Source organism: Heterodontus francisci, chromosome 5, assembly GCF_036365525.1.
Source record: "Heterodontus francisci isolate sHetFra1 chromosome 5, sHetFra1.hap1, whole genome shotgun sequence".
Classification (NCBI taxonomy): Eukaryota; Metazoa; Chordata; class Chondrichthyes; order Heterodontiformes; family Heterodontidae; genus Heterodontus; species Heterodontus francisci.
Genome location: NC_090375.1, coordinates 14,589,675 through 14,878,032, shown reverse-complemented (window position 1 = coordinate 14,878,032; position 288,358 = coordinate 14,589,675).

Here is a 288,358-nt window from a genome sequence, read left to right as displayed (position 1 = left end):
ATGGATTTGGGAAGCCATTTTGATAATATTGGGTTGAGAAGGGCACAAGGCTTTGTCATAGATGGAAGAGACACAGATGATACGTGCTGGGATGTAAGACTGAAGGAACTTGCAGAGTGGAGTGGATGAGGTCCTGAAGGGATTGTGTAGACAGGATGAAGATTTTAAATTCAGTGCACTGGAGGACAGGGAACCAGTGGAGGGGCCAGTAAGTTGACGATGGGTGAGCAGGATATGGGGACAGGATACAGCAGCGGCATTTTATCCTATGTTTGGTGCTTGTAGAGGCTGAGAGGCTCTTTGCCTAGACTGGAGTCTCTAGGCCGAGGAGCCAGAGTCTCAGCATAAGGGGATGGCCATTTAGGACTGAGATGAGGAGAAATTTCTTCACTCAGAGGGTTGTGAATCTTTGGAATTCTCTATCCCAGAGAGCTCTGGATGCTCAGTCATTGAGTATATCCAAGATTGATATCGATAGATTTTTGGACACTAAAGGAATTAAGGGATATAGGAACAGGGCTGGAAAGTGGATTGAGGTAGAAGATCAGCCATGATCTTATTGAATGGCAGAGCAGGACTGAGGGGCCAAATGGCCTCCTCTGCTCCTATTTCTTATGTTTGTATATTCTTAAGCTGGTGAGGAAGACAATGAAGAAATCAGTCTTGAGATAAAGTGCGGTACAAGAGTACAGAGACAGTCTGAGAAACTATCACTTAATTACGTAGAACGTGCAGCAAAATGACAGGCCCGTTCGGCTCAATTGGTCCGTGCCGGTGCTTATGCTCCACACAAACTACGTTCTAAAAAAAAGTTGTCATCAACAGTGTCTAAATTTCTAGCTCACTAACTTTTCAGCATTACAACAATGCCGACATGTTTTATCAGTATTAGTGTGCAATCATGGCAAAGGACCTCTTTATCCAGCACTACCTGTTTCAGAAGGTTGTGCGTTCTTCGACCCATTCCAGAGACTTGAGCACAAAATCAAGGCTGACTCTCCATTGCAGTATTGAGGGACTGCTACACTGTCAGAGGTACTGGCTTTTGGACGAGATGTTAAACCCAAGGCTGTGTCTGCCCTCTCAGGTTGACATAAAAACAATCATATATGGTTTGTACTCTATAGACATTTCCAACACCCTCCATATACGTATTACACTACGGAATCAGGTCTGGTCCAAAACTTTTATACAGATTTGCAATTTAAATGAAAGTGTGTCACTGCAATAGAAATTAAGGCAAGCGCTGAGATAAATTATTGAAATATTCTTGTTTGGGAGGATTAACTGAAGCAGTATTGTAACCTCATACAAAGTCCTAACTGCCATCATAGAATAAATAATGCAAATGATAGACTGTCAAGTGATAAAAATATATTTAATAGTTCGTAGCCCTATGAGTGTTACATATCTCATAGATGTCTTATATGCATTTTAATGTATGATGTCCTCCTGTAGCTGAGTAGCAGCATAGGCAGTAAGCCAGGTTGGAGAAGATTCCTCTGTTATTTTGCTCACTATCTTGTTTCGAATCAATTACAGTCCCCAGTAGTGTGACAGCTTTGAAAGATTTCAGTGCTATTGTGGTATACCAGCTAATTGGTTTGTCGGAAGCCTGTGAGCTTTACACCTATTTCAAATTCCTTTGAGAAGTTACTGGACTTGAAATCACAAATTTCTCTCATCATATGACAAAAGAAACAAGGAAAAACTTGCATTTATATAGTACTTTTCTCAACCTCAGGATGTCTTAATGTGCTTTACTGCTGAAGAAGTACTCCTGAAGTCAATCATGTAATGTAGGAAATGGGGCAGATAATTTGTGCACAGCAAGCTCCCACAAACAGCAATGTGATAATAACCAGATAACCTGTATTTTAATGATGTTGGTTGAGGGATACTTATTGGCCAGGACACTGGGGAGAGCTCCCCTGCTCTTCAAGATAGTGCCGTGGGATCTTTTACATCCACCTGAGAGGGCTGACGAGGCCTCAGTTTAACATCTTATCCAAAAGACTGCACCTCTGACAGGGCAGCACTCCCTCAGTACTGCACTGGGAGTGTCAGCCTAGTTGAGATGGTTAAATCTCTGGAGTGGGATTTGATACCAGGGCCACTCTAACCTAGAAGGTGAGATACTGCCAACTGACGATGGCTGACATGTCACAAAAATGCTACAAAGTTAGGAAAGATAGCCACAGTTATTAAAGGAGATGATCCTCTTTCATTTATTAGCTTTAAACTGAAACTCAATCACACCTCTCTCTTGTTATTTCTTCACAGATGACGATTTTGGGAAGGTTGTAGTCATTGGTTGCAGGCCCGCTGGTGGCTAGTCAGGCCTATCCATCACCGGCAGATTCTCCCACAGCGTGTGAAGGTGTAGTTGCTGCTGGGGGCAGTTGGATCTATCCTTCTCCTCCTTTTCTCTTTCATGCTGGTTCTTCGCTCAGTCTCAAAGGTGTCTGTAGCCCTCCTGATGTAGCATCTCCAGGTATCACGATCTATGGCCTGCGCTTCCCACTGGCGATGGTCGATGTGGCACACAGAGAGGGGTCTTCTTCAGGGAGTCCTTGAACCATTTGCATGGGACCCCTCTGTTCCTTTTACCCATGGTCACTTCTCCATACAACGCGATCTTGGGCAGGCGACTGTCATCCGTCCGGGCAATGTGACCCACCCAACACAGTTGGCTTTGCAGGAGGATGGCCTCGATGCTGGTGATGTTGGCTGTTTCCAGGACTTCAATGTTTGTGATGTGGTCCTGCCAGTGGATCTTGAGGATACTGCGGAGGCAGCGCTGATGGAAGCACTCTAGAAGGGGTACATGACAGCAGTATAGGACCCACGACTCAGCCCCATACAGAAGGGTGGTGAGGTTATGGCTTTGTACACTTTGAGTTTGGTCTGTGCTCTGAGGCTGTGGTTGTAGAGTCTGCCAAATGTACTGTTTGCTTTTGAGAGCCTATTGTCCACTTCCTTGTCTATGGTGATATCAAATGAGATGATGCTCCCCAAATAAGTAAATTGTTTGACGGCATTCAACTCAGTTTGCTCAATGACAATGCTTGGTAGCCTACATTCTTCTTGGGTTGCAGGCTGATGCAGGACTTCATTTTTCTTTAAACTGATTTTAGTCCAAAGAGTTGTGCCACCTCGGAAAAATATGTTGTTATACGTTGCAGGTCTGACTGACTGTGGGCCAGGAGAGCACAATCATCGGCGAAAAGAAGTTCATTGATGAGTCTTTCTTGAGTCTTTGTCTGAGCCTGAAAACACCTGAAGTTGAAAAGGCCTCCCTCAGTCTGGAAGTGTATGTAAACTCCCTCCTTAAGGTCTTCCGTTGCCTGCTGCAGCATCATGCTGAAAAAGATGGTGAATAATGCCATGTCGGCTCCCACCTGCCAAGAATGAGGCACATATATTTTGCCACATGGACATTAATTTAAAAATTGTTGCTGGGAAGAAAAGAAGGCCTATTAAAAGGGGTTGCCAAGCCCCTGGCTGGAAAGACATTTTTTGCATACTAGCAGACAGTGTTGGAACAAAGGAACCAGTCCCTGCCCCAATACACAGAAGAGACCTGGTCAAATCAGTCGGTCACGTGACCACCTGCTGGCCGACTAGGGGAGTTTTAAATTGGAAAAACAGTGTTTGAAGGGAGAAAGCTGGATTGAAAAGAGCTCTTGTGGCTGGCTTGCCACAGCCTCTCCTGTCTGCTCCCATCTCTTTCTCACGGAACTCCAAGACCCACTGAAGACACAGGAATCCCAAGAGAGAAAAGTCTCCTACAGTGAATAAGGTTTAAGAAGAATACTGGGCCCTGATGAAAAGCAAGAACTACCTACAAAAGGACTCTACAGTGAGCTCAAAGAACAATAACAAACCGAATTAGAGTTTAAGTTTTAATAAATTTCACTTTTCTTCTTTAAACCTAAGAAAGCCTGTTTATGCTAATTTCTTTGTCTTATATTTGGAAAGCTGTGAGCAAGGATTCACCAAGGGAGAGCTCAAAACACAGTGTGTTTAAAAATAAAACCCTGTTACCAGGTGAAGGCTGAAAGGGAACCCTAGACCCCTTTCTCACCTGATCGTAACAATAGGGTCGGGGCCAGCACACATCCCTGCTTCACGCCATTGGAGATACGGAAGGGATTTGAGAGGTTGCTGTTTTGCTTGACTTGTCCGTACTGATTTTCATGAAACTGCTTCACCATGGCCTGGAAGCTGGATGGGCATCCAAGTTTTACAAGGATTTTCCACAGTCCATCTCTGCTCACAGTGTCGAATGCCTTGGTAAGGTCTACGAAAGTGACGTACAGGCCTTTGTTTTTCTCACGACACTTTTCTTGTAATTGTCTGAATGTGAATACCATGTCTGTGGTGCCTCTGTTTGCTCTGAAACCACACTGTCTCTCTGGGAGCTTTTCTTCTGCAATGGTAAGCACAAGCCTGTTCAGAAGTATTCCAGTCAGGATCTTCCCAGCAATGGAAAGGTGGGTGATCCCACAAATGCTTGTTTAAATACTATTAAATATCGCAAAACATCATTAAAGTACAATCAATACGTACATCATTTTTAAAGGCCAATGCTGCTCATTTGCAATCATATTCTGTTTAGTTTTAATGAAAATGACATTCCTGGCAATTCCCTCCTCAACTGCCCAAATCAAAATAGTGATCATGTGTCTCAGAAACAGTCTGCTTTCAGCATAAGTGTTTGAAGTGACTTATGAGCTCATAGAGTGTAAAGAGGGCAGATAAAATATTCACCAAAAATTTCATAAATCTTGCAACATTTATCGGGAAACTACAATTAGTTAAAATTAAGCAAATACGTTGGTAAAAGCTCTGAAATCACAAAAAAAAAACTGGACAGAATTTGCAAAGTAGGAATGCACATTCATGTTGCCTCAAAGGGGTCTGGAACACAAAGGGGTGAAAGTTATGTTCCAATTGAATAAATATCTAGTTAGACCCACCTGGAGTAACTATGCTAAGTTTTGGTCTCCACACCTCAGGAAGGACATGTTAACCATGGAGTGGAAGCAGCCCAGATTCACCAGAATGATACCAGAGCTAAAATGATTAAATTATGAAGACTGTCTGCATAGCCTAGGATTGTAGTCTTATGAATGTAGAAGTTTAAGGAGTGAATTAACTGAGGTGTTTAAGATGATCAAAGGGTTTGATAGGGTGATGAGAGAGAGAGAAACTATTTCCTTTGCTGGGAGAGTCTAGAACAATGGGGCATACCTGTGAAATTAGAGCTAGACCATTCAGGAGTGATGTCAGGAAGCACTTCTTCACACAAAGAGTAATAGAAATCTGGAACTGTTTCACTGGAAAAAAGACTGTGAGGTTGGTGGATCAATGGAAAAGTTCAAAACTGAGATTGATAGAGTTTTGTTAAGGATTATGAAACAATGTGAGTAGATGGAGTCAAGACACAGATCAACCATTATCTAATTGAATGGTGGAACATGCTTGAGGAACTGAATGGCCTTCTCCTGTTCCCATGATCCTATACAAGTTTTATTAGGAAACACAAATGGTCAATGCTGAATTTGTGTAGGTACATAAATACTGTAGCTACAAGAACAAGGTCAGAGGTGGGGAAATGTGCCAAAGCCTGTCCACCATCTACAAGGCACAAGTCAGGAGTATGATGGAATACTCTCCACTTGCCTGGATGGGTGCAGCTCCAACAACACTCAAGAGGCACAACACCATCCAGGACAAAGCAGCCCGCTTGATTGGCACCCCATCCACAAACATTCACTCCCTCCACCACCGATGCACAGTGGCAGCAGTGCGTACCATGTACAAAATGCACTGCAGCAACTCACCAAGGCTCACTTTCCAAACCCACGACCTCTACCACCTAGAAGGACAAGAGCAGTAGGTGCATGGGGACATCACCAAAGTTCTCCTCCAAGTCACACATCATCCTGACTTGGAACTATATCATCATTCCTTCACTGTTGCTGGGTCAAAATCCTGGAACTTCCTTTCCTAACAGCATTGTGGGGCTACCAATGCCCCAAGGACTGCAGCAGTTCAAGAAGGCAGCTCACCACCACCTTCCAAGGGCAATTATGGATGGGCAACAAATGCTGGCCTAGCCAGCGATGCTCATAACCAATGAATGAATAAAAAACTTTACTTTCTTGTAAAAATCTCACTTCTATCAGAAATAACTTGCTGCCTCTCCATTGTCCATCTCAATTCGAAATTGTCAAGTTGAATTCAGGGTGTAGTAGGTTAGCTGTGCATGATGATCCCTCCTTCAAAACTTTGCTACTTCAAACAACTTCTACGACAACAACTTGCATTTATAGAGCGCCTTTCACATCGTAACAAGACCCAAGGTGCTCCATAGCAGTGTTATCAGACGGAGTTTGACATCGAGACATGCAAGGAGATGACGGGACAGGTGACCAAAAGCTTGGTCAAAAGGATAGCTTTTTGAGAAGAAATTTAAAGGTGGAGAGAAAGGTAGAGAGTGGGAGAGGTTAGGGAGGGAGTACGAACATAAGAAGATAAGAAATAGAAGCAGGAATAGACCACATGGCTCATTGAGCCTGCCCCGCCATTCAACATGATCATGGCTGATCTGGGCTTCAACTCTACTATCTTGTCCACTCCCCATATGCCTCGATTCCCCAAGAGACCAAAAATCTGTCTATCCCAGCCTTAAATATAATCAATGATGGAGCACCCACTACCCTCTGAGGTAGAGAATTCCAAAGATTCACAACACTTTGAGTGAAGAAAGTTCTTCTCATCTCAGTCCTAAATGATCGCCTCATTATCCTGAGACTGTGCCCCCATGTTCTAGATTCCCCAGCCAGGGGAAACAATCTTTCAGTGTCGACCCTGTCAAGCCCCTTCAGAATCTTGTATGTTTCAATGAGATCACCTCTCATTCTTCTAAACTCCATAGAGTATAGGCCCAACTAACTCAACCTCTCATCATAGGACTACCCTCTCATTCCAAGAACCAATCTAGTGAACCTTCGCTGGACTGCCTCCAAGGTAAGTATATCCTTCCTTAAATATGAGGACCAAACTGCACATAGTATTCCAGAAGTGGTCTCACCAAAGCCCTGTACAATGGTAGGAAGACCTCCTTAGTCTTGCACTCTAATCCCCTTGCAATATAAGGTCAACATACCATTTGCCTTCCTAATTGCTTGTTGTACCTGCTTGCTAACTCTCTGTGTTCTTTGTACAAGTACACCTAAATCCCTCTGAACATCAACATTTACAAGTTTCATGCCTTTTAAAAAATATTTTGCTTTTCTATTTTTACGAGAAAGTGAACAATTTCAAACATTACATTATTCATTACATTATACTCCATTTGCCACCTTGTTGCCCACTCACCTAGCCTGTCTATATCTCTTTGCAGCCTCTCTGCGACCTCCTCACATCTTACATTCTCACCTCACTTTGTATCATCAGCAAACTTAGATACATTACTCTCTGTCTTTTCATCTAAGTCATTAAAATAGATTGTAAATAGCTGAGGGTCTAGCACTGATCCTTGCGTCACTCCACTAGTCACAGTCTGCCAACTTGAAAATGTCCCATTCATGCTGACTCTCTATTTTATATGTGTTAGCCAATCCTCTATCCATGCTCATATATTACCCCCAACGCCATGAGCTTTATCTTGCATATTAACCTTTTATGTGGCACCTTATTGAATGCCTTTTGGAAATCCAGCTATACTACATCTAGTAGTTCCCCTTTGTCTACCCTACTAGTTACATCCTCAAAAACTCTAATATGTTTAAATAGCCTTACATCAGTCATTAGGAAAATGCTAGAATCTATTCTAAAGGATGTGATAAATAACTTGCATAATAATGATCTGATTGGGCATTGTCAACATGGATTTATGAATGGGAAATCATGTTTGACGAATCTTGGAGTTTATGAGGATGTTACTAACAAAATTGATAAAGGGGAGTCGGTGGACGTGGTATACTTGGATTTTCAAAAGGCCTTTGATAAAGTCCCATACAGGAGGTTGGGTTAGCAAAATTAAAGCACATAGGATAGGAGGCAATATACTGGCATGGATTAAGGATTGGTTAACAGGCAGAAAACAGAGCGTACGAATAAATGGGTCATTCTCGCAATGGCAGGCTACGACTAGTGGGGTACCACAGGGATCAGTGCTTGGGCCTCTGCTGTTCACAATATATATCAATGATTTGGATTTGGGGACCAAATGTAGTATTTCCAAGTTCGCGGATGACACATAACTAGGTGGGAATGTGTGTTGTGAGGAAGAAGCAAAGCAGCTTCAAGGGGATTTGGAAAGATTTAGTGAGTGGGCAAAAATGTGGCAGATGGAATATAATGTGGAAAAATGTGAGGTTATCCACTTTGATAGGAGAATAGATGTGCAGAGTATTTCTTAAATGGTAAGAGATTAGAAAGTGTAGATGTACAAAGGGACCTGGGTGTCCTTGTCAATAAGTCACTGAAAGCTAACATGCAGGTGCAGCAGGCAATTAGGAAGGCTAATGGTATGTTAGCCTTTATTGCAAGAGGATTTGAGTACAGGAGTAGTGATGTCTTGCTTCAGTTGTATAGAACCTTGATTAGACCGCACTTGGAGTACTGTGTGCAGTTTTGGTCCCCTTACCTTAGGAAGGATGTTATTGCCAAAGAAGGAGTGCAACGAAGGTTCCCCAGATATGTTCCCGGGATGGTGGGACTGTCCTATGAGAAGAGACTGGGGAAACTGGGCCTGTATTCTCTGCAGTTTAGAAGAATGAGAGGTGATCTCATTGAAACCTACAAACTACTTAAAGGGGTCGACAGGGTAGATGCAGCTAAGATGTTTCCCCTGGTTGGGGAGTCTAGAACCAGGGGACACAATTTCAAAATAAGGAGGAAGCCGCTTATGACTGAGATGAGAAGAAATTTCTTTATTGAGTGGTTTGTTTATCTTTCCCCCAGAGGGCTGTCATTGAGTATGTTGAAAGCAGAGCTTGACAGATTTCTAAATACCAATGACATAAGGGGATATGGGAATAGTCTGGGGAAAAAGGCATTGAAGTGGATGATCAGCCATGATCGGATTGAATGGTGGAGCAGGCTCAATGGGCTGAATGGCCTACTCCTGCTCCTAAGTTCCTATGTTTCTAAGTTTGTTGGACATAATTTTCCTTTCGTAAAACCATGTTGACTTTGCCTGATCATACTGTTATGAATGCTGGACTTTGTAGTGTGGTTATGTTTAAAGAACACTGTGATCTTTAATGCAGTATAAATTGAACATTCGGAGGAGATACTGAAGTTCGGGGGCTGGGAGGGGGGTAAGTTCGGAATTTCAATAAGTGTATTTTTGGGGGTATTGTTCAATTTATGTGTTGAGGACTCAGTGGGGAGGTGGGAGAGGGGATTCAATGTTCAATTAAACATTTATCAATTTTTAAAATCACACTGGCACCTTTAAATAGGTTAATAAATCCTGAAGGGTTTGAAGTGCTTTAAAAATGGCGCTGGTGCCTGCTCGGTGACGCCGGACGTCATTGCCGGGGATGTGGCAGCCATCCCTCTACGTCATTGGGGGTGGCAGCTCTGCCCCTTCTATTTAAATGAGTCCCCACGCATAATATCGCGGGGGAATGTGCGGCGGCACTTCCATGTCGGAAGGCTGCCGACTTCACAGTGCGCCGCCCGGGGTGCATGGCATGCCGATAAAATTCAGCCCATGGTCTCTGAGAATTGTCAAAGGCAAACGGGTACTGACCTTTGACCTGGATAAATTCGACGGGCTTTCCTAGCTTTGAAGGCAGAAAGGAGAAAACAAGGACCAGCAGCTTCTGTACAGCCTGAAGACAGAGAGAGAGAGAGAGAAAGAGAGAAAGAGGGACCAGTGGCCATTTCTGAGGAAACAGCTGCTCTCAGGTCACTGATACAGCAAAAAGCTGCTCAGATTTGAACCCAGATCGAAGGCTCGAGGTTTCAGGGGGAGAAATAAACCAACAGGGTCACCAGAGATTGCCTTATTAACGGAAGTCTAGTCGAAGTGAACAAAGAGGACTTTGGCTTTGAGAAGATCACTGGGAGATCCTACCCATTGCAACTGGGAGGAGTTTGGGACTTTTAACTGCAAGGATATCACTTCAATGAGGACATTGGGCTGGATTTTACCAGTCCCCACCACGTCAGGAGTCATCATGGGGGGCCCAGAAAATACCTCTGGGAGAGGCCTGCCACAGGCCTCGATGTCGGGAAGGCCCTGCCCCATACTACCAGCGGCGACGAGGCCTCCCACCCCCCCTCCCCGCCCGCCGCCCGGTGACATAAAGTTAATTTAAATATTTAAATAATTGTTAATCGATGCATAACTACTTACCTCATCGCGACTGCCATTCCACGCCGATATTAAAGCCGGTTGCAGGAACTCCAGCGCCTTGGGATTTCCCTTTGGACATCCGAGGCAGAACACTGGTGGGGAGGGGGGAGGAATGATGTTTTCAAGGTGGTGGTGGGGAAAACTCTTGGTGTTGGTTGAGAGGATGGTGGGAAGGAGTTGAAAGCCAAAGTTAATAAAGTTCGGGGGGGAAAGGTCAGGATCGGAAGAAAAGTTTTTTTGGGGGGGGAAGGCAATTAAGAACCTTAGTTATGGGGGGGGAGTGGAGGGTGGGAGAGGGAATTGGAACTTAGAATAGAATTTTAATTTTAATTTTTAAAAAACTGTCACTGTAAAAATTGAAATGATTTGGAAGGGCCTGAAGCCCTTTAAAAATGCAGGGTGACGCTGGATGCTGTTGCCAGGGATGGAGCGCCTGCCCCCTCTGCGTCAACAGGGGTGGGCGGTCTGCCCCCTTCATGTAAATGAGTCACCGCACTAAATAATTCAGAAGCTCCACGGCACACATCTCGCACGTGCGCTGTGACGTTTTTGAAGCTTGCCTTTATGGGCGGCACAGTGGCGCAGTGGTTAGCACCGCAGCCTCACAGCTCCAGCGACCCGGGTTCAATTCTGGGTACTGCCTGTGTGGAATTTGCAAGTTCTCCCTGTGTCTGCGTGGGTTTCCTCCGGGTGCTCCGGTTTCCTCCCACATGCCAAATACTTGCAGGTTGATAGGTAAATTGGCCATTATAAATTGCCCCTAGTATAGGTAGGTGGTAGGGAAATATAGGGACAGGTGTGGATGTGGTAGGAATATGGGATTAGTGTAGGATTAGTATAAATGGGTGGTTGATGGTCGGCACAGACTCGGTGGGCCGAAGGGCCTGTTTCAGTGCTGCATCTCTAAACTAAAACTTACCGTCTAAATGTGGTGTGAGGTTTTCGAGTGTGTTAATAAGTTAATGGGAAATCACTTCTTCTGCAATTTAGTGTATTAACTACCTACTAAGTACTGTTTTATTAATGTTGATTTTTAGTTTTGTTGTTATAGTAAAAGTCTTAAAAAGACAAATTTTGTTGTGTAATTCTTTAATTGTTCTGGGGAGTTCATAGCTCTTGTTTTAAAGTTAACGGTCTCAACTGAGGTCATAACAATACTATGATTTTCTTTTGTCATACTAGGCCCCCATCTGCCAAGAATGAGGCACATTAATTTTGTCATGACATTGCTTTTAAGCTGTGACTGCAGTGAACAAAGGACTTTTTAAACAGATTAGCTGTGGCTGGAAAATACATTTGCATATTAACAGACGGTGTTTGGAAGGATAAAGCAGCCATTCCCTGACACATTCAACCCACAATGGACGTTTGATCACCAGACGTTGAAGGTGGGGGAGCCCGCATTCCAGATTGACCAAGATGGCCGAATACACAAATGGACGTGGTCAAACCAGCTAGTCACATGACCAACTTGCTGGGCAACCTGAGTTTTTTGAATTTGTACAGTTTGTGCAAAAAAAAGCAGAATGCTCCTGGACTGAGAAGATCTCTCCTGGCTGGCTCGCCGCAGCCTCTCCTGTCTGCCTGCTCCCATCTCTTTCTCACAAGCCTCTGGATCCACTGAAGCCACATGAACCCCAGCAGAGAAGAGTCTCCTACAGCGAGTAAGGTTTAAGAAGAATACTGGGCCGCAATGAAAAGCAGGATCTACCTACAATAAAGGACTCCACAGTGAGCTCGAAGAACCGTCACACAAAAAAACCTCCTCAGATATTGCCTCAAACTTTTCCACTTTATTTCTTCTATTTTCTTTCTGTCTTTGTCTGCACGTATATCGCATATGCATGCTAGCGTGGGCACGTCGTGTATCTGTAGGCTTTAACCGAATCAGAGTTTAGTTTTAAGTTTAATAAATTTCAACTTTTCTTCTTTAAACCTAAGAAAGCCTGTTTGTTCTGGTTTCTTTGCCTTATAATTGGAAAGCGGTGAACAAGGATTCACCAAGGGGGAGCTAAAAACACGGTGTGTTTCAAAATAAAACCCTGTTACAGTAAGACCAGGTGAAGGCAGAAAGGGAACCCTAGACCTCTTTCTCACCGGGTTGTAACACTTAATAATAGATTCCACCACTTTCCCAACAGCTGATATCAAGCTAACTGGCCTGTAGTTCCCTGTTTCCTCTCTCCTTCCTTTTTTTGAATAGTGGTGTTAGATTTGCTAACTTCCAACCTGCTGGCACCATTCCAGAATCCAGGGAATTTTGGAAAATCATAGCCAGCGCATTCACTATCTCCACAGCTATCTCTTTTAGAATCCTAGGATGTCGGTCGTCAGGTCCTGACGATTTGTCAGATTTTACGTTTCTCCAACACTTTTTTCTCTACTAATATAAATTACCTTGATTTCCGCACTCTTTTTAGCCCCTAAGTGACTCTCTATTTCTGGTAAGTAACTTCTGTCTTCCATTGTGAAGACAGACACAAAATTCTTGTGCAATGTTTGTGCCATTTCCTCTGACAATCTGTTTTAATATTCTTTGCTAGTTTACTCTTGTATTCAATTTTTTCCCTTTTTATCAAATTTTTGGTGGCCCTTTGCTGGTTTCTAAAACACTCCCAGTCCTTAGACTTGCTACTATTCTTTTCACCATTATAAGCCTCATCCAGGGCTTAGGGCCCAGGCAGCTAAAGGCACGGCCGCATATGGTGGGGTGATGAAAATCGCATGTGATCAGAGTTGGAGGATGGCTGCATCTTTCCCCTCAGGCCTGTGAGTAAAGAGTGCATTCAATTGAGCAGATTAAGATGGGAAAACCTTCAGGACCTGAAATCTCCAGGGTTTGTAAGTAGCCTGGGCAACGCTAACTGATCACCAGCCCAGGTACAGTTAAAATTGCTGAGCTGGGTAATAAACAATAAGAACATAAGAGGAAGGAGCTGGAGTAGGCTTGTGGCTCTTCAAGCCCACTCTGCCATTCAATTAGATCATGATCTCCTACCTCAACTCCACCTCGGTTCCTTGATGAGGAGTTCAGTTTTTTTTATTCGTTCATGGGATGTGGGCGTCACTGGCTAGTCCAGCATTTGTTGCCCATCCCTTATTGCCCTTGAGAAGGTGGTGGTGAGCTGTCTCCTTGAACCGCTGCAGTCCATGTGGGGTAGGGACACCCACAGTGCTGTTAGGAAGGGAGTTCCAGGATTTTGACTCAGCGACAGTGGAGGAACGGCAATATAGTTCCAAGTCAGGATGGTGTGTGACTTAGAGGGGAACTTGCAGGTGGTGGTGTTCCCATGCATCTGCTGCCCTTGTTCTTCTAGATGGTAGAGGTCGTGGCTTTGGAAGATGCTGTCGAAGGAGGTTTGGTGTGCTGCTGCAGTGCATCTTGTAGATGGTACATCAGTTGAATGGTCATCTCTCGCACAGCAAGATGAGAGTGATTGACTTTTACTGCATTCTTAACTTCGATGACTCAACTAACCCAATTGCAGTGTGTTACAAATTCCCAATGAATTACTGTCATATTAATATGGAACAAAATCAAAGAGCAAGAAACTAATTTTTCCTATTTTGATTAACAGACAGTACAGAGCAAAAGCACCCACATAATGAGTTAGACAGCATGTATTCAAGTTAACTTTGTGGATTAGATAACTATGCATTCAGGTAATTTAGGAAGGTAATTTTTCTTTTAAATCAAAGCATTGAGGCGCAATTAGCTCCAAGTGTTACCCAGAGAGCGGAGAGAATGTGGAACATGCCACCACAGGGAGCTGTTGAAGTGAACAGCATTAATATATTTAACACGAAGCCGGATAAACACAAGGGAGACGGGAACAGAAAGATTTGTTGATGGGATTAGATGAAGAAGGGGCTTAAGGAGGCTCACGTCGAGCATAAACACCAGCATGGCCATGTTGGGCCGAATGGCCTGTTTCTGTGCCATGTAAGATTCTTGTCAGGTTATCGATCCCAATGTTCTTGTAAATTCAGTGGCTGAAATCTGTATTCTGGCATCTTGCAGAGATAGCCAACAGGACCCAGTGTTAACCATGTGTACTGTGGCCAACAGTAAATAAGCCAATCGATAAACCAGCACAGACAAACATGCTTCATCTTTGTCACAGCCTGCACATCTCAAGCACGACAACCTAGTGCAGCTCATACACTGCTCTCCAGGGTCTGCCGTTCCTGTGTTTATAAATACTCTTCAGAGTCTACTTTGGATCAAACTGAACACTCATCCCTGCAACTGTATCTGTGCTATGGGAAGTTAATTCCAACTAGGAAAATAAAACCAACAGCAGTCAGAAAGCTGTGGACAATTATATTTGAAATTAAGGGTTCCCCTGTAACATCAGGATTAACAAATTCCTGGAATAAAATTGTCAGAAATTATCTTCGTTGTCAATATTGCACATCTTTAGTTTCCACAGTTTTTCTTTCCATAGAATTTACAGCACAGAAACAGGCCATTCAACCCAACTGGTCTATGCTCCACACAAGGCTGCTCCCACCCGACTTCCTCAAACATAGTGCTTGGTGTAATGATCATTCAATTGTGTATCATACTAAAATAACGGCAATGAATTTTGCGTATCCTTAATTCAGCATAAAATGTGCTGGAGCGATTATTACAAGGGTTACCAGATAAATTCTATCCATTTGTTAATGTTTGCTCTGTCAACCAATAAAATTGCAAGGATTCAATCTATCTACTCAGCACAGACACTTTTCAGTGAATTAGAGTGCAGTAATCCGGTTGAGAGGTTATAGTGACGTTGTAAAGCACTTGAGCTTTGCACTCCTGATTGATGCATGTGACAAAATGTCTGAAGTTTGATTGCTGCCTGAAATTCACTGAGCTGCAATCACTTTGTGTGTGATCTGCTTCGACTTGTAAAGTTTCTTTGATATGACTTTTCTTACTGTTATGGAGTCACATTTCAGCTTTGTTGAAATCAACGCAACATTGTGTTATTAAAGTGCTTCTTTGAGGACTCGTAATTTAGAATTAAGGACATTGGTTCATTTGGGAAAGCTGAAAATATTCCATGGATCTGTTTTTTTACAAGGGTCACTGAGAGGTCTTGTTTGAAAACAAACCTTTACTGGATGTCACGTGCCTTAAGCTCAATAAAGAACAGAAACCTTGGTGACTTGGGGAAGATGTTTACAGAGAAGTGACATGTCAAGATTTATGGTGGTCGGGGGGGGGGGTTTCACTTTTGCGATACTTTTTGGTTCAGTTGGGGTGTGGACTATGTTGAAAGCAGTTGGGTTTGTAGCCTGCTGAAAAACACCCAGCTCTTCTTTCTCTACCTCTTTGAAAAGCCCTGCGAATCGAGTGTGTGAAAGCTAAAACCCATATTGCCACATTGCTCCTGAAATGCTCCAGATTAAAGCCAGATTAATTTTCGATGCTGCCTGAAAAGAACTCCTCTGGAAAAGATACCAATGACCCATCTACGTGAACTTGGATGCTAGACTGTATGCCATTTTGAGGCACAACATATCTCATTCTTTAACTTCAAGACTTAACAAATATTTGGCCAAAGATTTTCTTTTGTCTTTATTTTGTAAAAGACGTCTGCAGAGATAATTTCTTTTTTTTCTCTTTAACCAGTGAGTAAGAGTGCGTGCATGTTGGCTATTTAAAAAGAGAACTTTCATATTTCAAACTGTTTGTTAATGCTTTGCTTCATTACTGGATAAGTCTTGTTTTATAACTGATAATTTTGATGTTTATTAAAGAAACCTGATGCATTTTATTCTGGGATAAAGAGTGGAGTATGTGATTTACTGTATCGATAACTGGGTAAACATTTAAATATATGTTGTGACCTATGGAGAGGTGGAACTAGGAAAGACAGTGCACTCCTCCTGCCTCAGTCATAATAATTGCTATTTGATTTTCTCGCCTGTTTCTTCTCTGCCTCAACCTATCTGCTCCTAAAACCCTCATCCATGCCTGTGTTGCCACTAGACTTGACTATTCCAATGTTCTCTTGGCTGGTCTCCCACCTTCCACCCTCTGCAAACTTGACCTCATGCAAAACTCTGCTGCCCCTATCCGAACTCGCGCCAAGCCCCATTCTGAGTCCGGCAATGCCTTGATTTAAAAATTCTCATCCTTGCTTTCAATCTCTCCATGGCCTTGCCCGTCCCTATCTCTGTAGTCTCCTCCAATCCACTCAACCTTCCAAGACCTCTGCGCTCCTCCAATTCTGGCCTCTTGCACAAGGTGATTTTCATTGCTCCTCCATTGGCCGTGCCTAGAGGTGCCTGGGCCCTAAACTCTGGAGTTCCCTCCCTGAACCTCACCGCCTCTCTACCTCTCTCTTCTGCTTTAAGATGATACTTAAAACCTACCTCTTTGGCAAAGCTTTTTGGCATCTGACTTAATATCTCCTTATGTGGCCCAGTGTCAAACCTTGTGTGATAATACTCCTGTGAAGCACCTTAGGATGTTTTACTATGTTAAAGGTGCTTTATATATGTGAGTTATTGCTATTGTAGGTCACTAAGGTAACATAGAGCCTTGAGTATTGCTAGGCCTTTCCTTTAATCTTATTACAGTGAATTATAGAAGAGTTCATAGCGTATATTGTAGAAATAATGATTGCACTGTCGGTAATATGAATTAAGTCAGTTTGTTTGAGTGACAGTGGTGCTCAGAAATACATTGCAATTCCTGTTAACTCTGAAAATGCTTGTGGTTGTCCCAACAGTGTGCTGTCTCCTCATTGTTGCCGTGGGATGAGCTTACAAGGGTATCATTTGTGAAAAAAGATGTTTAACAGCAGCCTCAATGTGGAGTGAGAAAAGCATATTCTGTTGTAAGAATAGATGTTGCAAATACAATAGGGATGGGAGCCGAAATAAGGCAAAGCATAGAGGCAATGCATATAACATGGAGACTAGGAACACTGGCCTGCACTTTCAACTCTGACTGGGCTGTAAAACGTGTGATATCTGATTGGCCATCTATTATAGACACCGCCCGATATACTGAGGTCAACAGAAATTTATTTAAATTCAGTGATCTCATTTGTAACAGTCTGAGGTCAAATTAGTATGTTTACTTTTACCAGAAAAAAAGGATTGACTTGAACTTAGAGGCATTGGACTGGATTTTCCTCCATTATAGACTTGATGGGCTGAATGGCCTTCTTTTGTGCCATAAATGACTCTATATCTCCCAAGATCAGTAGAAAGGGAAGGGAACGGAAAAAGGAAGCCTATTGTTTTATCGCTGTTCTGAAGAAAAGCTGTTCGGATAAGGACCAGGGGACATGGATTTAAGATGTGGGCAAGAGATGCGGGGTGTCGGGGCAGGGTTAAGGGTGGGGAAGGGGATGTGAGCAAGAACATTTTTGCACAGTAAGAGCTAAGACTTGGAACTTGCTGCCTATGTGGGTGATGGAAGCGGAGATGAGGAATGATTTCAAAAGAAAATTGGATGGGCACTTGATGAAAATAAACTTGCAGGACTACAGGGATAGAGTAGGGGAATGGGGCTGATTGCATTGCTCTACAGAGAGCTGGCATGGACTCAGTGGACCAAATGGCCTCCGTCTGTGCCGTAATGACTGTATGACTAGCTTGAACCTTTTGGGAATTTTACTAATGCCTGCGCCATCCCTTTCCCAACCCCAGAAACCTGGCCACCAATCTGTTTGCCCCATTGCAAAGTTTTTCTGACCTTTGAAAAAAAAAGGACTGGTCTGAAAAAGGGAGCTCAAGACAAGTGAAACATGAGGGCTGATGCCTGGAAGTATTAATTAGGCGAGCAGGCAGTTGAGTGTTTGTTGAGTTTTAAGTATTTCTTTTCTCTCTATAAACAGGGGCAGTAGTTTAAACTGGGGAGATATAAGTATGATATTAAATTTATAGCTTGGCTAGTTAAACCAATTGATATAACTACAGATAATTGTTGAGTGATATTTTAAAATCTAATTTGTTAAATGAAGCACAGTAACGATGGCAGCACAGGTGATGTTTGCAGCTAAAGCATGTGGAAGCTAGTGGACACCTGTGTGATCCACAGTAACCACTTTTGTAGTGTCTGCAGCTCAAGGAGCTTCGCCTCAGAATTGATAAGCTGGAATCTGAGCTTCGGACATGGCGATGCATCAGGGAGGGGGAAAGTTACCTGGACACTTTTTCCCCTTAAGCTGGGTACTTCTGGTTTGGTCTGCGGTCAGGGAGAGGAGGGTGTGACTGCAAGAGAGGCAGATATGGGGATCCAGGAGGTAGCACTGGAGGAGCCTCAGCCCTTGCAATTGCCCAACAGTATTGATGTTCTTGCAGCTTGTGCACACGAGAGCAGGGACTGCAAGGAAGATGAGAAAACTGACCACAGCACCATGGTGCTTTGGACCATTCAAGTGGAGGGAGTAAAAAAGGACCGTAGCAGTAATAGAGGACAGGATAGTCAGGGGAATAGATACTGTTCCTTGCAGCCGAGAACGCAAGTCCAGAAGAGGTGTTTCCTGCTTGGTGCCAGGGTTTGGGACATCTGCTCAGGGCTGCAGAGAAAATTGTAATGGGAGTTATGTTCCATGTGAGTACTGTTACGACCGAGATGGGAACAACGCACTGTCAATTCAGTCCCATCAGTCCACAGGTCACAGCATATGATTAAACTTTTCCCACTCAATCAGAAAAATAGCCAAATTAAACAGTCTAATAACCCCCAGAACAAAACAGACCAAACCAGGTATCTTTAGACAACAACAAATTAACTATTTATTAAAACTAAATCTTAAACGCTATTAAGATAAACCTATGTCAAAAGACCTTATAACTTCTTATTTTAATCTAACTCCCCCATTCACACACATACACTCAAAAATAACAGTAGTCCGGTTTTAAAAGTGGTGTTTTAAAAAATTAACTGTTTCTTAGGGATAAATAAATAAGTAAGATTTTGTGGGTTACGTTCCTGGTTGATGAGGTGTCCAGATTAGAATAATCAGATGCCACCCAAAGTCTTCACGTGGATTTAATGAAACAATCTGTTTTTGATAGGCATTCAAACTCTTCGGCTGCAGCAGGCATCAAGACCATCGGCGAATTTCAGAAAATACAATCAGTCAAGAGAGATTCAATCTTGAAGCAAATACTTGCTGGCTTGGAAGTAAAGAAAAGCAGTTTTGCTACCTTCAACAATGCAAAATGGTCTCTTCAAACAAAAAGGCTCTTTCCTCCACTGGCAATTAGTTTGGTCTGAAGCTCTTTGTAGAATTTCTGCTGATAGATAATAGACAGCTCATTCTTTTGTTTAATAGCATACCTTTCTAGAGAATCTCTCAAAAACTAACTGGTTCAGATGTTTGTTTTCCAGTTTTACACACTGTCAATTCAAAACATTATACCATGTGACCTCTCTCTCCTGCTGTGGTTTAGGGACAGGTGCAGCTGGCACCCTGGGCTCAGTCTTAAAGGCACACTGTTTTCAAACAGAGTCTTAAAGGCACACACAGTTTTTAATGCGAGGATAAAAATAAAGATAAGTCCGTGACAGTACAAATGTCATAGTTAGGACTAGGAAAGAGGTTCTGCATTGAGAGTATGAGCAGCTAGGGGCTAAATTATAAAGCAGAACATCAAAGGTAATAGTCTCTGGATTACCACCGGAGCCACGAGCAAATTTACGTAGAGTAAATAAGATTAGAGAGTTGAAAGTGTGGCTCAAAGACTGGTGTGGGAGAAATGGGTTTTGATTCACAGGGCTCTGGCAGCAGTACTGGGGAAAGTGGGAGCTGTACCATTGGGACGTCCTTTACCTGAATCACTCTGCGACCGGTATCCTGGCGAATCATATAACTAGGGCTGTAGAGAGGGTTTTAAAATAAATAAGTGCGGTGGGGGGGGGTGGTGGTGCGAGGGATCAAGTGAAGGGAGATTTGGAAAGTTAAGGAGAAAGGGCAAGGAAACAGTGCAGGGCCATGATACAGGTAATGAGAACCAGAGTATGACAGGAAGGAACAAAGCACACCAGCATAAGAATGCACCAGCAAGTAAGGTTAGAGTAGACAAAAATGATAAGAAGACAGTATTAGAGGCTCTTTATATGAATGTTTACAGCATTCATAACAAGATGGATGAATTGATAGCACAAATGGAAATAAATTTGATATGATAACCATAACAGAGATATGGTTACAAGGCGACCAAGGCTGAGACCTGAATATTCAAAGGTATTTGACCTTTCGGAAGGACAGAAGGAAAGGGAAAGTAAGTGAGTTTGCTCTGTTAATAATTGATGAGATCAGTACAGTTATGAGAAATGATCTTGGTTCAGAAGATCAAGATGTAGAATCAGTTTGGGTAGAGATAAGAAATAGCAAAGGAAATAGATCACTGGTGGGAGTAGTTTATAGGCCTCCTAATAGTAGTTATAAAGTAGGACTGAGTACACATCAAGAAATATTAGGGGCTTTCAAGAAGGGTACAGCAATAATCTTCACATCGATTGGCAAAACTAAATTTGCAAAGGTAGCCTGGAGGATACATTTATAGAGTGTATTAGAGCAATTTCTTAAAATAATACATTCAAGAACCTACCAAGGAACAGGCTATTTTTTACTTGGTAATGTGTAATGAGACAGGATTAATTACAGGCCTCATAGTAAAGGATCCTCGAGGGAAGAGTGATCATAACATGGTAGAATTTCACATTCAGTTTGAGGGAGAGAAATGTAGGTTCATAACTAGTGTCTGAAACTTAAATAAGGACAATTACAAAGATATGAAGACAGAGTTGGATAAAATAGACTGGGAAAAAAGGTTAAAAGGTAAGATAATAGAGAACAAGTGGCAGACATTTAAAGAGATATTTCATAACTCTCAACAAAGATATATTCCATTGAGGAAGAAAGACTCTACCAGAAGGATGCACCATCTGTGACTAACTAAGGAATTTAAGGATTGTATCAAATTGAACAAAAAGACCTTCAACGCTGCGAGGATTAGTCGTAGCCAGAAGATTGGGAAAATTTTGAAACTGGCAGAAAATGACTAAAAAGTAATAAAGAGGGAGAAATTGGATTATGAGAGAAAACCAGAAAGAAATACAAAATCAGACAGTAAAAGCTTCTACAAATATATAAAAAGGAAATGAGTAGCTAAAGTGAGCATTGGTCCCTTGCAGAGTGAGACTGGGAATTAATAATGGGAAGGAGGAAATGGTGGAGACTTTGAACAAGTATTTTGTATCTTTCATCACAGTAGAAGACACTAAAAGCATCAAGAATAGTAGAAAATCAGGAGGCAAAAAGGAGGAAGGAACTTAAAACTAACACTGTGACTACAGAAAAAATAATGGGAATGTTAATGGGACTAAAGGCTGACAAGTCCTCTGGACCTGATGACCTACATCCAAAGACCTTAAAGGAAGTGGCTGCAGAGATAGTGGATTCATTGATTGTAACCTTTCAAAATTCCCTTGATTCTGGAAAGGTCCCAGTGGATTGGAAAATTGCAAATGTAACACCTCTGTTCAAGAAAAGAGGCAGTCAGAAAGCAGGAAAATATAGGCCAGTTAGCCTAGCGTCTGTCATTGGGAAATGCTAGAATCTATTATTAAAATTACCTCTATAAAATTACAATACAATTACAATAGTCTGTGAGGACTATATTCGCTGGAGTTCAGAAGAGTGAGGGGGGATCTCATAGAAACCTATAAAATTCTAACAGGACCTGACAGGCAGATGCAGGAAGATGTTGCCGATGGTGGGGGAGTCCAGAACCAGAGGTCATAGTCTAAGGATACGGGGGGTAAACCTTTCAGGACTGAGATGAGGAGAAATGTCTTCACCTTGAGGGTGGTGAGCCTGTGGAATTCGCTACCACAGAAAACAGTTGAGGCCAAAACATTGTATGTTTTCAAGAAGGAGTTAGATATAACTATTGGGTCTAAAGGGATCAAAGGGTATGGGGTGAAAGCAGGAACAGGTTACTGAGTTGGATGATCAGCCATGATCATAATGAATGGTGGAGCAGGCTCGAAGGGCCGAATGAGCTACTCCTGCTCCTATTTTCTATGTTTCTATCAAGGAGCCCTAGCGAAACTGAAATCAATGGGAATCAGGGGGAAAACTCTCTGCTGGTTGGAGTCATACCTAGCGCAAAGGAAGATGATTGTGGTTGTTGGAGGTCAATCATCTGAGCTCCAGGACATCACTGCAGGAGTTCCTCAGGGTGGTGTCCTAGGCCCAACCATCTTCAGCTGTTTCATTAATGACCTTCCTTCAATCAAGGTGGACTGATTAGCAAGTTTGCAGACGACACTAAGATTGGTGGAGTAGCAGATAGTGAAGGGGACTGTCAGAGAATACAGCAGAATATAGATAGATTGGAGAGTTGGGCAGAGAAATGGCAGATGGAGTTCAATCAGGGCAAATGTGAGGTGATGCATTTTGGAAGATCCAATTCAAGAGTGAACTATACAGTAAATGGAAAAGTCCTGGGGAAAATTGATGTCCAGAGAGATTTGGGTGTTCAGGTCCACTGTTCCCTGAAGGTGGCAACGCAGGTCAATAGAGTGGTCAAGAAGGCATACGGCATGCTTTCCTTCATCGGACGGGGTATTGAGTACAAGAGTTGGCAGGTCATGTTACAGTTGTATAGGACTTTGGTTCGGCCACATTTGGAATACTGCGTGCAGTTCTGGTCGCCACATTACCAAAAGGATGTGGATGCTTTGGAGAGGGTGCAGAGGAGGTTCACCAGGATGTTGCCTGGTATGGAGGGCGCTAGCTATGAAGAGAGGTTGAGTAGATTAGGATTATTTTCATTAGAAAGACGGAGGTTGAGGGGGGACCTGATTGAGGTGTACAAAATCATGAGAGGTATAGACAGGGTGGATAGCAAGAGGCTTTTTCCCAGAGTGGGGGATTCAATTACTAGAGGACACGAGTTCAAAGTGAAAGGGGAAAAGTTTAGGGGGGATATGCGTGGAAAGTTCTTTACGCAGAGGGTGGTGGGTGCCTGGAACGCGTTGCCTCTGGAGGTGGTAGATGCGGGCACGATGGCGTCTTTTAAGATGTATCTAGACAGATACATGAATGGGCAGGAAGAAAAGAGATACAGACCCTTAGAAAATAGGCGACATGTTTAGATAGAGGATCTGGATCGGCGCAGGCTTGGAGGGCCGAAGGGCCTGTTCCTGTGCTGTAATTTTCTTTGTTCTTTTGTTCTTTAATCATAAGGTCAGAAGTGGGGATGTTCGCTGATGATTGCACAATGTTCAGCACCATTCGTGACTCCTCAGATACTGAACGAGTCAGTGTAGATATGCAGCAAGACCTGGAAAATATCCAGACTTCGGCTGATAAGTGGCAAGTACATTCACGCCACACAAGGGCCAGGCAATAACCATCTCCAATAAGAGAGAATCTAACCATCTCCCCTTGACATTCAGTGGCATTACCATTGCTGAATCCCCCACTATCAACATCCTAGGGGCTACCATTGACCAGAAACTGAACTGGAGTAGCCATATAAATACTGTGGCTACAAGAGCAGGTCAGAGGCTACAAGGCACAAGTGAGGAGTATGATGGAATACTCTGCACTTGCCTGGATGGGTGCAGCTCCAACAACACTCAAGAAGCTCAACACCATCTGTGACAAAGTTGCCCACTTGATTGGCACCACATCCACAACCATTCACTACAGTGGCAGCAGTGTGTACCATCTACAAGATGCATTGCAGCAATACACTAAGGCTCCTTAGACAGCACCTTCCAAACCCGCGACCTCTACCAACTAGAAGGACAAGGGCAACAAATGCATGGGAACACCACCACCTGCAAGTTCCTCTCCAAGTCACACACCATCCTGACTTGGAACTATATCGCCGTTCCTTCACTGTTGCTGGATCAAAATCCTGGAACTCCCTTCCTAACAGCACTGTGGGTGTACCTACCCCGAATGGACTGCAGTGGTTCAAGAAGGCAGCTCACAGCACCTTCTCAAGGGCAATTAGGGATGGACAATAACTGCTGGCCTAGCCAGCGATGCCCACATTCTATGAATGAAGATTTTAAAAATCGGCATTGGAGAGGGAGAGGATAAATCCAGCCTGAAGCTCGAGGCCCACACTTACTTGGAAGAGCGGAGCAGAGCGGACCTGGGAGGATAAACACAGACACAGTCTGGAGTGTTTGCAAAAACATCAACAGTGACATCACAGGAAAGCTGCAAGGTGATTAGTTGGTGATTAGCTGCTGTTATGGAATAGTTCTAAATAGCTGGCTTAGTAACCAAGGTAAGAAAGGCCTACAGGTTATTTTAATATATAGTAGGTAGTGGATTTTAGGGAGTTCTGGGAGGACCAGGGAAGAAGTGCCCTAGAGTAATTGATATTATTTGATATTAAGCATCTTCCAAAAGGTTTAACTTAAAGGGTTAAGTCATGGCAGGGGAGCTCAAAGCCGTGGTGTGCTCCTCGTGCTCTATGTGGGAAGCCGGGAACAATTCCACTGCCCAGGACCAGCATGTGTGCAGGAAGTGTCTCCAGCTGCAGCTCCTGGAAACCCGGGTTTCGGAGCTTGAGCGGCAGCTGGGGACACTGTGGAGTATCCGCGAGGTGGAGAGCATCGTGGATAGCACGTATAGAGAGGTGGTCACACCGCAGGCTCAGACCCCACAGTCAGGAAGGGAATGGTGACCACCAGGCAGAGCAAGAGGGCTAGTCAGGCATTGCAGGAAACTCGTGTGGCTATTCCCTGCAAAACAGATATACTGCTTTGGATACTGTTGGGGGGGAATGGCCTCTCAGGGGAAAGCAGCAGCAGCAGTAATAGCCCAATTCGTTGCACCATGGTTGGCTCTGCTGCACAGGAGAGGATGAAAAAGTGTGGGAATGCAATATTTATAGGGGATTGAATTGTAAGGGGAATAGATAGATGTTTCTGTGGCCACAAACAAGACTCCAGGATGGTATGTTGCCTCCCTGGTGTTAGGGTCAAGGATGTCTCAGAGCGGTTACAGGACATTCTGTAGGGAGAGGGTGAACAGCCAATGGTCGTGGTACACATTGGTACAAACGACGTAGGTTAAAAAAAGGATGAGGTCCTAAAAGCAGAACATAGGGAGTTAGGAAGTAAGTTGAAAAGTAGGACCTCAAAGGTAGTGATCTCAGGATTACTACCAGTGCCATGTGCTAGTCAGAGTAGAAATAGCAGGATATATCAGATGAATACGTGGCTGAAGAGATGGTGTGAGGGGGAGGGTTTTAGATTCCTGGGACATTGGGACCGGTTCTGGGGGAGGTGGGACCAGTACAAACTGGACGGGTTACACCTGGGCAGGACCGGGACTGATGTCCTAGGGGGAGTATTTGCTAGAGTAGTTGGGGAGGATTTAAACTAAAATGGCAGGGGGATGGGAACCTTTGCAAGGAGTCAGAGGAGGGGGGGATCAAAGACAAGAACAAAAGACAGTAAGGGGAATAAGAAATATGATAGGCAGAGAAATCAAGGGCCAGAATCAAACAGGGCCGCAGAAAAAAATAGTGGGAAGAGGACAATGTTAAAAAGACAAGCCTTAAGGCTTTAAAGTGGATGAATTAATCGCGCAAATAGAGGTAAACGGGTATGATATAGTCGGGATTCTGGAGACATGGCTGCAGGGTGACCAGGGATGGGAAATGAACATCCAGGGATATTCAGTATTTAGGAAGGACAGACAAAAAGTAAAAGGCGGTGGAGTTGCATTGCTGGTTAAAGAGGAAATTAACGCAATAGTGAGGAAGGATATTAGCTCTGATGATATGGAATCTGTATGGGTAGAGCTGAGAAACACTAAGGGGCAAAAAAATTAGTGGGGGTTGTATATAGACCCCCAAACTGTAGTGGTGATGTTGGGAATGGCATTAAGCAGGAAATTAGACATGCATACGATAAAGGAACATCTGTAATTATGAGTGACTTTAATCTGAATATAGATTGGGGCAATCAAATTAGTCACAATACCGCAGAGGAGGAATTCATGGAGTGTATACAGGGTGGTTTTCTGGACCAATATGTTGAGGAACAGGCCATCCTAGACTGGGTATTGTGTAATGAGAGAGGAATAATTGACAATGTAGTTGTGCGAGACCCCTTGGGGATGAGCGACCATAATATGATAGGATTCTTCATCAAGATGGAGTGTGATGTAGTTGATTCTGAGACTAGGGTCCTGAATCTTAGTAAAAGGAAACTACGAAGGTATGAGGCACGGGTTGGCTATGATGGTTTGGGAAATGTTACTTAAAAGGATGACGGTGGATAGGCAATGGCAAACATTCAAAGAGCGCATGGATGAACTGCAACAATTGTTTATTCCTGTCTGGCGCAAGAGTAAAACGGGAAAGGTAGCCAAACCATGGCTTACAAGGAAAATTAGAGATAGCATTAGATCCAAGGAAGAGGCATATAAATTTGCCAGGAAAAACAACAGACCTGAGGATTGGGAGTAGTTTAGAATTCAGTAAAGGAGGACCAAAAGATTGATTAAGAAGGGGAAAATAGAGTACGAGAGTAAGATTGTGAGGAACATAAAAACTGACTGTAAAAGTTTCTATAGGTATGTGAAGAGAAAAAGATTGCTGAAGACAAATGTAGGTCCCTTACAGTCAGAAACAGGGGAATTTATTATGGGGTACAAAGAAATGGCTGACCAACTAAATGCATACTTTGGTTCTGTCTTCACAAAGGAGGACACAAATATCATAACAGAAATAGTAGGGAACACAGGGTTTAGTGAGAGGGAGGAACTGAAGGAAATCAGTATTAGTAGAGAAATGGTGTTGGGGGAATTGATGGGATTGAAGGCCGATAAACCCCCAGGGCCTGATAATCTACATCCTAGAGTACTCCATGGAATCATACCTGACAGACAATGTCCCAGACACTGCCATCACCATCCCCGGGTATGTCCTGTCCCACCGGCAGGACAGACCCACCAGAGGTGGTGGTACAGTGGTCTTCTGTAGGGAGGGAGTTGCGGTGGGAGTCCTCAACATCGATTCCGGACCCCATGAAGTCTCATGGCATCAGGTCAAATGTGGGCAAGGTAACCTCCTACTGATTACCACCTACCGCCCTCCCTCAGCTGATGACTCAGTACTCCTCCATGTTGAACACCACTTGGAGGAAGCACCGAGGGTGGCAAGGGCAAAAAATGTACTCTGGGTGGGGGACTTCAATGTCCATCACCAAGAGTGGCTCAGTAGCACCACTACTGACCGAGGACAAAAATATCATACCAGAAATGTTGGGGAACACAGGGCTTAGTCAGAGAGAGGAACTGAAGGAAATCAGTATTAGTAGAGAAATGGTGTTGGGGAAATTGATGGGATTGAAGGCCAATAAATCCCCAGGGCCTGATAATCTACATCCCAGAGTACTTAAGGAAGTGGCCCTAGAAATAATGGATGCATTGGTGGTCATCTTCCAAGATTCTATAGACTCTGGAACAGTTCCTACAGATTGGAGGGTAGTTAATGTAACCCCACTATTTAAAAAGGGAGGTAGAGAGAAAGCAGGAAATTATAGACCAGTCAGCCTGACGTCGGTAGTGGGGAAAATTCTAGAGTTCATTGTAAAGGATTTTATAGCACAGCACTTGGAGAACAGTGGTAGAATCAGACAGAGTCAGCACGGATCTACGAAAGAGAAATCATGCTTGACAAAACTACTAGAATTCTTCGAGGATGTAACTAGTAGAGTTGATGAGGGGGAGCCAGTGGATGTGGTTTATTTGGACTTTCAGAAGACTTTCGACAAAGTTCCACATAAGAGGTTAGCATGTAAAATTAAAGCGCATGGGATTGAGGGTAGTGTATTGCGATGGATAGAAAATTGGTTGGCAGACAGGAGACAAAGAGTAGGAATAAACAGGTCTTTTTCCGAATGGCAGGCAGTGACTAGTGGGGAACCGCAGGGATCGGTGCTAGGACCCCAGCTATTCACAATATACATTAATGATTTAGATGAGGGAACTAAATGTAATATCTCCAAATTTGCAGATGACACAAAACTGAGTGGGAGAGTAAGTTGTGAGGAGGATGCAGAGAGGATTCAGGGTGATTTGGAAAAGTTGAGTGAGTGGGCTAATGCATGGCAGATGCAGTATAATGTGGATAAATGTGAGGTTATCCACTTTGGTAGCAAAAATAGGAAGGCAGATTATTATCTGAATGGCTATAAACTGAGAGAGGGGAATATGCAGTGAGACCTGGGTGTTCATGTACACCAGTCACTGAAGGTAAGCGTGCACGTGCAACAGGTGGTAAAAAAGTCAAATGGTATGTTGGCCTTCATGGCGAGAGGATTCGAGTACAGGAGCAGGGATGTCTTGCTGCAATTATACAGGGCCTTGGTGAGGCCACAGCTGGAATATTGTGTGCAGTTTTGGTCTCCTTATCTGCGGAAGGATGTTCTTGCTATAGAGGGAGTGCAATGAAGGTTTACCAGACTGATTCCTGGGATGGCGGGACTGACGCATGAGGAGAGATTGAGTCAGTTAGGATTATATTCGCTGGAGTTCAGAAGAGTGAGGGGGGATCTCATAGAAACCTATAAAATTCTAACAGGATTTGACAGGGTAGATGCAGGAAGGATGTTCCTGATGGTGGGGGAGTCCAGGACCAGGGGTCATCGTCTAAGGATACGGGGTAAACCTTTCAGGACTCAGGTGAGGAGAAATTACTTCACCCAGAGAGTGGTGAGACTGTGGAATTCGCTACGACAGAAAGCAGTTGAGGCCAAAACATTGTATGTTTTCAAGAAGGAGTTAGATATAGCTCTTGGGGCGAAAAGGATCAAAGGGTATGGGGTGAAAGCGGGAACAGGTTACTAAGTTGGATGATCAGCCATGATCATAATGAATGGTGTAGCAGGCTTGAAGGGCTGAATGGCCTACTCCTGCTCCTATTTTCTATGTTTCTATGAAGATAGGTAGGAAAGCAAGTTGTGAGGGGGATACAAAGAGTCTGCAAAGGGATATCGATAGGTTAAATGAGTGGGTAATAATTTGGCAGTTGGAGTATAATGTGGGAAAATGTAAGGTTGTCCACTTTGGCAGGAAGAATAGAAAATCAGAATGTTATTTAAATGGAAAGCGACTGCAGAATGCTGCAGTGCAGAGGCACCTGGGTGTCCTTGTACATGAATCACAAAAAGTCAGCATGCAGGTACATGTTGATCACTCGTGCCTAGAGGATCCTTTACTATGAGGTTATTATTTAATCTTGTCTCATTATACACCACCAGGTCTAAAATAGACTGCTCTCTGGTTGGTTCCAGAATGTATTGTGCTAAAAAACTGTCTGGAATACACTGTATGAACTCATCCTCTAGACTACCTTTGCCAATTTGATTTGTCCAATCACCCATGATTATTGAAGTACCTTTCTTACAAGCCTGTATTATTTCTTGATTTATACTCTGTCTTATAGTGTAGGTCCTGTTCGGAGGCCTATAAACTACTTCCATTTGCAAATTCTTTCCTTTACTTCTTATTATCTCCACCCAAAATGATTCTTGGATCTTCCTAGGATCCTCTAGGATCACCCTGGCGTGATCCTTCATTGTTCCAGAGGCAAAGTTTCTGGCGCTGGGATCTCCAACCCTTTAAAGATGGGGATCCTGCCTCCAAGAGCTTCAGGCGAATCACAGGGCCGACAGCTCAGCAATATTGGCATGATAGCCGGGAGCAGTGGCCACTGCCGGTACTGCAGTGGCCTCGGACTGAGGCCCAGCGCTGGAACCCTCAACCTCAGGTAAGTGATGCTGGGTCGCTGGGAACAGTCCAGAAGGCTCTGGTGAGGGTGTGGGGTGGGGTGTGGGCGTGAAGTACAGGGGGAGGGGTTGTCCATGGAGGTGGAGCTTTTGTCAGCGGGGGTCCTTCGTGGGCTACAGATTGCCCTCAGAGGAGAGATACCCCCCAATCCCGCAGGGTGTGTGCCTCATTTTACATGGCACTTTCCCTGCATGATGGAGGCACCCCTCCCCCGCCACTGGTTAGATCTCAGCATCGGCAGGAAGAGGCTCTTAAGTGGCCATTAATAAAACACTTAAGGGCCTCAAATGGCCCAGAAAAATAACTTGCGGACTGTGTGGCAACAGGCCCTCCACTCCCCTGCCACCCATTGCAATTCTATGGGCCTCCCCTGCCTCCAACCCCACCTCACAAAACCCAGCCCTGTATCTTGATCTTCCAAGCCAAGATCATTTCTCACTACTGTACTGATCTCATCCTTTATTAACAGAGCAACTTCACCTCCTCTTCCTTTCTTCCTATCCTTCCAAAATGTCAAATGTGTGCAACTCGCCAAGGCTCCTTAGACAGCACCTTCCAAACCTGTGTTCTCTACCACCTAGAAGGGCAAGGGCAGCAGATGCATGGGAACACCACCACCTGCAAGTTCCCCTCCAAGTCACACACCATCCTGACTTGGAACTATATCGCCGTTCCTTCACTGTCGCTGGGTCAAAATCCTGGATCTTCCCACTAACAGCACTGTGGGTGTACCTACCCCACATGGACTGCAGCGGTTCAAGAAGGCAGCTCACCACCACCTTCTCAAGGGCAATTAGGGATGGGCAACAAGTGCTGGCCTTACCAGCAATGTCACATTCCCAGAAATGAATAAAGAATCCTTGTAAGAATCGATTATAAAAATCCCAACAGCATCCGGCCAATGTGTCCGGAGGGTTGCAGAGTTTAATTTTAGAAAATACATGGCATCGAGAAGCATTGCTCGTCCTTGAAAGATTAAAACACAAAATGCGATTGTTTTTCTACACATGATGCAGGAGAGGTTTGTTTTTGGCAGGTGTTTTGCAATGAAACCGGTAAAATCCCAGTATTACTGTGGCACGTCAGCTCATTCAGCAGCCCCACTTGGAGCGAGTTCTGATATACTCTATTCCAATCATAAGTAAGTCAATTATTTATGTGAAAATAAGACTTTCTGTGCTGAATTTTATGGAGCCGATGAGGGTCCAGCCGCCAGGCCTAAAAGGTGAAGGGAACCCTGCCTTGGCCCTTTGGAGACTGCCTCCCCCCCAACCAACCAGCTGTACTTAACAGCGCTTGGGAATTACCTGCCCAGTGCTGTGGTCCCCTTCCCTTTAAGGATGGGGATCCTGCCTCCAAGAGATGACGGCCAATCAGAGGGCTGGCAGCTCAGTAGTATGGGTCGTGCCACTGGGAGTGGTGGCCACAGCTGGTACTAAAAGACGCCAGGGACCAGGCCCATTGCTGGAGCCCCGGATCCCAAGTAAGTGTGGTGGGTTCGCCGGGGTCAGTTCGGCAGGCCTTGGCGAGGTGATGGTGAGGGTAGGCGTTGCGGGCACCGAGGGGTGTTGTTCATGGAGCCTTTGCCACCAGGAGCCCTCCGTGGGCCACAGATTGCCCAAAGAGGAGGCCAGCCCCCTCCCCGAACCCCTCCCACCAACCCCCTAAGCACCACAAAGCCTGCAGTCAGGTCTATTAGGTCCATTTACATTCTGTCATTTAATCGCTCCCCCTCCATCCTATCACAGTCCTTCTTTCTTGTTCTTCTTCCCCCTCCCCCCTTTCACTTGCTCAAAGACTGTTACTTTTCTAACTTTTGCCAGTTCTGATGAAGGGTCGCAGACCTGAAACATGAACTCTCTTTCTCTCCTCAAAGATGCTGCCAGACCTGCTGAGTATTTCCAGCACTTTCTGTTCTCATTTCAGAGTTCCAGCAGTATTTTGCTCTTATTTTACTGCAGCCAGGTCACCTTGCTTTACTGGGTGGCCACCCCATGTGGCGATGGGAAGAGGCCCTTAAGTGTCTACTAATTGTAGTGTTGGAAAGGGAGGATGTTCTTGAGGGGGCAGAATCCATTTGGCTAGACTTGAGAAGCAAAAAGGATGTGATCACACTACTAGGGGTATTCAAGAGGTCTTCAAATAGTGAGAAGGAGTCAGAGGAGCAAATCTGCAGGAAAATCACAGAGATGTGCAAAAACTATAGAGTGGTGATATTGGGGAACTTTAATTACCCCAAAATCCATTGGGATAATGTTAGAGCAAATTGTAGGAGGGGGAGGAATTTCTGAAATGCGTTCAGGAGAATTTCCGCGATCAACCCGACTGAAAGAAGGCATTGCTGGATCTCGTGCTGGGAAATAAGGTGGGCCAAGTGGAACAAGTGTCGTTGGGGAGCTCTTGGGTAAGAGCGTTCATTGTATTATAAGGTTTAGATTAGTAATGCAGAAAAGCATAGAACGAGTGAAAGCCTGTGACCAGTGGTGTTTTTTTAAATTAATTCATGGGATGTGGGCATCGTTAGCCAGGACAGCATTTATTGCCCATCCCTAATTGCACTTGAGAAGGTGGTGGTGAGCTGCCTTCTTGAACTGCTGCAGTCCATTTGGGGTAGGTACACCCACAGTGCTGTTAGGAAGGGAGTTCCAGGATTTTGACCCAATGACAGTGAAGGAATGGCGATATAGTTCCAAGTCAGAATGGTGTGTGACTTGGAGGGGAACTTTCAGATGGTGGTGTTCCCATGCATCTGCTGCCCTTGTCCTTCGAGTTGGTAGAGGTCACGGACTTGGAAGGATCCTTGGTGCGTTCCTGCAGTGCATCTTGTAGAGGGTACACACTGCTGCCACTGTGCGTCGGTGGTGGAGGGAGTGAATGTTTGTAGATGGGGTGCCAATCAAGCATGCTGCTTTGTCCTGGATGGTGTCGAGCTTCTTGAGTGTTGTTGGAGCTGCACCCATCCAGGCAAGTGGTGAATATTCCATCACACTCCTGACTTGTGCCTTGTAGATGTTGGACAGGCTTTGGGGAGTCAGGAAGTGTCAGGAAGACTCGCCACAGGATTCCTAGTCTCTGACCTGCTCTTGTAGCCATGGTATTTATATGGCTACTCCAGTTCAGTTTCTGGTCAATGGTAACCCCTAGGATGTTGATAGTGGGGGATTCAGCGATCATAATGCCGTTGAATGTCAAGGGGAGATGGTTAGATTCTGTCTTGTTGGAGATGGTCATTGCCTGGCACTTGTGTGGCGTGAATGTTACTTGCCACTTATCAGCCCAAGCCTTGATATTGTCCAGGTCTTGCTGCATTTCTAAATGGACTGCTTCAGTATCTGAGGAGTCATGAATGATGCTGAACATTGTGCAATCATTAGCGAACATCCCCACTTCTGACCTTCTGATTGAAGGAAGTTCATTGATAAAGCAGCTGAAAATGGTTGGGCCTAGGAGGAACTCCTGCAGTGATGTCCTGCTCAGATGATTGACCTCCAACAACCACAACCATCTTCCTTTGCGCTAGGTATGACTCCAGCCAGAGGATGGTTTTCCCCATGATTCCCATTGACTCCAGTTTTGCTGAGGCCCCTTGATGCCATACTTGGTCAAATGCTGCCTTGATGTCAAGGGCAGTCACTCTCACCTCACCTCTTGAGTTCAGCTCTTTTGTCCATGTTTGAACCAAGGCTGTAATGAGGTCAGGAGCTGAGTGGTCCTGGCGGAACCCAAACTGAGCATTGCTGAGTAGGTTGTTGCTAAGCAAGTGCCGCTTGATGGCACTGTTGATGACACCTTCCATCACTTTACTGATGATTGAGAGTAGACTGATGGGGTGGTAATTAGCTGGGTTGGACTTGTCCTGCTTTTTTGTGTACAGGACACACCTGGGCAATTTTCCACATTGCCGGGAAGATGCCAGTGTTGTAGCTGTACTGGAACAGCTTGGCTAGGGGTGCAGCAAGTTCTGGAGCACAGGTCTTCAGTACTATTGCTGGAATATTGTCAGGGCCCATAGCCTTTGCAGTATCCAGTGCCTTCAGTCGTTTCTTGATATTACGCAGAGTGAATCGAATTGGCTGAAGTCTGGCATCTATGATGCTGGGGAATTCAGGAGAAGGCCGAGATGGATCATTAACTCGGCACTTCTGGCTGAAGATTTTTGCAAATGCTTCAGCCTTATCTTTCGCACTGATGTGCTGGGCTCCCCCATCATTGAGGATGGGGATATTTGTGGAGCCACCTCCTCCAGTTAGTTGTTTAATTGTCCACCACCATTCACGACTGGATGTGGCAGGGCTGCAGAGCTTAGATCTGATCCGTTGGTTATGGGATCGCTTAGTTCTGTCTATCGCATGCTGCTTACGCAGTTTGGCATGCGGATACTCCTGTGTTGTAGCTTCACCAGGTTGACACCTCATTTTGAGGTATGTCTGGTGCTGCTCCTGGCATGCCCTCCTGCACTCTTCATTGAACCAGGGTTGGTCTCCTGACTTGATGGTAATGGTGGAGTGGGGGATATGCCGGGCCATGAGGTTACAGATTGTGGTTGAGTACAATTCTGCTGCTGCTGATGGCCCACAGCGCCTCATGGAATGCCCAGTTTTGAGTTGCTAGATCTGTTCGAAATCTATCCCATTTAGCACGGTGATAGTGCCACACAACACGATGGAGGGTATCCTCAATGTGAAGGTGGGACTTCGCCTCCACAACAACTGTGCGGTGGTCACTCCTACCAATACTGTCATGGACAGATGCATCTGCGGCAGGCAGATTAGTGAGGACGAGGTCAAGTATGTTTTCCCCTCTTGTTGGTTCCCTCACAACCTGCCGCAGACCCAGTCTAGCAGATATGTCCTTTAGGACTCGGCCAGCTCGGTCAGTAGTGGTGCTACTGAGCCACTCTTGGTGATGGACATTGAAGTCCCCCACCCAGAGTACATTCTGTGCCTTTGCCACCCTCAGTGATTCCTCCAAGTGGTGTTCAACACGGAGGAGTACTGACTCATCAGCTAAGGGAGGGCGGTAGGTGTTAATCAGCAGGCGGTTTCCTTGCCCATGTTTGATCTGATGCCATGAGACTTCATGGGGTCCAGAGTCGATGATGAGGACTCCCAGGGCAACTCCCTCCCTACTGTATACCACTGTGCCGCAACCTGATGGGTCTGTCCTGCCGGTGGGACAGGACATCCCCGGGGATGATGACGGTAGTGTCTGGAACATTGTCTGTCAGGTATGATTCCGTGAGTATGACTATGTCAGGCTGTTGCTTGACTAGTCTGTGGGACAGCTCTCCCAACATTGGCACAAGCCCCCAGATGTTAGTAAAGAGGACTTTGCAGCATCGACAGGACTGGGTTTGCCGTTGTCGTTTACGGTGCCTCGTTCGATGCCCGGTGGTCCGTCCGGTTTCACTCCTGTACTGCAGGGATCGGTGCTGGGACCCTTGCTGTTTGAAGTGTACATTAATGATTTAGACGTGAATAAAGGAGGTATGATCAATAAGTTATTAGATGACACGAAAATTGGTGGTGTCGCAAATAGTGAGGAGGAAAGCCTTAGATTACAGGGTGATATAGATGGGCTGAGCTGTGGCAAATGGAATTTAATCCTGAGAAGTGTGAGGTGATGCATTTTGGGAGGACTCACAAGGCAAGGGAATATACAATGGATGGTAGGACCCTAGGAAGTACAGAGGGTCAGAGGGACCTTGGTGTACTTGTCCATAGATCACTGAAGGCAGCAGCACAGGTAGATAAGGTGGTTAGGAAAGCATATGGGATACTTGCCTTTATTAGCAAGGCATAGAATATAAGAGCAGGGTGCACTGGAGAGGGTGCAGAGGAGATTCACCAGGATGTTGCCTGGGCTGGAGCATTTCAGCTATGAAGAGAGACTGGATAGGTTAGTGTTGTTTTCCTTAGAGCAGAGAAGGCTGATGGCGGACATGATTGAGGTATACAAAATTATGAGGGACTTTGATAGGTTAGATAGAAATAAACTTTTTTCCTTAGTGGAGGGGTCAATCACCAGGTGGCATAGATTTAAGGTAAGGGGCAGGAGGTTTGGAGGGGATTTGAGGAAAAATCTTTTCACCCAGCGGCTGGTTGGAATCTGGAATGCACTGCCTGAAGAAGTGTTAGAGGCAGGAACCCTCACAACATTTAAGAATTATTTAGATGAGCACTTGAAACACCATCGCATACAAGGCTACGGGTCAAGTGCTGGAAAATGGGATGAGGTTAGATAGGTGTTTGATGGCCAGCACAGACACGATGGGCTGTATAACTCTATGATATAAGGTAGAATGTCTAGATTGGAAGAGGGCTGATTTCAATATGATGAGAAGGAATGTAGCCACAGTGTCACAATGTCGTCGAGTCATTTACGGGACAGAAGAAGCCCATTTGGCCCATCAAGGCTTAGATAAGTCAGATAAGGAAAACACTCTTCCCATTAAACTACGCAAGCGCAAATAAGAGCTTCCATTCATCTTAAAGGGACATCACTCTTTAAGGTAATCGTACAACACCGTCCCCCTTCTCAGGTTAACCTCAGAGTTTCTCTGGCACTATTTGAAGAGGAGAAACAACAACTTAAGCAGGTGATCTGGTCATTTATTTCATAGCTGTTTGTGGGAGGTTGCTGTGCACCAATTGGCAGCTGTAAAGCGCGTTGGGATGCAGTGAGGTTATGAAATGCGTTGTCGAAATGCAATTTCTTTCTTTCAACCTATAAATTCTGTTTTGAGAGTCTTGTTTCCGCATCTTGATTCCTTCTTTAGCAAAAACCGATGCACCATAATCGTTTCCGTCGGAATGGCACTTTTGCAGGCAGTCCTACTGTTTGCTAATATTGTTTAAACTGCCTTGCATTAGTCTCATACAAGCCATGATTACTCATGTGAAATTGCATGGGTGGGATATTTAATGACAGATCACTACCCTCATTAGGGTCACAAGTGGCTCTGAGTTGTGCTGGAGGTCACAATTTGATTCTTCTGCTTATCGTGGTGTGACAGTAATACAGAATTGGTATAATTACTGTAAATTATCAGAAAAAGTAACATTATTCTGCTCGAATGCTCCCAGGTTAACAATGTGACAGATTTATTGCATATTTATAGAGCTGTTCCCTTGCCCTGTTTGCTTTTATAATCTCTCCAGCTGTGAATTACTTCCTTATTTCCTTTATTTTCTAAGGGAATTTAAATGATTTTTATTTTTCTCGCAGCCACCCTTCCAGAGATTGACTGTGATGCATAATGCTGTTGGAATTGGCTTGATTTAAAGATACATTTTCAGTTGATCAAGGAGAGATGCTGTTCAATTAAACAATAATGAATGAGAGATTGTTCTTGATTGTGAATTTGTCTGTGACATGATTCATTTATTTTGCAAGGTAATGGTGCAAGTGTAGGGTAAAATTAATCTGTTGTGGTAACATTCATTCAAATAAATCTTTAGAAGAACACCTATATTACAACTATATTGATTATTTGGTTTTATAAAACAATCAGTTGGATGAGTAATGAAGTGAAATCACTTATCTCTGCATTATTTGAGTATTGAGTCATACAAACATAGCATTACAGAATCTTCCAGTGCATAAACATTTACTGCATTAAAAAACACTCCTTTCACCTCTGGCACCTCCGCCAATCACCTTAAAGTATTAAAGCTACAATACTGAAGGTTAAGCTGAAGGTTAAACTGAATCAAATGTTTCGACACAATAAATTAGGACTGTGATCTGTTGATAAACTGTGAAGGGGTCAAATGGGCATAGCGTTACAGCTCGCCAGTTGCAAAGTCTTACAATTTTTTTTTATATTCTTACATTGATTTGAGCCTCACTGGCCAGGCGAGCATTCATTGCCCATCCCTAATTGCCCTTGAGAAGGTGGTGGTGATCTGCCTTCTTGAATCGCTGCAGTCCATGTGGGGTAGGTACACCCACAGTGCTGTTAGGAAGGGAGTTCCAGGATTTTGACCCAGCGACAGTGAAGGAATGGCGATATAGTTCCACGTCAGGGTGGTGTGTGACTTGGAGGGGAACTTGCAGATGGTGGTGTTCGCATGCGTCTGCTGCCCTTGTCCTTCTAGATGGTAGAGGTCGTGGGTTTGGAAGATGCTGTCGAAGGAGCCTTGGTGAATTGCTGCAGTGCATCTTGCAGCTGGTACACACTGCTGCCACTGTGCGTCGGTGGTGGAGGGAGTGAATGTTTGTGGATGGGGTACCAATCAAGCGAGCTGTTTTGTTCTGGATGGTGTTGAGCTTCTTGAGTGCTGTTGGAGCTGCACCCATCCAGGCAAGTGCAGAGTATTCCATCTCACTCCTGACAGTAACAGGTCATTTGGCCCAACAGCTCCATACTAGCATTTATGTTTCACACAAGCCTCTGCCCGCCTTAATTCATCACATCCCATCAACATATCCTTCTATTCCTTGCTCCCTCATGTGCTTACTTAGCTTCCCCTTGAATGCATCTATACGATTTACCTCAGCTACTACTTCCTGTTTTCGATAGTTCCACATTCTAACCAGCCTCAGTTCTGAGGGGGAGGGAAATTGCAACCCAGCCAGAAGTTGAACATCACCCCTTCCTGTTTCATAGAATCATAGAAAATTTAAGGCACAGAAAGAGGCCACTTGGCCCATCGTATCTGTGCCACCGAAAAACGATCCACCTATTCTAATCCCACCTTCCAGCATTTGGTCCGTAGCCCTGCAGATTACGGCATTTGAGGTGCATATCCAGACTCCTTTTGAATGAGTTGAGGGTTTCTGCTTCAACTATCCTTTCAGGCAGTGAGTTCCAGAAGCCCACCATCCTCTGGGTGAAAAAGATTTTCCTCATCTCCCCTCTAATTTTTCTACCAATCACTTTAAACCTATGTCCTCTCGTCACTGACCTCTCTGCTAAGGGGAGGCACAGTGGCGCAGTGGTTAGCACCGCAGCCTCACAGCTCCAGCGACCCGAGTTCAATTCTGGGTACTGCCTGTGTGGAGTTTGCAAGTTCTCCCTGTGTCTGCGTGGGTTTCCTCCGGGTGCTCCAGTTTCCTCCCACAGCCAAAAGACTTGCAGGTTGATAGGTAAATTGGCCATTATAAATTGCCCCTAGTATAGGTAGGTGTTAGGGGAATATAGGGACAGGTGAGGATGTGGTAGGAATATGGGATTAGTGTAGGATTAGTATAAATGGGTGGTTAATGGTCGGCATAGACTCGGTGGGCCGAAGGGCCTGTTTCAGTGCTGTATCTCTAAAGGTGGATAGGCCCTTCACCTCCACTCTATCCAATCCCCTCAAAATGTTGTACATTTCAATCAGATCTCCCATCAGCCTTCTCCGTTCCAAGGAGAACAACCCCAGCCTATCCAATCTTTCCTCATTGCTGCATTTTTCCAGTCCTGGCAACATCCTCGTAAATCTCCTCTGTACTCTCTCTACTGCAATTACATCCTTTCTGTACTGAGGTGACCAGAACTGCACACAGTACTCAAGTTGTGACCTAACCAATGAGTTATACAGTTCCAGCATAACCCCCCTGCTCTTATATAAAAGCAAAATACTGCGGATGCTGGAAATCTGAAATAAAAACAAGAAACGCTGGAAATTCTCAGCAGGTCTGGCAGCATCTGTGGAGAGAGAAGCAGAGTTAACGTTTCAGGTCAGTGACCCTTATTCTTCTCCCTGCTCTTATATTCTACACTTCTCAGTATTTTCCCATTAATCGTGTATTTCTTTGCCTTGTTTGACCTCCCCAAATACATCACCTCACACTTCTTCAGGTTGAATTCCATTTGTCACTTTTCTGCCCATCTGACCAGACCATCAATATCTTCCTGCAGCCTACTTCCTCGCTATTTACCACATAGCCAATCTTTGTGTCATCTGCAAGCTTCTTGATCATGCCCCTGCATTTATGTCCAAATCATTAATATATACCACAAAAAGCAGGGGACCCAGTACTGAGCCCTGCGGAATGCCACTGGAAACAGCCCTCCAGTCGCAAAAACACCTGTCAACAATTGCCCTTTGTTTCCTGCCACTGAGCCAATTTTGTATCCACCTTGCTGCATTTCCCTGGATCCCACGGGATTTTAATTTTTTTAACCAGTCTGTCATGCGGGACCTTGTCAAAAGCCTTGCTAAAATCCATGTGGACCACATCAACTGCACTACCCTCATCTATCTCCCTTGTTACTTCTTCAAAAAATGTGATCACGTTGGTGAGACAAGATCTCCCTTTAATGAATCCATGCTGACAATCCTTGATTAACCTGTGACTTTCTCAGTGACAGTTTATCTTGTCTCTCAGAATAGATTCCTATAATTTGCCACTACTGAGGTTTAGACTGACTTGCCTGTAATTCATTGGTCTGTCCCTCGCTCCCTTTTTTAAGCAGAAGTACAGCGTTAGCACTTCTCCAATCCTCTGACACCACACCTGTATCCAGTGAGGATTGGAAAATGATGGTCAGACCGTCTGCTATTTTCTCCCTTGCTTCTTTTAACAGCCTAGGGTACATTTAATTTGGCCCTGGTGATTTATCAACTTTCAAGGATGCTAATCCCATTAATACTTCCTCTCTCCCTATGTTTATCACATCCAATACTTCACACTCCTCCTCCTTAACTACAATATCTGCATCGTCCCTCTGTTTTGTGAAGACTGATGTAAAGTATTCATTCAGAACCTTACCAACATCTTCCGCTCCTATACGTAGGTTACCTTTTTGGTCTTTTATGGGTCCTACTCTTTCCATAGTTATCCTCTTACTCTTAATGTATTGACAAAACATCTTTGGATTCACCTTGATTTTGCTTGCCAATATTCTCTCCTGCCCTCTCTTTGTTTTTCAAATTTCCTTTTTGATTTCATCCCTCCACTTTCTATACTCCTCTCGGCTTTCTGTAGTATTGAGTTCATAGTGTCGGACCTAAGTTCTCCTTTTCTGCCTTATCTTACCCTGTCAGCTCCTTGACATCCATGGGGCTCTAGATTTGGCCATCTCACTCTTCTTCTTTGTTGTAACATGTTTACTCTGAACTTTTGAATCTCCCCTTTGAATGCCTCCCACTGTTCTGACACTGATTTACCTTCAAGTAGCTGTTTCCAGTCCACTTTCGCTAAATCACTCCTCAGTTTAGTAAAATTGGCCTTGCCCCAATTGAGAACTCTAACTCCTGTTCTATCGCTGTACTTTTCCATAATTATCTTAAAACTGACTTGATTATGATCACTACCACCAAAATGCTTTCCCATTGCCACTGCTTCCACCTGCCCATCTTCATTCCTAAAACTAAGACTAAAATTACACCCTCTCTTGTTGGACTTGCGACATACTGGGCAAAAAAGTTCTCCTGAATGCACCTCAAGATTTCTGCTCCCTCGATTCCGTTCACACTAAAACTATTCCAGTTAATATTGGGGTAATTAAAATCCCCTACTATTACGGCCCTATTGTGCTTGCACTTCTCAGAGATTTGCCTACATATCTGCTCTTCTATCTCCCTCTGACAGTTTTGGGGTTTATTGTACACTCCCAGCAGTATGATTGCCCCTTTTTTGTTTCTTAGCTCAATCCATATGGCCTCATTTGATGAACCTTTCGACATATCATCCCTCTTCACAGCTGTAATAGTTTCCTTGATCAAAATTGCCACTCCCTCTCCTTTCTTATCCCCCTCCTTATCGCGTCTGAAAATCCTGTAACCAGTAATGTTGCGCTGCCATTCTTGTCCCTCCTTAAGCCATGTTTCTGTAATGTTTCTGTTATGATATCATACTGCTATGTGTCTATCTGTGCCCTCAACTCATCTGCTTTATTTTCTATACTTCTTGCATTGAAATAGATACCCTTGAGCACTGCCAAACTCTTTTTTTTATTTTCTAACCTTTGTTTCCTCTGTCTTCCAGATTCATCCATTAATTTTCTGCCTTCCATTTTCATTTCTGATTTTGTCCCAGCTGAGTCTACCCTCAGGTCCCCACCCCCCTGTCAAACTAGTTTAAACCCTCCCCAACAGCACTAGCAAAACATCCCGCAAGGAACTCAATCAGAACCCTTAGGAGTATTGACAGGCAGAGAGATCTGGGCGTACAGGTCCACAGGTCACTGAAAGTGGCAACGCAGGTGGATAAGGTAGTCAAGAAGGCATACGGCATGCTTGCTTTCATCGGTCGGGGCATAGAGTATAAAAATTGGCAAGTCATGCTGCAGCTGTACAGAACTTTAGTTAGGCCACACTTGGAATATTGCGTGCAATTCTGGTCGCCACACTACCAGAAGGATGTGGAGGCTTTGGAGAGGGTACAGAAGAGGTTTACCAGGATGTTGCTTGGTCTGGAGGGCATTAGCTATGAGGAGAGGTTGGAAAAACTCGGATTGTTTTCACTGGAACGACGGAGGTGGAGGGGCGACATGATAGAGGTTTACAAAGTTATGAGCGGCATGGACAGAGTGGATAGTCAGAAGCTTTTTCCCAGGGTGGAAGAGTCAGTTACTAGGGTACATAGGTTTAAAGTGAGAGGGGCAAAGTTTAGAGGGGATGTGCGAGGCAAGTTCTTTACACAGAGGGTAGTGAGTGACTGGAACTTGCTGCCAGGGGAGGTGGTGGAAGCGGGTACGATAGCAACGTTTAAGAGGCATCTTGACAAATACATGAATAGGATGGGAATAGAGGGATACGGTTCCCGGAAATGCAGAAGGTTTTAGTTTAGGCAGGCATCAAGATCGGCGCAGGCTAGGAGGGCCAAATGGCCTGTTCCTGTGCAGTACTGTTCTTTGTTCTTTGTTCTTTGTCCCGGCTCTGTTCAGGTGCAGCCCATCTGGCCTGTACAGGTCCCATCTCCCCCAGAGCTGGTCCCAACGTCCCAGGAAACTAAAGCCCTCCCTCCTGCACCATCTTTCCAGCCACGCATTCATCTGTCTTATCCTATTTCTATACTCAATTGTGCGTGGCACTGGGAGTAATTCGGAGATGACTACTTTTGAGGTCCTGCTTGCTAATTTCTTACCTAGCTCTCTAAATTCTGACTGTAGGACCACATCCTTCTTTCTACCTGTGTCGTTGGTTACGATGTGGACCACGACTGCTGGCTGTCCACCCTCCCCCTTCAGGATGCTCTGCAGCCACTCAGTGGCATCCTTGACCCTGGCACCAGGGAGGCAACACACCAACCTGGATTCATATCTGTGGCCACAGAAATTCCTGATTGTTCCCCTGATTATTGAATTACCTATCACTATAGCTCTTCCAGTCTTTCCTGTACCCCCTGTGCAGCTGAGCCACCCATGGTGCCATGGACTTGGCTCTGGCTGCACTCCCCAGGTGAAGTATCACTTTCCTCAGTATTCAGAATTGAATACCTGTTGAAGAATGAGATGCACTCAGGTTTCTCCTGCACTACCTGCCTGATTCTTTTTGACTGCCTGGTGGTCACCCATTCCCTGTCTCCCTGCTGTGGAGCATAGGGTGACCACATCTATAAACATGCTATCCATGTAGCTCTCATCCTCATGAATGCAGCGCAGTGTTGCCAGCTGATGCTCAAGTTCCAAAACCCGGAGCGCACGCTGCCGCCATTTACAACACTTCCTGCACAAATGGTTCTCCAGGATATGGGAAGCATCCTGGAGCTCCCACATAGCACAGGAGGTGCACTCTCGAGGTTGATGAACCCCTGCCATTCCTTTATTTATCAATTGATCCTTTGCTACTGCTAAAAAAACCTTACCAATTTTACAACACCTTAGAATTATTAATAAAATCTTACTAGTACTGATAAATCCCACTAAAAATCAATACAGTTCACTAGTTAAGATAAACGTTACTCAAAAAAAAACTCACCAGCTACTCATTTGTTCCTTATTATTAATACCTAATTTAACCTCTTTTTTAGTCTGCCTTTGTTGAGACCCTATAATCCAGCCATTTACACACACACCCTAACGGTAGTGTACTAACCCAGCTATTTCCTGATACTCCCTAACAGCAGTTACTCACCAACCAATCACCTTGCAGCTTTCCTGTGATGTCACTGTTTACTTTGTTTTCAAACCTCTGCGTGTCTGGACTCCTCTCCGCTCTGCTCAGCTCTCGCTGTTTCCCGCTCTCTGAGTGAACTCTCCCTCTCTCTCTCTCTCCTGGGTTCTTTACACTCTGCTCCACTCTCGCTGTTTCCCGCTCTCCGAGTGAACTCTCGTTCTCGCTCCCTCTCTCCTGGGTTCATTACGCTCTGCTCAGCTCTCGCTGTTTCCCGCTCTCTGAGTGAACTCTCCCTCTCTCTCTCTCTCCTGGGTTCTTTACACTCTGCTCCACTCTCGCTGTTTCCCGCTCTCCGAGTGAACTCTCGTTCTCGCTCCCTCTCTCCTGGGTTCATTACGCTCTGCTCCGCTCTCGCTGTTTCCCGCTCTCTGAGTGAACTCTCCCTCTCTCTCTCTCTCCTGGGTTCTTTACACTCTGCTCCACTCTCGCTGTTTCCCGCTCTCCGAGTGAACTCTCGTTCTCTCTCCCTCTCTCCTGGGTTCATTACGCTCTGCTCCGCTCTCGCTGTTTCCCACTCTCTGAGTGAGCTCTCGCTCTCTCTCTCTCTCCCGGCTCTTTATGCTCTGCTCAGCTCTCGCTGTTTCCCGCTCTCCGAGTTTCCAATACTGTTGCTGCCAACAGAATGCATATTTAAAATAAACAAGAAATGCTGGAACCACTCAGCAGGTCTGGCAGCATCTGTGGAAAGAGAAGCAGAGTTAACGTTTCGGGTCAGTGACCCTTCATCGGAACCCCCAGTTCTGACCCGAAACATTAACTCTGCTTCTCGTTCCACAGATGTTGCCAGACCTGCTGAGTGGTTCCAGCATTTCTTGTTTTTATTTCAGATTTCCAGCATCCGCAGTATTTTGCTTTTATTTAAAATAAACAAACTCAATTAGCTTTTTCCAGCATCCACAGTATTTTGCTTTTATTAAACTCTATGGTATTGTAGCCACCATCATTCTCATCTCGCTGTAATGAATCTGATTAGAATGCAACATCAAAAACACAGGTACAGTAAGAGTTACACAACACACGAGGCCATCGAGCCCTTTGTGCCTTTGTTGGTTCTTTGAAAGAGCTGTCCAATTAGTCCCACTCCCCTGCTCTTTCCACATAGCCCTGTAAATGTTTCCTTTTGAACTATTTATCCAATTCCCTTTTGAAAGTTATTATTGCAGCTGCTTCCACTGCCCTTTCAGATCAGCGCAACTCACCGTGTAAACTGAAATTCTCCTCATCTCGCCCTCTGCGTCTCTTGCTAATTACCTTATACCTGTGTCCTCTGGTTACTGATTCTCCTGCTAATAGCAACAGTTTATCTGTATTTACTCTATCAAAACCACACATAATTATGAACAACCTCTATTAAATCTCCTGTTAACCTTCTCGGCTCTAAGGAGAACAATCCATCTTCTCCAGTCTTTCCACATAACTGAAGTCCCTATTCTAGTAAATGAAAACAGAAAGTGCCGGAAATACTCGGCAGGTCTAGCAGCATCGGTGGAGAGAGAAACAGAGTTAACGTTTCAGGTCTATGACCTTTCATCAGCATCGTTGACCTGAAACATTGAGCAGAATTTTCCCGTAGGCTTTGGAACCCCAACATTGGGACCAAAAGGGGGTCCCGAGGCCGCACGTGCTGGGAGTGAGTTGCAATCTACCAGGAGGTGGCCGACTAAATTGGCCACCTCCGAGCTCGCTGCCCTATTAAGGGAGAGGTGGGCACTGCTGAGGCAGGTCGGCAAACATGAGGGCATCTCAGCAAGGAGGTGCCCTCACTGGCCTGCACATCAATCATTAAATAGCTGGGATATAGACTGGTAGGTGAGTCAAGAGGGGGAAACCCCTCCGCTGAATCGGTCTGTCCCGCAATTGCGGCCTTTTGTGAACGCAGCCCCCTCTCTGAGACGTGGACCCTCCAGCTCCGATGGCTCCCTGGCCTACCCCAGGGAGGCTGCCTCCACTGAGCTGGGTTGTGGGGGCGGGGGGGGGGGAGGTGGTGGTGTTTGCGGAGGCCACTCCATCACTGGCAAAATGCTGGCAAGGCTGCAAAATCACCCCTTCAACAATGTTAATTGGCAGGCCTGGCTCCTCCATGGTACAAGCAGTCAATCCCCTTCACAGTCTGCCCCGGGCAAATCCAAGTCTACCACCATGGGCCCAGGAAAATTCAGCTCCAGAGAAGCTGCCAGACCTGCTGAGTATTTCCAGAATTTTCTGTTTTGTTCTGGATTTCCAGCATCTGCAGTACACAAGAACACAAGAGGAGGAGTAGGAGCAGGCCATTCGGCCCCTCGAGCCTGCTCTGCCATTTGATAAAATCATGGTTGATCTGATTGTGGCCTCAATTCCACTTTCTTGCCTGCCTACCATAACCCTTGGCTCCCTTGTCGATCAAAAATCTTTCTAACTCAGCTTTGAATATGTTCAATGACCCTGCCTCCACTGCTCTCTGTGGAAGAGAATTCCAGATGCTAACAATCCTCTGAGAGAAAACATTTCTGCTCATCTGTCTTAAATAGGAGACCCCTTATTTTTAAACTGTGTCCCCCTAGTTCAAGACACCTGCACAAGAGGAAACATCTTCTCAGCATCCACCCTGTTAAGTCCCCTCAGGATCTTATATGTTTCAACAAGATCACTTCAGATTTTGCTTTTATATTATCATTCTAGTAAATCTCCTGCACACTGTCTCCAAGGTCGTGACATCTTTCCAAATATGTGGTGTTGAACACAATATTCCAGCTGGGATCTAACTTCTGAGTGTTAATCATGCAGCCTTGGGTTTAAGAAAAAGAAGGATCAGATTGACACCCTCCTAAATCTTGACTTAGAAGTATAGGGCACAATTTCAAAATTTGATTTAATTGGCCATTGTAAATTGCCCCTAATGTAGGTAGGTGGTAGTAGAATTGAGGAAAGTTGTGGACGTGGTAGGGAATATGGGATTAATGTAGGATTAGTATAAATGGGTGGTTGATGGTTGGCACAGACTCAGTGTGCCAAAGGGCCTGTTTCAGTGCTGTATCTCTCTATGACTCTATGACCCAAAACTTGGAAGTATTGTGAACTGTGAGGATAATGATAGACTTCAAGAGGACATAAACAGGCTGATGGAATAGGCGGAAAATGTCAGATGAAATTTAATGCAGAAAAGCTTGAAGTGATATATTTTGGTAGGAAAAATGAGAGGAGGACTGGAGAGGCTGGGGTTTGTTCTCCTGGAGATGCAGGATCAGAGAGACCTAGGAGTATTTTTTTCATTTGTTCTTGGGATGTGGGCATCGCTGGCTAGGCCAGTATTTATTGCCCATCCCTAATTGCCCTTGAGAAGGAGTTGGTGAGCTGCCTTCTAGAACTGCTGTGGTCCCTGTGGGGTAGGTATACAAACAGTGCTGTTAGGAAGGGAGTTCCAAGATTATGATGCAGTGACAGTGAAGGAATGGCGATATAGTTCTAAGTCAGGTCGGCGTGTGACTTGGAGTGGAACTTGCAGGTGGTGGTATTTCTATACGTTTGTTGTCCTTGTCCTTCGAGGTGGTAGAGGTTGCGGGTTTGGAAGGTGCTGTCTAGGGAGCCTTGGTGCATTGCTGCAGTGCATCTTGTAGATGGTACACACTGCTGCCACTGTGCGTCGGTGGTGGAGGGAGTGAATGTTTGTAGATGGGACGCCAATCAAGCGGGCTGCTTTGTCCTGGATGGTGTCGAGCTTCTTGAGTGTTGTTGGAGCTGCACCCATCCAGGCAAGTGGAGAGTATTCCATCACACTCCTGACTTGTGCCTTGTAGATGGTGGACAGGCTTTGGGGAGTCAGGAGGTGAGTTACTCGCTGCAGGATTCCTAGTCTCTGACCTGCTCTTGTAGCCATGGTATTTATATGGCTACTCCAGTTCAGTTTCTGGTCAATGGTAGCCCCTAGGATGTTGATAGAGGGGGTTGCAGCGATGGTAATGCTGTTGAATGTCAAGGGGAGATTGTTAGATTCTCTCTTGTTGGAGATGGTCTTTGCCTGGCACTTGTGTGGTGCAAATGTTACTTACCACTTATCAGCCCAAGCCTGGATATTGTCCAAGTCTTGCTGCAATTCTGCACAAAGTGCTTCAGTATCTGAGGAGTCACGAATGGTGCTGAACATGGTGCAATCATCAGCGAACATCCCCACTTCTGACCTTATGATTGAAGGAGCTGAAGATGGTTGGGCCTAGGACACCACTACCCTGAGGATGTCCTGCAGTGATGTCCTGGAGTTCAGATGATTGACATCCAACAGCCACAGCCATCTTCCTTTGCGCTAGGTATGACTCCAACCAGCGAAGATTTTTCCCCCTGATTCCCATTGTCTTCAGTTTTGCTAGGGCTCCTTGATGCCATACTCTGTCAAATGCTGCCTTGATGTCAAGGGCAGTCACTCTCACCTCACCTCTTGAGCTCAGCTCTTTTGTCCATGTTTGAACCAAGGCTGTAATGAGGTCAGGAGTTATAGGCAGGGTGCAGAAAAGATTTACGAGAATGATTCCAGGGATGAGGAACTTCAGTTACATGGATAGATTGGAGAAGCTGAGATTGTTCTTTTTAGAGAAGAGAAGGATGAGAGGTGATTTGATACATGTGTTCAAACTCATGAGGGGTCTGGACAGAGTAGATAGGGAAAAACTGTTCCCATTGGCAGAAGGGTCAAGAACCAGAGGACAATGATTTAAGGAGATTGGCAAAAGAACCAAAGGCGACATGAGGAAAAGCTTTTTTATGCAGCGAGTGATTAGGATCTGGAATGCAATTATGGCTTTCAAAAGGGAATAATTATCTGAACAGAAAACATTTGCGGGGCTAAGAGGAAAGGGCATGAGAGTGGGACTAGTCAAATTGTTTTTTCTATGAGCTAGCATACTCGCACAATGGGCTGAGTGGCTTCTTTCTGTGCTTCTACAGACTATGATTGCAATTGGCCTTGGTTAATTGGCGGGGTGAGACCTACTTTGATTTTCCCTTTTTAGATGTTGACCGACTTGCCGTGTAGCCCCCAAATTTTCAGGTTTTATTTTATATTTTGAGCTTTTTTTCAAGTTCCTTCCTTTTTATTGGCACTATTTCAGCTGGTATTTTATACAGAGCTAAATGTAATCATCATGACTAAATACCAATGCGAATATGCAATGGATTACTTTAGACACTTGGAATTGTCCATATTAAGTAGCTTTGAAATGTTTGCACATTTTTTCTGTTAATTGCTTTCTACTCATTGCTCCTTTCTGTGTTGTATTATCTCCATTATGATGTTGCTTCATATAGTCTGCTTTTTGTGATAACAAGCAGCCTGCTGTGGGCAAAGAATGAGTAATCAGCTATTACCACACGGCAGTTACCATTTTCTAGGAGACATAATGAAATCCTAAGAGACGGCTTTTATGCTTCGAGACTGAAACCCCATGTCACTGGGACATCAATGAGGAAATGACACTAGAAGGCTGATTGTAATATATTACCTTAATTTGTGAGGAACCAGCTAAATGGTTCTGCTCCATTGATTCATCTAATGCTAGTAGCAGATGAGATTTGCGAAGGTGCTTTGTGAACCTATGTCCGCAGGGAACTGCCTCGGACCTGCCTAGACTGATTTCACTTAAGAGCCATCAAAGAGAGAGGCTTTGATCGCATCTGTCTACATGCCGTATTTTCAAAACGATAATCTCCTCTGCAATATAGTGAATACGAGGCAAATATCATCATTTGAATAGCCAAGGACCCACTTGAGTAAAAACAAAAATTGTGCTAATGCTGCTGCTCAGTAGGTTGCACTCTTGTCTCTGAGGCAGAAGTTTGTGGGTTCGTAGTCCCACTCAAGAGATATGGTAGGCTGATGCTCCTGCTGCAGTACTGAGGGAGTGCTGCACTGTCGGAGCTGGTGTCTTGGATGAGATGTTAACCTTTTTTGCCCCTTGGGTGAAGGTAAAAGATCCCATGGTACTGTTCGAAGAAGAGCAGGGGATTTCTCCTTGGTGTCCCAGCCAATATTCGGTCCTCAGCAAACAGACTTAAGACAGATAATCTGGTTAATGTCACATTGCTGTTTGTGGGAGCTTGCTGTGTGCAAATTGGCTACTGCGTTTCCTACATTTCAGTGATTACATCTCCAAAGTACGCCATTGGCTGTAAAGTGCTTTAGCCCTGAGGTTGTGAAAAGGAGCTATATAAATGCAAGTCTTTCTTTCTTTCTTGGCCTTAGCATGTAAAGATTTGAAAGACTACACTTTCACTGAAAATTACTCTGTAATTCTGCTTACAATGTAGTCCAGTTTGGACCCAACATGAGGAACAATTCTATGGGCAGGTAGATCTATGGAAAGGTACCATGTACATTATCAGGAAGATTCCCATGTACCAGGATGACATTTTTTTTTTTTTAAAGCCCAAAGGCAAATGATGTAAATATTTGGAGCTTTTATTAAGCATCACCACTGGGAATCTCCTTGAGGGTTCTCCCAACCAACCCCTGTACATTCACATGTCTAGCTGGAGTTTCCACCAATCTGATGCCAAAGTTACGAAAGCAGATCGAGTGAACTGCCAAGGAAATTTCAGATGTACATCTTTTACAAAATCATGGAATGGCTACAGCACAGAAGGAGGCCATTAGGCCCATCGTGTCTGTGCTGGCTCTGTGCAACAGCAACTCACCTCGTCCCATTCCCCCGCCTTTTCCCATAGCCCTGAAAAATGTTTTGATTCAGATAATTATTCAATTCCCTTTTGAAAGCCACAATTGAATCAGCCTCCACCACACTCTCAGGCAGTGCATTCCAGATCCCAACCACTTGCTGCGAGAAAAAGTTTTCCCTCACGTTGCCTTTGCGTCTTTTGTCAATCACCTTAAATCTGTGTCCTCTGGTTGTTGACCTTTCTGCAAGTGGAACAGTTTCTCCCTATCCACTTTGTCCACACCCCTCATAATTTTGAATACCTCTATTAAACCTCCTCTTAATCTCCTCTTCTCTCAGGGGAACAGCCCCAGATTCTCCAATCCATCCCCATAACTGAAGTACCTCATTCCTAGAACTAGTTTTGTCAATCTTTTCTGCACTCTCTCTAATGCCTTCACATTCTTCCTAAACTGTGGTACCCAGAATTGGACACAATACTCCAGTTGAGACCGAACCAGTGTTTTATATAGGTTTCTTATAGCTTCCTTGTTTTTGTACTCTATGCCTCAGGATCCCATATGCTTTATTAACTGTTTTATTAACTGCTTTCTCAACCTGCCCTGCCACCTCCAATGATTCATGCACTTAGTGGTGACGTAGTGGTATTGCCACTGAACAAGAGACCCAGCATATTGCTCTGGGTTTGAATCCCACCACAGCAGAAAGTGAAATTTGAATTCAATTAATAAATCTGGAATTAAAAACTATTTAATGATGGCCATGAAACCATTGTCAATTGTTGCAAAAACCCATCTGGTTCACTAATGCCCTTTAGGGAAGGAAATCTGCTGTCCTTACCTGGTCTGGCCTACACGTGACTCCAGACCCACAGCAATGTGGCTGACTCTTAAATGGCCTAACAAGCTACTCAGTTGTATCTAACCACTACAAAGTCAATAAGGAATGATGCTGGATGCATCCCCCTGCAAAGTCCTCCTTGCTAATATCTGGAGGCTTGTGCTAAAGTTGGGAGAGCTGTCCCACCGACTAGTCAAACAACAGTCTAAAATAGTCATACTGACCAAATCACAACTTTCAGACACTGCCATCCCCAGGGATGTTCTGTCCCACTGGCAGGACAGACCCAGCAGAGGTGTTGGCATAGCGGTATACAGGCAGGAGGGAGCTGCCTGGGAGTCCTCAATATTGACTCCGGACCCCATGAAGTCTCATAGCATCAGGTCAAACATGGGCAAGGAAACCTCCTGCTGATTACCACCTACCACCCCCTTCAGCTGATGAATCAGTACTCCTCTATGTTGAAAAACACTGAGGGTGGCAAGGGCACAGAATGTACTCTGGGTGTGGACTTCGATGTCCATCACCAAGAGTGGCTTGGTAGCACCACTACTAGCTGAGTCCTACAGGACATAGCTGCTAGACTGGTCTGGGGCAGGTGGTGAGGGAAGCAACAAGACGGAAAAATATACTTGTCCTCACCAATCTGCCTACCGCAGCTGCATCTGTCAATGACAGTATTGGTAGGAGTGACCATTGCACAGTCCTTGGTGGAGACAAATCTTCACATTGAGGATACCCTCCTTCGTGTTGTGTGGCACTACCACCATGCTAAATGGGATAGATTTAGGACAGATCTAGCAGCTCAAAACTGGGCATCCATGAGGCACTGTGGGCCATCAGCAGCAGCAGAATTGTACTCAACTACAATCTGTAACCTCATGGCCCGGCATATAACCCACTCTACCATTACCATCAAACCGCGGATCAACCCTGGTTCAATGAAGAGTGCAGGAGGGCATGCCAGGAGCAGCATCAGGCATATCTCAAAAGGAGGTGTCAACCTGGTGATGCTACAACCCAGGATTACTTGTGTGCCAAACAGCGTAAGCATCATGCAATAGACAGAGCCAAGGGATCCCACAACCAACGGATCAGATCTAACTCTGCAGTCCTGCCACATCCTGTTGTGAATAGTGGTGGACAATTAAACAACTAACTGGAGGAGGTGGCTCCACAAACATCCCCATCCTCAAATCATGGGGGAGCCCAGCACATCAGTGCGAAAGATAAGGTTGAAGCATTTGCACCAATCTTCAGCCAGAAGTGCTGATTGGATGATCTATCTTGGCCTCCTCCTGAGGTCCCCAGCATCACAGATGCCAGACTTCAGCCAATTTGATTCACTGCACGTGCTATCAAGAAACAATTGAAGGCACTAGATACTGCAAAGGCTATGGGCCCTGACAACATTCTGGCAATAGTATTGACGACCTGTGCTCCAGAACTTGCTGCGTCCCTAGCCAAGTTGTTCCAGTACAGCTACAACACTGGCATCTACCCTGCAATGTGGAAAATTGCCTAGTTATGTCCTGTACACAAAAAGCAGGACAAGTCCAACCTGGCCAATTACCACCCCATCAGCCTACTCTCAATCACAGTAAAGTGATGGAAGGTGTCATCGACAGTGCTATCAAGCGGCACTTGCTTACCAATAACCTGCTCAGAGGCGCTCAGTTTGGGTTCCGCCAGGGCCAGCACTGTGGGTGTACCTACCTCCCATGGACTGCAGCGGTTCAAGAAGGCAGCTCACCACCGCCCTCTCAAAGGCAATTAGGGATGGGCAATAAATGCTGGTGTAGCCAACAACGCCCACATCCCATGAATGAATAGAAAAAAAGTCTTCACATCCTTCCTAAAGTGTGGTGCTCAGTATTGGACACAATACTCCGGTTGAAGCCAAACTGGTGTGTTATCTTTCTTTTCCTTTTATTTTTCTTTCCCTTAGAAAGATGAAATTTCCTTCCTTGTGATGAAGAATTCAATGCTCCAAACGTATTTGCAGCTGAGCCTTTGATGTCTATAAATAACCAAGTGATAGTATCAATAATGGAACTGATTGGAAAGTGATGCAGTGATATTTTGGACTTTTAATTCATTGAGGAATATTGGAACAGGAATGGCCCCTCTGAATGCTTCACTGGTGCAATATTATTCCATAAAAGAAGGGTACAAGGGGATTTAAAAAGGGTTTTGATAAGGTCAGTCAGAGAAACTGATATTCTGACATCTGTGCCATATTAGCAATGAACACAATAACCATCGGTTCATCCCTGGCACTCCATGTGTTGCTAAGTGCCCTTTGCCAGTGGAGGAGTGGCAATGTAGATCTGTGGCTGGAGTTGCCAAAATTCAATGGTTGGAGCATGTACCGTAATCTGTGCAATAAATGGAAGCGTGTCAGTCAGTTTCTCAGTTTGATTTTTTTGGCAAATATTTTCAAAACAAGCTAGGATACAAACATTTTAACCTTTCACAGAAATAAAAACTTTTCAAACTACTTCACTTTAAGGAGTCATAGGATCATACAACACAGAAGGAGGTCATCCGGCCCATCGTCTTTATGCTGGCTCTTTGAAAGAGCTATCCAGTTAGTCCGATTCCCTTGCTCTCTTTCCCCACAGCCTAGATTTTTCTGCTCAAGACTCTGGATTGGGATTCCATCCCTTAACCTTCTAACGCAAAGGTGAGCATGCTACCCACTGTGCCATGACTCCCCATGCCACAGCCTTGCATGCTACAAAATAGTCTATGGCAGAGGTTCTCAGAGGACGGATCCTGACATTTACACTGGGATCGATGACCCACATATATTCTGACCCCTCTTGTTTATCACTCAGGCTCCTGGTTTGAAGACAAGGGACTGCATTAACCACAGAGCTGCTTATTAAAGCTATTTTCACAAGCCTCAAGGAACAATTGAAAGGGACACTGATTTACAGTGGCTGAAGAAATTCAATTCCAATTTACTACATGAGGTTCTGGGATATTTTCGGATGCTTTGAACAATTATATTCCATAATCCTGTTCATTTTGCAATTGACTTTTTTTTCTACTGCTTGGATATCAATAACAAGGGGGATTCCGAAATTAGGGGCCATCAATATAAGATAGTCAGTAATAAATCCAATGAGAAATTCAGGAGAGAGTGTTTAGAATATGGACCTTGCTACCACAGGGAGTGGTTGATATGAATAGCATAGAAACATTTAAGAGGAAGCTAGATAAACACATGAAGTAGAAAGGAATAGAAGGATATGTTGATAGGGTGAGATGAAGTAAGGTGGGAGAAGGATCATATGGAGCGTACATACTGGAATGGAACAATTAGGCCTGTTTCTGTGCTGAAAATTCTATGTAATTCTACAAAAATCTGTTTTATTACGTGGATTTCTTTAAATTTTGTCAGTATTTTGGAATTAAATTCCACATCCCATGACGGATGTATATCATCAGCCATGGCCAAATACTTCCTTCTTGTGACATGTTCATGACAAGGGCTTCATCATGTCATGAGCATTGAAATGCATGAGATTGAAGTTTTTCTGCAGGAGTAGAATCGCTTTGTACAGGAAAGCCCGAGCATCTCAGCAGGAGCTAAATTGTTTTCAGTAATACTGAAGAATACTTGACCAATTGCAGATCAGCAGGTTTTGCATCAGCACTGTGACAGAAATGAACTTTTCTATCCCCTGGTTGGTACACAATGATTGGGCCAGATTTTGCTCTCAAAACAACAGTGAGGCTAATGACGCTCGACGTTATTTTTGCACGTCTGCTACAACAACTTCAGGCGAGAGGCAGATGTGTGGTTAAACTCAAACATCTCAAAGTTGCCGTCCGAGACTTCGCGAAAATGGTATCTCAGTCTGCCTCACCATTGGCATACTTTAAACAACATGAAATTGCAGTTTTTGTGTGCTAGATACAAGCTAAACTCATCACGCTAAGTTAATTCAAGTCATTTTAAGTTTAAGTACACTTTGAACGACATGATACATGTTAATTACTGCCAAACAACCTCTGGCATTGAACATTAACTACTACAGATGTGGTGTCTCATTGCTTCAGCTTATAATTGTTGTTGGAGATTTTAAAAATGTAAACGCTGTTTGAAGGTTTTCATGATGAGAGCAGTAAGGTTGAGTAAGATGATTTATGGTTTACACCATGTGAATTTCTCTGAAAAGAGCTGTTGTTTTCTTGAAAAGAGAGTTCTGACAAGAACTGTTAGGACTTGACATTTCGGGCAACATACTCTGCCCATCTTCTGGAGAAAAGACTGCATTTGTGGAAGAGGTGGGTTTATATGCGGTGGAGGATGGGAGTGTGGGTGGGATCTTGCTACTGATTGCTCAGGCTTAGTGTGCCTGTGATAGTTGGTACATGTTATTGTTCTTGCTGCTGATTGGTTGGCTATTGTCTTCCATTCTTTACTCTTGTACAAAGAACAAAGAACAAAGAAAATTACAGCACAGGAACAGGCCCTTCGGCCCTCCAAGCCTACGCCGATCCAGATCCTCTATCTAAACCTGTCGCCTATTTTCTAAGGGTCTGTATCTCTTTGCTTCCTGCCCATTCATGTATCTGTCTAGATACATCTTAAAAGATGCTATTGTGCCCGTGTCTACCACCTCCGCTGGCAACGCGTTCCAGGCACCCACCACCCTCTGCGTAAAGAACTTTCCACGCATATCCCCCCTAAACTTTTCCCCTTTCACTTTGAACTCGTGACCCCTAGTAATTGAATCCCCCACTCTGGGAAAAAGCATCTTGCTATCCAACCTGTCTATACCTCTCATGATTTTGTACACCTCAATCAGGTCCCCCCTCAACCTCCGTCTTTCTAATGAAAATAATCCTAATCTACTCAACCTCTCTTCATAGCTAGCGCCCTCCATACCAGGCAACATCCTGGTGAACCTCCTCTGCACCCTCTCCAAAGCATCCACATCCTTTTGGTAATGTGGCGACCAGAACTGCACGCAGTATTCCAAATGTAGCCGAACCAAAGTCCTATACAACTGTAACATGGCCTGCCAACTCTTGTACTCAATACCCCGTCCGATGAAGGAAAGCATGCTGTCTGCCTTCTTGACCATTCTATTGACCTGCGTTGCCACCTTCAGGGAACAATGGAGCTGAACACCCAAATCTCTCTGTACATCAATTTTCCCCAGGACTTTTCCATTTACTGTATAGTTCACTCTTGAATTGGATCTTCCAAAATGCATCACCTCACATTTGCCCTGATTGAACTCCATCTGCCATTTCTCTGCCCAACTCTCCAATCTATCTATATTCTGCTGTATTCTCTGACAGTCCCCTTCACTATCTGCTACTCCACCAATCTTAGTGTCATCTGCAAACTTGCTAATCAGACCACCTATACTTTCCTCCAAATCATTTATGTATATCACAAACAACAGTGGTGCCAGCACGGATCCCTGTGGAACACCACTGGTTACACGTCTCCATTTTGAAAAACTCCCTTCCACTGCTACTCTCTGTCTCCTGTTGCCCAGCCAGTTCTTTATCCATCTAGCTAGTACACCTTCGACCCCATGCGCCTTCACTTTCTCCATCAGCCTACCATGGGGAACCTTATCAAACGCCTTACTGAAGTCCATGTATATGACATCTACAGCCCTTCCCTCATCAATCAACTTTGTCACTTCCTCAAAGAATTCTATCAAGTTGGTAAGACATGACCTTCCCTGCACAAAACCATGTTGCCTATCACTGATAAGCCCATTTTCTTCCAAATGGGAATAGATCCTATCCCTCAGTATCTTCTCCAGCAGCTTCCCTACCACTGATGTCAGGCTCACCGGTCTATAATTACCTGGATTATCCCTGCTACCCTTCTTAAACAAGGGGACAACATTAGCAATTCTCCAGTCCTCCGGGACCTCACCCGTGTTTAAGGATGCTGCAAAGATATCTGTTAAGGCCCCAACTATTTCCTCTCTCACTTCCCACAGTAACCTGGGATAGATCCCATCCGGACCTGGGGACTTGTCCACCTTAATGCCTTTTAGAATACCCAACACTTCCTCCCTCCTTATGCCGACTTGACCTAGAGTAATCAAACATCTGTTCCTAACCTCAACATCCTTCATGTCCCTCTCCTCGGTGAATACCGATGCAAATTGTACTCAAATTGTACTCAAATCCCCTTTGCAATGAAGGCCAACATACCATTTGCCTTCCTAATTGCTTGCTGCACCTGCATGCTAGCTTTTAGTGACTCATGAACAAGGACACTCAGGTCCCTTTGGATATCAACACTTCTCCACCTCTCACCATTTAAGTAATACTCTGCACTTTCTGTTTTTTTTTTTAACCAAACTGGATCACTTCACATTATATTCCATCTGCCATGTTGTTGCCCATTCAATTAGCCTGTCCAAATCCCCTTGAAGCCTCCTTGCATCCTCCTCACAACTTACATTCCCACCTAGTTTTGTGTCATCAGCAAATTCAGAAATGTTACATCTGGTCCCCACATCCAAATCATTTATATAGATTGTGAATAGCTGTGGCCCCAGCACTGATCCTTGCGGTACCCCACTAGTCACAGCCTGCCATCCTGAGAATGACCCATTTATTCCTACTCTCTGATTTCTGTCTGTTAACCAATTATCAATCCATATATTTCCTCTAATCCATCTGAAAATCCAAAAACACTAAATCCACTGGTTCTCCTTTATCTATGCTACAAGTAACATCCTCAAAATCTCCAACAGCTTTGTCAAACATAATTTCCCTTTCACAACTGACTCTGCCCAATCATATCACTATTTTCCAAGTGTCCTGTGATCTCATCCTTTATAATAGATTCTAACATTTTCTCCACTACTGATGTCAAACTAACAGGTCTGTAGTTCTCCATTTTCTCTCTCGCTCCCTTTGTAAATAGTGGGGTTACATTTACTACTTTCCAGTCTGCAGGAACCCTTCCAGAATCTATAGAATTTTGAAAGATAACCACTAATGCATCCATTATTCTCTACAGCCACTCCTTCAATACTCTGGGATGTCGCTCATCTGGTCCTGGGGATTAATCAACATTCAATCCAATTAATTTTTCAAGTACTACCTCTTTATTGATACTTATTTCCTCATTATTACAAGTCCCTTGGTTTCCTAGTATTTCCGGGACATTTCCTGTGCCTTCCTCGTTGAAGACAGACAAAGAGTAATAGTTTAGTCTTGCCACCATTTCCTCATTCTCCACTACAAACTCTCCTGTCTCTGCCTGCAATGGATTCACATTTGTCCTTGTTAATTTTTTCTTTTTCACATACTTAAAGAAGTTTTTACAGTCTGCCTTTATGTTTCGAGCCAGCTTCTGTTCATAATCCCTTTTCCCTTTCGTTACCAGTTTCTTCGTCCTCCTTTGTTGGATTCTAAATTGCTCCCAATCCTTGGGCTTAGCACTTTTTCTGGCAATCCTATAAGCCACTTTCTTTGACCTAATGCAATCTTTAACTTCTTCTGTTAGCCATGGTTGATTCACCTTTCTTGTTGGGTTTTTGTGTCTTGGAGGAATGTATATTTGTTATCAACCATGTAATACCTCTTTAAATACTAGCCATTGCCTATCTACTGCCAAATCTCTTAATGTATTTTCCCAATCACCATAGCCAACTTTTCCCTCATACCTTCATATTTTCTTTGTTCAGATTTAAGCCCTCTTTCAGAATGAACTGTATCTCTTCCAAACTTCATGGAAAATCGTATCATATGGTGGTCACTAATTCCTTTACAGCAAGATTATTAATTAGCCTTTCTCATTACATTATATTAAATCTAAAATAGCCCAATCCCCAGTTGGTTCTTCCGCATACTGCTCCAGAAACCCATCTTGTATACATTCCAAGAATTCATCCTCCACAGCATTAGTGCTAATTAGTATTACCCAATCTACATGTGAATAGAAGTCACCCGTTATTACTGTATTGCCAATGCTACATGCAGCTCTAATTTCCTGATTTATACCATGCCCAACATTACCACTACAGTTTGGTGGCCTATAAACAACTCCCGCCAATGTTTTCTGGCCCTTGTTGTTTTTTAGGTCCACTCAAACTGATTCTACATCTTTCTCCTTCGATCTAAAATCCTTTCTCACTAATGTACTGATCTTGTCCCTTATTAACAGCACTACCTAACCTCCTTTTCCCCTCTGCCTATCCTTTGTTAATGACCAAAATCTCTGAATATTCAGTTCCCAGTCCTGGTCACCCTGTAACCTCTGTAATTGCAATTAAATCTTACCCATTTACCTCTATTTGTGCCTTCAAATAATTTACCTTGTTGCAAATGCTGTGTGGATTCAGAACTTTGTCTTAACATTGTTCCTCATTCCGATCCTATTTGATGTTTGTCTTCGTTTCATCTGCCTTCTAATTTCGCTTACTACTTTTCTACTTCCTGTTATCAGTATTGCTTCCCTCCAATCTGACCTCTGTCAATTTAGTTGAAACCCTCCACAACAGCACGAGCAAATCTTCCTGTGAGGATGTTAGTCCCAGTCCTGCTAAGGTGCAACCTGTCCATCTTGTACAGGTCCCACCTACCCTATTCCAGCTTGCAAGCTTCAAATCCTGCCTGTTGACTGCCCACCTTTGCATACTTCGGCTACAATCAGAAACCCTGTTGGAGGAAGTCATCTGCATCGCTGTCTCCAAGAGACCCACTGAACCTCTTCAAACTAAAGCCTCAGGGCCACAAAATTCAACTAGAAGCCAGCTGAATCACCAAACTCCACAGACAGTATACCTATTTTTCTATGGCGTCTAACTCAACGGGCTGGACTTTAAAGCCCCTCCACCATTGGGAGCATTGTCCACTCGCCCAGATAGCGGCAGGCCCCGTGCTGATCTCAGCAGCGGTGGTGAGGCTTCATCGCGGCCGCCCCACCGCTCGGCAATGGGACCCCCAATTGAAAATGTAAACCAATTTACATACCTGGGTAAATGAGGTTCCCATCACTTCCTTCATCGCTGCACCGATCTTCATTTGGGCGGCCGACAATGTCGTGCCTTCAAATCCAAGCTCAGGAAAACGTGGCGTGACGCCAGTGGGGAGGGGGGAGGAGGATTGTTTCTCTTTGTGGGAGGAGGAGAGTGGGGTTAAAACATAGTGCATTGGTCGGGGGGGCTGTTGGGAAGGGATAAAGGGCAAAGGTGCTGAACCTTGAGGGGTGAAGGTCAAATTCTTAATAAATAAATTCCGGGGGTGAAAAGAGCAGGAATGTTTTGAAATGCTATTATGGGAGGACAGGGGGATGGAGGTTTGAGAAAGAATTTAATGTTATTTTAATTCTTCTTTTTGGTCATTAAACTGACCATTTGGTCATTTAATTTTACAATCTCCATTAACGGCTGTAAGCCCTCTAAAAATGGCCCCGGCGCCTGCACACTGGTGACAGACGCCATTGTCTGCAATGCCTCGCCTGCCCCCTCCATGTGATCATGGGGTGCTGGCGCCACGGCCATGCAAATGAGCCACCGCATTTGAAATCGCGGTGCCCGTGCGGGCAGGGAGCATTTTCTTTGTGTCCGCCGCCTACTTGAACTCTTAAAATTCAGCCCAACCAATCTACCTTTGCCCACTTTGTAACCTATTTGTGTGTTTGTAAACCTTTAGTGTGTGTGTGTGTGTGTGTGAGTGCAAGTTGGTATGTAGTTTTTGTTTTCATTTGTTCGTTTAGGTACAATAAAGATAACCTCTTTCTTTGTGAAACACAAGGAAACCTGTCCAATTGTTTCTTGTTATGCTCATAGCAAGTAAGTAATCAAACACCTACTGAATTTGCCAGTACATCCACTTTAAGAAAGAATTAAACCTGTTGTGGTGAAAAAAGGACGGGGAAAAGAGGGAAGCCCTTTGACCCCCTCATCACTTGACCGTAACAATATCCATTCCCTAATGGGACTCCGATAATTAGTTCCTCATTTTATTTATGGCTCCAACTGAAACTGTTCCATTGTTTGATTCCTCTTATGTGTGGCACAAGAAATATTGTGACCCCTGGTCATGGGGCTTGGCACCATCCCACAATGTTGCTGGTGATCTGTCCTGAATATCATTAAAATAGCCATATTCCATCACAAGTACGTGACTGAAGCCAGGCACATATCTGGAATGAATGGCGTCAGCAAAATTGGAGCATTAGTAAACATCCGTACGGAGCTAATCTTGCACTGAATAATTTGGTTAATTTTTTTGTATGGCAACCTAAGAGGGTGTGCATTTTATAACCATGTTGTCATGCAGACCCCACCGCCACCTGCCAAGAATGAGGCATATTAATTTTGTCATATGAACATTGATTTTAAACTGTTGCTGGTGCGAGGAAATGACCTGTTGAACAGATCAGCCGTGGCTGGAAAAACATTTGCATACTAACAGACAGTGCTTGGAGGGACAAAGGGCTATTCCCTGCTCCAATTTAACCCACGATAGGCTTTGAGCACCAGGTATTGTGTGTAAGAAGAGACATTCCAGGTTTGGCTAAGACAAGAGAATCCACAAACAGACATGGTCGGACCAGCTAGTCACATGACTAACCTGCTTGGCAACCTGGGTTTTTTCTTAATTGTACAAAGTGTTTGAACTGAGAGACTGCAGAATACTCCTGGACTGAAGAGGACCTCTCCTATCTATCTGCTGTCATCTATTTCTCATGGAACTCCAGATCCACTGAACACACCTGAACCCCAAGAGAGAAAATTTAAGAAGAATACTGGGCCCCAGTGAAAAGTAAGATCTGCCTATAATCAAGGACTCGACAGTGAGCTCAAAGAACCGTGACAAACCGTAAAAATCCCTCTTCAGATATTGCCTCAAACTTTTCCACTTTAATCTTCTCTTTTCTGTCTCTATCTGCATGTGTGTTTATTGCATACACATGCTAGTTTGGGCACGTCATGTATCCATAGGCGTTAACTGAATTAGAGTTTAAGTTTAATAAAGTTCAATCTTTTCTCTTTAAACCTAAGAAAACCTGTTTGTGCTGGATTCTTTGCCTTGTAATATGATCACTCCATAGTCGCCTCACAGCGACCAAAACAACACGGAAGGCAGCAGTTACAGGTTATAAGTCCAGCTCAATTGGCATAGAGATTGGGCACCACCGGTTGCCTTTGTCGGTGGGAGAGGTCATCGCATCTCACTGGACAGCTACCGCCCGCCTCGAGCTGGGCAGACCCCGGTCAGAAAGGTTCTGTCCCGCCACAGTCCACCTGCTTCAATGGATGCTTGGATCTCAGGGTCATTGCCTGACAAGTGGACTGTAACACCGCACCAAACAGCACGACAAAAAAAGGAAAGAAGGTACCAACCCTTTGTTTTGCAAGCTGGAACGTCAGAACTATGTGTCCTGGCCTGTCGGAAGACCTTGCACAAATCAACGACACTCAGAAGACCGCCATCATTAACAACGAGCTCAGTAGACTCAATGTGGACATTGCAGAACTTCAGGAGACACGCCTCCCTGCGAGCGGATCGCTAAGAGAGCAAGACTTCACTTTGGCAGGGTCGGGATCCTGAAGAACCAAGACAGCATGGAGTGGGCTTCTCCATCAGAAACTCTTTGCTCAGCATGAGAATGCCACCTTCAAATGGCTCGGAATGCATACTGTCCATCTGACTGCTCACCGCCTCTGGCTCAGTACACCTACTCAGCATCTATACTCCAACACTCTGCTCCCCACCTGAAGCTAAAGACCAGTTCTACGAGGAGCTCCATAATATCATCAGTAGCATTCCTAATACTGAACATTTGTTCCTGCTGGGGGACTTTAATGCCAGGGTTGGGGCCGACCATTACTCATGGCCCTCCTGCCTTGGGTTCTATGGCATTGGAAGGATGAATGAGAATGGACAGAGACTGCTGGAGTTGTGTACCTATCACAACCTCTGCATCATCAACTCGTTCTTTCATACTAAACCCTGTCACCAGGTTTTATGGAGACACCCAAGCTCACGTCGTTGGCACCAGCGGACCTCATCGTCACAAGGCGAGCCTCGATAAACAGTGTCCAAATCACACACAACTTCCACAGTGCAGACTGTGACACCGACCACTCCCTGGTGTGCAGCAAGGTTAGACTCAAACCAAAGAAGCTGCATCACTCCAAGCAGAAGGGCCGCCCGCGCATCAACACGAACAGAATTTCTCATCCACAGCTGTTACATATGTTTCTAAATTCACTTGAAAAAGCCCTTCAAAACACTCCCGCAGGGGATGCAGAGTCGAAGTGGGCCCACATCAGAGACGCCATCTATGACTCGGCAATGACCATCTTTGGCAAACATGAGAAGCAGAATGCAGACTGGTTTCAATCTCACTTTGAAGAGCTGGAACCTGTCATAGCCACTAAGCGTTCTGCACTGTTGAACTACAAGAAAGCCCCTAGCGAGTTAATATCCGTAGCACAAAAAACAGCCAGGCGCTGTGCAAATGACTACTGGCAACACCTATGCAGTCATATTAAGCTGGCCTCTGACACCAGAAACATCAGAGGAATGTATGATGGCATTAAGAGAGCTTTTGGGCCAACCATCAAGAAGATCGTCCCCCTCAAATCTAAATCAGGGGACACAATCACTGACCAATGCAAGCAAATGGACCGCTGGGTGGAGCACTACCTAGAACTGTACTCCAGGGAAAATGTTGTCACTGAGACCGCCCTCAATGCAGCCCAGTCTCTGTCAGTCATGGATGAGCTGGACGAACAGCCAACAAAATTGGAACTCAGTGATGCCATTGATTCTCTAGCCAGTGGAAAAGCCCCTGGAAAGGATGGCATTATCCCTGAAATAATCAAGAGTGCCAAGCCTGCTATACTCTCAGCAGTCCATGAACTGCTTTGTCTGTGCTGGAATGAGGGAGCAGTACCATTGGACATGCGCGATGCCAATATCATCACCCTCTATAAGAACAAGGGTGACCACGGTGACTGCAACAACTACTGTGGAATCTTCCTGCTCAGCAGAATGAGGAAAGTCTTCGCTTGAGTCGTTTTAAACAGGCTCCAGAAGCTGGCTAAGCGTGTCTACCCTGAGGCACAGTGTGGCTTTAGAGCAGAGGGATCCACCATTGACAAGCTGTTCTTCGCGAGCTACAGGAGAAATGCCGCGAATAACAGATGCCCCTCTACATTTGCTTTCATAGATCTCACCAAAGCCTTTGACCTCGTTAGCAGACGTAGTCTCTTCAGACTACTAGCAAAGATCGGATGTCCACCAAATCTACTAAGTATCATCACCTCATTCCATGACAATATGAAAGGCACAATTCAGCATAGTGGTGCCTCATCAGACCCCTTTCCTATCCTGAGTGGCGTGAAACAGGGCTGTGTTCTCGCACCTACACTGTTTGGGATTTTCTTCTCCCTGCTGCTCTCACATGCATTCAAGTCTTCAGAAGAAGGAATTTTCCTCCAAACAAGATCAGAGGGCAGGTTGTTCAACCTTGCCCATCTTAGAGTGAAGACCAAGGTGCGGAAAGTCTTCATCAGGGAACTCCTCTTTCCTGACGATGCAGCATTAACATCCCACGTAGAAGAGTGTCTGCAGAGACTCATCGACAGGATTGCGGCTGCCTGCAATGAATTTGGCCTAACCATCAGCCTCCAGAAAACGAACATCATGGGACAGGACGTTAGAAATGCTCCATCCATCAATATCGGCGACCACGCTCTGGAAGTGGTTCAAGAGTTCACCTACCTAGGCTCAACTATCACCAGTAACCTGTCTCTCGATGCAGAAATCAACAAGCACTTGGGAAAGGCTTCGTCTGCTATGTCCAGACTGGCCAAGAGGGTGTGGGAAAATGGCGCATTGACACGGAACACAAAAGTCCGTGTGTATCAAGCCTGTGTCCTCAATACCTTGCTCTATGGCGACGAGGCCTGGACAACATATGTCAGCCAAGAGTGACGTCTCAACTCATTCCATCTTCGCTGCCTCCGGAGAATCCTTGGCATCAGCTGGCAGGACCGTATCTCCAATGCAGAAGTCTTCGAGGCGGCCAACCGCCCCAGCATATACACCCTAGTGAGCCAGTGGCACTTGAGGTGGCTTGGCCATATGAGCCACATGGAAGATGGCAGGATCTCCAAGGACGCATTTTACAGTGAGCTCGTCACTGGTATCAGATCCACCTGCCCTCCATGTCTCTGCTTTAAAGACGTCTGCAAATGCGACATGAAGTCCTGTGACATTGACCACAAGTCGTGGGAGTCAGTTGCTAGTGATTGGCAGAGCTGGCGGGCAGCCATAAAAGCGGGGCTAAAGATTGGAGAGTCAAAGAGACTTAGCCGTTATCAGGAAAAAAGACAGAAGTGCAAGGAGAGAGCCAACTGTGTAACAGCCCCGACAACCAATTTTATCTGCAGTGCCTGTGGAAGAGTCTGTCACTCATGCCTCACGAATCGTGTCTCACGAATTCTCACGAATTTGAGTGAGTATTTCAAGGAGGTGACCAAGAGTATTGACGAGGTCAGGGTGATGGACGTTGTCTACATGGACTTTAGCAAGGCCTTTGACAAGGTCACGCATGGTAGGCTGGTCCAGAAAGTTCGAACACATGGGATCCAGGGTGAGCTAGCAAATTGGATACAAAATTGGCTTGGCGATAGGAGGCAGAGGGTGGTAGTGGAGGGTTGTTTTTCAGATTGGAGGCCAGTGACCAGTGGTGTGCCGCAGGGATCGGTGCTGGGCCCTCTGTTGTTTGTCATATATATTAATGACTTGGATGTGAATGTAAGGGGCATGATTTGTAAGTTTGTAGATGACACCAAAATTGGTGGTATAGTGGACAGTGAAGAAGGTTATCTAAGGTTACAACAGGATATAGACCAGCTGGGAAAGTGGGCAAATGGAATTTAACGCAGACAAGTGTGAAGTGATGCATTTTGGGAGGTTAAACAAGGGCAGGACATATACAGTGAATGGTAGGGCCCTGGGGAGTGTTGTTGAGCAGAGAGACCTTGGGGTGCAAGTGCATAGTTCCCTGAAAGTGGCAACACAGGTAGACAGGGTGGTGAAGAAGGCGTATGGCATGCTTGCCTTCATTGGCCGAGACATTGAGTACAAGAGTTGGGACGTCATGTTACAGTTGTACATAACGTTGGTTCGGCTGCATTTGGAATACTGTGTGCAGTTCTGGTCGCCGCACTACAGGAAAGATGTGATTAAGCTAGAGAGGGTGCAGAAAAGATTCACAAGGATGTTGCCTGGTTTGGAGGGCTTGAGTTATAAAGAGAGGTTGGATAGGCTGGGTCTGTTTTCCCTGGAGCGAAGGAGGCTGAGAGTGGACATGATAGAGGTATATAAAATTATGAGAGGCATAGATAGGATAGATAGCCAGTGTCTGTTTCCCATGGTAGGGGTGACTAAAACTAGAGGGCATAGATTTAAGGTGAGAGGGATGAGGTTTAAAGGGGATCAAAGGGGTAAATTTTTCACACAAAGAATAGTGGGTATTGGGAATGAGCTGCCTGAGGAGGTGGTGGAGGCAGGAACAGTAGCAACATTTAAGAGGCATCTGGACAGGTACTTGAATGAGCAAGGCATAAAGGGATATGGTATTAATGCAGGCAGGTTGGATTTGTATAGATAGGCATTGTGGTCGGCATGGACGCGGTGGGCCGAAGAGCCTGTTTCTATGTTGTACGACTCTATGACTCTAGAATTGGCCTTTATAGCCACTCCAGTCGCAGCTCCACAAACCACTGACCACCTCTAGATGTTACCCATTGTCTCTCGAGAGAAGGAGGCCAAAGGAAAAAAAAAACTGGAAAGCAGTGAACAAGTATTCACCAAGGGGGAGCTAAAAATATGGTGTGTTTAAAGAATAAAACCCTGTTATGGTAAGAGCAGGTGAAGGCTGAGAGGGAACCCTCGACCCCTTTCTCACCTGGTCATAACAGAAATTTGGGGGCTACCGTCCTGGATTGACCAACAAACAAATGAAAGAATGAGGTACTGATGAGGAAAAGGAGTTCTCCTCACAGACCTGAGCAGTAGTAGTTCACCAGTTCACCAGTGGGGCTGCAGAGGTACCAGAGAGTACTATTAAGAAGGGCCCACGAGACTACAGTGGCTTTACATGCCAGTATACGAAAGACCAAAGCGCACATAAGACAGCAGTTTGACTGGCCAAAACTCCACATAGATGTGATGGAATACTGCAGGAGTTGCCACATGTGCCAGGTTGAGGGGAAACCCCAACCTCCAGTGAAACCTGCACTCTTAAGTCCTGTAATAAAAGCAACATACTGTGTCCTGTATTGGTTTTAGGAGGACCCTCCAGCAGAGGGCTGGTGAACTGTAAGGGACCCCCACCGAGAACAAAAGGGGACAGGCAGGCACAAGGCTGGCAAAAGGTTAGAAAGGGAAGGGGAGAAAGCAAAAAAGAGGGTAGATTAAAGGAAGTCTGGGAGGAACCCTGGATGAAAACCCCTACTGTCTGGTCAGCCAACCCTGAAAAATTGGAAAAGTTGTATCCCACACCCTCCTATGTTAATGCAGACACTAGAAGCATCCCACCAGAGTTGTTAACAAATTTACAGGAACCTGCAGAGACAAAGAAAGACCCCCAGGGGGGCAGGGAAACTGTGAAGGTGATGCCTCACCTAGTCAAAGTGCCACAGGGGACTGCAGTAGAGTCTGCACAAATACTTGCAGGCAGGAGTGTCCCAGAGGTCAAATGGGAAATTAGCAAAGAATCCTTTCCCACAGTCAGTAAAAAAGGGAACCACCCATCCCCTGAAGTCAAAATGAGGCAGTCTTGGAAATGGGCAAACTGAAGAAAAACGTCCCCAAAGAACTACATGCTTTTGGGATGCCAAAATGGGGGCAGTTAAAACATCACTGGCACCAAGAAAGGACAGGCTCTAATAAGTTTGAGGATTTATGAATCAATGTGAATGAATGAGAGAGACGCATGCTTTTTTTCCTGTATCTTATATTTTCTCTCTCGACCTTTTCTAATGAAATGTGCTTGTCTCCAATTGTATTTAATTCCACTGGGTGTGGAGGTGTCATGCAGACCTCACCCCACCTGCCAAGAATGAGGCATATTAATTTTGTCATATGAACATTGATTTTAAACTGTTGCTGGAGCGTGGAAATGACTTGTTAAATAGATCAGCCATGGCTGGAAAAAAATGTGCATACTAACAGACAGTGCTTGGAGGGACAAAGGGCTATTCCCTGCTCCAATGTAACCCACAATGGTATTTGAGCACCAGGTATTGTGTGTAAGAAGAGACATTCCAGGATTGGCTAAGACAAGAGAATCCACAAACAGACATGGCTGGACCAGCTAGTCACATGACTAACCTGCTTGGCAACCTGGGTTTTTTCTGAATTGTACAAAGTGTTTGAACTGGAATACTGCAGAATGCTCCTGGACTGAAGAAGACTTCTCCTGTCTGTCTGCTCCCATCTCTTTCTCACGGAACTCCAAATCCACTGAAGACACATGAACCCCAAGGGAGAAAAGTCTCTTACAGTGAACAAGGTTTAATAAGAATACAACGAAAAGCCAGATCTACCTACAACCAAGGACTCGACAGTGAGCTCGATGAACCATAACAAAAAACCTCTTCAGATATTGCCTCAAACTTTTCCACTTTATTTCTTCTGCTCTTTTCTGTCTCCATCTGCATGTGTGTTTATTGTTCATGCATACTGGCATGGGCATGAAGTGTATCCTTAGGCGTTAACCGAGTTAGAGTTTAAGATTCATAAAGTTCAATCTTTTTTCTTTAAACCTAAGAAAATCTGCTTGGCTGGTTTCTTTGCCTTATAATTGGAAGTTAGTGAACAAGGATTCAACAAGGGGGAACCAGAAAAAAAATGAGTGTTTAAAATAAAACCCTGTTATGGCAAGACCAGGTGAAGGCTGAGAGGGAACCCTAGACCCCTTTCTCACCTGGTCATCACAACGTATATAGAGATTTCTTGGAATCTGTAGATGTAACCTACAAATAGTGGCTTTGCGTTAATACATTGTTATATTATTATGGAATCATACAAAGATACAGCACAGAATGAGGCCATTCCGCCCATGTGCTGGTTCTTTGAAAGAGCTATTCAAATAGACCCACACCCCTGCTCATTCCCCATGACCCTGCAATTCATCTCTGTTCAAGTATTTATGCAATTCGATTTTGCAAATTACTTGAAAATTACTTTAAATCTGTATCCACTGGTTACCAACCCTCCTTATTTACTCTATCAAAACATAGAACATAGAACATAGAACATACAGCACAGAACAGGCCCTTCGGCCCACAATGTTGTGCCGATCCTTTGTCCTCTGTCAAGGACAATTTAATCTATACCCCATCATTCTCCTTTATCCATATACCTATCCAAAAGCCTTTTGAAAGTCCCTAAAGTTTCTGACTCAACAACTTCCCCGGGCAAGGCATTCCATGCCTCGACCACTCTCTGGGTAAAGAACCTTCCCCTGACATCCCCCTTATATCTCCCACCCTTCACCTTAAATTTATGACCCCTTGTAACGCTTTGCTCCACCCGGGGAAAAAGTTTCTGACTGTCTACCCTATCTATTCCCCTGATCATCTTATAAACCTCTATCATGTCACCCCTCATCCTTCTCCTTTCTAATGAGAAGAGGCCTAGAATGTTCAGCCTTTCCTCGTAAGACTTATTCTCCATTCCAGGCAACATCCTGGTAAATCTCCTCTGCACCCTCTCCAAGGCTTCCACATCCTTCCTAAAATGAGGCGACCAGAACTGCACACAGTACTCCAAATGAGGCCTTACCAAGGTCCTGTACAGCTGCATCATCACCTCACGGCTCTTAAATTCAATCCCTCTGCTAATGAACGCTAACACCCCATATGCCTTCTTCACAGCCCTATCCACTTGAGTTGCAACTTTCAATGATCTATGCACATAGACCCCAAGGTCTCTCTGCTCCTCCACATGCCCAAGAACCCTACCGTTAACCCAGTATTTTGCATTCATGTTTGTCCTTCCAAAATGGACGACCTCACACTTTTCAGGGTTAAACTCCATCTGCCACTTTTCAGCCCAGCACTGCAACCTATCCAAGTCCCTTTGCAGACGACAATAGCCCTCCTCGGTATCCACAACTCCACCAACCTTTGTATCATCTGCAAATTTACTGACCCACCCTTCGACTTCCTCATCCAAGTCGTTAATAAAAATCACAAACAGGAGAGGACCCAGAACTGATCCCTGCGGCACGCCACTGGTAACTGGGCTCCAGGCTGAGTATTTACCATCTAAGACCACTCTCTGCCTTCTATCAGTTAGCCAATTCTTAATCCAACTGGCCACATTCCCCACTATCCCATGCCTCCTGACTTTCTCCATAAGTCTACCATGGGGGACCTTATCAAATGCCTTACTAAAATCCATGTACACCACATCCACTGGTTTACCCTCATCCACTTGCTTGGTCACCTGCTCAAAGAATTCAATCAGGCTTGTGAGGCAAGACCTACCCCTCACAAAACCGTGCTGACTGTCCCGAATCAAGCAGTGTCTTTCCAGATGCTCAGAAATCCTATCCCTCAGCACCTTTTCCATCAACTTGCCTACCACCGAAGTAAGACTAACTGGCCTGTAATTCCCAGGGTTGTTCCTATTCCCTTTCTTGAACAGGGGCACAACATTTGCCACCCTCCAATCACCTGGTACCACCCCCGTCAGCAGAGAAGATGAAAAGATCATTGCCAGCGGCTCTGCAATTTCATCCCTTGCTTCCCATAACATCCTTGGATATACCCCGTCAGGCCCGGGAGACTTGTCTATCTTCAAGTTATTCAAAAACCCCAACACGTCTTCCCTCCTAACGAGCACTTCCTCGAGCTTACCAGTCTGTTTCACACCGTCCTCTTCAGTAATACACCCCTTCTCATTCGTAAATACCGAAGAGAAGTACTCATTCAAAACCTCACTTATCTCTTCCGGCTCAACACACAGTCTCCCGCTATTGTCCTTGACCGGACCTACGGTCCCCCTAGTCATCCTCATATTTCTGACATACGCGTAAAAGGCCTTGGGGTTTTCTTTTATCCTACCCGCCAAGCATTTTTCATGCCCTCTCTTAGCTCTCCTAATCCCTTTCTTCAGATCCTTCCTGGCCATCTTGTATCCCTCCAGAGCTATGCCTGTGCCCTTTTTCCTCAACTTTATATACGCATCCTTCTTCTTCCTAACAAGACTCTCAACCTCTCTTGTCAACCACGGTTCCCTCACATGACCATCCCTTCCCTGTCTGACAGGGACATGCTTATCAATGGCCCCTACTATCTGCTCCTTGAAAAAGTTCCACATTTCGACCGTGCCCTTCCCTGCCAGCATATGCTTCATGATTTTGAACACCTGCCAAACTAATTACCTCTTCCCATACTTCTTGTCTCCTGCAATTCCCTATTAAATCTCCCGTTAAACTTCTGTGCTCCAAGGAGAATAACCCCGGCTTCTCCCGTCTCTCCACATCACAGAAGTCCCTCATCCTTGGTACCAATCTAGTAAATCTCCTCTACAGCCGCTCCAAGGAATTGACATCCTTCCTAAAGTGTGGTGCCAGAATTGGACACAATTCTCATCTGTGATAGTCTATTAGCTGCTTTTTGGCTTAGGGCAAAACCCATGCCTAATACCCTTGATGAGTAAATATCAAAAGCAGTTGCGCTGAAAATGTTGAATCACAATTTGGCCATCCGTTCTAACATGCCACGGCTTCTGTCCCACCACCCAGCTCTTAGCTTTGCCATTTCTGCTCTATTCGTTAGTTCTGGTTGATATGATAGTTGCCGGGGATGTTTTATTATTGAGCTTAAAGCAGAATAAGTACATACAAAGAGTTCACAACACAGGAAGAGGTCATTTGCCCAAAGTGGTCTATTCTGGTGTTTACACTCTACAGAAATCTCCTCCCAAACTATTTACAACTTCCCATACTGCTCGGATCCTGCAATTCCCTTTTAGCTGCATTATGGAACACGTGAACATAAGAACAGGAGGAGGCCATTCAGCCCCATGATCCTGTTCCGTCATTCAATTAGATCATGGCTGACCTGTATCTTAACTCCATCTACCCACTTTAGTTCCAGAACCCTTAATACTCTTACTTAACAAAAATCTATCAATCTCTGTTTTGAACTTATCAATTGACCTCCCAGCCTCAACATCTTTCTGTGAAGAAGTGCTTCCTGAGATCACCCCTGAACAGCATAGCTCGAATTGTAAAGTTATGCGCTCCCCCCCCACCCTCCCCCACCCACTTGTTCTGGACTCCCCCCATCAGAGAAAATAGTTTCTCTCTACCTACCCCATCAAATCCTTGAATTATGTTACACATCTCAATTCCTCCCTCATTTAAAAAAAAAGTCTGGATGTGGGTTCCACTGGCAAAGCCATGGTTTATTGCTCATCCCTAGTTGCCCTGAAACTGAGTGGCTTATAGGCCATTTCAGAGGGCAGCTAAGAGTCAAACACAGTGGTGTGGGACTGGAGTCACATATAGGTCCAGACCGGGTAAGGACAGCAGGTTTCCTTCCTGTAGAGAACTTTAGTGAACCAGTTGAAATGTTCCCTTTTTACTGATGCAGACTTTTTGAAATTTATTTTCAGATTAAAAAAAAATTAAATTCACATTCGCAGACTTTCGTAGTATAATCTGAATCCATGTTTTCTGGTCTATTAGTCCAGGCCTATTGATTACTAGTCCAGCGATTATAACTGTGTGTTGTAAGCCTTCAACCAGTCCATATGGCAGTGAGTTCCACATTCTCACCACTCTCTGTGCAAAGAAATTCCTCCTAAATGTGATATTAATGGTTGTCTTATATTTATGCCTCCTTGTTCTGGACTCACCCACAAAGGGAAAAACCTTCTCTGTGTTCACCCAGAGAGTGGTGAAAATGTGGAACACACGACCGCAGGAGTGGTTGAGGTGAATAGCATAGATGCATTTAAGGGGAAGCGAGATTAACACATGAGCAAGAAAAGAAAAGAAGCTTGTGCTGATCGGGTTAGATGAAGAGGGGTGGGAGGAGGCTTGTGTGGAGCATAAACACTGGCATTGCCCAGCTGGGCTGAATGGCCTGTTTCTATGCTGAATCCTTCCTATGTAATTCGAACCACTTCATCATTTTAGCGACCCCTGTCAGGTTTTCTCTTTGCCCACTCTTGGCAGAGAGCGCATTTGTTTGCCTACTAGATTGCTTTTGAGTTTAATATACCTCACAATAGACAATGAGATGCTTGGAGGAAATTCAGAATGATTTTCCACTCAGGAATTGAGTTTCGCCCACTAATTGTCCCAGTTTCTATTATATATTATGCAGTAGAAAAAAACTTGCATTTTTATAGCTTCTTTCAGGACCTCAGGATATCACAAAACACTTTGCAGGCATGAAGTAGTTTTTTTTAAGTGTTGTAGGAATATCACAATGTAGGAAATATGACAGCCAATTTACGCACAGCAAGCACACATGGAAGCAATTTGCTAATCATCAAATAATCTGTTTTGGTAATACAAAGAACAAAGAACAAAGAAAATTACAGCACAGGAACAGGCCCTTCGGCCCTCCAAGCCTGCGCCGATCCAGATCCTCTATCTAAACCTGTCGCCTATTTTCTAAGGGTCTGTATCTCTTTGCTTCCTGCCCATTCATGTATCTGTCTAGATACATCTTAAAAGACGCTATCGTGCCCGCGTCTACCACCTCCGCTGGCAACGCGTTCCAGGCACCCACCACCCTCTGCGTCAAGAACTTTCCACGCATATCCCCCCCTAAACTTTTCCCCTCTCACTTTGAACTCGTGACCCCTAGTAATTGAATCCCCCACTCTGGGGAAAAAGCTTCTTGCTATCCACCCTGTCTATACCTCTCATGATTTTGTACACCTCAATCAGGTGTTGATTGAGGGATAAATATTGGCCAAGATGCCAAGTATAACTCCCCTGCTCTCCTTCAATGTAATGCCATGGATCTTTTACATCTGCTAATAGGGCAGGCAGAATTTTGCCTGTGAAGGAGGGCACCTCTGACAGTGCAGCACTCCCTCAGTACTGCACTGGAATGGCAGCCTGGACTTTTGTGCTCAAGTCCTGGAGTGGGACATGAACCTGCAACCTTCTGACTCAAAGTTGAGAGTGCTACCAACTGAGTCCTGGCGGATATTAGCCGAATGGCTCAAAAGTATAAAAATATCGTCAGCAAATTACAAAGCAGATTAAATCAGAAAAAAAAACCTGTAACTTTGATAAATAGAATCATTCTTAGATTGATTGGATATCGTCTGTTCAGCCTCCAGTGACCAACGTACACAGAAACCCTTCAATTAAGCATCAGGATATATGTTGTATCCTAAACCCCGGCATCTAATTTATATGCTTCTCAACAGCTGCTCCGAATCATTTTCAATGACACGTTGACAGGGTTTGATATTTATACATTTTCACAACACCTACATCATTAATTTTTATGGCAACACTATGATAAGTCTTTCCTGACTCATTCAACTCTTCTTCCTTCATCTAACCAGACACGAATAATAACCAGACTAAAAAAAACTCATCAGGAGTCAAACTTGCCAAAGTCATGCTCAATCATTGAACTCACAAAAGTGAAAAGAGGAAGCCAGGCAATGCTTAGCTCCCTTCTGAAACTAAGTAAGCCTGAGCTAAGTGTTAGCATGATCACGATTCTCATCTTTCAGTCAGTAGCTGTTGGGTTCAGGCCCTAGTTTAGAGATTCATCTGCTGCTGAAACCCGCAATATGCTAGACTTAACTATTCCAATGCTCTCCTGGCCATCCTCCGACCTTCCACCCTTGAGCTCATCTGAACCTCTGCTGCCTATTTCCTAAGTCACACCAAGTCCTGTTAACCCATCAACGCTGTGCTCGCTGACCCACATTAGTTCCTGGTCTGGCAACGCCTCAAATTTAAAATTCTCTTTGTTGTTTTCAAATCCCCCAGTGGCCTCACGCCTCCCAATCTCTATAATCTCCTCCAGTCCTACGACCCTCCGAAATCTCTGCTCTCCTACAATTCTGGCCTTTGCGCATCCCTGATTTTAATCACTCCACCATTGATGGCCGTGCCTTCAGCTCCCGAGGTCCTAAGCTCTGGAATTCCCTCCCTAAATCTCTCCACCTCACTTCCTTTATCTCCTCCTTTAAGATGCTCCTTAAAACCTACCTCTTGGAGTAAGTTTTTGGTCACCTAATATCCTCTTGTGGCTCTGTCAAATTTTGTTTGATAACACCCGTGTGAAGTGCCTTAGAACATTTCATTATATTAAAGGTGCTATATAAATGCAAGTTGCTGATACGGTTGTTGACCGCATAACCTAGGTTGATGTTTCAGTGCAGTACTGAGGGAGTGCTGTCCCTTTGAATGGCAGTAAATAGTTCCAACAAAAGCCCAGAAGTCAATCAGCAGTTTCAGAAGATAAAGCTGCGTGTACTACATGTGTCCTTTCAATCATACTCCTTCTTGACTGTTGGTGCTATGATTCCCTGACCGAGTTTATTACGTGACCAATTATGGGGTGGGGCAAAACCAATTTCACCAGAGGGTCCTGCAACTTATTTAAATATTTCTACAGTACCCGTCACGACCTCAGGACATTCCAAAGTGCTTCAGCTCCCACAAACAGCAATGTGATAAATTACCAGGTAGTCTATGTTAGTGGTGATAGTCTGGTATTCTAGTTATTAGTTTGAGAGGTCAGCAAACCACAGACAACACCCCCTACTCAGCCTAAAGATTGCAATTCCGACGTTGTAGCACTGCCTCAGTACTGGCACTGGAGTATCAGCCGTGATTATGTGCTCAGGTTGCTGGAGTGGGACTTGAATCCACAACCCACTGATATTGTGCAATAAAGTTGTGCGCTTTATGAAAGCTGTGAACCATTGCAACAGATGTAAATGGTGCTTTAATGTCCTTCAGCAAAGGGAAACTGCGTGACTACACTAAGTGGGTGAATATTTATGTGCTCTGAAATGATCTAGCAAGGCATGCAGTTGTTAAACAATTCCTACTCAAGACTAAGGGCGACTTGAAAAAGTGCCCACCTCCAGAAACAAATATAAAAACACTTGAGAGTTGTTTGTAAGTTTAGGGTAGAGCATAAGACGTGGGTTAGGATTAAGAGTGATTTACAACAGGGGTTGATTTTAGGGAGGGAATGAATTTATTTCAGGAATTATTTATTCCACTGGAAGCGAACGCTTATTTTGGCAGAGAAGCATCTTTATCAGACTAGATTCACTGGAGCAAGGATGATCTGTTATTCGGAGCGGTACATGTCCTAACATTGTCTTGATTATTCTATTGTTCTACTTCAATGCTATTCCAGCTGTCGCAACTCACTGGGGTCAAAAGTTGCAGGGGCATGAATTTTCCAGGAAAAAGGCGGTGGGTATGTAAACTGCAATATGGTTGTCGACCCTCCAAGGCTGTCCTGGATTCTCCAGGAATTAATGATGTTGTTCCTGTGAGCAACTCGGGAAAAAAATCATCGGGGCTTTAGAAAATAATGTGTTGTTTTGCATTAGCTTTGAACACTTTTGTTTATTAGTGATACAAATATTGGAGAAAAGGCTATTTGACTGGCTGGCGTGGTTGGAAGTGGGAGGTCATGTGACAATCTCCAGTATGACGTCCAACCTGAGTTGGCAACTTTAGTAGGGAGGAGGGGAGTTTTTAGACCCATTACACTTTTCTTGAGGGATTTGGCAGTGGTTTTAACAGCCACAGTTCTGAATAATCTTTGCAAGTTCTCCCTGTGTCTGTGTGGGTTTCCTCCCACACCCAAAAAGACTTGCAGGTTGATAGGTAAATTGGCCATTATAAATTGCCCCTAGTATAGGTAGGTGGTAGGGAAATATAGGGACAGGTGAGGATGTGGTAGGAATATGGGATTAGTGTAAGATTAGTATAAATGGGTGGTTAATGGTCGGCACAGACTCAGTGGGCCGAAGGGCCTGTTTCAATGCTGTATCTCTAAATCTAAAAATCTAAATCTAAAATCTAATCACCTCTGATAACTGACAAAGGGAGAATTTTGTCAGAGAATTAGACTCAGAATGTAATGAGGGTAAAGGTTAATGATTTGGCTTTCACTTGAGCACCAATCAATTCTACACCAATAAAACTCTAGCTTAGTTTATAATTAGCAAGACTAAGTGTTGTGAACTGTGAGGGGGATAGTGATAGACTTCAAGAGGAGACAGTTTGGTGGAATGGGTGGGCACATGGCAGATGAAATTTAATGCAGAGAAGTGTGAAGTGATACATTTTGATAGGAAGAACAAGCAGAGGCAATAAAAAATAAAGGATATAATTCTAAAGGTGTTGCAGGAGCAGAGGGACCTGGGGGTATATGTGCACAAATCAGAGAGGTGGCACGACAGTTTGAGAAAGCGGCTAATAAAGCAGATGGCATTCTGGGTTTTATGGAGTACAAAAGCAAGGAAACTGTGGTAAACTTTTATAAAACACACGTTCAGCCTAACCTGGAGTTTTGTGTTTAATTCTGGGCACCGCACTTTAGCAAGGATGTGAAGGCTTTCGAGAGGGTTTAGTTTAGTTTAGAGATACAGCACTGAAACAGGCCCTTCAGCCCACCGAGTCTGTGCCGACCATCAACCACCCATTTATACTAATCCTATACTAATTCCATATTCCCACCACATCCCCACCTGTCCCTATATTTCCCTACCACCTACCTATACTAGGGGCAATTTATGATGGCCAATTAACCTATCACCCTGCAAGTCTTTTGGCCTGTGGGAGGAAACTGGAGCACCCGGAGAAAACCCACGCAGACACAGGGAGAACTTGCAAACTCCACACAGAATTGAACCCGGGTCGCTGGAACTGTGAGGCTGCGGTGCTAACCACTGCGCCACTGTGTACAGAAAAGATTTACGAGAATGGTTCCAGGGATGAGGGACTTCAGTTATGTGGATAGATTGGAGAGGCTGGGGATGTTTTCCTTTGAGAAAGCAAGGTTGAGAGGAGATTTGTTAGAGGTGTCCAAAATCAAGTCTAAACAGAGTAGATAGGGAGAAACTGTTCACAGAATCACAGAATTGTTACAGCACAGAAGGAGGCCATTCAGCCCATTGTGTCTGCACAGCTCTCTGAAAGAGCAACTCCCTCAGTTCCATTCCCCTGCCTTCTCCCCGTTACCCTGCACATTCTTCCTTTTCATATAACTGTCTAATTCCCTTTTGAATGCTTCAATTGAACCTGCCTCCACCACGTTCTGAGGCAGCGCATTCCAGACCTTAACCACTCTGCGTGTAAAGGTTTTTCCTCATGTCACTTTTGCCTCTCTTACCAAATACTTTAAATCTGTTCCCATGAACAGAAGGGTTGAGAAACAGAGGGCACCAATTTAAGGTGAATGGCAAAAGAGCCAAAGGCAACTTGAGGAAAAATATTTTTACATAGCGAATAGTCAGAATCTAGAATGCACTGCCTGAGAGTGTGATAGAGGTAGATTCAATCGGGGCTTTCAAAAGGGAACTGGATAATTATCTGGAGCAAAAAATTTGCGGGGCCATGGAAAAAGGCTGGGGAGGGGGACTAGCAGAGTTGCTTTGACAGAGAGTCGGAATGGACAGAATAACCTCCTTCTGTGCTGTTTCCATTCTATGATACCGAATGCCTTATAGCTAATGCAAGGGACATTTCCACTCACATCTCAAAGTATTCTTGGCATTCCATCATTTTTTTTGCTTATTCACAGAATGAAGGCAAAGGCAGCTTTTATTGCTCATTGCTAATTGCCATTGAGGAGGTGGCGGTGAGCTGCCTTCTTGACAACTGAATGGCTTGCTAAGCCATTTCGGAGGGCAATTGAGGGTCAATCACATTGCCTTGGGTTTGGAGTCGCAGGCAGGCCAGACCAGGTAATGAGGGCACATTTGGGTCGCCCTTTTAGGACAGAGACGAGGAGGAATTTTCTCTCTTAGAGGGTTGTGCGACTTTGGAATTTTCTTCCTCAGAAGGTGGTGGAGGAGGGGCCATTGAATATTTTTAAGGCAGAGGTAGATAGATTCTTGTTAGGCAAGTGAATCAAAGATTATCAGAGGTAGATGGGAGTGTGGAATTCGAGATGCAAACAGATCAGCCACGATCTTATTGAATGGCGGAGCAGGCTCGAAAGGCCGAATGGCCTACTTCTGCTCCTAATTCGTATGGTCATATGGTCGTATTTCCTTCCCTAACGGACGTTAGTAAACCAGGTGGATTTTTACGACAATCCAGAAGTTTCGTGGCCACCATTACTAAAGCCAGCTTTTTATTCCAGATTTATTTAATGAACTAAATTTAAATTTCCCAGCTGCCATGATGGGATTTGAACTCAAGTCTCCAGCTCATTAGAATGTCCAGTAACATAACCACTCTGCTATCGTTCCCATGTTTAGTGCTCACTTTAACACAATAACAACAGCAATTTGTATTTAAACCATGCCTTTAATGTAGGGAAACATCTCAAGTTGCTTCACACGAGCGAATATCAGGGTAACATTTGACATCAAACCACATAAGGAGATACTGGGACAGGTAACCAAAAGCTTGGTGATCGTGGTAGGTTTTGAAGAGTCTCTTAAAGGAGGAGAGAGAGATTTCTTTTGTCTATGAATTTATTAATTTGTTTCGTGGGATGTGGGCATCACCAGGCCAGCAATTTTTTGCCTGCCCCTAATTTGCCCTTGAACTGAGTGGCTTGCTAGGCCATTTCAGAGGGCATTTTAAGAGTCAACCACATTGCTGTGGATCTGGAGTCACATGTAGGCCAGATCAAATAAGGACCGGATATTTCCTGCCCTAAAGGACATTAGCAAACCAAATGGGTATTTACAACAATGGTTTTATGGTCATCATGGGCAGAAAGGCCTGCTTCTGTGCTGTATAATTCTATGACTTTATTAGACTAGCTTTGTAATTCCATATTCATTAATTGAATTCAAATTTCACCATCTGCTATGGTGGAATTTGAGCCCTTGTCACCAAAGTATTAGCCTGGGCTCTGCATTATTAGTCTAGTTACATTACCACTATACCACCACTTCCTCCAATATTGAATATTGAATATTAAATGGGAATAGCCACCTCCCCCCCCCCACCAAAGCATTGAACATAACAATTTCGACTGACACTGCACATCTACTCGTTAATTAAAATTAGTGAGCATAGAAAAACGTGTGACGTGTGTTCACCCTGGGTATTTTGTGCTCACACTGAAGGTCCTTTTCATGGAGCCCATTGCTGATATATTGAAGGAATGCAAGATTGCGGGGATTAATGATATCATCTGGTTGAGTGTAAATGCCCATTTCTCCACTGTGTGCAGTCAACCACACACAAAACTCAGGAGCATTGGACTAAAATATTTCCAGCTGTTCCACCACAATCATGTGAATTTACATCAGTCGCTTCTGCAATGTCGATGAAAATGGTGCCTGGTCCAATGTCAGAATAATCATCCTTTAGTTCCTGTAATATTCTAGCAGCCAAAAGATTAATAACTCATGTCACTTTCACAGCCACATGTTGAAGTATTGGAGTCACTGCAGATTCCTCTAAATCGATTTGGAGCATTGAATATGTGTCAGGAATATTACCCTAGAAAACCGAAACTTTGATTTGCATTGTTTGATCAATAGACACATGTATTTAATCTGAGGTCTATAAAGGCTATCCAAGCAAAGCCTTCTCTTTCCTGTCTGTCTGCATGTTTTGTAACTCTTTCTTGACATGACCCTACAGTCAGGCAGGACCTGACACTGTTATGAATCCCTCTCGATTTGGGTTGACACAGACTCCACTATGGACTCCTCTCGATTTGGACTGAGCCTAACCCTGCTGTCAACCCTGACCCTGCCGTCAACCCTGACCCTGCCGTCAACCCTGACCCTGCTGTGATCTTGACTTACGCTGACTCTCAGCCTACTGCGAATCCTGTTCTGGCTTGACCTGACCCTGTCGTGAACTCCATCTTGACTTGGGCTGATCCTGCTTCACAGGCAGAACCTGACTTGACCCTATTCTCCCCCAGAGGCTGAACTGAACTGGAAACTCCAGCGGATCAGGTTCAGTGCCAACAGATACAGGATTGCAAACAACCTTTGACTTTCGAACCTGCAACCTGCTATCAAGATAGAAGACAGAACCATTCGGCCCATCGTGCCTATGCCAGCTCCTTGAAAGAGCTGTACAATTAGTCCCACTCCCCCTGCCCTTTCCCCATACCCCTGCAAATTGTTCCCTTTCAAGTATTTATCCAATTCCCTTTTGAAAGTTACTTCAGGCAGTGCATTCCAGATCACAACAACTCGCTAAGTGAAAAATGTCTCCTCATTTCCCCTCTGATTCTTTGGCCAATTATCTTAAATCTGTGTCCTGTGGTTACTGACCCTCCTGCCAGTGCAAATAGTTTCGCCATATTTACTCGATCAAAACATGAATTTAAACACCTCCATGTGGGGCCACAGTAGCTGATCATCCCTCAATCCTGCCCAACAATGATACTGAGTCTGTCTGCAGTCTGGTGGGGTTGAGTCTGCTGCAGCCAGAGTCCATAGTCCGGTGGGATTGTGTTCTGCCTGAGAGTGGGGTCAGTGACTCCGAACATTGAAAATCTCATTCTATTCAAAAAAAAAAACAAGGTCAATTGCCAATAAAAAGGGAATTGTGTGAAAACATAGCCAGTCAGTAATTTCTAAAATGCCATTCATCATCCTCAGTTGTTTTGGTAGGAATATAGGGGATTGTCTTATTTAGATATATCACAGTGTTATTACGACCGAGGCGGGAGGAGTGCACTGTTTATTCTAGTCCCACTTCTCCCAGGTCGCAACATGTATTTTAAATTTTCCCACTTACTAATACAGTCAATCATATATTCTATTTTTCCCAGAATAGAACATACTAACCAGGTTTATTTAATGAACAAAAAATTATCAGTTTATTAAAAAACAAGTCTTAACTGGTAATGAGGTAAAGCATAAACACACAGATTTAAATTTTAAAGTCCCCTTTTTAACTTAGCCCCTCACACTCACAAACACATGCATACATTGGCTAACTGGAAAAAAAAGGGATTTTTTTAAAATTCAGAGCTCTGTTACAGACAAAAAAAGCTTGGGTTGATAACTTGCTAATTTTTGAAGAAAACATCAGATACGAACGTACGAATTAGGAGCAGGAGTACGCCACTCGGCCCTTCGAGCCTGCTCCGCCATTCAATAAGTTCATAGCTGAACTGATGACTCCACATTTCCACCTACCCCCGATAACCTTCCACCCTCTTGCTTATCAAGAATCTATTTACCTCTGCCTTAAAAATATTCAAAGACTCTGCTTCCACTGCCTTTTGAGGAAGAGAATTCCAAAGACTCACGACCCTCTGAGAGAAAAAATTTCTCCTCATCTCTCTCTTAAATGGGCGACCCCTTATTTTTAAACAGTGACCCCTAGTTCCAGATTCTCCCACAAGGGGAAACATCCTTTTCACATCCACCCTGTCAAGACCCCTCAGGATCTTATATATTTCAATCAAGTCGCCTCTTACTCTTCTAAAGTCCAGCGGATACAAGCCTAGCCTGTTAAATCTTTCCTCATAAGACAGCCCACCCATTCCAGGTATTAGTCTAGTAAACCTTCTCTGAACTGCCTCCAATGCAGTTAAGTAAGGAGACCAGTACTGTACACAGTACTCCAGATGTGGTCTCACCAGTGCCCTGTATTGCTGAAGCATAACCTCTCTACTTTTGTATTCAATTTCCCTCACAATAAATGATAACAATCTATTAGCTTTCCTAATTACATGCTGTACCTGCGTCTCAATTCATTCCATCTTCGCTGCCTTCGGAGAATACTTGGCATCAGGTGGCAGGACTATATTTCCAACACAGAAGTCCTTGAAGCGGCCAACATCCCCAGCTTATACACACTACTGAGTCAGCGGCGCTTGAGATGGCTTGGCCATGTGAGCCGCATGGAAGATGGCAGGATCCCCAAAGACACATTGTACAGCGAGCTCGCCACTGGTATCAGACCCACCGGCCGTCCATGTCTCCGTTATAAAGACGTCTGCAAACGCGACATGAAATCGTGTGACATTGATCACAAGTCGTGGGAGTCAGTTGCCAGCATTCGCCAGAGCTGGCGGGCAGCCATAAAGACAGGGCTAAATTGTGGCGAGTCGAAGAGACTTAGTAGTTGGCAGGAAAAAAGACAGAGGCGCAAGGGGAGAGCCAACTGTGCAACAGCCCCAACAAACAAATTTCTCTGCAGCACCTGTGGAAGAGCCTGTCACTCCAGAATTGGCCTTTATAGCCACTCCAGGCGCTGCTTCACAAACCACTGACCACCTCCAGGCGCGTATCCATTGTCTCTCGAGATAAGGAGGCCCAAAAGAAAAGAAAAGAAACCTGCATACTAACCTTTTGCGATTCATGCACTAGGACACCCAGATCCCTCTGCATCTCAGAGCTCTGCAATCTCTCACCATTTAGATAATATGCTTCTTTTTTATTCTTCCTGCCAAAATGGACAATTTCACATTTTGCCATATTATACTCCATTTGCCAGGTCTTTTCCCACTCACTTAACCTATCTAAATCCCTTTGTAGCCTCCTTATGTCCTCTTCACAACTTACTTTCCTACCTATCTTAGTGTCATCAGCAAATTTAGCAACCATACCTTTGGTCCCTTCATCTAAGTCATTTATATAAATTGTAAAAAGTTGAGGTCCTAGCATATATCCCTGTGACACACTACTTGTTACATCTTGCCAACCAGAAAATGATCCATTTATTGCCTGCTCTATGTTTCCTGTTAGCTAGCCAATCTTCTATCCATGCCAATATGTTACTCCCTACACCATGAGTTTCTATTTTCTGCAATAACCTTTGATGTGGCAGCTTATCAAATGCCTCCTGGAAATCTAAGTACAATACATCCACTGATTTCCCTTCATCCACAGTACATGCAACTCCCTCAAAGAACTCCAATAAGTTGGTTAAATATGCTTTCGCTTTCACAAAACCAGGTTGACTCTGTCTGATTAACTTGAATTTTTCTAACTGCCCTGCGAAAGCGTCTTTAATAATAGCTTCTAACATTTTCCCTAAGACAGATATTAAACTAGCTGGCCTGTAGTTTCCTGTTTTTTGTCTCCCTCCCTTTTTGAATAAAGGAGTTACATTTACTATTTTCCAATCTAATGGAACCTTCCCTGAATCTAGGGAATTTCGGAAAATTAAAACTAATGCATCAACTATCTCACTAGCCACTTCTTTTAAGACCCTAGGATGAAGTCCGGCAGGACTCGAGGACTTGTCAGCCCGCAGCTCCAGCAATTTGTTCAGTACCATTTCCCTGGTGATTGTAATTTTCTTGAGTTCCTCCCTCCCTTCCATTTCCTGACTTACAGCTAATGTTGCTTGTATCCTCTACAGTAAAGACCGATACAAAATACCTATTCAATTCATCTGCCATCTCCTTATTATCCATTATTAATTCCCCAGACTCACTTTTTATAGGACCAATGCTCACTTTGTTAACTCTTTTCTTTTTATAATATCTATATAAACTCTTACTATGTCTTTATATTTCTAGCCAGCTTTCTCCCGTACTCTAATTTTACCTTCCTTATCAATCTTTTAGTCATTCTTTGCTATTTTTTATATTCTGTCCAATCTTCTGACCTGCCTCCCATCTTTGCACAATTATATGCTTTTTCTTTAAGTTTGATACTATCTTTAACTGTTTTAGTTAACCACAGATGACGGATCCCACCTTTGGAATTTTTCTTTCTCTTTGAAATGTATCTATGCTGTGTATTCTGAAATATTCCCTTAAATGTCTGCCATTGCATCTCTATTGACCTATCCCTTAACCTAATTTTCCAGTTCACTTCTGCTTTCATGCTCTCATAATTGCCCTTATGTAAGTTTAAAATACTAGTCTTGGACCCACTCTTCTCTCCCTCAAACTGAATGTAAAATTCAATCATATTATGATCGCTGCTACCTAGGGGTGCCTTAACTATGAGGTCGTTAATTAATCCTATCTCATTGCACAATACCAGGTCTAGTATAGCCTGCTCTTTGGTTGGCTCCAGCACGTATTGTTCCAAGAAATTATCCCAAAAACATTCTATGTACTCCTCATCTAGGCTACCTCTGCCCATCTGATTTTTCCAGTCTATATGTAGGTTAAAATCCCCTATAATTATCACCGTACCTTTCTGACAAGCTGCCATTATTTCTTCCTTTATACCCCTTCCCACAGTGTGGTTAATGTTAGGTAGCCTGTACACCACTTCCACAAGTGACTTCTTGCCTTTATGATTTCTCATCTCTACCCAAACTGCTTCAACATCCTGGTTTCCTGAACTTGGGTCATCCCTCTCTACTGCACTAATACCATCATTAATTAACAGAGCTACCCCTCCACACTTTCCTAGCTTCCTGTCCTTCCTAAATACCATATACCCTTCAATATTCAGGTCCCAATCTATGTCACTGTATTATTCTGTGATTCTGTGATTTGTGCTCACAGTTCATCTGCTTTGTTTCGAATGCTATTTGCATTCAGGTACAGAGCCTTTAGTTTTGACCTTTTATTATTTTTGTAACCTCGAGCCTTATCTGTTGATTTATTCTTAGATTTGTACGCTCTGTTCCTTCCTGTCACAGTCTGTTTGTCATTTCCCATATTAATACCTTGCTCTCTTGCCTTGTCTCTACTCCTTGATTTACCATATCTTCCCAAATTTGATCCCTTGTCCCCACTATCCAGTTTAAAACCTCTCTACTTCCCTAGTTATGCAGCTCACTAGAACGGTTCCCAGCACGGTTCAGGTGTAGACCGTCACAACAGCCACCACTTTCCCCAGTACTGGTGCCAGTGCCCCACGAACTGGAACCCATTTCTACCACACCAATCTTTGAGCCACGCATTAATTTCTCTAATCCTATTTGCCTATGCCAATTTGCATGTGGCTCAGCTAATAATCCAGAGATCCAGAACCTTTGAGGTTCTGCTTCTTAATTTGGCGCCTAGTTCCTCATACTGACTACGCAGAACGTCTTTCCCTTCCCACTGTCAGTTCCTCTCCAGCCCTGAGCAGATGTCCCAAACCCTCGCACGGGGCAGGTAACACAGCCGTCTGGACTCTTGCTCTTTGCTGCAGAGGACAGTGTCAATCCCCCTAACTATACTGTCCCCTACTACCATTACATTCCTTTTTTCTCCCTCCAGTTGAATGACTTCCTGACCCTGGTGCCATGGTCAGGTTGCTCATCCACTCTGCAGCCCCCACTCTCATCCAAACAAGCTGAAAGAACCTCAAACCTGTTGGACAATCGCAAAGGCTGAGATTCCTGTGCTTCCGCCCTCTGGGTCCCCTTACCTGCCTCAGCTGCAGCCACACTCTCCTGTCCCTGACCACTGACCAAATGAGAAGACCCTATCCTAAGGGGTGTGTCCGCCTCCTGGTACAAAGTGTCCAGGTAACCTTCCCCCTCCTTGATGTGTCACAATGTCTGCATCTCGGACTCCAGTTCAATGACTCTGAGTCGAAGCTCTTTGAGCTGCAAATACTTACTGCAGACGTGTTTGCCCTGGATCACACTGGCATCCAGGAGCTCCCACATGCTGCAGCCAGGACACATCACCTGTCCTGCCTGTGATGTCTCACTTGATTTTCTTGAACGATCTCATTCCACTGAACTGAATGGCGGATCGGATAGGATAGAAGATAGGATAGTCTCTCCCTGACCTCTGTGCTCTTTTTGAAGTGAAACCTCTCCCTGCTCTCTGTGCTGTCATGCAGGCCCCCACCTGCCAAGCATGAGGCATATTAATTTCACCACATGGACATTAAATGTCAAATTGTTGTTGAAGTGAAGAAAGGTCTTGTTTTTAAAAAAAATTGCCAGATCTTGGCTGGAAAGACATTTTCATATTAACAGACAGTGTTTGGAAAGAACAAAGCAGCCATTCCCTGACACATTCAACCCACAATGGACTTTTGATCGCCAGATGTTGAAGGTGGGGGAGTTCGCATTCCAGGTTGACTGCTAAGATGACCGAATACACAAACGGAATTGGTCAAACCAGCTAGTCACATGACTAACCTGCTGGGCAACCTGAGTTTTTTGAATCTGTACAAACAGTCTAGGCAAAAAAAAAAACAGAATGCTCCTGGACTGAGATGATCTCTCTAGGCTGGCTTGCCACAGCCTCTCCTGCCTGTCTGCTCCCATCTCTTTCTTACGGAACTCCAAATCCACTGAAGCCACATGAATCCCAAGAGAGAAAAGTCTCCTACAGTGAACAAGGTTTAAGAAGAATACTGGACCGCAACAAAAAGCAAGATCTACCTACAATCAAGGATATTACAGTGAGGTCGAAGAACTGTAATACAATAAACTTCCTCAGATATTGCCTCAAACTTTTCCACTTTATTTCTTCTGTTTTCTTTCTGTCTCTATCTGCATGTGTGTATCGTGTATGCATGCTAGTGTGGGCGCGTCGTGTATCTGTAGGCGTTAAGCGAATTAGAGTTTAAGTTTTAAAATTTAATAAAAATGTAATAAAATTTCACTTTTCCTCTTTAAGCTACATAGACAGCTAACTGAGATCTTTTAGAACAGTTCTTTTCGAGTGGCGTTAAGAATTCATTTAGCCAGCTTTCTTCAAAGACAGGAGATGAGATGAATTGACACAGTGGACTTCTCAGGGTCTTTTAGAGATGCTGGAAGGCAAGCTGGGCTGTGGTCTTCTCTCCTGCCTTCACATCTTCAGCAGCAGGCTAACTTTATCAGCCACTCGCTCCAGCAGGTAAAACACGCTGACACTACAACCAAAAGCCTGTGAGTTTTCTGCTTCCTCAGGTACGCGTTGCTGCTCTTGGGCTTGTCCAATTAAGGAGCGCGCGACTGACTTCTCTGCCCACATCTTCCCCTGGTCCAAGGGTTTCTGTTCTATTTTTAATTCGAGTCATGTGACAACCAATACATTGTTGCCAAACCAGTTCTTTCAGTGTCCCCTTGATGACTGTCTTGAAAAAAAACTGGTCCAACATTTATTCAGTTTCACTATGAATTCCTCAAAAAAATTTTAACCAAAAAAAACCAGAATCACTTTCATAACAGTGCAAACAGATATATACAGTACACCATACAATACAGAATCAGCTATTCTCACATGAATGCAAGTCAGAGAATCAGTAAAATCAGATTACAATGGGCAGTACATATGTATCAGTGCTGTAGACACAAAAACTTGCATTTCCATAGCACCTCACATGCCTTCAGGACTTCCCAAAGCTCGATACAGCTAATGAAGTCCTTTTGAAGTGTTGTAATGCAGGAAACATGGCAGCCAATTTGAGCACAGCAAGCTCCCACAGACAGTAATGCAATCATGACTAGAAAATCTGTTGTTTGAGTGATTTTGGCCAGGACACGAGGGATATCTCCCCTGCTCCTCTTCACAATAGTTCCATGGGATCTTTTACATCTCCCTGAGAGGGCAGACAGGGCATCAGTCTAATGGTGCATCAGAAATCAGAGCTGGAATTTTACGCCCCCCCCCCGCAAAAGAGTGGGATGGTGGTGGGCTGGCGGGGGGAGGGGGGTTTAAAATGGAGTGGGATATTGGGGTGCTCTTCCTGACCTGCTCTCACCTCTGCTGTCAATTTATGGAGGGCGATGGCGGCGGGAAATGGCCCGCCTGTCCCAGGCCAATCAAGGCCCTTACGTGGCCAATTAATTACCATTTAAGGGCCTCCGCCCGCTGCCACGGGAATTTTACATTTGGCTGGTGGGCGGCTGAGCCCTCAGAAAACTCACCTGATAAAACTAGGCGGCCTTCTGGTGGGCTGGAGGAGAGGGCCCTACTGATCGGGCACCCTGTGCTCCACATTGGAAGCCCCCGAAGCCCCAACCACGCCAAATGCGCTCCCCGCCTCCCCCTAACCAACCCCCACCCTTGCCTCACTGGAGCCCCACCGATTGCCCCTGGCAAGGCCCCACAAACTTACCTCTTTTCTGGGGCCATCCGTCATCTTCGTCCTGCAGCTGGGTGTAGTCCCAACGGTGGCCACCATTCCCAGTGGCGCTGCTGGGACTAAGAGCTGCTGGCCTGCTGATTGGCTGGCAGCTCCATTAGGCGGGACTTCCTGCTTCAATGAAATGGAAGTCCTGCCCAAGACCACTTAAGGGCCTGGGGATTGTAAAATCCGGTCTGGATCCCCAGGTCCAGCGGAGGTGGGATCGCCACTGACCTTTCGGCCGGTGGACGGGTCCCCTCACCCACCATAAAATCCAGCCCATGGTATCTCCAATAGTGCAGCACTCCTCCAGTACAGCAGTGGAGCATCAGCCTAGATTTGTGTGCTCAAATCTCTGGAGTAGGACTTGAGCCTACACCTTTCTGAGTCAGTGGCAAGAGTGCTACCCATGGAGACACAGCTACTACTGGTAAACAGATATGGACTCAAGTGACAATCATTTAATACAATAAGACTTCAAACTGAAAACACTGTGTGCTGGATTCTCCTGGATGGTTCTGCTCAAAATTGGGTTGGATAGTATGTAGAATGGGGGAAAATTCAGGCAGTGGGAGCTACTTAAGACGAGACCTCTGTTTTCTCTCCTCCATGCCCTGTTGAAACCACCCCTGATTCTTCCTTTCCATATGTAAATGTTGGAGGTCGGTAGGGTCGGGGAGAGGCGGGCAGTGAAAGACCTAGTAAATTTACCTCCCATGTTATCACCACTGGTAAAGGAGTTGGTAGGATTGGAGGAGCAGAGGTAATGGCAGTAGAGTCATAGAGGGACACAGCACTGAAACAGGCCCTTCAGCCCACCGAGTATGTGCCGACCAACAACCACCCATTTATACTAATCCTACATTAATCCCATATTCCCTACCATCTACCGACACTAGGGGCAATTTATAATGGCCAATTTATCTATCAAGCTGCAAGTCTTTGGTTGTGGGATGAAACCAGAGCACCTGGCAGAAACCCACATTCTCACAGGGAGAGCTTGTAAACTCCACACAGGCAATACCCAAAACCAAACTCAGGTCACTGGAGCTGTGAGGCTGCGGTGCTAACCACTGCGCCACTGTGCCATACTGAGGGAGTGCTGCATTGTTGGGGGTGCCGTCTTTCTGATGTAACTTTAAACTGAAGACCCGTCTTCCCCTTTGATGGGCGTTAAAGATCCCTTGACCGGGGAGTCCTTAACAAGATTTATCCATCAACCAACATCGCAAAAACAGATTGTCTGATCATTAGTGCATTGCTGTTTGTGGGAGCTTGCTGTGCACAAATTGGTGCCACAGGCTAAATTTTAAGAAGCCCTCAACGTCGGGATCTGTGGCAGGGGACCTGAAGATGGCCCCAGATGAGGCCAGGCACGGACCTCGATGCCAGCAGGGCCCGGCCCGATATTACCGGCGGCGGTGAGGCTTCGTGGCGGAACCCACCCCCCCCCCACCACTGCTCTCGTCAACGCAACTGCAATTTAAATATTTAAATATCTGAATTAATTAATTTCACGCCACCTGCCGATGTCCCGCTGCGATCTTCACCCCGGCGGCCGTCACTGCTGCGCCTTCGGATCCCCATCCGGGGAAATGAGGTGGGGAGAGGGGAGGAGGTAAGTTCATCAGTCCGGAAGCAGGGAGGGGAGGAACGGGGTCAAGTTAACCTCATGGGTGCAGGGGATGGTGGGAAGGGTTACAGTCTAAAGCTTGTGCAGTTTGGTGGGGGGGGGGAAAGGTCAGATGGTAAAGGTAAATGTTGTGGGGGTGGGGGGGGGAGCGGGCAAACAATTAATTTAATTATTATGGGGGGGGGTGGTGTGGGAGAGGGCCAAAAGAGATGTGTTTATTTTAAAAATTCCATTTAACTTTAAATATTTAACTTTTGCCGTAGAGCTGACAACCCATCACCCCTCCACGTGATCGGGGGTGGGGGGCTGGCCCCCTCGGGTTATTTAAATGAGCCGTCATGCGCGGAAATGCGGAGGCTCTTTGACGTGCAGCCCGTACAGGCGGGCCGCTATCTTTATCCAAAATCGGCGGCGGGCTTATAAAATTCAGCCCCACATTTCCCACATTACAACAGTGACTGCATTTCAAAAGCACTTCATTTGCTTTGGGACTTCCTGAGGTCGTGAAAGGTGCTATCAAAATGCAAGTTCATTCTTTATGAGGGAACAGATTTATTTATTTAAGTACGTTATTAATTTTTAGCTGTGAATGACGGCAAGGAACACTCACTCATCTTTTTAAAAATTATTTATGAAGGTTCACATCTTAATTAAGCAAAATTGAAACGTGTATCTTCTTTAATAAAACTGCCTTCAATTCGCTAGCATTATTCCAGCCATAAGATGGCAGTGTTGAGTAGCAATGTGTGGAACAGTGCAACGAGCCTCAGTCGCGATACAAGTTCTCCATTCACCCACACATTTACATGGCCAAAGCAGCAGAAACTGGCCAAAACAGTGCGAACGATGGCTGCAACTCACACGCACGTTAAGTCACGAGCAAATCGAGTTCCCATGATCTTTAACGCTGGTTTAAAAATCACATTGCCTGAAACTGGCCCATCCTTTTATTTTATTTGTGGGATATGGGCCTCACTAACTTAGCCAGCATTTGTTACTCATCCCCAATTACCCTTGAACTGAGTGGTTTCAGAGTGACACGTAGTCCAGAGCAAGTAAGAACAGCAGACTTCCTTCCCTAAAGGACATTAGTGAATCAAATAGGTTTTTACAACACTCAGCAATGATTTCATGTTCATCATTAGATTAGCTTTCAAATTCTAGTTTTATTAATTAAATTTAAATCTCACCACTTGCTATGGGGGGATTTGAACCCACATCCCCAGAGCATTAGCGGGGGGCTCAGAATTACTAGCATAGCAACATTCCCACCAAACCACTGCCTCCCTGAGTCACAAATACCCACAGATCAAAGTAATGAGATGGCAGGTTTCCGCTGGTTGCACGCAGTTTGAGGGCCTTGGAGGAGGCTTTTCAAACCAAATTCACTTTTTTTAGGTGCATGGGCACTCGCTGATATGTTTGAAAACTCTTTACATATTAAAAAATATTTAAGTTATGAACAAACTGCCTAGTGTGTGCCGTTGGAACCAGTAAATGGTTCAGTGGAGCTACCGTTGCGGTTTTCTGTGCGTGGCTCAGTTGGCAGTGCTTTTGCCGCTGAGTCAGAAAATTGTGCGTTCAAGTCCCACTTCAGGACTTAAGCACAAAAATCTGGGCCAGCACTCCAGTGCAGTTCTGAGGGAGTGCTGCACTGTTGGAAGTGCTATCTTTCGGATGATTGGGGGGCCAGTTTTATGCTCACCCTCGCAGTGCATTTGGATGCAGGTAGAGCATGTAATCAAGTGGGATGCTGACGGGAGGGGGGCCTCTGTCACCTACCCTCCTTTGCCACAACTAGGTCCCATGGCAGGAAGTCCTTTGGGCAAGCTTCCCGCCCCGCTGCTAATTGAGGCCCTTAAATGGGCAATTAATGCCCAATTATGGGCCTAATCCCACCACCACAATTAGCCCAGCGGTGGGCAGTCCTGTTGCCACACAGGGAGCATGGCAACAAAAGCCATGCAGCCTGTTTGGTGGCTTCGGGGGGTGGAAGGTTAAAAGGCACAGTGCCTGAACGAGGGACCTGGCATTAGGTAGGGGACCTGCTGAGAGCCACCCCCAGCCCCTGCTGCTGATGCCCCCTTGCACCTCCTTCCCCTACGACACCCACCCCATGAGACCCTCCTGCCCTGAACTATCTGTGGCCTGGGTCCAGCACCACTCCTAGGCCTTGGGTGGGTGCTACAGCAGTTAAATGCCGAGTTGCCACTTGGTTTGGTGGGCCTCCCACCGAAGGGGTAATGTGGAGTTCTCGCTGGTGCTTTTGCTGGAGGTTGGGACCCCTGTCGTCCAGCCAAGATGTTAAACCGAGACCACCCTGCTCCCATGTCCTCTGCTTCAGTGTTCCAGTGAAGCTCAATGCAAGTTCAAGGAAGAGCATCTCATCTTCTGATTAGGCATTTTACAGCCTTCTGGACTCAATATTGAGTTCAACAATTTTACACCATGACTGGCATTTTGATTGTTTTCTTACCATGTGCCATTCTTAAACTTTTTCATGCTTTTGCTTTCTGACAGAGCTGTTCATTATTCTGCCATTAACACTCTCATTCTGGCCAAAGCTTTATCTTTTACTATGGCTAATAGTACTCCCTTTGCCTTTTATTCCATGATATCTTTGTCATTTAATCCCTCCTGCCCTCCACCCTATCACAGACCTTTCCTTTTGTTCTTCCCCCCTCCCCACTTTCACTTGCTCAATGCCTATTACATTTCTAATATTTACCAGTTCTGATGAAGGGTCACTGATCTGAAACGTTAACTTTGCTTCTCTCTCCACAGATGCTGCCTGACCTGCTGTGTATTTCCAGCACCTTCTGTTTTTATTTCAGATTTCCAGCATCCGCAGTATTTTGCTTTTATTTAATGTTAAAGCGAGGCTATGTCTGCCCCCCTTGGGAGAACATTAACGGTCCCATGGCAATATTTTGAAGTACAGCAGGGGAGTTCTCTCTAGTGCCCTGACCAATATTTATCTCTCAATCAACATCACTAAAACAGATTATCCAGTCATAATCACATCGCTGTTTGTGGGAGCTTGCTGTGTGCAAATTGGCTGCCGCAATTCCCACAACAGTGACTCCGCATCAAAAGTACCTCATTGGCTGTAAAGCACTTTGGGATGTCCTGAGATTGTGAAAGGTGCTATACAAATGCAAACCTTTCCTCTTTCATTTGAAACCAAGTTACTCACTAGTGGTGGATTGGATACTCTCATTAAAACTGCTTATTTTTTGTGATAAACCCATTTACAGCTGTATTAATAAAACTGCTTGAAGTTACCACTCATAAACATCAAGGAATACGTTGCAACACAAAGAAAATAAACTATTCTGTTTAATTATGCTAACTTACTGTGCTGGTTCATACATGCATTAGGATTGTGATTATCCAAATAAGTTGGAGAGGAAGCCTGAACTGTAACCCAATCAGCACAATTTGTGCCCAATTTCCTGATTTTGCTCAACGTTGGATTTCTGTTCCATTATCTATAAAGCCCTCCTGTTTAATACCTAGGAAGGTTGAGATAACATGATTATATTGACAGCTCAGAGCTGCCTAAACTGTTTCCATAACAACGAAAAGACAGCATGCTGAAATAAAAAAAAGGACCTCTCCTGACGGCTTATTAAGCTTAGCCTGCGAATGGCTAATCCATATGGACAAGGAAGATCCCGGCTTTGATCCTGAGTATGCGGTGAGTTATCTGCTCTCAGTCTGTAATTGGCCTCCATGTTTTCTGTCTGAGGGAGGGGAAGAATCAGTCAGGGATTTTACTGGTGAATTTTATCACTGCTGGAAGCACAAGTGCATGGACAAAAGTGAAATCAGACTTAATGGGCTCCCTGATTGAATAATTTGCCAACACTCATTGTCATGAATTACGAGCATTTGGGCTAAGGTAGAAAAAGCAAACACCCGTGGAACCAGACATAGCAACAGTCCAGGGCTTCAGATAAGGAGGAGATAAAATAGATGGAATGCAAAAATGCACTGATTGGAACATATGGCAAAGCAGCCTTTGAAATAACAGGTCAAATCTTCCTGGGAAATTAATGGTGTGTTAACCTTGCATGCCATTATTAATGCATAAATTGACCAGCAAGTTCAGGGGATTAAGAGATATGCTGTGAATTGTGAATCTCCAGAATGTGCTGTTCTGTTTACACTGCTTCATCAGTAGCTTCACACAAATGATATCTTGCCCCCATCCTCCTATTATATTTAAGAACTTAAATAAAAGCAAAATACTGCGGATGCTGGAAATCTGAAAATGTCACTGACCTGAAACGTTAACTCTGTTTCTCTCTCCACAGATGCTGCCAAACCTGCCGAGTATTTCCAGCATTTCTTGTTTTTATTTTATATTTAAGAACTTGTTGGATTTGCACATTAATTACCTGTTAGACTAGTAACTGGAAGTTAGAGCTGGGATTTAACAGCGTAAGGACCCTTTTAATGATGTGATAATTGTTAATGCAATGCGAATGCACCTCTCTGGCCCAGAACGCAAACAATTTAAATTGGTCAGTCTCATGCCTGCAGGTAAAGAATTATTGTTAGAGACTTTAAAAGTGTCAAATTTTAATTTGTTTAAATTATTTTTCTGTTCTGTCTTTTTTTCTCTCTTAATCCAATCTTTCTTTCCCTCTCTTTATTTCTTTTTCTCTACCTGATTTGACTCCAGTTCACCCGATTTCCTTCTCCGTTGTTCCTCTGTTTCTTCCTCAATCCTTAAATCTCATTCTGCCGTTCACCAGGGCCCCAGATGTCCCATTGTCCTGTTGTCCTCACTGCACTGTTATCAGCACTTCAAGTTATGGGGCAAAAAAGGTTTGCGCTGAAGGATACAGAGAAAGGTCGAATGGTGACCGTTGAGAGATGCTTCACTCCAGCAAGAGTCCAGAGATGCTTCACTTCGGTCCACTGATTTTGAAAATCTAATATTTAAATGAGAAAATTTCATTATTAGCAAAAATGGTGACTGCAAAAGATCACAATAGGCTTGAATTTTGTCTGTCAGCTTCTACAATCTTCAATCAGCATGCTTGATTACAAAGAAAAGTTGGATACTTGCAAGTAAATATGTCCCCCAAAAATAAAAGACACCATTTAGTTTGGCTTGAATGGTAAAGCACAGAAGAAAAACATTCCTTCATGTTGAATGACCTACTGTGCTGTATTGTTCCACGATTCTACTGAGTTTTTTTGTGGCATTGATAGTTCCTGTAATCGAACTGATGGTTCCTCTAGGGTCAACTATTTTCTTATTTGTCCAAATGCTCATAATTCATATTTAAAATTATGAAAAGTTTTGACAGGAAAGATATAGAGGAGTTTCCACTTGTGGGGGAGAGTCTAAAACTAGTGGACCAAGAATATAAGATAGTCACTAATCAATCCAATAGCAAATTCAGGAGAGATTGATTTACTTTGAGAGTGTGAGAACGTGGAACTCACTACCAAAGGGAATGGTAGAGGCTGATAGTACAGATTCATTTAAGGGGAAGCAGGATGAGGGAGAAAGGGATAGAAGGATATGTTGATGGGGTGAGATGAAGTAGGGTGGGAAGAGGCATTTCATTTGGCCGGAGGTGGAGGTGTGACAGAAACCACACCTGCCAAATGGAAACATATTTATTTCATCATATGGAACATTATTTGAATGCTTACTGGACATTGAACATAACCTGTTTAAAAAGACCACAGGACTGAATGGCTGAAAACATGGCTGCACATTTGCAAATTCATTCATGGGATGTGGGTGTCGCTAGGCAAGCGTTCATTGTCCATCCCTAATTGCCCTTGAACTGAGTGGCTTGCTAGGCCATTTCAGAGGGCATTTAAGAGTCAACCACATCAATGTGGGTCTGGAGTCACATGTAGGCCAGCCCGGGTAAGGACGGCAGATTTCATTCCCTTAAGGACACTAGTGAACCAGATAGGTTTTTACAAAAATTGACAATAGCTTTATGGTCACCATTAGACTAGACTTTTAATTACAAATTTATTCATTTAATTCAAATTTCACCATCTGCCACAGTGGGATTCAAACCCATGCTCTCAGAGCACGAGCCTGGACCACAAAATTACTAACCCAGCAACATTACCACTACATCAGAAATACTTGGATGGGTACTTGAAGTGCTGTAACCCACAGGGATGATGTGTTTGATTGTTCAGTGATTGGTTGTTCTGCAGTGTTCTGCTCATGATGCGATTAGTCAACCTGGAAGGGGATTGGTTGCAAAAGTGAAACTAAGACAGTTCAGGCAGCCATCTCATCTTGAATTAAGGCCTACACACGCACACGCTTTCTCTCTCACACACACACACGCACACGCACACAGATTGTGAGTCTAATTTCTTCATGTTTGGGGCACAAAGCAGAACAGTGGCTATGGATCAAGAGCTGGAAAGTGGGATTAGACTGGATAGCTCTTTGGCTGACACAGACACAATAGGACAAATGGCTTCTTTCTGTGCTGTAAATCTTCTCTATTTCTATGGTATCACAATATGCAGCCTTGTTTAAATACCATGTTTAATTTCAAGGCCTCTATTCAGTGAGACCGTTCAGATACCTCTTCCTGCTGGAACCAGATTTTGAATTTGAAGGTCACACGTTTCACAGAATCTTCAACCCTCCCCACAAGTCTAAACACAGCCTGAAATCAACTGTCACACACATCACTGATGAGCGCTCCTTTCCACTCTAAAGTCATATATTATTTAATTGTTTTGAAACCGCGCTGAGTGACTAGACTGGGTCAATTAGTCAGCAATACTTACACTCTTGGTGGCGTAGGTCTGCTTTGAGCTATTCCAGTTTCAAAGGTGCAGACAGCAGGAGCCCTGCAATGTGACACCTCACCACGCTGGCAATTCACCTTACCTAGCAACAGGCTGCTTTCTGAAAGAAAGAAAACAAGACAGAAATAACTTTCACGGCCTCAGGACATCCCAAAGTGCTTTACAGACAATGAAGTACTTTTTGACGTGCAGTCACTGTTGTAATGTAGGACGTTTGTGCACAGCAAGCTCCCACAAGCAGCAATGTGATTAATGACCAGATAGTCAGCCTTTTGGAGATACAAAAGCGGAATACTGAGGGTGCTGGAAATCTGAAATAAAAGCAGAATTCACAGCACCAGAATTTCATAGAGTCATAGGCCTGGATTTTACCAGACAGGCCGGCTGGCAGAAGAAGTGGAAAAATTGTGGCTAAAGGCATCGGGAGTGAAGCCCAACAGTTTTACGTTGCTCGCGGATTTTACGAGAGGTGGCCAGGCGAGTGGAAGGAGTTTACACTTCAATGTGGTGGGAAGGTAATTCAGCTGTTAAACAGGCAATTAACTCTGATTTTACCAGTTGTTTCACATTTTACAGGGGGCGCATGGGAACAACGGGGCGTCAGAGTCTCACCAGCTCTAAGGAGGCGGAATCTCAGCGGCAGGTCATTCCTGGCTGCAGTCAGGTGGTGTGGTTGCATTGTGGGTGGTAGCATAGCTTGATACAGTGGATTGATACTGGGTGGATAGCAGTAGTAGCAGTTTGGTTCCAAGACGCACTTGACTGGCACAGCGGAGGAGCTCTGGTTGAGTGTCTTCTCTGACTTGGCAGCTGTACCAATGGAGCAGGGTGGGTGGTCCAGAGAACTGAGTGTAGCTAATTGTCATGGGCCTCATTCACTCAGGTTTGAGACCTCCAGGGAGGAGGAGCATCAGAGAGGGAGAGAGCTGCAGCCACCAGGAGCAGGGCATCAACACCCAGAGGGGCACCAGGCTCACGAGCATGGAAGGGGATAAGAAAGAGGAGGATGCAGAGAACACGCAACCAGATTCTTGTGCGCAGACGATGCTACCCAGCAGAGAGGGTCTACAGTCGGAGGTTCAGCTTCCTGCAAATGTCGGAGTAGCAGTGTCACCGAGAGATGGTCACTGAGCTGTCCGCCATGATGAAGCAGCAGTGTCACCGAGAGATGGTCACTGAGCTGTCCACCATGATGAAGCAGCAGTGTTACCGAGAGATGGTCACTGAGCTGTCCACCATGATGAAGCAGCAGTGTTACCGAGAGATGGTCACTGAGCTGTCCGCCATGATGAAGCAGCAGTGTCACCGAGAGATGGTCACTGAGCTGTCCACCATGATGAAGCAGCAGTGTTACCGAGAGATGGTCACTGAGCTGTCCACCATGATGAAGCAGCAGTGTTACCGAGAGATGGTCACTGAGCTGTCAGCCATGATGAAGCAGCAGTGTTACCGAGAGATGGTCACTGAGCTGTCCACCATGATGAAGCAGCAGTGTTACCGAGAGATGGTCACTGAGCTGTCAGCCATGATGAAGCAGCAGTGTTACCGAGAGATGGTCACTGAGCTGTCCACCATGATGAAGCAGCAGTGTCACCGAGAGATGGTCACTGAGCTGTCCACCATGATGAAGCAGCAGTGTTACCGAGAGATGGTCACTGAGCTGTCCACCATGATGAAGCAGCAGTGTTACCGAGAGATGGTCACTGAGCTGTCCGCCATGATGAAGCAGCAGTGTTACCGAGAGATGGTCACTGAGCTGTCCACCATGATGAAGCAGCAGTGTCACCGAGAGATGGTCACTGAGCTGTCCACCATGATGAAGCAGCAGTGTTACCGAGAGATGGTCACTGAGCTGTCCACCATGATGAAGCAGCAGTGTTACCGAGAGATGGTCACTGAGCTGTCCACCATGATGAAGCAGCAGTGTTACCGAGAGATGGTCACTGAGCTGTCAGCCATGATGAAGCAGCAGTGTTACCGAGAGATGGTCACTGAGCTGTCAGCCATGATGAAGCAGCAGTGTCACCGAGAGGCGGTCACTGAGCTGTCCACCATGATGAAGCAGCAGTGTTACCGAGAGATGGTCACTGAGCTGTCCGCCATGATGAAGCAGCAGTGTCACCGAGAGGTGGTCACTGAGCTGTCCGCCATGATGAAGCAGCAGTGTTACCGAGAGGTGGTCACTGAGCTGTCAGCCATGATGAAGCAGCAGTGTCACCGAGAGGTGGTCACTGAGCTGTCCGCCATGATGCAGGATGAGCTGAGCCCTATAGGGAGGGGAGGGGCCCCCAATGCCTGTCGCGTTGAAGGTCACTGTGGTGCTGAATTTTCCATTCCTCGGGATCATTCCAGGGATCTGCTGGATTTATCTGTGGGATTTTCCAGTCTGCGGCTCATCGCTGCATTAAGATGATCACCAATGCCATCTTCAAGAGGGTCAGCAAGTACATGCATTTCTGCACCGAGCTGGAGAGTCAAGCTGAGAGGGCTGTAGGGTTCAGGGCCATTGCTGGATTGCCCCAGGTGCAGGGTGTCATCATCTGCACAATTGCGGCCATCAAGGTTCCCACAGACCAGGCAGTGGCCTTCATCAACAGGAAAGGCTTCCACTTGCTCAATGTACAACTGGTAGATGACCACTGCACACGGATTCTTCAGGTCTGAGCAAGGTTCCCGGGAAGCTGCCACGAAGCCTACATACTCAGCTGTGCCAGGGGCCTGACCTTTTCACCCCCCTCTACCCACTCACCTTCGAGGATGGATACTGGGTGAAAAGAGCTACCCAATGAAGAGATGGCTACTGACGCCTGTACAGAACCAAAGCACAGATGCAGAGGATACAACAACTGCCATGGGACAACTAGACTGACCATCGAGCAGGCAATTGGCCTTCTGAAGATAGGGTTCCAATGCCTGGGTAGATCTTGTACCCCAGCAAGGGTATCGAGCATCATGGTGATGTGCTGTGCTCTGCACAACCTGACACTACAGAGGGAAAAAGCTTTGGACAATCCTGGTGTGTGATGCCTCCTCCGAGGATGAGGAGATGGAGGGGGATGGTGACCAGGTACTACTGGATGAAGACCCTGAGGGACTGCAGGAAAGGCCCAATGAGAGATGCACAAGGGAGGCTTGTACTGTGCTAACACAGGCACGTTTCAGATCAACCTTACTAACAGATCCATTGGGCTGGATTTTAAAGCCCCTCTGCCACTGGGAACTGTGGTGGGGGCAATGAAGATCGGTATGGAGGAGGCCAGCCCCCGACCCCGATGCCAGCAGGCCCTGTACCGATCTCGGCGGCGGCGAGGCCTCATGGCGGTTGCCCCGCCACTCGGTGACGGGACCCGCATTAAAATATGTTAATACCTACTTACTATGCAGTGATTCAGCCATCACATTGCCAACTTGATTCTGGAGGCCGCACCTTTGAATTCACATTCGGGGAAACGAGGCTAGACACCAGTGGGGAGGGGGGAGGAGGTATTTTCTCTGTTCCGGGTTTGGGGGTGGGGGGGTGGGGTGTGTGGGGAGTGGGGTTACAATGCTGTGGGTTGGCCGGGTGGGGAGGGGAGGGTGGTGATGGGAAGGGGTAAAGGACGAAGGGTCAGACCTTTGATGGGGGGAAAGGTTAAATTTTCAAGGCAAGTATTCTGGGGGAGGGGGGGGGGAAGGGCAGGAACGTTGTGATATGCCATCGTGGGGGGGGGGGGGGAGGGGGGAGGAGAGTGCATGGAAAGGTCATTTTATTCATTTTTGCAAAACTTTATATTAACTGGCCTTTTAAATTTTAAATGTACATTGAGGGCTGTAAGGCCTTTAAAAACGGCGCCTGCACTTTGGTGCTGCACGCCGTTGCCGGCGATCGCTTGCCTGCCCCTTCCACACCATCGTGGGGGTGGGCGCCATGGACATGCAAAGTAACAAGGAAGGTAGATGAGGGCAGTGCAATTGATGTGGTCTACATGGATTTTAATAAGTCTTTTGACAAGGTTCCATGTGGCAGACTGGTTAAAAAAATAAAATCCCATGGGATCCAGGGAAATGCAGCAAGGTGGATACAAAATTGGCTCATTGGCTGGAAACAAAGGGTAATTGTTGACGGGTGTTTTTGCGACTGGAGGGCTGTTTCCAATGGTGTTCCGCAGGACGCAGTACTGGGTTCCCTGCTTTTTGTGGTATATATTGATGATTTGGATGTAAATGCACGGGGCATGATCAAGAAGTTTGCAGATGACACAAAGATTGGCCGTGTGGTAGATAGCGAGGAGGATAGCTGTAGGCTGCAAGAAGATATTGATGGTCTGGTCAGATGGGCAGAAAAGTGGCAAATGGAATTCAACCCAGAGAAGTGTGAGGTGATGCATTTGTGGAGGTCAAACAAGGCAAAGGAATACGCGATAAATGGGAAAATACTGAGAGGTGAAGAGGAAGTGAGGGACCTTGGAGGGAATGTCCACAGATCCCTGAAGGTAGCAGGACAGGTCGATGAGGTGGTTATGAAGGCACATGGAATCCTTTCCTTTATTAGCTGAAGTATAGAATATAAGAGCAGGGAGGTTATGCTGGAACTGTATAACTCATTGGTTACACCACAACTTGAGTACTGTGTGCAGTTCTGGTCACCTCATTACAGAAAGGATGTAATTGCACTAGAGAGGGTACAGAGGAGATTTATGAGGATGTTGCCAGGACTGGAAAAATGCAGCTATGAGGAAAGATTGGATAGGCTGGGGTTGTTCTCCTTGGAACAGAGAAGGCTGAGGGGAGATCTGATTCAAATGTACAAAATTTTGAGGCGCTTGGATAGAGTGGAGGTGAAGGGGCTATTCACCTTAGCAGAGAGGTCATTGACTAGCAGGCATAGATTTAAAGTGATTGGTAGAAAAATTAGAGGGGAGATGAGGAAAAACTTTTTCACCCAGAGGATGGTGGGCTTCTGGAACTCACTGCCTGAAGGGGCAGTTGAGGCAGAAACTCTCAATTCATTTAAAAGGAGTCTGGACATGCACCTCAAGTGCCATAATCTGCAGGGCTACGGATCAAATGCTGGAAGGTGGGATTAGGATAGGTGGATTGTTTTTCAGCCAGCACAGACACAATGGGCCAAGTGGCCTCTTTCTGTGCCTTAAACTTTCTATGATTCTATGATTCATTCAGTCTAATAGTGCAGCTGGGTGACTTTATAAAACACTAACGGCTGCTACTACTTGTTGCTCCCCCTGTGTAGTCAGTTGATGGCTGCTGACCTTTGTTTTCTGCGGCTTTCGAGGCCCTTGGACGTCGTCCTATGTTTGCCTGAGGCCTGTAGGACTGGGGATATTGAGGGCCTGCTGCACAGGTGCAGGAGCTGTCTCTGTTATTGTTGCCTTGTGAGGCGCTGGTGTCCACATCATGAGAAACAGGCACATGGTTAAAAAATAAAATAAAATAATTTTAAAAATAAATAAATAAACAATAAAAAGTCCAGTCATACTCTGAAATTGTTGAACTCAATTGTTAAACCACAACCATCTTCCATTGTGCTAGGTATGAATCCAACCAGCGGAGATTGTTCCCGCTGTTTCTCATTGACTTGGATTCTCATTCTCTCAGAAATCCACATCCAGCACACCCCACAGTGGATGCTGGAGTTGCGCATGGACCTGCTGAATGGATGTTTCCCCTTGTGGGAGAGACTAGAATTCACTGTTTAAAAATAAGGGGTTGTTCATTTAAGATGGAGATGAGGAGGATTTTTTTTTCTCTCAGAGTGTTGTGAGTCTTTGGAAATCCCTTTCCCAGAGAGTGGTGGAGGCAGGGCCATTGAATATTTTTAAGGCAGATGTAGATAAATTCATGACTAACAAGGGAGTCAAAGGTATCGGGGGTATGCGGGAAAGGGGAGTTGAGCCCTGATCCTGTTATGTGGCAGAGCAGGGACAAAGGGGCTGAACGGCCTCGTCCTGCTCCTAATTTGTATGTTTGTATGTGCATTCCATTGCTACCTCAATGAGCTCTGTGGAGTGGTTTTTAAAAAATTTGTTCATGGGATGTGGGCATCGCTGGCTAGGCCAGCATTTATTGCCCATCCCTAATTGCCCTTGAGAAGGTGGTGGTGAGCTGCCTTCTTGAACCGCTGCAGTCCATGTGAGGTAGGTACACCCACAGTGCTGTTAGGAAGGGAGTTCCAGGATTTTGACCCAGCAACAGCTAAGGAACGGGGATATAGTTCCAAGTCAGGATGGTGTGTGACTCAGTCCTTCTAGGTGGTAGTGGTCGTGGGTTTGGAAGGTGCTGTTGAAGGAGCCTCGGTGAGTTGCTGCAGTGCATCTTGTAGATGGTACACACTGCTGCCACTGTGTTTTGATGGTGGAGGGAGTGAATGTTAAAGATGGTGGATGGGGTGCCAATCAAGCGGGCTGCTTTGTTCCTGGATGGTGTCGAGCTTCTTCAGTGTTGATACAGCCACACCCATCCAGGCAAGTGGTGAGTATTCTATCACACTCCTGACTTGTGCCTTGTAGATGGTGGACAGGATTTGGGGAGGTGGTGCATCCTCTGAGGTCCCCTCCTCCTGTTCCTCAGAGGTGGATGGCTGTCCCACAGGCTCAGCAGCTGGCTACTCTTGTCATTGACTTGAGAGAGAGAGAGAGAAAAGAGTGATTCGAAGGTTATGCACATTGCATCATATTCTTCTGAGTATTCCTTGTGTGGAACTTCATTTTACCAGTGTTGCACACATGAGCACTATGCTTTGTGCTCAACATCCATGAGGTCACTCACTGTCTTGGGGCTACACACCCAACTCACCATCAGCTATTGCCTGACCAGCCTCTCAACACCAGTGTCTCTTCTTGCATGGCAATCAGAATGGTGATTTGTGGGACGCTGCCACCAGCCTTGGTTCTCTCCCTTACATTCTGAGCTCTCTTCTCCTGCTGACCTCCTCTGCAATCTCATTCAGGCTTGCTTCATTTACCAGCCGCTCTCCTCCACCCGTCCCGGGGAAAGAGGACCTCCCTCCTAGCCCGAGTAGCTTGGAGGATCACCTGCAGAGAGGCATTCCTGAACCCTGTGCCAACCTTGATCTCCCCTGTGCCATATCGGATGTGTTTCAGTTGCCGGGGCTCCCTCTCTGCTCTCTCCAGCTCTGCTCGCTTTGCAATAAATACTGGCTGTGATTTAAATACACCAGTGTTGTCTAAACTGAGACTTTCCCTTAACCGTGTCACCTCAGTGAATGGCTCATCACATTCCCCCCTCTGGCCAGCTCTGAGAAGGTTTGGAACACAATTCCGCGCCAGCCTGTCTGTGTGGGTACGGTACCTGCTTCTGGTCCCAATGTCGGGACTTGGGGCTTTTGAGAAAATCACGGCCTTAGAGTCGTAGGATGAGATTCTGCTGGCAACAACAAAGTTGTAACGCTGGGACATAAAGCCGGTTGTGTGGCCACACTCCAGCGGAAGTGAGAAAGCAATACTGTCGGGGCCGTCCAATTAACAAACGGCAGGAGGGGGAAGCAGCCAATTAAGGAAGGTGGGCGGGCCTTCCATGCTGCCGGCCCAATCAGAGGGCAGCAGCTTCGCAGCCTCGGCAGCCCCACTGAGAGAGGTGGCCACTGCTGAGGCAGCAAGGGAAACATGAGGTGCCTCCACTTTGAGGCACCTTGCAGAGATGGCAGAGATTTGTAGCTTTGCCGGGGCCAAGTGGGCAGGCCCTGGCGATCGCAGGGCAAACCTTTGCCATTGGCGGCCTCCTCCTTGGGCCCAGGAGCTGCCAGAAGGCTGCCTGAATGCAGCCCCATATGGCAGGGGGCCGCTCTACCGGGAAAATGTCCCTTAATTGGGACTTTAATGATTCAAATTGGCCACATGCCTGTGGTCAGCGGGCAGCCAAGCCGCTGCCATTCCAGCCGCTGGGAAACTTCTCCAGCCTGCCTCCCAGCCCACCGCCCTGAGGCTGGTAAAATCCCGGCTATAGAGATTATGGTCACAGGAGGCCATTTGGTCCATTGAGTCCATGCTGGATCTCTGTAGAGCAATTCAGTCAGTCCCATTCCTCCGCATCAGACCCCAGCCCGGGTTCCCCCACTTTTTCCCGCGCCCGACCTGACCCGAGCCCGCCCCGACTTGGCCCGACCCGAGCCCGACCCGACCACCTGAATGGTTTACCTACCTTGATTCCATAGTGCACTCACTCGCTGTACCGCTTTTGGATTAAGGAGGCTGCAGCACGAGCATGATGACGTCATAGAGACGCTCACTCGCTCACTGCGCAGACTCAGAGTTTCCCTCCTTGACGTCCCGGACTCCAGCTCAGGTAAGTTTTTCAACTGTTACACTCTCCACTCCAGCAGAGCAAAATGCAAGACTTCCTGTGTGTGTCTGACCCGGACTCGACCCAACCTGGCCCGACCCGACCCGACCCGACCCGACCCGACCCGACCCGACCCGACCCGGACCCGGCCCGACCCGACCCGGCCCGACCCGACCCGACCCGGACCCGACCCGGCCCGACCCGACCCAACCCGGACCCGGCCCGACCCGGACCCGGCCCGACCCGACCCGAGCCCCAAAGCCAGACCTGGAGGAGCAACCCGACCCGATCCCGACACGTGTCGTCAGGTCCCGTCGGGTTCGGGTTGGGTAGTAGGCCTTTACTCCGCACCCTCACATGAACCCTCACATCCTTCCTAAAGTGTGGTGACCAGAACTGGACACAAAACTCTAGTTATAGCCTAACTAGAGCTTTATAAAGGTTCAGCATAACCTCCCTACTTTTGTACTCAATACCTCTATTTATGAAGGCCAACATCCCATATGCTTTGCTAACTACTCGCTCAATATGTCCTTCCTAGATCGATGCACATGAACCCCCAGGTCTCTCTGCCCTGCACACTTTTTAGAACTGTGCCATTAAGTAACATTTCTGACATTTGCTGTTTTTATGCCTGTCAATGATGTTGGCTAAATGTTGGAATAAATATTCTCCCCTACTGTTCTTTGAAATAGTCCCCTTGGCTTTTTTTTATAGAATTATAGAATGGTTATAGCACAGAAGGAGGCCATTCAGCCCATTATATATGTACTGGCTCTCCTAAAGAGCAACTCACTTAGTCCCACTCTCCTGCCCTTTCCCCACAGCCCTGCAAATTTTTTCTCTTCAGGTAATTATCCAATCCTCTTTTGAAAGCCACAATTGGATGTGCTTCCTACTGTGAGGACAGATGGGGCCTCAGTTTAATGTTTCATTGCAAAGATGACACCTCTGGCAGTACAGCACTCCTGCAGTACTGCACTGGAGTGTCAGCCTGGATTTTGTGCTCAGGTCTTAAGATGGGAACCCGCATTTCTATAACGCCTTTCCCGAGTGCCGGATGTCCCAAAGTGCCTTTGTGGGCTGCATTTCGGGCAGGTAATCTCAACACAGTCAACACAAACTGCTTGCTGTCGAGACTTGGTGGGGGCCATTTTGACTTTGTCTGTCAATGTGAAATGGACTATCTTGAATCAGTCACCCATGACATATCTCTCCAAATAATCATTTCAACTGATTTCACTGGCAATCTCAAAACTCATCGTGGGAGACTCAAACTCTTTCCCCCATCTGGTCCATGTTAAAAGGACAGAAGTAAGGTTGTCATATCGGGTCAAAGAGTACACAAGATAATTCCAAGACCATATTTCTAGTTGAACTGAATTGTTGTTAGGAAGGATACAAATACATGGATCTATGTTTATGAATTTATTTCATTCATCGATGGGTTTATAGTGAGGCCAAGACTGCATAACTTACAGGAGTCAATTCATCATTTCGTACCACCTGAATTCCTCTATAATCTCTCCAAATGATCCACAATTGCCTCATTAATATTCTTAAAACATCTGCATTGTCAAAATGTCATGTTACTCTCCACAAACAGTGATTATTTACTTTCAGCAGTAGTCCTCGAGTCTTACTGGTTACACGATCCAGTATGTCACGAAATAAAAATTGTTTTAAGTTGGTCTTTAAAATAGTGAACAAAGGGATTGCGTGTAAGTATTTAAATGCTAATGCTCTCACAGTATAATTTCAAGGCCAATGTGATTTCTAAACTTCACAGTTAAACCTTTCCTCACTAAAGAATAGAACTTATTGAACATTTAAAACCATTTCTATCATTCCCATTGTTCATTAATAAGAGCAACAATAATGAAAGATTTGCATTTATATACCTCAGGATGTCCCAAAGTGCTTTACAAAGAACAAAAAACAAAGAACAAAGAACAGTACAGCACAGGAACAGGCCATTCGGCCCTCCAAGCCTACGCCGATCTTGATGCCTGCCGAAACTAACACCTTCTGCACTTCCGGGGCCCATATCCCTCTATTCCCTTCCTATTCATATATTTGTCAAGATGTCTCTTAAACGTCGCTATCGTATCTGCTTCCACCACCTCCTCTGACAGCAAGTTCCAGGTACTCACCACCCTCTGTGTAAAAAACTTGCCTCGCACATCCCCTCTAAACTTTGCCCCTCGCACCTTAAACCTGTGTACCCTAGTAACTGACACTTCCACCCTGGAAAAAAGCTTCTGTCTATCCACTCTGTCCATGGTGCTCATAACTTTGTAAACCTCCATCATGTCGCCCCTCCATCTCTGTCGTTCCAGTGAAAACAATCTTTACTAAAGTCCATATAGACAACATCCACCACCCTTCCCTCATCAATCATCTTTGTCACTTCCTCAAAAAACTCAATCAAATTAGTAAGACACGACCTCCCCTTCACAAAACCATGCTGTCTCTCGCTAATAAGCTCGTTTGTTTCCAAATGGGAGTAAATCCTGTCCCAAAGAATCCTCTCTAATAGTTTCCCTACCTCTGACGTAAAGCTTACCAGCCTATAATTTCCTGTATTATCCTTACCATCCTTCTTAAACAAAGGAACAACATTGGCTATTCTCCAGTCCTCTGCGACCTTATCTGTAGCCAATGAGGATGCAAAGATTTCTTTCAAGGCCCCAGCAATTTCTTCCCTTGCCTCCCTCAGTATTCTAGGGTAGATCCCATCAGGCCCTGGGGACTTATCTACAGCCAATGAAATACTTTTGCATGTGTAGTCACGGTTGTAAATTGGGAAGTGCGGCAGCCATTTTGTGCACAGCAAACTCTCACAATAGCAATGCAATGATGACCGGACAATCTGTTTTAGTGATGTTAATAGAGGGATTAATATTGGTTATGCCACTGTGGCAAACTCCTCTGATCTTCTTCAAGTACTGCCAAGGTATTTTTAAAATTCCTTCTTGGGATGTGGGCGTCGCATTTATTGCCCATCCCTAATTGCCCTTGAGAATGTGGTGGTGAGCCGCCTTCTTGAACCACTGCAGTCCATGTGATGTAGGTATACCCACAGTGCTGTTATGGAGGGAGTTCCAGGATTTTAACCCAGCGACAGTGCAGGAACGGCGATATAGTTCCAAGTCAGGATGGTGTGCGACTTGGAAGGGAACTTGCAGGTGGTGATGTTCCCATGCATCTGCTGCCCTTGTTGTAGGTGGTAGAGGTTGCGGGTTTGGAAGGTGCTATTGAAGGAGCCTGGGTGAGTTGGTGCAGTGTACCTTGTAGATGCCAAGCACTACAGCCAAGGTGCGCAAGTGGTGGATGGGATGCCAATCAAGCGGGCTGCTTTGTCCTGGATGGTGTCGAGCTTCTTGAGTGTTGTTGGAGCTGCACCCATCCAGACAAGTGGAGAGTATTCCATCACACTCCTGACTTGTGCCATGTAGATGGTGGACAGGCTTTGGGGATTCAGGAGGTGAGTTACTCGCTGCAGAATTCCCAGCTTCTGACCTGCTCTTGCAGTCACCATATTTATATGGCTACTCCAGTTCAGTTTCTGGTCAATGGTAACCCCAGGATGTTGATGGTGGGGGGATAATTATCTGGTAAAGCTGTTGAATATCAAGGGGAAGAGGTTAGACTCTCTCTTGCTGGAAATGATCATTGCCTAGCACTTTGTGTGGCATGAATGTTACCTACCATTTATTAGCCCAAACCTGAATATTTTCCAGGTCTTGCTGCATGTGGTCGTGGACTGCTTCAGTATCTGAGGAGTACTGAACATTGTGCAATCATTAGCAAGCATCCCCACTTCTGACCTTATGATTGAAGGAAGGTCATTGATGAAGCAGCTGAAGATGGTTGGGCCTAGGACACTACTCTGAGGAACTCCTGCAGTGATGTCCTGGAGCTCAGCTGATTGACCTCTAACAACCACAATCATCTTCCTTTGTGCTAGGTATGACTCCAATCACTGGATAGTTTCCCCCTGATTCCCATTGAATGCAGTTTTGCTAGGGCTCCTTGATGCCATACTTGGTCAAATGCTGCCTTGATGTCAAGGGCTGTCACTCTCTCCTCACCTCTGGATTTCAGCTCTTTTGTCCATGTTTGGACCAAGGCTGTAATGAGGTCAGGAACCAAGTGCCAAATACCACCCTCTAAGCCCTGCTGACAGCTGAAGCAGGCATACATAATGTATGTTAAGGACACATGTGGCATGAGAAATGGCATTTAGCCAGGAGCCCTCCGAATACAATAGAATAATACCTGACAATGGCAGGGCGAATCTACTCATTGTCATGACGATATAAATGCAAGTCTTTCTTTACGTGTCACCCAAGGGTGATCGTATTGAAACAAATGCAAAACGTCCCCATAAATCAGATCTAGTATGCAACAAAAGTGTGTCCATTTATTGAATGAATAATGGCTTAGTTACCTAATAGGCAAATGCAAGTAAATATGATTGCAAGTTTACAGACTGCCTGTGAGAGCACAAAATTAACCTAGGCTACAGCACTGATGTGGAAAAATCTTTGCTTCCTACAGGCAACCTTGTTGTCAGGCGGAGATCTGATATATGAGGATATGACTAATTAAACACTGATGGTACATTTTGAAAAATCAGACCAAACAAGTGCAGAATGAATCAAAATATAATTAAAGTATTAAATTGTACTAACTCAAGAAAATGCCACTGCCACAATAAAGTCACATACCATCCGCAGAATGTACTTAACAGTTCTTCGGGAACGCTGATATTCAAAGGCAACAGCAGGGGCACCATCAGACTGCAGCCAAATAAAATTTACTCCGTGTCACATTTAAGAATGCTGAGAAACAGGAGTAAGGCCAAATAATTTGGCTCCTTCAGCCTTTTCCTTCTGAAAAGACCACATGGACTGACGTTTCCCTGAAGGAGAATGAGTGATAACCCGTCCTTCGAAATAATTAATGTACCGTTAATAAAATACAACTTTCAAAGGCTTCATGTTTCATTGCAGTGTGATCCTACAATTTTGTTGGTGTATCATTAATTCTGCAGAAAAACAGCCTCTACCAGTCATGGATGAGCTGGACATACAGCCAACCAAATCGGAACTCAGTGATGCCATTGATTCCCTAGCCAGCGGAAAAGCCCCTGGGAAGGACAGCATTACCCCTGAAATAATCAAGAGTGCCAAGCCTGCTATACTCTCAGCACTACATGAACTGCTATGCCTGTGCTGGGACGAGGGAGCAGTACCCCAAGACATGCGCGATGCCAACATCATCACCCTCTATAAAAACAAAGGTGACCGCGGTGACTGCAACAACTACCGTGGAATCTCCCTGCTCAGCATAGTGGGGAAAGTCTTTGCTCGAGTCGCTCTGAACAGGCTCCAGAAGCTGGCCGAGCGCGTCTACCCTGAGGCACAGTGTGGCTTTCGTGCAGAGAGATCGACCATTGACATGCTGTTCTCCCTTCGTCAGATACAGGAGAAATGCCGTGAACAACAGATGCCCCTCTACATTGCTTTCATTGATCTCACCAAAGCCTTTGACCTCGTCAGCAGACGTGGTCTCTTCAGACTACTAGAAAAGATCGGATGTCCACCAAAACTACTAAGTATCATCACCTCATTCCATGACAATATGAAAGGCACAATTCAACATGGTGGCTCCTCATCAGAGCCCTTTCCTATCCTGAGTGGTGTGAAACAGGGCTGTGTTCTCGCACCCACACTTTTTGGGATTTTCTTCTCCCTGCTGCTTTCACATGCGTTCAAATCCTCTGAAGAAGGAATTTTCCTCCACACAAGATCAGGGGGCAGGTTGTTCAACCTTGCCCATCTAAGAGCGAAGTCCAAAGTACGGAAAGTCCTCATCAGAGAACTCCTCTTTGCTGACGATGCTGCTTTAACATCTCACACTGAAGAGTGCCTGCAGAGTCTCATCGACAGGTTTGCGTCTGCCTGCAATGAATTTGGCCTAACCATCAGCCTCAAGAAAACGAACATCATGGGGCAGGACGTCAGAAATGCTCCATCCATCAATATTGGCGACCACGCTCTGGAAGTGGTTCAAGAGTTCACCTACCTAGGCTCAACTATCACCAGTAACCTGTCTTTAGATGCAGAAATCAACAAGCGCATGGGTAAGGCTTCCTCTGCTATGTCCAGACTGGCCAAGAGAGTGTGGGAAAATGGCGCACTGACACGGAACACAAAAGTCCGAGTGTATCAGGCCTGTGTCCTCAGTACCTTGCTCTACGGCAGCGAGGCCTGGACAACGTATGCCAGCCAAGAGCGACGTCTCAATTCATTCCATCTTCGCTGCCTTCGGAGAATACTTGGCATCAGGTGGCAGGACTATATCTCCAACACAGAAGTCCTTGAAGCGGCCAACACCCCCAGCTTATACACACTACTGAGTCAGCGGCGCTTGAGATGGCTTGGCCATGTGAGCCGCATGGAAGATTGCAGGATCCCCAAAGACACATTGTACAGCGAGCTCGCCACTGGTATCAGACCCACTGGCCGTCCATGTCTCCGCTATAAAGACGTCTGCAAACGCGACATGAAATCGTGTGACATTGATCACAAGTCGTGGGAGTCAGTTGCCAGCATTCGCCAGAGCTGGCGGGCAGCCATAAAGACAGGGCTAAATTGTGGCGAGTCGAAGAGACTTAGTAGTTGGCAGGAAAAAAGACAGAGGCGCAAGGGGAGAGCCAACTGTGCAACAGCCCCGACAAACAAATTTCTTTGCAGCGCCTGTGGAAGAGCCTGTCACTCCAGAATTGGCCTTTATAGCCACTCCAGGCGCTGCTTCACAAACCACTGACCACCTCCAGGCGCGTATCCATTGTCTCTCGAGATAAGGAGGCCCAAAAGATCATTAATTCTGCAGAAAAACAGGTATGCTGCCATTTTGCGTGCAAATAAAAACCTTGCCTTAGTTAGCACTTATCATTTATTTGTCCCAAAAGAGGGATGTAACAGAAGGGCAAATTTTTTGGTTATATAGGAACAGGGGGAGGCTATTCAGCCCCTTGAGTTTGTTCTTTCATTCAATTAAATCATGGCTGCTCTATATCTTAAGTCCATCCACTCACCTTAGTTCCGTAGACCTTAATACCCCTGTCTAACAATAACTTATCAATCTCTGTTCTGAAATTTCAAATTGACACCCCCCCTCCACCCCCCCCCCCCCCCCCCCACACACACACACACACCTCAACAGCTTTTTGACGGAGAGAGTTCCAGATTTCCACTACTCTTTGTGTGAATAAGTACATCCTGACATCACCCCTTGTTCTCGACTCCCTATCTATCCTATCAACTCCTTTATTCATTTTAATGACCTTGGTTAGTTCACCACTTAATCTTCTATACTCAAGGGAATATGCAAATGACACTCACCGTTATTCATGTGAAAATTGGCTAGCAGCTTGTACGAGGTAGCGAGACCTTGTGAATTAAAAATTGCCAAAAGTTACTGGGCGATCTTTGTCAGTCTGCCATTACCTTCACGGAAATGTCATCTCACCCTCAACCTCCCTGTGAGTTTCATGAACTTGCTGCATTTGCATGTTAATTGCCCATTAAATTTGTCACAGGAAGTTAAGTCTAGTAATTAAAATCGTAAGTACCCTTTTAACAGCGTGATAATTGTTAATGAATGTTAATCAACCTCTCTGGCCCAGAAAGTAAAACACTTAAAAGTGTGAAGACTCATTCGTTCAGGTTGTGAGTTGTTGGAAATTTAAAATACATTAAATTTTGAATCTTTTTCTTACTTTTCCTTGCTGTTGCTTTCTTTTCTCTCTCAATTCAATCTTTCTTTCCCTCGCTTTATTTCTCTTTCTCTACCTGATTTAACTCTAATTCACCCGATTTGCTCTCCGTCATTCCTTTGTTTCTTCCTCAATCCTTAAATCCCATTGCTTAAGGAGATAGTCTGTTGGTTCCAGATGTGATGTTACCCTCACTGCACCATCATGAGCTCACACTACCAACAACTTTGTGGGGGAAATGTTTTATACCTTAAATGTACACAAGCAGGGCAAACGAATAGGACCCAGAATGAGATGCTGCACCCCAGTAAAATTAGTTTCTTTATAATGTAACATTGATGTACAGGAACCTGTAAGCTGCTTTAAATTTCGAACAGGAGGAAGGCGCCACGTACTTGAGTGTTTAGAAATTACATTGCATTGATGTTGTTTCAACAGGTTGCTGCAATGAGACAAGATGGATTTACTATTCCTAATGTGTTCTAATGGCAGAGACATTGTAGTTGAAATGACCTGATAGCTACTGGCTTGGTTCTGAAAGTAGTCCAGTAAGTTGATTGTTGTAAAGATAAAGGAAAGTCGACAAGTCTATTGAAACTGCTAGAAGTTTAAATTGATCCTAAGAAGGAGCTGAGCTATTTGATTTGATTCCACTGACACACTTGAAGGTGAGAACTCAGTCCATGAGGCAGTCTAAATGTGTTTTAAATCCTGTGGATCTGTGACCACTTGTTGCAGTCGTAAAAGATAGATTTTGATTCATGTAGGATTCACAGCACAGAAACAGGCCATTCGGCCCAACTGGTCTATGACAGTGTTTATGCTCCACTATTGATAGAGATAGTAACTATCAAATCCAATAGGGAATTCCCCAGAGAGTGATGAGAATGTGGAACTCGCTACCACAGGGCAAATAATATAGATGCATTTGAGGGAAAGCTGGATGAGGGAGAATTGAATCAAAGGTTATGCTGATAGGGTGCAATAAAATAGAGTGAGAGGAGGCTCACGTGGAGCACAAACACTGGCACAGACCAGATGGACCGAATGGCTGCTTTCTCTGTTCTATATTTTACAAAGAAACAATCGGTGAAAATAGTGCAAAGTACTGATATTGTCTTTCCTGTAATCATTGTAATCTCCTCCAGCCCCACAACCTCCGAGATATCTGTACTCATCTATTTCTGGCCTCTTGCTGATCACTGATTTTCAGTGCTCAGCCATTGGCGGTCTTGCCTTCATCATGCCTGGTCTCTAAAGTCTGGAATTCCCTCCCTAAACCTCTCCGCCGCTCTACCTCTCATTCACACTTAACTCTTTGACCAAGCTTTTGGCATTTTCCCTAATATGTCCTTATGTGGCTCAATGTCCAATTTTGCTTTATATTGCTCCTGTGAAACGCTTTGGGACTTTTCATTATGGTAAAGGCGCGGTATAAATGTAAATTGATGTTGTTGTTGCAATTCCTTCTGCTGTCATTTTTAATACACCTGTTTCATTTCATAACTGATTGAGCTGTAGTCTGATAAAGTGTTTATTCTGCTACTTTCTGAAGGTGTCAGGAGAAAACCAATCAGTTAAATACAGTAATGAGGGTTACTCGTTGATCCCTGGGCTCATGTCTTCACCGTATATGGCCATACAAACATGCAGAATATTTTGTCCTGTTGTCTAATGTTATCCAATAAGTAAATGTGACCATAAAAGGGTTAATCATCAACCACAGGGTTTATACTGGCAAATTGAAAAAGAATATCACAGGTCAGAGCAAGAACACATAAATAGTACGTTGATGGGAACTTCAAGTCATGCTTGTAGCAGCTAATTAATTACACAACTTTGCAGAATATCACAAATCAATTAACAAAGCAGTGTACAATGTAACATCACAAATAACTAGGTAACATAATACTGAAAAGCAATAATAGGGGAACATCAGAAAATATTATCTTTAAGATTGCCAGCCATTAGAAAATCATTATCCCCAGGATAATGCTATAACATTACTAGTAGTGTCAGCCCTGGTTCAGTGGTTAGCTCTCTCATCTCTGAGTCAGCACATTACTGGTTCAAATCCATCAACGGAGACTTGGGAACGGATGCTCAAATGAGGGTTAGGAACCCAACGCCTGGATGAATTCTGGGTCCCAACCCCACGCCTCAGCTGCATTGCTCTCACAGCGATATTTTGAAATGTAAATCCCCTCATTGGCAAGGAGGTGAGCTTAGTGCCCAATTAGTGATGCCAAGCATCTCCAGGAGGCGGGAGCTGCCTGCCTGATGCCGTATTGGAGGCTGCTGCTGCCTTGCCGAAGAGAGCAGGCAGTTCCTTACAGAGCCAGTAGTGTTGACAAGAATGAAAAGGGCCATGCAAGAAAAATGAAGGTCCAGTGTGAACACTGGCTCAAGAAGCTCCATTAAAAACACAGTATTAAGACAAAATAAAATGTATTTGGCCCCACGGTGACCCTGACAGCTGTGTACTGACCTGCACCAGGCTGCACAGGTTTGCCAAAATGAAGCTTAAAAATTCCATTCTGCACTGGACGGGCCCCTTAACAAACTACTGAAGTAGCTTAAGGGGCCATTAATTGACAGCGAGCGGGTTTCCCACTCCCCTCTTTTATATTCGTTCATGGGATGTGGGCGTCACTGGCCAGGCCAGTATTTATTGCCCATCCCTAATTACCCTTGCGAAGGTGGTGGTGAGCTGTCTTCTTGAACCGCTGCAGTCCATGTGGGGTAGGTGTACCCACAGTGCTGTTAGGAAGGGAGTTCCTGGAATTTGACGCAACGACGTTGAAGGAACAGCGATATAGTTCCAAGTCAGGATGGTGTGCTGCTTGAAGGAGAACTTGCAGGTATCTGCTGCCCTTGTCTTTCTAGGTGGAAGAGGTCTCGGGCTTGGAAGGTGCTGTCAAAGGAGCCTTGATGAGTTGCTGCAATGCATCTTGTAAATGGTACACAATGCTGCTTCTGTGCGTCGGTGGTGGAGGGAGTGACTCTTGAGCTGAACTCAAGAGGTGAGGTAAGAGTGACTGCCCTTGACATCAAGGCAGCATTTGACTGAGTATGGCATCAAGGAGCCCGAGCAAAACTGAGGTCAATGGGAATCAGGGGGGAAACCCTCCGCTGGCTGGAGTCATACCTAGCGCAAAGGAAGATGGTTGTGGATGTTGGAGGTGAATCATCTGAGCTCCAGGACATCACTGCAGGAGTTCCTCAGGGTAGTGTCCTAGGTCCAACCATCTTCAGCTGCTTCATCAATGACCTACCTTCAATCATAAGGTCAGAAGTGGGGATGTTCGCTGATGATTGCACAATGTTCAGCACCATTCGTGACTCCCCTGATACTGAAGCAGTCCGTGTAGAAATGCAGCAAGACCTGGACAATATCCAGGCTTGGGCTGATAAGTGGCAAGTAACATTCACGCCACACAAGTGCCAGGCAATGACCATCTCCAAAATGAGAGAATCCAACCATCTCCCCTTGACATTCAACGGCATTACCATCGCTGAATTCCCCACTATCAACATCCTAGGGGCTACCATTGACCGAAAACTGAACTGGAGTAGCCATATAAATACTGTGGCTACAAGAGCAGGTTAGAGGCTAGGAATCCTGAGGCGGGTAACTCACTTCCTGACTCCCCAAAGCCTATCCACCATCGACAAGGCACAAGTCAGGAGTGTGATGGAATACTCTCCACTTGCCTGGATGGGTGCAGCTCCAACAACACTCAAGAAGCTCGATACCATCCAGGACAAAGCAGCCCGCTTGATTGGCACCCCATCTACAAACATTCACTCCCTCCACCACCGACGCACAATGGCAGCAGTGTGTACCATCTACAAGATGCACTGCAGCAATTCACCAAGGCTCCTTCGACAGCACCTTCCAAACCCGCAACCTCTACCAACTTGAAGGACAAGGGCAGCAAATGCATGGGAACACCACCACCTGCAAGTTCCCCTCCAAGTCACACACCATCCTGACTTGGAACTATATTGCCATTCCTTCACTTTCGCTGGGTCAAAATCCTGGAACTCCCTTCCTAACAGCACTGTGGGTGTACCTACCCCACATGGACTGCAGCGGTTCAAGAAGGCAGCTCACCACCACCTTCTCAAGGGCAATTAGGGATGGGCTATAAATGCTGACCTGGCCAGCGACGCCCACATCCCTGAATGAATAATTTTAAAAAAAGGTGGTGGGTGGGGTGCCGATAAAGCGGGCTGCTTTGTCTTGGATAGTGTCAAGCTTCTAGAGTGTTGTTGGAGCTGCACCCATCCAGGAAACAGTAGAGTATTCCATCACACTCCTGCCTTGTGCCTTGTTGATGGTAGACAGGCATTGGGGAGTCAGGAGATGAGTTACTCGCCACAGAATTCCGAGTCTCTGACCTCTTTTTGCCACAGTATTTATGTGGCTGGTCTAGTTCAGTTTCTGGTCAATGGTGACCCCCAGGACATTGATAGTGGAGGATTCAGTGATGGTAATTCCATTGAACATCAAGGGGAGATGTTTAGATTCTCTCTTTGCGGATGGTCATTGCCTGGCACTTGTGTGGCACGAAGCTAGAGCGGGAGAGAGAGGAGCATAGCGGAAGCGGAGGTTTAAATAGCGCGCCAAAAGCCCAGAGTCAGAGACCGGAGACAGAGACAGAGCGAGAGGGAGGAGCACAGCCGGAGCGGAGCAGAGAAAAATTGAAAAGTAAAGTGATATCAGAGTGACGTCACAATCAAGAGTGACAGCAGGGAAACCGAGATCTGCCGGGGTGAGTATACAGATAAGCTTTTAATTTAATTTAATTTAAATTCAACATAGCATCAAACATCACAGGCAAGCAGGTAGGTGTTTGGTTTGGGAAGAAGCTACCTGTTTGGTAAGTATCTGGTAAGTGATTAAGGTCCGTTCTAATCCTAACGTTTAAAATAGTAAAGGAACTAATGGTAAGCTGAATAAAATATATATAAAAAAAGGAAAATAAAATAAATAATTGAATAAAATAATTAAGTAGTTAATTAAAACACATTAAGGATGGCAGGACAGGTGATGTGTCATGGCTGCAGCAGGTGGGAGCTCCTGGATGCCAGTGTGATCCAGGGCAAACAGGTCTGCAGTAAGTGTTTGCGGCTCGAAGAGCTTCAGCTCAGAGTCATTGAACTGGAGTCCGAGTTGCAGACACTGTGACACATAGAAACATAGAAAATAGGAGCAGGAGTAGGCCATTCAGCCCTTCGAGCCTGCTCCGCCATTCATGATGATCATGGCTGATCATCCAACTCAGTAGCCTGTTCCCGCTTTCCCCCCATACCATTTGATCCCTTTACACCTAAGAGTTATTTATATCTAATTCCTTCTTGAAAACATACAATGTTTTGGCCTCCACTGCTTTCTGTGGTAGCGAATTCCACAGGCTCACCACTCTCTGGGTGAAGAAATTTCTCCTCATCTCAGTCCTGAAAGGTTTCCCCCATATCCTTAGACTATGACCCCTGGTTCTGGACTTCCCCACCATCAGGAACATCCTTCCAATCTACCCTGTCAAGTCCTGTTAGAGTTTTATAGGTTTCTATGAGATCCCCCCTCACTCTTCTGAACTCCAGCAAATATAATCCTAAACGACTCAATCTCTCCTCATACATCAGTCCCGCCATCCCAGGAATCAGTCTGGTAAACCTTTGCTGCACTCCCTCTATAGCAAGAACATCCTTCCTCAGATAAGGAGACCAAAACTGCACACAATATTCCAGGTGTGGCCTCACCAAGGCCCTGTATAATTGCAGCAAGACATCCCTGGTCCTGTACTTGAATCCTTTCGCTATGAAGGCCAACATACCATTTGCCTTTTTTACCGCCTGTTGGACCTGCATGCTTACCTTCAGCAACTGGTGTACGAGAACACCCAGGTCTCGTTGCATATTCCCCTCTCTCAGTTTATAGCCGTTCAGATAATAATCTGCCTTCCTGTTTTTGCTACCAAAGTGGATAACCTCACATTTATCCACATTATACTGCATCTGCCATGCATTAGCCCACTCACTCAACTTGTCCAAATCACCCTGAAGCCTCTCTGCATCCTCCTCACAGCTCACCCTCCCACCCAGTTTTGAGTCATCTGTAAATTTGGAAATATTACATTTAGTTCCCTCATCTAAATCATTAATATATATATTGTGAATAGCTGGGGTCCTAGCACCGATCCCTGCGGTTCCCCACGAGTTACTGCCTGCCATTCGGAAAAAGACACATTTATCCCTACTCTTTGTTTCCTGTCAGCCAACCAATTTTCTATCCATCGCAATGCACTACCCCCAATCCCATGCGCTTGAATTTTACATGCTAATCTCTTATGTGGGACGTTGTCGAAAGCCTTCTGAAAGTCCAAATAAACCACATCCACTGGCTCCCCCTCATCAACTCTACTAGTTACATCCTCGAAGGATTCTTGTAGATTTGTCAAGCATGATTTCCCTTTCGTAAATCCATGCTGACTCTGTCCGATTCTACCATTGTTCTCCAAGTACTCTGCTATAAAATCTTCGATAATGGACTCTAGAATTTCCCCCATTACCAACGTCAGTCTGACTGGTCTATAATTCCCTGCTTTCTCTCTACCTACCTTGTTAAATAGTAGGTTTACATTAGCTACCCTCCAATCTGTAGGAACTGTTCCAGAGTCTATAGAATCTTGGAAGATGACCACCAATGCATCCACTATTTCTAGGGCCACTTCCTTAAGTACTCTGGGATGCAGACCATCAGGCCCTGGGGATTTATCGGTCTTCAATCCCATCAATTTCCCCAACACCATTTCTCCACTAATACTGATTTCCTTCAGTTCCTCTCTCTGACTAAGTCATGTGTTCCCCAATATTAGGGAGGGGGAAAGTTACCTCGACACTCTTTACCAGGAGGCGGTTGCACCCCTTAGGATAGGGTCTTCTGATTTGATCAGTGGTCAGAGACAGGTGAGTGTGACTGCAGCTGAGGCAGGTAAGGGGACCCAGAGGGCAGGAGTCTCAGCCTTTGCGATTGTCCAACAGGTTTGAGTTTCTTTCAGCTTGTTTGGATGAGAGTGGGGGCTGCAGGGTGGCTGAGCAACCTGACCATGGCACCAGAGTACAGGAAGCCATTCAAATGGAGGGAGAAAAAAAGGAATGTCGTGGTCGTGGGGACAGTATAGTTCGGGGGATTGACACTGCTCGCTGCAGCGGTGGGTGGCCTCCTGAGCCTTCAGGTCCCTGTCCGGGGAAACGAGGCGCCACACTGGTGGGGAGGAGGGACGAGGTAAGTTTGTCAGTGCAGGGGTGGGGGAAATGGTGTCAAATATATGTAATGGGTTTAGGGGATGGTGGGAGGAGTTGAACCTGAAACTTTGTACAGTTTGGGGGGGGGGGGGCGGGGAGAAAGGTCAGATGTAAAAGGTAAGTGTTTTGAGGGGCAAAGGGCAAATAGGTATTGTAATTGTTATGGGGGCAGGGGGAAAGGGGCATAGACATTTATTTATTTAATTTTGTGGGATAAGACTTTAAAAATTTTAATTGGTGGGGGGGTTGGGGCAGGGCTGGCTACCCTTTAAAGATGGCTCTTAAAATCAGCTCATAGTCTTATATAAATTTGAATTCACTTTCAATTAAGCCTGTAACCAATGGAATTTGCAATACTGTCTCAGCAGACCCAATATTAGGTTAGCTGACTGCTAAACACCTGGTACATTATGGAAGATAGGGATATGGCAACAGGAGGAGGCCATTCAGCCCCTCGAGTCTGTTGCACCATTCAATTAGATCATGACTGATCTGTATTTTAACTTCATCTACCAGCCTTGGTTCCGTAATCCTTAATACCATTACCTATCACAAATCTTATGAAGCTCAGTTTTGAAATTTTCAATTGACTGGTTAGAAAAATAAAATCCCATGGGATCCAGGGAATTGCAGCAAGGTGGATACAAAATTGGCTCAGTGACAGGAAACAAAGGGTAATTGTTGATGGGTGTTTTAGTGACTGGAGGGCTGTTTCCAATGGTGTTCCGCAGGGCTCAGTACTGGGTCCCCTGCTGCTTGTGGTAAATATTAATTATTTGGACGTAAATGTAGGGGGCATGATCAAGACGTTTTCAGATGACACAAAGATTGGCCGTGTGGTAGATAGCGAGGAGGATAGCTGTAGGCTGCAGGAAGATGTTGATGGTCTGGTCAGATGGGCAGAAAAGTGGCAAATGGAATTCAACTTGGAGAAGTTTGAGGTGATGCATTTGGGGAGGTCAAACAAGACAAAGGAATACAAAATAAATGGGAAAATGCTGAGAAGTGTAGAGGAAGTGAGGAGCCTTGGAGTGAATGTCCACACATCCCTGAAGGTAGAAGGACAGGTCGATAAGGTGGTTAAAAAGTAAAATGAGTGCTGTGTGCAGTTCTGGTCACCTCATTACAGAAAGGATGTAATTGCACTAGAGAGGGTACAGAGTTGATGTACCAGGATGTTGCCAGGACTGGAAAAATGCAGCTATGAGGAAAGATTGGATAGGCTGGGGTTGTTCTCCTTGTAACTGAGAAGGCTGAGGGGAGATCTGATTGAAATGTACAAAATTTTGAGGGGCCTGGATAGAGTGGAGGTGAAGGGTCTATTCACCTTAGCAGAGAGGTCAGTGACTCGGGGGCATAGATTTAAAGTGATTGTTAGAAAAATTAGAGTGGAGATGAGGAAAAGCTTTTTCACCCAGAGTGTGGTGGGGGTCTGGAACTCACAGTCTGAAAGGGTAGTTGAGGCAGAAACCCTCAACTCATTCAAAAGGAGTCTGGATATGCACCTGAAGTGCCGTAATCTGCAGGGCGACGGACCAAATACTGGAAGGTGGGATTAGAATGAGTGGATTGTTGTTCAGCCGGCACAGACATAAAGGAACAAATGGCCTCTTTCTGTGCCTTAAACTTTCGATGAATCTATGATTCTATGACCCCCAGTCTCAACAGCTTTTTGGGAGGAGAGTTCCAGATTTCCACTACCCTTTGTGTGAAGAAGTGCTTGCTGCCATCACCTCTGAATGTCTAGCTCTAATTTTAAGGTTATGCCACCTTGTTTCTGAACTCCCCCCACCAGAGGAAACAGCTTCCTTCTGATTATGACTTGGTTTAAAAGGACAGCTATCAAACCAACACAAGACAAAACAGAACAAGTCATGCTTGTCCCAGAGACCTCTCACTGGTTCATTGTTAACAAGTGAGAGTAAAGGCATTTTCTATCATGTCAAAAATAGGAACCAATCCCTACCTTGCTGTCGCTAGATCTCTGCCTCAGTCTTCAACCTCGATGTTCCAAAGGTTCTTTCTGTTCTTCTGAAATACTTATAAAGGAAAAGTTAGGAAGACAATGGAGAAAGAGCAGGAGAATGGGACTAATTGGATAGCTCTTTTAAAGAGCCAGCACAAGCAATGGGCTGAATGGCTTCCTTCTATGCTCTATCGTTCTAAGATTCTTCTCTTCAGCCCATAAGCTACGCTGTAGCTATGTACTAGTGTTGCATAAGGTTCATGATAATTAGTGTCTGTATACATAATTGAAGCCTCTAGTCATATTTTTTTTAACTAGATACTCATGAATTTCACTTGAAAGTAGTTAAATAGACCCGCATTAATTCCTTTTGATTGTAGGCTATTTGACAGACCTACGATTATGAATTGTCAAGGCTCAGTTGAGTTTTATCAGTTTTTTGGCCATGTATTATTGTTCCGTTGTCAGTTAATTTAAATAACCTGCTTGTTTCTACATATTATCCTCATCTTTCACTCGTTTGCTCTCTAAGGTTATGGACGAAGACCAGGGGAATGGGCACTAATTGGATAGTTCTTTCAAAGAGCTGGCACAGGCATGATGGGCTGAATGGCCTCCTTCTGTGCTGAATTATTTCGTAATTCCATACCTCTTCCATGATGATGGCATACAAGCTAGTTCCTCATTTAATACCCTGTATAATGTCCGCCTCAATTTTATTAGGGACAATTAAATAACAACTTTCATTTTTATAGAGTAAGGGGTGCACGGAGAGGAGACTTTGCCCGAGTGAGACGTAGTCAGAATGTGAAGGTGGGAATTTAGTTCACGTAGTAAGTTCTGTCATGTTTTTCTCAAGTTTCAATTTAGATTAAGCGTCAGGCTCTGACATAAAACTTTCAAACTTCAAGTTAGTTAAATTGCTTTGTTAAGCAGGGAGCTGCCTGGCAGTAGCAGTTACCTGTCAGTCAGCTAAAAGTAGTTGGTTCAATAGGTGCTGATTATGGTAGCAGGAAGCTAAGCTGGCTAGTGACTCATTAGAAGCTCTATAAAAGCAATCAGGTTTTCAATTCACACAGAGTGAGGGGCACATAGAGTGGAGAAGTTGCCCGAGTGAGACGTAGTCAGAGTGTGAAGGTGGGAATTTCGTTCACATGGTAATTTGGTGCAGAGGGGGAAAGAGGAATTGACATGTGATGTTCCAGCACAGACAGTAAGTGATTGGTTGGTGAGCATTTTCTCTTTTTCTCTTATCTAAAATAAAGAATTTTAATTGGGGTTAGTATAACATTAATTGAAATAATAAGAATAAGAATCTTCTGAGACTCAGGTAATTTATCAATAAGGTTTTATTTGTAGTAGTAAGGTTTACCAGCAGTAGTAGAGCTGCTTAGTAGTGGGACTTAGTAGGAGTGGAGATTATTAGTTTTTTTTTAGTTTTTAGAGATACAGCACTGAAACAGGCCCTTCGGCCCACCGGGTTTGTGCCGACCATCAACCACCCATTTATACTAATCCTACACTAATTTCATATTCCTACCACATCCCCACCTGTCCCTATATTTCCCTACCACCTACTGATACTAGGGGCAATTTATAATGGCCAATTAACCTATCAACCAGCAAGTCTTTGGCATATGGGAGGAAACCGGAGCACCCGGAGGAAACCCACGCAGACACAGGGAGAACTTGCAAACTCCACACAGGCAGTACCCAGAATTGAACCCGGGTCGCTGGAGCTGTGAGGCTGCGGTGCTAACCACTGCGCCACTGTGCCTCCCCAATTAATTAGAAATTAATTAAGAAAAATAAATTAACACATAATCAAGATGGCAGGGCAAGTGATGTGTTGCGGCTGCAGTATGTGGAAGCTGGTGGATGCCAATGTGATCCACAGCAAAAACATCTGCAGTAAGTGTCAGTGACTTGAGGAGCTTCGGCTCAGAGTCAATGAGCTGGAGGCCGAGCTACAGACACTGCGATGCATCAGGGAGGGGGAAAGTTACACCCCTTAGAATAGGGTCTTCTGATTTGGTCAGTGGTCAGGGATAGAAGAGTGTGACTGCGAGTGAGGCAGGTAAGGAAATCGAGAAGGCAGAGTGGAGGAGCCTCAACCCTTGCAATTGTCCTACAGCTTTGAGGTTCTTTCAGCTTGTATGGATGAGAGTGAGTGCTGCAGGGTGGATGAGCAAACTGACCATGGCATGTGGTACAGGACACTATTCAAGCAGGGGGGAAGTAAATAGGAATGTAGTGGTAGTAGGGGACAGTATAGTCAGGGGGGATAGACACAGTTCGCTGCAGCCAAGGGCGAGAGTCCAGAAGGCTGTGTTGCTTGCCCAGTGCTAGGGTTCAGGACATCTGCTCGGGGCTGGAGATATAAGATCATAAGATCATAAGAACTAGGAGCAGGAGTAGGCCGTCCGGCCCCTCGAGCCTGCTCCGCCATTCAATAAGATCATGGCTGATCTTTTCGTGGACTCAGATCCACTTACCCGCGCTCCCACCGTATCCCTTAATTCCTTTATTGTTCAAAAAGATATCTACCTTAGCTTTAAAGACGTTTACTGAATAAGCGTCAACTACTTCACTGGGCAAGGAATTCCATAGATTAACAACCCTCTGGGTGAAGAAGTTCCTTCTTAATTCAGTCCTAAATCTGCTCCCTCTAATCTTGAGGCTATGCCCTCTTGTCCTAGCTTCACCTGCCAGTGGAAACATCCTCTCTACTTGTATCTTATCTATTCCCTTCATGATTTTATATGTTTCTATAAGATCCCCCCTCATTCTTCTGAACTCCAATGAATATAATCCCAATCTACTCAGTCTCTCCTCATAAGCCAACCCCCTCAACTCCGGAATCAACCTAGTGAACCTCCTCTGCACCCTCTCCAGTGCCAGTATATCCTTTCTCAAGTAAGGAGACCAAAACTGCACACAGTACTCCAGGTGCGGCCTCACCAGTACCTTATACAGCTGCAACATAACCTCTCTGCTTTTAAACTCAATCCCTTTAGCAATGAAGGACAAAATTCCATTTGCCTTCCTAATTACTTGCTGTACCTGCAGACCAACCTTCTGCGATTCATGCACAAGGACATCTAGGTCCCTCTGCATAGCAGCATGCTGCAACTTTTTACCATTCAAGTAATAATCCTTTTTCCTGTTACTCCTACCGAAATGAATGACTTCACATTTATTAACATTGTATTCCATCTGCCAGACCTTTGCCCACTCACTCAATGTATCTATGTTCCTCTGCAAAGTTTCACAGTCATCTGCACACTTTGCTCTGCCACTCATCTTAGTGTCATCTGCAAACTTTGACACCCTACACGTGGTTCCCAACTCCAAATCATCTATATAAATTGTAAATAATTGCGGTCCCAACACCGATCCCTGAGGCACACCACTAGTGACTGATTGCCAACCAGAATAGCACTCATTTATCCCCACTCTCTGCTTCCTGTTAGTCAACCAATCCTCTATCCATGCTAATACTTTACCCCTGACGCCATGCATCCTTATCTTATGCAGCAGCCTCTTGTGCGGCACCTTGTCGAAGGCCTTTTGGAAATCTAGGTACACCACATCCACTGGGTCCCCATTGTCCACCTTGCTCGTAATATCATCATAGAATTCCAAAAGATTTGTCAAGCATGACCTGCCCTTCATGAACCCATGCTGCGTCTGCCCAACGGGACAATTTCTATCGAGATGCCCTGCTATTTCTTCCTTGATAATAGACTCAAGCATCTTCCCCACTACAGAGGTTAAGCTAACCGGTCTATAATTCCCCATCTTTTGTCTACCTCTCTTTTTAAACAGTGGCGTCACATCTGCTGTTTTCCAATCAGCTGGGACTACCCCAGAGTCCAGCGAATTTTGGAAAATTACCGTCAGTGCACCTGCTATTTCTCTCGCCATCTCTTTTAGTACCCTGGGATGCATTCCATCAGGGCCAGGAGACTTATCAATCCTTAGCTCCATTAGCTTGCCCAACACTACCTCTTCCGTAATAATGATTGTTCCCAGGTCCTCACCTACGTTCGTCTCTTTGTCAATTACTGGCATGTTATTAATGTCTTCCACTGAGAAGACCGATACAAAATACCTGTTCAATGCCTCGGCCATTTCATCATATCCCATAACTAAATTCCCCTTCTCATCCTCTAAAGGACCAACGTTTACTTTAGCCACTCTTTTTCGTTTTATATATTTATAGAAACTTTTGCTATCTGTCTTTATATTCTGTGCTAGTTTTTTCTCATGTTCTATCTTACTTTTCTTTATAGCTCTTTTTGTAGCTTTCTGTTGACCTTTAAAGTTTTCCCAATCTTCTAGTTTCATGCTGCTTTTTGCCACTTTGTATGCCTTCTTTTTCAATTTGATAGCCTCCCTTATTTCCTTGGACACCCATGGCAGATTACCCCTTTTCTTCCAGTCCTTCCTTTTCACTGGAATATACTTTTGCTGAACACTTTGAAAAATTGCTTTGAAAGTCCTCCACTGCTCGTCAACTGTCCCACCGTAAAATCTTTGTTTCCAGTCCACTTTAGCCAAGTCCTCCCTCATTCTATTGTAGTCCCCCTTGTTCAAGCACAGGACCCTGGTATTGGATTTTATCTTCACACTCTCCATCTGTATTCTAAATTCAACCATACTGTGATCACTCCTTCCAAGAGGATCCCTAACCATGAGGTCATTAATTATTCCTGTCTCATTACACAGGACTAGATCTAGGATAGCTTGCTCCCTCGTCGGTTCCATTACATACTGTTCAAGAAAACTATCACGGATACACTCAACGAATTCCCCCTCAAGGCTACCCTGACTGAACTGGTTTGACCAATCTACATGTAGATTAAAATCCCCCATAATAATTGCCGTACCATTTTTACAGGCATTAGTTATTTCTTTGTTTATTGCCCGCCCCAATGTGATGTTATTATTTGGTGGCCTATAGACTACGCCTATCAATGACTTTTTCTTCTTAGAGTTTCTAATTTCCACCCAAATGGATTCAACCTCATTCTCCATAGAACCTATATCATCTCTCAGCACCGCCCTGATGTCGTCCTTGAGTATCAGAGCTACATCACCTCCCTTACCTTCCTGTCTGTCTGTCCTTCCAAATAGTCTGGTACCCCTGGATATTTAACTCCCAGTCGTGACCAACCTGTAACCATGTCTCCGTAATGGCTACCAAATCATATTCATTCGCGATGATTTGTGTCGTTAACTCATCAACCTTGTTACAAATGCTACGAGCATTCAGGTAAAGTGCCTTTATGCTAGCTTTCTTACCCTCATGATTCCCAACATCTCTAATAATAACTCCTGAGTTATCCTTCCTTTCTGCTTCTTTCATCGTCTGCCTTGAACTTAAACCCTCCTGCACACGTTAGCCTGCTGCTTACCTTTTTATTTATCATACTCCCTGTCGTTTTCCCTTTCCCTTCCCCCCCGAGTCACTAGTTTAAAGTCCTAGAGACCACCCTATTTATCCTTTTCGCTAGAACACTGGTTCCAGATCGGTTCAGATGGAGACTGTCCCATCGGTACAGATCCCCCCGGTTCCAAAACTGATGCTAATGCCCCATGAAATGGAACCCCTCTTTCCCACACCACTCCCTTAGCCACATGATTACTTCCCTAATATTCTTATCCCTAAGCCAATTTGCACGTGGCTCGGGCAGTAATCCAGAGATTATGACCCTCGAGGACCTGTTCCTTAATTGCAGTGGGACGGCGAAGGATCCAGTCGTCGTGGACAATGTGGGTACAAACAACATAGATAGGACTAGGAAAAAGGTTCTGCTTAGAGAGTATAAACAGCTAGGGGCTAAATTAGAAAGCAAGACCTCAAAGGTAATAATCTCTGCACTATTACCTGAGCCATGAGCAAATTGGAGTAGGGTAAATAAGATTAGATGGTTAAATGTGTGGCTCAAAGATTGGTGTGGGAGAAATGGGGTTTGATTCCTTGGGCATTGGCACCAGTACTGGGGAAAGTGGGACCTGTACCCGTTTGTATGGTCTTCACCTGAACTGTGCTGGGACCAGTGTTCTGGCGAGTTGTATAACTAGGGCAGTAGAGAGAACTTTAAACTAAATAATGGGGGTGAGGATCAATTGAGAGAAGATGTGATAATTTAAAGAGAGAGGAGAAGGCAAGAGAGCAAGATAGCAATAAGGATAATGATAATCAGAGTGTGGCAGGAAGGGACAGAGCACCCAAACTTCATAGAATTGTTACAGCACAGAAGGAAGCCATTTGTCCCATCGTGTTTGCACCGACTCTCCAAAAGAGCAATTCACCTTGTGCTATTCCCCCACCTTCCTCCTGTAACCCTGTACTTTCTTCCTTTTCTTATAACTGTCTAAGTCCCTTCTGAATGCTTCAATTGAACCTGCCCCCTCCACACTCTCAGGCAGCGCATTCCAGACCTTAACCACTCACTGCATGAAAAAGCTTTTGTCATCTCACTTTTGCTTCTCTTACCCATTACTTTAAATCTGTGCCCTCTTGTCTCGATCCTTTCAGGAGTGGGAACAGTTTCTCTCTATCTACTCTGTCCAGACACCTCATGATTTTGAATACCTCTATCAAATCACCTCTCAGCCTTCCCTTTTCCAAGGAAAGGCTTAAGAATACACCAGCAGATAAGGCTCGAGGTTGTGAATGAACAGAGGAAGGAGGGTTCAGGTGAAGGGAGATTTAGAAATCCAAAGAGAGAGGTTGAGGCATTGGAACAGCATAATGTTGTGGGTATAGACAAGCAGAATGGGACAGGAAGGGAAAGAAAGTTTAATAAAAACTGTACAACAGCAAATAAGGTCATTTGCAGGGAAGAGAAGTAAAACAATGAAATAAAAGGTTCTTTCTGAATGCACAAGTACTTGCAATAAGATAGATGAACTAGTGGCACAAATAGAGGTAAATGATTTCGATCTAATCACCATTACAGAGACATGGTTACAAGGTGATCAAGATTGGGAAGTAAATGTTCCAGGGTGCACAATATTTTGGAAAGACAGACAGACAGAATGGCAAAGAAGAAGGGGTAGCACTGATAATGAAGGATGACATAAGGACATCAGTGAGAAAGGATCAGGCCTCAGAAGATCATGAAGTAGAATCCGTATGGCTGGAAATTAGGAATAGCAAGAATCAGAAAACATTGGTCGGGGTAGTTTATAGGCCCCTTAGCAGTAGTTACACTGGACAGAGCATTAAACAAGAAATTATTGGAGCTTGTAACAAAGGCAATGTAATAATTGTGGGGGTCTGGGATAATGAAATTGGAAAGGGTGGTCTAGAAGATGAGTTTGCAGAATGTTTTTGGGACAGTTTCTTGGAGCAGTACATTGTCGAACTGATTAGGGATGAAGCTATCTTAGATCTGTTCTTTCGCCTCCTTATCTCGAGAGACAATGGGTAAGCGCCTGGAGGTGGTCAGTGGTGTGTGGAGCAGCGCCTGGAGTGGCTATGAAGGACAATTCTAGAGTGACAGACTCTTCCAGAGGTGCTGCAGATAAAATTGGTTGTCAGGGCTGTTACACAGTTGGTTCTCCCCTTGCGCTTCTGTTTTTTTTCCTGCCAACTGCTAAGTCTCTTCGACTCGCCACACTTTAGCCCCGCCTTTATGGCTGCCCGCCAGCTCTGGCGAACGCTGGCAACTGACTCCCACGACTTGTGATCAATGTCACAGGACTTCATGTCGCGTTTGCAATTCTTTAAAGCGGAGACATGGACGGCCGGTGGGTCTGATACCAGTGGCGAGCTCGCTGTACAATGTGTCTTTGGGGATCCTGCCATCTTCCATGCGGCTCACATGGCCAAGCCATCTCAAGTGCCGCTGACTCAGTAGTGTGTATAAGCTGGGGATGTTGGCCGCCTCGAGGACTTCTGTGTTGGAGATACGGTCCTGCAACCTGATGCCAAGTATTCTCCGGAGGCAGTGAAGATGGAATGAATTGAGACGTCGCTCTTGGCTGACATACGTTGTCCAGGCCTCGCTGCCATGGAGCAAGGTACTGAGGACACAGGCTTGATACACTCGGACTTTTGTGTTCCGTGTCAATGCGCCATTTTCCCACACTCTCCAAGCCAGTCTGGACATAGCAGTGGAAGCCTTTCCCATGCGCTTGTTGATTTCTGCATCTAGAGACAGGTTACCGGTGATAGTTGAGCCTAGGTAGGTGAACTCTTGAACCACTTCCTGAGCGTTGTCGCCAATATTGATGGACGGAGCATTTCTGACGTCCTGTCCCATGATGTTCGTTTTCTTGAGGCTGATGGTTAGGCCAAATTTGTTGCAGGCAGCCGCAATCCTGTCGATGAGACTCTGCAGACACTCTTCAGTGTGAGATGTTAAAGCAGCATCGTCAGCAAAGAGGAGTTCCCTGATGAGGACTTTCCGTACTTTGGACTTCGCTCTTAGATGGGCAAGGTTGAACAACCTGCCCCTGATCTTGTGTGGAGGAAAATTCCTTCTTCTGAAGACTTGAATGCATGTGAGAGCAGCAGGGAGAAGAAAATCCCAAAAAGTGTGGGTGCGAGAACACAGCCCTGTTTCACGCCACAAAGGATAGGAAAGGGGTCTGATGAGGTGCCGCCATGTTGAATTGTGCCTTTCATATTGTCATGGAATGAGGTGATGATACTTAGTAGCTTTGGTGGACATCCGATCTTTTCTAGTAGTCTGAAGAGACCACATCTGCTGACGAGGTCAAAGGCTTTGGTGAGATCAATGAAAGCAATTTAGAGGGGCATCTGTTGTTGGCGGCATTTCTCCTGTATCTGACGAAGGGAGAACAGCATGTCAATGGTCGATCTCTCTGCACGAAAGCCACACTGTGCCTCAGGGTAGACGCGCTCGGCCAGCTTCTGGAGCCTGTTCAGAGCGACTCGAGCAAAGACTTTCCCCACTATGCTGAGCAGGGAGATTCCACGGTAGTTGTTGCAGTCACCGCGGTCACCTTTGTTTTTATAGAGGGTGATGATGTTGGCATCGCGCATGTCTTGGGGTACTGCTCCCTCGTCCCAGCACAGGCATAGCAGTTCATGTAGTGCTGAGAGTATAGCAGGCTTGGCACTCTTGATTATTTCAGGGGTAATGCTGTCCTTCCCAGGGGCTTTTCTGCTGGCTAGAGAATCAATGGCATCACTGAGTTCCGATTTTGTTGGCTGTACGTCCAGCTCATCCATGACTGGTAGAGGCTGGGCTGCATTGAGGGCGGTCTCAGTGACAACATTCTCCCTGGAGTACAGTTCTACGTAGTGCTCCACCCAGCGGTCCATTTGCTTGCGTTGGTCAGTGATTATGTCCCCTGATTTAGATTTGAGGGGGGTGATCTTCTTGATGGTTGGCCCAAAAGCTTTCTTAATGCCATCATACATTCCTCTGATGTTTCCGGTGTCGGAGGCCAGCTGAATATGACTGCATAGGTGTTGCCAGTAGTCATTTGCGCAGTGCCTGGCTGTTCTTTGTGCAGTACTTCTGGCTGCTTTAAGTGCTGTGGATGTTAACTCGCTGGGGGCTTTCTTGTAGTTCAACAGTGCAATGCGCTTAGCGGCTATGACAGGTTCCAGCTCTTCATTATGAGATTGAAACCAGTCTGCATTTCTCTTCGCACGTTTGCCGTAGGTGGTCAAAGCTGACTCATAGATGGCATCTCTGATGTGGGCCCACTTGGTCTCAGCATCCCCTGTCGGCGTGTTTTGAAGGGTTGTTGCAAGTGAATTTAGAAATTTTTGTAACAGCTATGGATGAGAAATTCTGCTCGTGTTGATGCGCGGGTGGCCCTTCTGCTTGGAATGATGCAACTTCTTTGGTCTGAGTCTAACCTTGCTGCACACCAGGGAGTGGTCGGTGTCGCAGTCCGCACTGTGGAAGCTGCGTGTGATTTGAACACTGTTTAAGGAGGTTCGCCTTGTGACGATGAGGTCTCGCTGGTGCCAACGACGCGATCTTGGGTGCCTCAATGAAACCTGGTGACAGGGTTTAGTGTGAAAGAACGAGTTGGTGATGCAGAGGTTATGATAGGTACACAACTCAAGCAGTCTCTGCCCATTCTCATTCATCCTTCCAACGCCATAGAGCCCAAGGCAGGAGGGCCATGAGTCATGGTCGGCCCCAACCCTGGCATTAAAGTCCCCCAGCAGGAACAAATGTTCGGTGTTAGGAATGCTACTAATGATATTATGGAGTTCCTCGTAGAACTGGTCTTCAGCTTCAGGTGGGGAGCAGAGTGTTGGAGCATAGATGCTGAGTAGGTATACTGGACCAGAGGCGGTGAGCAGTCGGATGGACAGTATGCGTTCCAAGCCATTTGAGGGAGGCTCTATCATGCTGAGCAAGGAGTTTCTGATGGCGAAGTCCACTCCATGCTGTCTTGGTTCTTCAGGATCCCTGCCCTGCCAGAAGAAGGTGTAGTCTTGCTCTGCTAGAGATCCACTCGCAGGGAGGCGTGTCTCCTGAAGTACTGCAAGGTCTACATTGAGTCTACTGAGCTCGTTGTTAATGATGGCGGTCTTCCGAGAATCGTTGATTTGTGTAAGGTCTTCCGACAGGCCAGGACACATAGTTCTGACGTTCCAGCTTGTAAAGCGAAGGGCTGGTACCTTCTTTCCTTTTGTCATGTTTGGTGCGGTGTTGCAGTCCACTTTTCGGGCAATGACCCTGAGCTCCAAGTACCCATTGAAGCAGGTGGAGTGTGGCGGGACAGAACCTTATTGACCGGGGGCTGCCCGGTTTGAGGCGGGCGGTAGCTGTCCAGTGAGGTGCGATGATGTCTCCCACCGACAAAGGCAACCCGTGGCGCCCAATCTCTACGCCAATTGAGCTGGACTTATAACCCGTAACTGCTGCCTTCCGTGTTGTTTGAGTCGCTGTGAGGCAACTATGGAGTGACCTCCCCATGGCGCATGCCTGGGCGAATGTATGGAGGTTGAGAGTTGCCCAATCGTCAAAACCCCCCTCTCGGCCTTTCTGGTGGGGTCCAAAGGAGTGTGGAATGGCTGCAGGAACTGCCGAAACATGCCAAAGGTGACACATGACCGCCTGCGGGGTTCCGCTCCGGATTTTCTTTTAGGGTTTACTCCCTTAGCCTTGGTCTCTCCCGAGACACCCACAAGTCAGTGGGGTTGTTAGGGCCCCTACACAGGTGTCGGAGGATGCTGGTGGGAGGAGGGGATGCGAGGGGGAGGGGTGGAGGGAAGGGGGTGCGAGGGGGAGCTGGGAAGGGGGCTGTAAGGGAGTGCAGGGGGAAGATGGTACGAGGGGGGGTGCTGGGAAGGGGTTGTGAGGGGGGACGGGGTGCGGGGGATGGTGAGCTGAGCGAGTGGAGCTGGGAAGGGGAGGGGGGTGCGAGGAAGGGGGTGCAGGTAATAAGCCATTTTCTCAGTTCCCACCATCGACGCCTGGAAATCTCATCCGCGTCCTTCGGGAGGTGAGCGACATCCTCGGGCGCCGGTACCAGCATTGCCGACATTGCGCTGCAGATGCTCTCCGAGCCATCTCCCGCGGGCGCTTTGAAGTTGCGGCCGAGTAGCCGTTCGTGGCTTTTTGTGTGTTCGGGGAACCTTTTCGCAAGGCTTCTCTAGGGTCCCGCTGCTCCTTCTTCTCTACAATGGACTTACCGCACGCCGTGGCCACGGACACTCTGGACGGTGTAGACAGCAGGATCGAAGATCAAAGTATCACCAGCTGTACTTTGCAGTTTCGTCCGGATTACATTCAATTTCATTGAGAAAACAAAGAGCAGGTATGGCTGGGGGTGGGCAGTGGGCCCAGGTAACATAAACTAGCTGTTAGCTTGTAGTTAGGGCTAAAATGAACTGATTAAAGAGCCAGGGGAGTTTAAACAGTTTCAGAGGGTAGATTGGGGGAGAAAACACTAAGAATGGGATCTTAGATCTAGTATTGTGCAATGAAGCAGGGTTCATTAGTAATGTCATAGTAAAAGATCCACTGGGAAATAGTGATCATAATAACATTGAAATCCATGAAAGTGATATACTCCAATCACAAACAAGAATCTCAAACTTAAACAAAGCCAATTATGTAGATATGAGGGGTGAACTAGCTCAGGTAAACTGGGTAAATAGACTTAAAGGTATGGTGGTAAATGAACAGTGGGAAATCTTTTAAGAAACAATCCAAAATGTTCAGCAAAAATACATTTCATTGAAAAACAAAAGCTCAGCAAGAAAAACCTATTTGTGTCTCACTCAGGAAGTTAAGGATAAAATTAGATTAAAAGAAGAGTCTTACAATGTTGCAAAAAGAGAAGCAAGTTTGAGGATAGGGAGTGTTTTAGAAACCAACAAAGGGCCACCAAAAAATTGATAAAAAAGGAAAAAATAGAATCTGAGATTAAACTAGCTATTAATATAAAACAGATTGTAAGACCTTTTATAGGTATATAAAATGGAAGGGATTAGCTAAACTAAAGTGCTCCATTAGAAGCAGAGACAGGGGAAATTATAATTGGAATGAGGAAATGGCACAGCCAGAAATAGTAAGCTAGGGGCTAAAAAGAGTAAGGAAATTAATATTAGCAGAGAAAAAGTATTGGAGAAATTTAAGGGACTAAAATCTAACAAATCATAGGAACATAGGAACAGGAGTAGGCTATTCAGCTCCTCGAGCCTGTCCCACCATTCAATGAAATCATGGCTGATCTGCGGCCTAACTCCATATACCTGCCTTTGGCCCATACCCCTTACTATCTCTGCTTAACAAAAATCTATCTCAGATTTTAAATTAACAACTGTTCTAGCTTCAACTGCTGTTTGTGGGAGAGAGTTCCAAACCTCTACCACCCTTTGCGTGAAGAAGTGCTTCCTAACATCTCTCCTGAACGATCTGGCCCTAATCTTTAGACTATGCCCCCTAGTTTTAGAATCTACAACCAGTGGAAATAGTTTATCTTTATCTAGCCTGTCTTTTCCTGTTAATATCTAGAAGACTTTGATCAGATCACCCCTTAACCTTCTAAATTCTAGCGAAAACAGGACTAATTTGTGTAATCTCTCCTCGAAACCTAAACCCTGTAGTCCAGGTATCATTCTTGTAAACCTATGTTGCACTCCCTCCAAAGCCAATATATCCTTCCTAAGGTGTGGTGCACAGAACTGCTCACAATACTCCAAGTAGGGGCTAACCAGGGTTTTGTACAGCTGCAGCATAACCTCTGTGTCTTTATACTCCAATCCTCTAGATATAAAGACCAGCATCCCATTAGCCTTTTTGATTATTTTCTGTACTTGCTTGTGGCATTTGAAAGATCTATGCACCTGAACCCCCAAGTCTCTTTGGACATCCACTGTACTTAACCTCTTCCCATTTAGAAAATACCCTGCTCTATCCTTTTTTGGTCCAAAATGGATAACCTCACACTTGCCCACATTGAAATCCATCTGCCACAGTTTTGCCCACTCACCTAGTCTGCCAATATCTCTTTGCAATTTTATGCTATCATCTAGACTGTCTACAATGCCGCCTAGCTTTGTATCATCAGCAAATTTGGATATTTGACTTTCTATGCCATCATCCAAGTCGTTAATGAATAATGTGAATAATTGAGACCCCAACACAAATCCCTGCGGGACACCACTAGTTACATCCTGCCAATTGGAGTACTTACTCATTATTCCCACTCTCTGTCACCTACCACTCAACCAACTTCCTAACCATGTCAATAATTTGCCCTCAATGCCATGGGCTTCTACCTTAGTTAACATTCTCTTATGTGGGACTTCATCAAATGCCTTCTGGAAGTCCATATAAATAACATCCATAGACATTCCCCTGTCCACTACCTTAGTCACCATATCCTCAGGATCTGATGGCCTACACCCTAGGATTCTAAAGAGATAACTGCAGAGATAGTGAACGCACTAGCAATGATTTTCAAAATTCCTTAGATTCAGGAATGGTCTCATTAGATTGGAAGTTGGAAAATGTAACATTGTTTTCCAATAAAGGAAGTAGAGAGAAAACAGGGAACTACAGGCCAGTTAGCCTAAAATCAGTTGTTGGGAAAATGCTGGACTCTATTATTAAGGAAGTCAAGAATGCATTTAGAAAAGCACAGTATGATTAGAACAAGTCAACATGGTTTTATGAAAGGGAGATCCTGTTTGACAAATCTATTAGAGTTTTTTTAAAGATGTAACTAGTAGGTTAGATAAAGGGGAAGCAGCAGACGTAGTATACCTGGATTTCCAAAAGGTGTCGATAAAGTGCCACAAAAAAGGTTGATAGGCAAAAGTAGGGCTCATGGAGTTCGGGGTAATATATTAGCATGGATTAACAGACAGGAAGCAAAGAGTGGGTGTAAATGTGGCATTTTCAAGTCGGCAGGCAGTGAATAGTGGAGTGTCGCAAGGATCAGTGCTGGGGCCTCAGCTCTATACTAACACTCTATATTAATGACTTAGATGAAGAGACAGAGAGTAAGGTATCTAAGTTTGCTGTTGATACAATGGTAGGTGAAGAGGTAAGCTGTGGGGAGGTCATAGTGAAGCTGCAAAGAGATATGGGTAAAGTGAGTGGGCAACAAGATGGCATATGGAGAATAATGTAGGGAAGTGTGAGGCTACTTACTTTGCTTGTAAGAATGGAAAAGAAGATTTTTTTAAAAAAGGTGTGAAACTTGGGTGTGCTTGTCCAAGGAACGCAGAAAGTTAACATGCAGGTACAGCAAGCAAATAGGAAGGCAAATGGCATGTTGGCCTTTATTGCAAAAGGATTGGAGTACAGGAATAAAGAAGTCTTGCTACGATTGTACAGAGTTTTGGTGAGACCACATATGGAGTACTGTGTGCAGTTTTGGTTCCACATTTAAGAAAAGATATACTTGCACTGGACATGGTACAGTGAAGGTTCACTAAATTGGTCCCTGGGATGATTAGTAGTCCTGTGATGAGAGGTTGAGTAAATTGGGCCTATATTCTCTGGTGTTTAGAGGAATGAGGGGCAATCTCATTGAAACATACAAGATTCTGAAGGGGCTGGACACTGAGAGATTGTTTCCACTGGTTGAGGATTCTAAAACACGGCGGCACAGTCTCAACATAAGGGGCTGATCATTTAAGACTGAGATGAGGAGAAATTACTTCACTCAAAGGGTTGTGGGAGTCAGTTGCCAGCATTCGCCAGAGCTGGCGGGCAGCCATAAAGACAGGGCTAAATTGTGGCAAGTCGAAGAGACTTAGTAGTTGGCAGGAAAAAAGACAGAGGCGCAAGGGGAGAGCCAACTGTGCAACAGCCCCGACAAACAAATTTCTCTGCAGCACCTGTGGAAGAGCCTGTCACTCCAGAATTGGCCTTTATAGCCACTCCAGGCGCTGCTTCACAAACCACTGACCACCTCCAGGCGCGTATCCATTGTCTCTCGAGATAAGGAGGCCCAAAAGGAGGAAGGAAGGAGGGTTGTGAACTTTTGTAGTTCTCTACCACAGAGGGTTGTGGATGCTCCATTGTTGAATACATTTAAGGATGGGATAGACAGGTTTTTGGTCTCTCAGGGAATCAAAGGGTATGGGGAGTGGGTGGGAAAGTGAATCCTAAGATCAGCCATGAACATATAGAATGGTGGAACAGGCTCAATGAGCCATATGGTCTACTCCTGCTCCTATTTCTTGTGTTCTTGAGAACCTTTAATGAAGTAAAATGTTCCAAGGAATTTCACAAGATCATTATCGAACAAGATTTGATGGCAAGACACATAAAAATATATTAGGACAGGTAAGCAACAGCTTGATCAAAGTGGCAGGTTTTAAGGAATATCTGAGAGGAGGAGAGAGTGGGAGAGAGACAGAGACGTTTCGGGAGAGAATTTCAGAGCTTAAGGCCCAGGCAGCTGAAGACATGGCAGGAGCTGAAAATCAGGGATGCACAGGAGACCAGAGTTAGAGGAATGCAGAGATCTGGAAGGGTTGTGGGGCTGAAGGAGATTACAGAGATAGAGAGGGACAAGGCCAATGGAGGGATTTGAAAACCAGGATGAGAATGTTAAAAATCGAGGTATTGTTGGACCGTGAGTCAATGTAGGTCCTAACCACAGCAATATCACAGAGACAAGGTCCTTATTTTTCCCCTGCAGGCAGGTACTTGACAGGATCAACAATCCACAGTCACACATGGAGAACTACAGGAAGATAACTTCTTGACGCATTCACTTCCGTTCAAGTCTTCAAATGTATAGCTCATGTTGGATGGATTACTGATGTAAAAATAAGTATTATAAGAACAAGCACAGTTCCCGCGCCTCTTCTCAACAGTTGTCAAGTGTTGGTGTTACCTGTCTAATACAAGGGAAAAAATAATCACACAAAAAAGGTGATTTGATAAAAGGTGGATCTGATTACATTTAATGCATTACCTTGGACTTACAGACTTTGGTAGTGCAGTTGTTATGATACATGATTGGATGAATCTTCCCCTTCCCAATCTCTGTAACCTCCTTCAGAGTACAACCCTCCAAGATCTCTGCACTCCTCCAATTCTTGCCTCCTGCATATTCCCGATTTTCTTCACTCCACCTCTCTGTCTCTCCATTTCTCTCCTCATTGAAGACATCTCTTATAACTTACCTCATTGACCAAACTTTTTCTCACCTGTCCTAATCTCACTTTATGTGGCTCGGTGTCAAATTTTGTTTGATAATCGCTCCTGTGAAGCACCTTGGGAAGTTTTTAAACTTTATTAAAGGTGCTAAATAAATGCAAATTGTTGTTGCAAAAAATCTCAGATGCAGAAATTTAGCAAGTTCCTTCTCTAGATCCAAGTTAATTATACAAATAATTCTGTTATCCACTAATGGAGGAGAAGATGGGCCAAAGATAAAGCTACACATATCTCCTGGTGGATGCCCTTATATCTACTAATTAGCCCTCATCCCCTTCAGTTATCTTTTTATAGAATGCAAATAAAGGTACTGGAATATGACCTACTGCTTCCAAAACCACGTTAACTCCTCTGATTATCCCTGTGCTTTTTAGAGAGAGTATATTACAATGCTACAAATGTCCTTGAGCATGTTTATTTGTCTACTGATCCTAAGTGAACTAGTCTGTACTTCCAGGGACCATACCTCGCTCCTTTTCTGAAAATTAGGAATACATTAGACATTTTCCAGCCCTCAGGGTAGCACTGCTATATTTATGGAGTGTGCTACGAAATATTAATCAGAGCACTGCCAAATTCTTCACTGATTTCCTGGAGGATCCAAGCTTGCATTCTGGGATCAAACGTCCTGTTGGGAGGTGGTGGGGGTTGGGGGAAGAGAATTTGTGAGAAGATCTGACATCTTGCTGTCATGACTCTTGACATCTTGGTGTTGTGTGATCATTAGGAATATCCCTGTTGTAAGGAAGAAATCAATATGAATGAAGAATGGTTTTTCTCTGGCTTATAGGTAAATAGCAGGAGGTTGAGGTTCCTATAATTTGATTCCTTGGAAAGTGACAATTAGCAGAGCAACAAAGTTCAGAGACTGATCCAGGAATGCTAATTTGACAAGCCAATATCTGCATTAAAATACAATAATCAACAGAATCTCTTTCATTGGATTGCAGTTTCACAATGCCTCCGTTGAGGACTGTTCATTACAAAACCTGCAGACAACCTTCTCTGCTCTTTGCTACAAACCTCATTTAATGAATTCCAAAATGCTTACATTTATAAGTTCACATTGGATGTCAGATAGTCATTTACAATTTTCCAACACATCATAAAATGATGCAACACAGAAGAAGACCATTAGGCCCATCGCCCCTGTGCTGGCTCTGTGAAAGAGTAATCCAATTAGTCCCACCCCCCCTTGCTTTTTCCCCACAGCCCTGCAGAATTTCCCTCTTTAAAGTATTTATCCAATTTCCCTTTTGAATATTACCAGTGAATCTCCTTCCAACGCCCTTTCAGGCAATGTATTTTTATTTTTATCTTTCTTTGAATTTGCTTTATTATTTTAGTAACCTGTATTGGGGGGGGGGGGGAGATGGTGGGGGTGCGGGGGGAGATGGGGGGGGGCGGGGGGAGATGGTTGGGGTTCAGGGATGCAGAATATTTTCTCAGTGCAATTAGCAGGACATCCCACTGTCCTGAAGTCTGACCCAATTTTCTTGGCATTATGGAGCCTGCTCTCAAAAGGAATACTGATTTACTATCATGCTTGATAACAAACCTAATCTCAGGTTACCTCAGATCTGTCTAACCACCGAGATGTTTCTTTTTCTGACACAAAATTGCAATCCAACATTTTCATGTAAAGATTAGACAAGCGTACTTAAGGAAAAAAGCGTAGAAACATTTTTTTTCCAAGAAGTGACAATCTGCTTTGGTTTTTCAATAAAAAAGTGCTCGAATGTAGTGCTAGCTCTAACTAATTAGGTTATGTCTTATACATAGTAAGAAGTAAGTAACATAGTAAGTAACCGAGAGTTTAGGTTCCGTCAGAGCCACTCACCTGCCTGGTTTTCATATTTGTGCTTTTGGATAGAGCTGCTCATTACTCTGCCATTAACACTCTCTCTGGACTAATGCTTTGTCTTTCTCCACAAGCATTTACACACTCTTTTCCTTTGCCCCATGACATCTTTGTTATTTAATCTCTCCTGCCCGTTGCCCTATCACACACCTTCCCTTTTGTTCTCTTCCCCATCAAATCACCTCCAACCCCCACCTTCACTTGCCTAAAACCTAATTCTTTTCTAACCTTTGCCAACTCTGATGAAAGGTCACAGACCTGAAATGTTAACTCCGCTTCTCTCTCCACAGATACTGCCTGACCTGCTGAGTATTTCCAGCACTTTGTTTTTATTTGACTCAGTTCCTGACCTGATCTCAGCCTTCATCCAAACCTGGACAAAAAAGCTGGATTCCAGAGATGAGTTGAGAGTGACTGCCCTTCACATCAAGGCAGCATTTGGCCGAGTGTGGCATCATAGAGCCCGAGCAAAATTCAAGTCAATGGTTGGAGTCGTACCGAGCATGAAGGAAGATGGTTGTGTTTGTTGGAGACCAATCATCTCAGTCGCAGGACATCACTGCAGGAGTTCCTCAGGGACCCAACCATCTTCAGCTGCTTCATAAGTTACCTTCCTTCCAACATAAGGTCAGAAATGGGGATGTTTGCTAATAATTGCACAGTGTTCAGTGCCATTTGCAACTCCTCAGATACTGAAGCAGTCTGTGACTGCGTACAGCAAGACCTGGAGAACATTCAGGCTTGGGCTGATAAGTGGCAAGTAACACTCGTGCCAAACAAGTTCCAGGCAATGACCATCTCCAACAAGAGAGAATCTAATCATCTCCCCTTGACATTCAATGGTATTACCATCGCTGAATCCCCCACTATCAACATCCTGGGGGTTACCATTGACCAGAAACTCAACTGGACCAGTCATATACATACTGAGGCTACGAGAGTAGGTCAGAGACTGGGAATTCTGCAATGAGTAACTCACCGCCTGACTCCCCAAAGCCTGTCCACAAGTCAGGAGTGTGATGGAATACTCTCCACTTGCCTGGATGGCTGCAGCTCCAACAACACTCAAGGAGCTCGACACCATCCAGGACAAAGCAGCCCGCTTGATCAGCAACCCATTCATTAACTTCAACATTCACTCCCTCCACCACCGGCGCACAGTGACAGCAGTGTGTACCATCTACAAGATGCACCAAGGTTCCTTTGACAGCACCTGCCAAACCCACAACATCTACCATCTAGAAGAGCAGCAGATGCAAGGAAACACCATCACCTGCAAGTTCCCCTCCAAGTCACACACCATCCTGACTAGGAACTATATTGCCGTTCCTTCACTGTCACTAGGTAAAATCTTGGAACTCCCTTCCTAACAGCACTGTGGGTGTACCTACCCCACATGGACTGCAGCGGTTCAAGATTACAGCTCACCACCACTTGCTCAAGAGCAATTAGGGATGGGAACAAATGCTGGAATTCCCAGCGACAGTCATATCCCATGAACGAGTAAAAAATGTTTTAAAAAGCTGGAGGATTGCGTCCAGTTCTGGGCGCCGCACTTGAGGAAAGATGTGACGGAATTGGAGAGAGTGCAGAAAGAATTCACGAGAATGGTTCCAGGGATGAGGAATTTTAGTTATGAAGATAGATTGGAGAAGTTAGGGCTGTTTTCCTTGGAGAAGAGACGGCTGAGAGGTGATTTGATAGAGGTATTCAAAATCATGAGGGGTCTGGACAGAGTAGATAGAGAGAAACTGTTCCCACTCATGCAAGCACAGTGGCGCAGTGGTTAGCACTGCAGCCTCACAGCTCCAGTTGACCTGTGTTCGGCTCCCGGTACTACCTGTGCGGAGTTTGCAAGTTCTCCCTGTGACTGTGTGGGTTTTTGCCAGGTGCTCCAGTTTCCTCCCACAGCCAAAGACTTGCAGGTTGATAGGTAAATTGGCCATTATAAATTGCCCCTGTATAGGTAGGTGGTAGGGGGATATGAGAGGGGAATGGGATTAATGTAGGATTAGTATCAATGGGTGGTTGATGGTCGGCACAGACTCGGTGGGCTGAAGGGCCTGTTTCAGTGCTGTATCTCTAAATAAATAAATTTTAAAAAAGAACGAGAGGGCACAGATTTAAAGTATTTGGTAAGAGAAGCAAAGGTGACATGAGGAAAAACGTTTTCACGCAGCGAGTGGTTAAGGTCTGGAACGCGCTGCCTGGGAACGTGGTGGAGGCAGGTTCAAATGAAGCATTCAAAAGGGAATTAGACAGTTATATGAAAAGGAAGAATTTGCAGGGTTACGGGGAGCAGGCAGGGGAATGGAATTGAGGGAGTTGCTCTTTCAGAGAGCTAGTGCAGACACGATGGGCCGAATGGCCTCCTTCTGCACTGTAACGATTCTGTGATTCTGTGAGATGCAAAATGAATATCGGATTACTGCCTGACTCTACTGCTGAATCACTAACTACGACAAAACATTCAGAGCACATTATCTGCTGTTTGAATTCTACTAATGAATTCTCTCTGATTGTTCCTAAAATGACTTTGCTCTTTTCACTGCTTGCTCTCATAACAACTCTGCTATTCAAAAACTTTTTTTAAATCTCATAAAATTAGGATGCTTTATTTTATGGAAAGATTTCACATTTATGGTGGGAAAAGAAAGTGCTAGATATACTCAGCAGGTCTGGCAGCATCTGTGGAGAGAGAAGCAGAGTTAACGTTTCAGGTCAGTGACCCTTCATCAGAACTGGCAAAAGTTAGAAATGTAACAGTCTTTAAGCAAGTGAAAGGGGGAGTGTTTATGGTTACTCTGATTTAAGAAAGCATGTGAAATAACCTCTTCATGGAGGTTTTATGGAGATTTCCAGATTTTCACTAACCTTTGTGTGAAGAAGTGCTTCCAGACATCACTCATGAATGGCCTGGCTCGAATTTTAAGGTTATGCCGTCTTGTTCTGGAATCCTCCACCGGAGGAAATAGTGGGCTGAATTTTATTTCTAGGCCGCAGGTCCTGACCTGTGGACTGGAGGCGAGTGCGGTATCCATTGGGGCAATGAGCAGCCGGCCAATTAAGAGTTGGAAGGTACAGGGGCCATCCAGTGAGAGGACGGAGGTGGCGACGTCAGCGTCAGGTGATGACGTGGAATCTTCAGCCGCCATATTTAAAGGGGCTGACAGCCCTGCACTCAGTGCTGTCTAATGTGACACAGGCCCTGCATTCAGGACCACCAAAGATCAGATCGGAAGCCTGCAGGAAGAATGGCAGAAGGAAGACCCGGGTGGGGAGGGGGGTGCGGTTGGCCCCTAGTTCAGCGATGCTTCCCTCCAAACTCTGCTCCAGGCTGTGAGCGAAAGATGGGGTGGTCCTCTTTCCCAGCGATGGGAGGAGGAGCCCAGCCCAGCTGACCAAGCAAGCCTGGACAGGTGTAATGGAAGAGGTCAGCAGCTGTGAGGTCACCCCGAGGACCTGAATCCAGTGTCAATGACTTGATCCGGTCTGCCAAGGTGAGTACTCCATACACTTCCAACCCTTTGGCTTGTGTCAGACTGCATTTGGTGGAGAGCAAGGGACCAACCAGCCATGCAATGGAGTTAGGATGTCGGAAATGATCCCTGAGGCATGGCTGCATCTCAGTGAGAGGCGCCTGTCTGTCAATGCAATTCCCTGCATAGTCCCTCAAGAGTGCCCATATGCAGGAGGCATTTGTGTGTCCCCATCATGGCCTGTTGGACTATCAGCATCAGACGTGTGGAATTTTCACCCACTGGGAGACTAACTTGATTCATCGTGTATGCAGGAGATGACTACCCACAATAGGAAGGAACATGTCAAGACAGGAGATGGAGTGACAGGTCTCCATGTCCTCACCCCAATGGAGGAGGAGGCCATGGAACTGGCAGGTCAACAAGACGGTCAAGCCATAGCAGATGGTGAGACAGGGCGCCGACCCAAAAGAGTGAGTGAGCATCTCTTGGGGCACAAGGGTGCATCTGGTACCAAACAGCCATACTGCTCATGTGATCCCCCCACTGCATCAATGGATAAGTACAGTTGGCATGTGGGAATGTGGCTATGGGCAGAGCCTAATCTTTCAATGTCTATGATTTCTCATGCAGGTCAAGATGAACGACAAGATAGAGGAACTGAACAGGCAGGGGGTGGGGGGGGATGGGGTGGTGTGGGTGGTGGGTCCGGGGGACAGTTGGCCACCTCTGAGGAATGGTCTACTGTTACATCATTCCCACACCCTTCACCAGCGCAGATACTATCACGTCAGTGGATAGTCGCTCGTGTTTAGATTCGGACATGCAAACTGGTGAGCACAGCACGGACGTGTCAGGGCAGCTGACTAAGGCTGTGACAGCTCAGCCCACTGACAGTCGGAGGACCGTGGGAGGTCAGGCCCATGCTGAGCCCCAGGCTGATGATGTGCCTCTGGTGTTGATGGCAACATGTGAAATGCTGCAGCTGTAGCAAGAGGTCAGGCAACATTTGGCCAAATGTACCCAAGCATGGACGATGGAGGAGTCCATCCAGGCCTAGGGTGCTGCACTCTCTCTGCTGATTACACGTCTGGCTTCCTCCATTGAAAGACTGGTGACTCTCATAGAGATCCACATCCAGCAGACCAATCAGTGGCTGCTAGAGATACGTACTGACCTGCACACCATCACCTTGTCCATGAGCTCCATGCAGCATTGGCAAGGCGAGAGGGGACAAAATACCTGAGTCTCCACCAGGTCCACCTCCCTCAGGTCAGCAGGGAGGTACAAATGTGCCTTATAAGAGGCGGGGGGGGGGGGGGGTGTGGGAGGGGAGCAGCTGGGAGGCTCCTCTCAGGGTGCTCCTGGTATGGAGCTTTAAAGCTCCTCTGTCAGTGACACCTGCGCTTCCATCATCCCTGATGACAGAGGGGGTCCCTGTAGCTGTGCTGGAGGCCCTCAGTGTGCCAGGGACCTCCAGGCCTCAGGCAGCCAGAGGACAGCCGCCAAGGTTATCCCAAGGCGGGGGGCAGCAAGGTCAGCAGCCTGCTTCCACCTCAGCTGTCAGCGGAGGGGGAGCACCTGGAAAAGATGTCTAAACAGCACCTGGATGCACTTAGAGGATCACAGGTGAAAATGGTGTGGAAATGGGTAGTCATGCATTGGTTGTGATGTGGAACAAAATAATGATGTTCACGTACCTTTCTGTTGTTGCGACCCTCTGGAAATTCATTTGAACCCTTCCTCACAAGGAGCTGGAAGTGAGGGATCAAGCCCCAAGCGCTCAACACTTCAGCCTTGCCACTGGGCGAGGTGCACCTGGGCGCTGCAGTGCAGAAAGAAAGAGACTGATTACAAATAAGGATTTATTGTTGCAGTTCCACAAGGTGGTCAGGGACAGGATTAATCTCCACTTGGAGAGGCAGGGATTAATCAGGGTTAGTCAGCATGGCTTTGTCAGGGGGAGATCGTGTCTGACTAACTTGATTAAAGTTTTTGAGGCGGTGACGAAATGTGTAGATGAGGGTAAAGCAGTTGATGTAGTCTATACGGACTTCAGTAAGGCTTTTGATAAGGTCCCGCATGGGAGATTGTTTAAGAAGGTAAGAGCCCATGGGATCCAGGGTAATTTGGCAAATTGGATCCAAAATTGGCTTAGTAGCAGGAGGCAGAGGGTGATGGTCGAGGGTTGTTTCTGCAAGTGGAAGCCTGTGATTAGTGGTGTACCACAGGGATCGGAGCAGGGACCCTTGCTGTTTGTACTGTACATTAATGATTTAGACGTGAATATAGGAGGTATAATCAGTAAGTTCGCAGATGACACGAAAATTGGTGGTGTCGTAAATAGTGAAGAGGAAAGCCTTAGATTACAGGACGATATGGATGGGCTGGTAAGATGGGCAGAGCAGTGGCAAATGGAATTTAATCCTGAGAAGTGTGAGGCGATGCATTTTGCGAGGACTAACAGGGCAAGGGAATATACAATGGATGGTAGGACTCTAGGAAGTACAGAAGGTCAGAGGGACATGAGTGCACTTGTCCATTGATCACCGAAGGCAGCAGCACAGGTAGATAAGGTGGTTAGGAAAGCATATGGGATACTTGCCTTTATTAGCTGAGGCATAGACTATAAGAGCAGGGAGGTTATGATGGAGCTGTATAAAACGCTAGTTAGGCCACAGCTGGAGTACTGTGTACAGTTCTGGGCACCACACTATAGGAAGGATGTGATTGCACTGGAGAAGGTACAGAGGAGATTCATCAGGATGTTGCCTGGGCTGGAGCATTTCAGCTATGAAGAGAGACTGAAAAGGCTAGGGTTGTTTTCCTTAGAACAGAGAAGGCTGAGGGGGGACCTGATTGAGGTATACAAAATTATGAGGGGCATGGATAGGTTAGATTGGAAGAAACATTTTCCCTTAGCAGAGGTGTCAATAACCAGGGGGCATAGATTTAAGGTAAGGGGCAGGAGGTTCAGAGTGGATTTGAGGAAAAATCTTTTCACCCAGAGGGTGGTTGGAATCTTGAACACACTGCCTGAAGAGGTGGTAGAGGCAGGAACCATCACAACATTTAAGAAGTATTTAGATGAGCACTTGAAATGCCATAGCATACAGAGCTACGGGCCAAGTGCTGGAAAATGGGATTATAATAGTTAGGTGCTTGATGGTTGGCACAGACACGATGGGCCGAAGGGCCTGTTTCTGTGCTGTATAACTCTATGATTCTAAAGACGTCTCGTGCCTCCCTTGCACGTATCTCAGGGCGCCTTTCCTGCTGTGCTTGGGGCCTTTCATCTGGCACTGCCTGGGCAGCATCCTGCTCCACATCCTCATCATCAGAGGAGGCATCACACTCCACAATATCCTCACTGGTCAAAGCCTTGCCCCTCAGTCATGCCAGGTTGTGCAGTGCACCACAGACCACCACAATACGCAAGACCCTCACAGAGGCATACTGAAGAGCTCCACTGGATCAATCTAGACATCTAAATCTGATATTCAGGAGACCAATGACCTGCTTGATGGTTTCTCACGTTGAACCGGGAAAGTACCTCTCCTCTGCGCGGGTTTCTCACAGGCATCAGTAGCTATGTCCTCAGTGGGTTGCTCTTGTCTTCAATGATCCATCCCTGAAGGCACACAGCAGCATCGAAAAATTCTGGCATTTGAGACTGCCTTCATATGTAGGCTTTGTGGCTGCGTCCCAGGAATCATGCACACACCTGTAAGATCCATTTGTGGTACATTGAGGGAATGGAAGGCCTTCCAGTTAATGAAGGCGGCAGGCTTGTCCGTGGGAGCCTTGATGGCCATTACATCCAGTTGATGACCCCCTGCACCTGGGGGAATTCAGCGATGGCCCCGAATCCTCGAACCCTCTCAGCTTGACTGTTTGGATCGGTGTGCAAACGCACATAGAAACCGGCCCTCCTGAACAGGGCGTTGGCGACCTCCTTGATGCAGTGATGCGCTGCAGACTGGGACCATCTACACATGTCTCCAGTGGATCCCTGGAATGATCCGGTAGCGTAGAGGTTTAGTGCCACAGTGACCTGGCATCTGGTGCCCACCAAGTCCCATGGGCCTCAGCTGATCCTGCATCATGGCACATAAATCAATGATGGCCTCCCTGGAGAGGCACAGTCTTCAGAGCCACTGCCGCTCGGACATCTGCTGGTAGTTGAGCAGTGGCCAGCAGACCCTCTCTGGAGGGTAATTTCTTGGCTGCGTTTGCTGACAACGCCACCACTAGGTGGCGCTGCAATGGCACATGCACAAATGCATCCTGTGCCACTAAAATGTCACATCTGTGACGTCAGGCGGCTGCCAGGATTAAAGATGGCGCTGCTCAAATAATCACACGGTGGCAACCTAAATACACGGCAGCACACAATGGCTGGAGGGGAGGGAGCGAACGGGCGGGCAGGCAGTGAACGAGCGGGTGGGTGAGCTAGCGGTTGGGGGTGTGGCAAGCGGGCGGTGAGCGAGCGGGCCGGGGACTGTGAGCGAGCGGGTGGGGGGGGTGAGCGAGCAGGCGGGCGGTGGGGGTCGGGAGTGGGTGGCGGGGGGAAGGAGCAGAACGCACCCGCCACCAGCAAGGTCTTCGGCTGTGCTCTCCCCGCACCCGCTCTCTCCCCACTCCCCGGACCCCCTCTCCCCTCACCACTGCTCTCTCTGGCCCGGATCTCCCCACCATCTGCCCGCTTTACGTGATGACATCATCTGCACATGTGCTAACAAGTCCTGGCACAGCGGAACGCAGCGCATGCGCAGAGGGTAGGAACCAATCTGCGCATGTGCCCAGATTGGCGCAGTCGGATGATGTAAGCTGCCGGCTGCGTTGCCAGTAATCACTTTGAATTTCTTCAGTGCGCCAGAGGTTGTTGGTGTGCCCCACTGCATCCTTCTCCAGCCTCCTGTGCCTGAGGCTGGCCATCTTGTGGGCCTCCAGGTTGTTGGCGTGCCGCTGTCCATGTCTGAACCTCCCTTCCTCTCTGCTCCTCCTCCTCCTCCAAGGGGATCTCTTAGCCAGGGTGAATGAGGCCCATTAGAGGTTGCCTCTCCCTGAGTTTAGGCCAAACAGACATACCCACCCAACTACTTTATTGTGACTTCCGAGGAGGTGACAGGGAGAGCGAAGTGGCAGCTGGGTAAGTGAGTTTACAACTTATATAAACTTACCTTGTTGTTTTGGCGGTTTCTTTTTGCAGCGGCGACAGGGAGAGCGAGGTGGCAGCTGGGTCAGTAAGTCCTATATATTTGGGCAGCGGCTGAACCCGACACACTACACCTGTAGTGTCTCCCACCCGCCCTCCTCCTCTAACCAAAAAAAAAGGACTCGGTGGTGTGCAGATAAGGTAAGGCTTTTTCTATTTCTTTTTTTTTCGTGTGATTGGTAAAAACTTTTCCTTCCTTTTTCGTTTATCTAAGTTAAGACTAACTTAAGCTTAAGATTGAAAATGGCAGGAGATCTCAGACCCGTGTTATGCTCCTCTTGCTCAATGTGGGAGCTCAGGGACACGGCTGATGTCCCTGACTCCTTCACATGCTGGAAGTGTGTCCAGCTGCAGCTCTTGTTAGACCGCATGACGGCTCTGGAGCTGCGGATGGACTCACTTTGGAGCATCCGCGATGCTGAGGAGGTCGTGGATAGCACGTTTAGTGAATTGGTCACACCGCAGATTAGGATTGCTGAGGGTGAAAGGGAATGGGTGACCAAAAGGCAGAGAAAGAGCAGGAAGGCAGCGCAGGTGTCCCCTGTGGTCATCTCCCTCCAAAACAGGTATACCATTTTGGATACTGTTGAGGGAGATGGCTCACCAGGGGAAGGCAGCAGTAGCCAGGTTCATGGCACCGTGGCTGGCTCTGCTGTTCAGAAGGGCGGGAAAAAGAGTGGAAGGGCTATAGTCATCGGGGATTCGATTGTAAGGGGAGTAGATAGGCGGTTCTGTAGTCGAAAACGAGACTCCCGAATGGTATGTTGCCTCCCAGGTGCACGGGTCAGGGATGTCTCAGATCGGCTGCAGAACATTCTGAAGGGGGAGGGTGAACAGCCAGTTGTCGTTGTGCACATAGGCACCAACGATATAGGTAAAAAACGGGATGAGGTCCTACAAGCAGAATTTAGGGAGTTAGGAGCCAAGTTAAAAAGTAGGACCTCAGAGGTAGTAATCTCAGGATTGCTACCAGTGCCACGTGCTAGTCAGAGTAGAAATGAAAGAATAGTCAGGATAAATGCGTGGCTTGAGAGATGGTGCAGGAGGGAGGGGTTCAGATTTTTGGGACATTGGGACCGATTCTGGGGGAGGTGGGACTATTACAAATTGGACGGTCTACACCTGGGCCGGACTGGAACCAATGTCCTTGGGGGTGCTTTTGCTAATGCTGTTGGGGAGGGTTTAAACTAATGTGGCAGGGGGATGGGAACCAAATGAGGTCAGTGGACAGTAAGGAGGTAGTAACTAAAGCCTGTAAGGAACTAGATAATGAAGTCAGCGTGACTAAGGGAAAGAGTAGACAGGGAGCAGTTGATGAACGCAAAGGGACTGGTGGTCTGAGGTGTATTTGTTTTAATGCAAGAAGTGTAGTAGGTAAGGCAGATGAACTTAGGGCCTGGATTAGTACCTGGGAGTATGATGTTATTGCTATTACTGAGACTTGGTTGAGGGAAGGGCATGATTGGCAACTAAATATCCCAGGATATCGATGCTTCCGGCGGGATAGAGAGGGAGGCAAAAGGGGTGGAGGAGTTGCATTACTGGTCAAAGAGGATATCACAGCTGTGCTGAAGGAGGGCACTATGGAGGACTCGAGCAGTGAGGCAATATGGGCAGAACTCAGAAATAGGAAGGGTGCGGTAACAATGTTGGGGCTGTACTACAGGCCTCCCAACAGCGAGCGTGAGATAGAGGTACAAATATGTAAACAGATTATGGAAAGATGTAGGAGCAACAGGGTGGTGGTGATAGGAGATTTTAATTTTCCCAACATTGACTGGGATTCACTTAGTGTTAGAGGTCTAGATGGAGCAGAATTTGTAAGGAGCATCCAGGAGGGTTTTCTAGAGCAGTATGTAAATAGTCCAACTCGGGAAGGGGCCATACTGGACCTGGTGTTGGGGAATGAGCCCGGCCAGCTGGTTGAAGTTTCAGTAGGGGACTACTTTGGGAATAGTGATCACAATTCCGTAAGTTTTAGAATACTCATGGACAAAGACGAGAGTGGTCCCAAAGGAAGAGCGCTAAATTGGGGGAAGGCCAACTATACCAAAATTTGGCAGGAGCTGGGGAATATAGATTGGGAGCAGCTGTTTGAAGGTAAATCCACATTTGATATGTGGGAGGCTTTTAAAGAGAGGCTGATTAGCGTGCAGGAGAGACATGTTCCTGTGAAAATGAGGGGTAGAAATGGCAAGATTAGGGAACCATGGATGACAGGTGAAATTGTGAGACGAGTTAAGAGGAAAAAGGAAGCATACATAAGGTCTAGGAGGCCGAAGAAAGACGAAGCTTTGAAAGAATATCGGGAATGTCGGACCAATCTGAAACGAGGAATTAAGAGGGCTAAAAGGGGTCATGAAATATCTTTAGCAAACAGGGTTAAGGAAAATCCCAAAGCCTTTTATTCATATATAAGGAGCAAGAGGGTAACTAGAGAAAGGATTGGCCCACTCAAGGACAAAAGGAGGAAAGTTATGCGTGGAGTCAGAGAAAATGGGTGAGATTCTAAAAACGAGTACTTTGCATCGGTATTCACCGAGGAGAGGGACATGACGGATGTTGAGGTGAGGGACAGATGTTTGATTACTCTAGGTCAAGTCGGCATAAGGAGGGAGGAAGTGTTGGGTATTCTAAAAGGCATTAAGGTGGACAAGTCCCCAGGTCCGGATGGGATCTATCCCAGGTTACTGTGGGAAGCGAGAGAGGAAATAGCTGGGGCCTTGACAGATATCTTTGCAGCATCCTTAAACACGGGTGAGGTCCCGGAGGACTGGAGAATTGCTAATGTTGTCCCCTTGTTTAAGAAGGGTAGCAGGGATAATCCAGGTAATTATAGACCAGTGAGCCTGACGTCAGTGGTAGGGAAGCTGCTGGAGAAGATACTGAGGGATAGGATCTATTCCCATTTGGAGGAAAATGGGCTTATCAGTGATAGGCAACATGGTTTTGTGCAGGGAAGGTCATGTCTTACCAACTTAATAGAATTCTTTGAGGAAGTGACAAAGTTGATTGATGAGGGAAGGGCTGTAGATGTCATATACATGGACTTCAGTAAGGCGTTTGATAAGGTTTCCCATGGTAGGCTGATGGAGAAAGTGAAGTCGCATGGGGTCCAGGGTGTACCAGCTAGATGGATAAAGAACTGGCTGGGCAACAGGAGACAGAGAGTAGCAGTGGAAGGGAGTTTCTCAAAATGGAGGCGTGTGACCAGTGGTGTTCCACAGGGATCCGTGCTGGGACCACTGTTGTTTGTGAAATACATTAATGATTTGGAGGAAAGTATAGGTGGACTGATTAGCAAGTTTGCAGACGACACTAAGATTGGTGGAGTAGCAGATAGTGAAGGGGACTGTCAGAGAATACAGCAGAATATAAATAGATTGGAGAGTTGGGCAGAGAAATGGCAGATGGAGTTCAATCAGGGCAAATGCGAGGTGATGCATTTTGGAAGATCCAATTCAAGAGTGAACTATACAGTAAATGGAAAAGTCCTGGGGAAAATTGATGTACTGAGAGATTTGGGTGTTCAGCTCCATTGTTCCCTGAAGGTGGCAACGCAGGTAAATAGAGTGGTCAAGAAGGCATACGGCATGCTTTCCTTCATCGGACGGGGTATTGAGTACTAGGGTTGGCAGGTCATGTTACAGTTGTATAAGACTTTGGTTCGGCCACATTTGGAATACTGCGTGCAGTTCTGGTCGCCACATTACCAAAAGGATGTAGATGCTTTGGAGAGGGTGCAGAGGAGGTTCACCAGGATGTTGCCTGGTATGGAGGGCGCTAGCTATGAAGAGAGGTTGAGCAGATTAGGATTATTTTCATTAGAAAGACGGAGGTTGAGGGGGGACCTGATTGAGGTGCTCAAAATCATGAGAGGTATAGACAGGGTGGATAGCAAGAAGCTTTTTCCCAGAGTGGGGGATTCAATTACTAGGGGTCACGAGTTCAAAGTGAGAGGGGAAAAGTTTAGGGGGGATATGCGTGGAAAGTTCTTTCCGCAGAGGGTGGTGGGTGCCTGGAACGCGTTGCCAGCGGAGGTGGTAGACGCGGGCACGATAGCGTCTTTTAAGATGTATCTAGACAGATACATGAATGGGCAGGAAGCAAAGAGATACAGACCCTTGGAAAATAGGCGACATGTTTAGATAGAGGATCTGGATCGGCGCAGGCTTGGAGGGCCGAAGGGCCTGTTCCTGCGCTGTAATTTTCTTTGTTCTTTGTGTCACTGCCCCGATGGTACCCTGTTGTGGCTCCCCTGCAGTGCTGGCACATCAGCCTCCATATAGTGCTTACCGATGCCCCCCTCCTCTACCTTTCCTGCCAAGCGATGCTGCCTCACCTGATGGCTTCCCAGTGAAGCCAACACTGAGCTCCCATCACCCTGTTGCCTCCTTTCAGCAGGTGAGGCCCTGAAGCCTTGTGATTCCTCTGTGCCATCAGGAAAATTTAAAGCTCTGAATAAAATTGCAGTGTGTTGCGTTGTTAAGTACATTAGTTGGCTTCCTGCCTCGTGAATGTGCGAAGCCTGCCCGCCACGTTGGCCGCCAACAGTAAAATCTAGAAGGGCTGTCACGACATCTGACTTCCTGTTCAACTTTGCTATTTTATGTCCCCCTGACCTCTCTTCCCCTCTCAAACGGCCCCTTAAAATTTAACCGGGTTTCTCTCTCTATTAACCATATCAAATCAAAACCATTGTTACAGAGCTAAATCAACACCGAGTGTCACTTCACTGCCTTTGAGACATTCATACTCCGCTTGTCAAACTCATGTCAGACGCTTTCACACTTCAATTGCGGTACATGGCTTGTGCTGAGTTGCGTCTGAGACTAACATGCTTGGCGGAGAATAACTGGTGCAATCGAAGCACAAATGTAGCCCGGATGGAAATTCATGGAGGCAGCTTTGCCCTGCACAGGAAAGTTATGTTGGGTCAGTTAAACCCTGTAAACTTAATGGCAGACTTGAAACTAACATATGGATCAATTTTAGAGATATGTGGCTTTGGGGGAATGGGTTGCTTATTTCTTTCAACTGGTTGATTTATTTAGCATGTTTATTATTAACTTCTGCCTTAATGCTGGAGGAGAAATGTGTGAAGTTTCAACAACTAAGACCAGGTAATTGGGAAATTATATTACAGCTACAGGCACTTCTGATAAGAAGAGAATAAATACTACACTTCAACACATATTTTGCTTTACTGTATGGAGACCTCAGTCTTCTTTATCCCACATAATATACTCTACTTTTTTGCCTTTCTTTCACCTTGGGGGTGTCAATAGCAATGCTGAAACTCACGAGCTAGACACTAAAAGCACCCACCACACAAAAGGTTTCTTTTGTAATGGAATAGGTCAGCCTAAATTGGTTCATGGAACTCTCGGCATTTTTGCATATGAGTCATTCTTGACTCAATGGGTAGCACTCTTGGGTCTGAGTCAACAATTTGTGCGTTCATAGTCCCACAGAGACGTGAGCACAAAAATCAAGGCTGACGCTCCCAGTGCAGCACTGAGGAGGTGCTGCAATGTCAGAGGTGCCATCTTTCGGATGAGATGTGAAACCAAGTTTAAACTGAGGCCCCATTTGTTTTCTCAGGAGAACACAAAAGATCGCAGCACCACTTTTTCGAAGTAGAACAGGGGAGTTCTCCCTGGTGTCCTGGCCAATATTTATCCCTCAACCAACATCACGAAAACAGATCTTCTGGTCATTATCACATTGCTGTTTTGTTGGAGCTTGCTGTGTGCATATTAGCTGCCGTGTTTCCTACATTACAACAGTGATTACGCTTCAGAAGTACTTCATTAGCTGCAGAGCACTTTAGTACATCCTAAGGTTGTGAAAGGTGCTATATAGAAGCAAGTCTGTCTTTCACTTGCACTATCACTGCATCATGTTATGGGGAACTGCTCTCTGTTTGTTGCTGTGCTATATTTCCACTCAGAGTGGGGAGGTAATCTCTGGAGGCATTTGTATGGGGAACGAGCAGAGAGCAAATACATGGAGCCATCTTAACATCATCCCACCACAGACCGACATTCAGGAACCTGAGCTTGTTTACAGTAAGGATTGAAGTGGATAGAAGGAGATCACATGTCTCCCATTGTCTGAAAGGGTTGTGCAAATAAATAAACCTGCCACAATACTGATGTGATTCTGATTTCCATTGACATTTCATCAATCTGAAATGCACCAAGAGAAAGGTCTCATGGAATGACACAGCACAAAAGAAGGAAAGAGATATTCAATTAGTTCCACTCCCCTGCTCTTTCCCCATAGTCCAACAATCTCCCTTTCAAGTATTTATCCAATTTCCTTTGAAAGTTACTCTTGAATTTGCTTCCACTACTGTTTCAGGCAGTGCATTCCAGATCATAACAACTCACTACATTAAGAAGTACTTCTCATGTTCTCTCTTATTCTTTTGCCAGTTATTTTACATCCGTGTCCTTTGTTTAACAGCCCTTCTGCAAGTCGAGATAGTGTAGATGAAGAGAAACTATCAAAACTCCTCATATTTTGAACACCTCAATTAATTGCACAGTGTTCAGTACCGTTTGCAATTCCTCAGATACTGAAGCAGTCCGTGTCCATATCAGCAAGACCTGCACAACATTTAGGCTTGCACTGATAAGTGGCAAGTGACATTCGTGCCACACAAGTGCCGGGCAATGACCATCTCCAACAAAACACAATCTAACCATCTCCCCTTGTTTCAAGGGAATTACCATCACTGAATCCCTCATTACCAACATCCTGGGGATTTACCATTGACCAGAAAAGTAACTGGACCAGCCACATAAATACTGTAGCTACAAGAGCAGGTCAGAGACTGGAAATTCTGCAGCAAGTGTGAATCCCCTGAATCCCCAAAGCCTGTCCACCATCGACAAAGTACAAGTCAGGAATGTGATGAAATACTCTCCACTTGCCTGGATGAGTGCAGTTTCAACAACACTTAGGAAGTTCAACACCATCCAGGACAAAGCAGCCCGCTTGATTAGCACCCCATCTACAAACATTCACTCCCTTCACCACTGACGCACAGTGGCAGCAGTGTGTATCATCTACAAGATCCACTGCAGCAACTCACCAAGGCTCCTTCGACAGCACCTTCCAAACTCACAACCTCTACCGCTGATAAGGGCAAGGGCAGCAGAAGCATGGGAACACCACCACCTGCAAGTTCCCCTCCAAGCCACACACCATCCTGACTTGGAACTATATCACCGTTCCTTCACTGTCACTGGGTCAAAAAGCTGAAACTCCCTCCCTAACAGCACTGTGGGTATACCTACACCCCAAGGACTGCAGCGGTTCAAGAAGGTGGCTCACCACCACCTTCTCAAGGGCAATTAGGGATGGGCATCAAATGCTGGCCTAGCCAGCGACACCCACATCCCAAAACCAAATAAAAAATTAGGCTGCTCTGTTCTAAGGAGAACAATTTCGACTTCTGTCCCCTTGCTCGATAGAGAATGGTAGCATAGTGATTATGATAGTAGACTAGTAATCAAGCAAGTGTGTTTGAATCCCACCATGGTAGCTGGGGAATTTAAATTCAGTTAATTACATAAATCTGGAATTTAAAAGTTAGTGTCAGTAATGTTGATTGTAAAACTACCAGACTGTTAAAAACCCATCCAGTTTGCTTATGTCCTTTGGGGAAGGAAATCTGTCAAGGCGTTCTACACTTATGTGAGGAACAAGAGGATGGCCAGAGGGAGGGTAGGGCCGATCAGGGATAGTGGAGGGAACTTGTGCTTGGAGTCGTAGGAGGTAGGGGAGGTCCTAAATGAATACTTTGCTTCAGTATTCACTAGTGAGAGGGACCTGGTCGTTTGTGAGGACAGCGTGAAACAAGCTGATATGCTCGAACAGGTTGAGGTTAAGAGGGAGGATGTGCTGGAAATTTTGAATGATATGAGGACAGATAAGTCCCCGGGGCCAGACAGGATATACCCAAGGATATTACGGGAAGCGAGGGAAGAGATTGCCGCGCCTTTGGCGATGATCTTTGCATCCTCACTGTCCACTGGAGTAGTACCGGATGATTGGAGGGTGGCAAATGTTATTCCCTTGTTCAAGAAAGGGAACAGGGATAACCATGGGAATTATAGACCAGTCAGTCTTACGTCGGTAGTGGGCAAATTATTGGAGAGGATTCTGAGAGACAGGATTTATGATTATTTGGAAAAGCATGGTTTGATTAGAGACAGTCAGCATGGCTTTGTGAGGGGCAGGTCATGCCTCACAAGCCTTATTGAATTCTTTGAAGATATGACAAAACACATTGATGAAGGAAAAGCAGTGGATGTGGTGTATACGGATTTTAGCAAGGCGTTTGATAAGGTTCCCCATGGTAGGCTCATTCAGAAAGTAAGGAGGCATGGGATACAGGGAAAGTTGGCTGTCTGGATACAAAATTGGCTGGCCCATAGAAGACAGAGAGTGGTAGTAGATGGAAAGTATTCAGCCTGGAGCTCGGTGACCAGTGGTGTTCCGCAGGGATCTGTTCTGGGACCTCTGCTCTTTGTGATTTTTATAAATGACTTGGCTGAGGAAGTGGAAGGCTGGGTTCGCAAGTTTGCCGATGACACGAAGGTTGCTGGAGTTGTGGATAGTGTGGAAGGCTGTTGTAGGTTGCAACGTGACATTGACAAGATGCAGAGCTGGGCTGAGAAGTGGCAGATGGAGTTCAACCTGGAAAAGTGTGAAGTGATTCATTTTGGAAGGTCGAATTTGAATGCAGAATACAGGCTTAAAGACAGGATTCTTGGTAGTGTGCAGGAACAGAGGGATCTTGGGGTCCATGTCCATAGATCGCTCAAAGTTGCCACCCAAGTTGATAGGGTTGTTAAGAAGGCGTATGGTGTGTTGGCTTTCATTAACAGGGGGATTGAGTTTAAGAGCCGCGATGTTATGCTGCAGCTCTATAAAGCCCTGGTTCGACCACACTTGGAATATTGTGTTTAGTTCTGGTCGCCTCATTGTAGGAAGGATGTGGAAGCTTTAGAGAGGGTGCAGAGGAGATTTACCAGGGTGCTGCCTGGACTGGAGGGCATGTCCTATGAAGAAAGATTGAGGGAGCTAGGGCTTTTCTCATTGGAGCGAAGAAGGATGAGAGGTGACTTGATAGAGGTGTACAAGATGATGAGAGGCATAGATAGAGTGGATAGCCAGAGACTTTTTCCCAGGGCTGAAAGGGCTATCACCAGGGGGCATAATTTTAAGGTGATTGGAGGAAGGTTTCGGGGAGATGTCAGAGGTAGGTTCTTTACACAGAGTGGTGGGTGCATGGAATGCGCTGCCAGCGGTGGTAGTAGAAGCAGATACATTAGGGGCATTTAAGCGACTCTTGGATAGGTACATGGATGATAGTAGAATGAAGGGTAGGTAGGTAGTTTGATCTTAGAGTAGGTCAAAGGTTCGGCACAACATCGTGGGCCGAAGGGCCTGTACTGTGCTGTACTGTTCTATGTTCTATGTTCTTTACCTGGTCTGGCCTTTATGTGACCCATGATAGACACCAATGTGGTTGATTCTTAACTGCCCTCAGCAATGGCCTAGCAAGCTACTCAGTTGTATTCAAGAAAGCAGCTTATCACCACCATCTCAAGGGAAGTGTGGAATGGGCAATAAATGCTGGCCTTGCCAGTGACGCCCACATCCAATGGATGAAGATTTATTGAACTTGGTTGCCCCATGGTACTCATTTTATTTGAAGGTTACTTTGAATGATCCTGGTAAAATCGGGCTATTTTCTGGCTGCTATTCTTTCAACTATAAAGTTTACAACTGTCGGTGCTCAAAATGAAATGCAATTGAAATTACATGCTACATAGATTTTGCAGCATAGAAACAGGCCACATGGCCCAACTGGTTCATGCTCCACACGAACCTCTCCCATCCTACCACAATCCAACCCTCTATGCATATCCTTCCATTCCTTTCTCTCTCATCTACTTATCTAGCTTCCCCTTAAATGCGCCTCTGCTATTCACCTCAACAACTCTCTGGATGAAGAAATTTCTCATGCTTTCCCTGTTGGCTGTAATAGTATCAGCTGTGGCTCAGTTGCCTCTGAGTGAAAAGGTTCTGCGTTCAAAGACTTGAGGACAAGAATCAAGGCTGACACGCCAGTGTAGTATTTAGGGAGTGCTACACTGTGTGAAGTGCTGTCTTCAAGATGAGACATTAAACTGAGGCCCCTTCTGCCCTCTCAGGTGGATGTAAAAGATCCCATGGCACTATTATGAAGCAGAGCAGGAGAGTTATCGCTGGAATCCTGATCAATATTTATCTCTCAATCAACATCACAAAAGCAGATGATCTGGTCATCAACACATTGCTGTTTGTGGGAGCTTGCTGTGCACAAATTGGATTCCGCCTTCCTTACATTACCACAATGACTGCACTTCAAAAGCATTTCATTGACTGTAAAGGACTTTGAGACATCCGGTGGTCATGAAAGATGCTACATAAATGCAAGTTTTTCTTTCGTTTAATAATTATTTTATGTTTATGGCCCTGAGTTAAAGTTTCACCTTCAAGTGGAAACATCTCTTCTCTGCCTCTACCCTTTCAATTCAATTCACAATTGTAAAATGTATTTACTGTTCAAATTAAGCTGTTTCTAAATCGAGAATAAATGCTTTAACTGCGCAAAAGCCCTGAAATGAAACAGATTGTTGAATCATTGCTATTAGTAAAAGAGTTAGTAGTAAGCATATGTATAGCTGGCGGGCAGCCATAAAGGCGGGGCTAAAACGTGGCGAGTCGAAGAGACTTAGTAGTTGGCAGGAAAAACTACAGAGGCCAACTGTGCAACAGCCCCGACAAACAAATTTCTCTGCAGCACCTGTGGAAGAGCCTGTCACTCCAGAATTGGCCTTTATAGCCACTCCAGGCACTGCTTCACAAACCACTGACCACCTCCAGGCGCGTATCCATTGTCCTTCGAGATAATGAGGCCCAAAAGAAAGAAGAAAGTTAACTGAAACAGGAGCCCCTCTCAGGGACTGGCACTTCTTGTTTTTTTGACATTTTTGTCTTGACGTTGCCTATAGTGATACCATAAGACCCCACCAGAATGGAGATGATTGGGTAATTCCCCTGCCAGTCATGCCTGGAGATCACACTGTAAGTTGATTTAACTCACGCAATTTGCACTCATGCATTTTTTTGGAGAAATAATCCTTTTATCAGGAGACTTTGCTGCAGTTTCTCTTCATGATCTCTGTTTGCTGTAGTTTGAAGAGACTCCGTTCAAGTAGAGACTCTGGGCTGGATTTTTTTCTCAGCCCGATGTCGGGTTCCGTGGTCGGGGGGGGTGGGGGGGTTGAGGGGTGGAGAATCAGAGCGGCAATGGCCACCACTGAGCCCAACGCTGGGATTGCCGGGTCCGATCTTCCCGGCGTTGACGAGACTCCATGGCGGCACCTCCGCCGCTCTGCGATGGGACCCTACTTTAAATATTTAAAATACCTCTCTGCATAAATTTAAATTGCCACGATCTTACCTTCAGTTCCTAATCTTGAGCATGTCATGTGGCACGCACATGCCTTCACTTTCCCGTCCAGAAGAAGCTGGCACCACCGAGGTGGGGAAGGGATCAACTCTGCATGATTTAGTGCATCTCTGCATTATGTTCCATGTGCAGGGCTGGCAGCCTTTTAAAAATGGCGCCAGCACCTGCTCCTGCATCAGGTGATGCCATGAACAGCATGGCCAGTGCCGTTCCCCCCCCCCCCACCACATAATTCGGGGGAGCGGCTGCTGTCAATATGTTAAGGGGCCGCCTGCCGTGTAATCACGGTGGTGCGGCAGTGCAGATCCCGTGGGTCGGCCAGGTTCATAAGATCATAAGAACTAGGAGCAGGAGTAGGCCGTCCAGCCCCTCGAGCCTGCTCCGCCATTCAATAAGATCATGGCTGATCTTTTCGTGGACTCAGATCCACTTACCTGCACTCCCACCGTATCCCTTAATTCCTTTATTGTTCAAAAAGATATCTACCTTAGCTTTAAAGACGTTTACTGAAGAAGCATCAACTACTTCACTGGGCAAGGAATTCCATAGATTAACAACCCTCTGGGTGAAGAAGTTCCTTCTTAATTCAGTCCTAAATCTGCTCCCTCTAATCTTGAGGCTATGCCCTCTTGTCCTAGCTTCACCTGCCAGTGGAAACATCCTCTCTACTTGTATCTTATCTATTCCCTTCATGATTTTATATGTTTCTATAAGATCCCCCCTCATTCTTCTGAACTCCAATGAATATAATCCCAATCTACTCATTCTCTCCTCATAAGCCAACTCCCTCAACTCCGGAATCAACCTAGTGAACCTCCTCTGCACCCTCTCCAGTGCCAGTATATCCTTTCTCAGGTAAGGAGACCAAAACTGCACACAGTACTCCAGGTACAGCCTCACCAGTACCTTATACAGCTGCAACATAACCTCTCTGCTTTGAAACTCAATCCCTTTAGCAATGAAGGACAAAATTCCATTTGCCTTCCTAATTACTTGCTGTACCTGCAGACCAACCTTCTGCGATTCATGCACAAGGACATCTAGGTCCCTCTGCATAGCAGCATGCTGCAACTTTTTACCATTCAAGTAATAATCCTTTTTCCTGTTACTCCTACCGAAATGAATGACTTCACATTTATTAACATTGTATTCCATCTGCCAGACTTTTGCCCACTCACTCAATGCATCTATGTTCCTCTGCAAAGTTTCACAGTCATCTGCACATTTTGCTCTGCCACTCATCTTAGTGTCATCTGCAAACTTTGACACCCTACACGTGGTCCCCAACTCCAAATCATCTATATAAATTGTAAATAATTGTGGTCCCAACACCGATCCCTGAGGCACACCACTAGTGACTGATTGCCAACCAGAATAGCACTCATTTATCCCCACTCTCTGCTTCCTGTTAGTCAACCAATCCTCTATCCATGCTAATACTTTACCCCTAACACCATGCATCCTTATCTTATGCAGCAGCTCTTGTGCGGCACCTTGTCGAAGGCCTTTTGGAAATCTAGGTACACCACATCCACTGCGTCCCCATTGTCCACCTTGCTCGTAATATCATCATAGAATTCCAAAAGATTTGTCAAGCATGACCTGCCCTTCATGAACCCATGCTGCGTCTGCCCAACGGGACAATTTCTATCGAGATGCTAGTTTTTTCTCATGTTCTATCTTACTTTTCTTTATAGCTCTTTTTGTAGCTTTCTGTTGACCTTTAAAGTTTTTCCAATCTTCTAGTTTCATGCTGCTTTTGGCCACTTTATATGCCTTCTCTTTCAATTTGATAGCCTCCCTTATTTCCTTAGACACCCATGGCAGATTACCCCTTTTCTTCCAGTCCTTCCTTTTCACTGGAATATACTTTTGCTGAGCACTTTGAAAAATTGCTTTGAAAGTCCTCCACTGCTCGTCAACTGTCCCACCATAAAATCTTTGCTTCCAGTCCACTTTAGCCAAGTCCTCCCTCATTCTATTGTAGTCCCCCTTGTTCAAGCACAGGACCCTGGTATTGGATTTTATCTTCACACTCTCCATCTGTATTCTAAATTCAACCATACTGTGATCACTCCTTCCAAGAGGATCCCTAACTATGAGGTCATTAATTATTCCTGTCTCATTACACAGGACTAGATCTAGGATAGCTTGCTCCCTCGTCGGTTCCATTACATACTGTTCAAGAAAACTATCACGGATACACTCAACAAATTCCTCCATACCCACCGCCACTCCCGGCAGTAGGACTACAAAATACAGCCCTCTGATTGCTGTAAAATAGATTCTGTTTGCTTTAAATCTCGCCAACTCACCTGCTGACACAGTGGTGTCAATACTTTTTTTAAAATTCATTTACGGGATGTGGGCGTCACTGGCCAGGTCAGCATTTATTGCCTATCCCTAATTGCCCATGAGAAGGTGGTGGTGTGCTGCCTTCTTGAACCTCTGCAGTCCATTTGGTGTAGGTACACCCACAGTGCTGTTAGGAAGGGAGTTCCAGAATTTTGACCCAGCGACAGTGAAGGAACGGCGATATAGTTCCAAGTCAGGATGGTGTGTGACTTGGAGCGGAACTTGCAAGTGGTGGTGTTCCCATGCTTCTGCTGTCCTTGTCCTTCTCAGTGGTAGAGGTTGTGGGTTTGAAGGTGCTGTTGAGGGAACTTAGTTGAGTTGCTGCAGTGCATCTTGTATTATGGTACACACTGCTACCACCGTGCACCAGTGGTGGCGGGAGTGTATGTTGGTGGGTGGGGTGCCAATGAAGCAGGCTGCTTTGTCCTGGGTGGTGTTAAGTTTCTTGTGTGTTGTTGGGGCTGCACATACCCAGGCAAGTGGAGAGTATTCCATTACACTCCTGACTTGTGCCTTGTAGATGGTGGACAGGCTTTGGGGAGTCTGGAGGTGAGTTACTCGCCGCAGGATTCCTAGCCTCTGACCTGCTCTTGTAGCCACAGTATTTATATGGCTGGTGCAGTTCAGCTTATGGTTAATGGTAACCCCTAGGATGTTGATAGTGGGAGATTCAGCAATGCCAATGGCGTTGAATGTCAACGGGAGATGGTTAGTTTCTGTTTTGTTGGGGATGGTCATTGCCTGACACTATCTCAGGCAAGGACAGGATTGAAATGGCTGTTATAACCACCATTATCGCCCCTTGACATTCAGTGGCATTACGGTCGCTGAATCCTCCACTATCAACATCCTGGGGTTACCATTGACCAGAAACTGAACTGGAGTAGCCATATAAATACCATAGTATCCAAACAATGGACCTCGACTGGTGCTTTAGACCAGAAATGCGATGACTGCACGTCGTGCACTCTCCACTCCGTTTCACTGGCAATGCTCTGGAGCAGGCTCAAAAAAGATAAGTTCTGAAAGGTTTTTGCTGGACTAGGTGGGAGCAGAGTCAATCTTCTGTCCCTTGCAAAAGCTCATCAGGGAAGATTCATCCGTGGCCTACTGGGGAATTTAAGGATAGTATTAGATTAAAAGAAAGAGGTATATAATGTTGCAAAGAATAGTAGTAAGCCTGTGGATTGGGAGATTTTTAGAAATGAAGGTTGGCCAAAAAGTTGATAAAAAGGAAAAAAATAGAATATAATAGTAAACTACCCGAGAAGATAAAAACTGATTGTAAAAGCTTTTACAAGTATATAAAAAAAAGAGAGTAGCTGAAGTAAACATTAATCCCTTAAGGGTAGAAACAAGAGATGTTATCATGGGGAATGAAGAAATGGCAGAGACATTGAACAAATATTTTGTCTGTTTTTACAGTAGAGTCATAGACTCAGTCATGTATGGCACAGAAGGAGGCCATTCGGCCCATCGAACAAATGCTGGCAAGACACAAATTACAAACCAGAAACAGAGGGTAAACGAGGGGCTAATAAGAGTGAGGAAATTAAGGCAATTCATATCAGCAGAGAAAAAATATTGGAGAAACCTAAGGGACTAAAAGACGACAAATCCACAGAACCTGATGGCCTACCTCTTAGGATTCGAAAAGAGGTAACTGCAGAGATAGTGGATGCACAGGTTATGATTTTCCAAAATTCCCTAGATTCTGGAACAGTCCTGGCAGATTGGAAGTCAGCAAATGTAACACCGCTATTCAAAAGAGGCGGGAGAGAGAAAACAGTGAACTACAGCCACTTCGTCTGACATCAGTCATTGGGAAAATGATGGAATCTATTGATAAAGAAGTCTTAAGAATGCATTTAGAAAATCAGAGTATGATCAGGCAGAATCAACATGGTTTTATGAAAGGGAAATCATGTTTGACAACTTTATTTTAGTTCTTTGAGGATGTACGAGTAGGGTAGATAAAGGGGAGCCAGTAGATGCAGTATACCTGGATTTCCAAAAGGCATTCTATAATGTTCCACACAAAAAGTTAACACTTAAAATAAGGGCTCATGGAGTTGGGGTAATATATTAGCACAGATGAAGAATTTGTTAACGGACAGAAAGCAGATAGTAGGGATAAATGGGGCATTTTCAAATTGACAGGCTGTGACTAGTGCCGCAAGGATCAGTGCTGAGGCCTCAGCTATTTACACTCTATATTAATGACTTAGAAGAAAAGACAGAGAATAATGTATTTAAGTTTTCTGATGATACAAAGCTCGGGGTTGCAAGCTGTGAGGAGGACACGAAGAGGATACAGAGAGATAGAGACAGGTTAAGTGAGTGGTCAACAAGGTGGCAGGTGGAGTATAATGTGGGGGAATGTGAAGTTATTCACTTTAGTCATTAAAATGGAAGAGCAGAATATTTTTTAAGAGACACGAAGTTTCGAAATGTTAATGTTCAGAGAGACTTGGTTGTACTCATACGAGGAACACAGTAAGTTAGCATCCAGTTACAACAAGCAATTAGGAAGGCAAATGGCATGTTGGTATTTATTTCAAGGGAATTTGAGCACAAGAATAAGGAAGTCTTGCTACAATTGCATAGAGCTTTGGTGAGACCACACCTGGAATAATGTGTGCAGTTTTGGTCCTCATATTTAAGGAAGGATATACTTTCATTGGAGGTGGTACAGTAAACGTTCACTCGATTGGTCCCTGGGATGACAGGGTTGTCCTATGTTGAGAAGCTGAGTAAAATAGGCCTATAGTCTCTGGATCTTAGAAGAATGAGAGATGTTCTCATTAAAACATACAAGTTTCTAAAGGGGCTTGCCAGTTTAGACACTGAGAGGTTACTTACCCTGGCTGGGAATCTAAAACATAGGGGCATAATCTCAGGATAAGGGATCAATCATTTACGACTGAGATGAGGAGAAATTTCTTCACTCATGGGGTTATGAATCTTTGGAATTCTCTACCCCAGAGGGTTGTGGATGCTCCATTGTTGAGTATATTTAAGGCTGGAACAGACAGATTCTCAGGGGTCTCTCAGGCAATGAAGGGATATGGGGCTGGATTTTGTTCTCGCCCAGGTGTCGGGTTCTGTGGCTGGGGGGTCCTGAAGATGGCTCTGGATGAGATCCGCCATGGACCTCAACGCTGGGAGGGCGATGAGGCTCCGTGACAGCCACTCCCCCCACCGCCAGTGGGCAAGGGGAACAAAATTTAAATATTCAAATAAATAAAATTAATAAATTTAAACAGCCATACCTGCAATCTTGAGGGCTCGCTGCGACCTTTCACGCGGTGACCGGCACTCCTGCGCCTTCAGATCGCCGTCCAGAGAAACGAGGTATCTCACTGGTGGGGAGGGAGGGAGGAGGTAAGTTTATCAGTGTAGGGGTGGGGGGGGGGAGGAAGGGGTCAAATACATGCACAGTGTGTGGGGGGGGCGGGGTTTGCGAGGGGGAGGTCAGATGTAAAAGGTGTATTTTTTGGGGGGTGTGAGGGCAAATTGTTATTGTAATTGTTATGGGGAGGTGTGGGAAAGGGGTGTTAGAAATTTATTTATTTAATTTTGGGGGGCGCCTGTCTTTAAAAATTTAAACTGGGAGGCAGGGCTGGCTGTCCTTTAAAAATGGCACCAGCGCCTGCTCAAAGGAAGCTGACGCCATTGCCAGAGATGGACAGCCTGCCCCCTACTCTGGATGGTGGGGGAGGCAGGCCACTCCGACAATTTAAATGAGCCGCCACATGTAAGATCACGGTGGCTCTTTGGCGTGTGGCCCGCATTTTTCAGCTCACTGCCGAGATCAGCGACGCCTCTTAAAATCCAGCACATCGAGTTGACGCCCAAGATCAGTCATGATCGTATTGAATGGTGGACCAGGTTTGAGGGGCCATATGGTCTACTCCTACTCCTATTTCTTATGTTTTTAACTTTTTTTGATTCTGATGAAAGGTCAACGACCTGAAACATTCACCCTTTTTCTCTCTCCACAGATGCTGTCAGACCTGCTGAGTATTTGCAGCATTTTCTGTTTATATTTCAGATTTCCAACATTGTCAGCATTTTGCTTTTGTACACCTCTAGGCTGTAATCACACATCATAACGTGCATGGCGCAGTGGTGCAGTGGTTAGCACCACAGCATCACAGCTCCAGTGACCTGGGTTCACTTCTGGGTACTGCCTGTGCAGAGTTTACAAGTTCTCCCTGTGACTGTGTGGATTTTCACCGGGTGCTCCGGTTTCCTCCCACAGCCCACGACTTGCAGGTTGATAGGTAAATCAGCCATTACAAAAATTGTCCCTAGTATAGATAGGGGGGATGTGGTAAGAATATGGGATTAATGTAGGATTAGTAGAAATGGGTGGTTGATGGTCAGCACAGACTCAGTGGGCCGAAGGGCCTGTTTCAGTGCTGTATCTCTAATTAAAAACAAATTTGAATTATGCTGTTTTACAGATGACATTTTCATGAACTCAACTGGACTGGAACCATAGAATTCCATAAACCAAATAATCAAATTGTTACAAAGTATTTTCAGCACAGGAACAGGCCATACGGACCAACAGTTCCATGTTGGTTCTTGATCGAACTCCATCAACGTCTCCTCTTAATTGTACGTGGTCTCTGGATGGAGTTGTCCTCCTGTAATGAATGGTCTTTTTTGGCTTATCTCCGTAACCTATAATTCATTCTGAACGAACTGTTGGACAGGCCGCCTTTTAAAAGGTGCTAATCAACATACACAAATTCCTTTTCTAGACTTTTAGAACACAAATGTACCAAGTGGGAAATTCTTGCTCTTGCTTTTTTCTAATCTCTTGTCTCATTTGAACCTTGTTAATTTTTCCCTTGCGTTCTTTCGTTTTGCAATCACAGTCCAAGTTAAATAACCTACTTACAACACCCAATGCCTTTCAGCACTCTGAAGACCTACATAATGTTCCCACTTAATCTTCCTTAATCCAATTAAAATTAAGTTAAGTTTTGCATGCTTGGCCTCTTTGAATTTTGTATCTTCGAATTGTCCGTGTCGTTCTTTGCTGAAGGCAAGATGCCTCCTTAGAGGAATGGAAGGCCAATAAGAGGCAAGACACATCATTTCTCCTTCTAATTCATTTTAGGAATATTATTTCCTATTTGCTGTTTGTAGGAAAATTGTGGATCACTTTCATTTTAAATATATTTACATAGTTGCTGTATACAGCAACCACAGCAATTATTACCCAGAACAATCTGACTATTTATAGTAACGTTGCCTGCATGATAACAGTGACCACACTTCCAAAGTACTTCATTGGCTGGAAAGAGGTTTGGGACATCCTGAGGATGTCATCGAGTCATAGAGTTATACAGCACAGAAACAGGCCCTTTGGCCCATCGTGTCTGTGCCGGTCATCAAGCACCTAACTATTCTAATCCCATGTGAAAGAAGATTAATAAATCTAATTTTTTTTCTCTATTTCTTTCTTTCTTGAAAGATGGAAATATTAAAAATAATAGTCAAAGGAAAGGTGTGGATGATCAAGGAATCAAAATGGAGATTCCTCTTGTGTAGGCTGAGGTACTGAAAGAGAATTTAGAGTCATAGGGTCACTTAAGGCACAGAAGGAGGCCATTCAGCCCATTGAGTCTATGCCTGCTCTCCACAGAGCAATCCAGTCAGTCTCACTCCCTGGCTCGATCCCTGTAGACCTGCAAGTCTGTTTCTCTCAGGTGGCCATCCAACTTCCTCTCAAAGTCATTGATTGTTTCCGTTTCCACCACTCTTGTGGGCAGCGAGTTCCAGGCTGCGTAAAAAAGTGTTTCCCCAAATTCCCACTGCATCTTTTGATCAAAACCTTTAACCTGTGTTCCCTCGTCCTTGTACCATTTGTTAATGGGAACAGTTTTTTCTTGTTAACTCATCCAAGCCTGCCATAATCTTGTACACTTCTATTAAATCTCCCCTCAAACTCCTGTGCTCTAAGGAGAACAATCCCAGCTTTTCCAACCTAACGAAAATCCTGCATCCCTGGAACCATTCTAGTAAATCTCATCTGCATCCTCTCAAGGACCCTCACTTCCTTCCTGAAGGAAGTGGTGACCAGAGCTGGATGCAATACTCTAGTTGGGGCCTAGCCAGAGCTTTATAAAAGTTCAGCATAACTTCCCTGCTTTTTACACAATGCCTCTATTTATGAATCCCAAGATCCCATGTGATTTACTAACTAATCTCTCAATATGGCCTGCCACCTTCAAAGATTGATGCACATACACCCCCCCGGTCTCTCTGTTCCTCCACACTCTTTAGAACTGTGCCATGAGGTATATATTGCCTCTCCCTATTCCTTCTACCAAAATGCATCACCTCACACTTGTCAGTATTAAATTCCATCTGCCACCACTCTGCCCATTCTGCTAGCTTATCTATGATCGGTTGCAGGTGGTTCATATCATCTTCATTGTTTGCTGCCCCTCTATATTTGGTGTTGTCAGCAAATTTTGAGATTCTACTTTGTATTCCAAGATCCAAGTCACTTATATATAGCAAGAAAAAGCAGTGGCCCCAGCATTGACCCTTGGAGAACACCACCGTCTACCATCCTGCAATCCTTGCCCTGCACCTCTAAGCATATATTACCCTGTTTGTTCCTAATAGGCCCCACTCCTCCTCTTACTACTCACTTGCTATTTACATGCCAGTAGAAGATCTTTGGGTTCCCTTTTATGTTGACTGCTATTCTATTCTCGTATTCTCTCTTTGTGAGTCTTGTTTTCCTCTTTACCTCCCTCTCAACTTATTGTGTATGGCCTGGTTCTGACTTATGAGTTCACCTGACATGGATCATGCACCCTCTTTTTACTTCATCATGACCTCTATCTCCCTCATCAGCCAAGGAGCCCTGTTTTTGGTTCCCTTACCTTTTATCCTTGTTGGAATATTCCTAGCCTGTACCTGAAGTATCTCTTCAGATAACCCATTGTTCCAATACAGCTCTTCCTGATATCTTTCTTCGCAAAGAAAGAGGATGTTTCCAATGTCACAGGAAAGGAGGAGGCAGTAGAGAAATTTGACAGGATAACCATAGGTATGGGCAGCATAGTGGCGCAGTGGTTAGCACCGCAGCCTCACAGCTCCAGGGACCTGGGTTCGATTCTGGGCACTGCCTGTGTGGAGTTTGCAAGTTCTCCCTGTGTCTGCGTGGGTTTCCTCCGAGTGCTCCGGTTTCCTCCCACAGCCAAAGACTTGCAGGTTGATAGGTAAATTGGCCATTGTAAATTGCCCCTTGTGTAGGAAGGTGGTAGGGGAATTGTGGGGATGTGGTAGAGAATATGGGATTAACGTAGGATTAGTATAAATGGGTGGTTGTTGGTCAGCACAGACTCGGTGGGCCGAAGGGCCTGTTTCAGTGCTGTATCTCTAAATAAAAATAAAAAATAAATATAGGAGAGGTAATTAAAAGCTCAGCAGCACTAGAAGTAGAAAAATAACCTGGCCTGGATGAAGTGGAGCTAAGCTAGCTAAAGAAGCAATAATGGAAATAATAGAAGCTCTGGTCATAAATTTTCAATCCTCCTTCAGTGTGGTAGTTATGTCAGAGGACTGGAGAGTTACAAATGCTACACCCCTGTTCAAAAAAGAGGAGAGGGATAAGCCAAATAACTACAGGACAGTCATCCTATATTAATTTATTAAGTGTTAATTGGAAAGACATGGGTTAATCAATAATAGCAGGCATTTTTTTTTTAGAACATTACAGCGCAGTACAGGCCCTTCGGCCCTCGATGTTGCGCTGACCTGTGAAACCATCTGACCTACACTATTCCATTTTCATCCATATGTCTATCCAATGACCACTTAAATGCCCTTAAAGTTGGCGAGTCTACTACTGTTGCAGGCAGGGCGTTCCACGCCCCTACTACTCTCTGAGTAAAGTAACTACCTCTGACATCTGTCCTATATCTATCACCCCTCAACTTAAAGCTATGTCCCCTCGTGTTTGCCATCATCATCCGAGGAAAAAGACGCTCACTATCCACCCTATCTAACCCTCTGATTATCTTATATGTCTCTATTAAGTCACTTCTCCTCCTCCTTCTCTCCAACGAAAACAACCTCAAGTCCCTCAGCCTTTCCTCGTAAGACCTTCCCTCCATACCAGGCAACATCCTAGTAAATCTCCTCTGCACCCTTTCCAAAGCTTCCACATCCTTCCGATAATGCACGCAATACTCCAGGTGCGGTCTCACCAGAGTTTTGTACAGCTGCAGCATGACCTCGTGGCTCCGTAACTCGATCCCCCTACTAATAAAAGCTAACACACCATATGCCTTCTTAACAGCCCTATTAACCTGGGGAGCAACCTTCAGGGATTTATGCACCTGGACACCAAGATCTCTCTGTTCATCTACACTACCAAGAATCTTCCCATTAGCCCAGTACTCTGCATTCCTGTTACTCCTTCCAAAGTGAATCACCTCGCACTTTTCCGCATTAAACTCCATTTGCCATCTCTCAGCCCAGCTCTGCAGCCTATCTATGTCCCTCTGTACCCTACAACATCCTTCGGCACTATCCACAACTCCACCGACCTTAGTGTCATCCGCAAATTTACTAGCCCACCCTTCTACACACTCTTCCAGGTCATTTATAAAAATGACAAACAGCAGTGGTCCCAAAACAGATCCTTGCGGTACACCACTAGTAACTAAACTCCAGGATGAACATTTGCCATCAACCACCACCGCTTCTTTCAGCTAGCCAATTTCTGATCCAAAGCTCTAAATCACCTTCAACCCCATACTTCCGTATTTTCTGCAATAGCCTACCGTGGGGAACCTTATCAAACGCCTTACTGAAATCCATATACACCACATCCACTGCTTTACCCTCATTCACCTGTTTGGTCACCTTCTCGAAAAACTCAATAAGGTTTGTGAGGCACGATCTACCCGTCACAAAACCGTGCTGACTATCTCTAATGAACTTATTCTTTTCAAGATGATTATAAATCCTGTCTCTTATAACCTTTTCCAACATTTTACCCACAACCGAAGTAAGGCTCACAGGTCTATAATTACCAGGGCTGTCTCTACTCCCCTTCCTGAACAAGGGGACAACATTTGCTATCCTCCAGTCTTCCGGCACTATTCCTGTCGACAATGACGACATAAAGATCAAGGACAAAGGCTCTGCAATTTCCTCCCTAGCTTCCCAGAGAATCCTAGGATAAATCCCATCTGGCCCAGGGGACTTATCTATTTTCACACTTTCCAAAATTGCTAACACCTCCTCCTTGTGAACCTCAATCCCATCTAGCCTAGTAGCCTGAATCTCAGTATTCAGCATGGATTTAATTCTTTGTTTCTTTTAACTGGAGGGAGTTGGGAGCGGCAGTGGCAGACCTGTGAGGAACCTACCTGGGAGAGAATAAATCCAGACCCAGGCTCAGAGCCTTTCACTTACCTGGAGGGAGTCAGGAGCGGTGGCAGCGGCGGTGAACCTGTGAGGAACCTACTGGGGCGAGAATAAATCCAGACCCAGGCTCGGGGCCTTCCACTTAACTGGAGGGAGTCAGGAGCGGTGGCAGTGGCGGTGAACCTGTGAGGAACCTACTGGGGTGAGAATAAATCCAGACCCAGGCTCGGGGCCTTCCACTTACCTGGAGGGAGTCAGGAGCAGTGGTGGTGAATCTGTGAGGAACCTACTACCTCCACACTCTGGTGACATCACAGAAAGGCTGTGAGTTGATTGGCTGGTGAGTATTGCTGCTTAGGGACTGAGTCTAAATAACTGGGAGTTTAAAAACATTAAAATGTATTAAGTATTAATAACAAGTAACAAGTGAGTAGCTGGTGAGTCTTATCTTTTATTTTTAAATAAGTTTTATTACTGTTGGTAAGGTTTATTACTATTGGTGAGGTTATTACTACTATTGGTAACATTGTAGTATTGGTGAGAGCAGCAGTGAGAAGAAGATCCCAAACAGTGTGGGTGCGAGAACACAGCCCTGTTTCACGCCACTCAGGATAGGAAAGGGGTCTGATGAGGCACCGCTATGCTGAATTGTGCCTTTCATATTGTCATGGAATGAGGTGATGATACTTAGTAGCTTTGGTGGACATCCGAGCTTTTCTAGTAGTCTGAAGAGACCACGTCTGCTGACGAGGTCAAAGGCTTTGGTGAGATCAATGAAAGCAACGTAGAGGGGCATCTGTTGTTCGCGGCATTTCTCCTGCAGCTGGCGAAGGGAGAACAGCATGTCAATGGTAGATCTCTCTGCATGAAAGCAGCACTGTGCCTCAGGGTAGACACGCTCAGCCAGCTTCTAGAGTCTGTTTAATACCACTCGAGCGAAGACTTTCCCCACTATGCTGAGCAGGGAGATTCCACGGCAGTTGTTGCAGTCACCGTGGTCACCCTTGTTCTTATAGAGGGTGATGATATTGGCATCACTCATATCCTGTGGTACTGCTCCCTCATCCCAGCACAGGCAAAGCAGTTCATGGAGTGCTGAGAGTTTAGCAGGCTTGCCATTCTTGATTATTTCAGGGGTAATGCTGTCCTTCCCAGGGGATTTTCCACTGCTGCTCTCACATGCTTTCAAGTCTTCAGAAGAAGGAATTTTCCTCCACACAAGATCAGGTGGCAGATTGTTCAACCTTGCCCATCTTAGAGCGAAGACCAAAGTACGGAAAGTCCTCATCAGAGAACTCCTCTTTGCTGACGATGCTGCTTTAACATCTCACACTGAAGAGTGCCTGCAGAGTCTCATCGACAGGATTGCAGATGCCTGCAATGAATTTGGCCTAACCATCAGCCTCAAGAAAATGAACATCATGGGACAGGACATCAGAAATGCTCCATCCATCAATATCAGTGACCACACTCTGGAAGTGGTTCAAGAGTTCACCTACCTAGGCTCAACTATCACCAGTAACCTGTCTCTTGATGCAGAAATGAACAAGCACATGGGAAAGGTGTCCGCTGCTATGTCCAGACTGGCCAAAAGGGTGTGGTAAAATGGCGCACTGACACGGAACACAAAAGTCCGAGTGTTTCAAGCCTGTGTCCTCAGTACCTTGCTCTACGGCAGCGAGGTCTGGACAACGTATGTCAGCCAAGAGCGACGTCTCAACTCATTCCATCTTCGTTGCCTCTGAAGAATCCTTGGCATCAGGTGGCAGGTCCATATCTCCAAAGTCCTCGAGGCGGCCAACATCCCCAGCATATACACCCTACTGAGCCAGCGGCGCTTGAGATGGCTTGGCCATGTGAGCCGCATGGAAGATAGTAGGATCCCCAAGGACACATTGTACAGCGAGCTCGTCACTGGTATCAGACCCACCGGCTGTCCATGTCTCCGCTTTAAAGACATCTGCAAACGTGACATGAAGTCCTGTGACATTGACCACAAGTCGTGGGAGTCAGTTGCCAGTGATCGCCAGAGCTGGCGGGCAACCATAACAGCGGGGCTAAAGAGTGGCGAGTCGAAAAGACTTAGCATTTGGCAGGAAAAAAGACAGAAGTGCAAGGAGAGAGCCAACTGTGTAACAGCCCCGACAACCAATTTTATCTGCAGCACCTGTGGAAGAAGTAGTATTGGTAGGGTGTATTAATAGTGGTAAGGTTTATAAGTACTGAGAAAGTTTAGTATTAGCAGTAGTAAAGTTATTATTACTATTGGTAAGGTTTATTACTATTGGTAGGGTAATTAGTATTTATCATCACAGGGCTTATTTGTAGCAGGGCTTATTTGTACTATCAAGGTTTATTATCTAATTACAGCAGAAACGACCAAGGGTACCCGCATTGAATCACAGTTCTAACTTGCTGGAGTTTTTGAGGAGCGAACAGAGAGGGTTGATGAGGGCAATGCTGTTGATGTAGTGTACATGGACTTTCAAAAGGGATTTGATACAATGCCACACCACAGACTTGTGAGCAAACCTGTAGCTCATGGAATAAAAGGGATGTTAGAAACATGGATACAAAGTTGGCTGAGTGACAGGAAACAGAGAGTAGCGGTTAATGGATGTTTTTTGGGATGGAGGAAGGTTTGTAGTGGGGTTCCTTAGGGGTCAGTATTGGGACTCTTGCTCTTCCTGATATATATTAATGACCTAAACTGGGCACAATTTCAAAGTTTGCCGATGATATGAAATTAGGAACAATTGTGAAATGTGAGGAGTATAGTGTAGAATTCCAAAAGGACATCAACAATTTGGTGGAATGGGCGGACAGGTGGCAGATGAAATTCAATGCGGAGAAATATGAAGTGATTCATTTTGGTAGGAAGAACATGGAGAGACCATATAAATAAAGGGGGTACAGGAACAGAGGGACCCGGGTGTATATGTGCATAAGTCATTGAAAGTGGCAGAACAAGTTGAGAGAGTGGTTAATAAAGCATACAGTGTCCTGGACTTTATTAATAGGGGCATAGAGTAAGGAGGGTATGTTGTACTTGTGTAAGATACTAGTTCAGCCTCAGCTGGAGTATTGCGTCCAGTACTGGGCGCCGCACTAGAGGAAAGATGTGAAGGCATTGGAGAGAGTACAGAAAAGATTCACGAGAATAGTTCCAGGGACAGGGAACTTCAGTTATGAAGATGGATTGGAGAATTTGGGACTGATTTCCTTGGATGAGAAAAGACTGGGAGGTGATTTGATAGAAGTATTCAAAATCATGAGGGGTCTGGACAGAGTAGATAGAAAAAAGCTGTTCTCACCTGTGAAAGGGTCGAGAACAAGAGGACACAGATTTAAAGTGATTGGTAAGAGAAAGTGACATGAGGAAAAAGTTTTTCACGCAGAGAGTGTTTAAGGTCTGGAATGCACTGCCTGAGAGTGTGGTGGAGGCAGGTTCAATCGAGGCTTTAAAAAGGGAATTATTTTGTTATATGAAAAGGAAGAATGTGCAGGGTTACGGGGAGAAGGTGGGGAAATGGCATGAGGTGAATTGCTCATTCGCAGAGCTGTTGCCATCACGATGGGCTGAATGGCCTCCTTCTGCGCTGGAACAATTCTTTGATTCTGTGATTCTGTGAAGTATCAGAGAGGATTGATCAAAGAACAAAGAACAGTACAGCACAGGAACAGGCCATTCGGCCCTCCAAGCCTGCGCCGATCTTGATGCCTGCCTAAACTAAAACCTTCTGCATTTCCGGAGTCCGTATCCCTCTATTCCCATCCTATTCATGTATTTATCAAGATGCCTCTTAAACGTCTCTGTGGTACCTGCTTCCACCACCTCCCCCGGCAACAAGTTCCAGGCACTCACCACCCTCTGTGTAAAGAACTTGATAGCTATAGTGCAGTTGATGTTGTGTATATGGACTTCCAAAAGACGTTTGATAAAGTACAACATAATGGACTTGTTACAAAATTGAAGTCCATGGGAGTAAAGAGATACTGTCGACATGGATGTGAAAGTTGCTAAGAGACAGAAAGCAGAGTAGTGGTGAACAGCAACAAGAAATGCTGGAATCACTCAGCAGGTCTGGCAGCATCTGTGGAAAGAGAAGCAGAGTTAACGTTTCGGGTCAGTGACCCTTCTTCGGAACTGACAAATATTAGAAAAGTCACAGATTATAAACAAGTGAGGTGGGGGTGGGGCAAGAGATCAAACACCAGGAGGGAAATAGAAAGCAATGAAGGTGAACAAGGTAAAAGAGACAAACGAAAATCCCGTCGGAGAGAAGAGCAGAACTTCTTCAAGGTAGGCATTCCTGGAAGAGAAGTGGCAGTGAATTAAACACGAAAATAAAAGCAAAATACTGCGGATGCTGGAAATCTGAAACAAAAACAAGAAATGCTGGAATCACTCAGCAGGTCTGGCAGCATCTGTGGAAAGAGAAGCAGAGTTGTTTTTCAAATTGAGTGTACAGTGGTGTCCTCCAGGCGTCAGTATTAGGACAACTGCTCTTTTTGATATATATTAAGGACCTAGACTTGGGTATATAGGCATCATTTGAAAGTTTGCAGCTGACAAATAACGTGGAAATTTAGTAAATAATGGGGAGGGTAGTAGCAGATTTCAGGAGGGTGTAGACAGACTGATAAAATCGACAGACACCTGGAAGATGAGATTTGACGCAGCAAAGTGTGAAGTGATGCATTTTCGTAGGAAGAATGAGAAGAATGTAAATTAAATTGTTGCTTGTGTTATGGTCACTTGGTGGTAGGGGGGGGTGGGGGTTGGGTGTAGATGACTTCCACTGTTCAATTCCCACCTGACTGCAGCAAGTGTTTTTGTTATTAGCGTTTTAACCCCTTTGTGTTTTATTTGTAAACAGACGATGGCAGGTTTTCTTGTAGGTTTCAAACAAAAGATGAATTATTTATTGAGCAATATGTCTTATCCTGAAAGTGTCACAACCTCATCCACTCACGCATTCACACACACACACACACACACACACACACACACACACACACACACACACAGGGACAGATTGAGAGGAAAATGGTAAGTTGTTTTCAAGTAAGATAGGGTTTTGGGGTTCATGTTAAACCTGTTGAATTCTCTCAGAAGTTAAGGTCTCGTTGGTTGCAGGCCTGAGGTGTTTGTAGATTTCTCTGTGGGTTGAAAGTTCAGTTTGAGGAAAGAAGATCACTTCCAATTCACTGCTGCACTAGTTGAAAATGTAGTTTATAGCAGGGCACTTTCCTTTCTGGCTTGCTGTATTTTCTCCCAGCTTTTAGCTCAACAAACTTTTGCTGATGCTTTTTTCTGAGTGTGTGTCTCTCTGTCTCTGCCTTGGGGGGCTGCTTTTTTGAGGTAAAAAGTTTGTCACAGCAGATTCTGGTAGGAGACGCTTTGGTGTCTTCCCCCACAATGACCCTGGATGAGAATAATCCAGTTATGATGTTTCCACTTCATACCTTCTTTGTTTTAGTAGAACCCATTCAATTCAGGAATGTTTCAAGATGGGTGTAATTGACACCTCTCAACCTAGTTAGGCATCCTTTGTTCTAAACAGATAGTGTGGCAACGTTTGAATTCACATGTGGCCATCTTTTGCAGCATCGTCCATTTTTAAAACAGGTAAAGTCAATTTTTAAACTCTTCAGTTTGAGTCTGTATTTTTTTATCGTTGTACTTCTCGCAAGCATGACACTTGGTAGTACAGAACTTGATTTTTGCTGAAAAAAAGAGACATGCTGTTGAAGCGTTTTGTCTTGCACTCTTCAGGACAGATGCAAGAATGCCAAATTTCAAAGAGAGCAACAATTTATACTGCCTGAGAAAAGGGTGCTGATTGGTTGGCAAGTTGACTCTGATTGGCCGAGGTGTTGCCATAGAGTATGCACCAGGGAACTATTGTCCCCCACACTTTTTAATTCAAAAAGGTGAATTAAGCAAAAGCTTGGGGGAAAGAGTTCCCTGGTGCATTCTCTATGGGAACGCCTTGACCAATCAGCACCCTTTTCTCAAGTAGTATAAATTGTTGCTCCCTTTAAAATTTGGCATTCTTGCATCTGTCCTGATGAGGGCAAGATGAAAAGCTTTGGCAGCATGTCTCTTTTTTCAGTAATAAATTAAAGTGTATCAATTTAAAGGGCAGGCTGGAACAGAGAGACCTGGACGGGGCAGTGGGTGGGGGAGGGGGGATGGTGGTTACATACACAAATCTTTGAAGGTGGCAGGACAAGTGATAATGCTGTTAAAAAGGCACACGGGACCCTTATCTTTATAATTAGTAGCATATAGTACAAAAGCAAGCAAGTTATGATGAACCTTTAAAAATCACTGGCTTGGTGTCAGCTGCAGTATTGTGTTCAGTTCTGGGAACCACTCTTTAAGAAGGGTGTCAGGACCATGGAGGGGGGATTTACTAGAATTTACTAAATTTACAGGAATGAGGGGCTTCAGTTATGTGGAGAGACTGGAGAAGCTGGGATTGTTCTCCTCAGAGCAGAGAAGGTGAATGGGAGATTCATTAGAGTGTTCAAAATCATGAGGGGTTTTGATAGAGTAAATAAGGAGAAAATGTTTCCACTGGCAGGAGGTTTGGTGACCAAAGGACACAGATTTAAGATAATTGTTTGGACAAACTGGAGTTTCCGGTAAGTGCAAGATGGGATACTGACAAAGGAGAATAATGAGCCGATGGAGTCTGAGGCTAACAAAGTGCTTGATTGGAAGAGAGGCTGAGATAGGTCATGTTTTGGAGCAGATTTGTGGGAGAGGTGTCTGAAGTTGAACTCAAGGTCAAACAGGATGCTGAGGTGGCAAACAGACTGGTTCAGATTGAGAAAGTGGCTGGAGAGGCGGGGTGATGGAATCAATGGGGAAGGAGAGAATTGGTTCGGAGGCCAAAGTTCATATCTTCAGATCTGATGATTAGTGACTGGATATCTCAATTCAAGATTGTTGAACTTTTTTATCTGCTGATAGAAAGCTTTTTGTTCATTAAAGCGGATGATTTGGTTGAGAAGATTCACTTGGTTTTTGCTTCAGAATCTGTTTGCAATAAGGTAAAGCAGTCTTGGTATCCGCCATGGCTCAATGGGTTGCATGCTCACCTCTGGGGTTAGAAGGTTGTGAGTTCAGATCCCACTCCAGTTGACTTGAATATAAAATCTAAGCTGACGCGCTCTGCAGGAGTGCTGAGGGAGTGCTGTGCTGTACTGTCTTTCAGATGAAATGTTAAACCAAGGTCCTGACTATTGTCTCAGGTGGGTGTAAAGGATCCTGTGTCACTATTTCAAAGGAGATGGGGGAGTTTGTCCTGGACAGTATTTATCCCTCAACCAACGTGACTGAAACAGATAATCTGGTCATTTTCACATTACTGTTTGTAGGAGCTTGCTGTCTGCAAATTATCTTCTGTGTTTCCTAAATCACAACGGTGACTACACTTCAAAAAGTACTTATTTGCCTGTAAAGCACCTTGATCCCAACAGGTGCTATATCAATGCATGTCTTTCCTTCTATTACTAGAATAGGAAAATACGTGCTGCAATTTTCGGCAACAAGTTGTATAAAAATAATTATTTCATTAGCATCGGCACCTCAATGATTCTAGCTGTGCATTGTATGTTATTATCCATGTAAGTAGAACCAAATTAAACTTTAACATACTGACTAATTTCTGTGCTTCCTCACTGAATGTAGTTCATCCTTGTTAAGTATTTATATCAGCTATTGGGCTGGAGTTTAAGAGCCCGCCGTCGAGCTCAGAAAATGGCAGCCCGCATCAAAGAGCTGCTGCGATCTCCCGCGTGGCAACCCATTTAAATAGCTGGGACGTCCCACCCTCCCAATTACGTGGAGGGGGCGGCAATAGTGTCAGCTGCCTGTGAGCATGCGCTGGCACCATTTTTAAAGGACAGCCAGCCCTGCTGGTAAATTTGACATTTTTAAAGTGAACTCCCACAAAATTTACAAAATAAAATTGTAATGCCCCTTTTCAGCTCCCCCCAATAAAAATTACAGTTTTTACCCTTTCCCCCCAAAAACACTTACCTTTGAATTCTGACCTCCCCACCTCTCCCAAATGGCACAAAGTTGAAAGTGCACCCCTTTCCACCATCCCCTAAACTGATGATGCGTATTTGATCCTGTCTCCCACCCCACAGTAAAAATCTTAGCTCCTCCCCCCGCCCCGCCCCCCCCCCCCTCCTCACCAGTGTCCTGCCTGCTTTCCCCAGACAGAATTGAAGGCATGGGAGTGCTGGCCGCCGTGCCCGGAGATCCAAGGTAAGTTGATTTAAATTTATTCATCTCATTAATTTAATTATTTAAATCCAGGTCCTGTCGTCCAGTGGTGGGGTGGCTGACGTGGAGCCTTGCTGGTGCTGGGAAGATCGGGCCGGGCCCTCCTGGCATCGGCCTCGGTGGTGAGCCTCTGCCGCAACCATCTTCCACCACCGAGCCCGATGTCGTAGGCTTGGTAAAATCCAGCCCATTGTACGTAATACCCGCTCAGCCTTCAGCTTGACGTTAAGAAAATGTTATGTTTCCAATCAACAAATGGGCAGTATTTACAGCTGTAGCTATTTTCAAATTCCAGTATTTCCGATTTCATTTTAAAACCAGCAAAGTATCTACTGATGATCCACCTGTGCAACTGGAACTGACCCAATGACCCAGCTCTGAGCAGTGCACACCACTCCTGATTGGACACTACCCTTGTCACAGCCTATATTTCAAGATGCATTTTCCAGCAAATGTTGAAGTAAGTTTGATCCAGTGAGAGAGGGAAATATAGGGAACAGATCACCAATCTTACCAGAGCGGGAAATTGTGGGCCATTATATATAATAAAGCTAAATATAATTTTAATTAAAAAAAAAGCTGTTCACGACCTCAGGATATCCCAACGCGCTTTGCAGCCAAAGGAGTACATGGCAGGTTTGATTAAACTGCTTGTCTGTTAAAAATATTCTTCATAACAGACGTCAAAGCTAACTATTAGTGAAGGACTGCTATTGAGGAAAAGATAAAGGTTAGAAAAAGCAATACTCCTTGTAGAGCTTACCCTTCCTTTAGTATTCCTCTTTAAACTGGCCTGTATCAACATATCTTCAACATAAGCTGTATTTACATGCAGACCATAACCTGCTTATACCTGCAGTGCCTGCTACTGCAGTCATTCAAATTCATCAGGATAATTAAAGATACAAAGAGCTTTCAATGCTGCCAAACCTCTAATCGATAGTAGGGATGAAGTCAATCTTTGGTTGTCAAGCAAAACAGCGACAGTGAAGCAATAGCCTGTTTTACACTTCACAGCAACAACTTGAATTTATATAGTGCCTTTAATGTAGAAAAACATCTCACAGGGGCGTTATCAGACACAATTTGACACTGAGCCACACAGAGGTATTAAGACAGGTGACCAAAATCCTGGTCAAAGAAGTAGGTTTGAAGGAAAGTATTGTAGGAGGAAAGAGAGGTAGGGAGGTTTAGGGAGGACATTCCAGAGCTTAGGGTCTAGGCAGTTCAAGGCCTGGCCGCCAATGGTGGAGCGATGGGAATTGGGGATGCACAAGAGGCCAGAATTGGAGGAATGCGGAGATCTCGGAGGGTTGTAAGGCTGGAGGAGGTTTTAGAAATAGGAAGGGATGATGCCATGTAGGCATTTGAACACCAGAATAAGAATTTAAAAATCAAGGTGTTTTTGGACCAGGAGCTAATGAAGGTTAGTGAACATGGGGGTGTTGGGGTAATGGGATTTGGTGTGAGTCAGGATACAGGCAGCAGAGTTTTTGGAAGAGCTAAAAGCTACAGAGGGTAGATGATGGGAGGCTGGCCAGGATTGATTTTACACAGAATTTAAGTGAAATTACTGGAAAAGAAAAGGCAACAGTTTGTGAACGTGATTGCTGATTGGCTATCGACAGACCACGCCCCTATCCTCCATTGTCGCTCATAGACCAATCTTATATTCTGCTCAATCAAGAAATGTGTATTGAAATATTAGTTTAGCAGTACTTTTGTCCCATACCAGCATCATCAACTGCAATTAACTTGTCTTTTTTTGTATCACTTAACACACAATCACTCATTCAGCACTTAACCATTCAATGACAGGAAAGGGGAGAAGGGAAAGAAACACTTGGATGCTCCAAAGCTGAAAATATTTTTGCTGCTTTGCGACTATGTTTAATGATGTGGCAGAGGCAAAATGAGAGAGAACTTCTTTATTTTCACGCAGTGAGTTGTTGTGATCTGGAATGCGCTGCCTGAAAGGGCAGTGGAAGCAGATTCAATAGTAACTTTCAAAAGAGAATTGGATAAATAATTGAAAAGGAAAAAAAAATGCAGGGATGATTAGGTACCTGTATAACAATATAACTTAAGAACAATCAGTGCAATAACCTCTAAAATTCTGTGATAATTCAAAGGAATATATTGCTATTTCACTATTTTGTTAGCACAGCCCTTATTTACTGCATTGATTTGCCATTTTGGTATTGTGCTAGGTGTTGACTCTGGATCCCTTCAAGAAAGAACGGGACTGGTTCCTAACTAGGGCGGAGATAGCGCCATAATGTAATTCTTGATGGATAACCTCTTAGTGCATGAGATCGCCTGGAATGGTTTTGATGGGGGAATCGAAGAGGAATTTTCCAAAGTATTTTTTACCTTATTGGCCCTGGACTTTTTTCCTCTTTTGTTTCGCCTCTCCAAGGCTGTGGGGGGAGTGGGGGGAGTGGGGATGCATTCAAGGTTGGGAGAGTCATGATGCTGCCCGTGTGATGTGGCACGTGGTGGCATGGTGGCTGTTACTGTACTGGTAACCAGGAAAACTATGAGTTCAATTCCTATCAAGGTAACCTGGAAAATATCAATTCATGAATAAATATCAAATATTAAAAAAGCTAGTATCTGCAATAGTGAAACTACTGGATTGTTGTTTAAAAACCCATCTGATTCATTAATATCCTCCAGAGAAGGAAATCTGCTGTCCTTGTCTGGTCTAATATGTGACTCCAGACCCACAGCAATGTGGTTGATTCTTAACTACCCTCTGAAATGGCCTAGCAAGCCACTCAGTTGTACCAAACTGTTATGAAGCGCTCACTGTGAGAAGTACGTTTACCACAAGGATTGGAACAGTTTGAGAAGGTGGTTCGCCACCAGTTTCTGATGAGGGTAATTGCCAAGCAGACTTGCTAGTGACACCCATCTCATATGAATGAATAAGAACACAAGGTGCAGGGCAGGCCAGGTGGGTCATCTGATTGTTTTCCGTCTATCAACTTTTCATGTACTTCCACAACATATCCCATTAATAACATTTTCGCAGCATCTAAAGCTTTCAAACAATTTGAAATAACCTTTAAGGTGCACTTTTTAAAAATGGTGACTAAATTAGCAAAGGAACAGCAGGCTTTTGAGGAGTGATAACACTGACTGGGTGAAAGGGAACATTGCAGCTCGAAGCTTCAGCTGTTTTTCAATCTGCCAGATGGTGCCCAGGTGTGATTTAATGAAGAACATATTAATGTTAAACAGCAAGGAGCACCTCCCATGCTGTGCATGCAATAACCCTCCATCCTCCCACCCCATGTATATTTACAACTGATGTGTCTCGTCATGTTTGATCAGCACGTTGTGGAGTTTTACTTAGAGCTGGCGTACTTGGCTCTTTGTCCCTTTCCCGGGCAGTAGTGAGACACATGGAAGACTGGATCTCCCAGGAGCTGACAGTCGAGCACTTGTTTTAACAAGTCAGGCGAGAGGCTTTAACCTCCCCCCGCCCTCCCCCCCCCCCCCCCCCCCCCCACCCCCAAGATGCACTCAAAAATATAATTCACAAAGAAGTTCAGGATGTTTGTGGCATTGGAGGAGAGTCTGGTGCCTGGGTGAATCTGCTTCAACACTTTGTAAATAGCTGGTGTAACTCTCCTTCCTCCACAACCTCTGCTTCTTGCTATAATAAAAGCAAAATACTGCGGATGCTGGAAATCTGAAATAAAAACAAGAAATGCTGGAATCACTCAGCAGGTCTGGCAGCATCTGTGGAAAGAGAAGCAGAGTTAACGTTTCGGGTCAAAGACCCTTCTTCGGAACTGACAAATATTAGAAAAGTCACAGATTATAAGCAAGTGAGGTGGGGGTGGGGCAAGAGATAACAAAGGAGAAGGTGTAGATTGGACCAGGCCACACAGCTGACCAAAAGGTCACGGAGCAAAGGCAAACAATATGTTAATGGTGTGTTGAAAGACAAAGCATTAGTACAGATTAGGTGTAAATACACTGAATATTGAACAGCAGCAAGTGCAAACCTGAAAAAAAACAGTGGGTAAGCAAACTGAACAAACTAAAATGAAATGAAATAAATGCAAAAAAAAGATTGTAAAAAATGTAAAAAAGAATGTACCGATTAGGCACACTACAGCCTGCCGGACCGAACATTGAGTTCAATAATTTCAGAGCATGACAGCCCCCCATTTTACTTTCATTTTTAGTTATTTTTTCTTCCTTGTTTTTACATTCTTTTTTACATTTTTTACAATCTTTTTTTTGCATTTATTTCATTTCATCTTAGTTTGTTCAGTTTGCTTACCCACTGTTTTTTTCAGGTTTGCACTTGCTGCTGTTCAATATTCAGTGTATTTACACCTAATCTGTACTAATGCTTTGTCTTTCAACACACCATTAACATATTGTTTGCCTTTGCTCCGTGACCTTTTGGTCAGCTGTGTGGCCTGGTCCAATCTACACCTTCTCCTTTGTTATCTCTTGCCCCACCCCCACCTCACTTGCTTATAATCTGTGACTTTTCTAATATTTGTCAGTTCCGAAGAAGGGTCTTTGACCCGAAACGTTAACTCTGCTTCTCTTTCCACAGATGCTGCCAGACCTGCTGAGTGATTCCAGCATTTCTTGTTTTTATCTCTGCTTCTTGCTGCTCTTTTGCTGCAGTTTTATTCTATGCCATCTTGGTGCCCTTCTTGGGGAGATGCTTTTTCTCCTCAGGCACCGTAACATTCACTAGGCTGAATTTTATGCAGCTGGCAGGGGTCCCGATGCCTGGCCAGAAAAGTGAGTGGAATCCTACCTTTGCCGTTTTAGGGACCCCAGCCTGCATTTAATGACGCGCAGGCAATTAACTACCTGGTGCAGGGGTCCCTGTCCCTTTAAGGAAAGGTATCCCGCCTCCTAGAGTTGCCAGCCAATCAGAGGGCCCAGCAGCTCATTAGTCACATCAGCACCACTGGGAGCGGTGGCCACTGCTGGAACTGCAGGAGACCCAGGACCAGGAGCAGCCATGGAGCCTCAAGCTGTAGGTAAATTGGGGGGTTGTGAGGCGGGCTCGTCGGGACCATTCAGGCAGGCCCCGGCGAGGGGCGTGTGGGTGGGTTGTTGAGGGCGGGAAGGGGTATTTGGCACAGGGGTAGCCTTTGCCACTATGGGCCCTCCATGGGCCACAGATTGCCAAAGCAGGAGGGTCCCGACACCAGCCCACACGGAGTCTGCTGAGTGTTTCTGCACGACCCCCCCCCCACCCTGCCACGAAGCGGCGGGTGCCACTGCCACTAGTAAAATGCCTGCATCAGTGGGATGAGGCCCCTAAGTGGCCATTAATTAACAAAATTGAATGGGATCAGGAAGATGGTGGGCCCTCCACCCCCTGCCATCCCTCGTAATTTTATAGAACCCACCTCCACCCTGCCTGTCCCTAGAGGGCAGATAAAATTCAGTCGGAGCTGTATTAAAACAGTCATTAATTTAGCTGTTTTTGTTTTATGTGTGATGCCCTGACTGGATGCAAACTTTACGTCTTCAGCCTCTGCCATGTTCCACTCGGAATCAGTGTCCTTTGACAATTTTTATGTGATCTTGAAAGCCTCATCAGCATCAAAAGGATTTCATCCTGATGCCATCAAATCCTTCCCTTTATCCCCTTGCAATTTGCATTCTTGAGCCGAGTCTTAAAGGCTGATGGATTTGGATCAAGGCAAAGTCAAAGAATGCTTATTTGTAATTGTTTAACATTAATAAAGTGCCTGAAAGTGACCTGACTAATGAAAGGAAGATGATAACTTAATGATATAACTTAATTAACTAAAGAGGCAGATTGTGCTTTGTATTTTGAATTGTAATTCGAAATATAAAGATGCAATCAACTTTCAAATGTGTTAAATTCTATTCCTGATCAAATCTCCCCATCAAAGGAAGAGCATTGAAATGAAAAACAACAGAATAATTAAAAGTAAACCTCATGACCCTTAATTCTCTGTGATGTATCCCAGGAATGGTTTAGCGTTATCAAAGGAACAGCTACCCGAAGATATCTCTTAACTCTTTCAACTGACCTTATTTCAATTAGTGTGGCTCTTCAACACTTTACTATCCTTCTGCTGTCACGTTGTCTTATTGGAAAAATACTTGAACAGGAACAATTTGCAGGCCTATTGAGAAAGAGCAGGGGAGTGGGGTTAATTGGGTAGCACTTTTAAAAAGGGACGATGGACCGAATGGCCTCTTTTTCTGATGCATCGTCTATGATTCTATAACAAAAAAAGACAAGTTACATTTATATAGCATCTTTAACATTGTAAAACATCCCAAAGCACTTCACAGGAGAGTTATCAAACAAAATTTGACACTGAGCTTCAAAAGGAGATATTAGGACAGATGACCAAAGGTTTGGTCAAAGAGATAGGTTTTAAGGATCTGTGTGGTTAAGCACTGTGGTTATTAGGTCTATACCACTCACATGATTCTTAGCCATGGATCTTGTGCACTCCAGGCAGATATATGGCATGATATCGCGTGACCAGAGCATTCAATTACGACTTCAGTTTTACCCCACTGAGAGCTATCACTGGCCAAGCAAACTGATCACACATCCTAAATCCTTATATAATATAACACAGCTAGTGTTTCTATTTATATTCCGGGAGCATTCATTTCCTACATTACAGCGGTGACTAAACATCAAAAGTACTTCATTGGTGGTAAAGCACTTTGTGACATCCTGAGGTCATGGTAGGCGCTATAGAGATGCAAACTTGTCTTTTATCTTTCGCACTATACCAACAATAAAATGATTTACTATTTTATTTCAATTAATAGACAAAGTTTAGTACAGAGGTCAGCAACTTAGGAGCCTTTTTAAAGAAATTTGCCGAAACTATTGGGAGCCACAAGACAAAAATTTGGCATTTCTAAACCAAACACTTAACAAATTGTCAAGTGTCCCTGGCAGATTACATAATTTGCATATACAATAAATGTATTAAATTTATGTATCATTAGCACAAAAAATTGAAATTAATTATCTGAGTTATCGCATTTTTGACATGTTTTTGTTACAACTGAGGCGGGAGCAATGAACCATCAGTTCAGTCCCATCACTCCACAGGTTGCAGCATATTATTGAAGTTTTCCCACCGAACCAGAAAAAGAGCCAAATTAAACACTCTAGTAACTCCCAGAATAAAACAGACCAAACCAGGTATCTTTAGACAACAACAAATTAATTATTTATTAAAAACTATATCTTAAACACTATCAAGATAAACCTATGTCTATAGACCTAATATAATATATAATATATCTGAAAGTATCTAAAGACCTTATAACTTCTTATTTTAACCTAACTCCCCTTTACACATTCAAAAATCATGGTTAACCAGTTTCTTTTTAAACTGGTTCCTGATGGGTGATGTATCTAGTGTGAAAATAATCACATTTTTGCCAGTTTTACACACAGTCAAATCGAAACGTTATACCATGTCACCTCTCTCTCCTGCTGTGGCCTAGGTAACAAAAATGCAGCTGGCACACAGTGCCCAGAAATCCAAAAGCTTCTCCCCCTGTCTTTAAGGCACACTGTTTCAAATAGAGTCTTAAAGGCACACTGTTTTAATCCAAGGAGAAAATAAATACAGTTCCATGACATTTTTTATTATAATTTTGTCAGCAAGTTCATCATTAAAACAAACTATAACTTGAGGTGCTTAGAATTAAGGCAGTTTTTTCGGCTATTGATTCTGTGATTTAAAAAAAGCTTTTAATAGCACATTCAGAATAATTTATTATCTCAGCTATATTAGAAACAGTATTGGCAACTACCATAAAACCTGTTCCTCAAACCAAAGGCATTATCTATAACCATGGTGTAGCTGTACCACTCAAACAGGTTTATTTAGAGCATGGTGATATTTGTCGTTAAAATAATCATTTGAAATCATAAAGTGCAGCATAACAATTAGCCTTTTATCCCAACTATAAAAGCACAGCTCTTACTTTTCTTGACTTAATTGTTTTCATGTTAATGTGATCCAACTGGAAAAGGTTGGAAGCCGCAAATGAAATGTCAAAGAGTTGCATACATCTTGAAAGCAGCAGAACGCTGGTCCAGTAAGTTAAAGGAACTGAATTTGATTTAATTAAATGCATCATTTAAGCTCTCAATTCCAGTTATGTGGGTGGGGCTTGTTTAATTTAGTTTGTTCTATACTTACACTGCATTGGACACAAGATAGGCTATACCCACTAACTATATTATTTTCAACACCGAGAGTATTTATCATAATAAACAATTTTTTTGTCTTCTTCCAAAATTAAACTGTAATTAAAGATTACATTATGAAATCTTCATTATATACATTTTTAATATGATTTTCTATCATAAATCTTCATAATGGCTAACCTTCAAACCTTTCCACAGTACCTTCGTCCCTGGTAGTGAATTCCACAGACTCACGACTCTTTAAGAGAAGTAATTTCTCCTCATCTCTTTCTTAAATCTGCTACCCCTTATCCTAAAACTATGACCTCTCGTTCTAGATTGCCCCACCAGAGGAAACATCCTCTCTACGTCGACTTTGTCAATCCTCTTAATCTTCTTATATACCTCAATTAGATCTCCTCTCATTCTTCTAAACTCTAGAGAGTAAAGGCCTAAACTGCTCAATCTCTCTTCATAAGACAAACCCCTCATTCCTGGAATCAATCTAGTGAACCTCCCCTGAACTGCCTCCAATGCAACTACATCCCTCCTCAAGTAAGGGGACAAAAACTGTATGCAATACTCCAGGCCCGGTCTCACTAATGCCTTGTACAGTTGCAGCAACACTTCCCTACTTTTATATTCTATTCCTTCAGCAATAAATGCCAAAATTCCATTTGCCTTCCTTATTACCTGCTGTACCTGCATTCTAGCTTTCTGCAAGTCATGCACGAGGACACCCAGATCCCTCTGCACCGAAGCATTCTGAAGTTTCTCTCCATTTAGATAATAATTTGCCTTTCTATTCTTCCGACCAAAGTGGATAACCTCACACTTATCCACATTAAACTCTAGCTACCAAATTTTGGCCCATTTGCCTAACCCATCCATATCCATTTGTAAATTTATTTCTTTATTGCAACTTACTATCCCACCTATTTTAGTGTCATCTGCAAATTTGGCGATCGTACATTCTATCCCTGCATCCAAGTCATTAATATAGATTGTAAATAGTTGGGGCCCAAGGACTGAACCCTGTGGCACCCCACTAGTTATATCTTGCCAACCAGAAAAAGACCCATTTATCCCGACTCTCTGCTTTCTGTTGGTTAGCTAATCCTCTATCCAAGATAATAAATTGCCCCTAACCCCATGTGATCTTACCTTGTGTATTAACCTTTTGTGCAGCACCTTATCAAATGCCTTCTGGAAGTCCAGATATACTACATCTACAGGATCCCCATTATCCACTTTGCTTGTAACAGCTTCGAAGAACTCTAGCAAATTAGTCAAATACGATTTACCCTTTATAAAATCATAAAAGTGGACACAGAGAGGATGTTTCCGCTTGTGTTGAAGAGCAAAACTAGAGGCCATCAATAAAAGATAGTCACCAAGAAATCACATCGGGAATTAAGAGACATCTATACCCAGAGCGTGGTAAGAATGTAGAAATCACTACCACAGGGATTAGTTCAGACAAATAGTATAAATACATTTAAGAAGAGGTTGGATAAGCATATGAGGGGGAAGGGAATAGAGGGTTATGCTGCTAAAGTTGGATGAGGAAGAATGAGGTGGTTCGAGTGGAGTATTGGTGGGTTGAATGGCCTGTTTCTGTGCTAGATATTCTACATAACTCTATGTAAATCTACCCAATTAGTCCTGCTCTTTTCCCATAGCCCTGCAAATATCTATCCAATTCCCTTTTGAAAGTTCCTGTTGAATCTGCTTCCACCGCCCTTTCAGGCAACGCATTCCAGATCACAACAACTCACTTCATTAAAAAAACCTTCTCACCTCCTGTTTGGTTCTTTTGCCCATTACCTAAATCTGTGTCCTCTGGTTATCAACCCTTTACATTTTTTCCAAATTAATTTTTGATACATCTGTCACTTTAAATAAAATAGCAGTGTAAAATTACAAGTCTGTCTATACACGGGTAATGCTAATCAGATGGTTGCCATCCCAACAGGTTTCTTCCACATTTCAGTGTCTTTGCCTCAAGCTATAATATCTAAATTGGGTGCCATTTTTAAATTAAATTTCCATCAATACTCGCATGGAGAGATGATATTATAATGGTGATGTATTTCATTCCTGATATTCGCATGAGAAGGACAGAATATAGTTTTGTAGTGAGTATTCAAATCTTTGACATCGGCTAATCTAATGCTGTTCCATGCATTCGTGTTGCTGGTAGTTTATGGGGAGAGTCAGTGCCTGTCAGTCATTGAATGGGTACACCAAATTAGCTCAGGTGATGCAAACCAGTCTAGGAGATCACATGGACAGTGTGTAACCTATGTCAGCTGTGGTTCAGTGGGTAGCACTCTCACCTCTGAGGCAGAAGGTTGTGGATTTGAGATCCATTCCAGAGTCTTAACCCCAGAATTTAGGCTGACACTCCAGTGTCATTACTGAGGGAGTGCTACACTGTTGGAGGGACAATAATGAGGGAGTGCTGCACTGTCGGAGTTGACGTCTTTTGGATGAAATGTTAAATCGAGTCCCTGTCTGCTCTCTCAGGTGGGCGTAAGAGATCCCACGGCGTTATTTTGCAGAAGAGCTGTGGGGTTCTCCCTTGTTTCGTAACCAATATTTATCCCTCGACGAAAATCACAAAAACATAATACCTGATTGTTAACTGTTTATGGGGAGCTTGCTGTGTGCGAGTTGGCTGCTGCATTTCCTGCATTACAACAGTGACTGTACTTTATTGGCTGTAAAGTGTTTAGGAATGTCCTGTGGTTTTGAAAGGGGCTGTAGAAATGTGAGTCTGTTTTTTCTTTTTTAAAGATCTTTTATATGATGTGATATTTGCCCCATGGAGGAAAAAATACCTCTTGAAGGGATACAGAGAGTCAGCACCCATCACACCAGCTGGAAACACGTTCCAGAGGCTGCCTACTCTAGCATCCAGTCCATTCCGACTTACGTGGTTTACACCGTATGTATCTGCGTCCCAAGCAGGTTAGGAAATGTTTGTCTTATTTGTCCACGTTGGAAATGAAATTCAACAAAATTCACAAAAACAAGAACTCTACGATTTAATCAATAATGCTTCTTGGGGGGAGGGGGCGGGGGGAGTTAGGGGCTGCCTTTTGTCGTATTGGTACCTCTATTGTTTCGTGGAGCATGGCAGGTTTTATATCATGGAATCAGCAGTGCCGAGGATACCGGTGGATTGGTGTAACTCAAACGTATGGTAGTGGGGAGGTAGTTTTAACTTTGAACAAATCTGTAAACCAAATAGTGAATTGGCAAAGCAGTATAGGACTTGCCCGATTATTGATTGACTGGGTAACGGGTGGCTGACCCACAATCGTCCATTCTACACCATTTCCTAAAGTTCAAATGCCCCTCTTTTCCCCGCCATGTCTTCCTAAATTCAGCCGTGAGATTCTGAAAACATCAATTCTACAAGTGTAATTACCATCTTTTTAAAAAAAAGTGTTTACTCTTCCATGGGGTGTGGGTGTCACTGGCAGGTCAGCATTTGTAGCCCATCCCTGATTGCCCTTGAACGGAAAGACTTGCTAGGCTATTTCAAAGGGCAGTTAAGAGTCAACCACATTGCTGTGGGTCTGGAGTCACATGCAGGCCAGACCAGGTAAGGACAGCAGATTTCCTTCCCTAAAGTATATTAGTGAACCAGATGGTTTTTTTTTATGACAATCAATGATAGTTTCATGGCACCATCACTGAGACTAGCTTTCAATGCCAAATATTTTTTATTAATTGATTAAATTTAACTCCCACCATGGTGGGATGTGAACCGTTGAACTGAGAATATTTGGATAATTACTCCAATGACATTACAACTACACCACCATCATCCCTTTAGTTTCTAACCATTTTGATCATAATGTTCGACTGCATGGATGTAGTTCATTGATCAAAAAATCATTCAAATTCGTGGAAGGAAGAAAGTGATCTTGTCATGGCCGAACGGATTTTCAGATTAGGATTGTGAGACGCCTTCAATTTATGATTGATTCAAATCATCTGTGTTTTTATTACTAAAAGGTAATTATAAATTTTTCAGAATAGAGTGAGTGTACCAAGGGTTGCTGGCTAGATGTGATGGGAAGGGAAAGGAGGGAGAACAGAATGCGACTCCACTCCCATTGCATACAAGTGCCCTGCTAAATGTCGACCCAGTATTCAGGCCGCAACTCAGCTTTGCTTGATGGCCTTTTAGAAGGTAGAGAAAGAATTTATATTTCTATAGTGCCTTTCATGATCTCAGGGCATCCCAAAGTGCTTTACAGCCAATGAAGTACTTTTTGAAGTCTCCTCACTGTTGTAATGTAAGATATATGGCAGCCAATGTACGCACAGCAAGCTCCCACATGTAGCAATATGATACTGACCAGTTTTTAGTGATGTTGATTGCGAGATAAATATTGATCAGGACACTAAGGAAACACCCCTGCTTTTCTTCAAAACAGTGGCCATGGATTCTTGATGTTCACCTGAGAGGGCAGATCGGACCTTGGTTTAACGTCACATCCAAAAGGCGGCACTACCGACTGTGCAGCACTCCTTCAGTACTGCACTGGAAGTACTGCACTGCAGTGTCATAAAAGATTCCATGGCACCACTTTGAAGAAGACGTAGTCTCCTTGGCATCCTGGCCAACATTTATCCCTCAGCTCACATCACCAAAACAAATTACCTGGTCATTTATTTCATTGATGTTTGTGGGAGCTTGCTGTGTACAAATTGCCTGCTGCATTTGCCTACATATCAACAGTGACTAGACTTCAAAAGTAATTCATTGGCTGTGGAGGGCTTTAATGTGCTTGGAATGTGTTGAGGACTTTTTTAAAAATCGTTCATGGGATGTGGGTGTCGCTGGCTAGGACAGCATTTATTGCCCATCCCTAATTGCCCTTGAGCAGGTAGCGGTGAGCCGCCTTCATGAACTGCTGTAGTCCATGTGGGGTAGGTACACCCACAGTGTTGTTAGGTACGGAGTTCCAGGATTTTGACCCAGTGATAGTGAAGGAATAGTGATGTAGTTCCAAGTCAGGATGGTGTTTGACTTGGAGAAGAACTTGCAGGTGGTGGTGTTTCCGTGCATCTACTGCCCTTCTCCTTCTAGTTGGTAGAGGTCGCAGGTTTGGAAGGTGCTGTCTAAGGAGTCTTGGTGCGTCGCTGCAGTGCATCTTGTAGATGGTACACACTGCTGCCACTGTACATCGGTGGTGGAGGGAGTGAATGTTTGCGGATGGGGTGCCAATCAAGCGGGCTGCTTTGTCCTGGATGGTGTTGAGCTTCTTGAGTGTTGTTGGAGCTGCACCCATCCAGGCAAGTGGAGAGTATTCCATCACACTCCTGACTTATGCCATGTCGATGGTGGATAGGCCTTGGGAGTCAGGAGGGGTCGCAGGATTCCTAACCTCTGACCTGCTCTTGTAGCCATGGTATTTATATGGCTGCTGCAGTTCAGTTTCTGGTCAATGGCAACCCCCAGGATGTTGATAGTGGGGGATTCAGCGATCATAATGCCATTGAATGTCAAGGGGAAATTCTCTCTTGTTTGAGATGGTCATTGCCTGGCACTTGTGGAAGGTGCATTACATACCAAAGTTCTTCCTTTATAACAACACTAAATAAGTCAGATGCATAATGCATCTTTTACATTTGGGTGCATGGGCAGCTGTAGCCAGTACGATGGTGAGTTTGTACTCAAATGTTGAGCAGCCTGATAACATGAGTAAGATTGTTGGAGGAACGCCCTGAGGTCTGAAATACAGCAATAGCTACACATGGTAGTCGTGTGGCAGCTCAGTAAATGAGACTAAATACCTCGTGTGTATCCCAAACGGACAAGGTGGAAGCTATAAGATGCAAGAGATACAGTACGAGGCTCCAGTGACTGACACCAAAGTGCCAGGTTGCCTACTACTCGAGTCAGAAAGCCTTCTTGTTCCAAAGAAGTAGACAAGATATTTTAGGTCAAAATCTTCATATCCATTTTGATAAAATCCTGCAGCTCACAAGGAGGCCATTCAGCCCACCCTGCCTGTGCCAATTCTCTGAAAGTACCATCCAACTAGTCCCTCAAACCTCCTCTTTCCCCATAACCCTGAAAATTTTTCCTATTTAAGTATTTACCCAATTCCCTTTTGCCAGTTACTACTGAACCTTCCAGCACCCTTTCAGGCAGCGGGTTAACTGGCTGTGTAAAAAAAAACTCTCTTCATCTCCTCCTTGGCTTTCTGCCAATTATCTTAAATCTCTGTCCTCCAGTTACTGACCCTCCTAGTTTCTCCCTATCTACTCTGTTAAAGCCCTTCATAATTATGAACGCCTCTATTAAATCTTCCTTTAATCCTCTTAATGATAGTAATGTCCCCCAAAATTAATTACATCAGAAAAGGCATTTTTTTTCTGTCATAATTTACTGTCACCTCATTTATCATGCGATTTTACAGTGATGTCCCATCAGGTTACCTCATTTTCTAATTATAAAGTTCCCAGTAAGTTAATAATCCAACTAATGCATATCACGTTGGGGAAAAAAAGAACTTTAATCGTAATTAAATGTTACGGAGAGATTGATCTGTCGTAATTCTTTAAGTGGCTCCAGTGACACAGAAAGGTAACTGTATCAAATATCTCAGGCCCAAATCTGTGAGCTCGCACACCAAGGAGCTCAGAGGGAACATATCATCACATTCAAGACTTGAAGATTCATTTGAGTCAAGTGGACACATCAAATCTATGCCAAAATGTTCCATCCTGTGATTCACCCATGCAGAAATGCCATGGCAGAATCAGAATGAATTTCCATCCCTTATTGTGTAGATGCTATGCAATCCCTGTGTATCAATAAGTGTCAGCTGTGGTTCAGTTGGTGATGCTCTCTGAATGGGGTATGGTAGCATAGTGATTATCTTACTGGAATAATGATCGCGAGACATGAGTTCACATCCCACCCTGCAGCTGAGGAATTTAAATTCAGCGAATTAAATACATCTGGAATAAAAAGCTAGCATCAGTAAATTTTTAAAAATTCTTTAATGGGATGTGGGTGTCGTAGGCCCAGCCAGCATTTATTGCCCATCCCTAATTGCCCTTGAACTGAGTGGCTTGCTAGGCCATTTCGAGGGCATGTCAACCACATTGTTGTGGATCTGGAGTCACATGTAGGCCAGACCAGGTAAGGACAGCAGATTTCCTTCCTAAAGGACATTAGTGAACCAGATGGGTTTTTACAACAATCGACAATGGTTTCATGGCCATCATTAGACTAGCTTTAAATTAATGGTGACCATGAATCTACTATATTGTTGTAAAAACCCATCTCCTCCACTACTGTCCCTTAGGGAGGGAAATCTGCTGTCCTTACAAGGTGTGAGCTATATGGGAGTCCAGATCCACAGCAATGTGGTTGACTCTTAACTATCCTCTGAAATGGCCTAGTAAACTATTCCGTTGTATTCGGGATAGCTTGTCATGCCTGCACCCTGTACATATATAAAAGAAACAAGGTGAAGCCTTTATTCCTGATCCTTTTTAATGGCTAATAATATTTGCGAATGGAAAGGAAAAGAATAATCAAGGCAGCTGCAGAATTCCCACAGCTATCCTGATTTTCCTTTCTATTCTTCAAAGTTGCTATCCATCCTCCTTCATGCCTAGCATAGTCACGGAGAAGATCAGAAAGTTTAACAGGAGGTGACCTAATAGAAGTTTTCAAGATGATGAGAGGTTTGATAGAATAGAGAGAAACACTATTCCCTCGGGCGAGTGGGTCAATAACCAGAGGTTAGGGATTTAAAACCATTGGCAGAGAGAGAGAGAGAGAGAGAGAGAGAGAGAGAGAAGCGGCGACAGACAGAAAGAGAGGGGGGGCAGAGAGAAAGGAGGGGGCAGAGAGAGAAAGGGCAGACAGCGAGAGGGGCAGAGAGAGTGGGACAGAAAGAGAGAGAGGGGGCCGAGAGAGAAGGAGAGATAATGATCAAGATCACTCCTAACAGAATGACATCTATCGTGTGCGGGCAAACATTGACTACTTGTGCAAGCAAAGAAATGCCAGGTATCTCACTAAATCAGTGTCCAACCTAGTGAAGAGAAAGTAAATCAATAACCTTTTCATTTAAAGCTTCTTCACAAAAATGTACCTTTGTTGCTGTTTTGATTAATAGTAAGATAAATTTTCATGCCTTTATCTTTCTGAAATTGTCTTACCGCCCTCCCACCCACCCCATGTAAGACAAAAATTGTAACATGGCCCAAAAGGTTGGACAAACCTGATATACAAGATGCACTACAGCAACTCACCAAGGCTCCCTTGACAGCACCTTCCAAACCCATGACCTTTACAGCTAGAAGGACAAGGGCAGCAGATGCATGGAAACACCACCTGCAAGTTCCCCTAAGCTGAAATTGTTAGAGGGTAGAGAATGGAGGTCAGCCAGCAGCATATTGGAATAGTCAATTCTGGAAGTGACAAAGGCATGGATGGGGATTTCAGTGGCAGATGAACTGGTGTAAGGGCAATGTTATGGAGGTGGATGTAGGCGGTCCGTGTGATGGAGGGAATAATGGGTCAGAAACAGGTCAGGTTTGCACAGGAGGGTCAGGTGGAGGACAATCTGGTTCAGCCTCAGACAGTGGCCAGGAAGGGAGATATGTCTTACTGCCAAGGTTATGGAATTTATGCCCAAATCTGTGGAAGTTGTCTTTGTTCTTCCTAATATTTAGGAAATTGTGGTTAATTCAAGACTGGATATCAGACAAGCAATTTGATAGCACAGAGTTGATAGAGGGATTGACAGAGGGATTCTGATAGAGTAAATAAGGAGAAACTGTTTCCACTGGCAGGAGGGTCAGTAACCTGAGGCCACAGATTTAATAGAACTGGTATAAGAAGCAGGGAGGGAGAGGAGGAGATCTTTTTTTAACTCAGCGAGTTTTTGTTACCTGAACTGCACTTCCTGAAATGGTGGTGAAAACAGATTCATTAGTAATATTCAAAAGAGAATTGTACAGATACTGGAAAAGGAAGACATTGCAGGGTTATAGGGAAAGAACAGGGCAGTGGAACTAATTGGAGAGCTGTTTCAAAGAACCAGTACCAGGCATGATAGGCTGAATAGCCTGCTGCTATGTAGGAAGATTCTATGATGGCAGAGGCTTTGAACAAATATTTTGTATCCATCGTCACAGTAGAAGACACAAAAAGCATTCCAAGATAAGTAGAAAATCAGGAGGCAAAAGGGAGGGAGGAACTTAAAGCAATTATAATCACTGGAGAAAAGGTAATGAAAATACTAATGGGACCAAAGGCTGACAAGTCCCTGGATCTGATGGGCTGCATCCAAGGAAGTGGCTGTAGAGATAGTGGATACATTGGCTGTAATCGTCCAAAATTCTCTAGATTCTGGAAATGTTTCAGCTGATTGGAAAACCAGAAATGTAACCCTTCTATTCAAGAACGGAGGGAGACAGAAAGCAGGAAACATTAGGCCAATTAGCCGAGCGTCTGTCATTGAGAAAATGCTAGAAACTATTATTAAAGAGGTTGTAGCAGGACATCTAGAAAATCACAATGCAATCAGGCAGGCAACATGGTTTTGTGAAAGGGAAATTGTGTTTGACAAATTTATTAGAGTTCTTTGAGGATGTAACAAGCAGCGTGGATAAAGAGGAACCAGTAGATGTAGATTCCAAAAGGCATTCAATAAGATGCCACGTAAAAAGTCATTACACATGATAAGAGCTCATGGTGTTGGAGGTGATATATTAGCATGGATAGAGGATTGGCTAACTAACAGGAAACAGATAGTCAGGATAAATGGGTCATTTTCAGGATGGCAAACTGTAACTAGTGAAGAGCTACAGGGATCAGTGCTGGAACCTCAACTATTTATGATCTATGTTAATGACTTGGATGAAGGGACCGACTGTATTGTAGGCAAATTTGCAGGCAATACAAAGATAGGTAGGAAAGCAAGTTATGAGTAGGATACAAAAAGTCTGCAAAAGGTATAAATAGGTTAAGTGAATGGGCAAAAATTTGGCAGACGGAGCATAATGCAGGAAAATGAGAGGTTGTCCACTTTGGCAGGAAGAATAGAAAAGCAGAATATTATTTAACTGAAGAGAGACTGCAGAATACTGCAGTACAGAGAGAAGATTCACTCGGCTGATTCCTGGGATGAAGGGGTTTGTATTATGAGGAAAGGTTGAGCAGGTTGGGCCTATACTCATTGGAGTTTAGAAGATTGAGAGATGATCTTATTGAAACATATAAGATTCTGAGGGGGCTTGACAGGGTAGATGCTGAGAGGATGTTTCCCCTCATGGGAGAATCTGGAACTAGGGGGCATAGTTTCAAATGTAAGGGGTCCCCCAATGAATATATTCAAGGCTGAGTTGGACAGATTTTTGATTGACAAGGGGGACAAGGGTTATGGGGGGCAGACAGGAAAGTGGGGTTAAGGCCGCAATCAGAACAGCTATGATTTATTGAATGGTGGGGCAGGCTTGAGGGGCTGAGTGGCCAACTCCTGCACCTATTTCTTATGTTCTTATGATAACACAACCAATAATTTTGTTCAAGTCATAAGTATGGAAGACCTCTTATATTTGTGTGATCATTGACTTCACTTTTCATTTCCTATCTTCCATTCTGAATACTTTGCCCATTTACTTTCAAGTGTCTTACTTCTTTTAGATAATTGGCTTTTGTCTTCTGAGCTCTGCGTTGTTTTATTTGCTCTCTGAAAATGTTGTGCGTTCCCTTCTTACAACTGCAGGCCCGATCCATGTCCTCTCTGAATCTTCGTTCAAAATCAATATAATCAATTCTCCCTTAATTTTCTCTCGGCACCTGTAATGCAGTATAATTAAAGTTAATGTCCAAAATCACAAATGTAATTTGATTGAAGTGCACATATTGAATATACTATTGAGCTCATTATGGGATAGTGAAAGAACCGGAATATGTGGCTGGTTTAATTGTGTGAAGAAAGCAAACGAAAAATCGTACAAGCTGTATGGCTGTTGAACTGAGACATGGTCTCTCTTTAGATATAGAATCATAGAATGGTTACAGCACAGAAGGAGACCATGTGGTGTGTTGCGTCCGTGAAGTCTTTCTGCAAGAGCAACTCACCTAGTCCCAATCCCCTGCCTTTTCCCCGTAGCCCTGAAATTTTTTCTCTTCAAATAATTATCCAATTCTCTTTTGAAGGCCTTGATTGATTCTACCTCCACCACACTCTCAGGCAGTACATTCCAGATCTTAACTATTCGCTACGTGAAAAGGTTTTTCTGCATGTCGCTGTTGCTTCTTTTGCACTTCCGATGATGTCTATTCATCTCCTCAGAACGTATCATATCAAGAAGCCCCACAATGTTATGAGTGGATAACCGCTGTTGCCCAGTTGCCAGCCTTTGACTTGCCAAGGTGGGTCAAATACAGATGGCACACTGCAGTACCAGGATCGTGCCAGGATAGTGGAGAACAACTGCTGCCAAGATCATGGACATTCAGCTGCAGGAGAGGTGATTTGATAGCTGCCTGAGAACGTGGTGGAGGCAGGTTTAATTGAAGCATTCAAAAGGGAATTAGACTGTTATACGCAAAAGAAGAATGTGCATGGTTACGGGAGAATGCGGGGAAATGGTACAAAGGTGAACTGCTCTTTTGGAGAGCCTGTGGAGACACAATGGGCCGAATGGCCTCTTTCTGCACTGTAACAATTCTGTGATTCTGTGATTCTATGATGGTGCTCGCACACCAGCAGCACTTGGAGTGAAATTCCTTTCAGTTCATGAAAATGGCCAGTTGCACATGAGGTGCTCGCAAAGTGATGTATCCATGGCACCCTGTGAAGCCTGAAATTCTTGCAAAGCTGCATGCTCACTCCACCTGCTCAACTGGCAAAAGGGAATGAAGTGAAGATGTTTCTCTATGTATAGATAGTCCGAGTGATCTCCCTTACGTAGCAGTGCACTGCAAACTGTGAAATGTTGCTTATATCTCCAGCAGCAGCCTGAGAGGAGCCAGACACATAAAAGCTCAGAGCCACGGTCAACTGGACAAGCACAGGCAATGCTGTCTTTGTTCTTGTCCTTTCAGGTTGTAATTATGGCTGCAGCAGTTGGGAGATGTCAGTCATAACCTCTGTTGCGTAGTGAAGACATCGCATTCCTTAGTCCTCACCGAAGCTGAGGTAAGAGAATTGCTCCCTAACGTGCTCCAGCAGCCAGAAGAAATGGTCCAGAAACTAACCCTGGCTGATGGAGCGGGTGTCCTTTATTCCACTTAACGTCGTGTTCAGCTGTGTAAGGTTAAGACAGGGCATTGGCTGGTGTGGAGTTGGGCAGTGGCAGTACTGGTATCAAAGCAGCTCTGTTCATTGACTTGCACCATCATCTCGCTGCTCTGCATGCCGCTGGCTGTCATTGGCTGCATGCGGGCGCAAAGCCAAGATGGCGTCTGGTGCACTTCCTTTGGATGTGCGCATGTGAATCACTGACGCCATTTACAATCCTTATGTGGCTGTTCAGCACCCAAAAAACAGGAGCCGCCCTGCACTATTTAGCCCGTTTGACAGCTAGACATATCTTTTGTTTCTTTTCTTGTATCATTACCATCTTCTTCCAGTTCTAATGAAAGGTCATCGACTGAAATGTTGGCTGGGATTTTACTCTGGTCAGATGGAAGCCGTCCACCAACCGAAAAGTCGGTGGTGATCCCGCCTCCACCTGGCCGGGGGGTCCAGACTGCATTTTACAGTCCCCAGGCTCTTAATTGGTCTGAGGCAGGGGTTCCACCTCTTTGAGGCAGCAAGTCCCACCTAATGGAGTTGCCAGCCAATCAGCGGGCCAGAGGCTTAGTCCCAGCACCGCCACCAGTTACGGTGACAATTGTTGGGACCGCAACCCAGCTTCAAGAAGAAGAGGAAGGACGGCCCCAGGAAAAGCTAAGTTTTTGGGGCCTCACCGGGGGTGATTGGTTGGGCCCTGGCAAGGCAAGGGTGGTCGATTGGGGGGACAGGGGTGTGTTGGGCATTGGAGGTGGTTGGGGCATCGGTTGCAGCCCTCTGTTGGGCACAGTGTGCCTAATCAGGAGGATCAACCCCCTTCCCCGACCCCCCAGTCTGTCAGACTTTTAATCTTAAATTCTCCAAATCTTTTGTTTCAAGCCCACATTTCTTTAGCTGGTCCCTGTGCCGTGTCCCAGGTGTGCTGAGTAACAATGGCTGTACAATAAAGGACATAGGGAAAAGGGGATGTGTGATACAGGCTGAGGTTCCCCTTTCTGTCCCATTCTGACTGCTAATAATGATGTATGATTTCAATAAACAGTAAACTCCCAAGACTGGCTCTAGAAGGCTAGAATGGAAGCCATCTATATAGCATGGATGATTTGCAATGGGTTGGTGTGGTCTTTTATCCAGAGAGTGGTGAGAATGTGGAGCTTGCTAACACAAGGAATAGTTGATGCAGATAGCATAAATGCATTTAAGGGGAAACTAGATAAGCATAGGAACGATTGAAGGATACATTGATAGAGTTATATGAAGAAGGGTGGGCGGAGGCTTGTATGAAGCATAAAAGTCAGCATGGACCAGTTGGGCCAAATGGTCTGTTTCAGTGCTGCTAATTCTATGTAAAATACCCTCTCTGCAAGTAGTCTGTCTCATCTTTTTCTTTCTTGCACTTTTAGGAAAGAAGACACAGATAGACTAGCAGAATGGGCAGACAAGTGGCAGATGGAATTTAATACAGAGAAATGTAAGGAGATGCATTTTGGCAAAAGGGATAGGGTGAGGAAATATAGACTAAATGCTACCGTTCCAAAGAGTTTGCAGGGACAAAGAGACCTAGGGGTTCAATTGCATAGATCTTTGAAGGTGGCAGGACATATTGAGAGAGTAGTTAGCAAAGCATATGGGATCTTGGGCTTCATAAATAGAGGGATTCAGAACAAAAGCAAAAGGTTATTCTGAACCTTTTGAAAGCTCTAGTTAGGCCACAACTAGAGTTTTGCATCCAGTTCTGGTCACCACATTTTAGGAAGGATGTGAGGATCCTTGAGTGGGTGCAGAGGAGATTTACCAGAATGGTTCCAAGGATGGGGGATTTTCGCGACAAGGTTAGGTTGGAGAAGTTGGGATTGTTCTTGGAGCAAAGGAGATTGATGGGAGATTTGATAAAGGTGCACAAGATTCTGACAAGTTTGCATAAAGTAGACAAGGAAAAGTTAATCCCATTAGCTGATGATACAAGGACTAGGGGGCACAGATTAAAGATTTTGGGCAAGAAATGCAGGGGGGATGTGAGGAAGAATGTTTTTACATAGCGAGTGGTAATAGCCTGGAACTCACTGCCTAGGAGGGTGGTGGAAGCAGAGACGATGAATGATTTCAAAAGGAAATTGGATGGACACTTGAGGGAAATAAACTTACTGGGCTACGGGGATAGAGCAGGGGAATGGGACTGATTGGATTGCTCTACAGAGAGTTAGCATTGACTCAATTGGGCCTAATGGCCTCCTTCAGTGCTGTTATATAAAAAAAGAATAGTTCAACTGAGATTGACCTACTTATTTGTGTTGACTACTTAGTCTAATATTATAAATTCTGTTATGCTTGATGGCCACGTCAGTTCCTGAGGCACCTATCAATATTTTATCTGAATGTGCGTGCCTGATATAATGTGGATGATTTCCCAGTAATTTCCCTTCCAATGTTGTTAATATTTCTATAACAGGCTCATGAGAACATTATGCTTTTGTCACTGTAATAAAATGTTCACGCTTTAATGAAATCATTTTATCATGGAAAACAATAAGGTTACTGAGCTCAAGAAATTAATGCAGTCAATTTGGGAAAACCTATTTTTTTCAAACAAAGAAAGTCAGCTCTTTACAGCATCAATATGTCTGACAGGGTTAATAAAAAAAGCAACAAGGATAAACCAAGACTTAAAAAGACTTTGCTTTTCCGTCACTGTTATTTAATCTGAAATAAAAACAAGAAATGCTGGAAATACTCAGCAGGTCTGGCAGCATCTGTGGAGAGAGAAGCAGAGTTAACGTTTCAGGTCAGTGACCCTTCTTCAGAACTGGCAAATATTAGAAATGTGAAAGGTTATAAGCAAGTAAAGCGGGGGTGGGGCGAGAGATAACAAAGGAGAAGTTGTAGATAGGACAAGGTCACAGAATAGCTGACCCGAAGGTCACTCCTTTCCAAGTGAAGCAGCGATTTACTTGTACTTCTTTCAATGTAGTATACTCTATTCACTGCTCACAATGTGGTCTCTTCTACATTGGGGAGACCAACCGCAGACTGGGTGACTGCTTTGCAGAACACCTCCACTCAGTCCGTAAGCAGGACCCTGAGCTTCCGGTTGCTTGCTATTTCAACACTCCCCCCTGCTCTCATGCTCACATCTCTGTCCTGGGATTGCTGCAGTGTTCCAGTGAACATCAACGCAAGCTCGAGGAACAGCATCTCATTTACCAATTAGGCACACTACAGCCTGCCGGACTGAACACTGAGTTCAATAATTTCAGAGCATGACGGGGCCCCCCATTTTATTTTCAGTTATTTTTTTCTTTTTCCTTTTTTTATTTATATATATATATTTTTGTGTATATTTTATTTTATTTCATCTTAGTTTGTTCAGTTTGCTTACCCACTGTTTTTTTTCATGTTTGTACTTGTGGCTGTTCAATTTTCAGTCCATTAACACCCTATCTGTACTAATGCTTTGTTTTTCAACACACCATTAACATATTGTTTGCCTTCGTTCCACGACCTTCTGGTCAGCTATTCTGTGACCTCCTATCTACAACTTCTCCTTTGTTATCTCTTGCCCCACCTCCGCTTTACTTGCTTATAACCTTCCACATTTCTAATATTTGCCAGTTCTGAAGAAGGGTCACTGACCTAAAACGTTAACTCTGCTTCTCTCTCCACAGATGCTGCCAGACCTGCTGAGTATTTCCAGCATTTCTTGTTTTTATTTCAGATTTCCGCAACATTTTGCTTTTATTTAATCTCAAGTTTGGTACATTTAGCAAATTGTTTTTAAAGGGATTTTATTTGCTCCACCATTGCTGGCCATGTTGTCAGCTGCATAAGGTCTAGAATAGGGGCAGCACAGTGGTGCAGTGGTTAGCACCGCAGCCTCACAGCTCCAGCGACCCGGGTTCAATTCTGGGTACTGCCTGTGTGGAGTTTGCAAGTTCTCCCTGTGTCTGCGTGGGTTTCCGCCGGGTGCTCCGGTTTCCTCCCACAGCCAAAAGACTTGTAGGTTGATAGGTAAATTGGCCATTATAAATTGCCCCTAATATAGGTAGGTGGTAGGGGAATATAAGGACAGGTGAGGATGTGGTAGGAATATGGGATTAGTGTAGGATTAGTATAAATGGGTGTTTAATGGTCGGCACAGACTCGGTGGGCCAAAGGGCCTGTTTCAGTGCTGTATCTCTAAATCAAAAATCAAAAAATACCCTCCCTAAGGGCTGGAATTTACCTTAGGCGAACCCACTTCCGCCTAGCCCGGGGATCCATCGCACATTTTACGGGTCTCCGGGCTTTAATTGTCCTGAGGTGGGACTTCCACCCGCTTGACGGAGGAGGTTCCGCCTCATTGAGCTGCTGGCCAATCAGCAGGCCAGCAGCTGTTAGTCCAAGCAGCGCCACCCGGAGTCGTGGCCACTGCTGGGACTGCAGCCCAGCCGACAACATGGAGCTAGGAGCGAAGGTAAGTTGGGCATGGGGATTGGTCGAGCCCTGGTGAGGCTAGGGTGGTCGTTTTGGAGGAGGGTGGGGGGGTTGCATTTTGGGTCCCGGGGGTGGGTTGGGAGGCGGGGGACGGCCCTCAATTGGGCACCCTTTGCCCGACTGCCATGGCCCCACCCTGGTGCACGGAAAGTCTGGCAGATATCGCTGGGTGGCCTTTCCTGCTCCCAGCACACCCGCTTGCCACAGAAAAAATACCCATGGAGGCGGGCAAAGGCCCTTAAGTGGCCGTTAAGTAGCCTGTTAAGGGCCTGGATTGGCCTCGGGCAGGTGGGCCATTCCCCTCCCCACCAGACCGCCATAAAGTTGACCAGAGGCGGGAGTGGGGCGGGTCGGCCTCCTAGAACCTCCTGCTCAATTTTACGCTGCCTCCATCCACCCCCATACCGCCATCCAACCCGCTGGGGCGGCATAAAATTCAGCTCTAAGCCTCTCTACCTCACTTTCCTCCTTTAAGGTGCTTCTCAAAACCTACCTTTTTGACGAAGATTTTGTTCACCTGCCCTAACATCGTCTTATGCGGCTTGGTGTCAAATTTTTGTTTTATAACGCTCCTGTGAAGCCCCTTGGGGCATCTTAATACATTGAAGGTAATATATAAATGCAAGTTGTTGTTATAATTAAAATTCTAAATTTCAATATCATACAAGTAAAATCCATTGTTGAGTTTTTGAACCAAATAGAATCATTGAATCACACATCACACATCACAGTTGGTAATCATTCGGCCCATCGTGCCTGTGCTGGCTCTTTGAAAGAACTATCCAATTAATCCCACTTCTCTATTCTTTCCCCTAGCCCGACACATGTTTTCTTTTCAAGTATTTATCCAATTCCCCTTTTAAAAGTTACTATTGAATCTGCTTCCCTTATCCTTTCAGGCAGTGCATGCCAGATCATAGCAACTTACTGCGTAATAAAAACAATTCCCTTCATTTCCACCTTATTTTTGTCAATGATCTGAAATCTGTGTCCACTGGTTACCAATCCTCCTGCTGTTTCTTTGTATTGATTAAACAAAAAAAAACACAAAATCATTCCAGGTCTCAGCTAAAGTGAAAATTAAGTTGTCTGAGCTCTGCAACTAAAAGCAATTCTGCTTTGCCTTAGCTCAAGCACTGTTAGCAACAATTCAATGCCATTAACTGAAATCTATACTGTTGCATGTCATCAGTTTAATTAGTTTGCAATTAACAATTTTTATCAAAGTAAATAGTAAAGGATTCTTATAAGCATTTTTGCAAAGACATGCTCCACACAATTTCGCAACGTAATTTGTATTGAAATGTGAAACAGATCGATTGGTTTTTCACATTTCATGTAAGCATTTGAAAAGCCCGTACAGAGATGTTAATCAAATTCAGCTGATGGTAAAAAGCATTTGATTTATTGATGAATAAGAAAAAATGCATTTGGAACTCGAGGCTGCACATTTCCTTCTGTTGGATAGCAGATATCAGCTTGTTATCCAAGTGTTGAGATATTTATCTTTTTGTAGAGTGACCGAGAGCAGCACAGAAAGAGTCCATTTGGCTCAACTGGTCTACGCCAGTGTTTATGCTCCACACAAGTCTCCTCCAACCCGACTTCATCTCAACTCATCAGCAGATCTTCTATTCCTTTCTCCTGCATGTGTTTGTCTCGCTTCTCCTTAAATGTATCGACGCTATTCACCTCAACTACTCCTTGGCCTGGATTTTACATTGCTGTGGTCCGCACGCGTGGACTGCTCGTCGTGGATCCGCTGCAGCATTAAGTGCAGCGACTCGTTTAAATGGATGTGGAGGGGATGGGCGGTCCATCCCTGGCAACGGCATCAGGCGCCACTGCGCGGGCACCGACGCCATTTTTAAAGGGCTTCAAGCCCTACATGACAGTTTAAACTTTTGAAGGGAAAGTGCATTAAAATTAACTTTCAAAATTAAATGAATGTTTCCAGCCCCTTTCCCACCTCCCCCCCCCACCGCCAATAACCGTACATTACATTCCTTGTCATCTCCCCACCCACAAAGTTCATAAACTTATAACTTCATCCCTTCCCACCATCCCCTCCACCAATCAAGTTAGTTTGACCCTACTTCCCCCGCCCCCACACTGAAATACTTACCTGCTCCCCCCCTCCCCACCAGCGTCCCACATCAGATCCCCAGACGGGTATCGGAAGGCACGGGTGTGCCGGCCACCGGCAGCACTATTGCTCCAGAATGGAGGGCGGGAGCGGGTGAATATTTAATTTGTTTATTTAAATAAATTTACATATTTAGATTAGCCTCCTGTTGCCAAGCAGCGGGGGAGCTGCCACGAGGCCTCGCTGCCGCCGGCAATATCAGGCTGGGCCTTCCCGGCGTCGTACCACCATGACCCCTGACGTTGGGGAGGCTGTAAAATCCAGCCCCTTGTGTTAGCGAGTTTCACATTCTAACTACTTTCTGGGTAAAGATATTTCGCTTGAATTCTCTATTGAATTTATTGGTGGCTATCTTATATTTATGACCTCCAATTTTGGACATCCCACAAGTCTTCTCCACATCAATCCTATCAAACCTTATCAGAAATTTCAAGACCTCTATTGGGTCATCTCGCACCCTTCACTTTCCCCAGCCTGTTCAGCCTTTCCTAATAAGTACAGCCTTTCAGTTTTGGCAGTGTAATATATTCGGGTGACCCGAGCAGACAAAATGGGCACAAAGTATGTTAAAGGGACTGTAAATCTACGTCATTACGTCGTCATGTCATTAGAATAAGATACAAATACATTACGCTGCTTTCCCTTTCAAAAGAAAAGTTTTTTTTAAATTCTCTTCAATGAACTCTATTTACAAATAAACTTTAATAACTACTTTATGGAGTCTTGCTGATCTCCTTACAGGTTTTGGTGTAGAATCAGGTTTTTGGACTGCTTGGTTTTGGTTCAGTGCTTTAGGAAATTTTGTTTCTTCTTCAGAAATTGGTGCTTCGGGAACTGAACCTGAACTGATTCAAACTCTGACATGAGCTCGTGATCCAGTGGATCGTGCTCATGTTTTGATTTATCCCTTGCCAGGATCATGTGATCGACAGGGATAGTTCTCACTTTTCCATCAATTTCAACTAAGTATCTTTTGGTTCCACACAATTCAACTGCATTTCCCACATCCCACTTGTGTGACTCATCAGGGGGAGTCAAAACATGAACATGCTCATTTTGCCTGAAACTAAGTTCTCTCTTGCTTGTGCCATACTGATGTTTTTGACTGAACCGTTTGTGCTCAATTTTAGCAGCCAGGTTTGGTAGGACCAGATTCAAAGATATCTTAATCTTCTCTTCAGCAAAAGCTCAGCCGGTGTATACCCTGTAGTAGAGTTTGTGTTCAGTACTTCAGCAGAAAATTAGCCAACCACCATTTCAGACTGAAATTTGAACACCCATACAGCACTTGTTTCTTGAGTGCTTCTCTAACTAACCTCACGGATCTTTTAGCTGCTCCACTTGATGCTAGATGGGTACGAGGAGCGAGGGTATGTTTGATACCGTTTTGCTTTATGAAATTTTGGAACAGTGCTCAAGGGAATTGAGGACCATTATCTGAGACAAGCTCCTCTGGTAGTCCATGACAAGCAAAAATAGACCATAACTCACCTACCGTTCGTTCAGCATTGGTGTCTTGACCCATGTACTTGACTTCAATCCACTTCGAGTGGTTATTGATGAATACAAAAGTCTCCATGAACTTTTTGAAATGGTCAACTCAGTCATGACCACAATTGCAAAGTTTTAAATGTGTTACGACCAGGTGAGAAAGAGGTTTAGGGTTCCCTTTCTGCCTTCACCTGGTCTGACTGTAACAGGGTTTAATTTTAACCACACAGTGTTTTTAGCTCCCCCTTGGTGAATCCTTGTTCACTGCTTTCCAATTATAAGGCAAAGAAACCAGCACAAACAGGCTTTCTTAGGTTTAAATAAGAAAAGTTGAAAGTTTATTAAACTTAAACTTTAACTTGGTTAACGCCTACGAATACATGACATGCCCCATGCTAGCATGCATGTTAAATACACACATGCAGATAGGGACAGAAAGAAAACAGAAGAAAAATAAAGTGGAAAAGTTTGAGGCAATCTCTGAAGAGGGTTTTTGTTACTGTGCTTCGAGCTCGCTGTAGGTAGATCTTGCTTTTTGTTGGGGCCCAGTATTCTTCTTAAACCTTGTTCACTGTAGGAGATTTTTCTCTCTTGGGGTTCATGTGTCTTCAGTGGGTTTTGGAGTTCTGTGAGAAAGAGATTGGAGCAGGCAGACAGGAGAGGAGGTCTGCTTCAGTCCAGGAGGTCTGCTTCAGTCCAGGAGCATTCTGCTCTCAGTTCAAACTCCCACACGCCAAAGACTTGCAGGTTGATAGGTAAATTGGCCATTAGCAATTGCCCCTAGTGTAGGTAGGTGGTAGGGAAATATAGGAACAGGTGGGGATGTGGTATGAATATGGGATTAGTGTAGCATTAGTATAAATGGGTGGTTGATGGTCGGCACAGACTCGGTGGGCCGAAGGGCCTGTTTCAGTGCTGTATAACTAAACTAAACTAAACTAAATTCAGAAACTCCCAGTTGCCAAGCAGGTTAGTCATTTGACTAACTGGTCTGACCACATCTTGGCTCTGTGTATTAACAGGTAATGGAATGTGCTTCCCTGCCTTCAATGGCAGTTAGTATGTAAATATTTTTTTCTAGCCAAGGTCCGGCAGTCCTTGTAACAGCCCTTCTCTGCTTCCCAGCAACAATTTGAAATGTAATGTTCGTGTGGTGAAATTAATATGCCTCATTCTTGGCAGGTGGGGGCCTGCATGACAAATGGCTTATTTCTACAATTTTGGCAGATAGTACATTTGCTAACCACTAATTCTAGATCACCATGTCGACCAGGCCAATAAACAAAACTTCTTGCTAAGGCTTTCATACTGACAATTCCTCTATGAAGTTCTGACAAAATCCTATCTCTCAAAGAACTAGGTATCACCGCTGTATGACGCCTCTTAATGCAGCCCTGTTCACGTGACAACTCATTGTGACAATTTCAGTTCCTCATCTGTACACTGGTCCAATTCTTTCATACTGACAATTCTGTCCATCCATTCAATGTCTGTTCGTAGACTCTTTTCAACACTAAGTCTTTTTGACTTTCAGCTGCAATTTCAGTTGCAGTTATTAGAAAGTCATCATCTACTACTGCTATTGTGAAGAATGCACCTTCACAGTCCACGTCAAAGTCCTCATGCAGCAAACGCAACAGTTGCGGCAGTGATAGCAATCTCTTGATATTCAATGTTGTAGTTGTACTGTGAGAAGTACAGCCCACCGCTGCACCCTTGGCACTGCCATCATCGGTATTACAGACTTTGGTCTCTGAGTAGCTATTAAGGGTTTATGATCTGTTACTGGCATGAGGTTTCTACACAACAAAAACTGGTGAAACTTTTTGATTCCAAAGATGATTCCAAATATTTCCTTTCTATCTACACATAGTCATGTTCACTCTTGGTCAGGGGATGTGACGCAAATGTTATAGGCTTCTCTTAACCATCGTTGATGACTTGACTGCTCACTGCTCCAACACCATAGTTTGAAGCATCATGTGCTAACTTCCAGTCACGATTTGTGTTGTAATGAGCCATTAGTGTCTCACTGGTCAAGCTTCTTTTTAAAAATTCTTTCATAGGATGTGGGCGTCGCTGGCAAGGCCAGCATTTGTTGCCCATCCCTAATTGCTCTTGACAACTGAGTGGCTTGCTAGGCCATTTCAGAGGGCAACTAAGAGTCAACCACATTGCTGTGGGTTTGGAGTCACATGTAGGCCAGACCAGGTAAGGACGGCAGATTTCCTTCCCCAAAGGATATTCGAGAACCAGATGGGTTTTTACAACAATTGCTTATAGTTTCATGGCACCATTACTGAGACTAGCTTTCAATTCCAGATTTTTATTAATTAATTGAATTTAAATTCCACCAGCTGCCGTGGTGGGATTTGCCTAGGCCTCTGGATTACTAATCCAGTGACATCACCATTACACAACTGTCTCCCTTCTCTTACATGCATTATAAGTATCTTATTGTGCTTTAGACCATTTTCCCATTTCACATCTTTCTTCAACAACTCATGTAATGAAGTTAACACCGTTGAAAGATCAGGAAGAAATCATGAGAAGTGTTGAATCATGCCTGGAAAATTCTAAATTTAGACAGATTTAGACAGAATTGAATTGAAGAAAATAAAGACTTGAAGACATGCTGAACATCAGTGATGACATTCTCATCTATAGTCTCATTGAAAGTGAAACTTGAGACATGCCCTACATGCATGCCTACAACGTCTCAGAAAATGTAACCTCATCTTGAACAAATCCAAATGTTTATTCAATGAAAGCAGAATTGAACTCTTCCGTCATGTATTCATGGAAACATAGAAAACAGAAAAATAGGAGCAGGAGTAGGCCACTTGTTTCTTCAAGCCTGCTCCGCCATTCAATACGATCATGGCTGATCATCCAAATTCAGTAACCTGTTCCCGCTTTCTCCCCGTATCCCTTGATCCCTTTAGCCCTAAGAACTATATCTAACTCTTTCTTGAATATATTTAATGATTTGGCCTCAACTGCTTTCCGTGGTAGAGAATTCCACAGGTTCACCACTCTCTGGGTGAAGAATTTCCTCCTCATCTCAGTCCTAAATGGCTTACCCCTTATCCTTAGACCCCTGGTCCTGGACTCCCCCGCCATCAGGAACATCCTTCCTGCATCTAGTCTGTCCAGTCCTGTTAGAATTTGTAGGTTTCTATGAGATCCCCTCTCATCCTTCTAAACTCTAGCGAATACAAGCCTAATCGACCCAATCTTTTTTCATGCATCAATCCTGCCATTCCCAGGAAGCAGTCTGGTGAACCTTCGCTGCACTCCCTCCGTAGCAAGAACATCCTTCCTTAGATAAGGAGACCAAAACTGCACATAGTACTCCAGATGTGGTCTCACCAAGGCCTTGTATAATTGCAGCAAGACATCCTTGCTCCTGTATTCAAATCCTCTCACTATAAAGGCCAACATACCATTTGCCTTCTTAACTGCCTGCTGTACCTGCATGCTTAATTTCAGCGACTGGTGCACAAGGACACCCAGGTCTCGCTGCACCTCCCCCTTTCACAATCTATCACTGTTCAGATAATAATCTGCCTTCCTGTTTTTGCCACCAAAGTGATAACCTCACATTTATCCACATTATACTGCATTTGCCATGTATTTGCCCACTCACTCAATCTGTCCAAATCACACTGGAGCTTCTCTGCATTCTCCTCACAGCTCACACTCCCATCCAGCTTTGTGTCATCTGCAAATTGGATATATTACATTTAATTCCCTCATCTATATCATTAATGTATATTGTGAATAGCTGGGGTCCTAGCATTGATCCCTGTGGTACCCCACTAGTCACTGCCTGCCACTCGGAAAAAGACCTGTTTATTCCTACTCTTTGTTTCCTGTCTGCCTACCAGTTCTCTATGCATGTCAGTACCTTACCCCCTATCCCATGTGCTTTAATTTTGCACGCTAATCTCTTATGTGGGACCTTATCGAAAGCCTTCTGAAAGTCCAAATACACCACATCCACTGGTTCTCCCTTATTTATTCTACTAGTTACATCCTCAAAAAATTCCAGTAGATTTGTCAAGCATGATTTCCCTTTCGTAAATCCATGTTGACTTTATCCGATCCTGTCACTGTTTTCCAAGTGCTCTACTATTACATCTTTTATAATGGACTCTAGCATTTTCAGCGGTAAAAGAGTCACCTGATTCACGGGAAGTCAAAGTTATTGCAAACACTGCAAATCCTAAAAATGTGCAGGAAGTCTGGAGTCTGCTGGGACTCACTACGCACTGTAGTAGCTTCATTCCTGACCTCGCTACATTATCTGCTCCCCTACATGATCTGATAAAAGACACCACCAAGTGGGAGTAGACAAAGTCACACAAACAGGTGGTACACCAGATCAAAGGACAGTTGTCAGCAAGTTGCCTATTTTGACCCTGAGAAAACCACCCAGCTAGTTGTGCATGCAAGCCCAGTTGGCTTAGGTACAGTTCTCATACAGAAAGGCAAGACAGGTAGTGCATCAATCATTGCAATGGCAAGCAGATCGCGAACACCTGCAGAGCAATGTTATTTGCAAACAGAGAGAGAAACACTCTCAATCACATGGGATATCTTACACTTTCATCTCTACCGATATGGAAACGTGTTTAAAGTAATAACCGATCGCAGAGCACTGGTAATCTTGTTCAACAATCCATTTGGCAAAGCATCCACTCGAATAGAACGTTGGATACTCAAACTACAAGAGTACGAGTTCCATGTAGTGTATCAGCCAGGCAAGCCCAACGCAGCGAATTATCTTTCACAACATCCACCACTGACAATTAGTCCTACTAGTCGTGAGGAAAAGGTTGACGAATAACATCTTAACTACGTAAGCCTAAATGTGGTGTTAAAAGTCACTAAAACTAGCTGAAATCAAAGTGGCAACAAATCAAGATGATGCTTTGCAACTATGTATGGCGTTTATGAAATCTCAAAACTGGAAAGATATGATCGAGAGAGCGTCCACAAATGAAATCGCTCACGCACTATAATGTCTTTACAATGTCCGAAATGAGCTCACCGTTACAACCACATCTGATCTTGTGTTACACAGCAACTGTATTATCATTCCACACTCATTGAGGGAATGTGTTGTCGATGTAGCGCATGAAGGACACCAGGGAATTGTCAAAACCAAACAACTCCTTAGGGAAAAGGTATGGTTCCCAGGAATTGACTGCATGGTAGAGCACAAAATCAGTCAGTGTTTGCCGTATCAAGCAACCACAATGTCAACTCTCCCTGATCCTCTCAAGATGTCTGAACTACCTCCAGGACCATGGATTGAAGTCAGTGTTGACTTCGCAGATTTGCCCACACGTGATGACAACAGCAAATTCCCAATCATGGAATTAGTTATGTCAACTTCAACAAAATCAGTCATCCCAAAGTTTGACCAGATTTTCACCTTGTTTGGAATCCATCAAACAGTAAGAAGTGACAATGAACCCCATTCAACAGCAATGAGTTCAGCAAATACACAAACTACCTAGGTTTCACTCATTGAAAATTCACACCTGATTGGCCAAGAGCTAATGGATAAGTTGAGAGATTTATGTGTACCTCGAAAAAAGTGATACGCACAGCTACAGCTGAGAGTAAGTCATGGAAGCAAGAGTTGTATCACATTTTTCATAATTACAGATCAACTCCTCACTTGATTACTGGAAAACCTCCAGCGACACTCATCTTTGAACATCCTATGCATAGGTTTTCCTGAGCTACCCCGTGGAGCTAATGATCTACATGTACACGAATGCGATTGAGGACAGAAGGATTGAATGAAAATAAATGCAGAGCGAAACATGAAATGTAGAGATACATTGCAAAAGCTAGGAGATAACGTGCAATGTGATGGTCATGTTGAAAAGCAAACAATGCCTTACGACATCCAACCATTTGTTGTGACCAATTGATTATGTAGCTAGCTTAAACTGGTTTCTGGGTTATAGCAAGTTGACTCATTGTTTTCAGAGAGTATAAATTCAGGGGACTTTCAGTGCTGCTTGTCTGTACTGAGTGCTGCTGAAGAGCACAGAGTGTGAAGAAGGGAATTTGGTAAGTGAGAGAGTTTGTTAAGGAGGGGAACTATAAATTAATTAAGAAAAATAAATTTAATTTAATTAACACAATGTAGATGGCAGGACAGGTGATGTGTGTTGTGACTGCAGCATGTGGGAGCTCCCAGATGCCATGGCAATCCGTGACAACCACGTCTGCAGTAAGCGGTTTGAGGAGCTTCGGCTCAGAGAAGATGAACTGGAGGCTGAGCTGCAGACATTGCGATGCATCGGGGAGGGGGAATGTTACCTGGACACTTTGTTCCAGAAGGAAGTCACACCCGTTAGGATAGGGTGGTCTGATTTGGTCAGTGGTCAGGGACGGGAGGGTGTGACTGCGAGTCAGGCAGGTAAGGGGATTGCAAAGGTGGAAGTGGAGCAGACTCAGCCCTGCAATTGAACAAGTTCGAGATTCTTGCAGCTTGTATGGACAAGAGTGAGGGCTGTAGTGTGGATGAGCAGACTGACCATGGCACCATGGTACAGGAAGCCATTCAAACAGGGAGAGCAAAAAGGAAAGTAGTGTTAGTGGGGGACAGTAGTGTGAAGAGGATTGACACTGTTCTCTGCAGCAAGGAGTGAGAGTCCAGAAGGCTATGTTGCCTGCCTGGTTCCAGTGTTCGGGACATCTGCTTAGGGTTGGAGAGGAACTTACAGTGGAGGGGGCGGGGGAGGATCCAGTCATCATGGTCCATGCAGGTACCAAAGACATAGGCAGGACTAGGAAAGATGTTCTGCATAGTCAGTATGAGGAGCTAGGCAACAAATTAAGAAGAAGATCCTCAAAGGTAATAATCTCTGGATTATTAGCTGAGCCATATGCAAATTGGCATAGGGCAAATAAGATTGGGGAAATAAATGCGTGGCTGAAAGACTGGTGTGGTAGAAGTGCGTTCCAGTTTGTGGGGCACTGGCACCAGTACTGGGGAATGTGGGGGCTCTACCATTGGGACGTCTACACATGAACCGTGCTGGGACCAGTGTTTTAGACAGCTGCATAACTAGGGAAGTAGAGAATGTTTTAAACTATATAGTAGGCGCAAGGGATCAAATTTGGGAAGATGTGGTATATCAAAGAGTAGAGACAGAGCAAGAGAGAAAGGTATTAATTTGGGAAAAGATAAACAGACCGTGACAGCAAGGGACAGTGAGTACAACTCTAAGAGTAAATCAGCAGATAAGGCTAGAAGTAACAAAACTAAAAGTACAAAACTAAAGGCTCTGTATCTGAATGCACGTAGCATTCAAAACAAAACAAATAATTAAGTACGATCTGATAGCCATTACAGAGACATGGCTGCAGATGACATAGATTGGGACCTGAATATTGAAGAGTACATGACATTTAGGAAGGACAGGAAGCTAGGAAAAGGTGGAGGGATGGCTCTGTTAATTAACAATGATATTAGCACAACAGAGAGGTATGACCTAAGTTCGGGAAACCAGGATACAGAAGCAGTTTGGGGTGAGATGAGAAATGATAAAGGCAAGAAGTCACTTGTGGGGGTGGTTTACCTGCCCCCTAACAGTAACCCCACATGGTAGGACGGGGTATAAAGGAAGGTATGGCGATAATTATGGGGGATTTTACTCTACATATAGACTGGAAACATCAGTTGGCAAAAGATAGCCTAGGTGAGGAGTTCATAGAATGTTTTTGGGATAGTTTCTTAGAACAGCAAATTCTGGAGCCAGCCAGAGAGCAGGCTATACTAGACCTGATATTGTGCAATGAGATAGGAGTAATTAATGACATCATAATGAAGGTGCCCCTAGGCAGCAGCAATCATAATATGACTGAATTTTACATACAGTTTGCAGGAGAGAAGAGTGGGTCCAAGACTAGTATTTTAAACTTAAATAAGGGCAATTATGAGGGCATGAAAGCAGAGCTATCTAAAGTGAACTGGCAAATCAGGTTAAGGCATAGGTCAATAGAAATGCAATGGCAGACATTTAAGGGGAAATTTCAGAATACACAGAATAGAAACATTCCAACGAAAAAGAAAAATTCCAAGGGGGGAACCCGCTATCCGTGGTTAACTAAAAAAGTTAAAGACATTATCAAACTTAAAGAAAAAGCATAAAATTGCGCAAAGATGTGTGCCAGGTCAGAAGATTGGGCAGAATATAAAATGCAGCAAAGAATGACTAAACATTTAATGAGGAGGGAAAAACTAGAGTACGAGAGAAAGCTAGCTAGAACTATAAAAACAGATAGTAAGAGTTTCTATAGCTAATTAAAAAAGAAAAGAGTTAATGAAGTGAGCGTTGGTCCTATAAAAAGTGACGCTGGGGAATTAATAATGGAAAATAAGGAGATGGCAGATGAATTGAACAGATATTTTTCATCAGTCTTCACCATAGGGATACAAGTAACATCCCAGAAATAGGTGTAAACCAAGAAATGGAAGTGAGGGAGGAACTCAGGAAAATTACAATCACCAGGGAAGTGGTACTGAACAAATTGTTGGAGCTGTGGGCTGATAAGTCCCCAGGTCCTGATGGACTTCATCCTAGGGTCTTAAAAGAAGTGGCGAGTGAGATAGTTGATGCGTTAGTTTTCATTTTCCAAAATTCCCTAGATTCAGGGAAGGTTCCATTTGATTGGAAAATAACCAATGTAACTCCTTTATTCAAAAAGAGAGGGAGACAGAAAGAAGGAAATTACAGGCCAGTTAGCTTAACATCTCTCATAAGGAAAATGTTAAAAAGCTTTTATTAAAGCGGTTATAACAGGGCACTTACAAAAATTGAAGGTAATCAGGCAGAGTCAACATGGTTTTGTGAAAGAGAAATTATGTTTAACCAATTTTTTGGAGTACTTTGAAGAAGTAACATGTGCTGTGGATAAAGGAGAACCAGTGGATGTTCTGTACTTAGATTTCCAGAAGGCATTTGATAAGGTGCCACATCAAAGGTTATTGCAGAAAATAAAAGCTCATAGTGTAGGGGGTAACATATTTGCAAAGAAGATTGGCTAGCTAACAGGAAACAGAGAGTAGGCATAAATGGCTCACTTTCTGGTTGGCAAGATGTAATGAGTGGTGTGCCACAGGGATCAATGCTGGGGCCTGAACATTTTACAATTTATATAAATGACTTGGCTGAAGGGACCGAAGGTATGGTTGCTAAATTTACTGATGACACAAAGATAGGTAGGAAAGTAACTTCTGAAGAGGACATAAGGATATAGGTAGGTTAAGTGAGTGGGCAAAGATCTGGTAAATGGAGTATAATGTGGGAAAATGTGAAATTGTCCATTTTAGCAGGAAGAATAAAAAAGAAGCATATTATATAAATGGTGAGAGATTGCAGAGCTCTGAGATGCAGAGGGATCTGCGTGTCCTAGTGCATGAATCGCAAAAGGTTAGTATGCAGGTACAGCAAGTAATTAGGAAAGCTAATAGAATGTTATCATTTGTTGTGAGAGGAATTGAATACAAAAGTAGGGAGGTTATGCTTCAATTATACAGGGCATTGGTGAGACCACATCTGGAGTACTGTGTACAGTATTGGTCTCCTTATTTAAGGAAGGAGGTAAATGTGTTGGAAGCAGTTCAGAGAAGGTTTACTAGACTAATACCTGGAATGAGCGGGTTGTCTTACGAGGAAAGATTGGACAGGCTAGGCTTGTATCCGCTGGGATTTAGAAGAGTAAGAGGTGACTTGATTGAAACATGTAAGATCCTGAGGGGTCTTGACAGGGTGGATGTGGAAAGGATGTTTCCCCTTGTGGGAGAATCTAGAACTAGGAGTCACTGTTTAAAAATAAGGCGCCACCCGTTTAAGACAGAGATGAGGAGAAATATTTTTCTCTCAGAGGGTCGTGAGTCTTTGGAACTCTCTTCCTCAAAAGGTGGTGGAAGCAGAGTCTTTGAATATTTTTAAGGCAGAGGTAGACAGATTCTTGATAAGCAAGGGGATGGAAATATTATTGGGGGTAGGTGAGAATGTGGAGTTGAGGTTACAATCAGATCAGTCATAATCTTCTCGAATGGCTGAGCAGGCTCGAGAGGCCGAGTGGCCTACTCCTTCTCCTAATTCGTATGTTCGTATGTAAAAGGATCAATGATCACCACAAATCCTAAAACAAAATGCATCATTCTTCAAAGCACTGAAAACACCATTTGTAAGTATTGAATCTGATTCAGGCATCAACATCTTATATGAAGAACAAGAGTCAAATGAGACTATATCTGATGTCAGATGATATCCTACTCGGGAGATAAAAGGTCAACCATACTTAGGTGACTATGTTACGAAGTGAACTATTGTCAGTTGGTGATCAAACCTTTCATCTCATTGTATATGTCTGAGTCGATTGTTAAATTAATACAGAAGTTAGAATATGTAATAGTGTTACTGGTGAAGTTGAATGTTCAGTTATACTTAAGTTTATTGCTTACACTTTTGCCAACAAACCTTTGAAACATGCTGTCTCTCATTTATTAAGAAGGTGGAGGAATGTAGTGTTTTGAAAATTGCATTGTGCATTTTGTCTGCTTAAGGCTACCATGCACATGTATACCACGTCTGGAATTTTTTACTGGGTGGGAGGCTCTGCCCACTGGCCCAAAAGACGGTGGCGAGCCCGCCTCTGCTGGGCCTGGGAGCCAGGCCGGGATTTTTCGCTCGCCAGGCCCTTAATAGGTCTTAGGCAGGACTTCCACCTCCTTGCGGCAGGAAGTCCTGTCTCATGGGGCAGCCGGCCAATCAGCGGGCCGGCTGCTCTTAGTCCCAGCAGCGCCACTGGGAGCGGTGGCCGCTGCTGGAACTACACCCAGCCATCGCAAGCAAGATGAAGGATGGCCCCAGAAGACAGGTAAGTTTTTAGGGCCTCGCCAGGGACAATCGGCCAGGCCCGGGAGAGGCAAGGGGGGGTCGGTTAGGGGGGCAGGGGGAGTGTTGTGCGTTGGGGCCGGTTGAGGCTTCTGGGGCTGCCCTCCGTGGGGCACAGGGTGCCCGATCAGGAGGTCTCCCCCAGCCCGCAAGAAGGCCTCCTGGTTTTACGAGGCAGAGTTCATGAAATTTCTAACATCCGTCCACCGAGGGTAAAATACCCCCGGCGGTGGGAGGAGGCCCTTAAGTGCCAGTTAGTTGGCCGCTTAAGAACCTGGAATGGCTTGGGGTGGGCGGGTGGTTTCTTGCCACTGCTGCCCTGCGTAAAATTGCAGCAGGGGCGATAGGGGTTTGGGAGCGCCACCACCCCCCCCACCTCCCACTCAATTTTATGCCCCCCCTCCCCTCCCCACCCGCCTGCCAGCAGCTCGCTCATTTGGGTGCCATAAAACTCCGACTCACATATGTCTGTCGGGGAATAAAAGGGAATCCATGTTTTAACAGCATGCAGCAATTCTGTATCTTACTAACTCTGACTGAATATTACTGTTTAATTTCTGTTTAGTCCCAAGAACATCACAGTTGAGCCTTTTTGACATCCAAAACTTGAAGATTCTCTTCCTCTGTTGCGGTCGCAATCAATACATCATCCTGATTGCACAAGCTATGAGGCACTCCTTGCTAAATCTGATCCCATGCATTTTAGAATATTTTTGGAGAAGACATCACACCATAGTGCAGCTTCGTGTAGGAGTATACCTCCATGTATGTGTTTATCGTGAGATACTGCTGACTCTCCCGATCCACATTGAGCTCTGTATAAGCACAGGCACAAGACAAATCCAACTTCATGAATATCGACTCCCACTAACACCGCATACAAATTTTGAGAGGGCAGTAGTAGATACTGCTCATCGTCCATTGCTTGGTTGATTGTGTCTTTGTAGTCCCCACATAGTCTTACAGTTTTATCTGGCTTGGACACTACTACAATTGGGGTTGCCCAATCACTGTGATCAGTTTTCACTAGCACACCATTTCTCTCTCGCTTCTATAGCTTCTCTTCAACCTGGGTTTTGAGAGCATAAGGAACCAACCTAGCTTGCAATATACTGGTTTTGCATCAGGTCTAATTCGGATAAGCACTCTCACGCCGATTATAACTCCATAGATATCCTGGAAAATGTTCCTGTAGCTATTCAATAGCTGATCAAGCTTCTTGGTTGTCTCAACTTGGAAAACCTGCTTCCTGTCTAACTTCATCTTGCGAAGCCAGTCTTTCCCCATTAACCTTGGTTTTTTGACGTATCTTGCCACAACAATGGATAACTTGATGGACTTGCCCTTGAATTGGACATTGCACTTCATTTGTCCACACATTTCTATCACCTCATCAGAGTAGGTTTTCAACTGAACTGTGCTCTCCGGTAGAGATACGTCATTGAATTTGCTCTCGTATGTATCTTTACTCATAATAGAGTAATCTGAAGCTCAATTGATTTGCATGCTGATGTACTGTTGATTTACCAACACCTTTGTACATTCGTCTTTGTCATTTGAGTGCTTGCTAGTGTCATAAATGTTGGATAGCCCTAGCTCCTCTTCACTTAGGCACTCTGAATTCACTTCAAGATTATGAACTCCATGTTTGTGACATCACAGTTTCCCATTACCACTGGAATGAGTTATTTTTCATGCTTTGGTCTTCACTTGGCAAGCAGTTGCAATATGGCCTTTCTTTTGGCAATTAAAACACTTGGCATTTCTGTGCTGATATGCTTGTTCAGTGTGGTTGCCATTACAGTGATAACAAGACACTAAACAGCTATCACCCGCACACTTCTGACTAGGTCTCTCTATTTTAGGCTTGCTGAAAGCCTTCAAATAGTGGACAGAAGCTGCACTCGTCCCTGGCATAGGACGAAATTCCTGAGCATTCTTTGATGCTATCTCCATAGAAAGAGCAATCTTACACCCTAGCTCAAATCCAAGATTTTGATTGGATTCTTCTGTCCACCTATCTACACACAAATCTGTCTCGTTATGCACGGTCTAAGAACGTGCAAAGTTGCAATGTCATGGTAAATTCTTCAGTGCCACAATGAACTCACCAACTGTTTCACTAACTTTCTGATTTCTGGTTCCAAATCTATAGCTTTCTGCTATCTCCAGAGGCTTTGGGTTGAAATTTTCCTCCACATGCTGGTGATCGTTTTGAATGGCACATCTGTTACCTCGTTGGGAGCAGAAAGGTTTGTTAAAATGCCATATACTTTGCATCTTCTTTGCACTTTCTCCAATGCCTCCATATGCTTTTGTGTAATATGGAGACCAGTACTAAGCAGAGGAAAAATGTCAAATTAATGGGCAGTTAATGCCCAGTTTGAAAAACTCTGAAGCTGTTGCATTATGACTAATTGAACTTATTGGACTAAAGGAATATGTGGTTGCCTGTTATTATTAATAATCTTCCTCTTGCCTCCAAACCCAAGGGATAAATAAAAAGCCCTGATGTACTGTTACTGTGAAATTGTCTATTGATGACCAATATCACCAAAGGCTTTAAGCATTTCAAAGCTGCAATGAAGCTATGAAATGAAGGATCCCTGCTTTGTGTGTTCAGTTTTGTCAGTGCATGGTCCAGTCAGCAGTAAAACATTTCAACCATTATTAACGGGCCTATTAGAAGAAAGTCATAATGGAGCTAAGGTCAATTAAATAAGGGAACAGGTAATTGCACTTTTTTTCCCCATACTGCAGTCCCTAAAACTGAGAAAGTACCTTGGCCGCACAGTATGTCAAATTGAGGTTCCTATCTTGGCAGTTCAGCTTCCTGATTGGGCTTCCAAGTATTACTGGCTGTAAATGGCACTGACTGAGACCCTCTGATGGACAAAATCCAGCACACAGAGAGCTAACTGGTAATCTGGCACCAATGTGATATTAATAACACATAATCATATTCATTTAGAACATTCTAATGACATGATGGCAACACCTCTATGCAACTTTATTCAATTAATCATAGAATGATACAGCACAGAAGGAGACCATTTGGCCCATGGTGACTGTGCTGGCTCTTTAAATGTCTATCTAATTATAGGAAGGATGTGGAAGCTTTGGAAAGGGTGCAGAGGAGATTTACTAGGATGTTGCCTGGTATGGAGGGAAGGTCTTACGAGGAAAGGCTGAGGGACTTGAGGTTGTTTTCTTTGGAGAGAAGGAGGAGGAGAGGTGACTTAATAGAGACGTATAAGATAATCAGAGGATTAGATAGGGTGGATAGTGAGAGTCTTTTTCCTCGGATGGTGATGGCAAACACGAGGGGACGTAGCTTTAAGTTGAGGGGTGATAGATATAGGACAGATGTCAGAGGTAGTTTCTTTACTCAGAGAGTAGTAGGGGCGTGGAACGCCCTGCCTGCAGCAGTAGTAGACTCGCCAACTTTAAGGGCATTTAAGTGGTCATTGGATAGACATATGGATGAAAATGGAATAGTGTAGGTCAGATGATCGGCACAACATCGAGGGCCGAAGGGCCTGTACTGCGCTGTAATATTCTAATTCTAATTCTAATTAGTCCCACTTCCCTGCTCTTCCCACATAGCCCTGCAAATCTTCCCCCCTCCCTTCAATGAATCATACAAATCTTTTTTGAAATTATCAAGATTGTACAAAATAATTTCAATCAACACATGATAGTCAACGATCCATATTTAAAAATTAAGTTGAACCTTGAAAACATACAATTCAAGTCCAAAGATTTAAACTTCAGAAAATCGACTCAGTGACCCCAATTTATGGGCATGAGGATGGAACATATTAATCAGTTGCCGGAAAACCTCAGTTCAGAATAATGCAAAAGGAATTAGAATTATAGATCATAGAATCAGAATGGTTACAGCAAAGGAGGAGGCCATTCGGTCTGTCGTGTCTGTGCCAGCACTCTGCAAGAACAATTCACCTAGTCCCACTCCCCCGCCGTTATCTGCTAGCCCTGCAATTTTTTTTATCTCTTCAGATATTCATACAATTCTCTTTTGCTTGAATCTGCCTCCACCACACTCTCAGGCAGTGCATTCCAGATCCCAACCACTCGCTGCGTAAAAATGTTTTTCCTCATGTCGCTATTGCTTCTTTTGCCAGTCACCTTAAATTGATGTCCACTGGTTCTCAACCCTTCCGCCAAGGGGAACAGTTTCTCTCTATCTACTCTGTCCAGATCCCCTCATGATTTTGAACACCTCTGTCAAATCTCCTCTTCGTCTTGAGTATCAATAGGGCTGCTTACGTGGACACTGCGAGGAGAAAATATTTCCACTGGCCCGTCCTTGTTGTTATTGTGAATCTAGTCATCTGGGGCCTTACATTTCTGTGTTCATTCACATTAAAACAAGCCTAAGCATGAATAAAGATGCATAACCAGGATAAAGTGGAAACAGTCTTGACCCTGTTCTAAACATTCCTACACTTGTGAAATAAGTATAAGTGGCAGAAAGTAAGAAAAAAGGTAAGTTTAATGAGTTAAAGGTCTTATTAAAGATAATTAATGGTAATGTGTGCAGCTGCAGAGTCACATCGATCAGAACAAGAATATAGGTGAGTATTTTATTTGATAAATGAATATTTTGCTTGAGATCAAATTGAGCATAACAAAGAAGAAAAAACACCTGTCACGTCCTCAGGATGTCCCAAACCAGTTTGCAGCCAATGAAATACTTTTGCAGGGCAGCCACTGAAGTAATGTAGGGAAACACAGCCAATTTGTGCACAGCAAGCTCCCACAAACAGTATTGTGACAATAACCAGATAATGTTTTTTTAATAAAAGCAAAATACTGCGGATGCTGGAAATCTGAAATAAAAACAAGAAATGCTGGAACCACTCAGCAGGTCTGGCAGCATCTGTGAAAAGAGAAGCAGAGATAACGTTACGGGTCAGCGACCCTTTATCGGAACTGACAAACATTAGAAAAGTCACAGGTTATAAGCAAGTGACGTGGGGGTGGGGCAAGAGATAACAAAGGAGGTCTAGATTGGACCAGGCCACATAGCTGACCAAAAGGTCACGGAGCAAAGGCAAACAAACCTCGACTACACTTCTTCACACCCTACCTCCTGTAAGGACTCCATTCCATTCTCCCAGTTTCTCCGTCTCCGACGCATCTGCTCTGATGATGCTACCTTCCATGACGGTGCTTCTGATATGACCTCCTTTTTCCTCAACCGAGGAATTCCCCCCACTGTGGTTGACAGGGCCCTCAACCGTGTCCGACCCATTCCCCGCACCTCTACCCTCACCCCTTCCCCTCCCTCCCAGAACCGTGACAGGGTTCCCCTTGTCCTCACTTTTCACCCCACCAGCCTCTATATCCAAAGGATCATCCTCCGCCATTTCCGCCACCTCCAGCGTGATGCCACTACCAGTCGCATCTTCCCCTCCCTTCCCCTGTCAGCATTCCGAAGGGATCGTTCCCTCCGCGACACCCTGGTCCACTCCTCCATTACCCCCACCACCGTCCCAGGGCACCTTCCCCTGCAATCGCAGGAGGTGTAATACCTGCCCATTTACCTCCTCTCTCCTCACTATCCCAGGCCCCAAACACTCCTTTCAGGTGAAGCAGCGATTTACTTGTACTTCTTTCAATGTAGCATACTGTATTCGCTGCTCACAGTGTGGTCTCCTCTACATTGGGGAGACCAAGCGCAGACTGGGTGACCGCTTTGCGGAACATCTCCACTCAGTCCGCAAGCAGGACCCTGAGCTTCCGGTTGTTTGCCATTTCAACACTCCCCCCTGCTCTCATGCTCACATCTCTGTCCTGGGATTGCTGCAGTGTTCCAGTGAACATCAACGCAAGCTCGAGGAACAGCATCTCATCTACCGATTAGGCACACTACAGCCTGCTGGACTGAACATTGAGTTCAATAATTTCAGAGCATGACAGCCCCCCATTTTACTTTCATTTTCAGTTATTTTTTCTTCCTTTTTTTTTACATTCTTTTTTACATTTTTTACAATCTTTTTTTTTGCATTTATTTCATTTATCTTAGTTTGTTCAGTTTGCTTACCCACTGTTTTTTTTCAGGTTTGCACTTGCTGCTGTTCAATATTCAGTATATTCTTTATGGCGGGCAGCCATAAAGACAGGGCTAAATTGTGGCGAGTCGAAGAGACTTAGTAGTTGGCAGGAAAAAAGACAGAGGCGCAAGGGGAGAGCCAACTGTGCAACAGCCCCAACAAACAAATTTCTCTGCAGCACCTGTGGAAGAGCCTGTCACTCCAGAATTGGCCTTTATAGCCACTCCAGGCGCTGCTTCACAAACCACTGACCACCTCCAGGCGCGTATCCATTGTCTCTCGAGATAAGGAGGCCCAAAAGAAAGAATATTCACACCTAATCTGTACTAATGCTTTGTCTTTCAACACACCATTAACATATTGTTTGCCTTTGCTCCATGACCTTTTGGTCAGCTATGTGGCCTGGTCCAATCTACACCTTCTCCTTTGTTATCTCTTGCCCCACCCCCACCTCACTTGCTTATAATCTGTGACTTTTCTAATATTTGTCAGTTCCGAAGAAGGGTCACTGACCTGAAACGTTAACTCTGCTTCTCTCTCCACAGATGCTGCCAGACCTGCTGAGTATTTTCAGCACTTTTTGTTTTTATTTTAGGCCTCAGTACTGCACTGGAAGAATAATACAGCACAGAAGGAGGCCATTCAGCCCATCGTGCTTGTCTTGGCTCTTTGATAGAGCTAGCCAATTAGTCCCACTGCCCTGCTCTTTCCCCATAACCCTGCAGATTATTCATTTTCAAGTATTTATCCAATTCTCTCTTGAAAGTTATTATTGAATCTGTGTCCTCTGGTTATTGACCCTCCTGCCAGTGGAAACAGATTCTCCTTATTTATTTTCTCAAAATGCTTCATAATTTCATGAGCAAAAGGAGCAGGAGTGGGCCATATGACCCCTCGAGCCTGCTCCACCATTCAATAAGACCCTGGCTGATCTTTGAACTCATACCTCTTTCCTGCCCTATCCCATATCCCCTGATTCTAGTATCCAAAAAATCTATCGATCTCAGTCTCGAACATACTCAATGACTGAACATCCACAGATCTCTAAAGCAGAATTCCAAAGATTTACAACCCTCCGAGTGAAGAAATTTCTCCTCATCTCAGTCCTAAATGGTCAACCCTTTATACTGAGACTATAGCCCCTGGTCTTAGACTCTTCAGTCAGGGGTAATATCCTCTCAACATTGACCATGTCAAATCCTCTAAGAATTTTATATGTTTCAATGAGATCAACTCTCATTCTTCTGAACTCTGGAGAATATAGGCCCATTCTACTCAATTTCATCACATGACCTCCCGCCTCCAACCACCCATGCTCATCCTCGCCCTGCCCCGTCTTCCTGCGCCAATTGTAAGGTGAGCTCAAATTGAATTGTCACTCGATTTGATGATGCTTGATTGTCAGTCAGTCAATTTTCCTTTTCTATCGCTAACAAAGGAAAGTGTTCAAAGAAAATAAAAAGTGGCATAAGTTTTTTTTAATGCCCCAATGACTTTTCTCCTGGATTCTTGCTGGCAGCCGTGTCCTGGAGATTAATATTTAATCCCTGGAGACTCCAGGGCAATCCTGGACGGTTGGTAACTCTATTCTGGAGGGAGATGATGTAAGAATCCCAGGATTCATTCACAGTCTCACTGTGCTTGGATTTGACACCACATGGAGCATAACTTTGGTGTGGAGTCTTTTATGGTTCGAATAAACCATTGAGTGGAGCTGCCTGACATTCTTATCTCTTTTTAAATTCATTCAGAGCTTTATTTAAAAAGACTAAGAGTGCAGGTGCCCCGTGGGAATGGAGCTCTGTGTAAGTGTATATATACATGCATAATGCAAAGATCTTGCCTGGCTGGAACTCTGAGAATCAAAGCCCAACAGTGTACATGATCAACTGTCAGATCGTCACAGTGTTGGGCACAGGAAGACTGGAAGTTTGAAGTGTGAAGAATGTATAGCCCTGCACAGTGGTTGCAGTCACCACAGTCCCCATTGTTTTATAAGTGGATTACAGAAGAAAGCACAAACAAAATATGTTCCCTCAGGATCCTGGGTCACTAGTAATAAATTGTTGTGCAGTAATTGTATTCCATCGCTCTTCTGCACAGCTTCCCATCTTCCAGCCTCTATGACTTCAGCTCATCCAAAACTCCTAACTTACACCAAGCCCTGTTTAGCCATCACCCCTGTGCTCGCTGATCTACTCTGGATTCCAGTCCGGCAACACGAATTTAAAATTCTTATCCTTGTTTTCAAATCTATCTATGGTCTCGCCCCTCCCTATCTCTGTAACCTCCTCCAGCCTCACAACCGTCTCTGTGCTCCTCCAATTCTGGCCTCTTCACATGGCCAACTTTCATCGGCCAACGGCCATTGACAGCCGTACCTTTGGCCGTCTAGACCTTAAACTCTGGAATTCTCTTCCTAAACCTCTCCACCTCTCTGTCTGTCTCTTTTGTGTTAAGTCACTCCTTACAACCTACCGCTTTGACGCCTGTGAAGCACCTTGGGATGTTTTATGTTGTTAAAGGTGCTATATAACTGCAAGTTGTTGTTGCTTTATTGTACCTGGGACATAGGGTTTAAATCCTAGAAGAGTTTCTGGGCAGGATTTTATCTTGGTGACGAGGGTTTCGATGTCCAGAAAAAGCAACACCGAGAACCCCGCATTGCCTCTTCTGTAGGAGGTCTGCTGAATCTAGTGTCAATTAGGCAGTTAGGTGGACAGCGGCGGGGCTTCCATGGGATCAAGGACCCTGGTGACAGAAGGCTTGCCCTCAGAGAGCTGCCATCCAATCAGAGACTTTAACTGAGCAGACCCACCGCAAAGGCGGTGCCCGCTGCCAGTGGAGCAACTACCTGACGCCCAGGAACAGCGCTGGACCTAGGCCACAGGTAGGTCAGGGCGGGGGGTGTCTTGCCAGGCGGGGTTGTGAGGGAGCGGGTTGTAGGGGGTCAGTAGCAAGGGCAGGGGGTTGGCTCTCAGCGGGCACCCCTTCCCAATGCCAGGTCCCTCGTTAAGGAACTAAGCGCCTTTTAACAAGGGATCCCTCCCCCACCACCCCCAGAGCAGGGATGCAGCCCACATGATTTTTCATGCCGTGCTTCCCGTGTGGTGACAGGGTCGCCTGCCACATGGCTAATTGCTGTGGCAGTGGGATGAGGCCTCTAATTGGATATTACTTGCCCAGTTAAGGGCCTCAATTCACAGGCCTTCCCACCTTGGACTTAATTTTGGTGAAGGCAGGAAGGTGGCGGGGTCCCAGGCACCATCTCATCTGATTTTACGCTCTACCCACCTCCAAACCCACCACCAGGGAAAGCATTATATTCCCCCCTAGGTTAACAGTAATAGCATTCAAAACTGAAGTTTACTTGTTTTGTAACAAATATCAATCAATTAAAGGAGAAGGATAGGAATCAGTACATACAAACGTATGAATTAGGAGCCAAAGTAGGCCATTCGGCCCCTCGAGCCTGCTCCGTCATTCAATAAGATCATGGCTGATTTGCTTGTGTCTCAAATTCCACATTTCTATCTACCCCCGATAAACTTTGATTTCCTTGCCTAACAAGAATCTATCTACTTCTGCCTTAAAAATATTCAATGCCCCCGCCTCCACCATCTTCTGAGTTCCAAAGTCGCACAACCCTCAGAGAAAAAATTTCTCCTCATTTCTGTACTAAAAGGGCGACCCATAATTTTAAAACAGTTGCACCTAGTTCTGGACTCAACCACAAAAGGAAACATCCTTTCCACATCCACCTTGTCAAGACCGTTTAGGATCTTATAAACTTCAATCAAGTCTCCCCTCGCTCTTCTAAACTCAGTCAAAACAAACCCAGTCTGTCCAACCTTTCCTCATAAGACAACCCACTCATTCCAGGTATCAATCTAGTAAACCTCCTCTTAACAGCCTCCAACGCATTTACCTCCTTTCTTAAATAAGGAAACCAAAACTGCACACAATATTCAAGATGTGGTCTCACCAATGCCTTGTATAACTGAAGCATAACATCCTTACTTTTATTTTCAATTCCTCTCTTAGTAAAGGATAGCATTCCATTAGCCTTCTTTATTACTTGCTGTACCTGCATACTAATGTTTTGAGACTCATGCACTAGAATATCTAGATCCCTCTGCACCTCGGAATTCTGCAGTCGTTCTCCATTTAAGTAATACTCTGCTTTTTTACTCTTCCTGCCAAAGTGAACAAGTTCACATTTTCCCACATTATACTCCATCTGCCAGATTTTTGCCCACTCACTCAACCTATCTATATCAGTCTGCAACTTCCTTATGTCCTCTTCACTCCATACTTTCCTACCTATCTTTGTGCCAACTGCAAATTTAGCTACCATGCCATCACTCCCCTCATCTAGGTCATTGATATTAATTTAGTTTAGTTTAGAGATACAGCACTGAAACAGGCCCTTCGGCCCACCGAGTCTGTGCCGACCATCAACCACCCATTTATACTAATCCTACATTAAACCCATATTCCTACCACATCCCCACCTGTACCTATATTTCCCTACCACCTACCTATACTAGGGGCAATTTATAATGGCCAATTAACCTATCAAGCAGCAAGTCTTTGGCATGTGGGAGGAAACCGGAGCACCCGGAGGAAACCCACGCAGACACAGGGAGAACTTGCAAACTCCACACAGGCAGTACCCAGAATTGAACCCGGGTCGCTGGAGCTGTGAGGCTGCGGTGCTAACCACTGCGCCACTGTGCCGCCCATTGTAAAAATTGTAAAAAATTGTAAAAAGTTAGGCCCCAGCATAAACACCTGCGAGACTCCACTTGTCACATCCTGCCAATCAGAAAAGGACCCATTTATACATACTCTCTGTCTTCTGCCAGCCAGCCAATCTGCTATCCATGCTAATACGTTACCCCTACACACTGAGCTCCTACTTTGTGCAATAAACCTTTATGTGCACCGTGTCAAATGCCTTCTGGAAATCCAAGTACAGTACTTCAACAGGCTCCCCTTTATCCACAGCGCATGTTACTCCTTCAAAGAACTCCAATAAATTGGTTAAGCATGATTTCCCTTTCACAAAACCATGCTGACTATTCCTGATTACCTTGCGTTTTTCTAAGTGCCCAGCTATAACCTCCTTAATGATCGATTCTAACACCTTCCCCATGACAGACGTCAAGCTAACTGGCCTATAAGTTACATGTTTTCTGCCTGCCCCCCGCCTTCTTGAATAGAGGGGTTATATTTGCTACTTTCCAGTCTGATAGAACCTTTCCAGAATCTAGTGAATTTGAAAAATTAACACCAATGCATCTACTACCCTATTAGCCACCTCTTTTAAGACCCGTGGAAGAAGCCCATCAGGATCGGAGACGTGTCAGTCCGCAGCTCCATCAGTTTGCTTAGTACCACTTCCTTAGTGATTGTAATTTCACTAAGTTCCTCTCTTCCTTCCATCTCCTGATTTACAGCTAATACTGGAATGTTTGAGCTAGTACTCCACTTCATAAATTTCCCTTCGAGTTTCAGAGGATATTTTCTGTCTAGTTTATAAAATCTAAGACGTACTCAGCAAGAATCTAGATTTATATGTGACCATTTTTCAAGGACTGACTGATGATGCATGAAATTTTAATGTTTGGGCAAGTGTTTTACATTGTACATGTACAAATTTCCAGCACTTAAACCACTCATAGAGTCAACCTTCCGAATATGCGGTAACAGTGGTGAAACTCATCTGGCACTAATGCAGATTAGAAAACGCCAACATACATGTGATTTTTCCCAAAATAATTATTAGTCATGTCTCAGTGGGTAGAACTATTGCCTCTGAGTCAGATAAATTGTGCGTTCAAGTGCTATACCAGAGACCTGTGCAGGAAACTGAGAGTAGAAATGTTTAAAGGGAGATTTGATAGAGGTGTTTAAAACGTTGAAAGGTTTTGATAAATAAGGAAAAACTGTTTCCACTGATCAGTAACCAGAAAACACAGATTGAAGGTAATTGGCAAAAGAACCAGTGGGAGAAGATGAGGGGCAAAGACATTTTTGCAATGAGTTGTTATGATTCAGGATACACTCCCTGAAAGTCAGTTTACAGTTACTATGTTGTTTTTCCAAGGTGGTGAGATTCCTACTAGATTGGTGGTGGACCTTTTTCCTGCTCATGCCTCTCGAAGCTAATCTGATTAGTTTGCCGGAGTCACCTGATTTAGAAAATGTTGGGAAGGCTTCTGGTTGTATTTCTTGTACTGCCCTAGCACTTGCCTCAGGTAAGGGCCAGGAAAATCACTTTAGCATTTTCCATATCACAGCAGTATGTACCGTCTACAAGATGCACTGCAGCAACGCACCAAGGCTCCATTGAAACCACCTTCCAAACCTGAGACCTCTACCACCTAGAAGGACAAGGGCTGCAGACACATGGGAACACCACCACCTATAATTTCCCCTCCAAGTCACACACCATCCTGACTTGGAACTATATCATTGTTGCTTCATCATCTTTGGCTTAAAATCCTGGAACTCCCTTGGGAACGTGGGAACGTTTTACCACATGGGCTGCAGCAGTTCAAGAGGATGACTCGCTATTCTGTGATACTCTATCTGTGTATACATATATATTATAGTCATTAGTATCATTAGAGTCATTATGGTACAAAAGGAGGCCATTCAGCCCATCGAGTCCATGCCGGCTCTCTGTACAGCAATCCAGCCAGTCCTATTTCCCCACTCTATCCCCATCGATCTGCAGGTTTATTTCCCTCAAGTGCCCATTCAACTTCCTCTTGAAATCATTATGTAGGATTAGGATTTGCTTCAATCTCATATCATTGAGGTTTTTGCTTTCTTTTAACTTGTGGATGGCTTTTAAATTTGTACTGTAGCTAGAAGTAATGAATTGGTTAAAGTTGTTCATTCCCAGGATATTTCAGGGTTTAACGTATGAGTTCATAATTCAGCTGGTTGTGCTGTTTGTTTCTTACTGAGGTTTGGGATGTGCTAGTTCATGCCGCCTGACTTGGTTTTGTCAATAAATTGTGAAACAAGATAGCCAAGATAGTCTTGAGATGGGAAATGGCACAATAGGTTCAAGATGATTAGTTTCATGCTTAAATGGTAAGCAAGCTAATATCTCGTGTTTTGAAGGAACTACCTCATAGCGGAGGTGGGGTGGGTTTGATCCCAATAGCACTTGCCATACTATCTTCAGGGATTGTGTGCATGACTGCAGTCTAGAATATAGGAAGATAAGAAATGGAAGCAGGAGTAGGCCATTCGGCCCCTTGAGCCTGCTCTGCCATTCAATAAGATCATGGCTGATCTTCTACCTCAACTCCATTTTCAGGCTTACTGCCCATATCCTTTGATTCCCTGAGTGACCAAAAATTTGTCTATCCCAGCATTAAATATTCAATGACTGAGTATCCACAGCCCTCTGGGTTAAAGAATTCCAAAGATTCACAACCCTTTGAGTGAAGAAATTTCTCTTCATCGCAGTCCTTAATGGCTGACCTTATCCCTGAGACTGTCCCCTTCTAAAGATCTTGAACTTTCCTTGAATCTGTAGAGACAAGAACACATGGTTTGACGATGATTACTTCTCTATATGACTACCGCATATTACACTGAGTTGTTGAACGGTATTAAAGGTTTAAATCCTTCTTTTTACACATCATGGGATATGGGTGTTGTTGGTAAGGCCAGTATTTATTGCCCATTTATAATTTCCCTTGAGAAAGTGAGCCGCCTTCTTGAATACAACTGAGTGGTTTGCTAGGCCATTTCAGAGAGCAGTTAAGAGTCACCCATGTATAGGCTAGATTAGATAAGGACAGCAGATTTCCTACCCTAAAGGACAGTAGCAAACCAGATAAGCTTTTATGACAACCTGGGAGTTTCATGGTGACTATTACTGATACTAGCTTTTTATTCCAGATTAATTTAATTAATTGAATTTAAATTCCTCAGCTGTCATGGTGGGATTTGAACTCATATATCCGAGGTATAGAATACAAGAGCAGGGAGGTTATGCTGGAACTGTATAACTCATTGCTTAGGCCACAACTTGAGTACCGTGTGCAGTTCTGGTCATCTCATTACAGAAAGGATGTAATTGCACTAGAGAGGGTACAGAGGAGATTTATGAGGATGTTTCCAGGACTGGAAAAATGCAGCTATGAGGAAAGATTGGATAGGCTGGGGTTGTTCTCCTTGGAACAGAGAAGGCTGAGGGGAAATCTGATTGAAATGTACAAAATTCTGAGGGGCCTGGATAGAGTGGAGGCGAAGGGTCTATTCACCTTAGCAGAGAGGTCAGTGACTAGGGGGCATAGATTTAAAGTGATTGGTAGAAAAATTAGAGGGGAGATGAGGAAATTCCTTTTCATCCAGAGGGTGGTGATGGCCTGGAACTCACTGCCTGAAAAGGTAGTTGAGGCAGAGACCCCAAACTCATTCAAAAGGAGTCTGGATAGGCACCTCAAGTGCCGTAAGCTGCAGGACTACGGACCAAATGCAGGAAGGTGGAATTAGAATACGTGGATTGTTTTTCGGCCAGCGCAGACATGATGGGCCAAGTGGTCTCTTTCTGTGCCTTAAACTTTCTATGATTCTATGATTCTATCTAGATTATTAGTCCAGGCCTCTGGATTAACTAGTGCAATAGCATAACTATTACTGTACCCACTTTGGTATCAGATTGAATTCTCTTACACCACCACCTTCTTAAGGGCATCTAGGGCTGGGGCAATAAATTCTGGCCCTGTCGGTGAGGTTTGTATCCCAAGAAAAGACGCCGTTGCCTTGCCCAAGGAACAAAATATGTTTTTGGTTTATTTGCTACAGTTTAAATGGCTCGTCTAGTGATGTTCATTATTCTGTAATTCATTGCACTTGTCTTTGACACCGGTTAAATTTTAAGGTACCCTGCACTATTGTAGCAATGCTGGGTACTTGGAAAACATGGTGTTCCTGATACACAGTGCTACAAGGAGATAATGATGGAAAATACATTGGATGACATATTTTATCATTAAGATTCAGTCTGAATATTTTGCCCTGCATCAAGTGCCATTCATCCATCACCCCCTATGCTCACTGACCCATGTTAGCTCCTGGTCCAGAATCACCTTGATTTTAAAATTCTCATCCTTATTTTCAAATCTATCCATGATCTTGCCCCTCCAAATCTCTGTAATTTGTTACAATCATCTGGTTCATGGTTGTAATTTTTTAGAGATCACTTTTAGTTTTAGGGTAATTAAATGTGTCGATGTGAGATAATTGAAATTCTGGAATTCAAAATATTGCCAGACCACCCAAGAGATCTACATTTCAATTCTTTCCTGTCTCTAACTTATGAAAAATCATTAAGGTGATTACAAGACAGAGGAATAAGATGCTTTGTTATAAGCAGAGTCTAGAGAACATGGGGCTCTTTTTGTCAACTGTAGCTCAGTTGTTAGCACTCATTGCCTCTGAGCCTGAAAGTTGTGGGTTCAAGTGCCACTCCAGAGACTTCAGTACAAAGATCTAGGCTGACACTCCAGTGCAGTACTGAGGGAATGCTACATCATCAAAGGTGCCGTCTTTCAGATGAGACGTTAAATTAAAGCCTCGTCTGCTCTCTCAGGTGTATGCAAAAGATCCCATGGTACTATTTTAAAGAAGAACAGGGGAGTTTTCCCCAGTGTCCTGGGCAATAATTATCCCTCAATTAACATCACTGAAAAAAATAGATTATTTGGTCATTATCATATTGCTGTGCGTGGGAGCTTGCAGTGCACAAATTGGCTGCTGCATTTCCTACATTATAACAGTGACCACTCTTCAAAAATATTTCATTGGCTGTAAAGCCTAAACAAGGTGCTATAAAAATGCAAGTCTTTCTTTTTAGATATGATGGGCTGAATGGCCTTTTCTTGTGCTGTAAACATTCTATGATTCTATGAAAATGATGGATCTGGGGTGTACTTAATACTGAGGAAGACTGTAACCAAATGCAAGAAGATGTTAATAAACTTGCAGAATGGGTGCATAAATAGCAAATGTAATTCAATTTAGATAACTGTTAGGAGGTGCATTTTTGTAGGAGGATTAAGAAGGTCACATACTTGGAAAATAAGATTCTAAATCGGGTAGAGGAGTGAAGGAGTCTGGGGTACAGATTGACAAATCATTGAAAGTTTCAATGCAACTACCAAGGCTTTAAAAGTATAAACAAAACACTGGGGATCATTTTTAGTCTCCATATTACAAAATCTATATAGAGGCAATGGAGAAAGTGCAAAAAAAATTACCAGGATAATATCAGAACTGAGAGATTGTACCTGTCAGGAAACATTAAACAGGCTGGGCCTCTTTTCATGAGAAAAGCAAAGGCTGAGGAGTGACTTGATAGGGGTCTTTGATTATGGAAGGTTTTGACAGGGTAGATGTTGAGATGATGTGAGAGAGTCCAAAATAGGGGCCATCAATGTAAGATAGTCACTAATAAATCCAATAGGGAATTCAGGAGAAACTTCTTTCCCCAGAGAGTGATGAGAATGTGGAACTTGCTACTTCATGGAGCTGTTGAGGTGAATATCACAGAGGCATTTAAGGGCAAGCTAGATAAGTATCTGAGGGAGAAAGGAATAGAAGGATGTGTTGATAAGGTTAAATGAAGACGGCTTGTACTCAGCATAGACACCAGCATGGACTTTCTGGGCTGAATGGCCTTTTTCTGTGCTGTATATCCTATATAATACTACGAACTGTTCAAATTTTGATTCGGTCGAATGGCCATAACTAAACAATATTAATCTAAGATTTTTAGTGGCAAAACAAAGGCGATTAGGAGATTTCAAATGACCCTCCTCATAGTATTCGTCAACCTCTACCCAACTGCTAATTCTCTGTGGATCATTTTGAATCGTATGCATTCCCTCTTCTAACCTTGCTTTCTCACATAAACTTTGCATTTTCATTTGTCGCCAACTGCAAACGTCCCACGACCGTTCCTTGGGCACTTTGCAGGCCAGAACTTGTGCAACGGAAATGACTGTGCTGTCATGCATCATCACACTTTGTTTTCCATTATTTAATCAATCGATATTAATCTACACCTTTTATCCCAAGAGCAATCACTTTAGATATAACATTCTGATGATCTTTGAATTAAATACTTTCTGAAGGTCAGGATATACAATCTGCACTCATTGCATCGATGAGCAGAATTTGATTACATTTGGTCAGCCTGACTTGTCACAAACACCATGTTGTGCTGTAATTATTGTTTTCATCCTTATTAAAGCACTTGAAACGATTCCTGTTGTAATAGGATCCAATGTTCCTAACAATATCTCATGCTAATGTGTCTATAATTTCAAGATATGCTTTTAACCTTTAAAAAGACATTAAGTAATTTTCAATCTCCTAATTGCAACCCGATATTAAATAAACCGAAAATAAAATGCTGCAGATGCTGCAATTTGACTCACTAATATTCTTTAAGGCATTTCATCTGCTTCTGTTGTCTTACGAATATCCAAATTGTTTTTCATGATCATTAAGCTGATAAAGCTGTTAATAAGCAAACGCGATTCCTTGGCTTTATAAACAGAGGCATAGAGTACAAAAGCAAGGAAATGATGCTAACACCTACAACATCATTTTGCTTTTGTAGAAGCGATGGTAAAACCTTTATATATCAGTCAGCTGGAGTATTGTGTTCAATTCTGGGCACCACACTTCAAAAAGGATGTCAAGGCCTTGCACAGGGTGAAGAGGAGATTTAGTAGAATGGAACCATGGATGAGGGACTTCAATTAGATGGAGAGACTGAAGAAGCTAGGATTGTTCTCCTTAGAGCAGAGAAGAGAGATTTAAGAGAGGTTTAAGAGAGTGTTCAAAATTATGAGGGTTTTGCTCAAGTAAATAAGGAGAAACTGTTTCCACTAGCAGGAGAGGTGTTAGCCAGAGGACACAGATTTAAAGTTATTGGCAAAAAAACGGCAGGAGGGAGATGAGGAGAATTTTCTTTACGCAGTGAGTTGTTACGATCTGGAATGCACTTCCTGAAAGGGCTGTGGAAGCAGATTCAGAAAGAGAATTGAATACTTAATATAAATATTTACGATATGGAAAGATCAGGGGAGAGTGGGATCAATTGGATAGTTCTTTCAAAGAGCTAGCACAGGCCGAATGGCCTCCAGTGTTGTATGGTTCTATAATCCTATTTTCTTCCTAGAACCTAGAAGCAATTCCTAATCCTTCAGATACTGGCAACTGAATTCCACAATTTTGTATGGTGTAAACAGTCGTAGAATTATTTAAAATGTTCCCTTGTTATTATCCTCTCGCATTATATCACCTTTCTTATTTGCAAGAAACATTTTGTTTTTTTTTACCAATTTTCAGTAAATTTTGTGGTCATCAAGCTCAAGGGTATTATTTCGTGGGAATTGAAATCTTTCCATTTTTGACACCCATTATGAGCATCGACTACTTCTATGTCATGTGTCGCACAGTCATAATGCAGAACCTTCTATTATGTTTAAGTCCCAACTGCAAAACAGAAAATCCCAACCACTGTTGTGATATTTTTGTACTTGTCCCACGTCATCTATTCTATGATTTTTGTTATGATCCCGTTAACTTTTAAAAAGAGAAAGTCGAATTCCCAGTTATTATTGAAAAAATAACATCACAAGATTTCATATTTTAAACAAAAACCTTTACTGTACAAAAGTTAAACAAAGCAAACTTAAGCTAACAACACTACAATTTGGAAACACCTATACTATCAACTTAAAATCTTAACAGTACATGAAGACATACTTTAAACTCTAAATCTCAACAGAACACTCCTGTTTGACTGTTAGTTCCAACCCAAGAATTCCCCTATACATTTCAGGATCTTGGTGGTTTGGTTCACTTCTCATGGAACCAATCCAAAGTGTACCACTTAGGAATTCACTTCACTTTTCCTTAATTTCTCAACTGTCCTCTGAGGTTTGAGATCTCCTGGGGATTCTCCCTCCAGCATCTGGCCAGGCAAATCCTCCAGTTCTCTTCCAACACCTCATGAAACTGGACTTCCCAGATTGAGCATGGACCTTACTCAAAACAGAAACACCCCTGGTTCCTGATGGCCTCTTTGCTCCTGCGTCCAGCTGCTTTCAAAAAGCCAACTGACTGTCTGCGTCAGCAAACACAGAGATAAGAAAAATCTGACCAAAGGCATCTCTCTGCATCATCTATCGCCATAGCAATGTAGTACATATGGGATATCTCAGCGATCAGTTTAAACTAATTACCTCCAACTCCAAATATCTCTTTGATTTCTGATACTCACATGAATAATTGATATTGCCAACAATGACAGAGCAATCCCTTCCAGACTTTCTGATTCCATTTCCCCAATTAAATGAGTCCACCTGCTGTTTCTCACCTCTTAACCCTGTCTCTGTAAGCATGGAGAAATCTTTGCCTTTAAATCTTGGGTGGCCTGCAACCTTTTGAAATTCTTACAGCTAAACATTTAATTGCCCCAAACTAAAAATAACCTCTAAAATACTAATACGAACATGAATTAAATGATCATAATACTCATTTGATTGAGATCATGAAGATTTGTCCCCAGTTCATGGCAATTTTATGTCAATAGCCAACAACTACTAGGAAGTAGATTAAGAATTCTCATTCAGTCTTTACAGATGATAGAAGCCCCAATATTCCTCAACCAAGCACCCAATGTATGTCTGTTTCAGGAGCACCAGTCAGAGGAAAAGATCTGGAGACCTGTTCTGTTGGGTTTCCATCTGAGTGTCTATTGACACTCCTGTGTCAGCCAATGAGTTGCATTGTGTCAGCCACTGGTGAGGGTGGGGTCGAACATAAGGCAGGACTCACAGCAAACAGTCTATTTTACAGCAAACAAAGTCAATTAACTCAGCAAACAAGTTCTGTTTAAACAGAAAATAGTCAACAGACTGTACTTAAAAAAAAGGAACTGAAGCAAGCAGAACTCATGACGGAAACTGCAGGTTAAAGGTTCGGCACAACATCGTGGGCCGAAGGGCCTGTACTGTGCTGTACTGTTCTATGTTCTATGTTCTAACTTCTCCCAATAAAAGCAGGTGATTTCTCTGGCAAAATGCAGTGAATGGAGGATAGTTCCACAATGCAAATTGTGTATGTAAAATCAATCTCAGTCACTGACAGCAGTTTGGGCTCCAGGTGTGATTAATGGGGGAATTATCCAGTTGTCTCCATTCTGGCTGGGAACAGCGCTATTATTATATGCTAAAATAAAAGCAAAATAATGCGGATGCTAGAAATCGGAAATAAAAACAAGAAATGCTGGAAATCCTCAGCGGGTCTGGCAGCATCTGTGGAGAGAGAAGCAGAGTTAACGTTTCAGGTCAGTGACCCTTCATCAGAACTGATGACATTGATAATGGGAACTGATAACGGGATCATAACGTTATATGCAGTGGTTTCCCTCTATTTTGTCTTTGAGAAACATTTCCTGGGTAATATCTAATGTGGACAAAGAATGACCACCCAAAACAGGCAGCAGCTCTTCAATTTTATTTAACTGTTTGTTCTATAAATATTCTGAAGAAGGGTCACTGACCTGAAACGTTAACTCTGCTTCTCTCTCCACAGATGCTGCCAAACCTGCTGAGTATTTCAAGCGTTTCTTGCTTTTATTTCAGATGTCCAGCATCTGCAGTATTTTGCTTTTATTCTATAAACCATGAACGTTTCAGACTTGTTTGCATCAGTGGAATACAAACTTCAGCATAGATTTGTTCAAAAAGTAAATGGCAATGCAAGATTAGTAACTTGGAGGTTTTACTTGATTACTCTGCAGCGTCAGGAAGAAATATCATTCCATGTCATCTTTCTGGAAGTTTTATCAATGATTGTTCACCCCGGTCAAAAAATTAAATAATTTAAGCCGAGCTTGTGAGAGTGCAATTTATACGTGTTCTGTGGAGTGAACTTGGCCTTTTTCTGTTTCTTATATTAGGCAAAGGCAAAATATAACAAATGCTGAAAGCTGAACTAAAGCCAGGTGATGTGAAACTTGGCAAGTAGCAGATAGTGATGAGGTTAGTTCTAAGTTTCAGGATGATATAGACAGGATGGTGAAATGGGCAGAAACATGGCAGATAGAGGATAATGCAGAGAAATGTGAAGGAATGCACTTTTGGTGGACTGCTATGGAAAGACCATCTACTATAAATGGCACAATTTTGTAAAGTGTAGCTGAGCAGAGACACCTTGGTGTCTGTGCATACAAATGCTTAAAGGTAGAAGGATAAGTTGACGAGGTGGTTAAAAAACATATGGATTATTAGGGTTTCTAAATAGAGGACTAGAATATAAAAGCAAAGAGATTATACTAGAACTTTATAAATCACTGGTTAGGTCTCAGTTGGAATACTGTGGACCATTCCAGGGAACTACACTGGAATATACTTAACCTGTGGCCTCTCCATCTCCTGTTTAGATAGTTGTATTGACAATGGGAAATATTTAATGCCTCTATCAGCATTCAAATCCTATAAATTATTCACAGCCTCACTGCTGTCTGCAACTCTGCTATGTTTCCAATGCATATGTCGCTAAAGACATTAGTGGAAAAAAGACCCCAAATGAGATAGATTTTTTGATTTTTGATTTAGAGATACAGCACTGAAACAGGCCCTTCGGCCCACCGAGTCAGTGCCGACCATTAACCACCCATTTATACTAATCCTACACTAATTCTATATTCCTACCACATCCTCACCTGTCCCTATATTCCCCTACCACCTACCTATACTAGGGGCAATTTATAATGTCCAATTTACCTATCAACCTGCAAGTCTTTTTGGCTGTGGGAGGAAACCAGAGCACCCGGAGGAAACCCACGCAGACACAGGGAGAACTTGCAAACTCCACACAGGCAGTACCCGGAATTGAACCCGGGTCGCTGGAGCTGTGAGGCTGCGGTGCTAACCACTGCACCACTGTGCCGCCATTTTGTGGCCATTACTGTTATTGTTCTACTTTGGCATTTTTCTTCCATTTAATCCAGGCAAGGCTTTCATTCGATGTCATCTGAGAAAATAATTGCCACAAACCTGACTGGCATGAAATACTACACATTTGTTCTGTTAATTTCTTACCGGAAAAGTAGGCGAGCTCTAGACAACAGTGAGGCACTAGATAATTTATGTAATTGAAATGTGGATCAAGATACTGGATAATTGCATTTTTTTGACTTGATAAAGTAGTGTTAACTAACAGATTTGGAAAGAACCGATGATTGTTGCTTGCACTTTTTGATGTAATGTACGGGATAGTTGTGATAATAATTATATTTCACACTTACCTGATAGTTTTCATTCTGAACAGGTTGCATCCTTTATGTCCGAAAGTTTGAAATTAATCAAGAGTTTAGATTGCGTAACTTTTTTTTCTGGCACTCTTGGGCTCCATTGAGTACTGATGCTTATTGCATTTTTTCCATTGCAGATACTTTTAAAGGCCATTGATGTACTTGCAGTAATATTTCTCATTGAGGAGTTTTAGATTGTTTGCTAGCATTACTGAAATCATAATTCTATCCTTCTTCCAACTTCTCGGACTGTGCTCATTAAAATGCTCATCCTTGTGTTCAAACTCCTCAATGATCTCATCCCTTCTTAGCTCTTTTGTTATTTTATTCATTTGTGGGATGTAGCAATGCAAGTATTTGTTTCCCATCCCTAATTGCCCCTGAGAAGGTTGTGGTGAGCCGCCTGCTTGAACTGCTGCAGTCCTTGCGATGTAGGTACACGCACACTGTTGTCAGGGAGGGCGTTCCAGGATTTTGACCCAGCGACAGTGAAGGGACAACGATATAGTTCCAAGTCATGATGGTGTAAGAAGTGGAGTGGAAATTGCAGGTGATGATGTTTTCATGCATCTGCTGCCTTGGTCCTTCTAGATAGTAGAGGTCATGGGTTTGGAAGGTGCTGTCAAAGGAGCCTTGGTGAGTTGCTGCATTGCATGCTGCCTCTGTGCACCGGAGGTGGAGGGAGTGAATGTTTAAGGTAGTGGATGGGGTGCCAATCAAGCGGGCTGGTTTGTCCTGGCTGGTGTTAAGTTTCTTGAGTGTTGTTGGAGCTGCACACATCCAGGCAAGTGGAGAGTATTCCATCACACTCCTGACTTGTGCCTTGTAGATGGTGTTCAAGGAGTCAGGAGGTGAGTTACGCGCTGCAAAATTACCAGCCTCTGACCTGCTCTTGCAGCCACAGTATTTATATGGCTGGTCCAGTTAAGTTGGAGGGTGAGCGTGTACTGCAGGGGGAGGGGGTGTCCATGGAGTTGGAGTTTTTCCCGGTGGGGTGTCCTCCGTGGGCCACAGAGGAGGGAACCCACCCCTCCCTACAAGCCTGCAGGGAGGATGTTTTTCGCCAGGTGCTCCAGTTTCCTCCCACAGCCAAAGACTTGCAGGTTGATAGGTAAATTGGCCATTATAAATTGCCCCTAGTATAGGTGGGTGGTAGGGGAATTGAGGGAAGGTGGGGATGTGAGAGGGTAATGGGATTAATGTAGGATTAGTATAAATGGGTGGTTGATGGTCGGCACAGACTCGGTGGGCCGAAAGGCCTGTTTCAGTGCTGTATCGCTAAATTAAAAAAAAATATATTACTGGGGGGCCAATAAAATCCAGCCCAGAATGTGAAACAGTCCTCAGAGATGCTGATTCAGAACAGTACCACATGCTGCACAAACACCTACATTTGGCATACTGCATTGCACTAGCACTTTGGATGGCACCCATTAACCATCTTGACCGTTTAGCTTATATAACATAATAAAATATCCCAAGGTGCTTCACAAAGGCATAATTGAACAAAATATGACACTGAGCCACATAAGGAGATATTAGTGCAGGCAACCAAAAGCTTGGTCAAAGAGTTAGGTTCTAAAGAGCATCTTAAAAGATGAAAGTGAGCTGGAGAGACAGAGAGCTTTAGGGAGGGAATTCTAGAGCATATGGTCCAGGCAGCTGAAGGCACAGCCACCAATGGTGGAGTAATTAATATTAGGGATGCTCAAGAGGCCAGAATTAGAGGAATGCAAATATCTTAGAGGGTTGTGGGGTTGGAGATGATTACAGAGATAGGGAGGGCAAAGCCATGGAGGGATTTGAAAACGAATACAAAAACAAAATATTGTGAATGCTGAAAATCTGAAGCAAAAACAGAAAATGTTGGAAATACTCAGGAGGTCAGGCAGCATCTGTGGAGAGAGAAACCGCATTCACATTTCAGGTCTGTGTGACCGGCTGCGGATTTCCAACATTTTCTGTTTTTGCTGTTGTTGAAAATTTTAAAATCGAGGTGCTTCTCAACTGGGAGCCAGTGTGGGTCAGAGAGCACAGGGATGATGGGTGAACGGGATTAGGACACCAGCAGTTTTGGATGACTTCAAGTTTGTAGAGGGTAGAATGTGGAAGACCAGCAGGAACGTATTAGAATAGTGCAGTCTAGAGGTAACAAAGTCATGAATGAGGGTTTCAACAGCAGAAGGATTGAGGCAGGGTGGAGTTGGGCCCTGTTACAGAGAAAGAAGCAGCCTTAATGATGGCACAACTACGTGGTTGAAAGTTCATCTCAGGGTCAAGTCTGACCCCATGCCCTCCAAGGCCAATTTCTTCTTCCTGAGCTGCAGTGACCAGAACTGAATACAGTTACTCCAGTTGAGATTTTAACCAGAGCTTTATATAACAGCCGCATAACTTCCACCCCTTGGTCCCTCAGCCCCCTTGAGATAAAGGTCAACATTCAATTAGCATTTTTAAATGATTTTATGTACCTGTACATTTGCTTTTAATGATTTCTGTTCTTGGATCACTAAATCTCTCTTCTGCTCGACAGTTCCTAGCTTCTCACCATTTATCACTTTTTAATTCTCTTCAGCCTTCATGCTTGGTACAAGATAATCAGAGTTGACAGAGTCTGAACATTTCAAAAAAAGTTTTCCGAATATTTCTCACACTGATTGGCCACTTCCTTTTTAGTATCACTTGCATGCAATTTCTTTGACATATACCTGAAAATGTCCAACAATCTTACGACACCATGCATCATAATTTCAAAGAACTTTTGAAAAAATCCTTTGAAACAAAGGCATTAAACATCAGGAATGAGCTCTGCAGAGAGAATAAGTTTGAAGATGTAATATTTGCAGGCACCTTGACTTCCAGTCTTAGTGAAATTAGCAACATCTGCTCAATTATCAGCTTTGTTCAAGCTGCTCTAATGCAAAGGTGATCTTAATTTAGAAATTGGAAGGAGGATCCCTCCCTCTTAAGTTGACACTGAACTAAATTAATTTACACTCTTCAGCTGGCACAGTCTAATTTTGAACACCTGCAAATTTCTCGCTCCAAATCACAACTTACTGTGTTTCAGTAAACAAAAGTATTTTTAAGTTACTGGTAAGCATGCAAAGAATTTTTGGATCTGACATGTGTCAGCCAAGAGCCCCTGAATACATGGGTTTGGTGAACTGGAGACACAGTAAATTCACTGAAACTAGACTCCTTTCTAATATTTCACTTCCCATAAGATCAGCGTGATAAGTGCATGAGGGAGAAAGGAATATAGGAATATACTGATACGGTGAGATGGAGGGGTGGGAGGAGAATCATGTGAGCATAAACACCAGCATGGACCAGTCGGGCCAAATGGCATGTTTCAGTGCTGTACATAGAGTTATTTATGGCACAGAAGGAGGCCATTAGGCCCATCGAGTCCGTGCCGGCTCTCCAAAGAGCTATCCCATCAGTCCCACTTCTCCACTCGATCCCCGTAGCCCTGCAAATCTATTTCCCTTAAGTGGTCATCCAACTTCCTCTTGAAGTCATTCATTGTCTGTGCTTCCACCACCCTTGTCGGCAGCGAGTTCCAGCTCATTACAACTCACTGCATAAAAAAGTTCTTCCTCACATTCCCCCTGAATCTTTTGCTCAAAACTTTCAATCTGTGTCCCCTAGTCCTTGTAGTTAATGAGAAGAGTTTTTCCTTGTCTAACTGTCATAATCTTGTATACCTCTATGAAATCTCCCCTCAATCTCCTTTGTTCAAAGGAGAACAAACCCAGCTTTTCTAACCTAACTTTGCAACTAAAATCTTCCATCCCTGGAACCCTTCTGGTAAATCTCCTCTGCATCCTCTCAATGACCCTCACATATTTCCTGAAGTGTGGTGACCAGAACAGGGTGTAATACTCCAGTTGTGGCCTAACCAGAGCTTTATAAAGGTTCAGCATAACGTCCCTGCTTTTGTACTCAATACCTCTACTTATGAAGCCCAAGATCCCATATGTTTTACTAACCACTCTCTCAAAATGTTCTGCCACCTTCAAAGATCGATGTACATGCAACCCCAGGTCTCTCTGTTCCTGCACACTCTTTAGAACTGTGCCATTAAGTCTGCCTCTCCCTATCCCTTCTGCCAAAATGCATCACTTCACACTCGTCAGTATTAAATTCCATCTGCCACCTCTCTGTCCATACTACTAGCCTATCTATGTCCTGTTGCAGGCAGTTCATATCATCCTCACTGTTGGCCACACCTCCAAGTTTGGTGTCATCGGCAAATTTTGAAATTCTTCTGTATCCCAAGATCCAAGCTATTTATATATAGCAAAAAAAAGAAGTGGTCCCAGCATTGACCTTGGAGAACACCACTGTCTACCACCCTCCAGTCTGTAAAACAACCATTGACCATGACTCGCTGTTTCCTGTCCGTAAGCCAATTTTTCATCCCGTTGGACGCTGACTTTCCTATTCCATGAATCTCAATTTTCTTAACCAGCTTTTTATGTGGTACCTTATCTCATGCTTTCTTAAACAATATCCACTGCATTCCCTTCATCAACCTTCTCTGTTACTTCATCTCAAAATTCAGTTGGATTATTGCACACTTTGCAATACTTTGTAACAAGGCTATTTGAACGACCTTTATTACTTTCATTACAGAAGGTGAATTACCCATGACCCCAGCCAAAATATCTTGATATCACCCTGGACATATATCACCTATCGGCCTCATCTCATCAACACTGGATAAAACGTAAAAACCAGGGTGAACCTGGTCTGGAAACTCACTGATACATCATGGTGGAGCACAGCCAGAGCACTTTGCACTGCAACAGCGGCCCTAGTCTACTCTGCAGCAGAATGCCGCTCTGTCTCATGGTCCTGCAGTCACTACATGAAGATTGTGGATGTGCAGCTAAATGCCACCATGAGGACAGTGTCAGGGATTCTTAAATCCATTCCAACCGAGTGGCTCTTGGTGCTGGCCCATTTCGTCCCATCTGCCATTTGCCGAGATGTCATTGTGCTCCGAGAGATGGGAAAAATCATGAGAAACATCAACCTCCCCATTCACACTTGAAAGACCCACCACAAATGTGCTTAAAATCAGGCTAACCGTCCTGGGAAAGAGCAGCTAATGGTCATGCAGTCGGTGTCAACCCACTATCCAGATGAATGGAAACGTGGAAAGCATGCAGCATAGAGAACCAACAACTCATCACTGCCTCAACAGCAGAGGTCACTGGCTTCAACCTCCCTCCAAGGCAGTAGATGACACTTCAGCAGCATGGTTGATGCAGCCACCTGCTCCTCAAGGGAATGATGAGGGACGATCCAAAGTGCGATTGTGGCCGTGAGTTTCAGACATTACATCAACTTGATAGCCAAAATAGACATCCCATAATCAGCTATTCCCATCATACGAAGGTCGTCGTGTTGCCCTGTTGTCACTAAAGGCCAGCTACCCAACCCGAACATGTGTCAGGTTCGGGTCGGGTCGCTCTTCCGGGTCCAGCATTCAGGCTCAGATCGGGTCGGGCCGGGTCGGACAAGCTCTATCACCACCTCCGGTAAGTGGCTCCAATATTAATGTACTTTTTGGACTTGAAAGGTGGTTTTGTTACAGTTTAGAGATACAGCACTGAAACAGGCCCTTCGGCCCACCGAGTCTGTGCCGACATCAACCACCCATTTATACTAATCCTACACTAATCCCATATTCCTACCACATCCCCACCTGTCCCTATATTTCCCTACCACCTACCTATACTGGGGGCAATTTATAATGGCCAATTTACCTACCAACCTGCAAGTCTTTTGGCTTGTGGGAGGAAACCGGAGCACCCGGAGAAAACCCACGCAGACACAGGGAGAACTTGCAAACTCCACACAGGCAGGACCCAGAATTGAACCCGGGTCGCTGGAGTTGTGAGGCTGCAGTGCTAACCACTGCACCACTGTGCCGCCCTTGTGCAGATAAGCAACAAAGTGAAAAACGGAAGGTAGGTTAACTGATGGTTGGGTCGGATCGGGTCGGGTGCGGGAAAAAAGTGGAAGGACTCGGGCCGGGTCAGGCTCGGGGTTGGATATGGTTCTGTTGGGCTTGGGTTGGGTTTCATTTGCAGACCCGAGCAGGCCTTTAGTTGTCAACGCTTAGCTGTAAGTAATTTCGCGCAACCTTCCATTTGTTACGAAGTGCTTCTGTTTTTGGTAAAAATATTTTTTTGAGAATGCAGTCAAACTGAAGAAATGTTGGACCAGTTTTTCTTTCAAGAGGGTCATCAAGAGAATACAGAAAGGACTTGTTTGACAACATCATTTACTGGTTGTCACATGACACACATTAAAAATGGAACAGAAACTTTGGTAACAGGGGAAGATGTGTGCAGAGAAGTGATAGATCAGAAGGTGGACTTTGTTTCTGGCTTCACTTTTAAATTGTTTGGAGTTGGGAATGAACTGTTTAAAAGGGTTGGAGTTTTAAAAAAAACTGAAAGTCAGAACCTCAGCTCAGCCAAGCCTGTTCCATCTCCCTGAGAAGTCCACTATGTCAAGTCATCTTGTCTCCTGTCTTTGAAGAAAAGTCTGCTAAATTAATTCTTAATGCCACTTGAAAAGAACTGTCCTAAAAGATCACAGTGACCCATCTACGTGTACTCAGAGGCCAGACTGTATGCCAGTTTTGGAACATGACTTATCTCATCTACTGTTTTCTTCAAGAATGAGCAAGTATTCAATCCAAGTTTTTTTTTGTCTGTAACAGTGCTCTAAACAAAAATCCCTTTTTTTTCCGGTTTGTATGTATCTGTGTGAGAGTGAGGGGCTAGGGTAAAAAGGGAACTTTAAAAGACTTGTTTTAAAATAACCTGATAATTTTGTTGTTCATTAAAGAAACCTTGTTAGTGTGTTTTATAGGAAAAATAGAGTATTTGATTGACCGTATTGGTAAGTGGAAAAATTTAAATTTATGTTGTGACCTGTGGAGAAGTGGAACTAGAAAGAAAAGTGCACTCCTCCCACCTCATCATAACACATTTTATTCAAAACTTTTACCTGAAGTTTTCTGAATAGACAATATTTTGTGAGTAAACCAGTCAAGTTGATGAGAACATATTGGCGTAATGGATATTTACGCTTGATTTCATATATCCTTGGCATTGTCAAGACCTGATTTATTTTGGCTATCGTGTGACTGAGAGGTCAGTGTGTATAAATCATCATCATGAAGCAAAAGTCACTTTTTGGTTGTTGGAAAAAAATGCGATGTTTTTACTTTAGGTTCAGTAGTCAGCCAGTCAATCAATCATTCACTTTGCTCTCGGTCAACATTCTTGGTCTTGTTTTGAACAGTCCTGCTCTCCTCTCACAGCATTGTTTCACTTATGTAGAGAACTATCATCCCACACATGAGCACACCCTGTCTCGCAATATAAATGTCATACAAAGAAATGCCATCAGTGCAATGACCAAAGGTTCACCCTTTTTTGATTTTATAATGAAATAATGTGAAGAAATGATGTATAGGTTTTCATGGTGTTATGACTGAGGCAGGAGCAGTGCACTGTTAATTCAGTCCCACTTCTCCACAGGTCACAGCATATCAATAAATTTTCCTACTTACCGAAACAGTCAATCATATACTCTATTTGTCCCCAGAATAAAGCACACCAGCCAGGTTTCTTTAATCAACAACAAAATTATTTGTTTATTATGAACCAAATCTTAACCAATAATGAAGTCAATATATATGTGAATTGAAATATTAAAGCCTCTTATTTTTATCCTAGCCCTCAGACACACACTCACATACACAAATGGTTAACTGGGAAAAAGGGATTTCTGTTTCCAGCCATTACAAAGAAATTGAAGGAATAAAAAAAAACTTATACTGAAGAGAAGATATGGAAGGAAGTCCTTTATTTTGGCAAGGTGTCCAAAAGTCGAATAGGTGGCTGCCACTAGGAATCTTTCATGGCGATATTGATGAACAGTCTATTTGAGTAAGCATTCAAAGAAATTCAACTGAAGAAGGCTTCACACAGGTCTTCCAGCAGCTGTGCGGCAAAAAAGGTTTCAGTTCTCACACATTCAATACACAGTTTTTAAAGATGCAAGGTTTCTGCAAACATTCTGAATTTCTTCAAAATACAGGAGGCAACCATACAACTTGATACAGGATTCTTCAAAGAGATGTAACAGTTGTCTGTATTTTCTTTTGATCTCCTGGCAGGTCCATAAACAAACTTTAACTGCCTCTTTTAGTTCAAAACCCTTTTAACAGTTCAAAATGAAACCATCTTTTTTTCAGGCAAGTCCTATGATACTCATAAATCATGTCTTGTCACAACAACCCCTTCGATGTTTACTTGAAATCACATGCTTTCTTGTTTACTTGTCAACCTTTAAAAAAAAACACCCACAAAGGCATTATGACTGAGGCAAGAGGAGTGCACTGTTAATTCAGTCCCACTTCTCCACAGATCACAGCATATCAATAAATTTTCCCACTTACTGAAACAGTCAATCTATTTGTCCCCAGAATAAAGCACACCAACCAATCGGGTGGCACAGTGGCGCAGTGGTTAGCACCACATCTCCAGCAACCCGGGTTCGGTTCTGGGTACTGCCTGTGCGGAGTTTGCAAGTTCTCCCTGTGAACGCATGGGTTTCTGCCGGGTGCTCCGGTTTCCTCCCACAGCCAAAGACTTGCAGGTTGATAGGTAAATTGTCCATTGTAAATTGCCCCTAGTGTAGGTAGGTGGTAGGAGAATTGAGGGAAGGTGGGGATGTGGTAGGGAATATGGGATTAATATAGGTTTAGTATAAATGGGTGGTTGATGGTCAGCACAGACTCGGTGGGCCGAAGGGCCTGTTTCAGTGCTGTATCTCTCTATGACTCTCTCTCTCTCTATCAAAGTTCAGCAATCTCCAGATGATTCAGTGTCCATGATATCCTTTATAGTTTTTAAAATATAGGTTCTCATGTTTTCACAGAAAAAAATGGAAACCCATGTAACAATGGTGTGGAAAGAAACCAGTGGAGGCACTTTAATGAAATAGAAGCTAACAATCAGAGATCTTGAGAGTTCAGCTGTATTATTGACTCCTTCAGGATCACCAAAACAAGCTTGCAGTCAAAATATAATAATAGGAACAGGAACAGGCCATTTAGCCTCACAATCCAGCTCTGCTATTCAATTAAATCATGGCTGATGTGCACCTCAACTCCATTTACACAACGTGGCTCCATATCCCCTGATATACTTACCTCACAAGCTATTGTACAAAATAAATATATAAGACAGAACATTTCTACCAGCTTAGTTCTACCTAGAACTTGTCACTACCTAGAACTGTACTCCAGGGAGAATGTTGTCCCTGAGACTGCCCTCAATGCAGCCCAGCCTCTACCAGTTATGGATGAGCTGGACGTACAGCCAACAAAATCGGAACTCAGTGATGCCATTGATTCTCTAGCCAGTGGAAAAACCCCTGGGAAGGACAGCATTACCCCTGAAATAATCAAGAGTGCCAAGCCTGCTATACTCTCAGCACTACATGAACTGCTTTGCCTGTGCTGGGACGAGGGAGCAGTACCCCAGGACATGCGCGATGCCAATATCATCACCCTCTATAAAAACAAAGGTGACCGCGGTGACTGCAACAACTACCGTGGAATCTCTCTGCTCAGCATAGTGGGGAAAGTCTTTGCTCGAGTCGCTTTAAACAGGCTCCTGAAGCTGGCCGAGCGCGTCTACCCTGAGGCACAGTGTGGCTTTCGAGCAGAGAGATCGACCATTGACATGCTGTTCTCCCTTCGTCAGATACAGGAGAAATGCCGCGAACAACAGATGCCCCTCTACATTGCTTTCATTGATCTCACCAAAGCCTTTGACCTCGTCAGCAGACGTGGTCTCTTCAGACTACTAGAAAAGATTGGATGTCCACCAAAGCTACTAAGTATCATCACCTCATTCCATGACAATATGAAAGGCACAATTCAACATGGCGGCACCTCATCAGACCCCTTTCCTATCATGAGTGGCGTGAAACAGGGCTGTGTTCTCGCACCCACAATTTTTGGGATTTTGTTCTCCCTGCTGCTCTCACATGCGTTCAAGTCTTCAGAAGAAGGAATTTTCCTCCACACAAGATCAGGGGGCAGGTTGTTCAACCTTGCCCATCTAAGAGCGAGGTCCAAAGTACGGAAAGTCCTCATCAGGGAACTCCTCTTTGCTGACGATGCTGCTTTAACATCTCACACTGAAGAGTGTCTGCAGAGTCTCATCGACAGGTTTGCGGCTGCCTGCAACGAATTTGGCCTAACCATCAGCCTCAAGAAAACGAACATCATGGGACAGGATGTCAGAAATGCTCCATCCATCAATATTGGCAACCACGCTCTGGAGGTGGTTCAAGAGTTCACCTACCTAGGCTCAACTATCACCAGTAACCTGTCTCTAGATGCAGAAATCAACAAGCGCATGGGAAAGGTTTCCACTGCTATGTCCAGACTGGCCAAGAGAGTGTGGGAAAATGGCGCACTGACACGGAACACAAAAGTCCGAGTGTATCAGGCCTGTGTCCTCAGTACCTTGCTCTAAGGTAGCGAGGCCTGGATAACGTATGTCAGCCAAGAGCGACGTCTCAATTCATTCCATCTTCGCTGCCTCCGGAGAATACTTGGCATCAGGTGGCAGGACCGTATCTCCAACACAGAAGTCCTCGAGGCGGCCAACATCCCCAGCTTATACACACTACTGAGTCAGCGGCGCTTGAGATGGCTTGGCCATGTGAGCCACATGGAAGATGGCAGGATCCCCAAAGACACATTGTACAGCGAGCTCGCCACTGGTATCAGACCCACCGGCCGTCCATGTCTCCGCTTTAAAGACCTCTGCAAACGCGACATGAAGTCCTGTGACATTGATCACAAGTCGTGGGAGTCAGTTGCCAGCGATCGCCAGAGCTGGCGGGCAGCCATAAAGGCGGGGCTAAAGTGTGGCGAGTCGAAGAGACTTAGCAGTTGGCAGGAAAAAAGACAGAAGCGCAAGGGGAGAGCCAACTGTGTAACAGCCCCGACAAACAAATTTTTCTGCAGCACCTGTGGAAGAGCCTGTCACTCTAGAATTGGCCTTTATAGCCACTCCAGGCGCTGCTTCACAAACCACTGACCACCTCCAGGCACGTATCCATTGTCTCTCAAGATAAGGAGGCCAAAGAAGAAGAGTTTTGCCACAAACATGGGAAGGCACACAGGGAGAGGATGAGGCCATTCAGCCCCTCAAGTCTGTTTGCCATTTGATTAGATCATAGCTGATCTGTACCTTAACTCCATTTTTTCGCCTTGGCTCTGTAACACATATTACCATTGCTCAACAAAAATCTGGCAATCTCATTTATGAAATTTTCAATTTAAGCACCCCACAACCCCAAACCTCAACAGCTTATTTAGGGGAGAAAGTTTCAGGTTTCCACTACCATTTTGTGTGAATATACAACCCAATTATGTTCACAGTTAAAAAGTAATCCATTTTAAATGCTTATAAACTTTCAAACCCTGTAGCGATAAATAATAGGCGCATCAAATGAAACAGATTATTGAAACAAAGGCACAATGATGATTTAATGAAAAATGTTTGGTTAAAATAAAGTGCCATGTTTTCATAAAGCTGAAATAACTGCTTAAACCCTGCATATCTCCGATGAAAGGTATCCCAATACTGCCATATGTTCAGATGAGCACAAAACAATTAAAGTGAGATGAGTCTAAGCAGAGAAAATGAATAATGATAATTGCAGGTTAATGAGCACAAAGGTTTGCTTCTTGCTTCTTTAAATGGTAAGTGTCTGAGTATTCCAACATTTTAACATTAACAAATAGCACCAGGAATCTTTAATCACTCAGATGCTATGGAGCAGCCAGATGTATTTAATTCCCTGTTTGATTAAAAATTTCCAAGCTGAGATTTTTCCTCGGCAAGATGATATTTTAAGAGTTTGAAAGCAAGGCACAAAATGTTTAACAGTAATAGTGCATCAGTGAACAAGGTCAGATCAGGCGAAAATGGTTAAAAAGTTAAAATTAAAGGCCCTTCATCTGAACACATGGCACATTCATAACAAGGTAGATGAATTAATGGCACAAATAGAGATAAATGAATTTGATCTGATAGCCATTACAGAGATGTGGTTGCAAGGTGACCAAGGTTAGGAAACAGATATTCCAGGGCACTTCGAAAAGACAGACTAAATGGAAAAGGGGGTGTGGTGGGTGGGGGCAGCCCTGAGAATAAATGATGACATAAGGACAGTAGTGAGAAAGGATCTTGGCTTGGTAGAGTAGGAAGTAGAATCAGTACGGGTAGAGATAAGAAATAATCAGGGTCAGAAAGTGCTAGTGGGAGCAGTTTATAGGCCCCCTAACAGTAGCTATCAACATCCTGGGGGTTATCATTGACCAGAAACTGAACTGGAGTAGTCATATAAATACCGTGGCTGCAAGAGTAGGTCAGAGGCTGGGAATTCTGCAAAGAGTAACTCACCTCTTGGCTCCCCAAAGCCTGTCCGCCATCTATAAGGCACAAGTCAGGAGTGTGATGGAATACTCTCCACTTGCCTGGATGGGTGTAGCTCCAACAACACTCAAGAAGCTCAACACCATCCAAGACAAAGTAATCCGCTTGATTGGTACCCCATCTACAAACATTCACTCCCTCCAAAACCGACACAGTGGCAACAGTGTGTACCATCTACAAGATGCACTGCAGCAATGCACCAAGGCTCCTTAGACAGCACCTTCGAAACCCATGACCTCTACCACCTAGAAGGACAAGGGCAGCTGATGCATGGAAACACCAGCACCTGCAAGTTCCCCTCCAAGTCACACACCATCCTGACTTAGAACTATATCGCCTTTCATTCACTGTCGCTGGGTCAAGGTCATGGAACTCCCTCCCTAGCAGCACTGTGGATGTGCCTGCACAACATGGACTGCAGCGGTTCAAGAAGGCAGCTCACCACCACCTTCTCAAGGGCAATTAGGGATGGGAAATAAATGCTAGTGTAGCCAGCGACACCCACATCCCATGAATGAATAAAAAAATGTTGGTCAGTGTATTAATCAAGAAATAAGAGGAGCTTGTAACAAAGTTAATGCAATAATTGTGGTGGATTTTAATCTACATATAGACTGGACAAATCAAATTGGCAAAAGTAGTTCGGAGAATGAGTTCATGGAATGCATTCAAGACAGCTTCCTGCTAAAATATGTTGTGGAAAGAACCAGAGAAGAGGATGTGTTAGATCTGGTTTTGTGTAATGTGCCAGGATTAATTAGTAATCTCACAGTGAGGGATCCTCTGGGAAAGAGTGATCATAAGAAAAAAAAGATGAGAGAATTTCACATTGAGTTTGAGAGTGACGGATATACAACTGAAATTGAATTTAAATAAAGCCAATTACATGGTATGAGGGGTGAATCAGTTAAGTTAGACTGGAAAATTATATTAAAAGGTCTGATGGTAGATGAACAATTTAAAAAAAATAATTTTTAACCAGTCCACATTCCACAATGAAATAAAAACTCCCTGGGGAAAGGGATCCATCTGTAGCTAACTAAAGAGGTTAAGAATGGCATTAGATTATAAGGAGAGGCTTATGATGTTGCCAAGAGTGTCTTAAACCAGAGGATTGAGGATCAGGTAATAGACGGATTAGTGTTTAATTGGGTAAAAAGTTGGCTCAAGGACAGATAACTGCAAGTGTGAGGCAATGCGTTTTGGCAGAAGGAATAGGAAGAGGCAATATATACTAAATGGCACAGTTCCAAAGAGTGTGCAGGAACAGAGGGACCTGGGGGTATATCCGAACATATGAATTAGGAACAGGAGTAAGCTACTCGGTCCCTCAAGCCTGCATCAATCTTTGAAGGTGACAGGACATATTGAGAGAGTGGTTAGTAAAGCATATGGGATCTGGGCTTCATACAGAGGTATTGAGTACAAAAGCAGGGATGTTATGCTGAACCTTTATAAAGCTCTGGTTAGGCCCCAACTAGAGTATTGTATCCCGTTCTGGTCACCACACTTTAGGAATGATGTGAGGGTCCTTTAGAGGATGCAGAGGAGATTTACTAGAATGGTTCCAGGAATGCAGGATTTTAGTTACAAAGTAAGATTGGAAAAACTGGGATGATTCTCCTGACAGCAAAGGAGATTGAGGAGAGTTTTAATTAAAGTGTACATGATTATGATAGGCAAAGGTTAGTCAGACAAGGAAAAACTGTTCACATTAACCAATAGTACAAGGACTTGGGTGTTAAACACCAGAAAGCTTGTTATGGAAGAATAATGCTGGAGACTATCTTTACTCAGTTTCACATTTATTGTGCTGATTAAAAGGATTACAAACATGTAACCCCTCACACAAAACTCTTCCCCAGTCTCAGTGAGTGTCTGCTTATAAGTGCTCAACTAAGACCCCAATAAACACCCTTCACCTGCATATAATCAAGCCATTGACACACAATTAGCAAGTTAACATAGGGGACACAGATTGAAAGTTTTGGGCAAGGGATGCAGGGGGAAACCTTTTTTATGCACCATGTGGTAATGACCTGGAACTCGCTGTCCACAAGGGTGATGGAAGTGGAGACAATCAATGATTTCGAAAGGAAATTGGATGGGCACTTGAAGGAAATAAACATGTGGTGCTGCAGGGATCGAGTGGGGGAGTGAAACTGTCTGGTTTGCTTCATGGAGAGCCAGCATGGACTCAATGGGCCGAATGTCCTCCTTCTGTGCCGTAAATGACTCTATGACTCTTTAAGAGTTTTGGATACCAGCAAGGGATGACCAAAAAATGACAGAGGGGGAAAATAGAGTAAACTAGGCAGAAATATAAAAACAGATGGTAGGAACTTCTACAAGTACGTAAAAAGGAAGAGAGTAGTGAATGTAAACGTGGGTCCCTTAGAGGCTGAGACAGGAGAAATTTAATGGGGAATGAGGAAAGGACAGAGACACTAAAGAAGTATTTTGTGCTTGTCTTCACAGTAGAGGACATAAATTACATATGAAAAGTAGTGGGGAACCGACGGTCTAATGGGATTAAGGAATTTGAATAATTAATATTAGCTAAGAAGAAGTACGAGAGAAATTGATAGAATTAAAAGCTGCCAAATCCCCTGGACCTGATGGCCTATATCCTAGGGTTCTAAAAGAGGTGACTGCTGAGAAAGTGGATGCACTGGTTGTGATCTTCCAAAAGTCTCTAAGTTCTAGAATGGGCCCAATGGATTGGAAGTTAGCAAATGTAACCCAGCTATTCAAGAAAGGAGGGACTACAGGCCAGTTAGCCATCCTGACTTGAACTATATCAGAATTCTTTCACTTACGCTGTGTCAAACACCTGGAGCTCTCTCCCTAACAGCACTGTGAGAGTCCCTATATAACAGAAAGACGCACAACATAAGGGAGGGGGAGAAATACCTGGACATTATGTTCCGGAAGACAGTCACAGCTCTTAGAACACATCTGTTTTGGTCAGCAGTGAGGGACAGGAGGATGTGACCGTGAGTGAGGCAGTCAGTAGTGGAGGAGCCTCAGACTTTGCAATTGTCAAACAGGTTTGAGGTGCTCTCAACCTGTGTAGATGAAAGCAAGGTCTGCAAGGTGGATGAGCTGACTGGCCATGGCACTGTGGTACAGGAAGCCATTCAAGTGGGGGGAGCAAAGAGGAATGTAGTGGTAGTGGGGATAGTATAGTGAGGGGAATTGACACTGTTCTGTCCCGCTGAGAGCGCGAGTCCAGAAGACTGTGTTGTTTACCCAGTGCCAGGATTCAGGCCATCTGCTCAGGGCTGGACAGGAACTTAGAGTAGGAGGGGGAAGATCTAATTGTCGTGGTCCATGTAGGTACCAACGACATAGGTAGGATTAGCAAAGAGGTTCTGCTTAGACACTATGAGGAGCTAGGCACCAAATTGAAGAGCAGAAGCTCAAGGGTAATAATCTCTGGATCAAAAACTAGTGTGGGAGAGGTGGGTTTCAGTTCATGGGGTACTGGCATCAGTACTGGGGTAAGTGGGGGCTGTACCTTTGGGACGTCCGGCACCTCAACTATGCTGGGACCAGTGGGAAGTAGAGAGGGCTTTAAACTAAACAAGTGGGGTGAGGGAGCAAGCCTGGGTAGATGTAGCAAATTAAGGAGTAGAGTCAAGGCAGGAGTGCAGAATAGTAATAAGGGAAATGAAGTCAGAGAATGGCAGGAAGGGAGAGACAGAAAAAACCCAAGAACACACCAACAGTCAAGACTATATGTTACAAAGATAACAAAAAGACAAAACTAAAGGCTCTGTACCTGAATGCACATAGCATTCATAACAAAGTAGACAAACTGATAGTGCACATTGATGTAAATAAATATGATCTGATAGCCATTATGAAGACGTGGCTGCAGGATGACGAGGATTGGGTCGTGAATATTGAGGGGTATGTGACATTCAAGAAGTATAGGAAGCTAGGTAAAGGTGGAGGGGTAGCACTGATAATCAAGGATGGCATTGGTGCAATAGTTAAAGATGACCTTGGTTCCGGAGATCAAGATGAAGAATCGGTTTGGGTGGAGATGAGGAATAGTAGGGGTAAGAGGTCACTAGTGGGAGTGGTCTACAGGCCCCCAAACAGGAACCAGAATGTAAGACGAAGTTTGCAAGAAGAATTATTATGTGCTTGGGATAAAGGGATGGCAATAATCATGGGTTATTTTAATCTACAGATAAACTGGCAAAATCAGATTGGCAATAGTAGCTTGGATGACGAGTTCATTTAATGCATTTGATAAAGCTTCTTAGAGTAGCATGTTCTGGAACGAACCAGAGAGCAGGTTATATTAGCAAAATACTGCGGATGCTGGAAATCTGAAATAAAAACAAGAAATGCTGGAACCACTCTACATTGAGGAGACCAAGCGCAGACTGAGTGACAGCTTTGCGGAACACCTCCACTCAGTCTGCAAGCAGGACCCTGAGCTTCCCGTTGCTTGCCATTTCAACACTCCCCCCTGCTCTCATGCTCACATCTCTGTCCTGGGATTGCTGCAGTGTTCCAGTGAACATCAACGCAAGCTCGAGGAACAGCATCTCATCTACCGATTAGGCACACTACAGCCTGCCGGACTGAACATTGAGTTCAATCATTTCAGAGCATGACAGCCCCCCATTTTACTTTCATTTTTAGTTGTTTTTTCTTTTTTTCATTTTTACATTTTTTACAATCTTTTTTTTTTGCATTTATTTCATTTCATCTTAGTTTGTTCAGTTTGCTTACACACTTTTTTTTCATGTTTGCACTTGCTGCTGTTCAATCTTCAGTCCGTTAACACCTTATCTGTACTAATGCTTTGTATTTCAACACACCATTATCATATTGTTTGCCTTTGCTCCATGACCTTTTGGTCAGCTATGTGGCCTTGTCCAATCTACACCTTCTCCTTTGTTATCTCTTGCCCCACCCCCACCTCACTTGCTTATAACCTTTGACATTTCTAATATTTGTCAGTTCCGAAGAAGGGTCACTGACCCGAAACATTAACTCTGCTTCTCTTTCCACAGATGCTGCCAGACCTGCTGAGTGGTTACAGCATTTCTTGTTTTTATTATAGCAGGTTATATTAGACCTGGTATTGTGTAATGTGGCAGGATTAATTAATGACCTTGGAGTAAATGCGCCTCTCGGTAGCAGCGACCACAATATGATTCAATTTTACATCCAGTTTGAAAGAGAGAAGAGTGGGACTGAGAATAGTATTTTAAACTTGAATAAGGACAACTATGTGGGCATGAAAACTGACTGGGAGATATATCAATAGAGAAGCAATGGCAGACATTTAAGGGGATATTTCAGAATACTCAGGATATGTATATTCCTACTAGAAAGAACAATTCTAAGGGGAGGACGCACCATATGTGGTTAACTAAAGAAGTTAAGGAAAGCATTAAGTTAAGGAAAAAGTATATAATTGCACAAAGATGAGTGGCAGGTCAGATGATTGGTCAAAATATAGAATGGCAGAGAATGACTAAAAGGTTACTCAGGAGAAAGAAATTAGAAAGTGAAAGGAAGCTAGCTAGAAATGAAAAAATGGATAGCAAGAGTTTCTACAGGTATTTAAAAAGGAAAAGAGTAAGTAAAGTGAGTGTTGGTCCTCTAGAGAGTGAGAATGGGGAGTTAATAGTAGATAATAAGGAAATGGCGGATGAAATGAACAAATATTTTACTCTGTCTTCACCGTAGAAGATACAAAAAACATTTCAGTAATAGCTGGAAATCAGGAGGTGGAAGGAAGAGAGGAACTTGGTGAAATTACAATCACCAGGGAAGTGGTACTGAGCAAACTGATGGAGCTGCGGGCTGACAAGTCCTCCGGTCTTGATGAGCTTCATCCTAGGGTCATAAAAGAGGTGGCTAATGAGGTAGTAGATGAGTTGGTGTTAATTTTTCAAATTCACTAGATTCTGGAAAGGTTCCATCAGACTGGAAAGTAGCAAATATAACCCCTCTATTCAAGAAGGATGGAAGGCAGAAAACAGGCAATTATAGGCCAATTAGCTTGACATCTGTCATGGGGAAGATATTAGAATCGATCATTAAGGAGGTTATAGCTGGGCATTTAGAAAAACTCAAGGTAATCAGGAATAGTCAGCATGGTTATGTGAAAGGGAAATCATGTTTAACCAATTTATTGGAGTTCTTTGAAGGAGTGACATGTACTGTGGATAAAGTGTAGCCTGTTGACATATGTACTTGGATTTTCAGAAGGCATTTGACAAGGTGCCACATAAAAGTTTATTGCGCAAAGTAGGAGCTCAATGTGTAACATATTAGCATGGATAGAAGATTGGCTGGCTGGCTGGCAGAAAACAGAGAGTATGCATAAATGGGTAATTTTCTGATTGGCAGGATGTGACGAGTGGAGACCCGCAGAGGTCTGTGCTGGGGGCCTCAACTTTTTACAATTAATATCAATGACTTAGATGAGGGAAGCGAGGCATGGTAGCTAAATTTAGCAATATAGGATCACAGGAGCAGGAGTAGGCCATTCAGCCAATTGAGCCTGCTCCACCATTCAATACAATCATGGCTGATCATTGACTTCAATGCCCTTTCGCCACACTATCCCCATATCCGTTTATGCCATTGGTACTTAGAAATCTGTCAATCTCTAAACATACTCAATGACTGTGGTTCCACAGCTCTATGGGGTACAGAATTGTAAAGATTCACAACCCTCTGAGTTTCTCCTCATCACTGTCCTAAGTAGCTTCGCCCTTATTTTTAAATGGTGTTCCCTGTTTCTAGATTTCTAGATTTGCAGATGACACAAAGATAGGTAGGAAAGTATGTCGTGAAGAGGACATAAGGAGATTGCAAACTGATATAGATAGGTTGAGTGAGTGGGGAAAAATCTGGCAGATGGAGTATAATGTGGGAAAATGTGAACTTGTTCACTTTGGCAGGAAAAATAAAAAAGCAGAGTATTACTTAAATGGAGAACGACTGCAGAATTCCGAGGTGCAGAGGGACCTAGGTGTTCTAGTGCATGAGTCACAAAAATTTAGTATGCAGGTACAACAAGTAATAAAGAAGGCTAATGGAATGCTATCCTTTATTATGAGCGGAATTGAATATAAAAGTAAGGATGTTATGCTTCAATTATACAGGAAATTGGTGAGATCACATCGTGAATACTGTGTGCAGTTTTGATCTCCTTATTTAAGGAAGGATGTGAATGCGTTGTAAGCGGTTCAGAGGAGGTTTACTAGAATGAAACCTGGAATGAGTGGGTTGTCTGATGAGGAAAGGTTGGACAGACTGGGCTTGTTTTCACAGGAGTTTAGAAGAGTGAGGGGAGACTTGATTGAAGTTTATAGGATCCTGAACGGTCTTGACAAGGTGAATGTGGAAAGGATGTTTCCTCTAGTGGGTGAGTCCAGAACTAGGAGGCACTGTTTTAAAATTCAAAGTGACTCCTGACAGCGCAGTCCAGCGCTGATATCATCAGAGCGCTTCCAGCTTCGCACATTTGCAGAACGGACTCTTGCTCTCAGTATGGTGCTGTGCATACGCAGCCTACGCCAGCACCCGGCTTGCCAGGACTAATTCACACATGCACATGAAAACGTCATCCCAATCTGCAACATCTGCTCGCCGCTTGCTCCCCGCTTCACCCACCCCAATCCCCCCCGACCTTTCGACCACTCGCTCTCTGCTTCACCCACCCCCACCCCACTCCCCCCCGACCTTTCGACCACTCGCACTCCGCTTCACCCACCCCCACCCCAATCCCCCCCGACCTGTCGACCACTCGCTCTCCGCTTCACCCACCCCAACCCCAATCCCCCTAACCTGTCGATCACTCGCTCTCCGCTTCACACCCCCACCCCAATCCCCCTGACCTGTGGACCACTCGCTCTCCGCTTCACCCACCCCCACCCCAATCCCCCCGACCTGTGGACCACTCGCTCTCCACTTCACCCACCCCCACTCCCATCCCCCTGACCTGTCGGCCACTTGCTCCTTGCCTCGCCACTTCTTCCCCCTCTGCTCCCTGCCCCCTTCCGCGATCGCCGTCTCTCTTTGCTGCACGGAGGAAGCGGCGGAGAGAAAGAGTGACAAGATAAGCAGGGGAGGGGTGGGAGACTGTGAGTTGGCAGGGATGGAAGAAAACAGGTAGCAGAAGTGGGAGGGGGGTGCAGAAGCAGGAGAATGTGAGGAGCAGGAGCAGGAGTGAGCAGTAGAAGCAGGAGTGGGAGTGAGAAGCAGAAGCAGATTCTCTGTTTCAGAAGGTGGTGGAGGCGGGGTCTTTCAATATTTTTAAGGCAGAGGTAGATAGATTCTTGTTAGGCAAGGAAATCAATGATTATCGGGGGTTGATGGGAATGTGGAATTTGAAACACAAACAGATCAGTCAGCACTGAAACAGGCCCTTCGGCCCACTGAGTCTGCGCCGACCATCAACCACCCATTTATACCAATCCTACATTATTCCCATTTTCCCTCTCACATCCCCACCTTCCCTCAATTCTCCTACCACCTACCTACACTAGGGGCAATTTGTTTACAATGGCCAATTTATCTATCAACCCGCAAGTCTCTGGCATGTGGGAGGAAACCGGAGCACCCGAAGGAAACCCACACAGTCACAGGGAGAACTTGCAAACTCTGCACAGGCAGTACCCAGAACCGAACCCAGGTTGCTGGAGCTGTGATGCTGCGGTGTTAACCACTGCGCCACTGTCGCCCCCAGTTGTAATCTTATTGAATGGTGGAGCAGGCTAGAGGGGCCGAATGGCCTGCTTCTGCTCCTAATTCCTAAGTTTGTATGTTTGTATGATGAGAGAGGGAAACTGGGGAATTATAGACCCATTAGCCTAACATCTGTTGTCAGGAAATTGCTAGAATCTGTAATTAAGAATAGGACAACTGGACATTTTGAAAATTTTCAGCTGATCAGAGAGAGCCAGCATGGATTTGAGGAATTTGATTGAAGTTTGTGAAGAAGTGACTGAAGTAGTGGACAGAGGAATGAATATGGCTGTTGTATATGAACTTGCAGAAGGCATTGTATAAAGTCTCTCATAAGAGATTGTTAACACACGTTGAAGCTCGTGGAATTGCAGTTAATTAACTGACCTGGTTCGGAAATTGGCTGAACAGCAGGAGACAGGGAGTAGGGATAATGGGCAGGTACTGTAATTTGCAGGATGTGACTAGTGGCGTCCTGCAAGGATCGGTGTTGGGGCCTCAACTATTCACTGTATTCATTAACGACTTAGATAATGGGATAGAAAGCCACATATACAAATTTGCCGATGAGACAAAGACAGGCAGCATTGTCAGCAGTGTAGATGGAAGCATCAAATTATAAAGAGGTATTGTCAGACTAAGTGAATGGGCAAATGGATTTCAATGTAGATAATGTGAGGTCATTCACTTTGGACCTTAAAAGGATAGAACAGTGTACTTTATAAATGTTGCAAAGCTAGAAACAGTGTCAGTCCAAAAGAGAGGTGGGGGGTCCAGGTATGCAGATAATTAAAATGTTATGAACAGGACAGAAAATAATCAAAAAGCCGAATGGAATGCTGGCCTTTATATCCAGAGAATTAGAGTACAAAGGGTAGAAGTCATGTTTCAGCGATACAACATCCTGGTTATCCGCACCCGGAGTTACTGTGAGCAGTTCTGGGCATTACACATTAGGAAGGAGATATTGGACTTGGAGTGAGAGCAGCAGTGGAAAAACCCCCGGGGAAGGACAGCATTACCCCTGAAATAATCACGAGTGCCAAGCCTGCTATACTCTCAGCACTACATGAACTGCTTTGCCTGTGCTGGGATGAGGGAGCAGTACCACAGGACATGCGCGATGCCAATATCATCACCCTCTATAAGAACAAGGGTGACCGCAGTGATTGCAACAAGTACCGTGGAATCTCCCTGCTCAGCATAGTGGGGAAAGTCTTCGCTTGAGTCGTTTTAAACAGACTCCAGAAGCTGGCTGAGCGTGTCTACCCTGAGGCACAGTGTGCCTTTCGAGCAGAGAGATCCAACATTGACATGCTGTTCTCCCTTCTCCAGGAGAAATGCCATGAACAACAGATGCCCCTCGATGTTGCTTTCATTGATCTCACCAAAGTATTTGACCTCGTCAGCAGACGTGGTCTCTTCAGACTACGAGCAAAGATCGGATGTCCACCAAAGCTACTAAGTATCATCACCTCATTCCAAGACAATATGAAAGGCACAATTCAGCATAGTGGTGCCTCATCAGACCCCTTTCCTATCCTGAGTGGCGTGAAACAGGGCTGTGTTCTCGAACCTACACTGTTTGAGATTTTCTTCTCCCTGCTGCTCTCACATGCTTTCAAGTCTTCAGAAGAAGGAATTTTCCTCCACACAAGATCAGATGGCAGGTTGTTCAACCTTGCCCGTCTTAGAGCGAAGATCAAAGTACGGAAGGCCCTCATCAAGGAATTCCTCTTTGCTGATGATGCTGCATTAACATCTCACACTGAAGAGTGTCTGCAGAGACTCATCGACAGGATTGCAGCTGCCTGCAATGAATTTGGCCTAACCATTAGCCTCAAGAAAATGAACACCATGGGACAGGACATCAGTAATGCTCCATCCATCAATATCAGCGACCACACTCTGGAAGTGGTTCAAGAGTTCACCTACCTAGGCTCAACTTTCACCAGTAACCCTTCTCATGATGCAGAAATCAACAAGCGCATGGGAAAGGCGTCCACTGCTATGTCCAGACTGGCCAAGAGGGTGTGGGAAAATGGCGCACTAACACGGAACTCAAAAGTCCGAGTGTTTCAAGACTGTGTCCTCAGTGCCTTGCTCTATGGCAGCAAGTCCTGGACAACATATGTCAGCTAAGAGCAACGTCTCAACTCATTCCATCTTCACTGCCTCCGAAGAATCCTTGGCATCAGGTAGCAGGACTGTATCTCCAATGCAGAAGTCCTCGAGGCGGCCAACATCCCCAGCATATACAGCCTACTGAGCCAGTGGCGCTTGAGATGGCTTGGCCATGTGAGCCGCATGGAAGATGGCAGGACCCCCAAGGGCGCATTGTACAGTGAGCTCATCACTGGTATCAGATCCACCGGCTGTCCATGGCTCCGCTTTAAAGACATCTGCAAACGCGACATGAAGTCCTGTGACATTGACCACAATTCGTGGGAGTCAGTTGCCAGTGATCACCAGAGCTGGCGGGCAGCCATAAAGGCGGGGCTAAAGAGTGGCGAGTCCAAGAGACTTAGCAGTTGGCAGGAAAAAAGACAGAAGCACAAGGAGAGAGCCAACTGTGTAACAGCTCCGACAACCAATTTTATCTGCAGCACCTGTGGAAGAGTCTATCACTCTAGAATTGACCTTTATAGCCACTCCAGGCACTGCTTCACAAACCACTGACCACCTCTAGGCGCTTACCCATTGTCTCTCGAGACAAGGAGGCCAAAGAAGAAGGAGGGAGAACAATGTAGATTTACCAGAATGATACCTGGACTCCAAGGGTTAAGCTACGAAGAAAGATAGCACAAACTATGGTTGCATTCCCTGGAATTTAAAAGATTTAAAAGAATTTAAAAGGAGTGATTTGATCTGTGTTTTCAAGGGGAACAGATAAGGTAGATTGGGAGAAGCTATTTCCACTGATTAGGGAGTTTAGGACTACAGGGTATAGTCTAAAAATTACAGCCAGATATTTCAGGAATGATGTTGGGAAGCACTCAACGAGTGCTAGAAGTTTGGAATTCTCTTCCACAAATGGCAATTGATGCTATATCAATTGTTAATTCTAAATCTGAGATTGATAGATTTTTGTTAGCCAAAGGAATTAAGGAATATGGAGAAAAGGCAGGTATATGGATCTTATTGAACTGCAGAACAGGCTTGAGGGGCTAAGTGGACAACTCTTGTTCCGACATGGACTGCAGCGGTCAGGAAGGCAGCTCACCACCACCTGCTCAAAGGCAATTAGGGATGGGCAATAAATGCTGGCCTAGCCAGCGACACCCACATTCCATAAGCGAATAAAAATAATTCAGATTGGCAGGCTGTTACTAGAGAGGTAACGCAAGGATCAGGACTCAGCTATTTACAATCTATATTAATGATTTAGATCAGGGGACCAAGTATAGCGATGGATAAAGACATAAGGTAAAAATTGAGGGTAAGGAAAGAGGCATACAATAAATATATGGACCGTAATTTTACACCCCTCCTGGGAGCAGGCTAGGAGGCAGCAGGGAGCGTAAAATAGGGTGGGAAGTGGGGGTGCCATGCCTGTCCCCTATCCACCTCTACTGTTATTTTACCAGCGATGGGAGGTGGCAAGCAGCCCAGCCACCCTTTGGCCAATTGAGGCCCTTAAGTAGCCAATTAATTACTACTTACAAGCCTCTTCCTGCTGCCGCTGTTGGGTAGTTTGGCACCTGAGCAGGTCACCTAGTAATAAATGGTGTCCTGCTTGCTGGCTAGGGGAGGGGGGAGGGGGTGCCTCCTGATCAGGCAGCCTGTACCCCACAGAAGTTTCCCCCAGTAGCGTGGGCCACTCCCACTGAAACAAGCAAAGAACAAAGAACAGTACAGCAGAGGAACAGGCCATTCGGCCCTCCAAGCCTGCGCCGATCTTGATGCCTGCCGAAACGAAAACCTTCTGCACTTCCGGGGACCGTATCCCTCTGTCCCCATCCTATTCATGTATTTGTCAAGATGTCTCTTAAACGTCTCTATCGTACCTGCTTCCACCACCTCCCCCGGCAGCAAGTTCCAGGCACTCACCACCCTCTGTGTAAAGAACCTGCCTCGCACATCCCCTCTAAACTTTGCCCCTCGCACCTTAAACCTATGTCCCCAAGTAACTGACTCTTCCACCTGGGAAAAATCTTCGAAGTATCCACTCTGTCCATGCCGCTCATAACTTTGTAAACCTCTATCATGTCGCCCCTCCACCTCCGTCGTTCCAGTGAAAACAATCCGAGTTTATCCAACCTCTCCTCATAGCTAATGTCCTCCAGACCAGGCAACATCCTGGTAAACCGCTTCTGTACCCTCTCCAAAGCCTCCATGTCCTTCTGGTAGTGTGGTGACCAGGATTGCACACAATATTCTAAGTGCGGCACAGTGGCGCGGTGGTTAGCACCGCAGCCTCACAGCTCCAGGGACCCGGGTTCGATTCCGGGTACTGCCTGTGTGGAGTTTGCAAGTTCTCCCTGTGTCTGCGTGGGTTTTCGCCGGGTACTCCGGTTTCCTCCCACAGCCAAAAGACTTGCAGGTTGATAGGTAAATTGGCCATTATAAATTGCCCCTAGTATAGGTAGGTGGTAGGGGAATATAGGGACAGGTGAGGATGTGGTAGGACTATGGGATTAGTGTAGGATTAGTATAATTGGGTGGTTAATGGTCGGCACAGACTCGGTGGGCCGAAGCGCCTGTTTCAGTGCTGTATCTCTAAATCTAAAAAATCTAAATCTAAAGTGCTGTGCAACTGCAGCATGACTTGCCAATTTATATACTCTATGCCCTGACCAATGAAGGCAAGCATGCCGTATGCCTTCTTGACTACCTTATCCAACTGCGTTGCCACTTTCAGTGACCTGTGGACCTGTACGCCCAGATCTCCCTGCCTGTAAATACTCCTAAGGGTTCTGCCATTTACTGTATACTTTCCAGCTATATTAGATCTTCCAAAATGCATTACCTCACATTTGTCCAGATTAAACTCCATCTGCCATTTCTCTGCCCAAGTCTCCAACCGATCGATATCCTGCTGTATCCTCTGACAATCCTCATCACTATCCGCAACTCCACCAACCTTTGTGTCGTCTGCAAACTTACTAATCAGACCAGCTACATTTTCCTCCAAATCATTTATATATACTACAAACAGCAAATATCCCAGCACTGATCCTTGCGGAACACCACTAGTCACATCCCTCCATTCAGAAAAGCACCCTTCCACTGCTACCCTCTGTCTTCAATGATAGAGCCAGTTCTGTATCCATCTTGCCAGCTCACCTCTGATCCCATGTGACTTCACCTTTTGTACCAGTCTGCCATGAGGGACCTTGTCAAAGGCTTTACTGAAGTCCATATAGATAACATCCACTGCCCTTCCTTCATCAATCATCTTTGTCACGTCCTCAAAAAACTCAATCAAATTAGTGAGACACGACCTCCCCTGCACAAAATCATGCTGCCTCTCGCTAATACGTTCGTTTGTTTCCAAATGGGAGTAAATCCTGTCCCGAAGAATCCTCTCTAATAATTTCCCTACCACTGATGTAAGGCTCACCGGCCTATAATTTCCTGGATTATCCTTGCTACCCTTCTTAAACAAAGGAATAACATTGACTATTCTCCAGTCCTCTGGGACCTCACCTGACGCCAATGAGGATGCAAAGATTTCTGTCAAGGCCCCAGCAATTTCTTCCTTTGCCTCCCTTAGTATTCTGGGGTAGATCCCATCAGGCCCTGGGGACTTATCTACCTTAATGCTTTGCAAGACACCCAACACCTTCTCCTTTTTCATAATGAGATGACTGAGACTATCTGTACTCCCTTCCCTCGGCTCATCATCCACCAAGTCCTTCTCTTTGGTGAATACTGATGCAAAGTACTCATTTAGCACCTCGCCCATTTCCTCTGGCTCCACACATAGATTCCCTTCTCTGCCCTTGAGCGGGTCAACCCTTTCCCTCGTTACCCTCTTGCTCTTTATATATGTATAAAAAGCCTTGGGATTATCCCAAGTATCATGACCCCTTTTAGCCCTCCTGACTCCTTGCCTAAGTTCCTTCCTACTGTCTTTATATTCCTCAAGGGATTCGTCTGTTCCTAGCCTTCCAGCCTTTACGAATGCTTCCTTTTTCTTTTTGACTAGGCTCACAATATCCCGTGTTATCCAAGGTTCCCGAAACTTGCCAAACTTATCCTTCTTCCTTACAGGAACATGCTGGTCCTGGATTCTAATCAACTGACATTTGAATGACTCCCACATGTCAGATGTTGATTTACCCTCAAACAGCCGCCCCCAATCTAAATTCTTCAGTTCCTGCCTAATATTGTTATAATTAGCCTTCCCCCAATTTAGCACCTTCACCCAAGGACTACTCTTATCCTTATCCACAAGTACCTTAAGACTTATGGAATTATGGTTACTGTTCCCGAAATGCTCTCCTACTGAAACTTCAACCACCTGGCCGGGCTCATTCCCCAATACCAGGTCCAGTACGGCCCCATCCCTAGTTGGACTATTTACATATTGTTTCAAGAAGCCCTCCTGGATTTTCCTTACAAATTCTGCCCCATCTAAGCCCCTAGCACTAAGTGAGTCCCAGTCAATATTGGGGAAGTTAAAATCACCCACTACTACAACCCTGTTACCTTTACATCTTTCCAAAATCTGTCTACATATCTGCTCCTCTACCTCCCGCTGGCTGTTGGAAGGCCTGTAGAAAACCCCCAACATCGTGACTGCACCCTTCCTATTCCTGAGCTCCACTCATATTGCCTCGCTGCATGACCCGTCCGAGGTGTCCTCCCGCAGTACAGCTGTGATATTCTCCTTAACAAGTAATGCAACTCCCCCACCCCTTTTACATCCCCCTCTATCCCGCCTGAAGCTTCCAAATCCTGGAACATTTAGCTGCCAATCCTGTCCTTCCCTCAACCAAGTCTCTGTAATAGCAACATCATCATCGTTCCAAGTACTAATCCAAGCTCTAAGTTCATCTGCTTTACCTGTTATACTTCTAACCCCTCCCCCCACCCCTTCGCTGGGGCCTATCCTATTGTCCCCAGTGAGGCCCCACACACTTACCTCCATACTGGGGCCTCCTGCATTGTTGTTGGTCCTGGCTAGCTGCAGTTCCAGCAGTGCCCACTGCTCCCAGTGGTACTGCTGGAACTAAAGAGCTGTCGGCCCTCTGAATGGCTGGCAGCTCTTGGAGGTGGGCGTCCTGTCCCAGAGGGGCCAAAGCCCCGAAGGCAGCCAATTAAAGGTCTGAGCCTTGCAAATTAGCAGCGTGACTTGCAGGTCTGCAGAAGTGGGGTTGGCCTCAGCTTTCCAGCTGGTGGGTGGGGCCACAGCCTCTACCTGAAATTCTGGCCATAGACTGCAGGGGACAGCATGACAAGGGAGAATAGAAAGAGATTAGAAAAGCAATTTAAAAAAAAACAATTAGGAGAGCAAAGAGGAACTATGAAATTAAATTTCAAGGAGCCTAAAACAAAATAGTAAAATATTTTACATGCACATCTATTAAAAACAGGAGTAGGGATGTGAATAAGGCCACTTAATGATGGACAGGACAATATCACAGGCAACAATGGAGAAATGGCTGAAATATTAAAAAATTACTTCGCTTTGTATTTCCCAGGGAAACAGAACAGGTGGACATGACATTGGATGATGAGATTATCCTGCATTTAAAATAAAAAAGGCAAAATATTACATAAGCAATTCAAAATTAAAGAGGATAAAAACCCCTGGTCTGGATGGATTACCTCCATGCATTTTAAAGGAATCTAGGGAAGATAGAGCAGATGCATTACTACACATATTTAATAACTCTCTAGAGAACGGTGTAATGCCAGAAGACTGGTGGATCGCTAAGATTGCACCTATTTCTAAGAAGGGGGCTAGACCACGTCCAGCTTAACATCGGTGGTGGTGTTACGAATCGGTCGTTAACTTTCTTTTTTTTTTCTCTGAACAAATTTCCCTGTTTTTCCAGCCAACTGTCCGTAAATAGATTAGAGATTGAATTTCTTTCCTTCCCTTAAAACCGAATAATAAATGACCAGTTAAACAACATGGATTTTAATGTTATAACAAAAAAGTAGGGTTTATTAACACACACTGAAACGCGGGAAGGGTTTTAACTTCACCACACATGCTTACAATATTCAGAGAAAGGTTAAAGGCATAAAAAAGGACAAGAACATTTACTAAATAGAAACTTATCTTAACTACTAGCTAAAATGGATTTCGGTTAAAACTAGGGTCTTTTGTTTAAATGTCAAAAAATGTCCAAAGTTGGAGATCACCGATTAGAAATGCCAAATAGGGGAGGAGCTATTAGAGATATCTCTTCTGTTGCAAATTTCCTTTTTCTTTACATTCTCAAAGGTAATAATGGAGACAGCTTAATTTGCTGAAGTCACCTTTTTGGATGGAGAGGAAACTGGTAGGAATCAGACTTTGTTTTGCTGTTACTGCAGCTTGTCTTTGGGTTGGTTCATTTCTTGCTGGATTTTTCAAAGTGTGGCTTCTCTTTAATGTTTTTCTTGTTGAAAAGACCTTACAGAAAGAAGTCAATGCAGCTTGAAGACAGTTCTTCTTCTTGCAGAGAGCTCTCAGGGAAAGGTTTCTTTAGCACATGACAGTTGTGTAATGGTAGACAGCCTGTACCCACAAATTGTTACAGTGTCAAGTCCAGGCAGGTTGGATAGGGATTTCCAGGGTCCTAAAGCTAGAGTTGCTGAGTTGTTCAAGTTGCTGTCCCACCTGATTGCTCTCCTCCATTTTGACAATCGGAACATAAAATTAAAACTCAAAGCATGCTGTATAAAATAGTGGTTGAAATTTTACTCAAATGCACAACACAAATTACTAGGGGGGGTTGCATCTATTCATGACAGCAGTAAAAATAATGGAATCCCTACTGAAGGAGAGAATAGGAGAACATATAGAAACTAGAAATATCATAATAAATAGGCAGCATGGATTTCACAAAAGGGAAATAAATCTTTATCAATCTCGTTTAATTTTTTTAAGAGGTAACAGCGCAAGTAGACAAGGGTAGTGCAATAGATGTAATTGATCTGGATTTTCAAAAGGCCTTCGATAAAGTGCTCCATAATAGACTAATGCATAAGGTCATAGCATGTGGAGTTAGGGGACAGGTGGCAAAATGGATTGCTAGCTGGCTTAAAGAGTGTCAGAAGGTGGGAAGTTGTGCTCCACAAGGATCAGTGCTGGGACCAGTGCTGTTAACAATTTACATTAATGATTTAATCTTTGGAATCAAAAATACTATTTCCAAATTTGCAGATGACACCAAGGTGGGGGGGGGGGGGGGGGAGTAGTCAATGCTGAGGAGGACTGCAACAAATTACTGGAGGACATTCTTAAACTTGTAGAATGGGAAAATAATTGGCAAATGAATTTCAACATAAATAAATATGAGGTATTACACTTTGGCAAGAAAAATAAGGTGGCTGCATATTACTTAGAAAAGATGAATCTAAAAAGGGTAGAGGAGCAAAAGGATCGGGGATTACAAATACGCAAATCCCTAAAAGTAATGGTGCAGGTTAATAAGGCAACAAAGAGGCAAACCAAACACTGGGGTTCATTTCTAAATGGATAGAGTTGAAAACTAGGGAAATTATGCTAAACTTGTATTGAACCTTGGTCAGACAATGTTTTGAGTATATAGAGGCACTGGAGAGGGTGCAAAAAACGATTTACATGGATGATACCAGGAATGCAGGGGTAAAGCTATCAGGAGAGGATGAACTGGCTGGGGCTATTTTCCCTTGAAAAGAGAGGGCTTTAAAATTATGAAAGGTTTTGCTAGAGTGGATACAGAGAGAATGTTTCCATTTGTGAAGAGCAAAATTAGAGCTCATCAGTATAGGATACTCATCAAGAAATCCAGTAGAGAATTTGGAAGAAACCTTTTTACCCAAAGAGTGGTGAGAATGTGGAACTCTTGTTGAAGTAAATAATTTCGATGCATTTAAAGGGAGGTTGGATAAGCACATGAGGGAGAAGGGAATAGAGGCTTTGCTGATAGAGATAGATGAAGAAGGATAGGAGGAGGCTCAAGTGTAACATACATGCTGACATGGACTGGTTGGGCCGAATGGCCTGTTTTTGTGATGTACATCCTATGTAATCCTATATAATGTATCAAAGTTTGCTGACAATACAAAGCTCGGTGGAAAAGTAGGTTGTGAAGAGGGCACAAAGAGTCCAAAAAGGGATGCAGATAGGTTAAATGAGTGGGCAGGAGGTTGGCAGATCGAGTATAATGTGGGGAAATGTGAGATTATTCACTTTGGTAGGAAAAATAAAAAAACTGAATTTCTTTAAATGGTGAGAAACTATTAAATGTCGGTGACCCTGATGAAAGGTCACAGACCTGAAACATTAACTTTGTTTCTTTCTCCACTGATGCTGCCAGACCTGCTGCATATTTCCAGCACTTTCTGGACGGGATTTTGTGTTGGAGTTGGGGCTCCCAGCACCAGGCGTAAAAGGTGGGGGCAAGCCCGCCTCTGTTTTTCGTGCTCCCACCAGAGCGAATCGCCAGTCTTTTTAAATCAAGGTTTCTGGCATTGGGATACCCGTCCCTTTAAAGACGGTACTGCAGAGGCCTTGGACCCAGGACCAGCGTTGGAACCCTGGACCTCAGGTAAGTGAGGCAGGGTCACTGTGGTCAGTGGGAAGGCCCCGGCGATGGGGTGTGGGCGGGGTTGTGGTCGTGCAGTCCAGGGGGAATGGGAGGGGGAGTTCTTCCGTGGGACACAGATTGTCTACAGAGGAGGGACCCCCTTAAGTCCACAGGGAGTGCACCTCGTTGGACGCGCCCTCCCCACATGGAGGCACACCCCTGCCTCCCTCCCAGCGACAGCCAGAAGAGGCCGTTGTCAGCCTATCCCGCCCCTGGGAATATCATTTGGAGATGGGGAGACGATGGGGCGTTCACTCCCCGCCACCCATCGCGATACTCAGTGCCCCCCCTGCCTCTGACCCCACCTCAGTGGGTCACATAAAATCGCGGCCTCTGTTTTTATTTCAGAGTTCCAGCATCTGCAACATTTTGCTTTCATTAAATGTTGGTGTTCGGATGTATTTGGGAGTCCTTGTACAAGGAACACTTAAAATTTACATGGACAGCAAGCAATTAGAAAGACAAATGATATGTTGGTCTTTATTGCAAGGGGATTGTAGAATACAAGTAAGGAAGTGTTTCTACAGTTGTACAGGGCTTTGGTGAGATCACACCTGGGGTACCGTGTGCAGTCTCGTTCTCCATACCATTGTCCTATGATTGTTGGATACATCTAGAAATAGCACAACTCTAAAGGGGGTGCAGGAACAGAGGGATCTGGGTGTGCATGCACACAAATCTTTGAAGGAGGCGGTGTTGTCGGACTATCTTAAGAGCAGACCACCTTAAGGAGCTGTAAGTGAAGATCACCAGAGGAAGTGATGTCATGTCACAGGTGACCAGTCGGTTGTGGGTGGAGCCCGACAGAGAAAGACGTGTTTAGGTGTAGCGCATACAGTAACTGTTCCAGTTTCAGTTAAAGTATAACAAAACCCACGTTTACTTTGGATATTACTTGTAGTTCAAAAATTGTAATATTACAGGCAGGACAAGCTGAGAAGGCTATTCATAAAACAAAGGGGATCCTTGGCTTTATTAATAGAAACACAGAGTATAAAAGCAACAAAGCTTTGCTAAACTGGAGGATTGTATTCAATTCTGGGCACCACACTTTCGGAATGACATCAAGAGCTTGGAAAGGGTGCAGAAGTGATTTGCACAAATGGTTCCAGGGATGAGGGACCTCAGTTATGTGTAGAGATGAGAGAAGCTGGGATTGTTCTCCATAGAGCAGAGAAGTTAAAGTGTGGGGGGAGGGGGGAGAATTTAATGAGGAGTTTAAAATCATGAATGGTTTTGAGATTGATACAAGTTGTTATTGCTGTGGATTAACAAAGAAGAAAGTGATGCCAGTGGCAATATTTCAAAAACCAGAGAACACAGATTTAAGGTAAAAACAAGAAATGCTGGAACCACTCAGCAGGTCTGGCAGCATCTGTGGAAAGAGAAGCAGAGTTAGTTTTGGGTCAGTGACCCTTCTTCGGAACTAGAAAATATTAGAAATGTCAAAGGTTATAAGCAAGTGAAGCGGGGGTGGGGCAAGAGATAACAAAGAAGAAGGTGCAGATTGGACAAGGCCACATAGCTGACCAAAAGGTCATGGCGCAAAGGCAAACAATATGTTAACGGTGTGTTGAAATACAAAGCATTAACACCCTATCTGTACTAATGCTTTGTGTTGCAGCTTTAGAGTGATAGAGAGATACAGCACTGAAACAGGCCCTTTGCTCCACTGAGTCTGTGCCGACCAACAACCACCCATTTATACTAATCCTACATTAATCCCATATTCCCTACCACATCCCCACATTTTCCTACCACCTACCTACACTAGGGGTAATAGGATTGAGAACGAGAGGGCACAGATTTAAACTATCTGGTAAGAGAAGCAAAAGTGGCATCAGGAAAAACTTTTTCATGCAGCGAGTGGTTAAGGTCTGGAATGCGCTGCCTGAGAACATGGTGGAGGCAGGTTCAATTGAAGCATTCAAAAGGAAATTAGACTGTTATATAAAAAGGAAGAACATGCAGGGTTATGGAGAGAAGTGTAGGGGAATAGAACTAGTTGAAATGCTCATTATGAGAACTGGTGCAGACACGATGGGCCGAATGGCCTCCTTCTGTGTTGTAGCAATTCTGTGATTCTGTGAGATTTGAGAGAGGTATTTAAATCATGGAGGATTTAGATAAAACAAATAAAGAGAAACTGTTTCCAATGGCTGAAGGGCTGAGAACCAGAGGGCACAGATTAAAGGTGATTGGCAATAGAACCAGAGGTAACATGACAATAAAGATTCTTGCACAAGTAGGATTTGGAATGTGCTGCCTGATAGGCTGGTAGAAACAGATTCTATAGTAGCCTTCAAAAGGAAATTGGATAATTGCTTGAAGGAGAAAAAAATTGCAGGGATGTGGGGAAAGAGCGAGGGAATGGGACAAATTGGATTGCTCATTGCAAGAGTCTCAATAGGCCGAATGGCTTCTTGCAATGCTGTTCTATTCTATGGTATTCTGCAGCACAGAAGAAGGCCATTTGGTCCATCATACCTGTGTTATTTCTTTGAAACAGCTACCCAATATGATGGTTTAAATTTAATGCATCCGCCTACTAGCTATCACAGAAACATGGTTGAGGGATGAGCAGGACTGACAGCTCAATGTTCTGGGGTATCGATCCTTCCGGCGTGACAGAGGTGGAGGTAAGAGAGGAGGTGGAGTTGCACTATTGATTAGGGAGGACATCACGGCAGTACTTAGAGAGGATATCCCGGGGGGAATGTCCAGCGAGGCCATATGGGTAGAACTTAGAAATAAGAAAAGGGTGATCACTTTGATGGGATTATACTATAGGCCCCCCAATAGTCAGAGGGACGTGGAGGAGCATATATGTAGGGAAATCACAGATAGGTGTAGGAATTATAGGGTTGTAATAGTAGGTGATTTTAACTTCCCTAATATTGACTGGAACTGCCTTAGTGCTAAGGGATCAGATGGGGAAGAATTTGTGAAGTGTGTCCAGGATAGTTTTCTGGAAGCAGTATGTAGATGGCTCTACTAGAGAAGGGGCTACACTCGACCTCCTCTTTGGAAATGAGAATGGGCAGGTGGTTGATGTGTCAGTGGGGGAGCACTTTGGGACCAGTGACCATAACTCTATTAGCTTCAAGATAGTTATGGAAAAGGATAGGACTGGTCCTCAGGTTGAAGTCCTAAATTGGGGGAAGGCTAACTTCAATGACACCAGACAGGAACTCTCAAAAGTTGAATGGGAGAGGCTGTTTACAAGTAAAGGGACGTCTGGCAAGTGGGAGGCTTTTAAAAGTGAGATAGGAAGAGTTCAGGGCTGGCATGTTCCTGTTAGATGGAAGGGCAAGGCTGGCAAGTTTAGGGAGCCTTGGTTGACGAGGGATATTGAGGATCTGGTCAGGACAAAGAAGGAGGCATACGTCAGGTATAGACAGTTGGGATCAAGCGAGTCCTTCGAGGAGTATCGGGGATGTAGGAGTACACTTAAGAAGGAAATTAGGAGGGCGAAAAGGGGCCATGAGATTTCCCTGGCAGATAAGATAAAGGAGTATATTAAGAGTAAAAGGGTAGGTAGGAAGAGAGTAGGTCCCCTTAAGGATCAGTGTGGCAATTTACATGTGGAGCCATAGGAAATGTGCGAGGTCTTAAATGAATATTTCTCGTCCATATTTACCGTGGAGAAGGTCATGGAAGCTAGTGAGTTCAAGGGAGGGAACACCGATATCCTGGAGCATATCAGCATTACAAAGGAGGAGGTGTTGGAGGTCTTGAAGCGCATTAAGGTGGATAAATCCCCAGGGCCTGACCAGATGTATCCTAGGATGCTATAGGAAGCAAGGGAGGAAATTGCTGGGGCCCTGGCAGAGATTTTTGTATCATCGTTAGCCACAGGTGAGGTGCTGGAAGACTGGAGGATAGCTAATGTTGTGCCTTTATTTAAGAAGGGCAGCAGGGATAAGCCAGGGAACTACAGGCCGGTGAGCCTTACATCAGTGGTGGGAAAGTTATTGGAAGGGATTCTGAGAGACAGGATTTATATGCATCCGGAAAGGCATGGTCTGATTAGGGATAGTCAGCATGACTTTGTGCGTGGGAAATCATGTCTCACGAATTTGATTGAGTTTTTCGAGGAGGTGACCAAGAGGATTGGCGAGGGCAGGGCGATGGACATCATCTACATGGACTTTAGCAAGGCCTTTGTCAAGGTCCCGCATGGTAGGCTGGTCCAGAAGGTTCAAACATATGGGATCCAGGGTGAGCTAGCAAATTGGATACAAAATTGGCTTGGTGATAGGAGGCAGAGGGTGGTAGTGGAGGGCTGTTTTTCAGATTGGAGGTTGGTGACCAGTGGTGTGCCTCAGGGATCGATGCTGGGCCCTCTGTTGTTTGTTATATATATTAATGACTTGGATGTGAATGTAAGGGGTTAATTAGTAAGTTTGCAGATGACACCAAAATTGGTGGTATAGTGGACAGTGAAGAAGGTTGTCTAAGGTTACAACAGGATCTAGATGAACTGGGAAAGTGGGCAAGAGAGTGGCAAATGGAATTTAATGCAGACAAGTGTGAAGTGATGCAATTTGGGAAGTTAAACCAGGGCAGGACCGTGAATGGCAGGGCCCTGGGGAGTGTTGTTGAGCAGAGAGACCTTGGGGTGCAAGTACATAGTTCCCTGAAAGTGGCAACACAGGTAGACAGGTTGGTGAAGAAGGCGTATGGCATGCTTGCCTTCATCGGCCGAGACATTGAGTACAAGAGTTGGGACGTCATGTTACAGTTGTACATAACGTTGGTTAGGCTGCATTTGGAATACTGTGTGCAGTTCTGGTCGCCGCAGCTGGAGAGGATGCAGAAAAGATTCACAAGGACGCTGCCTGGTTTGGAGGGCTTGAGTTATAAAGAGAGATTGGATATGCTGGGTCTGTTTTCCCTGGAGCGAAGGAGGCTGAGAGGGGACATGATAGAGGTATATAAAATTATGAGAGGCATAGATAGGGTAGATAGCCAGAGTCGGTTTCCCATGGTAGGGGTGACTAAAACTAGAGGGCATAGATTTAAGGTGAGAGGGAGGAGGTTTAAAGGGGATCAAAGGGGTAAATTTTTCACACAAAGAATAGTGGGTATCTGGAATGAGCTGCCTGAGGAGGTGGTGGAGGCAGGAACAGTTGTGACATTTAAGAGGCATCTAGACAGATACTTGAATGAGCAAGGCATAGAGGGATATGGAATTAATGCAGGCAGGTGGGATTAGTATAGATCGGCATTATGGTCGGCATGGACACGGTGGGCCGAAGAGCCTGTTTCTAAGCTGTACGACTCTATGACTCTATGACTATGCAGGCGCATTTACACATTATTGCTGTCATCCACAAACAACCAATTTTAACTAAAAGAAGGAACTTGCATTTATCTAGCATCTTTCAAAACATTAAGATGTCCCCCATGCACTTACAACCAATGCAGTACTTTTTCAAGTGTAGGCACTGCTGTAAGTAGGGCACGTGGCAGCTAATTTGTGCACAGCAAGCTCCCACAGCAGCTATGAGATCATGACCAGATCATCTGTTTTAGTGATGTTGACTGAGGAACAAATATTTGCCAGGACACTGGGGGAGAACTCTCCTGCTCTTCTTCAAAATAGCATCATGAATTCTTTTACACCCTCCTAAGAAGGGCCTTGGTTTAACGCCTGTCAAGTCTATCCAGAGAAAAAGCATGTAGCTCACAGAGTGTACTTATTGTTGTCCTCAACAGTGATAAAACAGTACTGTGGAGGCATCGTGGTTACATTACTGAATTAGTAATCCAGTAGGCCTGGGCTAATAATCTGGATACATGAGTTTAAATCCCAACATGGAAGCTGAGGAATTTAATTAAATAAATATGGAATAAAACACTACCATCAGTCATGGTAACCATGAAACTACTGGACTGTCATAAAAACCCATCTGGTTCACCAATGTCCTGTAGGGAAGGAAATCTGCCGTTCTTACCTGGTCTGTCCTGCGCGTGATTCCAGACCCACAGCGATGTGGTTGACTCTTAACTGCCCTCTGAAATGGCCTCGCAAGCCACTCAGTTGTGTCTAAGAAGGTCTGCAGCAGTTCAAGAAGGTGGCTCACCATTGCCTTCTCAAGGACAATAAATGTCTTGTCAGCAACGCATATCGCCCATGAATTAATTATAAAAAAAGTAACGACTGGCTGTTCTATTGGTATGGGAATAAAAAAAGGGAGATAAGAAAGAAATCTGCCAGTGAACGTCGTAGTAAACATCAAGGGTTCATTTTTTTTAAACGCATATTTGAAAAGTTTGAAAATGATTTATGATTCCCAATGACAAATCTATTGCATCCAGTTTCTCTTAAAAATCGAAAGATGGCAATCACAATGAGAGATTCAAACAGCACAGTTCCTCAGCACATTTATTCAGATAGTTCGCTGCCTTCCTCATCACACAGCAAACCTTTGATCAGTGGAGTGTACATAAAGTACTTGGCTTCTGCCATCAGCCGTTACACTAACTGAGATAACAAGAACAATTCTGAGCTCAATTCTACTAAAACTCAATTTGATTTGATTGCCAAAGTAGATTTTGGAATTGCTGAATTAATGTTTCAATTGGAATTGTTTGCTGTCATGTTTTGGGTGCAGGCTGTGTTCAGAGAAATGGCAGTAAATGGTACTGAAGTGAAGGTAAAAGGCACCCTGAACTCTGACTCGATTGCAGCACTGTTGGGGGACGAGATCCCCGACACAGTTAGGGAAGAGCATTCACATTTGCAGTGTCAAACACTGACATCTTTCACCTCTAAGTCAATACCATGTGCCACCAAAATTATTCTTTGGAGAGAGTGGGGAGAAAGAGAGGAAGGAGGAGGGAGAGAAGGAGAGAGGGGCAGAGAGAGGAGGGGGAGAAGGATATAGGGAGAGAGTTGGAGAGATAGGGGAAGAGAGAGGCAAAGGAGGGGGAGGGGAGAAAGAAAAGGGGGAATAAAAAGCTAGTATCAGTAATATCATTGCATGCTAAATTACTTAATTATTATTCAAACTCACCTGAGGATTTTATGAAGATCATAATCTCACCATCTGTTCCTCACTTCCCTTGATCAATAGCCCTTATAGAACCATAGAATAAATACAGCCCCTGTATCAATGCCTGTGCTGGCTCTTTGAAAGATCTATCCAATTATTTTCACTCCCTCTGCTCTTTCCCCACAGCCCTGCAAATTATTATTTTTCAAGTATTTATCCAATTCTCTTTTGAAATTTACTATTGGATCTGCTTCCACTGCCCTTTCAGGCACCGCATTCCAGATCACAACAACTCACTGTGTTAAAACAATTCCCCTTATCGCCCCTCTGGTTCTTTTGCCAATGACCTTAAATCTGTGTCCTCTGGTGACTGACCCTCCTGCCACTGGAAACAGTTTCTCCTTATTGGCTCGAACAAAACCCCCTCAGAATTCTGAATTATGATTTCTGCCTCTGTGTATAACTTAATGCTTTTCAGAGTAGAAAGTGATATGCCAAGTGCTTTCCAATGTGTTATAGAGACATAGAAACATAGAAGATAGGAGCAGGAGTAGGCCATTCGGCCCTTCGAGCCTGCTCCGCCATTCATTATGATCATGGCTGATCATCCAACTCAGTAACCTGTTCCCGCCTTCGCCCCATATCCTTTGATCCCTTTCGCCCCAAGAGCTATATCTAACTCCTTCTTGAAAACATACAACGTTTTGGCCTCAATTGCTTTCTGTGGTAGCGAATTCCACAGGTTCACCACTCTCTGGGTGAAGAAATTTCTCTTCATCTCAGTCCTGAAAGGTTTACCCCGTATCCTTAGACTATGACCCCTGGTTCTGGACTCAGAAATTAAAATAGAACCATTAGTCTTGCTAAGTCGACCATGATGCACAAGTTGTCCTGTTTTGGTTCACAGGGGATTAGTGCTCTTCTAGAGACTGCCCTTTAGTTGCAAACATCAGCATAAAGTGAGTGCCGGGGATGTCCAGATTGTCACATTGGTGTATTTAGACTCTACAATGTGGCACTGAGTCAGAAGGTCACAGGTGTAAGTCACACTCCAGAGACTTAAGGGCAACTTCTGGACTGGCACTCCTGGTGCAGTACTGAGGGAGTGCTACACTATTGGGGTACCATCTTTTGGATGAGGTGTTAGACCAAGGCCCCGTCTGCCCCCTCAGGTGAATGTAAAAAATCCCATGGCACAATTTGAAGAAGAGAAAGGAAAGTTATCCCCAGTGTCCTGGTCAATATCTATCCCTCAACCAACACCACTAATACACAGATTGCCTGCTCATTTATCCCACTGCTGTTTGTAGAAGCTTACTGTGCACAAGTTGGGTGCTCTGTTTCCCCCATTACAAGAGTGACTACACTTCAAAACAGAGTTCATTATTGTAAGGTGCTTTGAGATGTCCTGAGACCCTAAAAGGCGCTATAGAAATGCAAACCTTTCTTTTTCCTTTCACATGTTCATTCTTCTTTGTTTTCTTCAGTCCTACTACAACAACTACTTATATTTACAAAGCCGCTTTAATGTAATAAAACATCCCAAGGCGTTTCACAGGAGCATTATATAACATAATTTGACACCGAGCCACATAAGGAGATATTAGGTCAGATGATCAAAAGCTTGGTCAAAGAGGTAGGTTTTAAGGAGTGTATTAAGGGAGAAAAATGAGGTAGCGAGGTGGAGAGTTGAAGGGAGGGAATTCCAGAGGTTAGGCTCTAGGCTACTGAATGTGCGGCCACCAATGGTGGTGCGATTAAAATTGGGGATGCTCAAAAGGCCATTAGAATTAAATGAGTGCAGATATCTCGGAGGGTAGGGGCTGTGGGAAATTACTGAGATAGTGAGGATCGAGGCCATGGAGGGATTTGAAACAAAGGATGAGAATTTTACAATTAAGACATTGCTTAACCAGAAATCAGTGTAGGTCAATGAGCACATTGGTGATAGGGAAACAGGACTTGGTGTGAGTTAAGCCATGGGCAGCAGAGTTTTGGATGACCTGAAGTTTACAGAGTTTATTGTTGTTATTCAGTCCTATAAAGGGCCTTCTGGATTCCGACTATTCCAGTTTCGATAACAGCTACTCCCTGATGACTTCTTCCAGAAGTTGTATTTCAGATTCCCAGAATTTGCAACTGCTCTTTTCAGCTGTAATTGCACAGTGGTGCAGTGGTTAGCACCGCAGCCTCACAGCTCCAGGAACCCGGGTTCAATTCCGGGTACTGCCTGTGTGGAGTTTGCAGGTTCTCCCTGTGTCTGCGTGGGTTTCCTCCGGGTGCTCCGGTTTCCTCCCACATGCCAAAGACTTGCAGGTTGATAGGTAAATTGGCCATTATAAATTGCCCCTAGTATAGGTAGGTGGTAGGGAAATATAGGGACAGGTGGGGATGTGGTAGGAATATGGGATTAGTGTAGGATTAGTATAAATGGGTGGTTGATGGTCGGCACAGACTCGGTGGGCCGAAGGGCCTGTTTCAGTGCTGTATCTCTAAACTAAAGTCTTAATCCTAACTATTTTAGAACAAAATCGCAAGAACTGAGTTTTCCTCATTAATCTCAAAGTTACTAAATCCCTGACACAAGCAACCTTTACTTATAAACAAGTTATTTTTATATATTAGCTACAGTGCATGCCAGTTATCAAAGCTGAGCATGTACCCTTTGTCCAGTAACCAAGTCCATTAATCACTATTAACAACCCATAGTCACACAAATAAAAGCTCAGAATATGTTAATAGAGTCTCCATAGGAGGTGAGAAATAGCTCATCTTACATGAACACCACATAACAATGTGGTCACTGGCTTCCTAACGAAATGAGTAACTGTGTTTCTGATGGAGCTTTCTTTTAGACAACGCAGAACATCAACACTCCTCATAGTTCATACAGCACACACGCTAACACTCCCCATAATTCAAACACACGCTAACACTCCCCATAGTTCATATAACACACACGCTAACACTCCCCATTGTTCAAACAACACACACGCTAACACTCCCCATCGTTCAAACAGCACACACGCTAACACTCCCCATCGTTCAAACAACACACACGCTAACACTCCCCATCGTTCAAACAACACACACGCTAACACTCCCCATCGTTCAAACAACACACACGCTAACACTCCCCATCGTTCAAACAACACACACGCTAACACTCCCCATAGTTCATATAACACACACGCTAACACTCCCCATTGTTCAAACAACACACACGCTAACACTCCCCATCGTTCAAACAGCACACACGCTAACACTCCCCATTGTTCAAACAACACACACGCTAACACTCCCCATCGTTCATATAACACACACGTTAACACTCCCCATAGTTCAAACACACGCTAACACTCCCCATTGTTCAAACAACACACACGCTAACACTCCCCATTGTTCAAACAACACACACGCTAACACTCCCCATCGTTCATATAACACACACGCTAACACTCCCCATTGTTCAAACAGCACACACGCTAACACTCCCCATCGTTCATATAACACACACGCTAACACTCCCCATTGTTCAAACAGCACACACGCTAACACTCCCCATCGTTCATATAACACACACGCTAACACTCCCCATTGTTCAAACAGCACACACGCTAACACTCCCCATCGTTCATATAACACACACGCTAACACTCCCCATAGTTCATATAACACACACGCTAACACTCCCCATTGTTCAAACAGCACACACGCTAACACTCCCCATCGTTCATATAACACACACGTTAACACTCCCCATCGTTCAAACAACACACACGCTAACACTCCCCATAGTTCAAACAACACACACGCTAACACTCCCCATAGTTCATATAACACACACGCTAACACTCCCCATCGTTCAAACAACACACACGCTAACACTCCCCATTGTTCAAACAACACACACGCTAACACTCCCCATCGTTCAAACAGCACACACGCTAACACTCCCCATCGTTCATATAACACACACGTTAACACTCCCCATCGTTCAAACAACACACACGCTAACACTCCCCATAGTTCAAACAACACACACGCTAACACTCCCCATCGTTCATATAACACACACGCTAACACTCCCCATCGTTCAAACAACACACACGCTAACACTCCCCATTGTTCAAACAACACACACGCTAACACTCCCCATCGTTCAAACAGCACACACGCTAACACTCCCCATCGTTCATATAACACACACGCTAACACTCCCCATTGTTCAAACAGCACACACGCTAACACTCCCCATCGTTCATATAACACACACGCTAACACTCCCCATCGTTCAAACAACACACACGCTAACACTCCCCATTGTTCAAACAACACACACGCTAACACTCCCCATCGTTCATATAACACACACGCTAACACTCCCCATCGTTCAAACAACACACACGCTAACACTCCCCATTGTTCAAACAACACACACGCTAACACTCCCCATTGTTCAAACAACACACACGCTAACACTCCCCATTGTTCAAACAACACACACGCTAACACTCCCCATAGTTCATATAACACACACGCTAACACTCCCCATCGTTCAAACAACACACACGCTAACACTCCCCATTGTTCAAACAACACACACGCTAACACTCCCCATTGTTCAAACAACACACACGCTAACACTCCCCATAGTTCATATAACACACACGCTAACACTCCCCATAGTTCATATAACACACACGCTAACACTCCCCATCGTTCAAACAGCACACACGCTAACACTCCCCATCGTTCAAACAGCACACACGCTAACACTCCCCATAGTTCAAACAACACACACGCTAACACTCCCCATAGTTCATATAACACACACGCTAACACTCCCCATAGTTCAAACAGCACACACGCG